This window comes from Platichthys flesus, chromosome 14 (genome assembly GCF_949316205.1).
Source record: "Platichthys flesus chromosome 14, fPlaFle2.1, whole genome shotgun sequence".
In the NCBI taxonomy this organism is placed as follows: Eukaryota; Metazoa; Chordata; class Actinopteri; order Pleuronectiformes; family Pleuronectidae; genus Platichthys; species Platichthys flesus.
In genome coordinates, this window is record NC_084958.1 from 21,313,350 (window position 1) to 21,533,390 (window position 220,041).

Here is a 220,041-nt window from a genome sequence, read left to right on the forward strand (position 1 = left end):
TTTTTGCATGAGCTATAGTTTGTTAGATCCTCTTGAAGCAGAGCAGCTTTGTCTTGAGGAACACTGCCCCCTGCGGGGACTCAGGACCAGGACGCCATCACTGTCCTGAACCAGCAGATTTGAGATCTGTCTTTCAGCTGTAAAACCGAACAGGTCTGATTTTCTTCTGTTTGTATTTCCCTCACTTAAAAAACCAGTGCAGCTCCCAACAAACATAGACGAGTATCTCATTATTCCAAAGACAGAGAAGGCAATGAAAATGCAGCAACCTAACAAAGAGAGGCTAAAGTAGCATTGTATGTTCTCCTGACAGCTTTATGGGTCTATATGGTTCAACACAGACCTTAAATGGGAATGTTGAGAGCTGGAGACTGAAAAGGCCTCAAAGGTGAGGGACTGGTGTAGTTGGTGAAGAGCCCTGAACATTCTTTGAAGAATCTTGAGCCATTACTCCTCCGTGACATTGACTTTTCCAGTTCCAGCTTCTCCCTCTAGCTCTCTGGCTGCAGATCAGGAAAGTTCAAGGCACACAGGAGAAGTGCTCGAGAGGTGAATGTGGTAAACCGTCTGGATTTATAGAAAAAAAACTTTCTTTCACAGACCACTCAAGGGGCTTTACACCACAAGTCACATTCACCGGTTCACACACACACACACACACACACACACACACACACACATTCATACGTCAGTCTGCAGAGTTCACAGGAGAACGCATTCCTGAGACTCGACAGAAAAAAAACTGAAATAAAACTCAAATGAAGATAGAGAGAGTTTTTGGAGATAAGAGTCGACGCTGGTGTCCATTTGCTGCAGGTGAATAAATAAATCACATCCTGGTTATTTGTTGTGTTACGCTTGTGTTAGGCCCCCCCCCCCATTTGCAGTTTCCTTTTGCCCAGGGGCCCCTAATGTCCCTTGAAGCGCTCCTGCCTGACCCACAGCTGTCTGCGGAAAAAGTAAAGGAATGGAAAGCTCTTCAACAAACCGACCGAAAATACACCAACAGGGAAAAAGAGATGTAACTGCTTCACTATGTTTGAATCTAGGGCACACATACACTATATGGCCAAATGTATGTGGACACCCAAAGAAGGTGGATACAGGAACATTAACTTTTCCCACAAGGTTTCAGGAACAGCAGGAGTTTGCTTCAGGTCAAACACTGATGGAAGATGAAAGATCAGGTTTGACATTTCTGTTCATCTCTAAACAGGAATGTGTGTTAGAGGCACATTCCTGTCCACTACTGATGTTTATAATCAAGCTTTTCTCTCATATAGCAGGTATCCATACTTTGATTGAATCTCAGATTGACTCTCTTGGTCTAATCCTGAGAAGCACGTGACTTTATTTTGGTTTTACAATCAGATTCCCAGCCTATGAACAGAGAAGCGAGGTCACACTGACTTGAAACTGGGAAATGACCTGCTAAAAATTCAAAGAGGACGTTTTACTGCTCAAACAAATTCTGTTTCAAATCTTTTTTTCATACGTAGATTCAACGTTTATCCTGCAGAAGACGAACCAGTTGTTTTCTCACATCGTCGTTTCTTGTGCAGATGTTTTATATGGTTCACCACCATCCACTAACATGAAATCCCTCAGACTTTCACCAGGGGGCGGTATAAACTCAAACATCGGAGTGGTTCCCAAAAAATGCAGGTTCACACGACAGCTGCCTGCATTAGATAAAGTTAAACATCCAAACCCAGTCACTGGAAAACCAGCGTCCCTACAGACTTGCTAACTATAGGATCACTGAGGCATGTGGAAGCCGGACACTGGATCCAGGCTGTTCTCTGCTGTTAGCGTGACAGAGAACATACTGCTGCACAGATCATGCTAAGTGATGGCACCTCAGGAACAAGGACAACCAGCCTGGCTCTCCTGATGTTGTTTGTTTTAATCTCTAGAAAGTGTCAAAACAGAAACAGGTTCTCATTTTATCAGTGGTCACATGAGAGACCAGGAGTTTTGTCTTGTTGTCACGTTATCACAAGATTTCTGGACGTCACCGCATCTGGCCAGGAAGTCGTCCAGTGCTTGACCCCCCCCCCCCCCCCCCAGTGAAACCACAACATGGTACTTCCCCATTATCAATAAACTGACCTCTGTGTAGGATTGGACGGGTTTTAATGCCCCTTGTGTTTATTTAAACATCTGTACTGATGAAGCCTGATACTTTGAGTACAAATAAAAGTACAAGTAAGTATTGTACATTTTGGACTTGTCGCTTAGCGCCGATGAAAGGATGCATTTGTCTTCAGTGGGTTTCCCGCCTTTGTGATCACCTGCTCCGTCCTTAACGTGTTACATTACTGCAGCATGTCTCACTAGCGCCACCTGTTGTGTGTCGCTTTGCACTGCCTTCAAATGGAACTCAATCAACCAGGGGAGTCGTGTGCGTGGGGCGCTTTGTTGTTCATGTTGTTAAGTCATGACAACACTGCAGCTAGGCAACTGCAACACAGACGCTAATATTAACGTTACAGTCGGGGGGGCCTGCCACAGTGATGTGATGCAACATAATGACAGGGAGGGAAATGACCGTTGCGAATTTGTTCCTCTCAAATTATGAAGAAATCTCTATTTGATTCATTTTCAACATATTAACAGACTGCCCAACAAAAGATCAACTTCCTCCAGCATTTCTGTAAATGTGTCACAACTCTTGAATGTTCCTTACTGTCAGGTCCAAGGTCGAACCCCCCCCCCCCCCCCCCAAGAGACGGGTTGTTCATGTGGACTCTTCAGGTGAACATTTTAAAAACAAGTTTCCCTGTGTTACCTCGTGTTCTCAGGTCTTCAGAGTCTGGACTACCTGTTCTGCATCTGTCCGCCAACCAGAACATCTGTCTGCCTGTTTTTCTCTTTATTCAACTTCTTCCCTTCATTGAGTGCAGTTCTAACAGGGGCAGTTTATACGACAAGCCACGGTCAAGGGTCAGCGAAGGGTCAGAAGGACACGTGTTGATGTGTTGAAATGAAATGAGAATCTCAGCGACTCTTCACATGCTGCTCACAAACAGCCTCCACAGCTGTTTGCCATCGGGACTCGCGGCTTGGAACCAGACGAGGGTGGAAATCAGACGGAGGCCAAGCAGAGAGCTACAAGCTGCTGCTGCCACAGCGCTCGGCACATCTGTGTGTCGATTGTAACTAGCTGTGTGTTTGTGTATTGTCATTGTAGCGCGTGTTGTTCCACATGTACTCTTGGCTGCGTTGAGAACAACACATCCGCTTTTAGGAATGGAAACAAGATGCCGTGTGTGAGACAGAGGTCGTTTCTCTGGCTGCTTTACTGTGAGATCGTGTAAAGCTATTGTTCTGCTGATAAAGTCTTTGTTCGTTCTGCGGGTCGGAGTGGGAAGGCCAAGATTAGATACTGGAGGAGAGTAGGAAGACCACTCCCCGCTGTGGATAACAGTAAATACCAGGAGCAAAGCTTGTGGGAGAAAAAGACTGAGGACTAACACCAGGCCAAGGGAGGATGGAATTTAATGTTAAAAGGACAGACAGCAAAAAGTTATGGGAAAAAGTAATTTGAAGGTTAATCCATGATAAAAACTACTTAGTAGAGAGTATATCTTACAGTACAGTACAGTACAATATGGTGGAAAGTGTAGTATAGCAACAGTACAGGTCATTGTGTCAGACGTGGGTGTTGTTGCTTTTCTCTTTCCCTGGTCATAGATGATTGGTGTCAGAAATGTTGACCGTTCCACTCCGCCCCTCCATCATGAGTTCAACTCTGATCTGAACAGGACCCGAAGCCCTGAGATGCACCGACGAGGAATGTGTGGAAAGAGAGAAATGCAGTGAAAGATAAACTGTGGAGGATAAATAGAGTTCATTGAGAAGATGCTGATTTAGAATCAGTTTACTTTCACTTCAAACATTCAGTTTGCTCTTGTGTTAATGGGAAGTCATTAAAAAGTTAATATTTTTATATATATGAGGAAGCAAAGACAGATTTCTAAATAACTGTTTTGAGTTTCCTAAGTGTTGTGTTCATTTGTTCATTAGTGCGTGTTAGTGTGTGTGCCGGACGCCCAGGTTTCGGTTTGCTCTGTTTTGGTTTTGTTTGCCTGGAGATGTAAAACTTTTGTTTCTAACGGTGATGCTCCTCAGTGGCATCTGCAACACTAACAAGGTTCTACACAGCCAGCAATTATTTACTCCAGTATAAATATTTAGAATACAGTGCAGGGTCAGCGGCCAATCAGATGAGAGCAATGAACTAATAAGCAGTGTCAGGGGCGGAGTTTTGATTTGAAATGTGTGTGTGTGTGTGTGTGTGCGTGTTTCACTAAGTGGGTGTAGCAGCTGCAGCTTAAGATGTTTTTTTTTTTTTAAATGGGTTAATTAATTTTAGCTACACAAGATCCCAAACATTTAGTTAAACACAATGCAATCATGCTAATGTGTAGCAGGTGATCGATGTCACTGTCAGAAGCCATTTGAGGCATGAACTCCAGAAGATCCACTCACGACAACACACAGCAGGAGGTGGAGACGCGTTTGAGGTTTTTTCAGTTTGTGCCAAAGCAGTAAACAAACTCACCAACAGTTTATCACACGCTTGGAGCCGCGCCCCCGACTGTGGTTAGAAAGCAGGAAAATTCATTTCAGTAAAGTGGCTCATGTGACACCTTCAATCAAACCAGAGCGTAAAATGAAAACACAACCGCACACATCTGTTTACCATGTGGCTTTATTGGAACCCTGGGTTATAATTTTCTACAACACTGATGTGGCAAGCACACTTGAAACATGAACAGTGAAATACATAAAAAAGTTATGACACAACATCTAAAAAGAGAGAGAGAGAGAGAGAGAGAGAGAGAGAGAGAGAGAGAGAGAGAGAGAGAGAGAGGACATGTGTTTTCATCCCCTCAGTATTTTCTTTTACAGCAGTTCTAAACTCAAAGGCCCAATCGACCATTTGAATTGAATGGTGCGATGGTGAGCGTGGTGCTACGGATGCTTTGATATGTGGAGGCACCAGGACTTTAAAATACACTGACGATATAAGTGCACTTTGAATTAAGCATATATGGTTGGCTTTATTTAAATCCACAATTCTGCACATGTTGTTCCCATATAGGATAAATATTCTGGCCATAAGATTGTAGCTTGCATATACAGATACACACATCTCCTCACAGGAGTGAAAAGCTAGCCTAGCATTCATCTTAACATCATGTAAACTGTTTGTTTGCACTACTTCAAGTCATAAAGCATCGGAGCTGTGGAAAAAGTAAAGAACAATAAGATAAAACATTTTTTTAAATGTATTTTACATCTTGGATTTCAAATTGTATGGTATTTAAATATTTTAGCTCAAGGCTCCGTACAGCTGCTCATTTAGTTTTTCTAACTTCACGTCAATTAGCAATTTAAAAAGAAAGAAAACGCTCGGCAGTTATTTCATAACTTATGTCCAATTTAAAACAGTCTCAAGCCAGCGCATTGACATAAACATTATGCAAAAAATTAAAATAATAATAACAACACAAATAATAAACCACCATTTACTCAGTTTTTCCATCATTTTGTCATCACAGACTATGTTTACATGCACATAGTATTTTGGTTCTTAGCTTGTATCCTTGCTCTTGAGATTCTGTGAACAGCTTTCATGACTTTAGTTTTATAACAGGCACCAATCGGCCGTTATAATGGATAAGAAGCTGTTTTAATATCTTTGGTGGAGTCAGCATGTTCCAGAAATCACATTCAGTCTATTCAGGTCCCTGGAATCAATGATTGACCTTTAAAAGTTCCCACATATAAAAAACCCAGAGATTATTGTTTTGTACGAGTAAACATAGCCATGACTTCAACCTCTTTCCCTCTTCACCTGCTCTCTCTCTTTAGGGCTGGCAGCATACTTCACACAAAATCAAATTTGGCAGATTTGAGAAATGAGATCTGAGATCTGATTCATCCTGAGCCACACTTCTTCTTCTCAAACTTTTTTATACCAAGGTAATAAAAATCGCACTTCCTTTTATTTTCAGAGCAAATGTCAAACAGAGTCAAACTAAACCAGCTGTGGGGCAACTCTACTGTTGGTTCCCATCATGACTCCACTTATTGGTGCGCAAACCATTAAACGAACACACATTTGCTCACAAAAGTGTATTTGACAACTGGTTGACATCCTTTTTATAAAAAAAATTAAAAAAAGCCAAATTCTATTTGATCTGGAGTGTGCTGCTGGCCCATCTTCACTTCTCCTCCATCAAGCAGTGATGAACACCAGGCGGGAGGAGTAGATCAGGTCGACCAGGTAGAGGACGAAGTTGACGCCACTGAGCACAGCCACCGCCATGAGCTTATCCCACACACACAGACCCATACCGCTGGAGCAGTTGTACGGCCTCTGTTTGGTTCCCCCGTTCTTGGGGTCAAAGTTGAAGATGGGCCAGATGATGGTCGCCGACAGATAGAGGACCACGGCCAGCAGGGCATAGCCGGACAGGAAGCGGGCGAAGGAGAAGGGGAGGCGCCCGGTGCACTCGCCTATGCAGAGCAGGATGATGATCGCCGACAGGATGAAGCAGATGCAGTAGACGGACATGCAGTACTTGAGGGCTTCGTGGCGGTCGTACAACACGGGGTCGCTGACAAACACGAAGATGATGCAGGCCACGAAGGTCTCGCAGACTTTCAGCAGGCCGGGGGCCGTGGCCATGTAGCCGGCCACCTCGCCCGGACGCGCCTTGCTGATGCTCACTTCGCTGATGTAGGCGATGGTGGCCAGGCAGGAGAAGACGGTCGACACGATGCGGAAGTCACGGACATCACTTTGGCCTGTGGAGCCCTTGAGGAAGTAGAGGGGGAAGATGATGGAGGCGGACAGGCAGAGCAGGGCGGAGTAGCAGGCGAACGTGATGGGGAAGTTCTTCCAGGAGACGGGGGCCCTGGCCTGGAGGCCGAACAGCTCCACCAGGAGGACGAGCAGAGTCCCGGCGAAGCTGAAGGCCCAGCAGAAGATGCACCAGTCCCCGGTGCCGTGGTAGAGTCTGCCGCCGTGCACGGCCACAGAGAAGGCCACACAGGCGAAGATCAGCGCGGCCAACCGAGTCCACAGCAGAGGGCTGGAGTGGAGGACTATCGCCATGATGGGAGGTGGAGTTGGTGATGTGAGAAGCTACAAACGTTCCTGTGAGGGAGTCACTTCCTTAGACTTGCACGATCAGCCGCTCAGACAGAGAACTGCAAGAAGGAAAGAAAACAAGAAGAATTAGAAAAACAGTACTTTCGGGAGTAAGCAATGTTTCCTGAACTTTATCTGAGTGATAACAAAACAACCACGTGAGGGCAACAGTTTGCAATCCTCCTCAAACATGCTGTGTACTCCTACACACCATGTTAGGACAAACAGTACTTTGATTGTGTTGCTATGCATGGCTGAAACAACAGAAACCACGAAAACACAATTTCAAACCGCAAATAATGACTCCACTGTGATCACCCTCGTCACAGCACATTTACATTTGGTCAAACCATCGGGGGGGAAACACTCCGGCTCTTTCTCTGTGGCCCTTTCTGCCTCCCATCAAAGGCCAGACTGCTTTCCTCAACAGCATTCCTGCGCAGTGCAGACGGCTTCACTCGGACATTCCTCCTTGCTCCAGCCCTCGGTGACGGGGTGTGGCGCCGCAGCCTCCATCGACTCACAATGTGTCTGTCATCACGCTCTAAAAATGACCCTCCTCTCTCATTCCGCTCCAGGAGACTCATCCTCACGAGAAACAATCTGAAATCCTAATGACACGTCTTAAGAGTCTATTGGACTGGGCGATGGTGTTTTTTTTATTTTAATGCCGGTAAATTTTACTTTTTCAAATTTCCAGTTTTTGATTATCACACTGCTTCTTGCTAAGGTTAGTCAAAGATAATGGAGACAATTGATATTGCAATCTGAACCTTCTGGGTCCGTCTTGAATCATGACTTCTAAAAAAGGATCTCACTCAACATGCATCCTGCTCGACCCATGCAGGGCAGCGAAGGGTATTTCCAGTTCAGAGACGTTACTCAAACCACAACCTGTTCTGCAGCTGCACTGCGACTGTGATCGAACGATGCTACGGTCATTAAAGATGGATTAGTAGTGAATGTTGGTGCATCTGTTTACAAAGAGGGTATTGATCGTTGAGTCCGAGGGACTGAGACTGATTTATCATTGACCTTACGATGATACGATGAAAAGAGAACTGCTGAAATCAGGCATTTTACTGTGGAAACTCAATTATACAGTCTTTCAGAAATGTGTCATGCAGAAAAAAAAAATTCTGTCCAGACTTCCCTTAATGGTTGAAAGCTTGATGGTCTGTTTTGTGAGATATTAAGCTGTGCAAAGTATGAAACATGTAAATTAGCCAGGGATGGGCCACATGCATTTGAAAAACGTTCCATCTAACAAACCGGATCTGCCCCCTTCACCGGGCCAACACCTAAATTGAATTGGTTCTTTCCTGACCCATCACATCCTTCCTTTAAGGGTTGTGCTGATCTGTTCAGTTATTTCAGACGAATAACAAGATACAAGGTTTTCAACCACAAAATAAAAGTCCGCATCAGGACGAGTTGACCTTTCTTACAGTGCAGAACCACTCTGACTCCCCTCCCTGACACCCAGCGCCCACTTGGCTCCACAAGCCCCCAGCGTTCCCAGTTTACACCCAGAGACAGTTATAAACAAGGAGGAAAGGCCTGTTTACATTAGTCCCATTAAACACGGCCGAGGCTGGGGAGGTTGGAGGAGAAGCCGAACAGCGGAGAGGTACGTATGTAAGGAAGAAGGTGAAAAAGAGGCTGAAGTGGAGAAAAGGAAAAACCTCGGAATCCTGCAGGATGACTCACACGGCAGCAGGAGGGAGGGCGAGCGGGGGAGAGGGGGGAGGAGAGGGAGGGACACGGGGGAAGCCCTGAGCCTCGGCCGCAGAAGGACACAAAGTTTAAACAAAGTGATGGAGTGGAATTGCAGGAGTGTGAGTCACCACTGGGCCCCTTTCTCTCACCACTCCTTTCTCTGCACCCCCCCCCCCCTCCTCCCTTTATCCCTTGTAACATTTTCCAACGTGCTGATGTGTTCCAGATGTGCTGCAGTCTGGCTGCTACTAAACAACTGGCAACTTTGTCACATTTGCCAAGTCCTCTCCTCTCTTTTCCCTCGCTTCCTTCCCTCCTCGCTGCCTGTTTTGGTGACTACTCCCTCTCTTTTCCATCAGTTGTCCTCCTCCTCCTCCTCCCCCCTCCCAGCTCGATACTCCCACTCCAGCTCTAAAGTCAGGGTACCAATTACTCCTCATGTAAACCACTCAAAATAAACGTAAACGTAGGGTCGTAATGGAAAAATCAATCCCGCCACTCCTGCCGCCATTACTTTGCTGCTTGTGGAATCAAGTCAGGAAAGAAATGGGCAAGGAAAATGGCAGAGGAAAGAAAAAAGGGAGACAGAAAAGAAACAAGAGCTCGGTGTGTGTGTGTGTGGGGGGGACGTGTCTTTTAACAGCACAGCATGGAAAACAGTACAGCATCACACTAATAGGAGGCACTTCCCCAAATGGAAAGAGGTGATGAAAATAGGTTCACGCATCAGGGCTGCAACGGGACAGCAAACAGGATGTGACACCAGCGTGCTCATGTGCACAGTTACTCAAACAGCAGGGAAGTGTGTTCTGCACACCCACTCTCACACACACACAAACACACACACTTCATGAGGCCAGAGATGTGCAGGAAACAACGCAGCTTGTTTGGTTGTCATGATGACAACAACATCTCTAACTCAATTTCACCCATAATCCACTTACAGGGGATCCATGGGTCGAAGCACAAGACGGGCTCTGTTGGCAAACCATCTGTGTGTGTGTGTGTGTGTGTGTGTGTGTGTGTGTGTAGCAAGAGTAACTCAGTTTATCAAGGTACCATCATTATGTGTTTTTGCAGGCTGTGGCAAAATAGAAACCTTAGCATCCATTTGTGGCCCTTTCACACTGAGAAATTCCAAATATTCATTTTCCCACCGAATATCATCTGTTGCATCCGGGAGAAGAAAGTACAACTCCACTAACACAAACAGGAGACACGAAATCTGTGATGAGACTCGTAGAGATTGTATTTTAAGGCTTGTCTCCTTCTCTCCTCGACAGACTGACTCATCATCTCCTCATCAAGAGTGAAACTTGATACAGCTCCTCCAGAACAATGAGGTTTTGTGTGTTAATGAGTGTATCATCGTTTACACAAGGCAAATGAGTTATAGTAAGACTCCTTCTGTGTAGTAGTGCCTTCATTCATTGACAGTGAGGGTGGGTGTGCCGCCTGCCGCACCCTGCTCCCACCACACACACACACACCACACAGCAGCCTTCAAAACACAAACACACACAAAAACACACACAACCATCAACAAACAAGACTTTTTCTTATCAAAGACACAGTGGAAAAATCAACTTGGGGAAAACACAACAGGCAGTTGCTGAATGTGTGACACCGAAATACGACTGTGGAAAATATTAGAAAGTGTAATAAAAGTTGCTACAAACTCACTTAAGAGTTATTTTTCTTTCCTAGGATTGTCAAAATAAAAGCCCCCCCCCCCCCCCCCCTTTTCTCCATGTGAAAAAAACAAGCGCCCCCCAGCTGCTCACACTTTTCACACGAACTGTGCAGGTTAAAGCGAGATGCAACAGGTTGTAGCTGAAGAATGTTGTTGCAATGTTCTCGTTAAGGTTAAGACACACAAAAAAACAACACTTTACCCTCAAACCGCCACACGTCAAGAGTCTCTCCAGGGAAAGTGTGTTACCTTGAGTTGCTGCTGTTGCTCTCCGGGGTGTCCAGGCGGTGGGAAGTCGCAGATTGCGCCTCCTCGTCTCCCTGACTGAGTTTACAAGCAGCTCGGAGGAGCAGATCCCCGCCCAGCAAACCAAATTAGGCATCGAATGTCTGCACCGTTAAATTCTCCTCTGACTTCTCCTCCTCCTCCTCTTCACACACCCAGGGGCTGCAGATGTTACCTCCTCCTTCGTAATTTCATCTCTGGACTCTTTTATTAATGTTTAAAAACTGGGAGTAAGCGAGACATGATGAATATGTATGTGTGTGTGTGTGTGTTTGTTTCAACCTCCCTGAATTAATCTGTAATGATATTATTGGAGATGTATCTTTCTGGAGGAGTTCACATGGACTTGCAAAATAAATTAATAAGGGTTTTTGTAAATTCGCGAGAAAAATCAGAATCAGAATCAGAATGTATTTATTGCCAAGTGGGTTCACACCTACGAGGAATTTGTTCTGGTAATTGGTGCATACAATGAACATAGAACATGTGACTGAATAAACCAATGAACGTATAAATGTTCCTGAGTAAAGAAAGAGAGAGAGAGAGAGAGAGAGAGAGGGCATCATCCGCCTGTCAAAGAAAAGATAAGAAAATTCTCTCCATCCTCCCATCATATGTTACAGTTTCTACTTTTAGAAAATGTCGTAGTTTTCTATTATTTCAATCTCTCCCCGTTACTATCGATACAGACCGGAAATAAGATAAATATTTTTCGAGTTCGTCCCCTCGCGCCGAACATAGTTGTGTGAGTCACCTAGCAACGGAAGCAGTTACCCCGACAACCCCATGTATTTACTGGGAGATGAAAGTTGACGCGTTTCCTGAACAAAAAAAAAAAAAAGTTCCCGAGAGAGAAACATGCACATTTTCATAAGAATATTTGAATTTGTTCTAACTGATTGATCTCATTATACTAATCTATAGGAGGGATTCACTGTTAGAGTGGCTCTGTGTGTTTGTGACGAAAAAATATATATAAAAAATTCAATTTATAGCAATGATGTTTTATCATATCACTGGTTTTCATTCTTTACAAATGCAGTTGATAAACCAGATGGATTTTTGTGTAGGAATAATAAAAGAATGTGAAAACAGCAAAACCAGACTAAACATAGACGACTGATTTGGACATGTCCTTGTTCTTATTTATTCTACTCATGTCATCATATCGAGTATTTTAATTTTATAATTTCAGATTTATTTTATTGTCACACACTTTATCCTATTATGCATATGCAAATATAATATAGGAGAGAGGACCGAAGAAAGAAATGAAGGTTAAACATTAAAGAAAGTAGATTTGAATGAAAAATAGTAAACATCAGCAACAGCTGAAGTCGATTGTTAAAGTTATATCAAACTATCAGAAATAAGATATCAGAAATAAGATCAGAAATAAGATATTAGAAATAACATCAGTAGTAAGATATTTGAAATAAGATCAGAAATAGGACATCGACAGCAGAATAAAATATAGTGCCCTTTTGGGATTTTTACCACCGCCACTAGATAGAGCCAGTTTTAAAGTGAAGGTTTTACGTTTTGAATTTAACAGATTTGTGTTCCCTAATAAAATGTTACACTGATGCAATAAATGTATTCACTGTTTTATACCCTATGTTTTTCCTGCATGAGTCATTTTGTCACAGATTCTACACTTCTACTCATCAAAGTGACTTTTGGACTCAAATCTGCTTTAGTTAGTTCTGGACACACATAAAGTCCTGGTCCTCATCATGGAAGATGTGGTCCTATTTTGTGACATTAATACAATTGATGTGGCCAATGAGTTTCTTCATGGTCATTTCTTTTATATATATATAATTTATCAACAACAAAAAAGCATTATGAACATTTTATCTCCTCTGAAACTTTATGGACAACATAGCCAGAAGAATTTGTTTTATTATTATTTTCACTTTATAATGGGTTGTTCTGTGAGGCCTATGTTTTCACATTGTGTTTGTATTGTTGTTTGGTTTGAATTGAATTAAATTCTTATTCCTCTTATTATTGTTTTTATAATAATTATTATAGTTTTGTGCGGATTTAATTGAACTGTTGTGTTTTCATATGATAATAGTTGGTTTCCAAAGTGTTTAAAGGTCACAGAGCAGATCTACATCCGGAGGACCCGAACATCTGCCTATTGTTTATTTGCTTTTAGATAAAAAAGTTATTTTTCATTTGTTTTCCTCGCAAACTGTTTATTATTCAGGAAACACACTGTTCATGTTCAATATGGAAAAATCTCACCGGCGCCATTTTGGTTCAATACTCAAATAATTAGAAAGTCCGACGAAAACGTGTCGGCGTCGCTTCCATTGGCCGCTTTCTCTGTCTGTCATAGCGTTGAACCCGCCTTATTTCACACACAAGGTTGTGATTGGCCAATACTTGGTAAATGGGCGGAGATCTGGGACCAACATCCAATAGGAGTTCGCCGGTTGGTTAGTCCACACTGCTCCAGGACAGTTGTCTGCGACATTTTTCTTCACTTTACGGAAACAGATTGTGTTTGGAGAACATCATGGCGTCCGGAGCAGGAGAGTCCCCCGCTGGACACGACACCGAACTGGACGATCTGCTGGACAGTAAGACACGACAGTCACTCTCTAGGTGTAGCCGACACTAGTCCGGGTTGTCCCGGGTTAGTGCCGGTCTCTGTGGCTCTGGTTCCCCCGTGTCTCCCTCTTTGCCTGGGAGGTTAGCTCGTGTGCTCGCTGGGACCTCTGGCTTCTGTCCCAGTTATTCACCAGCATATCGCCAATAACCACAGACTAGTGCACGTTGCAGGTGTTGTTGTGTTAACTGCTTTGTGTTAATGATGTTAGTGAACTTAGAGTCGATCCAGATCCAGACACAGCGGTTACAACACGGTGACGTTGCCCTTGAGTTTAATGAAGAGGATGACACACACAGTTTGTCAGGAACAATAAAACACAACGAGTGTTTCTGGGCTCTTGTTTGTGCTGACGAGCTTTGTTTGTGTGTGTGTGTGTGTCAACATGCAGTCAACTCGTGACCAACGACCCCCCCCACATCGTTCTAACTGCCTGTTTGCACTTTGTTTGGAAAAATGGGAAAAACACTTTACACACATAACAACTCTACACATGTGCAATAACTATGCATACACATGTGCAATAACTGATACACACCCATGTGCAATAACTGATACACACACATTTGCATTAACTATACATACACATGTGCAGTAACTGATACACACCCATGTGCAATAACTGATACACACACATTTGCATTAACTATACATACACATGTGCAGTAACTGATACACACCCATGTGCAATAACTATACACACACATGTGAAATAACTGATAAACACACGTGCAATAACTGATACACACACATGTGCCTTAAATATACATACACATGTGCAATAACTGATACACACCCATGTGCAATAACTATACACACACATGTGAAATAACTGATAAACACACATGTGCAATAACGGATACACACACATGTGCCATAACTATACATACACATGTGCAATAACTGATACACACACATGTGCAATAGCTCTAAATAAACATGTATAATTACATTAATTATAAATTATTATTATATACAAAAATGTACTGAATAACTTGGTTGTATTGCTAGTGATCGTCATAGATCTAATGTTGTGTCTTTGTCTTTCAGGTGCTTTGGATGACTTTGACAAGACACCGGCCCCCCCGGCCCCTGAACCTGCAGCTGCGTCCGCCTCAGCTAAAAGTGGTGCAGAGAAGGTCGGTGTAAAACTAAAACATCACATTCTTGCTTTTCTCTGACTAGTTCTTCTCCCTTGATTGGATTGCACTTGTCATTGAGTTACTGCTTGTGAATTAATGTGGACTGTTTCCCTGTGCAGCCCCCCCTCCTCGAGGACTGCAAGCTCTTCGAGACTCTCTTTGAGGGAGAAATGGCATCTCAAGCCAAGGATGAGTGGGAGAAGGCCATGAGTGAGCTGGCCCAGGAGGAGCCAGAGCTACTGCAGCACTTCCACAAACTGTCCGAGGCTGCAGGCAAAGTTGGTAAGGTCTTCAGTTTGAATTGTTTTTTAGGTTTTTGATATGTCTCCTATTTACAGCACATCTTCTAAATTCTTCCTGTGTATTTTGTTTAGGCGTTGACACGGCCTCCCAACAAGAATTCACCTCTTGTCTTAAAGACACCCTCCGTGGCCTGGCCAAAAATGCAGACAACCTGCAGGTGGGTCAAAGTGGGTTAGAATTGTATGAAACTGTTCAGTGTCATCATTTAATACAGTTTCCAACCATGTTGTATTTGTTCACCTGTAGTCAACAGGACTGGCTGGAGACGATCTTGTAAAAGCTCTGGAAGGCCTTGGATTGGAAGAGAGTAACGAAGGAGGCAGTGAAGATGGAAACATTCTGCCCATCATGCAGTCCATCATGCAAAATCTCCTCTCTAAGGATGTGCTTTATCCATCTCTCAAAGAGATCACTAGCAAGGTAATCCTTCGTGTGAATAGCCGTTAGCATTTCCTTTTTGTCCCTGTCAGTGATGTTATAACCTTCTCTCAACCTCGCAGTACCCAGAGTGGCTGGAAGCCAACAAGCCGAGCCTGAGTCCAGAGGACTACCAGCGCTATGAGCAGCAGGCCACAATTATGGGAGAAATCTGCAAGCGGTTTGAGAAGGAGGAAGAGGGGGTGGAGGATAAAGATGGATCGTTTGAGAGCATCATGGACATGATGCAAAAGGTAGAGAAGGAAAATTAAATCTGTCTCTGGGGTTTATTACAGGGTCTTTAGCCTTGTGCTTTTTGAATATTTACATTGTGAATCTGCATTTGACCATTTTAGTAACAGATACTTGCATTATGAAGATACCTTTATTTAATGGGAGTGGCATGGATAACAATCTGTTTTACTGATCTTAACTTCTTGTGAATAGACTTTAAAATGCATCATACATAATATACATTTGTTTTTTTTTTACAGCTGCAAGACCTGGGCCAACCACCCAAGGAACTGGCAGGTGATGCGGTGAGTTTCCACTTCTCTAGGTCAACACTAACAGTGCATGTGTTTTGTTAATATGACTTCATTGTTTTGTATGACTACAATGTATATTAAGACATGAGTGTGTTCTTCCTCTTCCTTTTCCCCTCCAGCCTCCTGGATTTAACTTTGACATGGAGTCACTCGTCCTCCCCGGAGTAGCCGGGGCCGGGGCGGCAGAGCAGTGCTCCATCATGTGAAGATGTGGTGGTGCTGTCCATCAGAAGCACTGGTGCCAAAGGGTCAGTCTGTGTGTGTGTGTGTCAGCAACAAAGAAGGGATGACCGAGTGTAACACAAAGGTCAGGCAGGAGTGTGACCCGACTGTCGACTCTGCTCCCTCAAGTAGAAGGTGTGTGGATCGCAGCAACATCGGGAGGACACACGAGAACCAACGCTGCTCACAACACACTTTCTTCTCCAGGACCACACAACTGAGAACATTTTAACATCTCCACATTAGTTCCTCATCGGCTGCTACATTTCCTTCATAGTGCATTTTAACTGCGTTCCTTTAAAAACGAAATACCACTGCCTGTCTTTCTATATAGTTTTTACAAACAGTTTAAACTCATGGTAAAATCGATCTAACCACAAGGCGGGTTTAAGCTGTGCCTTTGCAGAAAGACTTTAAGATATTAATTTGGTTGCATAGAAAAAATGAATCCATTCAGCCGTGCACTTCAGATGATAGTTTTAAAGTAGTGTGAACTACTGTCATAGGTTTACACCAAGTTAGTCGAATTCATTGATATTTAATTTAGCTTGGTAACACACTTTAATCTCTCTTCAGGCTGTGCAGGATTTGAATTAACGAGTTAACAATTTATTAACATGTGAAGTGGTGCGGAAAAATAACTGTATATTTGTTAATTATTTAAAGAACTGAAATCACTAGAGAGGATCAAACCCCCCATGAGAAGTTTGCCGCACTTTCAGCCGACTAATTTAACAACCCTCTGAATATTTGTCCCCAATTCCTGGTAATGGTTTGAAATGATTGAGATGTTGATTCCCGGATGCCTTTGCTGTGGTTACAGTGATGATTATAGTGTAGAGTTACTGTGCAAAGTGCTTCCCTTGTGTTTCCCAGTGTTTTTAATGTGCAGAGTGGGGTTTTCTTTGGTATGGGGTCCCTGATATGAAAGAGAAACACCTGAGTGGTGTTCAGGAGTGTTTACCACCACTGTGCATGTCCTCTTTTCCCTCCACATACAGTTAAAGAATGATTTTTGCTGAAAAACTGACCGGCTTTGTTATAAAAATCAAATGATCATCTCTTTAATTTCTGCAGATGCACTGTTAAGGGCATCGACAGCCTGTTGACACATTGCAGCTGTGGCTGGTGGGTTTGTTCAGTCCAGAGGCCACTTTTCACCAGAGGACAAAAGTTTACCGCTGTCACTACAGAGAGGTCGAGAACGCACACGACCATCAGCTTGTCAATAACTGAATCATAAAAGGGGGAACTACTGTGAAAGGATTCAGCCAGCCGTGCACTGAGGAGTGATCAGATGTACATTAAACAGTGGGGAGGCTGCTGTGGAGGCCTGTGGTTTTCATTATGAAGAGGCGTGTGGGGGGGTGTGGGACCTATTCAGCTCTCAGGGCTGACACAAACAATCCCCAAAGCAACGGTTCACAAATTCAGCCTGTTATTTGACTTTGTTTTGTAAATATATAAAATAAAATGATATATCAAATTAAATTCTGTTGTGAATTATTGTCAGTGGACGTGAGTCAACACACACACACATCTCTTGTCTTTGGCCTTGGGTTTAGAATGTTATTATTAGGAACTGAGCAGCGAAAGAAACAGGAAATATTATTTAACTCCACCGTGCATTGTCCAATAAGAACCAGCGTGTTCACCTATGATCACAGTCCCAGTCCCAGTTTAGTCTTCATATCATTCCCTCTCATGAACAATGTCATGTTTTGGAATGACAAAAAATATTCTTGAATATTGACTGGAAGCTCCAGAACCACCTGTAAATAGACAAAGTCGTGGGACAGCTTTAGTAACCTGTAGATACATGACTTTCAATAGTCTTGTCAAGATTAAAGATTAAAGAGTTAATTGTCAATGCACAACAATTTCATAAAGCAGTCGCTGGCAATGAAATGCTTGGGTCACAGCTCTATTGTTGCAATGCTCAGAATATTACAAGCGCAAAATATCAAATAAAATAATATAAAATAAAAAATAAAACATATATATCTTAAATATAGATATACCTAAAGAAAAATGTCAATTCATTATAAATAATAGATATAGGTATAGAATGTAAATATAGAAATATTTGCTTATAGATGTATTATCAGCTGTATTCCCCTGTAGGGCTCCTGTCTATGTGTTGTGTTTCTATGCTCAGCCGGCGTGGAGCTTTCTGCGTCACTCGTCTCTCAACTTCACAACTTTATTGTTCACAAACCGGAAGACAGAACGGGCTACGTGTCAGGAAGCAGAGGAAGACGGAGCAGGATCGGCTCAACGGTTGAAGGCGACGGGGCCGCTTGACTTCACCTCGTCCTGGACAAACCTCACCCACGTTCGTGTGGATCCATATTTTTCTAACGGAGAGTTAAACCCGCAGCCGCCTCGGGACCATGTTGACCAAGTTCGAGACGAAGTCGGCCCGTGTTAAAGGTGAGCACGTCACCAGCTGTAGTTAGCATAGCAGCTAACGGTAGCTAACTGTCGTTTATCCAGGCTCAGTTGTTTATTAACTTTAACCTGTAAATGGGAACGTGTTGTTCTTTTAAAAGACTATTTTCTCTAGGTAGTGATTCAATAACACGCCTTGTGTTGATGTGTTGACATGTTGACAGCACCCGGACATGTCTTTAGCTGTATAGCCTAGCTAACTGTTGTATTTAGCCTAACTTGACACTAGTTAAGATGGTTCCCTTGCTTGTCATCGGGAACAGTAATGTTCTCTCTCTGCTGTTCTGTGTATAAGTGATGCTAAAGATCACATGTTTTACATCGCAGGTCTGAGTTTCCATCCCAAAAGGCCATGGGTTCTGGCAAGTTTGCACAACGGAGTCATCCAGCTGTGGGACTATCGGATGTGCACCCTGATCGACAAGTTTGATGAGCACGATGGTAAAAAGAAGATCACTGAGGAATTCATATCTATCAAATAAATCCAGCCTGTGAGTTTTGATGAGATGAGTGATTTCACTGACGTGTCTTCTCCCACAGGGCCCGTCAGAGGAATTGATTTCCACAAACAGCAGCCTCTGTTTGTGTCTGGAGGAGACGATTACAAGATCAAGGTGAGGCTGCTGTCACCAGGAATAACTGTTAACATACATGTGTTTTTCTGTGAAGTCCATCTGCACCAAAATGTTGTTTATTATTCAGTGTAAAGAATGTGTATGGTCCAAAACAAGCTCACTTACAGCTTTAAAAGCTCAAATTTTTTAATTCAATCATTAAGTCATAGCCAAACAAATGATAAACATAAATAGTGACCAGACGTAATAATAATGTAATAACTAAGGGAGGCTACATCTTGGATTCACACATCTATCACATTACTTTTCTTTAGAATTGTTATGTACTGACTACATATTCCTGCTTTGACCAGGTTTGGAACTACAAGCTGAGGCGCTGCCTCTTCACCCTCCTTGGACACCTGGACTACATCAGGACCACCTTCTTCCACCATGTAGGTTATTCTTTCTATTTAAATACATGTTTCTTTCCCCTTTCGAGGAGCCAGGGTGACAGACACAATATCTTGTTGCTCATGTAAAAAAAATCAATCTTCAATGATTTGATTAATAAAACTATTTCCCTTTCTGTAGGATTACCCCTGGATTCTAAGTGCCTCGGATGACCAGACTATCCGCATCTGGAACTGGCAGTCCAGGACCTGTGTCTGGTAAGAATTCCTATAACTAGTCATTAAAAAGGTCATAGAATAATAAGTACTTTAGATATTTTGTAAGTTTACATGTGACACTTCATTGTAGAGTACGTCAGCAGAGCTATTCATGACATTTATACATTTCTTTTGCATTCATATGTTTCAGTTCTAAAACCTTGTCTTTTTTTATCCACAGTGTGCTGACCGGCCATAATCACTATGTGATGTGCGCCCAGTTCCATCCATCCGAAGACCTGGTGGTTTCAGCCAGTCTGGACCAGACCGTGCGAGTGTGGGATATCTCCGGTGAGAGCTGTGGGACAGTGGACAAGAGGATGGCGGGCTGGGTTTTGGAAGAGGGGTGGGGCGGGCGAGTGGTGGGGAGGAAACAGAAGAAGCTGGAACAGGACGAATATCAAGTCCTGGACCACCTTCTTCTGCCTCTCATACTTGTAGAGGACGAGTCTCTGTGGGCTATTTGCAGAAAAACTTCTCCTTTCAGGACAGACAGGGACATGTGGAATATGTATTTAAAAAAAGAGTCACTTATAGAAAATGGGAGAAGTGTTTCTGGTACTCTGCATGCTCTGATGTTTTTGTTCTTGATGTTTCTTGCTTCTTGTTTCTTGCCCTTTTGTGTGCTTGTCTACTCACTCACCAAACCATTAACTTGCTGGCATCACAATGTGGATCTGTAACTGTCTCCTGACCTCCTGGCATTTCTTTGCTTTACATTTTCTATCATTGAGCATGATTGCATCCCTCTATGCCATTTTTATGAACTACATCACATGGCATCATAGCAGGATGTACAGTTTTCATGCTTAACCACCCGTGTTCTGGGAGCAGCCTCCATTTAGCTTTGAATGAACAGTCCCTTTAATGTCATACTTGCATTATCGGAAACTCTGCTTTTGTTTTTACTACTCGTTTTACATTGCATCAAAGAAAAATAACCACCATCGTTACTAACTGGTTTGCAAGTGCATCTTTTACAGACTTAAACTTGGTACTGATGTTAAATTGCTCGACTTCTCCTGGCACTCGATGCACAACTGGCTCTGCTACGAAAAACATAACATGAAATATAAAATATATATATAATTTTTATATTTCTTATTCACCGTATTGTTATCAACTTCTATCCTAATTGTTAGCTTTAGTCTAACTCTGCATGTGACTCAAGCATCCTGACAGATACATGCACGAGCCTCTAATCGCCAAACTCATATTTCTGACATCCATCGCCCCGTCAGAGCACGCCTTTACAACGGCAGCTACCACCCACCCAACCCCACCCCATCAGCCAAGTCCACGTGCACTCCTTGCGTCCTCCTTATCCCATGCTCTCCCTGGAAACATCCACACCTGCACATGGGTTCCTAGTGTCATTCGTCCCCCCCCAGTGTCCTTTCTCCCTGCTGTTGAGCTGTCTGTTCACCACTTTGATTTAACGGCAGGAATCATGAATGCAAGCTGTGTTTTCTCAATCTTTTTTCACCCCGATCCAATTTGTTCCTGGGAGGTAATCAGTGAATCTTGATCTTCTATCCAATCAATCACGAGTAATTGTGTGATTTTTCTTCTGTGTGCCAGTGATTCATTAACCCAATCAGCATTACTGCTCCAGCTATGATTGTTCCCAGGCCCAAGTTGGCGGGGATTGAGAAAGCAGAAGCTGTGTTGGTGTTTTTCCGCCCTGTGTGTGTTCAGCAGTCCAACAGTTTTCCTTCCTTTTTAAAATCACCCTCCTGTATTTTCACTGCTTCCATGATAATTTTCCATATTTGATTGCTTTGTTGACTTGTATTGTCTCTTTGTGTTTTTCCCTGTGTAAAATTAATATGCCCCTCCCCCCTTGCACGTGGTGCTCTGAATGTTGGTTCCAGGTCTGAGGAAGAAGAACCTGTCTCCTGGTGCTGTGGAGACGGACGTGCGTGGCCTCTCTGGTGTCGACTTGTTCGGTGCCTCCGATGCTGTTGTCAAGCATGTCCTTGAGGTGAGCAGAAACTTTCACATGTGTTTTAGTGACTTCACCCAGAGATGTTGTCATTTGAGTGAATCTTTAACCTTGACAGGTGAGCAATGGAAATTTGTGCTCAGTGGAAAACCTCTTAAAATTAATTTATTTTTGACAATAAATGCTCATGGATGATGTAATTTATGGTCTTGTGGAAGAATTTTATTGTAAAAATCTTCTGCCTGAAGCTGCATTAAAAAAACATTAAATTAATCCTTTCCATTGAAAAGGCGAAGAGAAACAAGTGAGAAGTGTAAAGACATTTTCCAATTGGCCACTGGCTTCAAAGTTTCAGTCCAGTTTGCGGAAAATATCATGAACTGGGATTCATTTATTTGAAATGGGCAGTTCTCTTAATTACACACACGGTTTTCTGTGGGTTTGTGAGTCCTGAGCTTTTACTCTACAAGGTCAAGGAATGAACAGCCTAAGGAAACTAAAATTCATTGCCAGGTCTGGATTTAAATAGTTGAAAGCAATGGGGACATGTGACACAACCAAGCACAGACTCACTTCCATCTTTCCACAAGAAGTGGAAAAGGGATGAGGTTCTATACTGTACATTTTCCTTACATTTAATAAACATTAATATTTTTCAATAGATTTGAAAATAACAATGTTTACAGGACAATAATATAATGTTCTCCCAGAGAGGACAGTTAAGTTTTCAGATTGATTGCCAGCACTGGTGATGGATTTTTGTGAGTTGAGATTGTGTGTTTGTGTTCAGGGCCACGACAGGGGAGTCAACTGGGCAGCCTTCCACCCCACCATGCCTCTCATTGTGTCTGGAGCTGACGACAGGCAGGTCAAGATCTGGAGAATGAACGGTGAGTGTTGTTACACAAGACTTTAAGACACTAGTTGACATCCTCTAACAAATGTCTGCCTTGTATCCATTACAACGGCAAACATATAAAGATGTCTTACTTAACATCCTTTATATTTTCTGATGTCTCTGTATCTCCCGGTCCAGAATCCAAGGCATGGGAGCTGGATACATGCCGCGGCCACTACAACAATGTGTCCTGTGCCGTCTTCCACCCGCGTCAGGAGCTCATCCTGTCCAACTCTGAGGACAAGAGCATCAGGGTGTGGGACATGTCCAAGAGGACCGGAGTGCAGACCTTCCGTCGGGACCATGATCGCTTCTGGGTGCTGGGTGCTCACCCAAACCTCAACCTGTTTGCTGCTGGTGAGTGGTGACACTGGTCTACAAATCACAAACTTGGCATTCTAAAGAAAAAATATATATTTACTGATAGTATTATAAAGACACTGTTCATTAAGAGCAAAAGGTTAGCAGAAGTGGACATTCCACTCAAACAGGGTCTGTTTTTGTGTCCTTTAGGTCATGACAGCGGAATGATTGTGTTCAAGCTGGAGCGCGAGCGTCCAGCCTACGCCGTGCACGGCAACATGCTGTACTACGTCAAGGATCGTTTCCTCCGCCAGCTCGACTTCAACAGCAGCAAGGACACTGCTGTCATGCAGCTGCGCAGGTAGCTGGTCTCTAGTGTTTCTCACATCCAGTGAAACCATCACTCTCCTTCTGAGTTTTTGTCTAAGTGTTTTCTAACATGTTGTGTTTTATGTATTTTGTCCCAGTGGGTCTAAGTTCCCAGTGTTCAGCATGTCTTACAACCCAGCTGAGAATGCTGTCCTGCTCTGCAATGTAAATACCTGTCAATCAAAACACACTAATCACTTACTTACATAGAGGTTCATATGCGTAGGTCCATTTGTTTAATGTAATACCTTGTACCTCCTGCAGAGGGCGACCAACCTGGAGAACAGCACATATGACCTGTACTCCATTCCCAAAGAAAGTGATGCTCAGAACCCTGATGGTAATGAAACATATTTAATGAGACATTTTATACCAGTTTTTCTCCAAATTTCAACTTGTCACAGTCATTTATTCGTCATTCAGGATGTGGATGAAATTCAGAGTAAAGTCACATAAATTCTGTCTCTTCTTAGCACCGGAGGGGAAGAGGTCGTCTGGTCTGACAGCTGTCTGGGTGGCTAGGAACCGATTTGCAGTCCTGGATCGAATGCACTCTGTAAGTCCAGTCACAGGTTTACAGCTGTAGCACTTTTTTATTAAAACTTGAATTTATTCAGGCTGCAAAACTTTAATTTCGTACCATTTTTTCCTGTTTTCTAATATTTATTCTCCCTCCTTTGCAGCTTCTGATTAAGAACCTGAAGAATGAAATTGTGAAGAAGGTCCAGGTTCAAAGCTGCGAGGAAATCTTCTACGCAGGGACGGGCTCGCTGCTGCTGCGCGATGCCGATGGCGTCACTCTGTTCGACGTGCAGCAGAAACGCTCTCTGGCCACCGTCAAGATTGCCAAGGTCAAGTATGTGGTGTGGAGCGCCGACACCAGCCACGTGGCTCTACTCGCTAAACACGGTGAGTAGATGAGATGCTTACCAGCACGTACAGACAGGGAAACTTATCAGAGAGACACAACATCTTTATCAGAGCCTCTGGAACATTTCTAGCTCACTGAGATATGAGACCTGTTCAGACAATGACAACTGAAGCCAGATCTCAGTTGGCAAACAGATTTCAAAAGCTGATCATCTCTGAAGATTTATAAATTTAATAAAAAATATTTTCATCCTGCAGCGATCATGATCTGCAACCGTAAGTGGGAAAGTCTTTGCAACATTCACGAGAACATCCGAGTGAAGAGTGGAGCCTGGGATGAGAGCGGAGTCTTCATCTACACCACCTCCAACCACATCAAATATGCCCTCACCTCTGGGTGCGTGCTGTGGAGAAATGCTGTTGTCACGCTATGAGTTAGAAATGTAGAAGAAAATAATCTTGTCTAGTTAGCACCAGATTGACAGGAGCTGTAAATGAATAAGCCAGAATGCAAATGTTTACTGTGTAATCTTGAGAAGAAGCAGCAGATGTTTTATATGTTGTAACATTTTTGTATTTTCCTGTTCCTGCAGTGATCATGGCATCATCAGGACTCTGGACCTGCCCATCTACGTGACCCGTGTGAGAGGCAACAGCGTTTACTGCCTGGACAGGGAGTGTCGACCACGCGTCCTCACCATTGACCCCACAGAGTACCGCTTCAAACTGGCCCTGGTCAACCGCAAATATGATGAGGTGGGTCTGTGCTGATGGTTGTTGGTGTGAAAATATGTGTGTTCAAATGTGTACTGGTTCTGATTCAATTCTAATATGGTTTGTCCAGGTGCTCCACATGGTGCGTAACGCCAAGCTGGTGGGTCAGTCCATCATTGCCTACCTGCAGAAGAAGGGCTACCCTGAGGTGGCGCTGCACTTTGTCAAAGATGAGAAGACACGATTTAGTTTGGCTCTGGAGTGTGGAAACATTGAGGTGGGTTACTGCGAGACAAACCGTCTGCTCAGGACAAACCTTTTTCTTTTAATCACATGCGCATCGACAAGCCAAAATTAGTTCTTTAATAATATCGTTACTCTCTAAGTTTGTGTTCTCCCTTTACTCTTAGCTTTCTTCATCCATTTTTTTTACTCCATACCTGCAGGTGGCGTTGGAGGCCGCCAAGGCCCTGGATGATCGCAACTGTTGGGAGCGTCTGGGCGAGGCAGCGCTGCTGCAGGGTCACCACCAGGTCGTGGAAATGTGCTACCAGAGAACCAAGAACTTTGACAAGCTCACCTTCCTGTACCTCATCACCGGCAACCTGGCCAAGCTGCGCAAGATGATGAAGATCGGTGAGTGATGGAGACGGTGGGAATGGATTTCGAGTCTCTGTGTATATGTTACAGTGTCGCTGATATCCGTGTTCTCTTCATGTGTAGCTGAGATCAGAAAGGACATGAGCGGTCACTACCAGGCGGCGCTGTACCTGGGAGACGTCAGTGAGAGGGTCCGCATCCTGAAGAACTGTGGACAGAGTGAGTTCACCACTAACTTGATTCCCTCCATTTTGATCCTCGCATAATCTTGTGCATTGAATCTTGATTTATCTGCTTCTCTCTGTCCAACCCGGTGTTTTCTGAAAGGCCATCAGACCAATGACAAGAACCCTGTTCTCATGCTTGTGTTTCAAATTTTTATTAAATCTATAATAAAAATAAGAAATAAATAGTTTGCCACATCAAAAATGTGCTTACCTTTCAGTACTGCTTCAAAATCTCATTTTTGGTATTTGTAACTATGAAACAAGGAGCCAACCCTGATTTTGTGCATTTTGTTATGGTGCAGAGTCTCTTGCTTACCTGACTGCAGCCACCCATGGGCTGGATGAAGAAGCTGAATCACTGAAGGAGAGCTTTGACCCAGAAAAGGAGACGGTGCGTTGGGAAAACATTCTCTGTAGTTTCATGCCCATATCATGCTGTCTGAAGTAATGCATGCAATAGGATTTTTTCAGTTGAACACAATATTTGTTACATTTCACAGTTTCAGTTGCTCACCACAGCCCCTGAATATCTCATGTTGTATTAATACATAATTATGGTTATGTAATGACAGTGGATTTTGTGTTGTAGGTGCCTGAGGTTGATCCCAATGCACAGCTGCTGCAGCCTCCTCCACCCATCAACCCTCTGGACACCAACTGGCCTCTGCTCACTGTATCAAAGGGCTTCTTTGAGGGAGCCATTTCGGCGAAAGGTGAGACATCCTCAGCCTTGACAGATGAAAATATAGATACACTGCATATATTCACCACACTTTTCTATATGCACGCCTGTATCAACAGCAACTATCGTCCTTTTTATAAAGAGAACTGATGAGTTGTGACAGGTTTCAGTTAACTACCTCCCCAATACACAACAGTGAGATTAGTCAAAAATAAAAAGGAGCATCATGAATGGAAGTTGTGGAAACTTGTGGCAGTTGACTTGTACAGGGTGAGGACAGTGTTTATTTTTCTGTTGTAGGGAAGGCAGGTCAGATGGCTGCCGATCAGGACATGGAGGCTGCAGGAGGCGAGGGCTGGGGAGAGGATGCCGAACTTCAGCTGGATGAAGGTAAATTCAACAAAAAATGATTTCAACTGGACCTGTCAGTGGGTAATTGTCCAGTTAATTATTTCCTCCATTGCTCTCTCTCTATCTCAGATGGCTTCATGGATGCCCAGGAAGGATTAGGGGAGGATGGAGTTGTGAAAGAGGAAGGAGGAGGCTGGGAGGTGGAGGAGGACCTGGACCTTCCTCCAGAGCTGGTGAGAGGAGCCTCATCACTCAAACAGGGTTAACTCTAGAAACAAGACAAACGCTAATAGAACTGCTAAGAAATAAAACATGCTGCTGAACTTCTGAATCTTCATACCAGTGTTGACGTTCTTTTGTTTCCAAACATCAGGACATGCCAGCTGGTGGAGGTGGAGGAGCAGAAGACGGCTTCTTTGTGCCGCCAACCAAGGGCATGAGTCCGACCCAGATTTGGTGCAACAACTCCCAGCTGCCAGTGGATCACATCCTAGCTGCCTCTTTCGAAACAGCCATGAGAGTATGTTCACAATATATTATATCAGATCTTTTGCTTTTGTCTTGTAATACTTCTTTAAATATACAAGTATATATTTGTGCCTGAGGTAAGGCCACTGACTGGATATAAGTTTATAGTTAAACTTCATACTGACACTAACTCTTCTCTCCTCTCGACAACAGCTGCTCCACGACCAGGTTGGAGTTGTGAACTTTGGCCCATACAAGTCGCTGTTCATGCAAACGCTGTCCAGAGGCCGCAACTGTTACTTGGGGCTTCCCTCTCTGCCCTGCCTGCGCAGTCAACCCCAGAGGAACTGGAAGGTACAGCTGATTAGATGTTTGCCTGTGGGGGAGGACGTACTCCTTCAGTGTATCTAATAAGCAAATATACTAATTGTCTATTTTTTAGGACTGTGGTGCAAAGCAAGGCCTGCCTGCTGTGGGCCTGCGCCTCTCGGACCTCATCTCCCGCCTGCAGCAGTGCTACCAGCTGACCACTTCCGGGCGCTTTGAGGAAGCTGTTGAGCGCTTCAGAGTCATCCTGTTGTCGGTTCCTCTGCTGGTGGTCGATAACAAGCAGGAGATTGCCGAGGTGAGTACCAGACCAACTTTTCAGTTCAGTCCAGATGCCTGCAGCTGTCGGCTGCACTTACAGCACGAGAATGACTTTAATAAATGTGCATTGGTCTTCTCTGTGTTTCAGGCTCAACAGCTGATCACAATTTGCAGAGAGTACATCGTGGGTCTGACTATGGAGACCGAGAGGAAGAAGCTGCCGAAAGACACTTTGGAGCAGCAGAAGAGGCTGTGTGAGGTAAGAATCTGAGTCAGAGCTGGTGGAGAAAGACAATAACATATTTTGACAGGTTTTGGTTTGAGTGTGTTGCATTTGTTTCGGTCCAATACCAAGTTTGTTTTTTTCCTTCCAGATGGCTGCTTACTTCACCCACTGTAACCTCCAGCCCGTCCACATGGTGCTGGTGCTGCGCACGGCACTGAACCTCTTCTTCAAACTGCGTAACTTCAAAACAGCTGCTAGCTTTGCACGCCGCCTGCTGGAGCTGGGGCCGAAGCCAGATGTGGCGCAGCAGGTCGGTTGTGCGACATCCACAGAAGCAAAGAGTTTTAAGTTTTACATAGAGCACAACACTGTTTTGTAATCTTCCATCATAATGTTTAATCTCTCCCTGCTGTTCAGACCCGCAAGATTTTGGCTGCGTGCGAGAAGACCCTGACAGATGCCCACCAGTTGAACTACGACCCCCACAATCCGTTTGACCTGTGCGCTGCATCTTTTGTCCCCCTGTACCGTGGACGTCCTGTTGAGAAGTGTCCTCTGTCGGGGGCCTGCTACTGTCCCCCATACAAAGGCCAGATCTGCAGGGTCACACAGGTACATCGACACCAACATTCAACCTAAAAGGGTTTTTCAAATTAGGAGAAACCCAGTTGACTTTGTGAGCATCATCTACAATCAGTCAAGATGGAGAGAAACCTTATTAAAGAACTATATTATGAAAGCCTACACTCATTGTCCACTTTATTAGGTACATCTGGACAGTCAAATGAAATCCAATACAACTTTACCTATTCATGTAATGTAGTCCAGTACTTGTCCAGTGCTATTGTCTCGATTATAAACACATCATTTAATTTACACATCTGACAGTGTCTCCAAAACATAAACTTGTAAAGATTGAGTTTAAACTGTTTTCAATTGCAGACATGTATCTTATAGGAGGATACCTGATTGGTAGATATAACTTTTTTCATATTGTCTAACCTGTACGCTATTCTATTTTCTAGGTGACAGAGATCGGTAAGGATGTGATCGGTCTGCGCGTGAGTCCTCTTCAGTTCCGTTGAGAGGACACGGTGACGAGGAACCTGCTCAGCAACACACATCCACACTTACTCTGTAGAAACAATAGTTAATCAACATGACGAAATAAAGCAGAGATATATATGTTTCCTCACGGTGATGTGAAAACCTTTTAAACCCCTTTCAACTATCTTAATTCCATGCACCATCCTTTCTGCAGAAAAAAAGCTTTTTGTTCTTCTCGGCATCGTCTCCGTGCTGTGGCTTTATTAAACCTGTAAACATAACCGCCGTCTCTCTTCTGACCTGCACGAGAGGATTGACTCGACGTGAGTGAGCGGTGCTGTTCTGTGTATTCTGGAGGGGAAATAAAAAAATGAATTCCTGTTTGTGAAACGGAAATGAGTGTCTCTGAGGTTTTTCTTTGATGTGGTGTGGATTACCAGTGTGGTTACTTTGAGGCTGATAGGCTGGAGGAGGCAAGTGAGTTTAATGTGTGGGTATAAAGGAGATACAGGGTAATAGAAAGTTCTCACCAGGGAGGAGAAGAGAGTGGAAATAAAATCATGGAGGTGAACTGAGCTGGGTGGATTCAGCTATTTCTCACAGGTGTTGATTTTAAACCTTAATCCAGTTAAAGCTAAAGAAATCCAAAAGGTGCCATCTTGACGTCACAGCTGCGGAACCAAACTGCTGAACCCGGACGTTTCTCGTGTCGACACTTCCTGTTGTGTTCCTCTTGCTTTTAAAAACCAGGAAGATGGATCCGCTCTCGAACAAGTGGATTATTCATCTGCTAGTTTGTTGTTTTTTCGTGGGTAAGTTGTGTCTAAACTGTGTTTTCGGTCGTGTGCGTGTTGTTTGTGTGTTACCGAGCTAAGTGTGTGTCTGTGTGTGTGTCTAGAGGCTAGCATCAGGGACTTCTTTGTGCTAGCCGGATGCTAGGCTAGCCCCCCGGTTCCTGGCTTTAATCTCCATTGCCGGGTTTTAAAAAGAAAGCTCAATTTCTCAATGGAGTTCTCCGCTGTCACGAATCTCAACACGTTTATAATCCAGCGGCAGCTCGGGAATTTATTGTGTGTTTCTGGTTGTTGGTTCTTTCCGGTGAGTTGTGTGTGTCTGTTCCTCCCGGATGAGGTCAACTCACCATCAGCGTGACTGCTCGTGATTCCCCCGCCGCCGCCGCTCGGGGCTCTGCTCAGGATTACACTGCTCCCAATGAAACCTACATTTACACGGTTTATAATGTAAATATAGATTATTTGGAAACTCACATTCCAGGATATACTCCAGGAAAGTCGCCCCCCCACGTCTTTGTGTAGTCCTGGTGAATTCGTCACACTAACAATTTGACTTAACACAATGGTTCATGTGCAGTCCAGACACTGCACATATTCTCACAATGCACATATGATTCTAGTTTTTACACTGTTTATATTCCATTCATCTATATTTTCTATATTCCTTACACTATAATATTGCACGTTTCCCCATCGTGGGACTATTAAACATTAACTTATCTCGGTAGGTTGGTTTATTCGTTTGGAACAGGCAGCTGTAACTTCAATACTGTGATCAGAACTAGTTTTCATACAGTCAGTGAAATGTATTTGGTTCCAAGTTGTGAAGAAACTTAAATATTTCAATAGCCAGTAAAGGAAGAACTAGCTTCTACTACCTGCCAACAAATAACAGTAATACACTGCAAGTATAAGTCCTGAATTCAAGGTTTGACTTGAAGTACATAACAACTGTGTTTTAGTGTAAAGTTGTGCAGAATGGCCCCCTTTTAGTAAGTTGTATATCGTGTATTATATGATTGAAATAACATTACTGAAACTTTAATAAGTAGGCACCATTTTAAAGTTTCTCCTGGTTGAGGTGTAGCTCATTTGAACGACTTGCCTCAGAATGTCCCCTTTTATAAAAGCACATTGAAAGTCACTAGATCCAGATTTTTTTATTTGTACACACTCATGTATGTCAGTTCTCTAAAAATTATCAAAGTTTTTCCTCAAGATCCATGAGTTACTCCCAGAGAAATGAACAGAAATGTTGCAAACCTCGCTCCACCCCCTGGATTCTGTTCTGGTCCAAAATGGAATGGATTCGTTCTGGTCCTGCACCAAATCCTAAATCAAAGTTTCCTTGAAATTAGTCTAGTACGTGTGAAATCCTGCTGAACAGACAAATGTAGACAAAATCATAACCTGCTGAAAGTCTACAAAAGGCCCCCTGGACAACTGTATAATGTTTTATGTGATATATGCAGGTGGTTCTCTGATGTGTGTGTTGGAACTTGATCCAGAGATCTCACTCTTCTGGTTTCCTAATTCCCAATTTAGATTTTATTCATTTATGTTATGATCATAAAATCTTAATTTTTAATGTATTTAGAAACTGTCAGAAAAATGTTTTACACATTATAACACACCATTAAATACGAGTTACAGCAGCAGCCGAGTGTTAAAAGGATTTTTCAAACTGATAATCAAGTCAGGTCAGAGTCATTTCTCTTTCTCTTCTTCACTGGGAGGTCAAAGGTCACGCTCTGGCACAAAACCATAAACCTGGAGGTAATGGAGGTCAGATATCAATGTGACACGTCAGCTTTGCACCGAGGCTGTAAATCAGGTCCACTGGTTTAAAGCCATTGTCTCCTCTTTAAATCAGGAAAGAAATCCACATAAACCAGGTCTGATCCAGATATTACAAAATGTGTGTTGTTACGAGTGAGAGATAAAGATACAACTTCACTTGTGGTTTTGTAAACAGATAAATTCTGCTAATTTCAGGCAAAGATTCCAGTTTTAACCTCGTATTACATTGATTTTTCCCTGAATGTCAAACGGTTCATCTTGTGCAGCTGTTAAAGTGACTTTTCGTCTTCACAGGTGTCGGCTGTAGTTCTGTGGACAAGAAGATTTATGTGAATCTCAATTACACTGTCTCGTGTGTGCGACTGCTCAACGCAACGCATCAAATCGGCTGCCAGTGTGAGTAACCTTCACGGTTTCTGTTCCTCATCACGATGAGTCTCCAACATGAAGCTGACTAAGTGTTGGTCATAGTCTCTTGAATGTTCTGTGTGTGTCCTCAAAGCCCTCTGAGCATCTTTCACACACCTTTTTTAGTAAAACGTTTCTCCACTGTGAATTTAAAACACATTTTTTGAAGGGGTTTCTTTGTGGTTGCTTCAGGCAGTCCAACAAATCAAGTCCTGTGGCTTTGAGAGTCAGGAAGGAATGAACCAACTCACTGACAGATATTCACCTTCAGACTAATTTCACTGAGATCCACCACAGAGCGTCACAACAGATAATTCCTGCTCGTCTTCATTAGACAACAATTTACTTTGTTTGCTGTTGTATATATTTTTCATATACATATTTAATTTCTTTCTACATACAAATCACATATTTTTAACAAACCTCTTTGATATTATATCCCTATTCATTCTTATTCCCTGGGTTTCCATATATTTCTATTCTTGGCTGGAACAACGGTAATGAAACCCTCTTACCCCTGAGGATCAATATGATATTTTAGATTCTTAAGGTGTTTTTTTTATCTGACACGTCTGTTCCACCTCCCACAAGCGTTGATGTCTCGCTTCCTATGTCTGATTTCAGCCTCCTTGTCGGGTAATGTGGGCGTGCTTCATGTGCTGGAGTCGGAGGAGAAGCTGGACTGGGTCCTGAGCTCAGGTCCCAATCCCCCTTACATTGTCATCCTGGAGTCCCCGCTCTTCACCAGGTAAATTTAACCAGTCTCACCCTGTGGACGGGGTTCCCTGTCTGTCTCCTGTTCCACACTGACACACAGAATCTTTTAAAGACTCATAAAAAATTTGTAAAATCTATGGCACTTGGTATATTTCACTATTTGAAATGATAAATATCGTAAAACCCAGTCGGGTGTGAAATTGTCAGTTACACTAATGTGCAGGAGATTAGGAAAACTCGAGCCGTCTGACCTTGAGGACGTGAACTTGACCTGTACGTGTACCCGTCTCATCTGTGTCGTCTGTCTGCCCGACAGATCCATCATGATGAAGCTGAAGAGCTCCTCCAGGAGGGTGGCAGGCGTTGCCGTTGTGGCGCCGAACACAAACCTGGGGGAGGCCTTCTCCCCGCACACCACCTGTCCCAACGAGAACACAGGTGGGTGGATACCTTCGTGCCTTGACACGTCCTTCGGTATCACACAAGTCACAGGGATATATTTCAGTTTTATGATCCACCAGAGGGCACAGTGATTGAAGTCACACGCTGTGGTCGTTTCAGATTTACTGTCATGTGAAACGTAGCATTGTGAACCAGTTTAACATGTTTGTCCCACAGGAAAGATTTATGGCCTCATTTTCATGTTTCTTCCAAAGCTTTATAGATTGTGTCAGGATCTGTTTGTTTCATGCACACGATAGAAAATACCAGATAGTGCACTTTCTTTTTATAGACCCTGTATATGCATTACCATGGTGTTGATTATTTGTGTACACGACAGTACACAATGGTGTAACTGTTGCTGAGGTTTCCTCTGTGTTCTCCTCAGGTGTTTATTCAGAGACCTACGATCCAGCGCTGGCTAATTGTAATGCGACCGTGTGGAACCCTCTGGGAAACGGGCTGTCCTACGAGGAGTTTGATTTCCCCATCTTCTCTCTCAAGGACGACAACGACACTCAGGTCATACGACAGGTAAACAACGACAGCAGATACAGTATTTTCTCTTTATCCCGCTTGTACTTATTGGTACTTATATGCAGGCCACTGTTCATGTTGGTCAGCAGCAGAATCTGATCTGAGGTCAGAGGCGGTCGAGTGTTGGAATGATGCCAGGGAAGCTGTTTCAGCTGCTCTGAAGATCACCTTCATGTCGGGCGTGTTGTGGCACATTGTGTCGAGATCATTTATCTGAACTCCACAAATCATCTGCTGCTTTTCCTCCACTGTGTGTGACAGGAACCCTCAGGTCATGTTACACAGGATGTAGATGTCGTCCTCGTCTGTGAGTCGGCCTGTGGTTTCTCTTCTCCTCCGTGGGCTGAATATTTTCACCAGAGCCGCTGAGCTCCACGTGACCAGTTCTTTATCTCAGCTTTCAGTTCCACATCACTGATAATGTGGACTGTGCTTTTAAAGCCGCCTCTAGAAAATCCTCCATACTGCTTTGTGAAGGACGGGGTCTGTGACTCTGCTCTTTAGTTCAGAGGTTGTCGTCGTGTTGTGGTTTATTTGTGCGAGTTGGAAACTTTAGGGCTCGTCTCTGCCTCCATGGCAGGGTGGACGAGGGAAAGGGCTGGATCCCTAAAGCGGCTGCTGTGTCACAATGATACATTTACTCCCATGGTAGTCGTTTGTTTCTGTGGCCAAAGTGACCAGGAGCAGGGAGCGAGACCCAATCATTACTTCAGCCATGGAGTTTTTTGGTTTGCTTGTTTTTCTGTTAGTTTGTCAGGAGGTTTACACAAACACTTTTCCAGGAAGCTTTAGAAACAAACACTCACAAAGACGTGTGCGCTTCTCTCTGTTCGCAGTGTTACTTGGACCATAACCTTCCTGTGAACGGCACTCCTCAGTACCCGCTGTGTGCCATGGAGCTCTACTCCCACATGTTCGCCGTCACCGACACAGCCACCTGCATGAGGAGAAGTGATACCGACTTCAGCATCAACCCAGGTCCGTACACATTTTGTGGTGTTTTATAATAATGCTATGCAGCTTTGTCTGGAAGAAAATCCTATTAAATCAGCCAACAGTCTGTTTTTAACCAATTCTAAATGAGTTTTTTTATTCTGTGTCATCTCTTAGAGATGGTGTGTGACCCACTGGGGGACTATAATGTGTGGGGCTCCACCAGGCCAGTCAATAACACAGCCAAGGGCCACAAGATGGGGGAGAGTGTGGTCATAGCAGCAGCCAGGGTGAGTTCCTGAAGAAGCTTCTCCTTCTCAAGAGCCTTTCTGTCCACAGGACTCTGATACAAACATACCTAGATATGATCTCAGCTTGATGGACTTCCCCTCCTCTTCCTCTTCTCTCCAGTTGGACAGCAGGTCGTTCTTCTTCGACATCGCTCCAGGAGCAGAGAGCGCAGTCTCTGGGTTCGTCACCCTGCTGGCGGCCGCTCACGCTCTGCGGGACATCATCCAGGAGGCCCCGCCCAACCGCACCATCCTCTACACCTTCTTCCAGGGGGTCCGTTGTTTCTGTGCCTGATCAACACACTACATGTTAGTTTTCTGTAGGTTCACTTCAGGCCTGGCTCATGTTTGTTTTACTGTTTGACTTCAGGAAACCTTCGACTACATCGGCAGCTCCAGGATGGTGTATGAGATGGAGAACGATCAGTTTGCTGTGGATCTGGACAATATTCACTCAGTCCTGGAGGTTGGACAGGTGTGTACTGTGGACTCACTTCTGTTCTATGTATAAACCTGCACTCCTATGAGATGTACATTCTGTTTACTCGTGTATACAGAATATGTCAGTTTGATGAATCTTCTCCCCACAGGTGGGACTTCGTAATGACTCCAGACTTTGGCTTCACACGGATCCTGTTTCCAGGAAGAACGACAGTGTCAACAAGGAGGTTTGTATCTGGGTTCATTTGAGAGATCTTACATATTTCTCATAAGAGCTATCATTAAATACAAATATTAATACTTAGTCTGCTTAGAAATGACCTAAAGGGTAAATTGAATTTCTTTTAATTGTTTTGTTTCAGGTGGAGGAGCTCATTGCCAACTTGCAAGCGGCTGCTACGAATTTGAGCGTGGCCCCGGAGGAGCCCGGTTTCTCTCAGCCTCTGCCGCCCTCGTCCTTCCAGCGTTTCCTGCGAGCTCGCTCAATCCCCGGTGTTGTGCTCGAGGATCACAAGTCTGAGTTCACCAACAAGTAAATCTGAGTTTCTTCAGCCGCAGAGTTACAATTTCACGACGTTAGAATCCGTTACCTCGAGGAAATGTATTTATTTCTGTTGTCTGTGTGCAGGTTCTATGAGAGCATGTATGATAATGAAGAATACATGAACCTGTCTTATCCTCCAAATCTGACGCCAGAGGAGAAGATGAAACACGTCACCGAACGGGCAAAGGTATTTCTATTTAACTCTGATCACCAATGTATTGATTGATCTACTTGTTTGTCTCAAATCTTTTTAATTTTAAACCTGTTTTGCAACATTATCGCTTTATCTCTCTGCGATGCTGTTATTTGTAGAACATTATTCAGATGTTGCAGCTCCATAAAGATTTTCTCCTTCATCTTCCAGGCTCTGGCGGAGGTGGCCACCCTGGTCGCTCGGGCTCTGTACAAGCAGGCGGGAGGAGCTCAAAACCTGCTGGACAAAATCCAGGCCGACCCTCAGATAGTAAGACTGGTGGATTTTATTGTGTAGGGTTAATACACATGTTTCTATCTCTTCTAACAGCTCACTGTTTATATATTAAATATCTCATCTGTTCCTTTCACTTTGACTCCTTCCCTTTTCTCCGCTGTGTAGAGAATATGACACGTCTCTGTCTCGTTTGTCTCAGGTGACCCAGATGCTGTACGGTTTCCTCGTTCGGACAAATAACACCTGGTTCCAGCAGCTGATCCCCTCGGACTTCGTGAGTCATCTGAGTAAGTTGGGAAAAACTGCTGATCCTGTTTTTAACTTTTTGGTTTTAACAAAACGCAGCCACGCCGTTGTTTTTTCACATGAGGTAATTTAGTTTGGAGCCAACTCTGAGTAGACGTTGTGTATTAGTATGTTGGACAAGTTGTCACATGTTTTGCTTCTCAGCCACTGTGGAATATAATGGATTAATCCTGGAAGGCGTTTAATTTAGTGCTTTTCTCCTTTTGAGTGTGACACCAGCGATTATCCCCCCCCAATTGACCAGTCGCCTGATGTCACAACTGATGTGAATAAAAAGAAATTCCAGACACATTACATTTATGTCCTCTGTCCCTCTGTTTCTCAGCCAACGGACCGCCTAACCTGTACGTCGGCGCCATCCAGCAGTCCAGTGAGCCGACCATACTGGTGCAGTTCCTACTGGCCAACCTGACGGGCAGCACCATCAACATAACCCAGGAAAACTGCCAGAACCAGAAAGAGGACGAGTCGGATAAGGAGAGCAAACATGTAAGACACAAACTGATGGAGTCTCTCGTTTTATTGATTTACTTTGATTGGTTTTTGATTTACTTTTTGTGTTAATGACTAAATCTAATGATTATTTTCATCATCTAACTAATTTTAACTAATTATTTTCTTAATTTATATAAGAAAAAAGAGAAGTGGAGAACTGCTCCAGAATCTAAGATGACGTCTTCAGAATTTTTCTTTTACAAACCGACCAAAATCCAAAATAATCAATTTGTTGTCATTTAAAGCAAAGTGTCACTAGAACCAATAAATATTTAATGGTTTTGGTTGAAAAGGGACGAAGTCAGATTAACTCTGACTAAATTATTTAAACCCTTCAAATGTTATTAGCTGGAATAAAAAACTGCAGATTATAGAATCTGGAACCATAAGAGATGTAACAAAATGACACCAAAGTCTGAAGTGAGAAACTTATTACTTACTTATTACTTACTTACTAATTCAAATAAATTTAATTTGGTAACTCAGTTATTATTATAAGTAGGAATTTAAATAATAAATAATCCTTGTCTCCTCGCTCAGATTTACAGCTACTGGTGGATTCAGGGTGCGGCCCCACCCAACAGCACCGAGCGGGAGGGCTACTGCGTCCGCTCCAGTGCCCGTCTCTCCAAAGCCGTGTCCCCAGCGTTCGACCTGAAGCAGTTCACCTCCAAAGATTACTCCACGTGGGCCGAGTCCCGGTGGAAGCCCATCAAGGGACGCATCTTCCTGGTGGCGAGTCACGAACTGGAGGTACGACCGCCCTTCACCGTCTGAGGGTTAAAAGACGCAGAAACTCAGATAAGCTCAGACGGGTTTTAGACCGATACTCTTACTTTGAAGTATCACAATCATAGACAGATGTATAAAAAGATTGAAGACTCGTGGTTCTGTGAAGTGAAGGAAAAGAGTTGTGATCGCCCCCTGGTGGCTGGCTGCAGTATAGGTCATAAACCTCCATGTTAGCAGATGGGACATGGATGAAATTTAAAAAAGTCAAATTACTCATTAATTAAACTTTGCCCTAAGATTGTTTCTGTCACTTTAGGTTCTTCTTATCTGAATTATGTTTGTTTAAGTGCTTTCTATAAAACTTCATGATTGACAGGCTGAAATGGACTCAAGCCTGTGTATCAGCAAGATGGGAACTTTCATGTGAGAGATATTTAGGCTTAATTTCCGGATAGTAGGACGAGGTGGAGACGCGTCTGCCATCTCTATTTACAATCTATGTTTCCGACCAGTATTTAGCAGGTAATAGAAATAGTGGTTGAAGAAAGTGGATAAACAAATATCGAAATGAATTCCTGTAGGGGTAAACAAAGAGGTTGTCTGTGACGTGAATACATCTTTTCAGTATAGATGGATCTTTGGTGGAATAATAACCAGTGACATTAAAACTTTCCTTCACCTCCTCCAGATGTTGACGTTGGGTGTGGGTGTCGGCATCTTGGTGACGTCCCTCCTCCTCACGTACTTCATCAGCGCCAAGGCCGACATACTCTTCAGCTCGGGGAGGGAACCCGCCAACGCCACCTACTGATCCACGCCCCCGAGGCCACGCAGGCCCACGACCACTACTACTTCTACGATAACTTCTTCATTTACTCTTACATCGGACATTGACAGGACATTTTCTTCAAAACACACAACAGTTAGGTACACACAGGTGACACACAGCAGCTGGGGGAGGGTGTGGGTGTGGGGGGGGGGGGGGGTTATTAGATGACGACTTCGTGGTTAAAGACTCGCTCCTCCGGGGAGTGAGGTGGGGACTGGACCGGACTAGATTGGCCTGGATGGATCTGGACTCATCAGGGTTAGAAGACGCTGGTCAGGCACCAGAGGACCCTGACCAGTGGAACAGATGTTTATATTTCTTTTGTTTTAGTTTCTTTTTCTTTTCGCTGTCAGAGAATGTTTTGTTTACTGTGTCATGTGATAGACACTAAACATTAAGCATTATTTTGTGTGTGTGTGTATATGATTGTGAATATGTAAATGTGACCACAATTGTCTGCCTGGGTGAGTGTGTACGATTATTTGTAAGAGTGTGCGTGAGCTTGTTATGAGGAATGCGATGGTGCACTACTGTAGCTGTCTTCTCTGTCATGTAGTTCAAATATCACTCAGTTCTAACGATGACAAACCACTTTGTGAGTCAGTGAACAAGTAGAAACATTCACATTTTTTTGTTTTGCAAAATCTGGAAACGTACGGCGAGCTGTTTTGTTTTAATAAGTTCTGGAACCTGGGGTGAAAAATGTCAAACTAATTTATATTGTTCGATCCCAGCACGTATAAAAATACACATGATTTCACATTTTGTGATATTTGTCTGGAGAAGAGTCCGACGAGACCGATCGGCTTCATCATCCAGTCGGATCCATCCGATGCTTTGACACTGAACACGTGTTGGTACTCTGGCTGTGCACTCGTTTTCTCACAAGGTTTCTTTTTAACTTCTGAAAAATTGTGACAACACGCAAGAGGTTTTTTAATTGTGTTGATGGATGTTCATGTAATGGCTGGAATCGATGACCAATTGAGATGCCTTGATGAAGAAATAAACATTGCTTCTTTTCCAGTTTTTATTTCTTGGTGGTTTGACTTAAAGCATCAAGATTGTTGTCTTGAATGAAGAGCTCGTGAACTGAACCAGCACCTCTCTATGGAAATAAAAGGATAATGTGGCCTCAGCTTATCATTTTATTTTGGTAAACTCCAAGACTGATACTCTCATTTCACAGAGAATAAGCCGAGGGAGATGCTGATTTTAATAATTTCTGTTTTCCACAATTAACAATGTAGTGTAGAAATAAGTCATGAAGCAAAAATGGTAAAGTTAAGCCAAGGTACTGGATTGTTTTCATGTGCCACTAATGCAGCTCAGAAGATGTCACATTAACACTCAGTTGAGTTGGATTCATGATCTGCTGCTTGAGAGCCAGGACTGAAACCTTTCTAAATGATTTGAACTACTTTAAATGAACCATTAAACTAGCAGTTATTAAATTATATCATTAAAAAAGAAACAGACAGCAGGACACAAGTTGTTTGTGACCTTGATTTCATTTGTTCATTCTAAATACACTTTGAAAAAGGTTGTATATTGTGTTGCTGTTCAGCTTCATGCATCATTGATCAGTGGATTCCAACTTTTAGATCACTGGACTACATCTATCATATCACATATCAAGAGGTGTTTTTTTTTTTAATATATCTGAGTGTCTTTGAAATACAGAGTGGATGTAATGGGACTCCAAAGAAAGATGCGTTCAGACTATCAGCATTAAAAGACATTAAAAAAACCCTCTTTATGCTGATCAACATTCAAATATCTTTATTTTCATCACACTCAGGTTCAATGTCTATAGACGTGTGTATATGTATTTATATACGTGTTCAAATATATAGAAAAGTAGTGTAAAAAACTACAAACTACTACATACAGAAGATAAAATAACCGCTTTAACAAGTGGGGTGAAACTAGAATGTTTATTTTACATAAAAGCTTCTTTACAGTCTCATTAAATCAAGAATGTGTTTAAAAGATATCTGATGATGATGATGATGATGATGATGATGAAGATGGTTCTGGACAATTTTTCCTTTTGTTTGAATCTGCAGATTTATGAGCCGGGAGGGAACCACTTAGTGCCATGATACTGTCCAGTGGCTCATTCACACACATGCACACAGACACACACGCACACAGACACACACGCACGGCTCCACAGGCCCTCCTGTCCCGGTGGGGGGGGGGGGGGAAGAGCCACCAGAGGCGGGGCCAAACCAGGAGCGGAGGCGGGGCGCGCGACGCTTCGGCTGAGTGGAGGAAAGAAAGTGGAAAGTGAGAAAAATGTACCTGAATGGACGATCCGGAATAAGTGAGTGGTGTTTCTTTACGTCTGTGTGTTTTAAAATGTGTGTTAAACGTGTGCGGGTGTCGGCTGGTTGTGTGGCCGCGTGAGGAGCCGGGGACGCGGGGAAGCAGCGGCCGCAGGTCGGCTCCGGTTTCCACAAACAATAGTCGAGAGGACGCGATGGTCGCCGTGTTTTTTTTTGAAACCGCAGCGAAGTTCGAGACCCTCGTCGGCTCTATTGTTGCTCCCGGGGGCCACGTAGCGCCGGGGATCGAGCCCAAACACGGGAGGGCCGGTTTGGTGCGTTCGGGGGGAAAACTACCTTTTTGAATTCCGTCCTGAATCCCGGTGGTTTCGGGGTCGGGGTCCGGGAGCGATGCGTCTGGGAGGACCGAGCGCGTCCAGGTCGCTCCTAGGCCCGACGCGGTGGAATCCTCTCCTGGGTGGGAACGCGAGAGCGTCCATTCATTTACCGTGAGGAAGAGGAGCAAGGAGGAGGAAGAGGAGCGAGCGTCTGGGCTGGTTTGGCATCAGGACGCGAGCCGTCTGGGCCTGGGAGTCTCCCATTGTCCTGCGTCCGCTCCAGCAGCCTCCTGCTCCCGGTGTGCAGGTCGCTCCTCGCCCCCTCGCTCCGGCCCCGGCTCCTCGCAGCGGGTCCCGGTGGGTTCGAGGCCCTTTGTGCGTGTGTTGTGAATTATTGATGCAGACTGTTGATCCGTGTTTCCACAGAGACACGGAGTCCAGGTGGGGGGGCTTTACGCACAGGTTCTCGGGGGAAACAGAGGACATGTTGGGCCTGGTTCTTTCCCTGTGCTCCACCGAGGAGTTTGGAAACAACCACAGTCTGTTAGCTCCTCATTCTAGAGCAGATAAACTATATAATACTATTTATACACATTAGAGTTCTAACATGTTGCATGACTGCTATAAAGTAAAGCAACTGTAACATTAAATCACAGTGACACTGTAAGAAATGAAGAAACACAAGTTATTCATGTTCAGGTATCAAAGTTCAAGTGGGACACAAGCTCTGAAATAAGCATTTTGAATTATTTATTTGAATTAGTAAATTTATAACATCCAGTTGTGGTGAAACTCCAGTTTTATCTGTTTATTAATCTATAAGATGTTAGAACATTCATCCACGTTTCTGATTTTGTGAAACCAACTGATTTGAATTCTCCAGTTTGAGTGGTTATTAAACTGGTTGAGCTTCAGTTTACTTCTTTACATTGATATCACACAAGATAAAGAAATATCCAGTTTGATCATCTGCTTCAATGTGAAGGTTTAGTTTCCTGTGAGAACAACAGTGTGAGTTTTGTATATTCGTCCCTCAGACGTGTTTTTCTTAAGTTATTCCAGTCACACAACAAACTGAAATCAGACGTCTGGCCTTGTGGAAGGGCGAAGTGGGACATGACTGCAGCTAATGATTACATCTGGACGTTAGGCATTGAACTCACGTGGTCTATGAAATATCACAAACATGAAATGATTGTCAGAGCTTTGAAAACACAAGGTGACGTCTTTAAATAGATGTTTTGTCAAACAGTGTAAAGCTCATAAGACGTTTATTGTAAAGTGAAATCAATAACTCTGATCCCAGTGTGTGGACAGTCTGACACGTCAGTGAGTGGGAGACGTTTCCTTAAGAGCCTGGTTGTGTGTTTGTTGTAGTTTTTCAGATGTTGTGTTGAAGCAACAACAGTAGTTTTGTCTCCATTACATCAGGGCAATTACTGTAACTGTTAAAGGTTGTGTAAGTAGGAAAATATGTAAACTTGTGATCCTTGAATGTGTTGAGAGCTTAAATAATTAATTAATTGATTATTTAATAGATCATTCTTAAATTATTCAGCAAGGACTTTTCCCAGAGCCGATTTCAGACATCAGCTCTGGAAAATCATGTGATTACAAACGTCAACAACTCGCTCGCTGCGTCTTCTCAGACTTTCTCCTGCTGAATTCTCACATGAGCTCAATCCAACATTTTATTCTGAGACAGCTCAGATAATCGCAAAAATCAGTGCTTACACATTTTAAACTGGTTCCAGGTTCACCAGTGTCAATATCAACTGGTTTCTCGATCATTCATAAAAGTCGATTTAAAACCAAACAGGAGAACCAGTTAGAAGAAGTCAACTTTCACTGCTCCCTGATATTGTACAGATGATATGATTGATTAAGAAGCTTCGGCAGATGAATCCATAGGAAGCTAATGTGTGATGGTCAAGCTGCTGGAGGACGGATGTGAGTCTGAGGCTTCATCGGCTCTTTTATCCTGAACCACATCAGTATAATCTCCGCTGGTTGGGCCACTTCCTGTCCCTGCCACACTGTGTTTGGATACGAGAGCAGCTTGTGTGCATGGGGTCTCTTTGAATCCCAGCACCCAGCAGAAGAAAGGCTTGTTGATTCAACCACACCCTGTTGGATTTACACACACACACACACACACATGCACATGCACACACACCTGCTCTGGTTTGCCGGCCATGTGTGCACGAGGGCCGACAGTTGTCTTGTTACTCGCTGGGTTTTTACCGATGTCATCGCAGGCAGCAGTAGGAGGTGTGTGTGTTTTATGTGTGTGTGTGTTTGTGTGTGTGTGTGGCCCTGGTGCTCTGATGAGCCTGCTCTCCTGCTGCAGGCCGGGTGTGTGCACGCTTATTTTCACAGTTGGTATATCAGGTCTCAAAAGGCGGCTGAGCGGAGCTGGTCATTTCAGAGTTGGCCGGGATCGCTCCTCCGCCCTGACAGCTGCCAACTCGCTGCCAGCGGCTGGAAATGTTCGGTGACAGCTTGATCTCTTTTTGCCTTTGGGACAAACGGAGGCTGTGAAGTGAAATCTGCATCTGCTCGTTTCAGACGCCGGGCGCCTCCAGCTGCATGTGTGTGGCAGGATCCCTGATTGATTTCGGTTTTATCGGCTTGGATTTAAAAACAACATCTTGCCTGTTTTAGATTTGGGGATAGAGACGTGGATATGAATGCATCGTAAACTGAGGACATGAAGAAATGAGATGAAGCTGAACAGTTTTATCTTCTAAAGTTTGATTTCATGACTTTATCGTCCTAAGGGAATAACAGTCCCTCGTGAATATATGAATATTTATTTAAAAGCCAAAATCATGATTGAGTCTTGATATTGTAGAATTAAAAGAAATCTTCTGTTCCACAAAATGCACCAAACTTCTTAAATCACTCAGATAAAGAAATAATTGAATATGAAGTAATAACAGATCAAGAAAATAAGAAAACAAGTTAAAGAATCTGAAAAACATGTTTGTACCAAACCACAATCGTCTATAGTTATACTGAAATGACTAAAATGGTACACAGCTCCAATTTCTACTCGTTGTTTGTTTCACTGAGGACACGTCCTCTCTGGTATTTCTTGGAAGTTAGATCATATTTAGGTTTGGTAAAAGAATCCAACCTGAAGGATTTAGTTTCCTCCTCCAGAGAGATCTCAGTTGCAGATAAGATATTGATTAAAAAAACATATTGTGTTAGATTGTCTGATGTTTATTTTAAAGGGACCATGGACATTAATTAACACATGTACTTTCAGATTTAACCGTGCAGGCTGTGCTTTATCTGCAGGTTGACGGTAAAACATACAAATGACACACAGGCACATGTAATAAACACAAAGAATTACACAAAAGGCACAAAAGTACAAATGATTCGTAAGACTTCATTAATCCACAATTCAGCCCAGAATACAGAATAAATGCAGGTCCGATATGAAACACAATGACACAAACAATTAGAACAGTGCACAAATATAGAGGCATCATGTAACCCAGTTATGAGCATTAGCTAGAGAACGTAAATGTGAATAATATCTACACTCGTATAATATTAAGACACAGGTGTGAACAAGTAGATTAGAGGATTGGAGTTTTGTTCCCGGTTTGTTCTAAGTGGTATTTTACCATCTCCTCTGGCAGCAGCAGCAACTGTCTGATTCCAGATGGAGTTTCTTCCGGGTGAGCGTGCTCTGTCGGCTGCAGTGAAACGGTTTCTCACTCCCTTTGCCTGGAGCCATAAAAAGCGTCCAGCCGTGGCCCTGAAGCCCTGAAGCCCCACATCCTCACTGTTTAATCTCAGACCACACACACAGATTACTGCTCGGCCTGTTGTCCAGTTCACTCCAGACCCGAGTGAACAAGGGTCACTCTCCTGCTTTTTATCTTTTTGATTTTCAGAAGTCAGACTTTGAACCAGGGCTGTGAGAAATGAATGATGTGTGTATGTTTTTTTTCTTTCGTCTTTAAATCCTGAATTAACCTGAAGAATCACTCTACTGTTTGGTTAAACAATGGCCGCCCCTGGAACAATAGAAATGAAATGCACCTGTGCATTCTGGGAAGAAGATTATGGCAAAGCCGAGAACAACAACAGGTTATGTTTTCTTTTTGGCGGAACAGGCTTCGGCTCTCAGGCGTGACCCGTCGAGCGCCGCAGACCGAAGCCGGTGAGACGAGCAGGGGGACGCTGTGGCTCATTAAGTGGGACACGGGACACGGGACACGGGACACTGGGATGAATGGGAAACCTTAGACGTGTCACCACTGGACCACGCCTGTTTGTGGATCGAGTGTTCTCCGGCTGTATTCACGCAGATAGAAAGAGAGACGGGTTAACAGGCGGGTTTGTTTCATAAGTGTCAGGGTCCGGGTCAATGATGAGGAGGAGGAGACATGTTGGAAAGACGTCCACCGGAAGCTGTGATTATGTTTTATGATTGATTTTCACAGTTTAAGATTTAGCTTTAAGTAAAATTAACAATTTTCTTATTAAAGTATGTACGATTCTCTTTCAGAGGTCGTGGAAAGGTTTTTGAGGCTTTACAGTAAATACTCATATAATCATAGCCAGCATACCTGGCAATAACACTGAAGTATTTTTATCATCATGGAGGTAAATGTACGAGTTTATTGTGATTTTAAAACATTCCAGCTGTTGTGCACTGAGCCAGGTTCCAGCTTTTGTTTCTTCTGAAGATCACGAAGCTTCGTGTCGGCTCCACTTTTAAAAAGACAACCCGTCTGTTGAGGTATTTATTCATAGGTTAGCATGTGCGTCTCATTATGTGAACAACAGAACAAACATGGACGTCATCATCTTAAAGGTCAACGTTAATGTCGGCTCATTAGAACAAACGAGGACGAGTTCAGATGTGAAGCCTCAAGGTTGAGAATCAAAGACCTCAAAGGCCCAGAATGCAATGCAAAGTTTTATATGAAAACATCCAAAACCAGAGAGCTTGTTTTATGATCAGTATTTTATTACTTCATTGAGTTAATGTGACACTAATGTAACTGTTTCCTGAGGTCAGTTTATATATGCATACACACACTTCTGATTAACAACTAATAAAGGTTTGTCTCATCTCAGTGTGACGTCAAGAGGCATTGTGGGAAACGTAGTTTACCGGTGGATCCCTAAACCTTTACCCATTGCTCTAGTATCTAACCTTTGACCTTACCTGCCACCGGGCTACAAACATCCAGCTGGACACCTAATGTGCGGTTTAATCTGAAAGCTACTGTGAACACATTGCTTTTGATAAACCCGACTGTTCCTTCATGAGCCGCGGCCACAACACACGCTCCAGTTATCACAGCAGTGTTTGCTCAGTCTTGCACCTTCAGCGATCACGAGCTGGGATTTAGACGTCTATTCCTGGCCTGCTTTAATTGCTCTCTGGGGCCTTTACATATGGGCTCTGAGTGGCTTCGGTTGCAATGTGTGTGTGTGTCTGTGTGTGTGTGTGTGTGATGAAGCCGGTAAAGACGCAAAGAGAAGATGAGCCAGATGTAAGAGTCACAACGATGTGAAGAAAAACCTCTCGTCTGAGTTTCATGTAGGATTTTCACGGGTGAGGAGTCCTGCTGTTTATATCCAGGGACAGTGTGACTGTAATTGTTGTTTTTAAAGATGGCGTTCTGAACATTAAGCCCGGTGACTTCAGGTTGTTATTTTTGTCAACACTGCTGTCTGTGAGGACAAGTTCCAGCCAAACTCCCACAACCAGGGGATTAAAAACACTGTTTAGATTCTAGTCTAGTTGAAAATCCGTGGTTTGTGTGGGAATCTCTCTCTCTCTCTCTCTCTCTCTCTCTCTCTCTCTCTCTCTCTCTCTCTCTCTCTCTCTCTTTTCTCTCTCTCCACATGCTCCTTGCAGGGAAACGCCACTTAACTCTGCTCCTCCGAGTGAATCTGGGAAACGACGGGTTCTGTTAACGCCTCAAAGCTTTTCAAGCGCTCTGACTTTGCTTAATGAGCTTTTTTCAGAGTAAAGTGCTGCAACCGTGCCTCATCTCAAATGAGCGTTTGTGCTCTGACTCCTCCGCTGTAGCTTTCTGTATGTTCCTCTTATGTAAGTGCAGAACGTAACCTTACAGAAGAAGAAAGGCTCAGGATGATGCACCAGGAAGAAGCTGTTGTCATCAGAGTTTTGTGGTTTGGACTGAGCTTGTTTTTAGGATTTCACACATGGCTGCAGGGCTGCAGAATCTGCTCCCGTCTGATAAAAGTTAGTGAATCTAGAGACCTCTCCTGTTGGGGGAAGAAATATGAGTGAGAGAGTTTGAAACCGAGGCGGGACTGGTTTCTATGATGTGGATAAACTTACAGAAACCCTCCGACTGACTCGCTGGCGTCCAGTAGTCGACTTGAAGGGAAGTGGATTTTTTAAGGACAATGGCGGAGCCGGAGCATAGAAGCCACATGAAGTGAAATCAGGAGGCTGTAAAGACGGCGAGGACAGGGACTGCCCCCCCCTCGCTTCCCACAGAGCTCCAGTCTAAGAAGGCGAGCCACGCCCCCCCCCCCCTTTATCAATTAACCAGCGCATGACAGTCCAACATCCGTCATGCCTGCACTTTTATTTTGGCGATCTTTCGGGCAACGTGGGGAACCGAGTGGCAGAGGGCGGCGTGAGGTCAGGTTTCCACGGCAACTGTCATCCTCCGATCCCCCTCCAGCTGAACGCCCTCTTTCATCGCCATGGCAGCGGAGAGGCCCTGGTCTCCCGGGGGACGAGCGGAGTGCGGGGGGGGAATGTGAGACGGCGAGTGGGAGGGAGAGGGCAAACAAGTTCTGTGAAAACACAGTAATCCAATATGGCCGCCATTGTGTCCCGGGCGAGAGGAGGAACAGTCGAGTGAGGATGAACCTGGAGGGGCACCTGGAGGAGGAAGTGATGTCAGAGCACGCAGCTGAGGCCGGAGGCTCAGTTCAGAGGGTTGTTGGTTCTAGTCTCACGATGTCCACACGTCACTGTGGGTCAAGTGGGAGGTTTGATCCCCAACCACACACACAGACTCTCAAATATGAAGTAGAGCCAGATCGATGTGAATCCTCCTCCGTGTTTTTAACTGAAGACTTTTCTCTTAACACGTGGAAGTTGAGACATGCATGTTGTGATGCATGTTAGTACCATGATGTGGGAAAGACGATATAAATACGTGAAGTCACAGTTTCCCCAAAGTTTTGACCAAAAGTTTGTTTTTCTCTTCCAGATCACGGCCACCTCCGCTCTCCCCTGCTGTGACTCTCCTACCCGCCGTCCTCTCCCATCCCTCTTCTCCTCCTCCTCCTCGTCTCCTCCTCCTCCTCTCTGTGACCTCCCCCCCGCCCTCCCGCCTCCCTTCTCCTGCTCCCTCCCCATCGACCTCCAAGATAGATTCCCTCAGGAGCAAGGTTGACCTGCTCAAGCTGCCCCTGGCTCTCTCCACCAAGTCCATCGCCGAGCGCAAGAGCCAGCTGGGAGGAGCCGGCGAGCAGCGCGGCCCGGGCGGAGGAGGCGGTATCATCAAAGTCCGCTCGCCGCCGACCCGAGACATGGACAACGAGTCGCAGTACTCGGGCTACTCGTACAAGTCCTCCCACTCCCGGAGCTCCCGCAAGCACAGGTGGGTCACACAACTTTATTTAAACATCATTCCCTTGCTGCTGTGACAGACGTCCAATTTATTCATGTTCAGAAAGTTGGACTACGTTGATCTGAAGATATCTACAAGATCCAAAAGTCAATAAATATACAGTCCTAAATCTGAGGACGTGGGAACCAAGAAGAAGTTTGTTTAAATCTTTCTGTGTGTGATTTCCAGGGATCGGAGGGATCGTCATCGCTCTAAAAGCCGAGATGGAAGCAGTCGAGGAGACAAGTCGGTCACCATCCAGACGCCCGGGGAGCCGCTGCTGGACGCCGAGTCGACACGCGGAGACGACCGGGTCAGTGTTTGAGTTTTCATCTGTTTTTTAAAGATGCATCTACTCAGGATCTGTTAGACGAAGACCAGCACCCCAGACCTATGTGGATTGTAGAAATGACAACTAAAAGATTGTCTGATCTGAGTCTTTCACAGAGATATCAGCAATTACAGTCATTCAATTCTTTATTCAAGTTCTATTTATTTGTGTTTTCTTTCTTTTTATTTATAGATAGTTTATTACAAAGTTTGTTTAAACTGTAAAATATCAAACCTAAGTTGCTTTTCTCTGTCATAAAGGTTCGATAATGACAACTTAGTAATCATGGCTTATTTTATAGAAGCATTTACACAGGCAGATGTATGGATACCAGATCAGATCAACCCGTCATGTTTTGCTTGTAAATGTGGATCCCTTGTTATTCTCCCCTGAGGAGTTTCTCTCAGGGGCCGTCAGTCATTGCTCCTCTCGTCTGTCAGTCGCTGGATGAAGAGCAGCTGTTGACACTTGTGTGACTGAGTCTTAAGATATTAGATGAAGTATTTCAAGTGAAGAGGCGTCTCTCTCTTCATCAAGGAGCCGGAGGTCCAAGTGTTTCTGTTTCCTACATGAAGTGACGAGGCGTCTTTCTTTAAATAGTCGAGAGGATTATGTCTTTAAATTTAACCAACGTGTCGCCGTCTGTGGCTTGAGCGTCAACAGAAAATTTAAACGCCACAATTTAATACTTTATCTGTTTGATTATCAAAATAATTGTGGGTCATTTTGCTTTCGACTAACTGATTTATTAAATTACTCATAACAACCATTTCAGTGCCTTTCTCATTTGCTCAATAATATGATCAGGTAAACATATTCTTGTAAAATTATTATTTCTTAATTTCAATTTCGTGCATTTAAAATGAAAACTCCCTGTGTTCATCATCACTATTTCAGACCGTGGAGGTAACCTCTATCGTTTCTCTCTTCCCTGACAGGATGACAACTGGGGGGAAACCACCACGGTCGTCACCGGCACCTCGGAGCACAGCATCTCCAACGAGGACCTGACGCGCCTCACCAAAGATCTGGAGGAAACGACTCCGCTGGAGTGCAAGCGCTTCGTCGGCCCGATCCTGGGAGGCTGCCTGAGCTTCTTCGCCCTCGTCACGCCTCTAGCCTTCCTCATCCTGCCCCAGGTCCTGTGGCGAGACAAACTCGCGCCCTGCGGCACGCCCTGCGAGGGCCTCTACGTCTCCCTGGCCTTCAAGCTCCTGGTCCTGCTCATCTCCTCCTGGGCTCTGTTCCTCCGGCCCACCCGCACCACCCTGCCGCGCTTCTTCGTCTTCCGCTGCCTGCTGATGGTGCTGGTGTTCCTGTTCGTGGCCTCCTACTGGCTGTTCTATGGCGTGCGGGTGCTGGAGCCCCAGGAGGGGGACTACAGGGGGATCGTGGAGTACGCGGCCTCGCTGGTGGACGCTCTGCTCTTCATCCAGTACCTGGCTCTGGTGCTGCTGGAGGTCCGACACCTGCAGCCGGCCTTCTGCCTGAAGGTGGTCCGCAGCACGGACGGAACCAGCAAGTTCTACAACGTGGGCCACCTCAGGTTGGTGACTCTGATCCTGCAGACTGGTTCAAATCCTCCTCATCTACCCACCCTGCGTGGTTTTTTACTTTAAGAAAGGGTTTGAGATATAGGAGACATATTGTATATCTTTAAGTTCATGTAAAGACTTAAACATCAGATTATAGAAATGGAAAATGAGGGAATCATCTGAACGTATAAGATATAGATTTTTACAGATTAGTGTTCTTGTATTTAAATGCCCCCCCGCTCTGTGTTGTAGTATCCAGCGAGCAGCTGTGTGGGTGTTGGACCGTTATTACAGCGACTTCCCCGTCTACAACCCGGCGCTGCTCAACCTGCCCAAGTCCATCCTGTCCAAGAAGATGACCGGCTTCAAGGTTTACTCCCTGGATGGTGAATACAACCTTCTCTCCCCCACGACTCCTTTCATTTACCTGTCTCATGGCTCTGATCTGCAGGAGTTTCATTTTCCAACATCGGTTTCCTCTTCAGCGTAATACCTGGAATGCTCATCCACTACTTCTTCTCTCTTGTCTCGTAGAAAACACCACCAACAACTCCACGGGTCAGTCCCGGGCCATGATCGCAGCTGCTGCCCGGAGGAGAGACAACTCCCACAACGAGTTCTACTACGAGGAGGCGGAGATGGATCGCAGGCTCCGCAAACGCAAGGCCAGGTCAGAACCCAGTGGACTGTGTGTTCACCGTCTACACAGACACGGAGAACTCACATTTCAGCTGCAGTTGTGACATGAACACTGAATAAAGCATTTTCTTGTAAAGCTGAACTAACTAGAATATTCATCTGTCCACAAACGAGGTCTAACAGTGTTTCCTCTTCAGGTTGGTGGTGGCGGTGGAAGAAGCCTTCACGCACATCAAGCGTCTCCACGAGGACGAGGTCACGTCGTCGCCCAAACACCCGAGAGAGGTGATGGATCCTCGGGAGGCGGCTCAGGCCATCTTCGCCCCGATGGCGCGGGCCATGCAGAAGTATCTGCGGACCACCCGCCAGCAGGCGTTCCACAGCATGGAGAGCATCCTCACACACCTGCAGTTCTGCATCACGCACAACATGACGCCCAAGGTGAGAGACTGTGGACAGTGGGACCGAGACGACAGTCGGGGGTGTAGCTGCGTGTCCGGACACATGTTCTGTTTGATTTGATTCTGAGATGATAGACAGATAGATAATAAGAGTAAAGGAAATTAAAGAGGGATGTCAAATTCTAGTGAAATGACTGAGATGATGATGGGGAGAAAAATCAGATTTATTCTTACATTGTGTTGCTGTGGGACTGTGACCTCATCTAAAACATTTATTACTGCCTCTATCAGCAATGTGCAACTTTAGGGAAAAAAGCAAACATAGGATAAGAGATAACATAATTTATCAAACCTTTATTTAATTTCTACAAGTTTTCATTTGACTTAAATGCTTTAAAGTTTAACTTTCTAATTTTCTGCCCTTAGGATTTGATCCTAAATCCTAATTATACAGACATGTGAATATAAAACTATGAATAATTGATCTAATGCAATTGGAATATGACCCAAGAGGGTTATAAAGTTAGAAGAATGCCAAATGCCAATACTTAACGATCAATTAGGCCTAAAGATCATATTCATTATTGATTGATAGGATCATTTTGTCATTTAATAGGTTTAATGTTTTGTCTAAAAATGTCAGAATATAAAGAAAACTACAGAATATAACCAAAACCCATAAAATACCAGTGACACCTTTTAAATTCTCTGTTTTATCCAATCAACCGTCCAGAACTCATTGATCTGTTTTCATAGAACAGAGAAAAGCAGAATAATAAAAAAGCATAGTTTTGTCATTTCTGTTGAAAAGTTATTCAATCACTAATGATTAATACTGATTCCTCTCCCACAGGCCTTCCTGGAGCGCTACCTCTCCCCTGGCCCCTCCGTGCAGTACCAGCAGCAGAATGGCAGGGGGCGCCAGTGGACCCTGGTGAGCGAGGAGCCGGTGACCTCTGCCCTGCGCCAGGGCCTGGTCTTCTCCCTGCGCCGCTCGGACTACTCCCTGGTGGTCTCGGTCACGCCGCTCCCCTTCCTGCGGCTCGGCGAGGAGTTCATCGACCCAAAGAGCCACAAGTTCGTGATGCGGCTGCAGTCGGAGACCTCGGTGTGAGGGGCGTCCTTCTGCTCTCTGATCGTCACAGATGCTCGGGAATCAAACTGTGATCAGCTCGACGATTGTCTGAACCTGGAAAACAAACGGATTGCCTTGACTGTTTCTCCTTCTGTGTCGTCAAAGTCTCGGTCTTTGCGACACGCTGTTAAAAAAAACCTTGTCTGTAAAAGGGGACTTTTGGTCCTCGGGCCTCTAACCACTGGACTACTTCACTGAACCACCCGGACAGAGCAGGAGGAGGAGGGGGGGGGGGGGGGGGGGGCGGTGACATCACACGTGTGACTTCCTCTCGGCTTGTGTGATGAGAACACATCGACTGGAGATCGGCTCTGAATGAACGCCGGTGTACCACTGCCTTTAGTTCCCTGTTCTCTTTCAGATGACGAGGGCTGTTCTTATTTTTACTTTTACATTCGAGGGTGAGAATGTTTTTTAACTGACAGACTGAAGCGTCGTGTGGAATCAACACGTTGCTTCTCCGCGGCCTCGAGGCCAAACTGTGCTTTTCATCGGACTTAAAAGAAAAAATGGAAGAACATTCCTGAGTTGTTGCTTCTCCGGACTGTGTGTGTTCGTGATTTGTTTTAAATATGCAGCTTCAGTTTTATTCCACACTGGCCTTTTTTATACTATTAACATTTCATTTTTAACAGGAAGTACAAACACCTGGTATAAACATGCGACCTACATGTGGACAAGGACTTTCTACTGATGTAAATCTCTAAACACAACCTCACATTTAACTTTCGGAAGGCTCAGTTCTGTGGTTTTTTCAAAGTGGAATAAGTTTCATCAAACTCAGCTGAACACAGACAACCCCGTTAGATCAATTTATTTATATCGTTTTATTTTAGGGGAGGGGGGGGGGGGGGTGCAGTTGTACAGATTTGCCGCTTTCTTAAAAAAAAAAAAAAAAAACCTGCTGAAGATGAATCCACCTGTGAAGTGGATTCTGGACAGAACATTTTGAACGATACTCGGGTTCGGTCACGTCGTCTGTTCTCGGTACTTGATATCCTTCACTGCACGTGCCTGTAAATAAGGAAAACAAGAGGTTTCGGTCCTGCTCGGTTTGTCTCTCGGACCGGTTCAGACGAAGAATGTCTCCGAGCTGCTCTCACTGTCTCTGTAGCTCTCCACCACAAGTTGTAATCTTCGCAGGAAGCCATTGCTCAGTGGTTACAGAGAAACATTTGGTCGATGAATCAAATGTTCAGGGTCACAGGTCGTTCATCTGTGTTTTAATGTAGTGAACACCAGAGATGTGAGGTTACGTCATCCACATTCAGCCACCTGTGAAATGAAGCCGGCTCCATGTGGAGGAAGGTCATGGGACGTGGTCGACAGCTCTGGAAAGAGGAAGTTGCTATAAGTGGACCTTTTTAAAACCATGTATCCTCAAAGCGCTGACCTATCAGATTCTGTGACGAAGCGTTTGTAGCAAATCCACTAAAAACAACTAAATCTGCAAATGTCCCAATTGCCAAATGGATTTCATGATCAGATCCCGGGAGTGTGAGCAGGATCCAACTCCAGCCTCCTCGTGTGAGCTCATGAAACCAGATGCAGGTTTGCATGTTGATACCAGGTGAACACGTGAGGAGACCAGTACTGAACCGGCAGCTGTAGTCAAACTATGAGCTGACTTTTCTTTGTCATTATTTTTTAAGTGCATTTCTAAAACAACAAAAAAAAAGAATCCCAAACCAGACGTGTGATTGTAAGTCCTCACTGCAGCGCATCACCCCCCCCCCCCCCCCCCCCCCGCCTTGTGCCACAGGCTGCCCCCAGCACAGTGAACACGCCGCCTCCTCCCGCTCTCGGCCTTACACCCTCCAGATGTGCAGCAGCGGCGTCGGGGCCACATCTGTCCTGACACTGGCCCGACGCTCTCTACCTTTTTACTGTTCGCTGAGCCGCGGCACGACCGACTGTCCACCGTTCCTTCCCAGTGAAAATGTGGTTTTAAAAGCCTGTTCCTCTCCAAATACCAGGTCTGACGTGTACGACTTCTCACCGGAGTGATCACAATGCAGATTTGTGTGGTCTTTTTTTTTTTAAATGCATGCTAGAGTTATTTCAGGCTCCAAAGCTTTTTATAATAACTTGTTTTCTATCATTTTTAAGGTGCCTAAGTTAAGACGATGCAATTTTTCCCGAATGTTTTTACATTTGAAAAGCAAAGTGGCTTGTAAAAAAAAAATGAAGATTTGTCTTGTATTTCCTTCCTTTTGGTAACTGTAGCCTGTATAGTGTGTTATGCATTTTTCAATTATTAAACCATTTATTCCTTATGCATCTTTGTCTTCTCGCTCGCTCTTGATCGCCCTTTAAAGAAATGAGAAGTCGGTTGTGTGAGATGTGTCGTTTCTTGATATTTGTGGCCTTGCGACACGGCTTCAGACAGATTTGACTTTCTGTTTCCCGGTGAATTGTGTTGAAATAGACACAGACTGTTTTACTCAAGACTTTAATAGAGGAACTCCTCTGAAAGAGGGGGTGGGGGTGGGTGGCAGCGAGGCAGGCGTGTGGTTTCTCAGCTACCAAACGGACAGAGAGCTGCGGACTTCCTGCTCGCTGCTGCCTGAGCTCACTTCAGAGGCTCTTCTCACCGACACCAGAGCGACAGCAGCTCCGACCCTCCGTCTCATCTGCAGCACCCCCCCCGGTAGGTCAGAACCTCACCTGTCTGATGCTCAGTCCCACAGGCACTGGTCACTGCTGGGAGATGTTCACTTCTCTCAGCTCTTTAATGGATGGGTTTGTTTTAAACTGTGGCTCTGAGACGCTGCCGGACGATGATGACGATGATGAGAGATGAAGGTTGTGATGTTTTCTCTGTGCAGCCGGAATCATTGACGACATGAACGTATGTTATATCTTGGATGGGATCCTCATCCTCTACGGCCTCATCCTGACCGTCTTGTACTGCCGACTGAGGGTAAGAATAAAGAGGAACAACAGACACTCCACCCTGATGGATGTTAGAACACAGAACGATCAACTGAACACATTCATTAGAAACATTTAAAGACTCTAGAATCACATTTCTCTGGACTCTAAGAGGAAATAGTCTTGAAAATGCTCAGAGAGTTTATAGAAATATAGATTAATACCTCTTTAAACTAGGTCAAACGTGATATTTCTCTAGATAAACAACTTTCTATATATTTCTATATTAATTACTTTAAATTTCCCTGGTTAAATGTCTTTCTCTATATTTCTCCATAAATAACTAACTCACCCATTGGATTGTAAATTAAATATAAATATTGTGTGAATATTTCAAGATATTTGTCTGTTTGTTTTACAGATGGTTCCAGACAACAATCACCCTGAGGTAAAATAAAAGTTTTATATTTTAACTCTTAAAACCTAGCTGTGTAAGGGAGTGAAACGTCATTTGGGAACATATTTCTTTGTAAAGCTTTTGGTTTATTTCTGTGGTATTTCCTAGTTTGTGCTTTAGAACCAAACTCCGCAGTCACTTCCTGTGAGAGCGAGCTGACCACCGATCTTCATTATTTATACCCTTCACACAGTTTCCACCACGTTCACACCAAACAAGTGTTGCTTCTTACTTCCTGTTTCAAACATTTACCCAGAATTGATCAACACAGCCTATGTTTGTCTAGAAAAGAGGTTGATATGTCCAAATGTATTAAGAAACTGTTGCTTCAGATTATTTCTGTGAAACTTTGTTCCCTTCTCAGAAGCAGCCGGTTAAGGGAGGCATCTACGAGGTGAGATTTCTCCTTCTTAAAAGAAAACAACCTTAAAAAGTCACTTTTAATGGCACATGATTGAAAAGTGACAGTTTACAACACAATATTTAAAGATGTTTATTAAATTCACTCATCTGGCTGGAAAAAATACAAGCAGGAAGTAAGTGTGTGTGTGTGTCTCTCTGTCTGTATGTGTCTGTGTGTGTCTGTGTGTGTGTTTGCAGGGTTTGCGCGCTCCCAGTGCCGACACATATGAGACCATCGGGAAGAAGGCGATTGTCTGATCAACAGAGCGACGTTGTGAAGATGATGCTGAGCACAAACACACACATGTATTGTATATTTAGTCATTCCGACCTGCAGCGGGCTTGTGCTTCTTCTGTCTTAATATATAGATATATATATTTTTGTCTTTCTATTTTATTGTTAATAACATTTCCCATCTTTCTGTCATTCATCCATGAAATGCTAAAGCTATTAATATAAGTCGTGTGGAAGAGTTTCACTGTGTTACTAAGAAAACAGAAGTTTATCTTTTGTGTCTGATCATTTGACTCTTTTTACTTCTGATTATTTAGAAAATGGGGAAATATCTTAACCTCACAAATTCAGATCTATTTTTACTAACAATTAATCAGCGAATTATTTTTTTCAATTAATTTGAGAAAATGTCTGAAATGAAGGAAGAGTTACAATTTCCTTACGTCCAGGTCTTAAAATGTTTTCCTCGTTCCAGAATCTAAAGGAAAGAAAAGACTGAGGGAATTTGAAATGAATAAATTAGAACTAGAATGTTTCAATCATTAAATATTTTGCTGATTGACTAAAATCTACCTACAAATGAATCTGATTAGTTCAAATCCAGTTTTATAGGCTTCGCATGATCAACACTTAGCAAAACCTGGAATATTTTTTTTTTTGACTCGACAAGCTTCAATTGTGTGTAAAATTCTGATTTGAAACATTAAGCTGCTTTTCATATTAAATAGTTTGAAAGTTGTGTCTAAGCAATTTCATGTCTGTTGAAAAACTACTCTTTTTGAATGTGTTATATTTCTTTTAGATTATTTGTGGCGATTCTTGGAAACAGTAATTTAAAACAACACATTTGAATTCATTAATATTTTCCACATAATTTTAATTTATGAGAAAATCGAACATTGAATCTCTTTTGATTTTCCAAAAATAAATGTCCCAACAAACAAGTGTTTATAGTTAGTTTGAGAATCCAGACATTAGATATAACATCATAAATAAATAATAGTAATTCATATAATATTATCTAAAAAATGTTCATTAATAACTGAGAAGCGGATGAGCCGCAGCACAAGACGGCATCAAACACTGTCACTTGGAAAAATGTTTTAATTATATCACTGAAAACATTCTGGAAACAGATTGACAGGAGCCTGCGAGCTGTGGCTGCACTGTTACCCCCGAGGGTAACACACACACACACACACACACACACACACACACAAACTGCTCAACTGTTGCAACATACCCAGTGTGTGAGGCAAAGAACACAACAATACACTCTGTTTAGGGTCACGATTGTGTTTGAAGGCAGTTTTTATCTGTATGAATATTCATGTTTTCAGAGGAATTCACATGATCTTTATTCCTGATTCTCATTAAACATGTGGAACTTTCCTTTCCTTGTCACAAAGTAAATAAACGACTCTGAATAAACCTGTTTGTTCTTTGTGTTTGCTGCTGCTGCTGTTTCTCTATACTATAAACTTTGGATTATTCCAGGAGACGATCAGCTCGGACTTGTCGTGTTGTGTGTTGTATATTATGGAAATAGAACGAGTCTCATCTTAATCCACCATCTCAGGCAGCTTCTATACCTGCATGTGGATCGAGCTCTCTTTTGTCTGGGGTTTTATCTGTGAAGCGTCTTCCTCTGCTCACCGTGACTCATGCAGGTAAACAACAGAAAAGTTGTATTGTTTGTATATTGTGGAGAAGGTCTGGGAAAGTGTAGTTGTGTCTGTGTATGAGGTTTAATTTAACCTCAGTAGACAATGAAATCAGAATCAGAAAGTATTTATTGATAAGTAGGTTTACACCTACAAGGAATTTTCTCTGGTTATTGGTGCATACAATGAACATAGAAACATAAAAACATAAAAACACAATAAAAACAACACACATAAGAAAAGCAATAAAAAGAAACAATATATATTTAGTCACTATTTACTTCTTATTTACTCCCTTTTTCTCATATTTATACAAGGTAACATTTATTTATACGTAAACATATCTAAATAAAATTTATATAATAGATAAAATATATAAAGTAAGGCCATAACCCCTAAAGTGACATTATTAATTTACAACATGAAACTGCGGATGAATTTTAATTCATACACAGACCCAAGTGAGAACTGTTACCATCTGTTTATGTAGATGTCATTTAGGAAAATAATATATATTATACAGTATATGCATCATATTTAATTTGATTAGTTGGATATTTGATCCCCATGAGCCCCATAATACTGAAACAAACGTTGGTGTTTGACCATTAAGTAAAAAACTGGTTCATCATAACTGAGCCAAAGGATAACAAATAATGTTTGTAACTAATTAAATAAAATATAAACAACACAGCACCAATTCATTTCAAACAGGATGTAGCTCAGAAATGTAAAGTGTCCGATTTTTTCCGCCTCACCTGAACGCAGCAACCAGCGTGGGCGTGTCCTGCAGTGCGTGTGGGCGGGGCCTGCTCAGACAGGTGTACAGAGTTCAACCTGCGGATTCTTGTTCTTCTCTGGGCGTCACTGACAGACTCTGTTTGCTCTCTGCTGCTGGGACGCTTCTTATTTTCTTACACAGTTCAAACTGTTTGTTTACTTTGTTAGTGTGTTTACTTTCCCGCTGAGCTGCTTCTCTTCCTCCTGCTGCTGCAGAAGCATGAAGTCCAGACACTTCGCAGCTTCTGCAGCTTCCTGCACCAAACTTTGTTTTCCCCAGTGAGTTCATCACACTGAGGTGAACTCCGGTGCTTCCAGCCGGATTCCTGCACCAGTCTCCGGTCTGATCCCTGCACCAGTCTCCGGTCTGATCCCTGCACCAGTCTCCTGTCTGATCCCTGCACCAGTCTCCTGACTGATCCCTGCACCAGTCTCCTGTCTGACCCCTGCACCAGTCTTCGGTCTGACCCCTGCACCAGTCTCCGGCCTGACCTGAACTCAGATATCGATCATGGAAGCTGATCAACAACCACAGGATTAACCGGAGGACTTTCTTTTGGATTACAGAGCAGTTCTTTGATTCCAGGAGCAGAGATGCAGTGTGTGAGGAGTCTCACTCTGCTCCTCCTGCTTGGTGAGTTTTCTGCTTCGATTGATTTAAAATAAACAAGGAAACAGTTTTACAGCAGCTCAGTGTCAGTCTGAGCTCTGAGCTCTGCTGCCTGGTTCCAACTGAGCTGGAAACTCAACTTACTCTACTGGAAGTGGCTACAGTCTAAAAGTAAATTTATGTATAAATGAAATGTTGAAATAATGGCACTAAATGGAAACTTCCTCTTATGTACTATTAATACACTCAAATGTGATCATGAGCACCTGGAGTGAAGCTTGTGTCACTTTGAGGTACTTTAAGTAATGTTTCTATAGACTTAAAATCCCTTGGAGACTGAGTGTGTCTCTGTCTGTGTGTGTGTCTGTGTTTGTGTGTGTCTGTGTGTGTGTCTGTGTTGTGTTGACAGGGTCCCTTCAGAAATGAAGCCATATCCACTAAGTTATTGTCTGGATATTGTTGCTGTAGTTGCACTATGAGGCCAAAAGTATGTTTGGTGCTGTGTTGTTCCCGTTTGTTAATGACAGGAAAATGTATGAATGTTCTTTTTCTTTTTAGGTTACAATAAATAACATGTGGTCAAAAGTATGTTGACACCTTTTTCTATTTGTTCAGGCCTGGTCTTCATAGTTTGGTTCAGGCCTCTGATCCCGATCACGACCACAGTAGAAGGAGGTGTCCACGTACTTTTGTCCATACAACTTTTACGGCAATGCATTGATCGTCACTTTGGACAAAAGTATCTGGACACCTCTACTGAGCCACTTGTCCACAGTTTGGTTTAGGCCTTGTTATTCAAGCCCAAGGCAACTGTCACAATAGAAAGAGGCATCCACATACTTTTGTCCATACGTTATATACTGTAACATTTTATGAATGGAACAAACATAACAGTATTTCCCCCTGTAGATTAATAATCAATGTGGCCAAAGCATTTGTCTCAGGCCGGTTTCATGAAGCCTCTGATTTCCGGCCCTCGCCGAGTACCACAATGGAAGGAGGTGTCCGGATACTTTTGGCCACACGTTCTATACAGCTATGTATTGTGAGTCAAACAACACCAGGGAACTGGATCCTTGAGACCAGATGATGAACAAGATCAAGATTTTACTTGGTCTTGTGAATTATTTGATCATTTTAAACCTACATGAGGAGAATCAGCTTCAGAACCATTGTGTTAGACAGTTGTGTTCTTCCAACTTCCAACAAAGACCCTTTCTTATCTCAACTACGTGAATTAACCCCAAACATGTCCACAAAGAAATGGTTTGTCCCAGTTTGGTGCAGAAGAACTTGGCTCTAACCACATCCAGCACTTTGGTCTGGATCTCAGTCACTGAGCCTGATCACCTGATATCTGTGCTGGGCCTTAAAACGCTCCTGTGGCTGAATAGGGGTGGGGGGGGGGGGGAGCATGAGAAAGTTGTAGCAGCAGATTGATGCCTGTCGATTTAGATTTCGAGATGTAATCTTGAGTTGTCTTCATTCTTTGTTCGGTTCGTCCCTGCACATGTGGAGACAGAAGCAGCCTAAGAGAATGTAGCTCGGCCACATTCTTACGGCTCCAATCAGAACTTCTTGCCCAATGTGTCACTTCCAGTATCTGTGACTAATTCAGGTGTTCTTCTTGAGGCTCTGCTGCTTTTGTTGAATTCTTCAAAAGGTCATCGATCCCACAAAGGAACTGGAACCTCTGTGTCAATTAAAGGTCTCTCTTCTAACGACCACTCCACCTGCAGCCTCCTCCTCAGGTGTGAGGGAGTCACTTCCATCCTGAGTGAACAGGAAAAGCTGGAATCGCAGCTTGTGACATTCGAGTGAACTCGTGTTTGTCTGATTGTGGGTGTGTGTGTGTGTGTGTGTGTGTGCGTGTCTGTGTCGGTGTGTGTTTAACTCTTTCTTTCAATCTTTATCTCACTTGAAGCTCTCACCTCTTTCCTCCTTTCCTTTCCCTTCCCCCTGTTTTTCGGCCTCTCTCCTTCGTGTCACTTGAATGAGTGATTCCAAAGTTTCTCTCTCACCAACACTGTTCACATCAAACCTCGGCCTTGTTTCCCATCCTCTCTCCCTCTCCCCTTGTTTAGATGATGGCTCCTCACTTTATTTCATCTGTGGGAGTTTGTGTTCCGTATCGGCTCCGTCGGTCTAATCATTAATTAAAGCCCTTGAATCAGTAACCAAACAAAAAGTATTTCACCTCAGAAATCAAAGGGCGAATGTTTGGCTTCTCCTGTTTGCGGTGTGGTTGTGTCTCTCTCTCACACTCACTCCTTTGAGTCTCACGGTTTGATGTGGACTCACGACCGGGTGAGATAAAGCTCGGTCGCTCTCGGTCATTAGTCGACAGTGACGCATCGATCTGATGGTGAAACACCTCACTGATACAGGCCGACACGTTTGATGCCTTGATTTTACTGGAGCTGTAACAACCCATTGTCTTGTGTCTGTTTCCTTATTCACCAGCAGTATAACGCAAAAAACAACACAACCACTTCTCACCAATCTTTGTTGAGGGAAGAGTCCTGGGCCTGAGAAGCTAGCTAGCTAGCTATCTATCTATCGCGAACAATAACAACACTGACAATAATTAATTTGAAATAATACTTAATTGATTATAAATAGAAAAAGATATTTGCCAATATGTCAAGATTCATAAAATACTGTTGAACATAGAGAAATAGGTTTGATCTACTAAAAGATTTGATGGAAAGTAATCATTCCATGATTCATCCAAACTAGAAATGTGCTCATGATGTTATAAAAAAACAAACAAATCATAAATGAACATTTAAAACAGAATCAGACAAAGGTTTAAGGAAATATTCAGTTTAATATTAAATATCCACAGTGTTAACATTAAATCATGTCACTGGGTACCAGTTTACCAGCTCCTGCAACAAACAGGAAAACATTTGTGCTTTTAAAGACTCCAATGAAAGCTCCATTGTTCAGGTTCTTAACTCCGTCGCGCCACAGCAGGAAGATCGGCGTCAAACCTTCAACCTCCTGTCTGCTCTCTGAAGACTGTGGTGTTTTCTCTGTGTCTCAGTGTCAACACACACTCTGGGTTTGGTTCAGGTGTGACTGAGTTTCTATGTGTTTGTCTGTCTATACATAAACCTTGTGTGGAGTAAACCTCACGTCTCACCAAGGCCTCCTGTCTTCCTCTATAGGGAGAGTTTTATACACGATGGACGGACGCACTCGTAGATATCAGATCTCTAAATATAAAAGATTGTTTCATGAATTTCTTTATGACAAATCCATGAAAGTGTTTGAAAGTCTCTGTTAGACATCCTGGATCTGTCCCTTTGTCCTGATTCGCATCAAAATTTAATTTCTTTCTTTCTTGGCCTACGTCCGATCATTCCACCAAGTTTTGTGCAAATCTGTGAAGTAATTTTTTCATAATCCTCCTGACAAACAGTCAAACAAAGCAACAATCAAGCAATTGAACAGGGGTCGAGGTAATTAACTGATAAAAATACAGAAAAGAAGCAAATCTTCATATTTGAGAAGCTAAACACGTAAATGTTTAGTGTTTTATCTCAATTATTAAATAAGACATTCGTGGTCCCTAGAGGATGAATCCTGAATTTATAATCAGTAATGCTTAGTGTTTACACTGGAAGTGAATCTTCAGAATTAATTCTCACTATAAATCTGTCTTCTTCTGCGTCCCTCCTCAGTGGTGGAGGTGCACGGTGACTTTGTGGAGCCTCCTCAGCCCCACACCGCCCTGCGCTCGCTGGCAGAGAGTCAGACCAGGCTTCCCTGCCACTACCAGCCGGTGGGGGGGGAGAAGGTGGTGCAGGTCACCTGGTACAAGGAGCTCGCGGACGGCAGCAAGGACCAGATCATCACGGCCCACTTCTCTGAGGGCCACACAGGTACAACCTGCAGAGTCTGGGCTCCTGTGGAGGAACATTCCATTAGTGTTCTGTGGTAGTGTTCTTCATTGAAGCATCTGTCAGGACTGAGATGTGATATGTGCACGATATTCAGCTCCAGATGATGGATGGAACATATGCTGTTCATTTTAAGTACCAGCCCTGATCCATCTGTGTTGTGTTCTCAGAGTTCGGGCGTTACTCTGGTCGGGTGAAGTTCGAGAGCAGCAGCCCCACAGAAAACTCTGCTCTGCTCATCCCCAACACAGAGGAGTCGGACGAGGGCAGCTACATCTGCCACATCTCCGCCTTCCCTTACGGAAACTTTGAGAGGCACATCACTGTTACTGTCTGGAGTAAGAAAGACTTATCCTCCTCTTCCTCCTCTTCCTCCTTTTCTCTTCTCTTTTCCACACCTTTTCTAATCCCATCAGAGCTGCTGTAATGATATTTAAACCATAATCACCTTCATACAAGACGAGGGAGAAGTTGCCAACCAGAGGAATTCAGCAACCTGCCCACAAACGCTCACACTCTCAGCGTATCTGAGGTTTTAATATACAAAATGTACTTTACATTGCATCTTTTAGATTCAAGCAATCTTCTTAATACCAAGTTCAAAACACAAAGACAGTCTTCAGGCTCCAAATCTATAGAAACTGATCTCAACTGATCCGGAGCTCAAACCAAGAGGTTTCCAGCTCGTTGGTGACTCATGCAAAGTGCTGAGGATGTTTTAACTGTAAAAGATGAACCCGTTGGAACCTTAGTTAATGTGAGTTTGTGACAAACTTCCAAGCCAAGTACAATTACATAGCTCAATAACCCAAGTTTCCCTCAAAGGCCGTTACAGATCTTCTAGCTTCATTTAAATACACACAAATTCATAAGTAAAATATTCAGAATAAAAGCAAACGGCAAATAAAGAGTAATAAAGAACTGGGTTTTACATTGAATTTACAAGGAAATACATGTATTCAACACTTTACTTAGACTTCAAGGATAAACTCGATGTATTTGAACCAAACTGTTCTCTGTCACCGAGTTTTGAGGAATCTCCTCGTTCACTCTTCAGCCGTGGGAAGGTTTGTTCTCCTTGAAGTAAAACCTGGAGCCATGAATTTCTGTTCCTAACGACTTTCTCATTGAGCTGCAAGACCTCAGCACTGACAACAAGTGAGCGTGTCCCAGCACGTCACTCGCACACACACCAACTGACGAGTAACTGACCAATGAATTCCTTTCACTCTTTAAACATTCACACACACACACACACACACACTGTCCATACATCAATAAAACCTGCTCATCCAATCTGGTTGTGCAGGTTTAAAGTGATTCTTCATAAAAGAACACTCTCTTAAATTTCTATTATCAGGAATCATAATACAATTTTTAGTTTTATTATTCCCACTCAAAACCTAAAGTCACATTCGCCTTTATTGTCATTATATTATACAAAATAAAAAAACTCCTGGTTGATGCATAAAAGTTACAAAGAAGTAAAACAGAACACATTTTACACATATGTAAAATGCAATTAAAAGACTAATTCAGATAAAAAAACTACCAGATATGGAAAATGTAGATTAAACCCTGATATAATATAATTGTTGTAATTCAGAATACACGTAGAATTGTTATCTCCACTCCTCTTTTAACCTGGTTCAGTTTTCTTTTCGATTTGTGTCAGAGGTTTATTTACTGAGTGCCTATGAATCAGTGAGAGCCCATCCCAGACACCAGCTGTCAATCCAACCCATATGGGCGGCACCTTGACGTCATGTGTTTTTTTTTTGGGGGGGGGGGGTTCCGTTTATAAAACTTGGTGATGCCCTTTTCTTTGTCTGTTAATCCATCAAAGCTCCTGCTGCTAATTCAAACTACAGGTTTTTCGTTCCCTCCTGCGTTAATAATCCGGACAAACACCAGTGGAAGAAAACAGACGCTGAGTATTTACGACAATGGAGCCGTCACCATCAGGGCGTGAATCCCAATCACGTCAAACCTGTTCGTGACTGAGGAAACAGAAATGTGTTTATGTGAAAATATCCCATGTGACTTTCGCCCTCTTGCAAAACAGAGTCGTTGTGCAACAGTGTTGATGTTTGAGTTCGAGATGCATCACTTCCATTGGGTTTCTAAAGATTGTGTCTCACATCTTTTTCTTCTACTCTTGATTGTGTGATTATTTCTATCTGATCCAGGATGTTTTAGGTCTTTCAAATCTTTTTAATCTGACATCTGTTCACTCCCAAAACATTCAAAAACGTTTTGTGAATTCCTGGTTTTAATTGATCTAATTACAGTCAATTTAAATATTTTTAGGTAAAGACAGATTAGCTTTGAGCAGTAATCGGAAAGTATTGATTAGCTCCAAATGTCAGAACTAACCTGGGCAACAGGAACATGTTCAGGTTATCGTTTCTAATAGATTGAAAGGAATTCGTTTTTTAAAGAATGTTTTTACTGTGGTTTTGAAAAGTAGAACACATAACAATACAGATATGAAACATTCAATTGCAACATAGAGAATAAACTTGGATTTTAACAAAGGTAAAAAAATACTTATTTGGAGCCTGGAGAGAATAAAACAATTTATTTAATATAAAGCTTATTCTCTAGAGATTTAACACATATTCATATGCAACTTTTGTGAAAAACTGCAACAGAAAGTATATTTTGATTCATAAAAGAAAGTACGGGCTGTATTTAAATGCACCTGAAATCCTAAAGTCTCCCTGTTCCCCCTCTTCTCTCAGTTTTACCCATCTCCACCCTGGACCCTGTCATACTGAAGGAGGGGGAGTCGTACCGTGTGGCGGCCTCCTGCCGAGCGGTGGGCCGCCCGCCTCCCCGTCTCTCCTGGGACACCGACCTGCCGGGCCAGTCCCAGAACCGGACCAGCGAGGGCGGCTCCGTGTCCAGCTACTTCTCCCTGCACCCACTACGCAGCATGAACGGCAAAAAGCTGGACTGCTTGGTGTGGCACCCGGGTCTGAACGGGCCCCGCAGGATCTCAAACCTCCTGGAGGTTCAGTGTGAGTACCATGAGGATGATGATGAGGATGATGATTACATTACATTACATTACATTACATGTCATTTAGCTGACGCTTTTATCCAAAGGGACTTACATTTTTAGTACACTCATCATTTTTATGAGGGGCCATTTAGGGGTTCAGTATCTTGCCAAGGACACTTAGGCATGCAGATGGGATAGAGTGGGATTCGAACCGGCAACCTTCTTGTTGCAGAGCACCTGCTCTATCACCTGTGTGGCACCCGGGGTGTGGCACCACGCCCTCCCCAGGGGGGAGGGTGTGGTGATGATGGTACAGTACAACATGATATGATACAATACTTGATTTGAGAGATAAGATACAATATGATACATATTATATTTCAACCTCATTAGGCCCATGCTGGTTTAGAAAAAAATAAATGACAAGACAACAAGACAGATAGACAGACAGACAGACAGAGAGACAGACAGACCCACAGACAGACCCACAGACAGACACACAGACAGACAGACAGACAGACAGACAGACAGACCCACAGACAGACACACAGACAGACACACAGACAGACAGACAGACAGACAGACAGTCAGACAGACAGACAGACAGACAGACAGACAGACAGACAGACAGACAGACAGACAGACAGACAGACAGACAGACAGACACACAGACACACAGACAGATAATACTTCCTGGAACTGACTCACCACCATCTGCAGTCTACTCATTTTTCTTTTGAAACCACCACAACAACCTTTAGTTCCTTTGTGCACTGCATTGTGGGAAAATAGCCACATCAAGTGTTTTGGTTTACATGTAGAATGAAGCTCGAGCACATCTCTTTTTTTTTACAGCTGCAAACATAGCTCAGCTGAATCCTTACCTAACCCTAACCCTATATTTTACTTATTATGATAAAGTCTTTCTATCTTTCACGTTCCCTCCCTGTCCTGGTAACCAACACTTTACTTTCCAGTCACATATGAATATGCAACTGTTCCAACACTCGACTCCCACAGCAGCCAAAGTAAACGTGGAGCTAATAACATTAATGACTGTGTTTCATTAGGTGTGTCGGTGAGTTGGCATCGACACTAAGAGAAACGCCGACACTTAAATTACCATGAATGTTATCATCTACATCTCTGCTTTGTCTGTAAGAATGTTTGTGGTGAAACCTAAATGAGTGAATTTAGCTCTGAATATGGCAAAAATACAAAGGACGGCAATGTTTTAGAATTCATTGTGTTGTTACTATTCCAGTGTTAAGTGTTAGCTATGGAATCAGGCCACAGGGAACTGTGTGTGCAGTTCTTCCCAGTAGAGTCAACCAGTGAGATATTTTCCCCTCCGGATTCCCTGAGAGGAATATTTGTTCATCTTCACCTTCTGCCGCTGAAGATAAATGGGAGACACCAGACTAAACATTGTCCATTTGGATCCGTCACTAAAAGTGTTTGAGTAACACGAAGTCACCTGAACTTCTCTACTCAACAAATGCTCTTTGTCCAAAATGCTCGGGACGACTCAGCGTCTCTTTGAAAACTTTACTCTGACCAGTGACTCCTGATTTCAAGCCTTTTATTTTGAAGTGATCTGACATCCCTGGAAAAGGGTGTTGTTAAAGAGTAAATTAGACTACGCTCACCTTGTAGCACAGGCGACCCCCCCCCCCCACACACACACACACATACGGAGGCTTGTACCACATTATCTGAAACAGGTTTAATTCCCCTGATCGACCTGGAGTCAATCAGATAGCAACACTTTACATTTTGTGTACAGGAAGGAAAGTGGCGTGTGTGAGAGGAAGCCAGCCGAAACCAAGTGATACCTCAGATTGTCACTTTCAGATCTAGACACTCTGCCGCCGTCTGCCACACGCGTTCAGCTCAGACGTTATAGAAATGTAATTATGTCACTAGAATAACAACCTGTGCATTGGGAAGCTTATTCCTTCTGCCAAGGAGGTTGTGTTTCTCCTCTGGGTTTGTTTATTAGTTAGAAGGATTACGCAAAAACTACCCAACTGATTTCTATGGAATCGGGTGTGACGTGATCTGAGGAAGAACCTGTTTGCAGATGTGAACACTTCAACACTGTGAGTCTCTGAGAATAATCCATGTGCAATTTGGTGCAGATCCAAACATAAATCCAGATTTAGTCAGTTTTAATGCGGTGTCATATTTAAAGGACTGCATGTGTTCTTCTGAGTGACCTTCTACTTTCATATTTTATACAAATAAGACAAACCATTTTTGGGAAATATATTAAAAAGGAAAACTCTGTGTGTGTCTGTGTCAGACCCCCCAGATGCCACCATCACCAGTGTCTCAGGAGACTGGTTCGCGGGTCTGGAGAACGCTGAGCTGGTGTGTGACAGCGGAGGAAACCCCAAACCTCAGGACTTCACCTGGACACGGTACAGTCCTCCGCCGGCGTGATGCTCTCACTGTACATAACCGTATTTCTGGTTTAACTCCCCCCCCCTGTGTAATACTATCTGTGCTGCTGAACTGCTCTTTACATGGCACTGGAATGTGATGGAAAAACATGCATAAGCCACTTATGCCAACACGCATACACGTAGGCGAGACACCCGAGAACAACAAAGAAGTGTGCATGATTCTAAAGGAGGGCGCCCCTCTCTCTCTCTCTCTCTCTCTCTCTCTCTCTCTCTCTCTCTCACGCTCTCTCTCCTCTCGATCAATTCAGTGCAGAATAAAAGCTGGTGTCTCGTTGCACAACTCCATGTTGTGAAAAGAGGGAAAGAGACGTTTTTCACACGAGGGAGGGAGCGACGCGAGGAAGAGCAGGAGACGCACGCTGAGCTCTTAATCATAGTGCCATGCTTTAAATATCACTGTAATGCCTGGTAAAACACAGGGTCTGCACTTTAATTAGAGACACTGCACCAGCCATTACAGGTACGACTGTGCACACAATGATCGAATGTTGCGTGCTGAGTGAAGGATATTTCAGCCCGGAGACGATGCTGAAATATCACGATTATTCAGGATTAAACGTTGCAGCGGCATCAAATTATTTGATTTGAAGGGACTTAGATTTGCAGAGGATCATCAGTTCTCTGAGATTTAGTAAAAGCTGGACGCTGCCTCTCCATGTTTAGTTTTCTTTGTCTCTGGGGCCAGAAAGACAGAAAAGACACGTCCCAAGAGTAGATCTGATGTAATTTGGCTTAAATGCGACGGGACATTTTTGCAGAGAACAAAAGCCAGAGTTTGACATGTAGAGAAATGCTTTCATTATCTTTCTTGCCAAGAGTAAGAAGAGAAGATTGATAATGCTCATCCTACCTGTCAATCAAACAATAAGCTACAGGCAACTGAAGGTTAACGTAGCGTGAAGACAGAGAAGTGACAGCTACACGTCCTCCCAGCTCCTCTTAAGCTCACTCATTATCACCATTAAAAGCTCTTTTCGATAATCGTTTGCTGCTGAATTTACACTTTCAGTCAGAGACAGATTGCAATCTCTTCTGGCTGCTAAAGTCGCACTGCTTACTTCCAATCTGTATCACTTTCCACCATCTCCTCGGTGTCAGATGCAATCTCCACCTGTGACTCTGGTATAAAAGGCCGGGTAGAGAAGCTAGGTGGGGTTTTAGAGAAAAGAAACGTGAGCTGGCTCCTGTTCAAGGGGCTAAAGCAGCAGTTAAATAGCTGCTGCAGCTTCGGTGAAACCAGAGGCAACATGAGCCCTCTCGGTGGGACTGATCAGAAACTGCCTCTCCATTATGTGGCCTGCCATGTCCTCGGCCCCACAGTGTGGCACTCGGGACTCAAATCCCACAAACCTAGTATTTAGCCTGTCTATTCAGATCAATGGGCTCTGGTTGTAAGCCCAGCAGGTTTTGGTTCAGGTGCAAATTGGTGGTTACACCGTGCGGTGACCCTGATCCTCTGCAGCTCTTCTTCCTCTGTCGTCCAAACCACTTTTTGCGTGATAGGTGATTTTGCTTTAGAGCAGATGCCATCAGATATTCATTTCCTTAAAGTGGAAGACAGGTTACTAAAGTCACAGCTATTGTTTTTCTTTGTCTCCAATGAGTCACAGGTTTCTGTTTCTGTGAATTGATGATTGACTTGTCTGATTTCTGTGATTGCCCACAGGAGGGGAGGAGCTCTGCCAGATGGGGTGTCCGTGATTGGAGGAAAACTCGTCTTCGGGCGGACCCTCCGCTTGAATGACAGCGGGGTCTACGAGTGTTTGGCCAAGAACATTGCAGGAGCAGGAAAAGCAGAGTATTCAGTGACAATAGCAGGTGAATCCCACGGGCCTCAGCCTTGTTATTCATTGAGACCACACAGGAGTAAATGAGGAGGAGGATTTTGTCCTGCTTTTATTTTGTTTATGATATTATCGAAGGAGAAAATCAGAAGATTGAAACTACAAGTTGAGATTTAAACTAAATCTAAATCCTGAGCGTATCCTCATTTTTATTTGTGCAGATTTGCTGCCCCCTTGTGATGGATTGAGGGTGTGAACAAACGCTAACTCAACTTTTTTTTTCAGAGTCATCTCGGAGCACGGGCTTCGTCAAAGACGAGAACTTCCTCCTGATCGTCCTCGGGTCCTCGGCCGCCGCTCTGGTCCTGGTCCTGATCCTTGTCGTCCTGCTGGTCAACCGCCACCATCGCAACAGAAACAGAAAGCTGGAGAGGCAGCTCACTGAGAAGACGTGAGGGGACACACGAGAAAAGGCTTTTTATGCATAGGGTTAACTGTGATAAGAACTATTTTATAAACTCTATTTCAGCTATTTACACATGTTGACCTTTCCTGTGAACCCTCTAAATGTGTTCTCTCTTTTCCCCAGGGACGAAATTAACAGCTTCTCCAGACAAAACTCTTTCAGGAGACTGAACTCCGTGAGCTCTGATCCCAGAGCAAAGGTAAAAGACACTAAGAGAGAACAATAACCTGCAGGGTGTCGACACACCCGCCAATGACCAGGCGTGGTCGGGGTGGAGCCGCTGGCAAGTCAGCAGCTACGTCTGCCGTGGAGGCCGATGATTACAGGCTGCTGCAGCTTCAAACACTTAGCATGCAGAGTTCATAAACTCCTACTGATCATCTTTTTGTGTTCATGTTCACTAACCATCTTTCACTTTCTTGATCTATTCCAGCCTGAAGATTACGCCCTGCTCAGAGTCGACAGCAGGATGAAGAACAGCCAAATGTCCCTGGTGAGTTTCTCAAAGGGAATAATAACAATAATAGATTTAATAACACACTTTAGTAGTGGAGCATAGTTTTTGTTCAGAGGAGTCCTTGGACACAGTTGTTGTCAGTGTTGTGACCGTCTTCTCTCCGCCTGCAGGAGCGTCCCACCTACAAAGGCAGCCAGTCCACACTGGGTGGGAAGTGGAGTCCACCGGGAGGAGTGGAGCTGGACGAGCTGGGACGTCCGGTCATCTGGCACGAGGGCAGGGAGAGCCTGAGACAGACGGAGACGGACGGAGAGAAGGAGGAGCGCAGGAGGAGGGTGGAGTCATTTCTGAAGAGCAGCAACATGTCGCTGGTATGTTTGGGAGATCAGTGTTGACATGTGTTTCATTTATTATCGGCCGGACAGTGTCATGGAGACAGATCAAAGAATGACAAACACAAACTAACACACCCGTGACGCTGCAGCTACAGACGTCCACATTTCATCAGCTGTTTATGTTTATTATCACAAATTATATCTCAGGTCCACTTTCAAGTTATCAGCTTTTATTTCATCCAGGAACAAATGGTACATCATATATACGTTGTGATGCATATATATACATATATAAATGCATCACAACCTAATGTGCTTTTTCTCACAGGACTCTGGTCTTCCCTCGTCCCTTGTTCCCCTGAAGGTCCAGCAGGAGGAAGGGCCCAGAGATCCGGACCTCGGGGAAGGCGGCTCGCCCCGCGTGGAGGACTGGGCTCCCACGCAGTCGGTGGAGGAGGAGCGAGAGGATGACGACGACGGCAGCAGCTCCTACCAGATCTCAGAGGCGCTCACCAATCACTTCTACTTAAGTAATGGATTCCTCAGACCCAGACAGCACTCCAACGCCATTCTGCTGCACCCCAAAGGACAGATTATCTAGACCACAGACTCTCCCCATGTGAAGACAGTGTCTCTCTGCATTCCTGCATGGACACCAATCGTATGTCTTTGTAATCACATGTTTGTTTTGTACATACAGACAGCAGAGGGCTATTTTCCCCCAGGCACAACTCAAATACTGATAATACTTTGCCTCTGGCCTCTCAGATTGTGTTCATTTATTGTAATGCTATAAAAACTGGGAATATAATTACTTTTCCTAATGAGGGGATGGTGATGATGATTCAACCATCGGGAAGTAATGTGGAAGTTTGTAAGAATTATAACTATTTTGAAGAAATAGAGAAGTTGGAGATTTTGACTTTTCACTCACTACACTGAAATGTAAACAACCTCACCTCCTTTAAAACACAAGGACTCATGGTTCCTTTTACAGTGTTTACTGGGAGTCCTGTTAGTTTACATAAAAACATTCGGGAAGGACAATGTGGACAAAGACAATTCCTGAGCTTTGGTCGAGTAATAGTGAATTATTCTCAGAACCTTGATATTTTCAGCTTGGATTCAGCTGCGGACGACAAGTTAGCGTGTGTATTTGTACATGTGTGTATTATAACAATGAGGGAGAGACAAGGAGTTGTTGTACGTTTACAATATTGTTACCTGCAACAAGAGAGAGGCCTGAGAAGCCTTTTACCCCGAGGGACCAGAACATGGACATGAAAAAGAAGACTGGGACAGAACCTGCAGGAGAAGAACATGTTTTATATCCATCCAGTGTTTTCTATGAAAGTGAAAAGACAAAAAACCTGATGTGTAAATGTTGAAATGTTTATTCATAAAAGTACAGCAAATGCAATTTTAAAAACAAAGTCTTGGTTATTTTGTAGAACCTGGGACAATTCAGCTTATTTCACCTTGTGTTGGAGGATAAAGGGCATCGCAGCGGCTGTATTAGATTGTAGTGTTTCCTCGAACCTCATCGGCTCCGTAACAACTGAATTAACTGGATACAAGTAGAAAAAAGTGGATTCTCACAGAGGGGAGTGAAGACTTCAGTAATGTTACTGAACCTCTGTATTAGAGGAATAGTTTCATATGTTAATTTGCCTTCTTTCCAAAGGTTTAGATCATTTCAGTTCAACCTGTGTCTGTACAGTGAATATAAGGGTAGTGGGCTTTAGAGGTGTTTGGTAGATTGATGCTGAACTAAACCAAACAGCTGCCGACTCAAGCTTCATATTTACCGTACAGACAGTAAAGCAGAATGAAGTGGTGTCAAAAAAGCAAATGGATATATTTCCCCAAGTGAACCAGGCAATTGAAAGTGAATGAGAACTATAATGACAGAGACATCAGAGTGTGTGATCAAACATGCAGAGTTTTGCTGTCCAACACCTTCTGATGCAGGGACGAGCTCGATAAGTCGACTTAGTGATTAAACCAGGCTGCGACTGCTAGTCAGCACCAGAAATAATAAACGACAACAGAGAACAACTCTGTTAAATGGACAGAAGGCTGCTGGTGCTGCTAACGTTAGCCACTCCTGACAAACCAGTATGACATCAGTTTCCCACAGATGCTGTGACCTCATGACATACGACTCAATTTTGAATGTTTTCTTGCTTTTAAACGAGTAGAAATTTAAATTTACATTCAATCGAAGGTAAATTAGTTGTCGAGAACAGTTTTCTGAGACATAGTGACTCAATTCAAATCGGCCAGATATTAAATAACAAATTGTGTCATTTTCTTTAAACTTAAAATGGTCTGTGTGTAGGATTTAGTGGCATTTAATGATTCAGACTGCAACCAGTTCAACACACGTAGTCTCACGCTCCCCTTCCCGGCTTGTAGGAGAAGCTACAGTGGCCTTCACGAAAAAATAAATAAAGGTCCACTCAATAGCAAGCGATTGATAGAAAGAAGGCAGAGCAACACAGCACACCCACTCCTTATATATGTATATATATATATATATATATATATACACAACCCTAAGATAACCAAAACACAGCAATAGTCTCAGATGTTTATATATTAAGGCAAACCTTATAAATATTAAAGTTTATATCTGCAGGTAGAACCCCTGAAGTCCTAGACACAGGACCTTTAAGAAGTCAAAATGCTCAGCTGGAGTCCCCTGCGTGTTTTTATAAATCTGCTTGCTCACTTGAGTTTAAAAATAACAAAGCTAGATTACAATTCTTTTTTTTGTTTAAAGTGAGTGCACAGCCATATTAGTCAGCTACATTACCTCTCAGTAATATCAAAATATAAAGATAATTTGTTAATTCATCTAGACAGAAACAACACAAAGGTTATTTTCGCTTTTCTTTTCAAACACATAGAATCAAATTGCATTTTGGGATAAAGTTTCTTTGTGAGTCCGCTGATGAGTGCGAAGGTTGCTCCTCTGGGAGAAACACTTGCCACATATATCACACGTGTACGGTTTCTCCCCGGTGTGAATCCGCTGGTGAATCTCCAGGTGGCTGATACGGTCGAAGCTCTTTCCGCAGAACGGACAGATGAACCATTTCTCCTTAATGCGGCGACTCGCCATAGTTTTATGGAACTCTGGGTCATTTAAGAGGAACAACCGGCTGTCAGAGTTAAAACTCGACACGTGTTTCGTTTGTTGTTGTTTCTCTGAGAGGAATCTGATGGACACTCCTCTCTCCGGGAGATTTATTGCTTCTCGAGGTTGACTGAGCTGAGGTTGGCTAAAGGTCAGAGGAGCCCTCGATTTGCTCGATGCACTTTGTCCATTTTCCCTCAGGAATCTGTCCGAATACGCCGTCTCTGCTGAGTTATCAAAGATGTCCAAGGCATTCTGAATGAGTAGGATTTCCGAGTCCAGGTGTTGCGAGAGCTGCTTGGGTTCGAAGAGGCAGTCCGAGTCCTCAGCTGAGTCGCTGTCGGCCACCGTCACAGACGTCCACTGCTGGTTCTCTGGCTCTTCCAGTACCTCGGCAGGTTGGGGGTTAGGATCCCTCTCGTGGTAACCGGCTCTGTCACTAACACTGTGATCAGAGTCCACTATCTGTTCCACAATCTGGACATCGTCCTCATCCTCCAGCTTGACGAAGTCCTCGTCGTCCATGTCGTCCATGTCCTCCCTTTGACAGAGGTAAGGCCTGTGCTGCTCACACTGCATCTCCTCTGTCTGAGCAGGTGGTGGAGGTGGTGGTGGTGGTGGTGGTGGAGTGTGATTCTCTCTGACAACCGCATCAGAACAAAAGGTCTGGACTGAATCTGGAATAGGCCCTGAAACAACAAAAGCATTTTTATTCATCCAGACAGGTCCCTTGAATAGATATTTTAAATATAGACTATTTTGACTTATGCACTAATTATGCAGATATTAATGTGTAATCTACAAAGACTCCAATCAGTGATTCAATTGAGAACAAATTGTAGAATGTTTCTTCTTTTAATTAGTGATATTTGAGGATGTCAAAGCAACACAGTACTTTTAATTTACATAGAATATCTGACATTATAGTTGTTGTGACTCAAAATAAGTTACTGTAAATCACACTATAATGTAGTTTCACGCATGTATACAAACGTTCAGTATTTATAACACAATTAAATAGACAAAATAGTACTTTTAAATACTGAATGGGGGAAGTTGCAGTAAAGTTTTCTAACATTTACTTTTCTAATTCCCGGTCTCCCTCACCTTCACCTGTGGGCAGCAGCAGTTTGTTGTGCTGCTCTCTCCTGGAGGAAGAAGAAGAAGATGCTGATGATGAGGAGAATGATGATGCAGTTGAGGAGGAGGAAGAGGAGGAGGAGGAGGAGGAGATATTTGTGATCTGACTCAACACTGTCAGTCGCTCGTTTTCCATCAGCATCAACTTTTTGTTCAGGGCTTCGATCTCGCTCTGTCTCCGGCGCAGCTCAACCTGCACGAGGGCGAACCCGTCCTCCCACAGCCGGCTGATCTCCAGCACGGCCGCCTGGGCGAGCTGCTCCATGACCGAGGCTAACTTGCTCTGGAAAGCCGCACACTGGGCCATGGTTCCCCCGCTGCGCTAAGGCGCCTCTGCCGGCTGTGGTCGACGAGGACCGGACCGGACCGGGGGAGGGTGGGGGGGAGGCGGGCAAGTAACTTTATAAGTCGGTGGGAAGCGACGCGACTGTCACACTTTGCATGAGCGTCAATGTTAAAGGAGAAAAACATGGAAGTGAAATACAATAGCAACAGGAAATGGGGCGTGGTCACGTGACAGGGAATGTACGGTGTTCGCGAGAGGACGAAATGGAGAAAATGACAGAATTCACCCTCGCTTTATGATAAAGTATTAAAGTAATAACTTGATGGACACGTGTCTGTTTTTTGTTTCGTCATTATTACATTCTACAATTTTGATAAACAATCTTTAAAGTTTTTCTCACAAATTAATCCAATAACTGTCTAATGTTCTTTGAGCTTCAGCTTTTGAGAGTAATTTTCTTCTTTTCAAAGATAAATGTCTTTGTCTATACATAAATTAAGATTATTCCCCATGAATGTTAATAAAACAAAACTTCAGACAATGTCATATACAGAACGATGGGTTGTGTGTGTTTGTAGCAGTGCTTTTTCCTTTGTCCACTAGATGATGCTGTATTTCCATTATAAAAGCTGGGGTCCATTTGGAGGAAAGGGCCTTATTAGGTACATCTATTTAATATATGGTGCTGCACTGTCCTCAAGTGTCTTTGATAATTGATCAAACATCAACTCAAACTAATCAATGACTGGAGTGATGTTCTGACAACAGCAGCAGTGACTGTGGTGGTTACAACTAATAGAAACACATTAGTAGTGTATGATTGTTTAAGTAATTTAAGCTTCATCCATATGACACAATTGAGTGATGAATATCAGAATATTACCCACACGTTAGGATATTCAGTAGCCCATTTCAAAATTGTTGTCAGTTTCTTGTCCTCATAATGCAATTTATTAGCATGTTATTATTATTGTTGTATTTAGTTTGTCTGTTTGATTATTTCTGCATTATTTCTTGACGCCATATCTCAAGAATGCCTCGACGGGAATTTCCCCAAATTAGTCACAAATATCACATGGACTTGTGAAGGTGATATTTCTGGAAAGCCATCAAGGAATCCTTTGACATTTTGAATTAATAATTAACTCACTCAAATTTGATTGTCCAATGTGAAAGATCAAAGGTCACCGTGGTTCTACATAATATGTTTTATTTTTTCTTGAACGTGATATCTTCTGATCAGTTTGAGGGAATGTCTTCAAATTTGGTGCAAACTTTCACACTCAAAGATGAACTGATTAGATTACATGCCCTGGGGGGTCCAAGGTCAAAGGTCACAATGAGCTCATGTTACTCTGTTTCAGTCGTCAGAGGATACAGTGACCTTTATACGAAGCGAATCATGTAGACATATGTGCCTTTACATTTATTTAGCACGTGTGTTTTTATTTTGTAAAAAAAAAAAACTGTTCCACGAGCAGGTCCTAAGGAAGCTGAGCGCTGATTGGTCCGATTGTCGCGTCGCTCAAACCGTGGGGGCGGGGTCAGCTGGGAGGTCGGAGGGGCGACGGACGAGCTGTCAAACTGAAACCAGCGACACAGACACACACCCGGGGACAGGGAGGGCAGCGGACACCGGACTTTACTCCTCCAGGGACACGAGGGGGACTCGAACACACTACACCCGAACTTCACCCCGAGGATCCGTGCTCTTCCTCACCAAACCAATTTGGACTTTTTCCTTTTTACCCCCAGAAACTTCTCGCAACCTTATGTGGACGTTAGCCCGAGTTGTGTGTTGACAAACTAGCACAACGGCTTTAGCCGCCGAGCTAACTGCGTGACTAAAGTTTGTTGTTGTTGCTTTTGTTGTTGTTTTTGTAACGGTATTAGCGTTCTGCTTCTCGGCCGTTGTTTTGTTCCGTTGAGGCGAAGTCATGGAGCTCGACTGCTCGTACGAACATCTCCCGGGAACCACACCAGGTAAGTCGGCTAAACTTTAACCCCCTGAAGGCTAACACTGGCTGCTGCTGCTTCTCCTGGGTTAGCTCTTCTCCTCCAGCTCTTCATCAAACCACCTCCGCTTTACACGAGTGTTGTGAAGCTCCACTGACTCATTAGTGGTTTTCCAGGGTTCTTTTCCACGGGCCACACGGACTCGCTCATTACTTGTCTAAACCCTTGAAGAATGACAGGTATGCAGAGGCTCACATATCATGGCAGTTCACCAGGTTTAAGATTTCCTGGTCAGATAAGATGCTGCCATTCCTTTTGTTTTTTATTATTGAATGTGGCCTTGCTCTGATACTTGGCGAGCTGACAGGGTGAAAGTCTTAGTAGATGATTTAAACTGCAGGAATGTGTCTTGATTATAGTTTTGAGATTGTAAAACCACACACTGTATATTTAAAAACACTCAGAATAGATCTGTGTTGGTCCTTCATTGTGTACATCCTCACACAAACAAATCATTGCCTCTCAAACACACCCCCCCTCCCGCTGTCATTCAATACCCCTTGCACTTCACAGACACACGCTGGACTTGTCATTATAACATCACTTTAAGTTTTGATTTATTGCCGACGTCCTCTATTAGCCTGTAATCCACTGGGACACAGCTGGATAGTGCTCAGGCCCCCAAACTACTGTTAAAACATTTGGCCTGAAGCTGCTTCAGAGATGTCCCATCTGTTTTGGAGTAGCAACAAACCACATTTTACAGACCCCCCCAAAAACAGGGCCGCCTTTTAAAAAAAATTCCACCCCTTTTCCAAGCATAGCCTCTTTAGTGCGGTTGCTTAAATGCAGGCCCTTTGGATGTGTAGGCAACACGGTATGGTTTGGACACATGTATTTTCTTTCCTTATCTAAATCCAGATTTCCACGAGCAAAGTTAAATAAGGATTAACGTGCTGCAGAATATTACAGGACTATGGTTTTTTATACAGTGTGTGGCCAAAGTTCCTTGTGATTGATGTGTGTTTTTCATGTTTAATGCACAAGTGGGTGTAAAATTATTTTCGGTGGTCAGCGTGCTGCTTTAGACTGGGTGGAACTTTCAGAAACGAAGCCACCCACAGTAAGTAGAATAACGCTGTTTCTCAGCATTTGCATGACTGAAATTCAAGTGTAGGATGTTTGTGTTTAGTCAGCATCAGCTGCCTGGACCACTGTTGTGGGTGTGTGGGTACTGAAGCTTGTAGTGTTGAATCAAGGGTGAATTTTACATGCTGACCTCTTCTTGTCAACTCAGATACAAATACAAAGATGAAAAGTTTGTCTCTGTTCCCGCTCTTGGATCGGAAAAGCTACTTAAATTAGATAGGAAAGCTTTGGCCTGGTACTTGTGGCTTTTATTATTCTTGGCACAGGCACTTTGAGCTTTGCCGTACCATTTCAGCAAAGCAGAAAAATGGAAGTGTCATTGGAGAGAAAAAGGCAGGAGGAGGATAAAAAGCCTTTTAAGGATGTTGCCGGGACAGAGAATGTTCTCAGAAGTTGTCCAGGAGATCTACAGTAACTTGTAACAAGTGTCTGTCATGTTATGCTAACGGAACCGAAGCAGAATCTGGCTGTGTCTCAATGTTGTTTTTTAGGATCTGATCTTATCAGCCCTCGTCTGGGCCAGACTTGGACATTTGTTATTCTCTGCTTCAGGTTCAAATGGATCTCTTTGATTTATTCATCCTAAATCTGCTCCTTTCTCACTTTCTGCCACAAATCCTTCTGATTTACTGGAGCTCATTTAACTTAACAATTGCAGTTATACTCTGATAAATATGAGTGAAATAGATTGATGCTGTGTGTGGACAGAAATCAACACAAGTACACAATGAAAGTTTTTGTAGTTTTAAAAGCAGTAGCGTGAACTCTGCTTTATAGATATGTATTATTCATGTCTTGTCTTTACTACCTGCTGGTTGTCTGGGTTGTACTTTGTAAAATGTCATCTCGCTTCACTCGGTCTACATCATCTATTATTCTATTCTCTTGTGTAGATGCTTAGTCCTAGGGGGCAATTAGTTGATTAATTAATCACATACACTGTTCTTCATAAGCCGTTTTGTTAATGTTGTTGGGAGATTCTCTGTTCGTATCGTAGGAAGAATTAATGTGTTTTTCAAGTCTAGTTTAATATACTTTTTTGAGTATTTGAAAAGAAATATTTATAACCAGACTCGATGTTACATCAGTCAAAAGATTTCCCCTCTGGCCTCAAATATTCTTAAAGGTTGGAAATGAAAGCCACATTGTTTACAAAACCTTTAGCCACAGACTTCCTTTCCTGTTCCCCTTCGCACCCTGCTGAATTTGTTTTGGATGGCAGAAAGGTCCGGGACCTGAGCTATTTCTTGGCTAATCTCCCATAATTGGACAATCAGCCCTTATTACAGCCATTATATTTGGCCCTGTTGAGCAATAGTGGGTTGTCATATCCATCCTAATGCAAGACCCAGTCTACAAAAACAGCTTAAAATATCTTAACCTTTCATCAGAGAGCAGCTTTTGTTTCTTTTATTCTGGGTGTGTGGCCTAACAACATCCCACACTGCGACTTTACATTGACTCAAATCAATGAAAACCCTTTTTTCATTTTCTCCAGGTCTCCAAGGACTTTCTATACATCTGTCAAAGATGTGAAGTCCCTCTCATCCCAGTGGACACTTCAGTTACAACTGAGGAACTGGACCAGTAGGAATCATCTTGGACCCAGCCCGAGCTTGTCACCGGGGTGGTGCCCTCAAACAAAATCCCAAGCTGAAGTCTATGTGTGTGACATATTTCCTCCCAGGACACAAACTGAGTAGATCCTGTGTTGCCGTGGAATCCTCGGCACCATTAAAGCAATCCAGTCCTCTTGTCATGTGGGTACATTACAGAGGACGGCTCATATTACCCTCACTGGTATCACAATCCGTTACATCACCATGGACCGGAATAAACGCAATTCCATCGCTGGGTTCCCAACACGACCTGAACGCCTCACAGAGGACAGGGACAGTATCGGAGGGGCAGGGGTCTGTGAGATGGGCATGGGACCGCCTCCACAGGTCAGTACTGTTTTTTTATTCCAATGAGAAGAACACATTGGTGCAGGGCATACGTTACATTATACTGGGGTTTGTGCAGGTTTAAAGAGTTCAGCCAAGTATTGATAATATATTACATTAATTGAACTGAAAAACAATTCTGATACACACTCAGGATAATGATTTGAATTGATCAGGCCATGAGTCTGTTCCAGTCTTTATGGGCCAGTTCTTTTTGACCATCAGGAGACAAGTTTAAATGAACATTCGATACAGTTAGTTTGTGGTTCATGTTATTCATGTTGCTCCCATCAACCATTTTACTCATTTGCTTTTCGTTTCTGGCTCTTCTGTGCCAATAATAGCATAAATTTACTAATGAACAGGGAAGGTTCAACAAGGGATTTGTCTGTTTTGCTATTGAAAGCTGGAATCTGTGTTCCCACAGAATCGTTGAGTTGCCTTACGACACAAAAATAAATGCATCTCACTTTAAGCTCAGTGTGTTTGGGGCTCCTGTATTAACTGGTTTCACTCTGTGTTTATTTCTGTCTGTGAAAAGTAGAGACTGAGAACATCTTATTTATCCTGGTTTAAATCACTCTTTATATTTAGTTCTTGTCCCATTTGGAGGCAGACGGATAATGTGGCCTTTATCTCATTTTCTCACGCAAACAAGCAAATTATACCCGAGGACTTGGAGCATGTTACCGCGCTGTTAGATAAATCACCCATTTGACCTGTTTTCACCAGTCTGTTCATATCTTCTGCAGGTGGGCAGGGTGTGGCCCTCGTCCTACAGAGCTCTGATCAGCGCCTTCTCCTGTCTCACACGCCTTGATGACTTCACCTGCGAGTGGATTGGCTCTGGATTCTTCTCTGATGTCTTCAAGGTGGGGTTGAGATCAGTTATTACTTGTTCTCATTTTTCCCGTTATCCTTTTTACGGCTTTCTTTGAGGGCTTTGCTCAGGGCTGTCATTGACTTTGACTTCCTCTTCTGTCTGTTTCCATGGCTCTATGTGTATATATCAGACCTACTCATTTAACATCAGGATCGATTGCTTTTTCCCTCGGTGAAGAGGAAAGTGAAGCTTGTGTGCTGTGCATGTTGTGCACTGGCCATTATCAGAAATAAGAGGAGCTTGTTGAGTGTGGCTCTCACAGATTAATGGCATTTTTGAGTGAAGCCACTGACGCCCAGTCCTTTTCTGTTTGATTTGACCTGTCAAGTTGATGTGCTCGGTGAGTCGATGACTGATTGTTTCCGAGGGAGCTCGGTCTTCACTCATGAATGTGTCGTGGACATTTTTAGGTCAAGTTAGACTCCGATCCGTTCAAAGACATCAATTAAATACGGGGTTGTTAACCCTGGTACTTCCCCTCCCCCTGCAGACATGTGAATGGGAGTCACACAAGCACATTTTGTGCTATTAGTTTGGCTTTGCTAAATTAATCCCTCTTCATCAGCATCCATCAGCACATAATAACATTTTCTTTTTTCTAGTTGTTGGTAGTTGTATCATCATAGCCACCATGGCAGTGTGCAATGTTAGCATGGCTCAATTAAATTTGTTATAAGAGTCAGACTGATGTATCAGCTGCACACAGGCTGATAATATCCTTTCACAGACATATTTGTATTGGCGTTTAAATGGCGATATGAAGTTCTGTACTTTACAGAATAGACATATTGGCATTTCTGTTAACATTTAACATAAAATGTGTATTGTTAATTTATGTTTTGTATATTTGGTTCTATTTTCAGTTTTCTTGTTATTTACAGCTACAGACAATTAAGTTTCACACTCCAACACCAAGCATTTTATTTATGTTTGATGGTTGTGATATAAAATACCTGCTTTGGTGCTTTACTTTTCTCTATAAAGGTAAGTGGGTGAACACCACTGACTTCTGATTAATTAAAGGGTGAATTCACAGAATCATCTCGACATGCATGGTTAAGAGTTGTGGTTTTCATATAGATGAAAAGAAAATCAGTACTTAAAATACTGGCCTTGAAAGTTCAGACTGACATTAAACCCGGCTCATTTTGATGCCACATTATTTGTTGATTCATGTGAGTTATCCAGTATTTTAGTCTGTCTGTTTGTATTGGAATTTTCAGTACGACCTTAGCTAACAGTGGATTTGATTGGTGAACTGGTGGGACATTCAGTTTCCACTGTGTCTCTCTTTCAGGCCAAGTTGGGGCTGGAGCTTATTGATGTTGCTGTTGATCGTGTCTGGCAGCTACTATTGAGTGTGTGCATCTGGTTAAAGGGTGGCAGACAGTAAAGGTCCATGCGTTTGCAGATGAAGTAATATATGAATTGACTTTTATTAGCTATATCAAGCCCATACTACATTATAGTGTCACCCATTGTTCTCTGGGTATGCCAGCTGTCAAAAAACACCCCCCCATTGTGGGCTGTGGAAACACAGGAGCTTATTCATGTGACGGATGAAAGAACAGAACAGCACAAACAAACAACATCCAGCAGTTTCTATTATTGATATCCACATTTACAACTTGGTTCAATACATACAACTTCATATCAGCTCAATTATTTTATTGATGACAGAGTGAAAAGGTGTTTAAATAGAGGCTGTCTACCACATATTGTCTCCAATATAATGATTATGATAAGAATGTGATGCTGTAAGAGGTAATTCTCAGTGTCAATTGATTAATTGTGAATCTCCCAGCTCCCTGCATGGATGCTGCCAACCTTCCACCTCAGCCTCTTTTCAGTGATAATGATAAATGTGGAGGCCAAGAGTAGGAGGAGGAGGAGGAGGAGAAGAAGCTTCTGATGGTTGAGAGCTGTGAAAACGGTTGAAAATGGGGGGGTTGAGTGGAGGCTTCAGGAGTTTTCTGAATGTAAGGGATGGGGCAGACAGGGGCTGTAGAGGAGTTCTTATGAAGGGAACAAGTAGGGACAAGTAAACTAGGACAAGTAGGGAGGTGAAAAGACCAGAGCAGAGCATCACCACTACTACTGGAGAAGGTGAGGATTGAGGATGGTGGGTTTGTCGGAGGCCACAGCGAGGAGGAGAAAGAGGGGGGATCAGGACTAAATTCAGATGGGGGGATGTGAAGAGTGAGGAATCGGGGAGGGGGGTATGGAGGAGGATAGACGGATGTGGGGGAGGAGGCCTTCAGAGGAGTGGCCATCTGTTGTTTCTGCTGTCCTGTGGTGGAGACTGTCGGCTCTTACAGACAGGCCCCCTCGCTTTGAACTTGAACAGAACAGAGAGATTTCTGTGTCCGTATGTATGAGATGGAGAGAGGAGCAGACAGAGACCTTCCCGAAACAGAAACAGACTGCATCAGCCTTTTATAAACATATTTATATATTTATTTATACTGCAGATATTGGTATACTTAAGGATAATTTTACTCTATATCAAGAGTTTTTTATTTTATTTAACACTCCTGCAATTCTGTCCAGCAGTATATTTCCCTGTATCTCCCGCCTATGTAATCCATATTGATTTAGCCTCTGCTGTGAGTGATACTTTCACCAGTGTGTCACTAGTGTGTCATCAGTGTGTCACCAGTGTGTCACCAGTGTGTCACCAGTGTTTGGTGGGGGTGGTGATGGAAGATGGTTAAGAGCCACTGTTAAAGTGTGTACGATTGACATTGTGTTTTTCCATTGAATAAAGAGCAAAGTCCACTCTTCAGTTTCAACTCTAAATGAGTCAATGGCCATTTAAGGTTCAGGCTTAAAGAGAGGAAACATCAGTGTTTTATTCTTGCTGGATGAGTCACATATATAATCTGATTCTGAGCTAATGCTTATCGTATCCTGTCTTTAGGCATGGGCTGACTTTCTGTGTGTGAAGTAAAATCACATTCATCACATTTTCTGCTCAGTCACAGCAATTCAGCAGTGAGTCGATCTAGGTCAGAGGGTAGCAGAGGAATATCATTTCCATTACAACTTTCTCTTTGGTACCAACATCTCCCTAGATTCAAGTTGACAGGATTATCCGAGTCATAATTGTTACCTGCCATTACTTTTTGTCAAATTATATATGATTTATCTTGTATAGTCATATGTTGTCATATTTGTTTTCGAAAGCTAAGCATGTTATTAGGACATATGTGCAGTATGGAAACCTCTAATGTATAATGTCTGGTGTGGTGTAGAATGGTCACGTTGTTGTTGCTCTCACACTTAACACACCACACACACAGAAACGCTGCCCTTTCACTTTGGGGTGATGTCATGCATTGCCAAACCTCCTTGTGGTTCCGTTGCTTTTCCTATGTTGCATATGATAGAGCGACTTTTCAAGTGGCAACGCAGGCACGTAACTCACGTAAGTCAAGTTTAGCAAGAGCAGGAAACAGTGTTTGTTGTTGTTGAGAAACTGTCTGGTTCGCCCACGTCAAGCGTTAACACAACACGTACGCATTTTGAGTCCTGCATTTTTGTTGTGAATGATTCCCAGTTCTCCATTCCTTATCTGCAGCTCTTGATCGTGTCTGACTGGTGTTGTTGCTGCTGAAGGCTCAAACCTCTGAGACCAGTTAAACCTTTTGGAAACCACAGTACACCCACAGGAGCACCAGTGAAGCCTTTAAACTACAGACACCTACATTGTGATCTAAATGTGTGTTTCTGCCGTCAGGAAATGAGTAAGCAGATGTCGGTGGCTCAGTTTGCAGCTGAGCAGCTCAGTCAGTGTGGTTTGCAGGTTGATATTTCCTATTTGCATGATACGTGAGCGTGTTCTGAAGAATTTAAAATACTTGGTAATTTATACACTGCAATGTGGCATGTCTGAAACCTGAAGTGTGAAGGTCATCTTTCTATTTACAAAGACTGAGATGACACAGCGAATAACAATGCTTCGGTTCAGAAATTAAATGTGCTAATTGCTCTTTTGGAGACTTTTCACTCAATTAAATATACTTTGGTTATTTTTGGTAAGTCCACTGTGAATAACTCCAAATTAAGACCCTAAAATTTATTTATCCCTCTAACGCTGCTTGTTCTAACTCAGACAGGATGTCAAAGTTGATTTTTTTATTTATTTTTGCCCCCTCCCCCCCATGCACGTCTACACAGGACCATTAGGACTTTCCTTCATTAGGAAGGATTTCAGTGCTGTCTTTATGCCACGACCCCAGCTGACCCCATTATCCAACAAAGGTGGAAACCAAAATCCCAATGCACAATAATACAAAATTGATTGTGCAGCTTTGGACTGACATTAACAGTCATGGGTGGTCAGTGACCTCATTTCACTTCTCTTCTATGTGCTGACTTCCTCTTCTGTGTCTCTCGCTGCATGCACCCAAAGTGACCCAGGTCAAAAAGTCTACTGAAGAGTTTTCAGTTATAGACTAATGAAATGGTCACGTTTTCAATCCCTGTCTCTGTAGCCAGCCAAATTAAGTTTCTAGAGGTATAGTTCAAATATTGTGATTCAACCCTTTGTGTTTACAGCATCTTAACGTGTTTCATCATTCGACTGTTTCACAGGTACGTCATCGAGCCTCAGACCAAGTTATGGCTCTGAAGATGAACAAGATCAGCAGCAACAGAGCGAACATGTTGAGAGAAGTTCAGCTAATGAACCGGCTTTCACATCCAAACATACTCAGGTTAGTAACTGAACAAAGTATCGCTCCCTACGATCAGACACTGGCCATATTAATCATTTTCCACTTTCTCATTCAAGGTAATAATTGCATTATAACGCAGCATCCAAATCTAAAAGGCCTAATATGTATCATAAGACATTCATAAGATATAAGAAGCCCTGAATAACTTGTAATAATCTCACTTTCCTAAATTCACTACGACTTATTGAGAGTCAAGGACGCTCAGGAACCTCTAACACAGCGTCTGCTTTTACTGAACTGCATCGTGTAACTTCATGAGTCTGTGGTTGTGACCTGTTTCCTCTGGGGCTGTGTAGAAACTGTGTCAAACACAGAGCCTATTAACGATAGATTTTCTAAACTGCCAGCTCCTGTTAGGGCTGCAGCAGATGCCTGGAGGCAAAAAGGGCGAGAAGAGCCCCCCTCTATCATTAAGGAATGGGACGAGGCTTTTAACCCTCATGTTGAATTATTGATTGGACAAAAATGGACACAGTATGATCGTGTGGGAGCAGCTCACACCTGCCTCTATGGTCCTGAAGTTCTTCAAACCATCTTTTCACAACCAAGTGAAGATGAGAGTTCTCGCAGCATAGAGAGCTGATATCGATTTTTCCACATCAATAGCCAAAGCACAGACGGTCTAATATTTGGCCAAACTTGTGTTTGTGTAATAATGTAATTGTGTAATGACTAGTATTTACACAATAGTAGTAACTAGTTACTCTATATTTCAAAACCATGCCTTTCTCCAGAATACATAAAGGGTATGAAAAAGCCTTTTGAGAGCAGTAATATGCACATCAAATGGTTTGAAGGAATTTCTTTGGTCTTTCTCTGAACTCTTTTCTTGCACTGTCAACATATGTTGTCGGTCAGAGGTTAATCTGAACAGACTTTTGTGTTACCTAATTACTTTTTAACGATTTGAAGGCATCGAGATCAAACAGCCTTGGGCCAGAAAATGTTTTTGACATCCTTGAAAAATATAAACCCAGTAAGTCTCTGAAATATTTAGGAAGCAGTCCGCTAGCAGCAGCTTAAAGCAGCATTTAATAGCGATGCTGTACATGGATGATCTTGAAGGGAACTTAACTTAAGCACTATTTATATCTATGACAAATTACCTTGTAGTCCTGTGACTTTATTGGTTTACTTTCCTTTTTATATTGTGTTTTTACATTGGATAAAGCAAATAGTGTGGTTTTGGCTTCCTGTCAGATTCACATTCTTCTCTCAGCTCCTTGGTGGGAGAGTGTGTGTTTATCAACATGCACATACATGCATAAATGTGTGTGTGTGTGTGTTTGTATCATTTTGCACAGATACACACATGTACGGTGTTCTTTACAATGCCATCTTTGTTGAGTATGCCTGCTGGATTGTGTGTCTGTCTGTGTGTTAACAAGCAGGCACTGAGGGGGTCATTGTTAGCTCAAATCTAACTACGACCCATTAAGTTGACCTTTTCATTGCCTCCGGATTTATGAGGCCTTGGGTGCTTCTTGTGAGCAAAGTTGGTTTTATTTGTTTCTCTGCACAAACACTTGGTTTTTAACTTCGGTTGGTTGTGGCCACTCGGGGCTCATGAAAATTGTTAAAACCCTTTTCTCTAATGTTCTAACGGTAAATGGCGTGAAGACAGAGCGACCTCCAATTCAACAGTGGTAGAGAAACACAAACAAATGTATAGCAGGGAGGAAAAGGTTGTGTGTTTATTAAGAATGTATAAATTGATAGGCAAGGTGGGGGGAGAAATGGATGGAATGCAGATGAAGCAACTGAGCTGCTATTATCCTGCTATCCAAAGACACTCCGCTACGACTTGCCTGGTCTCGCCCACTGGAATTTTAAATTTGTCTTAACCATTCTTCCTGCTTTCTTTGTTTGCTACCAGCAGAGAAGGCCACACACGAGTCAGGATTTGATCTTTCTGCGTTTCTTTAATTTTAATGACCCTATGGTACAGTGGCCATAAGGGGCAAATCACGGGGGCAAACAAAAAAACACAACAGCCAATAATAAAACACGACAAACTCAAAAAACACAAATTTATTTTGTGCTGTGTTTTATGATTTGTTTATATCCTCAGATGCGTCTGTGTGTCAGTCTCCATATGCTGATTTCATTCTATTCAAATCCCCCAAAAATATCCACCTTCAGTTTGATGTCTTTTGTGTGTTTGCAGGTTCAAGGGAGTGTGTATCCATGAGGGCCAGCTTCACGCTCTGACTGAGGTAGGTCTCGCTCACAGACACACACACACACACACACAAACATTAAAGCCTCTGTGATGTGCGAGATCAAAGTGTCTGTCGAATGAAAAGTGATACTGATATGATGCTGAAAATATGTTCCAGTACTTCCAGTCTTTTCCAGTACTTGTGTTTACCTGGAAATATGAGCCCTGCAAATTTCCCATCTGTGTCTGAACACGTTCCTACTATTTTCAACCATGAGCAGAACACGGTTACACGCAAGTCTGTAATAAAGCTGAATGTTCTTTTGTGTACATATCACTTAGTATGTCTGCATGAGAGAGACGGAGGGAGTGCAGAATACAGGCTGCTAATAAATTCTCCAGCGATGCTTAATGTGACAGCACAAACCATTACGGTTACAGTGAGCAATACTTTCAGGTCGCACACAGCCTGTAATTATCCTTTGTATGTTTATAAGTGTTTCTTTGTGTGTCTGTGCATGTGAAGGAGAGAAGGAGTGATACTGATAGTTATTAAAAAGTCTGGCCTTTATTTCTTTTGATGTGGAGGAGAAATGAGGGTGAATCTGAATTTAAAGGTTGATTCTGTTCAACTTCTTCATTATTTAAAAACACTCTTCTCTAAAATACTTCTCTAAAACATTAGGAAGTAGATGCACTCTGACAAATCTACAAATAGTCTTGAATTTACGGATCAAATTAATAATAAAGTTAACAACTGTCCAGTTGTTGCTCTAATTTCATTCTCTGCTGCGTGATGCACAAATTCTGCTTTATTCAGAAATGAAGTAGTAGTTGGATGTTTTTTTGCCACATGCAGACAAGTCCTGTTGTCATTATAAAGACACATAAACTACACAAAAACATGCATTCATCACAGATGCACACAAACATACACTTCAGCCAGTGTGTTGAGATGCATCTATATAAACACGCATGTTATTTGAGAACACATGCAATCAAATACACGTGAATGTGGACGAATGGCACAGAACACACGATTCATCCCACGGAGAAGAAAGACCACACTGTTGAGCACCAGTCTTCAAGGCAACACACATGTGTACATGATTACACTGTCGGGCTCCACAGTGAATGTGCTCATTGTAGCTTTGCCAACAACGACAAACACCAACTTTCTGCAGTGTCATTGTAAGAAATTCACTTACATGCGTATATTTGTTGCCGCACGCTAATTGCAACGTGAATCCATTGTAGGACACGCACATAACTATACATGCACTCTGCGGTTGGTCTTGTTTTCATGCTGCAGGGTAAACAGATCCTGTTGTGTCGTGTCAGGACCTATAAGTGAATGCTCTGACCCTGGAAGCAGGCCCATGCTGTTTTGTTACCTGACCCCCACTATGAGGCCGGGCTCAGAGGAAACAGAGAATGAAGTTACTGCACGGCCCAAGAAACATACACACACACACACACACGCACACACACACACACACACACACACACACACCGACGCACACCTTAGTCCAACACAGAACCCTGCAAACTGTTTGAAGTATGTTGCTTGTAAAAACTGTACTGATATTAAGTACAGCAGCAGTTAAACGTTTTATAACACCGAACATTTGTCCAAATCATCTCACAGCAGGCCGCCATAATGTGCACAGTATATATCTTCCGTTTATATTTGCGGTAAACCCTAAGGGTTTCACGTTGTGCAATAGATAACAAACTTGTTAAAGGGACCAGAGATGTATTAGGATGTATTCTAGAAATGCTACCACACGTGGAGAGCCCACTGGATTACCATCTTCATGTGAGCACGGCCCCTTGAAGCCTCTGGAAGACGCAGAGGAATAATTTAGCGTCGTCCTTCCGTTCCTGCTGAATCTCAATTTAATGCACCTTATCGGAAACGCTAGAGCAATTATAACCCGGGCTAATGGGTAGTCAGGACCCATGGCAGGTTTGAACTGGTGTTTGAAGCTGCTCCCAGCAGCAAAACAAAGATTCTTTTGTTTGAGTATTTCCAGGGTTTTTTAAACCTGAAGCACAGATAGTGAGGCAGAGAGATTTCCACAGCAGATGGGACCAGCCGTATGTTTTTCATTTCCTCAGCATTTCCTCTACATTATACATGATCATGGCGAGGCACTTACATGGTTCAAACATGTGCTCTGTCAAGTAATTACTGCAGCATGTCAGTACCTCCAGGAATAGGATAAAGCAAAGTCCAGGAGGAAAATGCCATGCCCGTATAAGAGGCCTCTTTTTTCGAATGAGACTTTACTCCCGTTCAGTTACTTTAAGTTGACACAGCAGGTTCACTCTTCCGCTAAACCACGGGAGTTACATTTTGAATCGGCACACGCTGCGCCCGCTGCGTAATCTGCCAGTGTGAGAATACAATCAGCCCCGAGATATTAAATTAGATGATCAAGGAAGGAAGTTGGATTAGTTTTAATTGTCTCCAGTGGAGTTTTCCCCAATCGTGTCCTTCTCCTGCCAAACCCCAGCCAGCAGACAACAGATGTTGAACTCTGTTGACTTTTTGCACACAGTGTTTAGATATTTAAACATGGTCGTATCTCTTTATTTCAGTTAAAAATGTATGTATTAACTATTTTCTGATGATCCTCTACAAGCTGTAATGAACTATAACTTCTTAATGGTTGATTGGGATTTAGAATTAAAACAGCTAATAACATCATTATTTCAGATGGAAGATGTATGCATGTTTGGCCAGGAAAACAGTTCCAGGATTAAATTATCCAGAATGTAGATTACAGGTTATTCTATTGTCTTCATTAGTGTTCACTGCATAGTTTATTATGTGAGATTTGCATTGTTTACATTTTTATTTGAGCTGTGACAAACCGTCAGTAGAAGTTTTCGACTTCTCTGAGTTGAGTGTTTTCTCATCGAGAGTGTTTTTTTATTCAAATTTCTGATTCTTTTTATTTTCAATACTAATTGCAGAGGAATTCTTCATTAAAATCTCATCCGTTTTTATCTTTGGATTTTGATCAGACAGTTCTAATACTGTGGAAGACGAATTGTCACAGCACATTATTTACATATAATTTACATAATAATATTCTTTGAGTGTGAAGCTAGAAAAACGTTGTTTTGTTTGTTTTGTTTTGTTGTCATCACACAGCTCGGTCAGGTCTCATCTTTTCAAGACCCATTCAGACATAGCTCCACGTTGTAGTAATTTGTTGAGATTATCATAAAAGTAGAATTTAATCTGAACACAAATCCCAGTTCATTAGATCGTGTGAAGAAGTCAAGATCTCCTCCCCTCATCATCGGCCCCCTTTGTCCTAATTCCGTGCTGGTTGTTTTTTATCGATAAACACGGTTAAACCAGACCATCTCTTTGTCCCATCTCTGGCTCTCTGGAGTTAACCGCTGTTGTGTGACATGGGATTAGTGTGTCTGTGTGTTAGCATGCAAGCAGCAAGGTCAGACAAGTTCTTCTGGATCAAAGCTGACAGGCACAGCCAAGGACCCCTGGACACTTAAAGCCCACTGAGCTGATTTACCCTCTTTGCTGGTGGGCGACTCTCTCTCAGAGCTGCCTCACTAACTGAGATTAAACAACCCTTGTTTTAATTTGGCATATCCCCAGCTCACCGATACATACGCAGCTAAACAGGAACATTGTGATTTTCAGAGTATAACCATGCAATTCCTGCCTCAGGGACATATAACGTCAGTATTGTTCGACATATGCTGCTTTAGAGAGGAACTCCAGGAAATGTCAGGGTTCTGCCGCATTCCCAACAAGAGGCACATTCAGCCAAGGTGTCAGGACATGATGTGGAAATTCCGCAGTTGAAAGAAAACGGTTTTTACAGCAGATTTCTGGAAAAAGTCCAGATTTCGGTTCATGTCTGAAAGCAGCTATTCTAATGACTCGTAGAAACTTTGCTATATGACTCTCACTGCCATGTAGCCCTTCATTTTCTGTTAACATGCTGTTGGACCCACTTTGCAATCAGAAGATTAAATATTCTTAAATACATTTGTTTACACATCACCATTTTTAACCATAAATTGTACATATCGTCAACTTGCAGCACCATCTGAACCTTTGTTTGTGAAGTGCTTCAGTTTTGCAAACATAATATGTGTGTTGATCTTCCTCTGCTACAGTACATCAATGGTGGAAACCTGGAGCAGCTGCTCGAGAGCAACACGCACCTGAGTTGGCCGACCCGGGTGAAGCTGGCCAGTGATATCGCCAGCGGTCTGGCCTACCTGCACTTCAAAGGCATATTCCACCGGGACCTCACCTCCAAGGTTAGCTGCACACAGACTAATTGGTCATTAAGAGGAGAAACCGTAGATGGGAGGGAGCAGCTTCTGTATGTCAGACTTGGATTTCTCTGTCAAAAACACACTGTGGCTGTCGGATGTGATAATCTCCACCAGGCAGCTTCTAGTTTTCCAACTTGACCCGGAGCCATGTTGGCACAGACGTGTCAGGGAACAGGGACAGTGTGCACTCGGCTGTAAACACTTATTTATTGCCAGTCTAAGATTGTAGATGCTCTTCTTCTTCAGAATAAAACAAAAGTGCACCTAAAAAGAGAATCTTTCACAGGAAAGATATAGTTAGTTCACAGGGTAGATTATCTCATAGTCTTTTCTAGATTATAGTTCCTTAAATTAATGCAAAGTGTATTTGGTTATGGTCGCTGAGCAGAGATACAGTTTTTAATCATTCATATTTCATATTCATTTGATGCTATTTACTCATTCTAAACACCATCCTATTGTTTTATAGATTATAATGTATTTTTTGTGAGTTATTTGATATACTCCCCCATTTTAGGGTAGTTAAAAGAAGTTTTTTTAAATACCCAGGAATTAGGTACTTGCCTAGGGACATAGAGAGATATTTATAAATAAACTCTATAAACTATACAAAGTTTTAACAGAGTATTAACATGCACTATAGAATATGTGGCTGCCACACATCATTTTATTAACTGCGAGGTTATGCAAGGTTGGGCAATTAATGTCGGCACTGTTTTTGTACAGTAACATCTCAGCATTGCTTGTATAATATCTCTAACAATTGCAACAAGTGGAAGCAGAAGATTAACAAACGGTTCTTTTTAGAAGAAAGAGGAAGAGTTTATACTTTAGAGAAATGCATATCGACAGGTCCTGCTGGTTTGTTGAGGTGCAGGGAACAAACAATGCTCAGTAAACTAATATAAAGGGCTTGAGTTCCAGTTCATAGAGGAAGTGGATGTTTGACTGATATTGTTAATCCCTTGCGTGTTGCAACTTCCTCAACAAAAAGTGTTGATAAAGTTTTTTTTCTATATTCACAGAACTGCCTGATCAAATGTGATGACAACAGCTACACAGCAGTGGTTGGAGACTTTGGCCTGGCGGAGAAGATCCCCACTACTGTGTAAGGAGTATTTCCACCTACCATTTCCATTCTACCTACCTTCCTACCTAATTACTGGCTCTGTCAATAGTTTTTGATATAAACATTGAATCTAAGGACCATGTAAAGGAAAGGAAGTTACTCTGTGGGGAATTATCATCCTCTCCAGCTCGATGTTGGTGTCTTTTGTGCTCCCAGCTTTTATTTGTGTGGTTACGTCACAGCTGTTCTCGTCCATCGCAGGCGGCCATTTCCAGGAAAACACCAAACTAAAACAACAATCACCAAACCAGCACACACACAGTTAGATATGGGGTGTGCATGACACAGTTATTTGACACATAGAGTGACCATTGGAGGTCAGATAACACCATGACTCATAAATAAATGCTATGTTTGCTCTCTGTCTCTTCAAATTGTAACTTGGCAGTCGTGTGTTAGTGTTTTAGCAAAAACAATTTAATTATCAACTGGTGGCGGCAGTGCATAATTGTAAGGTTGTTGTGATGTTTCTTTTTTTTTCCTGCTCCCCAGTTGCCAGTGGTCACAAATTGATTATTGCAGCTTCACCAGGCTTCATCAACAAAGTCTCATGCCCACTTTTTGTAGCCTGAAAACAAAGATGATGCCCACGGGTCTGAGAGCTGCATGATTGCTCCAGTACTTTGTTATATTGTTAAGTAAGATGTGAGTAGTTTTGTTTCAAAAATTCCATTCTACTTATAATTATATATACAAAGGTTCAGGTCAAAATATTTATTCCGGGCTTGTGATCACTTTAGATTTTGGTTCCGCTGTTGTAGCTAAAGCAACTTAAGTGAATTTTCCCTCCTCCTCATACTGGGCGCAGGGTTTTTTATCAACACTTGATTCACTGACTTTAACAGCAAGTTGCATAGATGACATTCTCTGCTTTAGTGTGTTGATGACAGGAGGATACTCTCAGTGCAGGGTTTTAGTTTGTAATGCTGCAGGAACACACAGAAGGAGTCTTGTATCTGTTTGCATGTGTACATGACTACTTTCATTCAGGTTGTGGTTTGTCAGGAAACAACACATCTTCAAGGGTTTCATATGCAAACTCTTATCTGATGTCACCCAATCTACATTTAAACACAGCTAAACCTGCTGAGCTGCAAAGATTACAGAGTGAAACATATTTTTTTTTAAACTGCTCTTAAGAAAAGGTAGCATCATTCCCAACCTGGTGCAATTCAAAACTGCAATTACGTGTTAACTAGAGGGTCAACACAGCATGAGGCGTAATTTAGTGCTGAAGAAAAAAAGAAGGGCTCTGTAGAGTCGGGTTAGTTTTTATATATTTGCATGTTTGCCCTTGTTTCGTTTATCTGTCAGGTTTTTCATATCAACAACACAAAGGCAGCCTGGGGAAATTCACTCAAACCAGACTTTTTATTAAGTGCTAACACCTCGACACAGATGTAAAAGCAGGCGGGTAATTGAAAGTCTTTTTTTCTTCCTGCTGCTCCACATCTTTCATTTACACACAACACGGACCGGGGGAGGTCAGGGGTTTCTTCCGGGTGCTGCACTGGGTCAGAGGAGGATTACCTCAAACCAACTTGTCGCCAGCTCGACATATTTACACACAAATTGATGCCTCGACTTTTCTTCACGCACTTTGGTTTTATTTTTATAACTCAACCGGGAACACAGAGTCCTGTTGCCTGTAATCTGACATCCTGTGTTATGTGTGTTGGGTTCAGTGCCGAAGGAGAGAAGCTCTCTGTGGTCGGCTCTCCTTTCTGGATGGCTCCAGAGGTGTTGAGAGATGAAACCTACAATGAGAAGGTAAAGTTACCCACCATGAACTCTGACCTTTGCAACAGTTAATAGAGATGGTGTCCAAAATAAACTCAAATAAAAGTGGAAGGAAAGAATTATTGTTGTATGTTGTACAAACTTACTAAACTGAAGAATTCTGCTCATTTCTGTGTCTCTATCTCCAGGCCGATGTTTTCTCCTACGGAATCGTCCTGTGTGAGATCATTGCAAGGATCCAGGCCGACCCTGACTTCCTGCCCCGCACAGAGGTAGACTGCTCCTCTCACCTCATTGTCGCCCTGTAACCTTCCCATAAACTCTCTGTCTTACATCTGTGTGTATGTTTGCACTGTAAACAGGTTGATCCGTCTCTGTATCTCATAAGTCTCTCCCTGTTTACACTGTGAAACGTTCACATGACGAACACGTGAGGAGCATTACCTTTTAAATATTTAGATGTCATTTATTGACTGTACCTCATCCTTATGCAGATCTCAGTGTGACGTATAGGTTTATCTTTTCATATTCATACCTCACAAGTTTTTATATTTTCTGCAAACTTAAGTAAATATAGACTTAAACTCTCCTCTAAAAGAGCGTCCGAGATCTGCATTTTCTTAATACATTGTATAATTTAGGATCCCCTGCCTGCCATGTAGAACTCAGTGTGAATTCAGAAGAATGATAACTGTTAAATAGGATCATCCCCAGCGTGGCCCTGAGGATTGGGCCTTTAACCGGGCTTATGTGCGAATCCAAGCTCAGAAATGAGTCTTTGGTTATTAGTCCTTGATAGTCCACTTGGCAGTCAGCAGGATCATGTCACAGGGATTAGTCTGATATGAATCTGGCTTTGGCACGAGAGCAGCGGCGTGTCCAACTTCTGGTGAAGCTCCGTCCGTCCTCTTTTATCCTTTTTGTCAGAGTTATAAATACGAGTTTCCTGTTGTAACTGTGATACTGTCTCCGTCGCTCCCTCCCAACCAGAACTTTGGCCTGGACTACCACACCTTCCAGCACATGGTCGGAGACTGTCCGCCTGATTTCCTCCAGCTGGCATTCAACTGCTGCAACGTGAGTCCCACACGCTCTCCAGTCTGTCGGCCCAGAAATGAAGCCAAAATGTCCTGGATACGAACTCAATCACACAATCTTGTGCCGATGACGTCGGCCAGAGTCAGTGTCAGCTGTCAATCATGATGGCCCACCCTGTTTCCAACATCAGATATCTATTTAAAATCAAACTGGCAAGGAAAACATATACAGGAACAAATTGCAGTTTGATAAAAAATATGTAAAAAGGGTTAGGGTTAGAAACCATCTTTTATTTGGACTGTTTAGTTTGGTCCATGTCCCAAACACTAACACGGAGGAAGCACGGGTGTTAATGACAAACTTTTCTTCACGCCGAGACAAAAACATTCGTCAAAGTGTAAACCCTGTTTCAAGGATTTTACCTTCTTTTAATTTCTTAAGTAACTTTTTTATTCTTTCATTCAGAAATAGAGAGACAATCTGATTATGTGATTAATCTGATTTAGCTCACTATCCAGGGGGTCGGCCTCTGTTCTCCAAAAGCAGGATCAGTTACTCGGCAGACTCGGCTTTTCACAACACTCATACGTTCATTTGTTGTGAAATTGATTAGCTAATGAAACTGAGGGAGGGAAGGGGGGGGGAATATTAAGTCAAACCGTATCAAATATGTGTTTCTTACGAGATTTATTCAGTTTAGCTTCGCTCACGTCATTTCATAATCCTTCGCCTTGGAATTGTGTATAATGGAATTTAATATAATTACAAACCACCCGTGAGGGGAGTATTTAAGCTTTTGGAGCCTGTGTTGGCTCCACCCATCTCTTCTCATCCTGGTCTGCTCTGTTGCTATTGTTGTTCTCTTATCTTCCGTCCAAGTCTTGTGAATTTAATTCAATTTGCTTCTCTTATCAGTTTTACATTTTCTCTCTAGGATCTCATTACAATCCCTAATTAGCTACGTGTCCTCATCCTGTTAGACACATTTTTCTCTATATTTTCCCTTGGTTCTTTAAGCCTGTCTGCAGCTTGTCTCTTATTATTTGTTCATATGTGCAGATGGACCCTAAACTCCGCCCCTGCTTCACCGACAACGTCAGGCACCTGGAGGAGCTCGTTGCTCGCCTCAAAGTCGAAGAGATGGAGCACGAGTGTGTCTCGCTCAGCGGAGACAACGACAAGAAGACCATTCCTAAAGGTATCAGCCCTGCACCGCTGTCCAAACCACACAGTACGTCCACAGCTGTGCAGTCAGTAGAAGTGTTTACAAGAGGATGCCGATAGAGTCCTGTCATAGTCAAAGTGGTGGGAAGGGAACAGGCGACAGAAACCTTTACCTCTCATGGGTTCTCTACCCTTTCACCCTCTTTACCACTACGTACAGACTCAGCTTGCTCTCTAATGTAGTCAAAGCTGCCTGCAGGTGAGCTGGTCAGTATTTATTATCCAGTCAGTGTTGAGACTGACAGAAATCTCTTTCCTCTCGAGTTCGTCTTACAGTGTTGATTCTACGACCCTCCAGTCACTCAGTAACAAACGGTTTCCACCTCATCCCACACGTTAAAGAATGAGTTAGGGGTCCAGATTCCTTGTTTGCTGATAATATAAACTTCATCTTTCTTTAAAGAGAAACACTAGACTCAGGTCCACGTTCCTATTTGGAGAAACTTGATCCACACTGGCCCAGGTTTCATTTCTAATTCGGTCCAGTTCAGCCGCCTGCATGTCTGACCATCACAGAGCCAGGAGTCAGTAATGTTTTTGTTTAGAGGAGCCAAGCAGCTCCGTGTCCTCAGGACAACACGTGACGTCACAGGACGCAGGAGTGATTTACACTGTGGTGACCAATGTGTTGTTTCTTTCACCAGGTGTTGTGTTGTAGATCATGATGGAGTTAACACAACACGACACACAGTCTGAGGCTGTTGACACAATAACGATCCGTTATCAAGCTGTTATTGTTTGGAAAACATGGATTGGATCTGACTCCTCGTCTGCTGTCGGTCCCCCCCCCCCCTTCCCCAACTATTTATGTGCTTATATGAACAAACTCTGTTTCTAAACTTTAGTGAACAATCGCTGGAGTATTAAAAACTCCAATCCATTCTTTTTAATCACTTTTTCCTGCACTTATGCTTATAATTATAACAAATATTATTACTGACCTTTTCTGAAGAGTTTGAATCCTACAAAGCTCAAAGGAAAAGTCAATGTTATAATATCTCCTCCAGTTCCATAGAAAACATGTGAAAACAAGGGATTTGTGTTCTTTGCAAGATTCAGCCTGCAGTGACCCCTAGTGGTGATATTATATTACATCTTAGCTTCACTTTGCAGTTGGTAAACTTTCCTTGACGACATCACACGACTCTCTGTCTTTTCTGTTCAAGGTGAGAAAATCCAGGGCTTCAAGCGACTGAACCCTCTCGGATTCCAGGACGACAAAATCCCGCAGAAGTCTCCTCGTCCTCGGCGAAACATCTGGCTGAGCCGCAGCCAATCGGACATCTTCTCCTGCAAAGCATTGAGGAAGGTCAACGTGCAGGACCCTTACTACAACCCCCCCATCACGCACCGCGCCTCCAAGGCCGCCAAGATCAACCCGTTCACCGCCCGAGAGGACCTGTGCGGGGGCAAGATCAAGTTCTACGACGTGCCCAGCAAGTCGGTGTTCTCGCTGATGTTTGACCTCCACTCGCCCCCGGGGAGCACGTTCGGTAACCCGCCGGCTGCTCCCGGCGCCGGGGGGCCGCAGCAGGAGGGCTCCTACTACTGGCTACAGCTGCCAGGGAGACAGTGTCACTCCTTGCCGGTGTCGCCCCAGCTGCCGCGCTCCGAGGTCTTCCAGCTCGCCGCCGCCGCTTGCTCCAATAACAACGGTTCCGTCACCTGTAACTCCGGTCTGCTGTCCACGACGCTGCCAGGTGAGTGGCTGATGAGCACGACATTAAGACTTTAGACATTTACTGTGTGAGAATTTATAGTTTAAAGAAAAAGGGGCTTTTTGTGAACTTTCAAAGAGTTTGAAACTTATACCAGCACAATGGAATTATCTGTTTGTGATGTTCATGGTCATCTAAAAATTAACTTGTCCCTCTTTTCTCTTTCTCCCCCACAGCGACTAACCCCAGGTCTGATGCCGGCCCGACTGGAAACGACGTCCGGCAGAAAGCGTTGGTGTCTGGCTGGGCGAAGAAATACGTGGTGGTCGAGATCCCGCCTTACTGTGGGCAGAGAGGAGGAGCAGGGGAGGAGGAGGAGGACGGAGAGGGAGAGAGGAAGACGGAGGGACACAAGGAGGACATGTCCGGGGAGAGCTGCTCTCCCAAGGTCCCCAGCAGTGAGAGGGACGGAGAGGCGATGGACTGCTCCTGCAGCGTGGAGGACGAGGATGAACGAGGAAGAGGGACAGACGCCGGCTTAATGTAACGGACTTGAACCCACAACCCCCCTCACATGGACGAACCTGGCGGGGAGGAGGATGTGGTAGCTTTGGACGAGAGCTCGGGGACTCTGACTCGTGACTGTGAGGAAGTGAACGAGCATTGAGACGGACAGACGGACACAAGTTAATGGAAATATACAAGAGAAAAGAGATAAAGCAAAAGCATTTGATGTGATCTCTCAAGTGAATTTATCCAAGCACATCCGATTCAGATCAATACTTGTCTAAGCTGATATCACACAGGACAGGACAATGTGTGACCGTCTCCAGTTGGAACAGGAAAAGCTTCTATCGACACCGTGGACACTCGGAATAGAGATTATTATTTTCTAAAGGTTGTTTATATTTACTATTGTGATACGATGTTGATTTTTCTCTCTCCTTTAAAGTTTCTTATATTTGGCGTCTTGTCTGTGACGAGGGAACCGGATCCCTCGTGTTGTGAATGTGTGAGTGCTTAAAAACTTCCCCCATGTTCTTTCATTCAAATGATTTATAAATATTTTTTGTTATTTGACGTTTTCAAAGGAAACTCTGCCCAGCAACATGCAGGAAAATGGTTTCAGGATTTCACGCAGTCAATTCACATTTAGTCAAATTCTCCTCGAGGTCGAACTGGATTCATTCGATACGTTCAACACTTACATTTCATTCACCGACTCTTTAAGGACCTGACCAGTGGTTTCAATGTCTTTTAACAGATTGGTATCCATGTGAGTTCGTCAGTTTGTGAGGTTCAGGAGACGTGTTTTCAAGAAACAAGAAGCTCTGAAGCCAAATCAACGATCTTATTTCTGAGTTTACTTGAATGCACCACGAGTTTTCGCAACAGTTCCCTTTGGTCACTCGATTGTAATTTAATGAATTTTATAAATTATAGCTTTTCACCATAGCAACTTTAAGACTGTTAAACGTTTCGAATGCAAGAATCTTCTTATTACAAATTAATAAAATGAACTGTCACTCAATTAACAGAATCAGGGATTCAACCATCGCAGCCTTACTCAGACTGGTTTCACCATGAAGTAATGGTCACCCTTGACAATGTGGTTGTTAAAACCAGTCGCTTCAGAAAACTGTCTGAAATTGAAAAGTCAAAATGTGCCTCTGTGCTGTAATTCCCTGCTGTGACCACAGAGGGTCGTTGTTCTGCAAAAATCACATAGTTTCACTTTAAAGTAAAAAGTTAAATTTATAGAAACAAGGCTTTAAGGTGGGAAATCAATCTCATGTCAGACTTATAGATTCAAGATGAACATGAAGGCAGAAATATAAATGATATTATATTATATTAACTACATAGACAAAAGCTCTAAAAACTGCCAATGTCCCAAAGCAGTGAATAAATTAGTGATTAATTCCATCATCAGTCTTTTACAAACCTCTGACGTGATTAAAAAGTATTCAAGCATCTGAAAAATGTTTCCTCCATCACACATTAGAAGGAGCTAATTTATTTATATTCTAAGTTCAAGTTTTCCCTTAAAATTCAGTGAATATTTTACTTTAAGCCGAGTTCGATACTGTGAAACTGGTCCCATGACATTTTCATCTTCCTGTTTGAGGGTTAAAACTTTATTTAACTTTAACAGATATTAAACAATCTCATTTAACATGAGAACTGTTGATCTGAATGTTTTCAGTGACTGTAAAGAAATGAGTTTTGAATTGTTAAACACAACTTCCTGTTGATCTGCTCCAGCTCTTGTCAATGATCCTCTCTACTTTCATTCTGATCTAGGAACTAAACCGCACTTGTACCGTGATGATCTCCTCTTAATGACCTTTCACTACTTTTCTATGCAACAGATCATTTATCTCAGTGTTTTAAAGGATGAAAAAAAATCTAATTTGATATTTAAGAGAAAGAAAACAACTTTTAATGTCTTACCTTTGTACATTTGTGTAAAAGTTTGTGTCGCCTGCCGCGACGAATACAGATCCAGATGTTTCTCTTAGCTGATCGAGTAACAAAGCTTCTCTGAGTCTTACTTGTGTTCGTCTCTTCATTCTTTTTTGTTTTTCAGGATGACTTGATGAAAACACCTTTACTTTCAGATTTGATTTGCAAGTTCTGAATTGTGGATGATTCGTTTCACAGGATCCAAATTTGACTCTTTATGAAGTTGGTTTCTACAGGCGAGTCCCACTAAGGAATATTAGACCAGTACACTTTGATCAGTCAGGCTCTGGTTTGTACGTTGATGAATAATTGTTGCCAGTCACAGATCTGAGCATAGATCTAAAATCAAGAGTTCATTGCCTAGAAGATCTCTCATAATTCAAACTAGTTATTATTATTAATCGGTTGTTGCAGTTAAGTTTGTTGAAAATCTTTTCTTCAATGAGATGGTTAATTTAACTTGAGGACATTTTACCTTAGTTTCCCGTTTAGCATCACTACATGTTGACAGATGTCTAAGAATGACAAATGTTTGTCGTCTAATGTAATCAATCATCTTAAAAGCTGAATTAAGTTCTTCATCTCTAATATTTAAATGATTTAATATTTTAATTTAATAAACTCATTGAAAGCAGCTCATGTTAACACTCAAATGTTGGTTTAGTGTTGAACTATGAGACAAAGGCTTTAAGAACAGCAGGATAAACGTTAGATCATTTACCAGGGTTTAGAAATGTAAACGTATATAGCTGTCAGGCAGCTATTTGGCTTCAGTTCACTTCTAACCATACTTCCTGTTTATTTAACAAGTTGTGTAACCCATTGAACAGATTAACACACACACACACACACACACACACACACAGGACGAGTGGCTGCTACGAGACGTTGAAAACACAGTAAACAAGACACAGTTTGAACCTTTAATCTAAATTAGATCTGTGAGGATTAGTCCATTTATCAATTAAATACATGTGTCTGTCAAATATTTGCTGCTTCATCTTCTCCTTTGTGAGGATTTGATGCTTTTCTCTGTCACGAATGATAAATAAATAAAATGTCTTTGGCTTTTGTCAGACGAAAAGAAAAACATTTGATCTGTGAGAAAATATGAGAGGAAGGTTATTGTTTCCTGACGCAACTAAACCACGGAGCTACAACACGAGACCATCAACATTAAATCATATGTTATAATAGTAAACAAACGTAATGAGTACAACAACAATAGAAATGACAAATTTGACAATTAAACCAGTTTTATCACTATGTATAAAAAAAAACAACATTTCTTGAAGTGACGAACACGGGAATCGAACGTGTATAAAAAGACCCGGTTGAGCTCAGTGCGCCGTCTTCTGGTGGGACTTGAGGCTGGAGCGCTGGGTGAAGCACTTCCCGCACAGCGCGCACTCGTACGGCTTCTCGCCGCTGTGCACCACGGCGTGGCGGATGAGGTTGCACTGCTTGGTGAAGCTGCGGCCGCACTGCAGGCAGCTGAACGGCTTCTCGCCCGTGTGACTCCTCAGGTGCTCCTTCAGCTGGCTGAACCTCATGAAGCTCTTGTCGCAGAAGGTGCAGCTGAACCTCTTCTCGCCGACGCCCGACCTCCAGGGCGTCCTCATCCTCCTCGCCAGGCTGAAGCCCCCGCGGGAGGAGGAGGAGGAGGAGGAGGAGGAGGCCGGGTTTGGATTCGGGTCCTCGTCTCTGCGCTGGTGCTGATGAGCGATGGAGCTGTGATCCGGGGAGTTGATCTGAGAGTTGAGTCCGTCCCCTGCTCGTCGACATCCAAACGTCCTGGACGCTCGTCTTTTCACTCGGACCAGCACGGAGTGGGACTTCCCTGCTGAGTAAGTTCTGGGCGCCACCTCCTCTGAATGAGGCCCCAGCCGCCCCCCCGCCGTGTAGGAGAAGCTGGGATCGGCTGCGTCCCCGCACAGACCGGACAACCACAGCGGATCGGGATCGACCACCGTCACGGACGCGTGGCACGAGTCGAGCGGCTCTTCCTCCCTCTCGTGTTTCACCACCAGTTCCGAGCCGCTCAGCTGCTGCTCCGGTGGCAAAGCGTCGCCCCCGGCCGGTTCCGGTTCAGGTCCTGGTTCCGCCGGGTCCTCGGCTGAGAGGTAGTGATCCACGAAGGCGTCGCTCGGCTGAGGTGTCGAGGATTTGAAACACGGGGACGGTTCTGCTGCAGAAACTAAAAACACAAAGGAGTGAGCGTCAGTTCTCTGAAGGGAACAAATAAAGATGAATTAGACAGTTAGTCAGTTAGGAGAGAGGAAGTAGACGAGGAAGTAGACGAGGAAGTAGACGTGTGATTGAAACCCTGAGGATCTTTGTGTGTGTGTAGCAGCAGTTTGTGTAGTCACTCACTCAGTTTGTCGTCCGTGTCGTTCCTCCACTCGTCCTCCTCTGCACACTCTTCTTTGATCTGCACATGTTGGGCTTCATCAGGAGCCTCCAGGTCGGTGCCCTGCAACACCAGCACAGACGTTATTCTCTCTCTCTCTCTCTCTCTCTCTCTCTCTCTCTCTCCTGTGCTCTTCTTACCTGCAGTGTTTGCTGTGAGGCCTCAGCTCCTCTCGGTGTGTCCCAGTCCATGATCTGAGTTTGTTTACTGAGAATCACTTTGACCACAGGAGAACATCGGTCCCCTGCTGGAGGAGAAACACACACACACACACACACACACACACACACACACACACACACACACACACACACACACACAGGATGTTTCAGCAAGTAAACAAACCAAGTTGATGGAGAGGACTCTCGTCATAGATATGCTCAGCCTGCTCCTCCTCAGCTCTCGCTCTCCTCTCCTTTTCCTCCTTCTCACCTCTCCTCCTCCTCGTCAGCTCTCCTCCCCCTCCCCATCCTCCTCGTCAGCTCTCCTCCCCCTCACCTCTCTACTTCATCCACACCTTTCCTCCTGGCAATTCAGCCTGCTCATCCTCTCCTCCTCCTCACCTCTCACCCTCCACTCACCTCTCCTCCAGGCCCACAGCCTGTTACTCTCCTCCTCACCTCTCCTCCTCCTCCTCCTCACCACCTCTCCTCCACCTCTCCTCACCTCTCCTCCGGGCCCTCAGCCTGCTCCTCCTCAGCTCTCTTCCTCACCTCCTCTCCCTCTCCTCTTCCTCACCTCACCCTCCTCACCTCTCCTCTTCCTCCCCATCCTCCTCCTAACCTCTCCTCCTCCTCCTAACCTCTCCTCCACCTCCTCACCTCTCCTCCGGGCACGCAGCCTGCTCCTCCTCACCTCTCCTCCTCCTCCTCCTCCTCTTCCTCCTCTTCCTCCTCCACCTCCTCACCTCTCCTCCGGGCACGCAGCCTGCTCCTCCTCAGCTCGGCCTCCATCAGCTCGCACTTGTTCTTCAGCAGCTCGATGTCCCTCCTGCTCCGGTTCACCTCCAGCCGCAGCACCGCGCAGCTGTCCTCCACTCGCCGGTTGATCTCCTCAACCGCCGCCTTGGCCAGCACCTCCATGACGGAGAGGAGCTGGTTCTGGAAGCCACAGCTCTCCATCGTCTCCCGGCTTCACCTCCTTCTCCTCCTGCTTCAGAAAATCGCTCAACGTGTGACTCCTCCAGGAGGAGAACGTGGACGGGTCCCGGTCACAGAAGCGTCAGGAGCCGGATGTTGTTTTCCGCGGATGTTGTTTTCCGGGGATGGCACCGAGGGATGAGGGAATATTCACCCTTACGCTTCGCACGGGCGGTGTTTGTCCCCGCCTGGCCTTTTACATCAATAACATTCTAACACCTTCTGTAACGTGAATAAAGCAAACGTCTCAAAGTCTGTGCGCTTTTTAAAAACACCGTGTTTCTCGTTCCGCTTCATTTCCGCCATCTTGGCACGTACCGGAAGTTAAAACGAGGTTACCATAGCAGCTGCCCGTTTCGTCAGTGGCAGTGTTACCGTAAATATGAAACTACACGCGCACCGTTAGAAAACATGCCCAAAAGCAAATGTATACTCAAATTCAAAAAGACTAATATATTAAAAATATTTATTTAGAGAAAGTTGACATGATTCCTCCCTCTTTTATAAATGTATTATTAAAATACATATTAATATTATTATTTATTGTTGATTTAATGAAACCCTGTATTATCATTATTATGATTATAATTTGTCTTTAAATCACATTTCCGCATGTACCATTGACATTATATAACATTATATTATAATTTTATTTAAATAGCAGTTATCTAAACAAGGTAAAAAAGGGCTTCACAAAATCAATGTAAAAAATGAATTAATAAAAATAAAAGCTGTTCAATTCAGTTTATTTTAAATTATATTTTGCATTCATAAGTGACACCAGTTTGAATTAATATTTATTTAAAAAAAATACATACGTATAAGAAAGTGCCACCAGTTTCTTAAAGATCAGACAACAGCTAAATTAGGTCAGCACAAGTAGCACAGAGCGCATTAAGTGACAGGAAGTGACAAAGCTGTTCCCCACAGATGCAAATAAGTGCAGGAAAGTAAACAGGAGAAAGATGCAACACACATATTCTGTGTATATGTATAAATTAAGTATATGCCCATTAACTGTAGTTATTTTTAGCGTAGTTCTGCTTCTGTGGCCATTTCACTTACTCAAAATACTGCGAACTCTGGAGAGCTGTGAAATCACATTTTAACAGGAACCTATACTGACTAAGTAAAAACATCCAGTATTAACTCCTGAATCTGCATGAGAGACTCCAATCTCAGTCGATCAAATACTCCAGAGTGAACTCCAGATGTTCACTGCGGCTGAATGTTGCAAAAACACAAAAAAGGTATTAAGATATTCAACTTTATAGTAAAAAGTATACACTACGACTGTATCTTTCATTCTGAAGTAGTTTTTCATAGTAATATTGTCCCTCAATCCCTGACGTCCCCTTTGAAAGCCAAACAATCCAGCTCTTCCTGAGGTTTTCCCAGTCAATATTTAATATGTCGTCCCTCCAGTGAGTTCTGGGTCAACACCAGAAATAAAGAAAATATGTAATAAGTTGTGGTGAGTACTTTTAACCCTCTTTTGTCTTGCTTTGTGGTGTTTTGTCTTTGCAGTAAACTCTGTTGTACAATACTGTGCGATTTTCTACTTTCTGTTGTGTCGTGATTTGCTGGGATCGGGTGGTACTTTGAAGTCACTTGTGTTATTTACTGTAGTGACTGTTTGCTTTGGTACCTTCTGATGCTTTGTGGTACTTTCTGTGAGGTACCTTGTTTTAGTTTGTGGTACTTTTGCAGGCTCTGTGTTGTCCATAAGTATCTAGTGATAAAAATTTGTACGTAGCCAAACACATTAGTCTTTGTCCGTGGCTGTATTGTCCTACATGTACATCTACTGTCCGTGTTCTTGTTGTCAGGGTGAATAACACACATGGGAAATGGATGCACTGGTTTCTCTTCTCTATCGGCAGAGGCGAAGAAACCTTGAGGCTCACACAGAGAGAAAGCACGAGAGAAGGAGACACACTCAGGAAGTTACCAGGGGAAGTTTAGTGGTTTCTTGCGTCATCATTATATGCTGCTTCTTGTGCCGATGCAGAGTGAAGGTAGGAACGCTCGCATTTCTTTCTTAACTTGTTCATTTCTCCCGACACTTGAAACTCTATCCTGGAGGTGGACGGAGAGGGAGGGAGGCCGGACTGAGGGAGAGCAGGGGCAGGTGTCAGGACGATGGAGGGGATGGGGGAGAGAGTTTGAATGTCTGTGTGAGTCTATGTGCTCAGGCTCGACTTCCGCTGCAGTGAACAAGAGGCCTCAATGGCTGTGACATGCGTCTGAGCAGAGCCGGCCTGTAGTGAACCCAGGCCTCGGGCGAGGGGGGGTCCGAGATTTGAGGTTTCTGTGTGTCCACCGGTCCAGGGTGACATTATGGTGTGAGTGGAGTGAAACAGTCAGCGGCTCTCTTCTCTGAATAGGAGAAGTAAAGAAGCAAGGGTGTGGCCTTTTATTCGTGGATAATGTGAGTGCATTGGGGGGGGAAGTGAAGAGCAACGTACGTGCACCGAGGATTCTGTGCCACCTGTTGTTTGACTTCTGGAGGAGAGTGATTTAGACACAAAAAGGAATGTTTGTTATTTGTCATGTTGCAGAGAGGACGACAAATGAAAGTATGTCCTAACACAACGACTCCAACGCAACGCCGCTCACAGAGGAAGCTGCCGACAACATGCACTGAAGTGGAGGAAGCAGCAGCTCGGTCGGATCCCTGAGATGTGCTCCACCTCGGCACTGCCACGTTAACCAGAGCCGGTGGAGTCGGTGTGACGGGTGACAAGCAGAGCGGCTCGGTCTGGATGTGAGGAGAACACTGCCGACAGGAAGAGATGCGAAGGGTTCGGAGAAGAGGAGGGAACAAAGAGAAGGTGTTTGGATGTGATCTGCTCGAGCACCTGAACGCCTCCTCTCAGGAGAGTGAGTAAACGGCTCCCGGGCCCAGAAACAGTCCAACTCCAATATACTGTGTTGTTTTCTGCTCCAGACACTAACTTTGTGTATAACTATGTCTTATAGAAAAGTCTGTGTATCCAGAGTAACCTATTTAATCACATTTTACAGTTAAAGTTAAAATAATCAAGGTCTACTGGAATGGATTTTCATTCAGTTAATTGTATATTCTCCCGAAGCTCCTTTACAAATTATTATCTAAATAAAAGAACATGAAAAACCTGCGCACCACCATATTGTCTCTAATGCTAATCTACATGGATGTGGCATTCAGGTGTTAACACAGGACAATAGCGAAATCAGGAACAAAGCCTATTTGGGTTTCTATGCTGCACGAATGAAAGATTGTAGATACACAACAATCAGAATCTATGTGTGTTCATATTTGTTGTTTTTGAATGAATCATGTTGTACCCGGGTCATTAACATGAGTCATTGGACACAGTTCCTCAGGTCTTACGTATCTGCAGTGAGTTCGTGGAGCATCATGGCATCGTGGATGGAATCTACAGGTTGTCTGGAGTGTCGTCCAACATCCAGAAACTCAGGCAAGTTGTGTGTGCCTGTGTGTGCATGTGTGTGTGTATGGGTGTGTGTGGCTCTCCTTGAACCTTTATCTGTGAATGTTAACACTTCCTGTTCCCCCGGCACCAGGGGGGAGTTTGAGAGTGACGGGAACCCAGACCTGAACAAGGATGTGTATCTGCAGGACATCCACTGTATCAGCTCTCTGTGCAAAGCTTATTTCAGGGAGCTGCCGAACCCTCTGCTCACGTACCAGCTGTACGACAAGTTCGCTGTGAGTAGCTCGGACACACAGACACAGCCCCCCCCCCCCCCCCCGTGCCCCTTGTAGGTGGAATGTTTCAGAAAGATCACAAGGGTGTATAGAACCGCCTCTGCAAAGACAGTATGTAAAAGTAAATTAGAGTAAGTCCAGATCCTCCCAGTGAACACAGACCAGCACGGACCTGATAAATGCAAAGGAGGATTTCCTACAGATGGAATATCCCCAGTGGGTTAAACTGGTCCCTCTGTGTGACAGGAGGCTGTTGCCATCCAGTTGGAGGAGGACAGGCTGGTGAAGATAGGAGATGTGCTGAAGGAACTTCCACCACAACATTACAGGTACAGTGCTGCACACTGACGGCCTCTTGTACTGATGGAAATGAACTAACATGCTGAGTAATGCTGACACCCAGTGAATATCCAGACACTTTAGTGACTTAATTTCTCTTCAAAGTTAGTTTGTACAAAATACACATGCAGGGAAGAGTCGGCCTGTTTGTTCATATGGTTAAAACTTCTCATATGGATAGATTTTATAGGAAAAGAAGATGCACATTAGACCTTAGATCTTAATCTGGGAAAACCCTGCATGCCATGACTTAGCCTTTTAGCAGTTTTTGACCAGCACGAGCTCTTCACCACCAAATACAAGACAAGCACTGAGCTAGAGGTGAACGCGTGACTCACCGAAAAATAGTGAACACATATCCCAGTTGACCAGAAAGGAACTGCTGGTTGTGTAACTGTGAATAACTGTTGACATGAATCATTATCTCGGTGTCGTGTTCACAGCTTGTTTCTCTGCCTCCGAGTAGAGGAGCGATGATCTGTTACTCCTGGTTCCACTGACTTCACTCTGTTCCTCAGGACTCTGGAGTTCCTGATGCGGCACCTCGTCAAAATGGCTTCATATTCCTCAGAGACCAACATGCACTCCAGGAACCTCGCCATCGTCTGGGCCCCCAATCTGCTCAGGTGAGCTGATATCAGTGGCCTGTTTAAAGTCTGCATTGTATACACATTCGATTTGACTCTATCTTGATTATTTATTTCATTATTAATTCCTTTCAGCATTTTCCAGTATAATCAGTTGTAAGCCACTCAATCAATCAATGGATCAATCTGTGTTTTAAGGTCAAAGGACATCGAGTCGACTGGGTTTAACGGCACGGCAGCCTTCATGGAGGTCAGGGTTCAGTCCATCGTCGTGGAGTTCATCCTCAATCACGTTCCTCAGCTGTTTCCTGAAGAAGGTCAGGGGTCACACACGCAAACAAACACACACACACACACACAAACACACGCGATTACCTCGGCCTCATCTCTTTCTTCTGCTGTACTCAGGTGATTCGGATGAGAGAAGGAAGTCCCTCCCCTCTCCATCAACAGCGTCCAATCCGGATGAGCTGTTTCTGAAGTCTGTTCCCACTCGGCTTGTCCACAGCTACGGGAACATCAGCCCAGGAGACGGCCCACAACCCATGAGACCCTACCATGCAATCATAGAGGGAACAGACAAGTGAGGAGAGCGTCCATTTCTCAGGAGAATCATTACATCACAATTCAGTTCAACAACATCAGCAAAAAGACGTAGTAGCACAAGGAGAAATGTAATACGAATAAAATGAGAAAAGAAAGAGAATCCAAAATGGAAATGATAAACACAGAAACGATATTATTCTATATATGTGGAATGTGTCAGAGAAATACAGATCAGATACAAAGCCTCTACCTGTGCATGTCTGTGCTCCCTCAGGAGGAAAGGATCTCTGAAGGGCAGGAAGTGGATGTCCATCTTCAACATCGGAGGACGATTCCAGGACACACGGAGACGAAACAAACACTCGGCTAAAGGTACAAAACCTGCTCATGACCATGAAGCCTACCCTGGTTTCTGTCTTTATAACATATATAGCTTGAGGGTCATGTTAATGTTGATCATCTTCCATGTGTTCCAATATTTCTTGATGTTTTATAGAATAACAGATTTATATATTTTTTTGTTTCAGAGAAAGACAGACCTGCCATGAGACCAGCAAGAAGCATGGACTCCCTCAGTATCCAGTCATATGTAAATGAAGGTGCTGCTCTCCTCACAAATCAAATGCAATAAATGTGAACTTATTACAATTACAATATATTGAAAAACAAAAGTCATAATATATGTAATCAACTGTGAAACTGATTTGTGAGTTAAACATAAGTAGAATTCGTGACCTTTGTGTTTAATTTCTATCTGTTTTATATTCCAGGTTCCAAACATCCTCCCCAGCCCCCTCCCTCCACCAACATGTCTCCCCTCGTCACCTCCTCCCCACAGCCGGGCTCAGAGGCCGCGGCACCTCCTGGTGGAATGGGGGGCAGTGAATACGCTGTGACGTACCGCAGAGGAACCGGGTGCGTGAGCGGGGGGACCCAGGGCACCTACACTGCTCTCGACCCTGAGGGCTTAGGGGTCACTGGCAGTGAGGGTCTCCAGTCCAGATCCCCGGGTCTCTCGACCAAGGCAGGTCGAAGAGCGGCCATGCACATCACAGGGCCCACCATGGTTACTGTGCCACTACACATCACCTCCAACCTGGCATTGGGGGTGCTGCAAGGGCGCGGGAGCGACCGGGTCATCCATCGTGGCAGGGATAAGGATGGAGGGGACAAGGTGGAAGGAAAGGAGGGAGAAGGAAAAGGGGAGAGGAAGAAAATCAAGAGGACGGAAATGAAGGTGGAGGGAGTCAGGAAGGTTAGAAAGGAGCAGACAGACGGGGGAGGAGTTGCGGACGTGGAGGTGAAAACAGTGGTGGAAGGTGGTGTTGGCGAGGAGGAGAGTGAGGGAGCAAAGGCCGAGAAGGAGGAAGAGGAGAGAAAAGGATGTAGAGGGGAGTCGGAGCTGGTGATGGTAGGTCGAAGTGTTTCCAGAGAGCGAGTCAACGCCAACACAGACGATGAAGATGCATCAAGAAACGACCAACAGGACGACAGGAGCAGTGACTACGAGGGTAAGTCCAGCCAGTTCAGGCACTGGATCACATTGACATTCAAGGTCAATGTAATGTTATGTGTAACACACTTGTAATGTGCAATGAACTGGTTTCTTTTAACCCTGTATTCTTTCAATTTGACTTTATTCTGTTGCTGGTGCAGTACGGTCTCTAGTGAACTCCTCTGTGATCGTAGCATGTGTTGCATTCACAGATATGAAAGATATGGAACTGGCTGATCCTCATCCAGAGGTGACCGAGCCGGAATATGTTAGTTTGCGCGAAGCGTCCGACATCTTGAACTCGACCGAGGCGGAGGGAGACGACCAGGGGATGTCTGGCTACGTTCAGGATAACTTTGAATTCCTGGACCACATGGACTGCTGCCCCATGGACCACATGGACAGCAGCAACTCATATCAGGTTTGTGTCGTATATTCTACACAGCACCATTGCCAGAGAGCCGGGAGTTGTTGATGAAGAACATGTTCTCTTTCTCTGTCTCCCTTCTCTCTTCATCTCTCAGGTGCACGAGTTCTCCGTCGAGCCTCCTTGTGACTCAGACGACGAGTATGAGGTCATGGTTCAAGCTCCGCCTCCCCCGGATCCTGCAGTGCAACATGTGCACCTGCAGCCGGGCCCTGAAACACGCACCCGGAGTCAAACCGAGTTCAAACCTCACAGGCCGCTGAGCCTCGACCTGCACCTGCGACACACTAAATCCCTCAGCCTGCCTTATATGACCTCACCTATCGACGGGCCGGACGAGTCCTGCTCTGAAGAGGAGGAGGAGGAGGAGGAAGACCACAGTGAGGAGGAGGATTACAGCAGTGACGAGGATGGATGCATGTTCGCTAAAAGCCTCCCCGCTGATTTCCTTTTAAAAAATCTGAGCGGGTATGAACTGGACACTGATAACGCCAGTAGACTTCCTGTTGACCAATCACCAAGCTCTGATGATTCTGAGGCGTCACACCCTAAAGAACCGACCCCCGGAGACCAGGAGCGAGAAGAAGAGATGGATGAAGAGGAGGGAGAAGGAAAACAGATAGTGAAGAGCGAAGAAGTAGAGGAAGATCATCAACAAGAAGATCAACCAGAAAAACAAAGGTGACAACATCTCCAACTTTCAAAAATATCTCAAAATACATGTAACAAATCATCTGAGGTCATATCAGTGACATTATGTATTAGCATTTAGTACCTTGCTCAAGGACACTTCAGCATATGGAATGGGGAAGACTGGTGTTGAACCACGACCTCCTGGTTCGAGAACAACCCGTTCTACACCCTGAGCCACAGCCATCCCAAAGTAACTGTTAAAAATGTAAACTAGAAAATCTTGTTGACATAGAATATGAGGCTCAACACAAAATTACCACAAATAACACAAAATAAACAGATTCCAAAATTACATAAATGTATGTCATAAAAAAACGGGCATCCACTCTTTTCTAAATAAGTCCAGTGAAATCTAATATTACAAATCTTCACCTGTTTATCTTCTTCTTCATGCTCAGTTATCTCTTAACTGCTTGTCACTGGTTCTATTTGCAGTTTGGCAGCAGAAGAAGATCCCGACATCACGGAGGAAGTTCAAAGTGACAAAGAAAAGCTGTGTGATTCCGAACCCTCAACATCCAGCTGTGAGAAGACAGAGAAACTCATCACTATCAAGGCTGAGGAGGAGGAGGAGGAGGAGGAGAAGGAGGAGGAAGAGGAGCAGGAAGAGGAGGAGGAGGAAGGGGAGGAGGAGGAAGAGGATGATAATCTTCCCACTGATTATCCACCTTGTCACACAGATTCCTGTTACACACAGGAGACGGGTGATGGTCGGATGGAGGAGAGTGGAGGTCATCCTGGAACCTGTGATGAAGAGGAGAAGGCAGAAAAACACACTGACAGGGCAGAGGACCGGAGGGTAGAAAAAGAGACAGAGACGACATGTCAAGAAATGGGTCTGGAGAAAAATCAAGAGGATGAGAACATGTTGGAAAACCCCAGTGAAGAGGATGAAGAGGGAACAGCTGGTGATGAAGAAGAGAAACAGGAAGGTGGCAGAGAGGAGGATAGTGTCATTTGTAGCAGAGAAGTTTGGGAGGAACTTGAGGATGTGGTATGTGAAGTGATCGAGGAGGGGGAGAAGGCTCTGATGGAGGGGGAGAGAGCTAGAGAGCAGGAGGAGCAGGAGGAGCAGGAGGAGCAGGAGGAACAGGAGAAGCAGGAGGAGCAGGAGGAGCAGGAGAAGCAGGAGGAGCAGGAGGAGCAGGAGGAGCAGGAGGCGCGGGATGTGAAGGGATCAGGAGAAAAAAGAGAAGAAGAGGATGAAGGAGGAACAAACAAGACAGAAGGTAGAATAGAGGTCGAGAAGCTCACAGAGATGCACGGAGAGTCTGAGGAGAAAGAGACGAGTAAACTTCAGGTGAAGGAGGCAGCCATTGAAGAGAGTCAGCATCACGACAGAGAAGATGAGGCCACAAGAGAGAAAGAAAACAGGACGAACGATGAAGAGGCCGCTGATGAGCAACGCAGAACAACTCCCAACGCCAGGTCTGATGTCAAAACCCTCAAGTGTGAGGAGAGTGACAGAAGCCAAGGAGAAGGAGGCGGAGGAGGAGGAGGAGGAGGAGGAGGAGGAGGAGGAGGAGGAGGAGGAGGAGTTGGCAGGAAGCTGGTTATCTCCCAACACCCAAAGGTTTACCAGGCGAGAGCTGTGCCAGTCGTGCCCCCAAAGCCTCAGCACTGCAGATTCACCGCCATGACCCTCCGGCAGCAGCAGCAGCAGCATCACCACGAGCAGCACCACCAGCACCACCAGCAGCACCAGCACCAGCAGCAGCAGCAGCAGCAGCAGCATCACCACCAGCAGCACCAGCAGCACCAGCAGCACCAGCACCAGCAGCAGCAGCAGCCACTGCAGAGAGAGCAGGGAGGTGCAGATGGAGGAGGAGAAAACCCCCCGAGAGTCCAGCCGGAGCAGGAGAGGGTCATTGCAGGGGAGCAGGGGAAGGACGGAGCCAGGAGGGAGATGGAGATGAGGAAGGACGGGGAGGACACGAGCAGAAACAGTCCCGTCAGCATGTGTTTCGATGAGGCCGTCGCCATTGCAACCATGAGGCGAGGGAAGGAGAGGGGGAGCGAGAAGGAGAGGTCGAGGGACCGGGGGGGCGAAGTGCTCTGAGCCAGTATCGAGATTTAAACAGATTTTTACGGTTTTCTTTTTCTTTTTACATACGACATAAAAGTTTGTCTCGTTCTTTTACTGAATTCTGTTTATTTCAGTACAAATTACAACAACTGTATTGACTGTCAGATGATGTTTGAGTTGTGTTTCTGACACAAACTAACTTTGATGTGCAGCCGGAAAACTTGTAGGTGTTTTAAATATTGGGGAATGAGATGGGGGCGGGGGAGGTCCCTGACTGGACTCAATTTAGAACTGATGCAATTATATGGTAGGAATAATTGAAAAACTGCAGTTACCTGATAGTGCCTTAAACAAAATATAGAAACTTGTAGAAAACACGAATGAGACAGGATTAAAGCTGAAGTTTTGCCATAACAAGTTAGATATGAAATATTATTCAAACCATCTGGATAAATTGTTATTTTTTTAATATATTTAAATACCAAATTTTCATAGAGTCTTTGGAAAACAGAACATTGCAACATTGGATAACTCGAATTAGATCAGAATAAAATATTTGAAACTTAAATCTAACTCTTGTTAGCACTAGTTATCTAATTATACAATACTTTGTAATTATATAAAGTATATGTATATATACAGTATATCTATATTTATGTATACTGTATTTGTATAAAGAAAATGCCAGAAAGTTAAATGGTAAATTTGAAAGAGTGGGGATAATGGATGGAATGTATCATTTAAGATAAATATGATGTCTGAGGAAATGTGTTTGGATTATGTGAATAAAATGATGTTTTCAAGATTGTTGTTGTTATTTTTACATTTTCACACAACTTTGTTTCTGAACTTTATTTATTTGAATTTAATTGGAACAAGTATCACATATAGAACAAGAATTATAGAGCCTGGAAATCCAAAGTAATATTCACTGAAGTTAAAGTTCTTTTAAACGTTCCTTCCCACGACAAACATCACACATCTGGAAAATAAACTGATTATTCAATTTTATTTGATGCGTTTAAAATATATTTTTATTAATCTTTCTCTAGCAGCATTTCGTACAGGGATGTACAAAAGTAAATAGTTTCACATTTTATTGTTTATTATAAAGAACTTGAGGGAAAAAGTCTCTGAATTAATGACTTAACTATCTCTATGTGAATTTAGACCAACATTTTTTATTTTTTTATCAGTTAAATTTCGAGGGGAACTATGAAGAGAACTTCATTTTTGTATTTATGTTATTGTATTTTCTCACAGGGGAGAATTTTGTGATTCGCGTCTTTTAGGAAAGTTACAACTTTACTTTCTTAGCGTCACATCCTCCCTCTACTGTTCCCGGAAGTAAACCAAAATAAAAGGGCAGGTCAACCGCTGGGACTCGAACTCTGCAGGTTGTTGGATAAATCTTGAACCTTGACGCGTGATCGTCTCCGGGGCAGGATGACGTTCCCCTCCGCCTTCGGCTCGCAGCTCGCCGCCATCATGGACGTGTTGGCGAAAGCTGCGGTGGCCGAGATCTCGAAGCTGGTGGAGGACGGGACGGTGGTGCTGCGGCTGGAGATGTGTCGGAGGGACGTGGAGATCCAGGAGCTGAAGAGGAGCCTGAAGCTGATGGAGGTGGAGCTGTGCAAAGCTCGGGAAGCGGTCGAGACCCGAACCACAGAGGAGGAGCAGGAGGAGGAGGAGGAGCAGGAGGAGCAGGCAGCCCGGACCCAGGTCCCCTCGACAGGTGGGAGGCTCCGTCTCACCAGACCTCGTCTAAAAACTCTCAGATTAAGAACTCACCAGTTCATAACCCACGTTTCTTACGCGATATAACAGAATTAATCATTCATAACGAGGTTTTATCATCTCCTCTTGCATTCGGGTTTGAAACATTGATTAATTTTAGTTCTGTTTTTAGTTCTGTCCCCAGACTTTAGTTAAAATATCTCAGATTAAGAGCTCACAAGATTATAATCCACGTTTCTTATGTGATAGAAAACAAGTAGAGATTCTTCACTGATGTTTATGGTCTCCTGTTGCATTCGGTGACATTTCTACTCAAACTTCAAAATGTATTTATTATCAGTTTATTATCATAGGTTCTCTGTTTTCCTACATTAAAACCCTGTGCAGGAATTTGATGTTGCAATAACAAGCTTAGGTATTTATTTTTGTGTCTCTAATTTGAATATTCAATATATATATTTAACTTAAACTGTTCAGATTACTGTCACACATTGTAAGAAGCAAATATGAGTTCATCCGGACTAATATTCTGCAACAACACTAATCACTGACTCCTGTGAAACAACCCCCACAAAGCCACTTCCTGTTGTTTTTGTACTAATGTTTTTAGAACTGGATTTAAAATGCTATTGATCATGTCTGAGGCTTTATCGGTGTCGCTGCAGATTACTTGCGACCTACTGATTCCATACTCGCCTGAATTAAAGCCAGCGACCATCTGGCAGAGATCTTTCAGTAATTCCAGTATGGAGGCTAAAACCAGACGAGTCAAAGCCATCTGCAACGACTGGTTTCTTCTTTTAAACCTCTGGTGGAAGATCACCTTTCATATTCGTCTAATCTCTGAACCCTTTGATTGAGAGCTCTGTGTTTTCCTGGTCATGTCTCGAGAGAAAGTCACGATCACTGGACGTGTTCTACCTCAGGATGCTTCTCCCTGTAGCATCTACACACTTTCCCTGCATTCAGTGTCCATGTAAAGAAAAGAAACAAGTCTATGTGGCGCCTCATGAGTTTTGCCTTATGTTTTGTTTGTGTTGCTTCACAGTGAGATACAATCAACTCTGTGTGCGTTTCTTTGTAATATATGCTGATGATAAACATTCTCTCTTGTGTCTGATTTAAACTTTCCTCACAGAAAAGAAGCTTCATCTCCCTAAAGACCTCAGTCAAGTGTTTCCTGTTCTCAGTATTACTCACTTAAATAAGAAGGCAAAACATTTCTGATACTGAGAACAGTCGACAAAGAAATGTAATTGAGGCTGTATATATATATATATATATATAATAACAGTTTATTATAAATAACTATTAATATATAGAATTACACAGAATGCCTCGTCAGTCCCGGACACCTCCCGGTAAACAGGCTAAGTAAATACCCGTGGGGTTGTTCTGTTCTTGTTGTAAATTGTGTTCTTGCTTTGTTGATTTTGAATTTGTGGAGGTAACGTTGAATTTACATTTTGATTTGCAGATGAAAAAGAGGATGAGCAAACACGCGCAGGGTATCTGGAACCAAAGACGGCTGATTCACTCTGCAGGCATCGGCATTGCAACCAAGACGGTGACGACATGAGGCCGGCGGTGAAACACGAGCCAGCGGGGGAGCTCGTGATCCAGGAAGCAACAGACAACACTGCAACAGTGGCGACTAACGTTTGCTTTGAGGCGGGAGAGGGAAGTGACTCGATCTGGCCTCCTGCAGCTGGTGGCATGTTCGAGAAAAGCTCTGTAGCCAAGCAGCAGCACGTGCAGATGTTCCCCTCTCACGCTGAGCAATTTTCTGTTCACAGAAACACAGAAAGTTCCTTCAACTCTCCAACAGCAACACAGGAAGATGATTTGACAAATGTGCCGATAAAAGTAGAGACAGAGATTCAACCTGTGTGCTCAGCGGGCATCACTTCACAGTCTGTGGGTAATGAACCATTGAGACGGGTCTCCCACCCGGCAGCCGGAGAGAACCAGTGTCTGCAGTCTCCTCCGCAACAGGCTGGGCGCTCACCCGCTGTCCCTCCTGTGCCGAGGTCGGCCGCAGCCACAGAAGATCACATCCTCAGTAGAAACAACCTGAGAACAAAAAGACTCATGCACGTGTGGAGAGGGAATCAGAAACTCTTCATCTGCTCCGTGTGCAACAAGGGTTTCCCCCGCTTGTCCCAGCTGGAGGAGCACAAGGCCACTCACCAGCTCTTCAAACCTTTCCGGTGCCTGGAATGTGGGAAGTCTTTCACCCAGAAGACCCGGCTGAAGACGCACCAGAGCGTGCACACGGGCGAGCGGCCGTTCAGCTGCACAATCTGCGGCAAGATGTTCTCCAGGCAGGACAACTGCACGAGACACGAGCGCTTCCACAGCGGCCTGAAGCCGTACAGCTGTGGGCAGTGTGGGAAAAGCTTCACGGTGCTGGGCAACCTCAAAATCCATCAGGAGATTCACCTGCAGGGAAGATAGCTCCCAGTGACTCTCTGAGACTGAAGAGGATTTCATTTATCTTTCCAGTGCACTTTTTGTTTTATAATATCATATATATATATTTATTTGAGATTTTAACTGTTTTCTATGTAAAGATGTCGTGGAGGAACTGCATCCTGAGCTGATAATGAAGTTGTTTTTCTTTCTCTTCTTTGCTTTGGTATCTGTTCTGTTCATATTAGTGCATTTCAGAAGGCAAACCCCTTTTTCCACTGGTGTAAACACCCACTGACATCTGGCTTATGTCTGAAACGTGGATGGATGCAGTCGTATTCCCGGCCGGGTCAAATGACTCTGGTCTTAACTGGCTTCATTGAATCAGCAGTGATGAAAACAAGACCCCTGGTTAATCAGTCACCTTTTTAGCAGGTTTACCCAGGTTTTAAAAACCTGCACATTCTGGAGTGAGAGAAGTACAAGATGGCTCCTGTGCGATCGCCAGCACGAACCCTTCTCCTTTCAGAATACACAAACACTGTTAACACACCTGCCCACCACTGTGACACATAATGGCTTCACTTATTTGTATACACTTTCCAGGCTCCTCACAGCTAAGATGATGATGATGATGATACTCTACCAGCCGCCATTCAGGCCCTTTAAGTGTTCTGTGAAATCAGGGCTGAGCAAATACGTTTAAAAACACACTTTTGCCGAATTGGGCATCTCCCACGAAGGCTTGAGCACCGACAGGAGCGCCAACCTGCAGATGAGATCCAGCACCACATCCGCTTTACCACTGTGCACAGTTTGCTGGTTTGTTTTTCTGTTTACAGGGTAACTTTATTTAGCTCGTGTGAGTTTAGGGGTGACACTTATTGGGCAGCCAGGGACCTTACAGGCAACAACTGAGAACACAGAGGGAGGGGGGGAGGTGCAGGCTATGAAGCTATTGTGTTGGTGGTAGTGCGACATCTAGTGGCAGTAAATGTCTTATCCTCTCAATGAACTTGAAGCAAGCATAACTAGAGCAGGCCTTCTTCAAAAACCACAGGCCCTGTCAGTTCCATCAAGCTGCACTAAACTGCACACACTCTGTGGCCATCAGTGCCCTTGATTCGTCAGATCCATTCAAAAGGTGAACACGTGAAAAAATGCCCCATCTTGCAATTTGTAAAATAATTCCTGGATCTGCCTCCTGATCTGGAGACAAGCCCGAAATGAAACTGACCCAGTTCACATTCTTCCACCGAGTGTCGTGTTATTCTGTCAGGTAGTTTTTGTGTAATTGAGCAAGTTGACAAACAAACAAACGCTGATGAAATCATCACTGCCTTTGAAGAAGTAAAAATGTCCACCTTACATTTCATGGACAGACATACTGGTTCTGTACAAAGCACGGATGAGGTAAATGTAATGTAATGTAATGTATTAACTGTTCTGACCTGTGTGCTTATATAAGGATGTATGTTCTCACAGTCAGGAGTGGGAAACACATCGATGATATAAACCTCAGTATCAGGAGAGAAAACACTTGAACCCTGCATCCTAAGGTTGAACCATTTTATCAGTCCTCACCAAAGGTATTTCTGTGCCTTGCACATTTAAAGGTGTCGTCTCCTTTGTGTAACGTCCCTATTTGTGTTGGACCTTCCAGATACAGACGGACTATTTAACCTAGGGTCACATGTTGAACTCATTGTTGGGTGAGGTGGTGATGTTGTGCGTCAAAGGAAGGGGTGTGTGCGATGAGTACCTATGCAATAATATACTGTGTTTTGCGTTTGACCGCAATTCAAATCTATATATATTTAAGTCGGTTAATTATTATTTTCTTCCCATTTTGCCGAAAAGATTATAATTCAAACATAATTTTCTTGACACCAGTTGTGTTTTATTTACATATTTCATACAATTCAAAGAGCTCACAATGTTGCTGAAGTTTCTTAAATAAACTAACAATTGTTAAAATGTGCAGCTTTTAAACAGATGTCAGGACAACATGCAGAAAGTTTGAAATTATTGATAAAGGTAAATATTATGTTAATGTTTAAAGTGAAAAGAGCTAACTACAACCCCTGCAGGTAAATACAGATAGAGTTTAGACACAAATAAACCTTTTTACATTTGGTTTATGGTTTAAAGTTCAGGTTAACTAACTCAGTCCTTTGAGGATCATTGAACATTGTTTTTCAGTTTCATTCATTTGTCATAATCTTTTATTTTGTAGGACTAACCTCGGAAGTGCCTCGCGGGATATTCGTTGCGCCCGCTGACTTGTCTTTACGGTATTTATGTCGTCACTTCCGGTGACAGCCGTCCGCTCCGCTCTCCGTACCGATCGTTCTCCGTTATTAGCCGAAGACGCGTCAGGTTGAATCACCGACACCGAGCCCGGTGAACCGCCGCCGCTGAAGCTCTGGCTGCGGCCGTCACCTGCTCCGTATCACCGGGGGGCCGCCGCCGACCCAGGGGCCCGGCGTCCCGCGCGTCTCTCACTCGTGTCGGTTGTTGTCGTCGCAAAGTTCCGGGACGCCTCCGGTGAGTTGGTCGGTTCGTGACGATGCTGAGCAGCGTCGCTCTGCGGGCGCAGGTCGCCTCCATCCTGGAAGCCCTGTCCATCGCCGCCGCGGCGGAGATCGCGGAGCTGGTGGAGGACGAGGTGGTTCTGCTGCGGCTGGAGACGTGTCAGCGGGACCAGGAGATCCAGAAGCTGAGGGGCAACATCCGGCTGCTGCACAGCGAGCTGTCGGCGGCCCGGGGCCCCGGGACCCGGAGAGCCGAGCCTTGTGGGGGGGACGGTGAGCTGGGGCTGGACTCGAGACACACACACACACACTAAACTATACACAAACTCACAAACACTACCACACAAACATTCACAAAACTATACACAAACAATAAAAACACTGTACAACCTGAGAAACACACACACACAACACCACCATACACACACACAAAAAACTATACACACACATGCACACAAATATACACAACCTGTATAATATGACACACACACACTACCACAAAAACTGTATAAAATTATACACAAACAATAAAAAACCCACTGTAAACACTGTATAACCTGAGAAACACACACACACACACTACCATACACACACACACAAGATACATACACTACTGAAAACACTGTATAACCTGAGAAACACACACTACCATACACACACACACACACAATAAAACCCTACTGTATACACACTGTACAACCCTGAGAAACACACACACAACACCACCATACACACACACACACACAAACTTTACACACACCACCATACACACACACACAATCCAAACACTACTGTAAACACACTGAATAACCTGAGAAACACACACACAACACCACCATACACACACACTGAGGTCCTAAAGGTAAAGTGAGGATTTGATGAACTTGTGCTGTTAATTATTAAACTTCCTCCAAAGTGCCGTTTTCAGGAAGAGAACAAATCTCTTCCTGGTTTGAGCGTCACCGAACCATTAAATCCAAACTTACTGGGAAAAAGGAAACATTTGAACAAACACCAGTTTGATCAGAACCACTTCTTTGACCGTAGGGACTTGGGGCTTTTGACCTATACTGCAGCCGGTCACCAGGGGGCAATCAAGATGTTTGGCTTCGCTTTATTGTGAAGTCTCTAGAGGTCAACAAACTGCTCTTCAACTGAATCTCTGTGTTTCCGCAGGCGGTCACGGCTCCACCGGGGACGAGAGGATCTCCCACGAACACGTTCACACCGACAAGGTCAACAGCTGCTCGGCCAAACCCGACTCGGTGGAACCGGGAGGTGAAGAGGTCAGAGGTCAGGCTGAGCTGCCGGGACAAGAGTTGACTCTGTGCGAAGGGAACAACAGACAGTGGAGGTCGACAACTGACGAGGAGACGGGACAAAACAACTTGAATCATCTGAACGCACGGCAGAACTTCCTGTCGAGTCTCCCAGAACCCCCCCTGGCCTCCGGGCCGGCCGTGCCGGGCTACGGTAAGAGTCGCAACGCTCCGCGGAGGAGGAGGACGGCGAAGAGGCTCAAGTTCGAGATGGGCTACATCTGCCCTTACTGCGGCAAATGCTTTGAGCGAGGCGGCCACCTGGAGAGACACAAGAGGATTCACACCGGGGAGAAACCGTATCGCTGTGAGACCTGTGGGAGGCGCTTCAACCAGAAGTGCAGCCTGAAGGAGCACACCAAGATTCACAGAAGAAGTAGGTCTGACCCCGAGGAACAGGCTTTCTCTGGTTCTTCTGTTTCTAGAAAGTTCCACTTGGCAGTTCTCAAGTGTCATTAAACGGGGAGTTGCTGCACTCGGGCAATATTCTCTGGATTAAACCCCAGAAAACCGACATCTCTCTTCTGCTCTGCTGCTGAAAGAGGTCCAGAACTTTGTCTGGGGAGCTGGTGGTGGTGTGGGGGGGGGGGGGGTGGGAAGCTCACTGGGTCACGGGGCATCAATTCCCCAATAAGGTCACTGGTTCTATTATTTAACTGGACGAGTGAAAGTAATATTATTCTATTGACGAATTGAAATTTATTTAATATGTGTGTTATTGTTGTTGCAGTTGTTGGTCTGTTGCTGTGACTTTCTTCTGTGTTACAAGTTTCCCTGTGTGGATATTTTGAAAGAATCTATTCCTCTCTCCACGTCGACAGATAATCAGGCCACACCAGTGGACGTCCCGGTGGTTGAGGAGAAGCAGATCCCTGAGGTGAAGCCACGTGTCGACTCTCCTCTCCCCGAGGAAAAGAGCCGGACCACCGCCGACGAGGTTCCACTGAAGATAGAGGACGTTCTCCCCCCACCTGTAGAAGTCAAATCTGAGCCCGTAGAGGAGAACATAACACAACCACAGTTTCCGGCAGGGAACGAGCCGCCGAGGGAAGGAGGGGACAACCTCGGGGAGAACTTCCCAGCGTTCGAGACAGAGGGTCGGCAGTGGAGGTCGGGGCCACAAGGACCGAGCGGCACCGAGATGAGTGGGATGGAATATCTCAGCAGCTCGGCACAGACTGTGACGTCCTTCCCCGGGATCGCTCAGTTACTGCCGGCACCGGGGGAAGCTTCATGTAGCTCCTTCTCCTTCCCAGGGAAACCGTACGGGGAGCTGAAGAGCAGCCTGATCTCCCAAACGCCTTACGGGTCGCCAGACACACTCCTGCTCTCCAGCGATCCAGGTTTACACGGCGGGTCGGAGGCCGTGCTGAATCCCCAGCAGCAGCAGCTTCATCCCCAGCAGCAGCAGAGGAACCTGTCTTTTCTGATGATCAAGCCCAAGAAAAGCTTCAACTGCTCGTTCTGCGGGAAGATCTTCAAACGGGCCGGCCACCTCGAGACTCATTTACGGATTCATACCGGGGAGAAGCCGTACGGCTGCCACATCTGTGGGAGGTGCTTCACTCAGAAAAGCAGCCTGAAGGTCCACATGAAGACGCACAGAATTGGTAAGAGACAACGAGTCAAAATAACAATGTTTAGATTCATATTGTAGAAGAGAAACCAGCTTTTATTCACATGAGAGAAGCTGGAATCCTTTAACTTTAAGCTTTTTTGCTCCGGAGATCACAAACCTCTCCCACGGCCCAACAGTCCTCTATCATGTTATAGTTACATCTCACACTCAAGCACCTCAGCAGTAAACTGAATAAAAGTAATTCTGTCGGACTGCTCACTTAATTTTGTTTTCTTTCCGAAGGGGAGAACCCAGATCTGCTGGAGGCTCATCACCTGATGTTTACGATGCCTGAGAACCAGGAGCTGAAGCCTGATCTGGTGAAGTTTGAGGACCAGTCAGCGAGCAGGGAGGCGCTCGGTGACCACACGGTGATGGTGAAGCTGGAGTCCAACGGGGGGGATTTTCCCACTCTGAGTCAGGACCGGCCCGACGGCGGCACTGGGGCGCTGGACCAAAGTGAGCTCTGGACTTCTGTGACAGAGAAGAGCAGTGAGGCCTACGTGCTGTCACATGACATCAAGTGTGAGCTCAGTCCCGCCGCAGCCAATGAGCAGCAGGGATACACGTGTGCGTCGCCGATCAAGGATATGGCTTTTCTGAAAGACGAGGACATGATGCACGTGGACTACCTGGCGTCCGAGCTGCAGGATCAACACGTCGCCCGAGAGGTGAACGATAACGGCCCGGCCAGCGTCAGGACCGGGGAGGGAACCGGGTTTGAACTGGATACGACGTCCACAGGGAACCAGGAGGAACACAAGGACAGCTGCGATGGCGCCAGAGGAAACTGCTTCATATGCTCGAGCTGTGGACAGAGCTTCGATACTTTCATCTTATTTCAGAGTCACCTGTGTAAAAACATCAGTCATTAGATTTAAGAAAAGAATAGAAGAGAGGAGGAAGATCTTTACTTTGTTATTTGAAGAATATATTTAAAATGCTCAGATTAAAGTCAAACTAAATTATGGAAATGTTGTTTAATTTTTGTGAATATAGTTGAGAACAAAGCGGAACAAAATATGATTATGTTGATGTTTGTAAACTGTTTAATGCAAAAACTACTCTGTTGATTTATCTGAAACATGGTTTAAAAATGCGATTGGGGCAAAGGAAACACCGGATTCCATCAAAGGAGCATCTGTAAGAATTTCTTTTTCAAATCAACATTGCGAGATATTATGCTTTTTTTCTTTTTTACATTTTCACCGGTTTCCCAGGGAATAATTTATGGATCTTGAATAAAACAATCAGACATATTTCGAGTTTTAATGTCAAGACGTTGGAAGTTTGATTCATTCTTCAAAGTTTGACTTTAATCATGAAATTTCAATTTAGTTCTCGTTAAACACATTTAAAAAGTATCCTCCTATGATTTAGTTCGACTTTACTCTTGACATTTTAAACTTTTTTCTTTTTTATACCTTTTTTTTAACCTCCCTCTTCTCATTTGTTCTCTCATGCCTGGACTTAATACTACTAATACAAAAATGTTTGTCTAACTTCTGTCACTTTACAAGAACCAAAACAATCAGACTCTAACTTCATGACTTTGAAGAGAAGCTGTTTTCAAAGCTAAATTGAAGAAAATCTAAGTTACACTTTTGTTTATGTTAAAATAAGTTTTATTATCGAACCGTCACCCAGAACCAAAGGTTGTGTTTTCTTTTGCTGGAATTTGAATAAATGTTATTCGTTGGGATATTTCCTTTAATAATTGTAGAGGTAATGGGAAAATAAGTTAATCTTTAGTGTTTAAAAAGTAGTAAAGAAGTAAAAGAAGTGAAAACGTCTCTTGTTTTGTAATGGGTCCGTGTCTGTCACTGTCAGATGAAACTTACTGACTGCAGTGAAAAGCCGTTTGTCTGGTTGTCAGTGTCCTGAGTGAACGGAGCAGGTTCGATTGTTCTGCAGCTGAAGAGTTTGAATAGTTTGTCTCAACTCGACGGAAAGAGCCGGAAACACTTTGTGCTCCAGTGGGACGAGTGCCTCCGTGTTCACATGGGAAACAAAACAGCTGCAGTGTGACTGACTGTCTGTTGTTTGCCTTTCACAAAGTCATCTTTCTACGTTTACATTTTTATATGAACTAATCTTGTTTCCTTTTGATGTCGCGAGTATCGCAAAACGTTTTTATGTTAAGCTCTGTTTTTCAAATAAATTCAAAACTAACGGACTTGTTGAGTCTGGCTCTGGTTATATTAGCTTCATCATTATGATTCCATCCCCATCTGTCTGTCTGTTGTCTGTCTGTTGTCTGTCACCAAGATTACACACTACTGAACTGCTTTAAAAGAAATGTGGTGGAGGGGGCGGGGGTGGGGCACGACCACAGGGTCCTGGATACTTTGGAGTGAAACTGGATAAACTGGTAGATCAAGGAATTTATTGTCACTTTCCTAAACATTGCTAGATCGGGCGTTAACTTTGCCAGAAGTCCTTTAGTTTAGTTTTTCATTATTAATCAGTGTGGAATGTTAAATATTTGCTCCACTTCCTCCTCCCTCAACACTTTGTGTCTTCTCTCACCTTCTAGTTTCCAATTGGTGGAAAAGGAATAAGAATTATAAAAATTTGAGCTAAACTGATGGAGCCTCATGCAGACGAGAGGCCTTTAAAATGAATTTGCCACCAACCACTGAAATACTAACTGGTTCGTTTACAGCTGACAATACAGATACATATTATTGTCAGTAGAGACCACTTTGATAGTTATTTCCCATGTTTATTGTTTATTCTATGAAAAATCAAAAATGATATTCAGAAAAAAAATACAAATATATATACGTAATATATGCAAATATCGCAATTCTACACCATAACAGAACATATAAGTACACAAAAACTAAAGATGAGTATGCAAAAACAGAACATATAAATAAACAATATATCAAGTACTCAAAACATAGTACACAGTACAACATTGCGTAATAGGTCACACAATGTATAGGATGAAAGTATTATGAGATTTGATCCTTTTTAAACACAAACTCTTGAACACAAGTCGTCATTCGGTGTTCACAGTTCAGTTGTGTGATAGAAACACATCAAATGAAATCACCTGCATTTATTTATTTTTTTACCTGGAACACCTCCATGTTTTTTACGTAATCTCCCTGCGCGTCTCCTCCTGCCCTTACGGTAGATCCCTCCGCCACACGGAAGGAAGCCTCCACTTCTCCTCAGCCACAAACACAGATGTCATGTTTTTTTTTTCTTTTTTCTAGTGCGTCGCTTCTCTTCGTGATTTAAAACCACATCACAGCGCGGAAGCTTATTAAAAAGCTTTATTCTTTTTAATAATTATCACTGCTCACTCTCCTCCCCCCCACCCCACACCCACCCCCCTCCTTCCTTGCACACAGTTCCTGTTTATGAATGAACATGGCGACGTGCATCTCCTTCCAGACGCAGCTCTCCTCCGTCATGGAGGTGCTGCTGAAGGCGGCGGTGGCGGACATCTCCAAGCTGGTCGATGACAAATGCGCGTTCCTGCATGTGGAGATCTCCCGGAAGCAGAGCGAGGTGGAGATGCTGAGGAGGAAGCTGCAGACGATGGAGAAGAAGAACACGCAGCTGCAGCGCGGCTTCGGTGAGGAGCTCCGCCGAGACCCGGTGGGATCAGAGCCCCCGCTTCATCCTTTCATGTTGTTGTTGTTGTTGTTGTTGTTGTTGTTGTTGTTGCAATGAGAAAACAACATCCACACGCCCCATCGTGTGGTTGAACAGCTGATCTGAACATCTCACTTGTGTCCATGTGCTGTATCAGCGTTTCTGGCGTTTCCTCGTGTAGATAAGATCAAATGTCACTTTCTTACGTTTGTTCTCCTCCTTCCTCCTCTCAGAGAACTACATGGACCGAGGGACAGATGCTGGGACCAACTGTCGTCATCACTCAGGAGACATTAAGGTTATTAACCCTTTCAAATTCAATATATACCAATAATATTACTTGTGTTGCCTCAGGGCCCCGAGATCCCAGGGCCCCCCCAACATCCTCAGGTTGACTGGTTCAGTGGTTCTAGTCTTGTTTACAGGTTATCCCCATTCTCCCAGTCACACACACGTTCATACAGTGCATCCACGTGCAGCACCTTTTCTCTGGGGGGCAATTCGGACTCTAGCCCAAGGACAGTTCGGCATACAGATGGGGAAGACGGGGATCGAACCGCCGACCCTCTGGTTAGAGTCACCCCTCTGTTGGTTATTGGTTCATGGTGACAGACAGATTCACGTTAGGGTCCACGTCAGTAGGGATTTGGCTTTGGCTTCTTTAAAACATCAAAAGTACTCACATGTTACAACACCTTTAAAAAAGATGCAAATTATACAGAGTTCAGGAAGAAGCAAGATGGATGGATAGATAGATTGATGGATGGATGGATGGATGGATAGATAGATGGATGGATGGATGGATGGATAGATGGATAGATGGATTCTTGTAAAATTAATATCAGAGTTGTGATTTGACTGTTTGTGGTTGTGGACGACTCAGGATCAGCTGGTTTAATAAGATATGTCCGTCTTTATTAAATGAAAATAAAGTGGACACTTCCACTGATGCATGACAAAAACAGCTCAGCAAAGAAAATGATTGGTTTCTGCTTCCTGAAGATTTATTGATGCAGTTTTCTTCATCCTGCTCGTCGAGGACCCTGGTGTTTCAAAATACAGTCGACCGCTCATTTCTCTTTGGGTCTCGACCTCTTACCTGATATCTGGTTGAGGATCTTCATTATTAGAGGAAGTTGCAAACCTGAATTCCTGAAAACCTAATTTCCTCATCATCTACGAACAGAGGGACGTAGGAATCAGGTATCAATCGTTTCTTTGCTCCACTGCCTCTGGTGTGGTTAATCTGGTCTTGTTTTGAATCCTGGTTTTTAAACATTCTGGAATTTCTCTGGAACCTGAGAGAAGCCCTCAGGTCTGACAAACTTTACCCCTTGTCCACCAGGGCAGGTCCAGAGCAGGTCCAGGGCCTAAACTGGTTCCGGTTCTCTGTGTTGTGACGGCCAAAGGACTGGCTCTCGCTCAGAAACTCTTGTTCCAGGGCCGCACCAAGTCTTTACTGGTCTATAAAAGAAAGAACTGCCTATAGGTGCACATTGGTAGGAGAGGATACAAATGGTCTCGTTGCTGTGTAGTCGTCGGTTGAAGTCTAAGGCAAATTAGACGTAGCATATAAGACTTTGGTGGAAAAGTGTTTTTTTGTGGAGTTAATTCCGTCCCTGGTAGAGGAGAATCCACAGAGAAGTGTCTGTTTTAGTTTTATTCCTGCAACTTCACTGACCCCCGTCAGTTGTCGTCACCCGTCCATTAGCTGCACTTCTTATCTTTTGAGTGTTGGAGCTGATCCCAGGTGTTAATGTGTGAAAGTCGGGCTGACCTATGAAGACAAACAGTCAAGTGGTTCAACATGTGGAGCATTAAACTGCTAAAAACACATATTTATTGTAGTGAAGCAAAAATGAGGGTAAATGTGGTATTTACATTGAAACATTTTATGTTTAATCCACCTTGGTTTAGTTTCCAGAGATGGAAGATGTCGCTGTTTCCTTCACGATTAAAGAAGAGAGTCCAGATGAGCCGCTGTGGATCAGTGACACCGCTGGACCTATGGGTGAGTTGATGGAAAGTTCATTTTATACATTTTAAAACCGATTTTTGGTGAAGATACCAGATGATTCCCTCCACTCCTGCTTCCTGCAGGTGGTTCTGTTCTGTACTCCAACCCAGGTACCTTGGGGGAGAGCCAGCAGCTGGAAGAGGGCCGTCACTTATCCCATCCAGAGGTCTCCAGGCTAAAACCATCCGAGTTCAGTGACTTGTACTCGGGTCATCACCCAGGACAGATCAGTGGCCTTCACTTCACTGTCAAGACGGAGAAGGAGGAGGAGGAGCGATCGGGCTTCAGTCAGGACGGATGTCAGCACGGAGCCGGGAAGCAGAATCAACTCGCCGCTGACTTTTCCATCGACGAGCGAGAGAATCAACTCTGGTCGTCCATAATCGAAGGCAACGACATCGAGGCTGGGTTTCCCGACTTCTCCAGTATGGTGGAGGAGTATTCCAGTACGTTCCCGGAGCACTCGGACGCCACTGTGGTTTCGAACAGCAGCAAGTCCACCGGTGTCCAGCAGTCGTCCTCTCAGAGGCCGTGCAACGGGGTCTACGGCGCTGAGTATCAGAAGGACGCCCCGCAGTCGTCCGGGTTCCAGAGCAGAGCTCCGGGCGCGCCCCCCCAGCCGGACAGGCAGAAGGAGCAGCTGTACTCGCAGAGGAGCGCGTCGCACGCTGCTCACCTGAGGCCGCCGGACGAGCACGCCGAGAGGGACGCCACATCCGGAGAGCGACCGGCCGCGACTCACTCCCACAGCACGTTCACGCCGAGCAGCTACCACAACCCCCACAAGGCGTACTCCGCCGCGGCGCGGGGCTACGTCTGCCTGCAGTGCGGGAAGACGTTCAGCCGCCTGCACCAGTTCAAGCTGCACCAGCAGAGCCACAGGAGGAAGCGGTCGTTCTGGTGCACGGTGTGCGGGAAGAGCTTCCAGTGCTCGTCCCACCTCAGCATACACCACCGGACGCACACGGGCGAGAAGCCGTTCGGCTGCGGGCAGTGCGGGAAGAGGTTCACGCAGCAGAGCAGCCTGAGGGTCCACCAGCGCACCCACAGCGGGGAGCGGCCCTACAGCTGCTCCCAGTGCGGGAAGACCTTCATCCTGATGCACCACCTGAAACGCCACAGAATCATTCACACGTACAGCTGAGGGCAGAAGAGACTAAATCAAACCTACTCTCAATCTCTTACCCTTGACTTTCTATATTAATGCATATTTCCCTATGCAAAATCCATCTGGATGGATTTTAACATTTTCTTTTTTTTTTTAAATGCTTCTTTTAGGATTATCTGAAATGTGAAACTGCATTGCAACCTCAAAACACGTCAGCTTTTTTTCTTAGGACACTTCAAAAGCTAGTGAATCCAAAAAAACAAGCCATCAACATAAAACCTGTAGATTTCCTGCATAGAAGATGTAGAAATGAGCTTTTATTTATTTCATCTCATGCTCATCAACTTCCCCTTTCAACGCTCTCAGGTTCATGTTCCGGGGTCAACTTTGTAAAAAAAACAACAGCAACATAAATAAAAGCCTGATTATTGTTCAAAGTTTAATTTTCCATGAACGTTTCCCCAAATATCTCTCTTTGCTATTTCTTTTGATTTATATTAAAAGCATTGTTAAAATCAACAGCCGAATTTCCTTTGACTGAAAAAGAAGAAACTAAAAATCTACAATCTACATTTGAAGAAGCTGGATCCAGTGAGAGTTTGAGGCTTTTGTTGATTAAATGATGATTAATCGATTTATCAGAATTGTTTTAGATTAATTTACTTTGAATTGACTCATGAGTTCATCCACTGCTCAATCTGCGGAGTCATTGAAGGCTGCTGGTTTGTGGCAGTGGAGGGTGAGACGGCACCAGGGGGCAGTGTAACTCATCTTTAGTCATGACAGTGCAGGAAGGAGAAGAGACTCCATCAGTTTCAGGAACAGCAGGTTTGAAGTTCCTGTTTCCTTTCATAGGAACCACCTGAGTGTGAACTTTAGAGGTCTGACGGTTTGAAGGTTGCTGGATATTGGAGATAAACTCAGTTTCACTCTTCAGTCGGTTCTTCTCACTTCCCACTGGAGATCGAACCCACTCACCAAAGTTACACTGAACTGACGCTCAGGGAATTGAAACCTTCTCCATGTTCTCACTCACCGAAGCAGCACACTCATTTAGAAGCTGCAGGTAAAGAAAGTTAGAGAGTGTTGCTGTATTGTTTCCCCCCTCCCGAGCTCGGTCTGGTTTCTGAGAGGAAAACGTCATCTTCTCTCTCTCCACTGGCGACACGGTGTTTATGCATCGTCTGTAAGTCTGTCCCTTTCCTTTGAACACGATATCTCAACGATGCCTTGAGGGAGTTTCTTCAAATTTGGTTGAAACATTCACGAATAAAGGATGAACTGATTTTTAGGCTTGAGGGTCAAGGTCACTACCTGAATGGAATTTCATCTGGTACAGTTCACCTGGTCTCACTGATAAACTGATGAGGTGGCTTCAAACACCATGTTTCTTTTGGCCTCTTGAATGTAACATCTCAGGAGAGCTTGAGGGACTTACTTCATGATAAAATGATTAACCTTTCAGTCGTCAAAGGTCACAGGGACCTTATGAATCTATATTCATAAGGTCCCTGTAATGCAATAATGCAGTAATTGTATTTGTGCTCTGGCCTGTACTTTAATTATATCTCAGCTCTCAACACGTTAGTGTTTGGTTTGGTATTGACACACCTCCACAGGTGATAGAGGACAGTGTAAACACTGCTCTGGAACAATCTGTCCTGCAGGAGACTCTTCCTTGTTATGAGATGATTTGTCACTGACACACAGTGTTTACAGGAGCGAGAGGAGGAAGTGAACGTGTTGAAGTTGAGGATTTCCACTGAGTATCCGTGCAGGAGTTTGTTATTTAGCTTTTAATGGATGAGCCCATTTGTTGATTATCTATTCAGTTTATCATTTCAAGAGTTGGAGGGGAGCTGGAGCCAGACACAGTTTACATTGGGGGGGCTGGGGGGTGTGCAACCTGGACAGAGTGGACATTTTCAATATTTCCTTGATTTCACGGAGAATATTTCAAAAATCGTGATTTAAAAAGAAACTGACATATACAGGGGACTGATATTCAGGAGTCTTTGAGATTTGGTGCAGATCCCAATAACATCAGTACATCAAGGAGTTTGTGTACAACCATAAATCTAACCTGCACATCCAGAGGAGCCGGTCGTTACCCTGCCTCGTCCTCACCTATAGCTTCCCTCCACCTCAGGGAATGAGCGGAGACACTCTGTGCAGACACCTGGGACCTGATCATTCGCTGCAGGCAAACGACACGGCTCATAAAAATTCCAACAACCTTGTAAGGTCATAAACACAGAAACCCCCTGAGCGTCACGGAAAATGTTTTCCCATTTGCTTTTCAGAAGAGCAGGAAGGGAACAAGTGACAGCGTGGATATTTTTAGGATCAGGAAGTGGGTGCAGGCCGTGTAATGGAGGGAGTGAGGGGAAAGAAGCTGAGAGCAGAGAGAAAGGAAAGCTGCGGGCATGGTGAAGGTCAAACTGACGGTTAAAATGTCAACCATCGTGATGCTGCCCTGTTTCCCAGAGGAGCAGCCGCCTGTGTTTTGAATTCCTCCGCCCGGTGGTGCTTGTAATGGCTTCATCTCAGACGCTGAATGTTAAACAGGACACTGGATGAATACAGCTTGCACGACACAGCCCAGGATACTGTACCTTCTGTCGGTCACTCAACTTTCATGATAATCCGTCCAGCAGTTTTTCTGCTAACCAACAAACAAACACTGATGAAATCCTCTTTGCAGCTAAGATCATTTTTCCCTTCAGTTATTTAAATAAAGGTCCCGATCAAAACAAATGCCACCTTTTCCACCTAAGAGTCTGGTTGCACTCAGTTGTATCTGCAGTTTGTATGAAATTGCAAACTGCCTATAATAAATGAAAATGGCTCCGTGCAGCACGGCAGTTATAGGTTTTGGTTATTTGATTAACAGATATATTTAAAGATGCAGTATCCAAGCACAACACACAGTTAAATAATGGTATTCTGGAAAAAAACACTCCTAAATCCACTTCATTCGTTTTATTGGCAAACAAACATGTAACCACTCAAATTACACAATTAACTTTATGAAATAGGCTGGATTACTTCTTTTTTGAATTGGGTCCCGAGACCATGTGCAGCTGAAAGGTCTCGTACATCCCTCAGCTAAACACGCACCGTGACCTTCCCTTCTGAACGTAGCTCACAAAGACAACACTGTTTTCACGAGGAGTCTTTTTTTATTTAGAAAAAGTGGAACCCCAGTGTCTACAGTCTTCAGATCAGTACCTCTTAGAGAAAGCACAAGCAGCCTGTTGGTTAACATTGATGAGAAGTGCAGGTTTAAATCCCATCTACACACTTTGGTAACAGCTCCGTGCAGGAAGTCCTCCCTCACTTCAACTAAACGTCCATCAAACACGAGATACATCGTCAAAACAAATATAAAAACACTACTTAAATACATTTTGTTTAAATATCTTAAAACATTTTACACCTTCTTTACTGTAGAAGCAATGATGAGTTTGTTTAAATCCGAATTGGAATATTACAGTTTTCTCGATGGTGGTTAATTAACATGCCAGGGAATGTAAAGGACCTGAAGCAATAAATATTTTACATTGTAAAGTTACAAATCCCATGTTTCATTGAAACACTACGGTTGACTGAAAACAGTGCACTACAATGTCTCTTAAGGAATAAGTTAGAATCTGTCTGCAAAACACCCGAAACACCTAAAAATGATCAATGAATAATAAATGGAGGAATCTATTTAAAAAGAGGAGCCGGGCTCAGGATCTTAAGACCTGATGCAGTGAGTGGAAACTGGTCTAAAGTCGTTAATGAAGCTCGGCAGGTTTGAAGCAGAGATTTTGCAGCTTTCTAACAATCATGGTGAGAATCTTCTCGCTGACATGAAGTGATGGGAGCTGATCTGGGACCAGGTGCAGAGGCTCAGAAGCTGTTGTTGTTGTTGTGGTGCTCCATCCGATCCACGATGGTGGTCACCAGCTTCTCCAGCTGCTCGGCCCTCAGCCTGCCCGTCTCCAGCACCTCCTCGTGGTTGGCCCTCTCCAGGCTGTCGTAGTCCATCACCGACCGGTTGCTGATCAGGGACAGGGCGAAGCAGCGGATCCCGGCGTGGCGGGCTGCGATGACCTCGTGAACGGTGCTCATCCCTGCAGAGAGAAGACGGAGTTCTCAGTATGTGACTCAGGTGTTAGTCAGCATGAGTAATCCAGCACCACTTTATTTATTATAAGGTAGTTACACCTTTAATGTCCCTGGAGTTTTGGGACATTATAGGAATCAAAATGTCATAAATCACGGCAGGAATAGAATGAAACCATTATTAAATCTGTGCAATGACGTATGAATTACCTGGATTTGCCAAAAACAAGTGTTTCCCATCCCATTTCATCTCTTTATTATAATAGATCACTAAATATTTGACAGTCGGGACATTTAACTGTCACAACACACAGACCTATTAGAAGTAAAATATAAAATCACATAAATTGGTACAAATGACACATGACCACGTTATTTACTCATTAACTATGATAGTAGCTTTATTATCTGACACTATAGAGTGTAAGAAGTGAGTTTATAAGTGATAAAGTAATATTACTATTTCTTTTAATTCTAATACTTTATGGTAGGTGGCAATTGTAATGAGTTTGTAAAAAGCCTTAGGATATTTAGGAGGGCAAGGACCGAACCCTTACTTCTGATTGGCTTAGCCTGAATACTCTAGCCAATCATCTCTCTTCTTGTCTGGACCCAACCCACACAGAGGAAGGGGGGGGGGGGAGATTCGTCCACATGCTTTTGGAATGACTCGTCCTGTGACTCACTTCCTTCTGTTTTATTCATTTGCGTGTGTTTGTGTAATACCTCGTATTATTGCCTCCTGACCTATAAATGTATTGAATGAGGACGATTTGTTATCGTTTGCTTAAAGGGTTACTTAAGGTTTAAGGGATAGTTTAAGGGAAAAGATCAGTGTTAAGAGGCCTAAGAATGACTGATGTCATCGACTCACCCACAGCGTCGGCGCCCAGGCTGTGCAGCATGCGGCACTCGGCGATGGTCTCAAAGGACGGGCCTCCGAGGACGCAGTACACTCCCTCCTTCAGGAAGTCGTTGAAGCCCAGCTCCCCCCCCACCTCGTGGGCAAGCTGCCGCAGCTCGCGGTCGTAGGCGTCAGACATGCAGGGGAATCGAACGCCAAACCTGAGGGGGGAAGGAGGAGGATGTTGAATCGAGTCATATCTACACAGCAGTGGTACTGAAATGCCCTCCGATGACACAAGTAGGGGGAAAACACAAAGTTTCACAACCCTACACACGAAGAGGAGGACGTGTTTGGACGCAGGGCATGCAGTGGCACTCATGACCACTGAGAACGAGCAGCTCTGTCATGGCCGGATACCCCTGACGTGTGTGAATCACCTTCTGCTCTTCATCCTGTTGCTTCACATTGTAAATTTCACAGGATGTCATTAAAGAAGGACTCCACTTCCTCACGCCGTCGGAGTGGTTTAACTTCAGGGGAGCTGGCACGCTTCCATCTTTACAAACAGTCTGTAGTAGATTTACTCTGCAGCCTCGACTTGTCTGTATAAATGAATCAGTCTGTTCTGATTCTCTGAGGATCCTTGTGGGTGTGTCAAAGTGTCTCTGTGAACAACAGACACTGTTGTTGACGGCATCATCCGATGCGTCAGGGCCACATGTTGCAGTTCAGATAGGGTGACCAGACGTCCTCTTTTTCCCGGACATGTCCTCTTTTCGAGACCTAAAAAATGCGTCCGGAATTTGCCTCGTTGCAAAAAAAATATTAATAATTTTTTTTTTTGCCTCGTCGCATATTTGTGTTTCTAGGTCTTTCACATAGCCTACTAGTTATTTCGGCCTTCCGAGTTCTGGAAATGGTACCACCCTTACGTTCCACCTTCTTGCGCGAGCTGACTGTAGAGAGAGTCTGTCATTGGGCGACCGATCTCAGGGATGCCAGAGCCACGATAGTTATCCTCCAAATACGACTATTTTGAGCCTTTGAAACTCCGTGCGCTGTTTACAACAGCACATTACATCTGCAGCCATGCCTAAACGTAAATGTAAGTTCCTCGGCCGTGATGCTTCGGAAGCTGAGTGCATGACATGCAGAGCAGGCACTTACGTGTCACTGGCAAATAAAGGTGGCAGCGATTTGTAAGCTCACGTACACTCTGCAAAACACAAAACTGCAGCAAGAGGAGAGAGCTCATTGAGTAAAGTGACTTTTTTGTGAGTAAAACCGACACTTCTGTTACGGCTGAAGAGGGTACTCTCGATTATTTGGAATATTGTATTTGTTATCATTATTGCTTTAATATATGAGGAGGACTGAAAAGTTTCTTAATTTTCTTATTTTAATATGTGGCCATATAAAGAATTTATTATTTAGAACGTTTTATTTGTTATCATTATTGACACATTTAAATGCCACAAAAAAGATTTGTTTTACATTTGCACTTTGCAATTTTGTTAAAGTTCAATAAATAGATGTTCATATAGTCATTTGTGTCATTTCATTTGTGTCTTTTTTGTCATTTCATTTGTGACATTTGTATGCATTCACATGGTCATTGTGCGGCATGCTATACACTACAGCTCCCCACGCCAACCCCCCCCCCCACCCCCCGCGATGAAGTGTCCTCTTTTTTACAAACTCAAATCTGGTCACCCTAGAAGTTCAGAGTAGGAGCCTTCAGAAATGCACATATTTCACAAGATGAGGGGGGGGGGGGGCCTTGCACAGTGAAGCAACTGTTTGCTTGAAATTGGAAGAAAAACAAGACTTGGTTTTATCTCCAGAGGGGAAATTCAAATGAAAATGTTTATCTGCTTTATTGAGCAGCTGAAACCTTCAGGCAGAATTGACAAATCATTATAGAATGATGTTTGCTTTAGCTTCCTGAAACACAGAGGAGTCTCTGTTTCAGTGAGAAGTTTGGTCCAAAGCCAATTCATATGGGAAATATACTTGTTTCTCTGCTAATTGAACTGTCGCACATCAGCCACAAGCAGCTTTAACGTCATGTGCCGTCATAACCCCCCCCCCCGTGTTTATCCCTCCAACCCACCTGTCGTCGTTGGGTCCGGACAGAGGGTTGATTCCGGCGAATCCCGGCATGTTGATGTGGTCCTTGAGGATCATGAAGTCTCCCACCTTGTAGTCCTGGTTGAGGCCTCCGGCCGCGTTGGTCAGGATCATCGTCTCCACGCCCATCAGCTTGAACACGCGCATGGGCAGAGTGATCTGAAGGGCAGGGGGTAGATGTGAATCTAGCATCTTAGTAGTCGGGTGTGAATCGATGGTCAAATGTCGATACTTCAGATCTCAAACATTTCTGTTCCACGATCAATATTTGCATTCTAATGTGGGATATATTCGTTTTTTTGTGGTGGAGAGTCAGTGACAGTGGCGAACTGACGCAATGAGGACAAGATATTACCTGGTGTGTAATGCAAGCGGCTGAATAAAGAGGAAGTGAAGGAAAGAGGTTCTTGTAGTGAGTCCTCTAACGCTGGTATAGAGAGAGTGTGTGTAACGTTATTATATATTTTGGTATTGGCGATAACACCCTTGGTTTTACGGATGGAGAAGAAATCAGTGGAATCGAACTTCACTGTACTTTAATGCTGAAAGTCTCACGATCCAGGTGAACACGCCACCGGTTTAAAACTGAGACTAAATAAGGACCCACTAGGATTAGGAAACATTTCTGGAGGGACCTTGCCTGTTTTATAATCGTGCCAGAAGCAGAGAATAAAATACTTCCACTGACACGAGAACATCTGAGGCAGGAGGATCATTGTGTTTACGGCCTCAGGTTGTTTTCATTTCCTTTTCACCCAACAGGAATGAAAACAAGCGGCTGATATCTCAGACTCTGATAACTGTGTCCAGACACCAGCTGAATACACACGTACAGCAGATGATCAACATGGACACACAACCTCTCACTTGCTTCTCGCCGAGCAGATCGTATTTTATCTGTTCAGGTTTTGAGAAAGTTTGTGTTTTCGGGGGAATCTGCCAGAAAACTCTGAGATCCCCATGAGAACCACTGAGCAGCTTTGTCTCTGCAGATAACGGAGAAACAAAGTAGTCTCCCGACTAATAACTGTGCACGATGCTTCCCACACCTGAAGGACAAACATCTGCGTCTGACTTTTGGAAAAGTATGTTTGAGATGTTTTCAGCAGCAGGAACAGTTTCTTTATCTTCATTGTACTAGTTGTGGCACAATTCTCAAGGTCAATATCTCAAAACTTTAGACTTATACCATTAGGATTACAGGGGGGGAGGGGGTATTTATATTGTTTATAATTATAATGTGAAGGGATCTGATGATTTAAAATATCCTGCTGCAGAGTTTTCGGACATTCACTGACGAGCGTCTGAGCCCATGTGAGGACAGAGCAGGGAATTCACTAAGAAGAAGAAGTACGTGAGGAAGAAGAGGAAGAAGAGGAGCCGCAAACATGTGAATGCGTCTGACTCGGACAATATGGCGCTGCGTCCTTCAAGCGTGAAAGCGAAACTCCGGCAATGTTCAGACATTATCCGTTAATGTCTGAAAACAGCTTAAAAGACTTTTATTTTGATGGGGATGTGCACAATCGGTGTGTGTTTGTTTTCATAACACGCTGCTAACAAGTCATCTGAGACCTGCTCTTATGAGTGCATCATCTTGTTTAACTCCACCTTCACTACACAACATGATGCCCCGCTCACCCACTAGGACAGATTTGCCGACTCGAGGACACGTGTTGTGTAGTTGTGTAGTCGACACACCAGGTTTGGACGATATCGACCAGGTGCAGGTTTCAAACTCACCTTCTGGATGGGGTAGCCCTCGTACAGGTGGAATCTGCCCTGCATGCAAACACACGGTTTCCCTTTCAGTGTTCCAAACACCAGCTGTCCAGCATGACCATGCACTGCAAAACACACACACACACACACTGTTAGACAACCGGAACACACACACACAGATTAACAGCTGTGTTTTCCCAGACAGGGCGTGTCTACCTGTGCTCCGTGGGAAGTTGGGAATGTCGCTGTACTTGAAGACCTGCGGGTCCTTGAGCATCTTGGCCAGCCCCCCCATCCCTGAGCCGCACACGATTCCCACGGTCGGCCGCACTTGTGTGTTGGACATGAGCCAATCCGCTGTGGCACTGCACTCCGCATAGCTGTCCCTGAGTCAGGCAGGAAAACAAAGATCAGTGGGAAGAACTCATGGAGTCATGTTTACTGCCTGGATTATATTATATCATATATTATATTACACGCCATGATAAAGGTCACGTAAAGAGAGAAAAAGCTCTGTTTTAGAGGAAGTGTACATAAATGATGTCCTCGTTTGACCTCTCTGCATCCACAGGTTAATAACCAGCAAGAGACACGGAGGAATATGTGTTTCAACTGGTGGAATTCAGGAGGCGTGGACATCCTGCCTGGTTAATACTGAACTGGAATGAAAATCTTTACTGGTATTGAGTAATATTTACACAAACGCACACAAACAAACCCTCATTCTATCTCGTGCGTGTGTGTGTGTTGAGTTAAGAGGTTTGACTGGTTCTATTGTAGTGCAGTGCGTCACGCTCACATCAGGCAGGGAATCTCAACACACCTTCATGATAAGTATTTTCTCAAACACACACACACACACACACACTGTTGACACTGATCCACCGTTTCCCTCTGGCTCTCAACACAACCTCGCACTAAATACACATCATCTCATTTACAACTTTATTCATCCCAAGGAGTCAGTTTACCCACAAAGTTTAAAAAGTGATTACTGGGATTACTGGGCTGATAAAGGACCAGTCATAAGAGCTGCAGCGGAAAAAAGACGAATCCCGTCGGCGTCACATATGAAAGGAAAACGCTGAAGGCAGAAATCAGGTCAAACACACAATGAGTGTTGTAGGAACTACACACGTTTCACTTCTCGCTTCCATTTCATTCATGTCACACACAGAAAAACTTTAAATGTTATCTTGAGCATCTAAGAATCAGTGTCCTGGTCAATTCCCACAACAAGTAAAAACACTTTTCAACATTTAACTCTAAAGCGGAGCCAGATTCTCACACCAGTGATGACGGATGTTAGATTTTTAAAGGCGGGTACTGATGATATTTGAGTATTTGAAAATATATTATATATATATATTCTTATTAAACGACGATATGGAGAAATTGTTTGGTATTTCTTTGCAGCAATTCCTTTTTCCTCCTCAGCGCCACATGCACAGTAACGTGTTCTTATATCTGATATCTGTTTAATTCAAGTTTATATTTTACAGTTCAACCACGTGGATTATTATCATTATCATTATTATTATTATTATAATATTCTGCCTCATTTTTATTAACTGCAGAAGAAACTAGATTAAAAGGCATCCTGATCTGCTGTCTAATTTATGTCTGTCCTCCTTCTTTATAAAGGTCAAAGTAATAAACCAGTAATAGTGGAAGCCCCCCCCCCCCAGTAACCGAACCCTCAGTGGGACGTTCAGTGTCTCGCTTTACTCATAACGTGAGTCCGGTGGTGAGTGCACGTACAGAATGAATCACCTCACACTTTCCTGTTTGTGTGAGTCTGTGTGTACGTGTGTGTCTGTGTGTGTGTGGTTGGGGGTGGAGGCTGGCGAGGAGAAATGATGCCGGGGCGCATTTGGTGCCCACTAGGGATTTTCCCATCTGTCCCGACTGCGCGCTTTTTTATTACCGTTAACGTTAGAATTAAACTGTCCCTTTTCCGCGCCTTCGCGACGAGGCGGACGCGCGCTTCTTTTGAATGAACAGTTTAATCACGTGAAGTACACGTTTAAAACATGAATACAAATGTTTCACCAGAGAGAACAGACAACACGTGAGGTTTCCGGTTTGAAACGAGCCACAGGGGATCGCGTGAGGAATCCAGGACGCACACACAGCCAATGCAGACATGTGATTAAATGAGTCAATGCAACAGGACCAGGCACCTTTTTCTTTTATAGTTAAAGTTATTATAGTAAATCAAATTCTGACTCACCCGGAGACACACTCGGACATGAGGAAGATGGAAGTGTAATGCTGATGGAGTGCTCAGGTTGATCCGTGTTAAACTGACTCTTTACCCGGGACTCTGATGGAACTGGTCCCCGGTTTGCGATCCATACATCCCCCCACCCCCCCCCACACGCCTCAATGACCACCTCCCCCCGGAGGTGCGTCACTGCGCATCTCGCGCGCCCATTGGCTGCGGCGCAGGCGTGGATCGTGCATTTCCGATCCGCTCATGGTTACAGTAATTCATGATGCGTTTACGAGCTTTTTCAAAAATAAGTTGGAATTTATGAGTAATTGGTAATGACGGAGTTTTTCATTACTCAGGATGTGTTGTTTAAAATTTCCACAGAGAGGAAATCTACAAGGAAAATGATAGAATAACGAATATTACTTTGAAGGCAAATTAGTTTTCTGTCTCTTGTAACTTACTTCTTTATTCTTTCTATTGTTAATATATAAGGCGCTGATCCCTAATTACAATGAATTAGCGACACTTTATATATTTATTTCACGTTACTGCAATATTAATTTCTGTGTAAAGCAATGGCTAACGTGAAATCCATTTCACTGTGTATATACTTACACCGTGTATATTCTGTTTACACTGTCTAATTAGTACTTTTCCATTTATATTTAAACTTGATGTGTCTTTTTTTCTGTCCTCTTTGCTGCTGCAACATAGAACATATTCGTAGGACTTAAAAAGGATATCTTTCTTATAATCTTCTTCATAAATATACATTTATTTTTACTATAGATAGATAGATGTATTCTATTCTCTGTCCTGTATTATTATCAAGAAATAGAAAATACTTTGATACTGTTTAAGCATGCATTTTAGATTAATTGTTGTAGTTGTTATAATCTTTAAAGTAGTACTTTCGTTTAGTTTTAATTTATTTTCCTTATTTAGTCTATGACCATTACTGAGTATTAGCTGTGGGAAATTTCCGACAGTACCTGAACATACAGAGAGAAGCACACACAACGTGGACGTGTCGCGTTTGGTGCTGATGCAATAATCGTGCACGAGAACAATAAAACATCTCTTTCGTTCACTGAGTTTGCACTTTTTCAAAATAATAATCAACTCAATATGAAAACGATTGATTAAGATTCTTTAAACATTAGAGTGGAAACCCCCACATACACACACGCACGCACACACAACCACACACACACAACCACCACATCCTGATCTGATGAACAGGAAAACAGCAACTTAATTTTAGGGTTGTAGATAGAAACCAGCTGTCGGTCTAGACACCTGGTTTTTAATTAGACACAATTTGCAGGGGTGTGTGAGTGTCTCTCTCTGTCTCTCTCTGTGTGTGTGTGTGTGTGTGTGTTTGTGTGTGTGTGGCAGCAGACCAGACATCCCCCATAGTACCAATTTAAAACACAATAGACACTTTCACTACCATGGTGGACAACAAAGTTTCCACTCCTCTGACTCTTACTTCATCTCTAAGAATGAACATCCACATTCAGCTGCTGATGGTTTATGCTTTTGGCTGAAGCTGTTCCTCTCTGGTCTGAGGGGGGTGCTGTAGGAGAGGGCAGGACTTCAAGGTTTCAAGGGCTCATGAAATGTGATTAGGTTGTGTTGACATTTTGGACTGAAGGGCGGAACAGAGGAGAGCAAGAGAGAGAGAGAGAGAGAGAGACTGAAATGAGGGAGGTTCTGCTCTCAGAAAATGAATTTAATTCATTTATAATTTAATTTAATTCATTTTAAGTCGCCCACTAACATGTACGTAGTTATAAACATCTGGCCGGGGTGTTCACAGTTTAATTCATGGAGCTCAGGACAATGGAGCTTTGAAGCCAAAAAGTTAATTAACATCTCAGGGAATCATTTTTATACTGGAATCAACCATTAACTTTACTGGGATGATTGACTGGGAGGAGTGGCAAGATGTGGTAATTCAAAAAAGAGCAGCAAAGAGAAATGTGCACGAAAGGTTTTAATGTGTATGTCTGTATTACTTCTGTGTGTACGTGTACAGGCATGCATGCATACTTGTGTGTATTCATGTGTGCGTATGTTTCTCTCTCTCTCTCTCTCTCTCTCTCTTTTTGTGTGTGTGTTCCTCATACCTGCTGTGGAGGCAGAACAGAGCAGCCACTGTTCTAGTTCCTCAGGGTTTATGTAACAGCTGATTTGTAGTCTGACAGTTCTCAGAGCTGTTGAACTGATGCACGAACGTTTACTTTGCAAACACTAGTTCGATTTAACAGCATCTATCTCACTTGTGTCCGTCCCGGGAGAGGATCCCTCACACGAGCTCGATACCTCCTTCTCCCCATACAGATTCTTTAGGTAGTTTTTCTTTACCCAGGTTGAAGTACAGACAATGTTGCACCTTGTTAAACATTCTGAGACATAGTGTGATTGGTGAATATGGGCTACACAAATAAAATGTGATTAATTGATTAATATTAACAAACATACAGAGTAGAATATCAGAAATTTATAAAATACTGTAAAAGTTGACATGTGGCAACTCAAAGCTAAAAGTATTAAAAACTAAATATAAAGAGTATCTTCAGTTCATCCTTTGTCAGTATGGAGCTACACAATGGCCGTGGAGATATTACATAATGTCACTGCCTCACAATATTATACTTTCTGAAGCCTCAAGTCATTTTCCTCACCTTGTGTCCTGGATCTGTTTCATTGTGTTGTTGTAAGTATTCATTACATGAGAACTAGTACATATCAAGTAACAGTAACTTAGTCGTATTGCTGAGGAAACAAACTAAGTCGTCTTTATACCTATAATATGTATTGTTTTTTTTTATCTCATGGCTTCATGGTGTGGTTCGTTTAGTCTGTTATATTTTTCCAGATCCACACTGAATCCACATCTTGTCAATTATTGGATGTATTTTTAATGAAAGTTGATGTCATCGTTCCAAGTGAATTAAAACTCTTTCATTCACTGCCACCTGCTGGTTGTTATCTCCACACGTCATGTTATTCTTTCTGAATAACTCAGTATATGACATTGAAGAAATTTGAGTCGGAAAAGTTAGTTCAGTATTCATATTTTTGGGTGTTGATTTTGAATAAAAGGATCACCCTTCAGATCATTGCATCACCAGTCATGACTCGCTGATGTTGATTCGCTGGTTCCAGGTGTCTTCAGTCTGTGTCTGGTTTGAACTGGTCAGCTGTTAATGGGGTTTATATATCAGCAATGACGCCTGTAAAACAGAACTATTCCAGTTTGTTTCTTTCTGTGGCCTTCAGGGCTTCCCAGTAACCGTTTGACCGACAGCTGATGGTGTCACACGTTGTGTCGGGACCGAGCTGCCAGAGCTGCTCTTGGTCACGTCTTCATGTGCATTTGATTTCATGCAGTCATGTGCTGTTCTCTCTTCTGATCTGAGCCCATAATATGCTCATCTATTTTTCAGGTGAACGGACTCAGAGGCTCTTTCAAGGAGGATGTTTTAGCACACACACACACACACACACACACACACACACACACACACACACACACACATACACACACACACAACCACACCAGCACACACACACACACACACACACACACACCAGCACACACACATACACACACACACACACACACACACACACACACACACAGAGAAACAGACACACACACCTTTGCTACATCCTCGTGCAAATAAGAATCATCTGCTGCCCCTTGCTGGCTGACTTTCTAACTTTTTTTACTAATGATTGTGGCTCATCTGTTGAACTGTAGCAGCGTGGCCACTGAAAGACGGGTGAAGACGATGAACACAATGAATGAATAACGGAAACACATAGATTCCAGAACAAAATACCAACTTCAGGAATTTGTGATGGATCTAAAATGACAGCAGACGTCTAAACTCTCTGTGACCCTGTATGTGTGTCGGTGTTTGTGTGTTTGTGTCAGCTGTTGTCGCAACCGAGGGACCAAGACCTCCGCAGGAAGTGCAGCTAGCAAAACAGCAAATAAATATGCAGGAGAGGGGATGGAGGGCAAAGTAAAAGACTGGACAGGGAGAGAAAGGGGAGTTTCTAAGGATGAATGAAACGGAGGTAAAGACCAAAAACACCAGGGCTACAATGAGCCAAAAGCACTGACTGACCCCGACACACATACAAAAAAACACACACACACACACACACTAACACACACACAACCCACCCCTTCCTGCTCTCATGCGAGGTGAGATATTATATCTATATCACCTGTGCAGGAGACAAGTGTTCACCAGCAGCAGTAGACGTGTGACCAGACTCTGGGAGAGAGAGAGAGAGAGGGAGAATCTCGGACATATTTGTTACCCATCTGCAACTAACTACCTGTTACTCAAAGTCAGTGTTTACTGTAAGTGTTATCAGGGTCAGTTCCAGCAAACGATCCACAGGGATGAGAAGACACGCGGCTGATTGTTCTCGTGACAGATGTGCTGACACAAATTAAAATCAGTTGTAGTCTAGAAGTATTCAGAGGAAGAAGGCTGCAAGTACGTGTATATACATATATGTTAATACGTGCATGTGTATGTACTGTATATTAATATGTTCTTCTTGTCCATTCTACTGTGGACTTTGTGTTAACTTACATGTGAGAAACTTATTGTACGACTTGAGCAGATGTTTTCAGCCCTGTTTGTTTTCATTTGTTGGTTATATGTTTGTTCGTCATCAGGATTACGCAAATGAATCTTACGCAAAACTTGCTGTAAGGACCGGACAAGAGCCCAGAAGGAACCCACTCAGATGATTCGTGGATTCAGACAATGGGCTTTCAGGAAGTAATTTGACATTTTCACTGATATCTTTGAGCATGTGCCAAATAAAAATCTGGATCCAGTCGACTGAAATATGTTTTCATAAAGGGACTGTTGGGCCCTGGTGGAGTTTAGTTCAGTATACTTGGTGCTTTTCTTGACATTGTGCTTTAACAGGGCACATTACAGTGGGAGGTTCATACATAGATAAGATGAAACAATTCCTCTTCCAGGTGCCACAAAACCATAAAACTGAGGTAAAAGTTTTACTTCCACAGTTTCGGAGCCATGACAACAAATGGCCAACCTGTCATCCTAAGTAAGCGCCCTTGTGTGTGTTGGGCTGAGCTGTACATAATCGAACACTGTGAAGTAAACTGACAGAGGAGGAGATCTGGCTCGGCTAAATGACCGACTTGGTTCCACCGTCACTACTCAGCTCTCAATAAGGAACTGCAAAACTTTTAATCAATAAGTCGCGGTGCAACTCCTTCTGAGCGCAGAGCATCAATCGTATTTGCAGATTTTGTCTCATTTATCCTTATCTTTAATGCATTTCCCGTAATAACCTATAATCATGCTGATGTTGCTGCTTCTTCTCTTCTTTAAGGGGGAAAGATTGCAAAGATTGTTTCTTCCCACAATGCAACGCTGTTCCTCTCATGCAGGTTCAGAATGCATGACGGTCAGCTGTAGACTCTCCTCATCATCAGGCGATGCACAGTGTTGGCCGCTCTCTCTTCCCTGATTGGTCGGCTTGACTTTGCTGGGGCCCCTGATGCATGGCTCGTCCATATTGACGACCATCTTCACAGCCACTCACAGAAGTGCTATTGATCAAGAGCTCCAGTTCTGAGGATGGAGTTCCCTGGATACATGAAAGAAAGTGAAACACAAGATATAATGCACCCTCCATGATTTCTAATATCCATCCCATAGGGACATGACCAGTACAAAAAACACCCCAAAATATATGTATAAAACCCTTTTCTGAACTTTGTAGCGGGCACACTCACGGGGACTCTTGAGCACGTTTGACCATTGGCCCTCATCGACTCCATCCACCTCTTCCTCTTTCAGTTAAATAATGCTTTGTCACCCTCTCCTGAGGCAGAATGAGGGGCGGTATTCACCTCACGGATGTCCCTCTTCATGTGTTTGAGCTTCACAGGACGCTCCGTGCAGACGCGCTTGGAAACAGCAAAGGCCGGGCACAGGCGCAATGAATAGAGGGCTCTGTGGTGCCCCCTAAAAGAGTGTTTGTGTGTTTGTGTGTGCTGCAGGGGGTAGTTTGTTGCGGCAGTTTGTGGACAATGTGCATGTGAGGCCCCCAAACATGTGCGTGTGTGCGTGTGTTGCCTCCTTTGGACTCAGTGAAGGAGTGATGCAACAACAAATTCAGCAAAACATGTTCAAAAAATAAAACGTAAAATATTAAACACCTCCCCCCCACCGGCTCTTTCAGGCAAAGTTCTGCAGAGGCTCCGATATGATGCCTTTGTGGTCACTTTTATTATCCTGAAAGTGAATTGAGACTGGAGGGAGTGGCGATCAGTTATTACAGCAATTACCCAGACGTGAGCGGGACACAACAGGAATTCAGAAGTGAGGGAGAGAGAGGGGGGGGGGGGGGGGGAGTAAAAGTGAGAGAGGGATGCCTCTTATAAAGCCAAGTCCTGTCTCTTAGGGGAGAGCATTGAGTCCGGGCTTCGGGTCAGAAACAGGAGCCCGGTAAGCAAGTGACCCGCACCAATAATTCTCCTTAATGGTGTGTGAATGTCCGGGGATGCAGGCTGCTGAGGTCATTGTTCCTGCACAGTTTCAGGCCCAGTTGTGTCCTGCGACAACAAAGCAGACATGTGGACGAGAGGCTGAGGCTCCGGGCTCCTAACTCTTCTCTGCACCTGCATAGGTCGAACACCCTCCTGCAAGGTAAGAACTCCATCTCACAGCAGAGTGCAGTGCAAGTGACTAAGATCTGTGAATAAATCATGTGTCTTCAAAGCAACTGATTTGTTTCCTAAACGAATGAATGAAAACTCTCTGACAGGTAAGTTTGTCAATTGGCTCAAAGGTGTCTAATTATCCAATCTGGTAAGAAATCTGCATATTGTTGTACAGATTCATGATTTGTAGAATTATGTAGAATTATGCCTCTAGATAATCCTCAGTGTTTATTTCATGCAGAGACAAGTTTTCATCTCCACATGTGAAAACATCTGATCATTCAGAAATGTGCTGGAGCTGAGGTTATGAAAAACGAAAACATCTGGTCAGAACATTTTATAAAAGTACGATCTGTCACACAAGACAACATGATTTATTTATACATGCTAGGAATAAATAATCTAAAAAACATGTAAACTCTAAAAGCATTGATTATTTCACGAACTGTGTGTTATCTCTAATAATTGTTAATATTCTGTGTATTCTAGTCTTAAAAAATAAATCAAGTACTGCATCCAGAGAATATTTACGTTTCATGTTTCTTTAACTTATTTACTTTCAAACTCACATTAAGTAAACAAAAACAGAAAATAGTTGTTGTTTTTTTTTAAATGAATCTCATCTCACCAGGATGATAAATTATGAATTAAAGATTTGCAGTAAAAGAATGAAAGAAAGAGAATGAGAAAGCGAGGAAAGTAAGAATGAAATAAACAGATGGGGAGCAAGAAAAAGTGTGTGTGTGTGTGTGGTGTGTGTTTGTGTGCATGTGTGTTTGTGTATGTGTGAATGAGGGGGAGACGGAGGGGGATTAGCCCTAACTCCAGAATACTAACGAGGGCCTTTGTCACAGATCTCTTTCTCTCTCCCTTCCTCTCTTCCGTTCTGTCGTTCTCCCTTTCACTCATCTCTCTCACTCTCTCTCTCTATGTCTCTCACCCACCCACACACACACCACACACGCACCGACCCACCCACCAACCCACCCACCCACACACACACACACACACAAACACACTCACACACACGTAATTGCACACAAACTTACATACATGCAAACAAAATCACATGTACACCTCCATGTATATCTCAGTCTCTCTCTCTCTCACACACACACACACACACACACACAAACACACACAAACACACACCATGGAAATACATGTGTAATTGCAATACTATTCACACATAATCACATACACTCACACACACGGATGGGCACAGAGTCGTTTTTGTCAATGGTGTCTTTTGTTTCTTTTATCTTGGCTTCAAACAAAGCATTCCTGTGTACACAGAGAGGAGCGAGAGAGAGAGAGAGAGAGAGAGAGAGAGAGAGAGATGGAAGAAGAGAGAAATAGGAAAGTAGAAAGAAAGAAAGGGAGCGAGAGAGAGAGAGAGAGAGGGGGAGAGAGAGAGAGAGAGAGAGAGAGAGATCAGAAAAACATTGAGCGCTCTTTTGTTTGGCCAGAGAAAAGTTTTGATTCACTTTTTGAAAGCTGCTAGCGGTACAGTAAAGTGCTGGTGTTGCCATGGAGATGGAATACATCCTACTGGAGAGGTTGGTCCAAAAAAACATGTTTATGCTTCTTCTCATACTCACTTACTCCCATCTACTGTATTATCATCCACCTGATATGCCTGTAGTGGGAGCTGTGTGTGTCTGTGTGTAATGTGTGTGTATGTGTGTGTGTGTGTGTGTGTGTGTGATGTGGAGGATTGGGCGAGAGAGGGACCCAGGGTTGAAGGAGTGAAGTGTTTCAATGGTGTCATTGTGATTATGGAGCGGTTGAGGGGCTCACGCTTGTATAATCCCAAAAGTGTGAGGTAATTAAAGCTGATTGATGACATAATCCACGGTCAGCTGGGCAGAGGGGCTATTTTAGATTTACACTACATAGATAAATATATATATAAAGTTTTTGTAAAGTTTTTGCAGGAGGGGGCGCTTTCCCTTTTCTTAATACAGGACTTTTGTTTTTAAGGAAATATTTGTGCACTGTTGGACAGGTACTTCCACATATCTGAGTACTTCTGTCACTTCTGGTTAACGCCCCGATATCAGTGCTCATTCTCCACCAGAGCTTTTGTAGCTGAATCGGATCAAATCTCTGTCTCAGTCTCTGAAATCCTGTTAAACTCCTGAATCCAGAACAGAGGAGGCTCCAATGAGATTTACAACAATCCTATTCAAGTGTCTTTACAGGGTGTCCACATAATAATGGCCACCGTGAACCTTTTTAAAGCCCAGGAGCATGTACCTGAGTCCCAGGCTGAGAAGCAGGCCACCAGAAAGCAGAACTTTGGCCCTTTTCCTACCAAACTCTTACAGCCGTCTCCAGTTCCCTGGGAGAAGTTCAGTCTTTGTCCACTAACAGCTTCTTTAGTTAGAATCAACAGTAGTGCCTTTAAAAAAACAAAGCAAGAAAAACTTTATCCAGATAGACGTCTAAGATCAGATTTTCTTTTACCTTAATTGACTCATTCAGCGCTCTCCTCTCTCCCCGGACTCACAGGTGAGACTCTGTGTGGACAGGTTTGTCGGGTTAATGCTGCGTGTCTTCATCCTAATTCGACTCTTCTTTCTTTTCTCTTTCCTCCTCCTTATCTGCCTCCTTTGTGGCTCATCCTCTTCCTGCTGGCCTGCATGATATGTTGGAAGTAAGTGAGCGTGTTAAGTACGTGGGGATACAATGAGTGTCAGTGTGTGTGTGACAAGGGAGGACGGTAACTAATCTTCTGGAGCACATGTTAACTAGGGGCCTAAAAGTTCGGTCCTCTATACAGAGATAAAGCATTACAAAACTCATATTACTCTAGCATGTGTCGCAGGTCGGGGATATATATAGATTTTCTCTACACTGAGACAATATATAGATAGGGGCGTAGCCACAGGTTAGGGGACTTCCTCCCCGACTTGAGGGGGGGGACCCCTGATGAAGTTATTTGAGAATCTCCTTCAATTAAATTATCAGCTTTGTACAAGAGACGCCATGATGGGACACCCCCTGCAACAAGCTGTCTGCTCATAGCTTAGTCAATTGTAGAGTCTGTCTCTGATGCAGGTGCCCTCTGTCTGAGACCCCCCAAATCCCCTGCTGATTTAAAACAGATTGGTTTCGTTTTATTTGACTTTGGTACACGTGAAAAGATTTACATAATTTCTGGTTTAACATGAATTTCCCCCGTGGGGAAAAGCAGATGGGGGCAGGGGAATTTACCAAAGATCCAAGTCATTGTGGGAAGTTTCAATGCTTTGTACAGATCACAATGATGTTGTGAATGTTGTGTTAATCTTCTCCACCCAAATGTTGTTTTTAAGGAAGTAAAGAATTCCCTTCAAGCCCTTCGAATCTCAAATGAGTGTAATAATACACACTGACCATTTAACAAAAATAATCTAGGCTTTTGTTTTCCACTAGATGACGTCTGCCACACCTCCCTCCTCTCGTAGCTCCTCCCCTCAGAAGGTTTGCCACTCCCAGACACAGACGGACGTTTTGAAACCTTTGCTGGGCGGCGTTTCCGGAGCGGGCGGGGCTCTGAGGAAGAGGAGGCGTGTTCTGTCGAAGGATGGACGCAGCAACGTGCGGATCGAGCACATCACTGGACGGAATGCTCTGTACATGCGTGACCTCTGGACGACGTTCCTGGACATGCAATGGCGCTACAAGTTCTTCCTGTTCACTGCGACGTTTGCAGGGACCTGGTTCCTGTTCGGGGTGCTATGGTACCTGGTGGCACTGGTGCATGGAGACCTGCTGGGTGAGAGAGGAGGGGTGTTGTTGATTGGTTCATGTGCAGTTCATCGTGAAACATAACAAGATATCTGAAAAAATGAAGCCCAAATTAATAAGATGAGCGTGCTGCCATCTTGTGTTGGAAAGCAATGTTGGTTGGATTCTGATACAGAGGCTGGGCTGTTTCCCAAACACAATAAAGTCTCATTGCGATTAACATCAGCTCATCTGTTAACATGGATGGGGGATTTCCACTTCTTCCAACCCAAAATATCATAGTTGCTTCCATCTTATGCTTTTGACTAGTTTTTTAAACATCAAATAACCAATAGAACCCAAATTAACATCTGTGTGATAAGAACTATCCCTAAAATGATAGCCAATATCATTGAGAAGAAGGTACTAACGTGTACTTTGACTTTTGCCATGTCCCATCTACTAACATGGATGAGGTGTTGTTTATAATCGTGACTCAAATTGAAAGAGTCCAATTACCTTTCACTGTTTCAAAGAAGCCTAAGTGTTAAATGGTGTTGCACCTGATCTAAGCATGATTTCATGTCAGACACGTATGTTTTGTTTTTCGGATATATTAAAATGACCTCAATCTCACAAGAAAATGTACAGAGATATCTATACAAAACTATGTTGCATGGTGTTTCTCCAGAGTTCGACCCTCCGTCGAACCACACACCCTGCGTGATGCAGATGCAGACCCTGACGGGGGCCTTCCTCTTCTCCCTGGAGTCCCAGACAACCATTGGCTACGGGTTCCGCTGCATCACTGAAGAATGCCCAGCGGCCGTCATCCTCCTCATTATCCAGCTGGTCCTCACCATGCTGATGGAGATCTTCATCACTGGAACCTTTCTGGCCAAGGTAGTCGATAACATGCAGATGCAAATACTGTGTGTGTACATGATGAGGTTTTCATTGATTCTACTGCAGAAAATAAATCAGCTTTCAGTCATGCACAGAATTTAAGATAATTTCAGGAGATTATGTGGAACGCATATATGCAAAACTCCGGATAATGTCTTGAGGGTTCACGACTGAGTGATTGGAACATATATGACAGTTACAAAACACTTTCAAACAGAAACTAGAAGTTAACAAAGTTTCTCTGGTCAGGTTGCTCGACCCAAAAAGCGAGGGGAGACGGTAAAGTTTAGCCAACATGCTGTGGTGTCCACGTATGAAGGACGCCCCTGCCTGATGATCCGAGTGGCCAACATGCGCAAGAGCCTTCTCCTTGGGTGTCAGGCAAGTGTCTAGTACTTAGATATCCTGTAAATATTGTAAACCCACAGACAGTGAGCGATTTGCCCATTCATGAATGAATTTAGCTACAACAGCTTGTGCACGTTGTTCCCCTCCAGGTGAGTGGAAAACTGCTCCAGACGTCTCTGACCAAGGAGGGCGAGACGGTTCGTCTGGACCAGAGGAACGTCCCCTTCCAGGTGGACACATCCAGTGACAGCCCCTTCCTCATCCTGCCGCTCACCTTCTTCCACATCATCGATGACAACAGCCCCCTGCGGGCCTGGGCAGCCAAGGGTGAGTTTGGTGGCAGTAGATTTAGTCGGTTTGTAGAAACCTTCTCCTCAACAGCTTCCTGATATTTGAAACTCACAATCCATTGAGCACTTCATGGGCCGACTGGCCTGGTGAACAACAGGTGAAGAAGCAGGATTTGAACGTCTCTCTTGAACATTTCATATGTCTAAAACCATAAATGTATCAAAGTTTCACTACTGGTGATCCAGATCTCCACTGAGTGCCTTCAACTTTACTTTAGCATTTTTATTAATTCCCACTTCCTCCACCCCTTCCTCTTCTTTAGAAACCCTCCAATGTGCCATTTCCTCATATCGCATTTACCTCCTCCAGGTGGAGGCTGGACAGATCCAGAACTGGCTGACTTTGAGCTGCTTGTGATCATGAGCGCCACGGTGGAGCCGACCTCCGCCACCTGCCAGGTCCGCACCTCCTACCTGCCCGACGAGATCCTCTGGGGCTATGAGTTCCCCCCCGTAGTGTCCCTGTCCCCATCAGGTAAATACGTAGCGGACTTTGCCTTCTTCGACAAAGTGGCCAAGACCAAGACCACGCCCGTCTTCACACCATCCAGCCCCCAGCACGTGTACCAGAGCAACGGGGGCGGGACTGTGGCTGACTTGTCCGATCCAGAGAAGATCCGTCTGGAGCAGAGCTACAGGGAGCGAGGGGAGGAGCGTGGCCGGGTCAGAGACACTCCTCTCAGTGTTCGCATCAGCAACGTGTGAGCAGTCGGCTGGACGAGAAGGGAGAGACTGCGAGAAACAGACAAGTTCAGTGTCAACAGCAAATCACTGAAGCGTCATATCAAAGCAGCTTTGGACTCTGGCTTCTTTAGATGTTTTGGAACTTTTATCAGAGAGAGATTTGGTTTCTCAGTAGCACCAAAACACTCAGGAGGCTAGTGTGAACTGTCGACCACTGTATGACTTGTCATACATCTGCTGGGATACAACACTGTGTTGACTGTATTCATGAGAGGGCATAACCCACTACCTAACAGCCACTACTACATATACTGAATACACTGTTAAAGACGTAATATGTTGGATTATTTATTAAATCGAAACAGGAAGGGTACAAACACCTCCGATTACGCTAACGCCCTACAGCCAAGCAAATACTTATAAATACTTAGATCTTGTTCTCGTACAAACAAACCGTCCAACAAATGGACAGGGGTGGAAACATAACCACTCTGGCTGATGTAACATAACTATAAAAAAAAAAAAAATAGTTGAGTATTATTTTCCAGTGATCCTGCTGGAAAACAGAGAGGTGCAGAGAAGATGGAAAGGATTGGTGAGTGTTTGGGTTTTAACAAAAATCACAATGAGGAAACATTGACTGTTTATCTTCCATTCTATCAAGGGTCGGCAGGTGGGTCAGGGGGGTGGGTGTTAAAGTGTGTGTGATAAAGTGGGCAGGAAACACCCACAGACACTTTGAAGCGTGAAAGCTCCAGCTAATGTCAATGTATGAACGATACACACACGCAAAATACAAACACACCACTCTACACAAAACTACATCTAAACAGGTAAAATAAGCTCAAGCCTAGTTGTCATCATACAGTGTCAGAGAAAAACCAGTAAAGAGGAAGGCAGCTCACCACCCCACAACTTCCTCTCATAATTCTGAGAAGCATCATGAAACCACTTGTAACCGAAAGCACTGGGGACAAAGTTAGTGTAGCAGTTTGAGAGTTGTCTACTGTCGATCTCCTTGAGAATTACTGATGATGCAAGACAGAACTTTGTAGCACTTTATGACTATTATGTACATAGCACCTTAGGAGGGTTAGCTGCCTACGTGTGTTAGAGAGTTGTTTTTAATACTACTCACATATTAAATGTTGATTATTTGCAACAGAGGCTTCCTTCCCTAATTAGAACGGTTGTTTCTCCGTCTCAGTGGCTCTAAGCAAACTGACATATGTTTTTTTTTATCTGTAGGGGACATGCGTTGATGTAAGTGCCCCTTTGGAAGTTTTACTGTAAATGTTTCTGAAGGTCATTTTCTTTACGGATGAAAAGAAGTTGGGAAATTTTTTCTAACACTAAAATTAACCGCAGAGGTTTTGTCGAAATCCCCCTCTTTCATTTTTCCTTCTAGACGACAGGGACGTGATGAGGATGACCAGGTGAGTGCGGAGAGATGAGAATGTGAAAGAGAAATATTGTAAATCACTGATAATCTAGAACAGAAATGTAACAGTGACAGTTGGGTTTCACCGGTTGATGGTAAAGACGAGATATGAATGTGTTGGAATCGCTTTGTAAAATTTCTTGAATTAACATGGAGCTGTGGAGTGTTACAAGTGTTTAAAGTGCAGCTGGAGAGTTCAAATTAAACAGTTCTCTCTTTAAAACAAGTTGCAAAATAAAGCTGATGGTGACATATTCAAATTCCTGTTTTTGTTCATGTCTTTCAGTTAAAATACTCGCTAGAACACTGAGTATAGCATTTCTCAGAACTAAAGTGACTGTAATGCATCTGCATTTCAAAATTAGAACCACAAAACTCACACCTTAGTTGTTCCGTTTGACTTGTGACATTTCTTCACACGCACTCACTTTACTGAACTCACTCTATCAACACACCTCACCTCTTCTGCATTTTATTTTTACAGAGTTAACTTTAAGCATGTTCTAACAGTCTCAACCTTTGTCACGAGAATTCAGGGGCCTCATCCAAATAAATGAATTGTGTTTTTTAGTTTGTATTCTTTTACATTTACTGCAATCACATTATGTATTATGTACAGAGACATTAGCAGTATATCCTTCAAGTTCTGTCATCTAAAGATGGATGACGCGTCTCCTCTTCCTCCCACCATCCAGAAATGAAGCCAAAATATCCCAGATACACATTTTGCCATCTTGTGCATCTAACAAGGTAACAGAGTCGAGGTTAAGCAGTCAATCAAAACAGCATCAACTCATTTTTATATCAAATAAAGATTAAAAAACAAACTTATCAGAAAAATTTGCACTTGAACCAAACATCAGTGACGAGAACTACCTGAAATGACAGAATACAGTTAGTTAACGTCTGGTTTGAATTTTTAGTTTGGTCCATGTTTCGTTAACTAACATGGAAGAAGCAGTGTTTATGAGCCATACTGCAGCCAGCCTCTAGGTGGCGATTAAACTTCACCTTTGAGGAGTGTCATGTCGTCCATCTTTATTTATCAGTACCCTAAACATGCCTGGTTTACTACATCAGATCCATGATTTATTTTCGGAGAAATCTAAGACAATGTTGAATGAATTGCAAAAGCTGTTACTGGATCCGATGGGTTCTTCCCTGATGTACGCCCCTCCATCATGTTTTGTATTAATCTATCTTCTAGTTTTTGTTTTATTCTACTCACAAGTAAACAAACCAAACAACCAACCGACAGACAGGGATGAAAACATAACTTCCTTAGCAGATGTAGCTAGGACCAGGATTAGCCTGAGCTCTCCCACAGCTGTGTGGCCACACAGTGTTTTCTGTTTCCTGTTTTATTTTGTAGGCCCTGCTCCTCGTGTGTTCTTTACTTCCTGTCTCTGTGATTGTCTGCACCAGTCCTATTGTGTTACACCTGTGTTCAATTGCCACTCCCTTCCCTGTGTGTGTTTATAAGCCTCTGTGCTTCCATTTGTCCTTGTCAAGTGTTGTGTAAGCGTGGTTATGTCCTGTCCTGCTCTCCTGACTGCCCTTTTTAAAAATCCTGTGTCTCCTGAGCCTCTGCACTTCTGCATCCCCTGTGTAAGCCTCCTGTCTTTTCTTCCGTGTGTTTGTGTTTCTTCATTTTTACCTTTTTGAGATTCATGAGTTTATTTGTTCTGTTAAAGACCTTTTTCTATTAAAAATACAATTTTTGTTAAACTCTGCATCCTTGTCCATCTGCTTCACCAATTTCCTGAAACATCTATTGTCATGTTTTGTCTCATGTGGTAGACACTCTGAGTGTTCGGCCCCAGCCCACAGAATTTACATTTCCCCATTACTGATTTGACTGAACAACTTAAAACACGGAAGCCTTTCTGCGAGGCAGTAGGGCACACTTCCTCAAAAGGCACATTTCACAGAATGCATCCCATCGTTCTTCTCTTTGTCATTTCTCTGCTTCACGCATATGAAGCCCGAGGTAAACACTCATTTATTATCACATTTCTTCTTCAAATATAGTTTATCGCTCTGTTCTTGTGACACTATGTGACTGTTTCAGCAATGTACCTTGTTTAGAATTTTGTTGTCGTTAATTGTTTAATTCATAATTCTATAAATATTAAAATGATAACTATATTCAAATTAGGACTTGTTGATTAATGATTCACTCAGTACAACTTCTTTCCATATATCTGTGGTTTTTCAAGTTAAGTTTTGCGATTGAATTCGATTCTTGAAACGTTTTAAAAAGCTTAAAAAACAAACAAAACTGAATATTAATGTAATGTCCTGTGGCAGCGGCTCAGAGAAAAGAACAAACTGATTAGGAAACTTTACCTTTTATAGACAAAGCTAGATATTAAAACAAGGCTCAGTGACAGAAAGATAACCTAGAGTGATGCTTCCTGTCACATGTCAGTGTCTGTCTGTCTGTCTATCTGACTGTCTGTATGCCCATATTAGGATGAATATATTTCAGAAGACGCATAGTTCAGAATTTTAACACTTTTTATTGTTAAAATCTTTTTCTTGAGGAGTAAGAGTTGAATATACACTTTTAAGATCTTAGCACATCCACCTGTTCCTTTGCAAACTGTTAAATTTAGAGGCAGTTTAAAACACTGCAGATAGGAAAAGTGGAATCATGTTATAATCATTTCATTTCCTGAGACAGAAATCGGTATAGTTGGAGGACCTTTGGAGAGAGAGCATATCTCTGCCAACAGTTACATCGTATCTTGCCATGTTAAAGAACGTGAAAGGTTGTCTGATTTCATTCTCTGGGATTTCATTCTCTGGGAAATCATGAAAAATATAAAAAACAGCCGCGTCTCAAAAAATAAATCCTGAATCTTCCTGAAATGTAACTTTCTTGGTCCATGTCCCATCCTTCCACCAAGTCTTGTGGAAATCCAGTTTCTAAGTAAACCTGCTGATCATTAAACCAACCAACCAACAGACAGGGACAGACACAACCTGCTGGGCCGAGGTGGTTTTACATCATGAGTCTCTGTTTAATGAGTAGAAGTAAAAATGGACAAAAACTACAGTTTAAATCAAAGTCTTTTCTTTCTAATAAAGTCATGCTCTGTTGTTTCTACAGGCTCCGACACTGGGACTCCTGTATTTGTGCAGAAGGGGAAGGATCTGCTTCTACACGTCACGGCTCCTGTTAAATTAGTTGAACGGGATATATTTGCATGGAAATTTAAAGATTCAAACATATTTAGATTATTTGATGATAACAAAGCAATAATAACTGACCCCTATGTTGGAAGGGTTGAGATTTTTCGCCAAAATCACTCTTTGCTTTTGAAGAATGTGCAACAAAACGACAGTGGAAGTTACATTGCAGTTGTTTTCGGGAAAAATAACAATGATGTGGGTAAATACAGCGTCACAGTTCAAGGTAGGTTTCTTCCGATTTTAAATATGGACACACAGCAGCTGCCCAACTTCTAAATCCATTAATGCCAGTGTCCCTCCCCCTCAGATCCAGTGTCTCTGGTTACTGGGACAGTGGACTTACTCTCCTCCAGCTCCGACTCCTGTAACCTCACAGTGACCTGCAGCACACAGGACTCCCATCACATCATCAGCACTTTTAGATGTGACAACACAACCTGCAGCCAGGAGGAGGGAGGAGAGAGGTCAAAGGTCACGACCTCTGGCTCCTCCCTCCGTGTCTACCTGTCCAAAAACTTCTCAGTTATCTGTAACCATAGCAACCAGGTCAGCTCGGATGAGCACACAACAATGATCAGAGACTTTTGTTTCAAACATCCTGGTAAGTGACCGACAACACAAGCAGCTGATAACTTTGTTTTATAGAAGGTTGTGTTCCAACTTAAGTTCATTTTGAAATATTAAATCTTTACCAACATTTAAAGACTAGATAAAGACTTTCTCCTTTAATTGGTTCAAAATGCTGCTGCTTGGATTATAACTGGCTCAAGACAACATGATCATATGACTCACATTCTGGCTCCCTGTTCATTTCTGCATTCTGCGTTTTAAGTTTTTATTATTGACTTTACACAAACAGGATTTATGTATCATGCTGGGAGGCATCTTGATTCAGCTGATATTGGTTTTCTGGTAGTTTTCAGAGCCTGATTGGTGGTTTAGGCCGTCCTGCTTTTGCTGGACACGCCCCCAAACACCTGAATGACCAGTTGACTTTAGACTTTCTACAACAAATTCTCAACTTTACTTTATTTAAAAGAAAAAACTTTTATCTCTGTTTTAATTATTGTTTAATTAATTTGTAACACTTTTTTAACTTTGGTCATAAAAGTATTATACATATGAAGCCTATTATATTAAAATTATTAATTATATTTTTATGGTTATAATGCAAAGTTGTCAGTAGAATTAAAAGCATGTAATTGTTTTTAAGAAATATGTTAACTTGTTAAAGTGAATAAGTTCAGGAAATAACTAATATCTGTTTTTTCTGTTTTCCATTACAGGCCATGAACCACCGAGCAATAGAAATATCGCTATTGGCACTGTCACTGTCATTGTGGTTTTGGTGATAGCTGCCATAGCAGCAGCTTTTGTTCGACATCGAAAAAAAGGAAAACGTACGTCAGAGTAAAAATTCAAACACAAACACCTAAATCAGTGGGTGCAGTGATGTAAATGTAATTCAGTAGAAAACAGTCTAAATTAATTCATGATTTAAAGCCAATGAATATTCTTTGTCACCTTCTTGCAGATGAAACGGAGGAAATGAAAAACACAGTGTATGAAACTGTTCAGGTAAAGTAACGTCATCTTTTCTAACTTCTGTCTTCCAAGAACGAGATTTTATGGTTTTGAGCAAAGGAAATGGGCCAAAAATATAGATACATATATAAAATAAAAGCCACAGCTGTATTTCATCTGTCTGCTAAACACAGTGTTCACTCTACATTCTCCCGACAGGGGGTGTAGTTACTGTACCTGACCTTTGACCCTTTGCTGATCGTGGTCCTGTTGCTTGCTCCTGCAGCACTACTCTGCCTCGTTGCTCGTGCTGCTTGCTTGTGCTTGAAAGAAAAACACTTTGCTGTGGATCAAGTGATGAATGTCCTGCTGCACCTTGGTCCATTCATCCAAACGTCCCTCTGAGGTCTGTAGCCTGTGTGTCTGAGCTGTGCTTGTGTGCTGACTCTTCTCAATGTGTGTCTCCAAATAAACTGCCAACGGCCCAAATCACATCACTGCCGTAGAAGAGTCATATAGATTCTTAGTGAGATAACTTTACTTGTTGCCACAGTTCGACAATACCACTGAAAATAGTGATATATATAATCTGTGATTTAGAAAAAGGAAACTTCAAAGCCACCACCTCGGTAGAAATAAAGTTTTATTTGACTTTATCTCTCCAGATCCAAAGCCTGAACCCACGTGTGGATCAGAATCCAACCGATGATGCTGCAGCTCCTTCTCCGTCCTCCATCTACAGCCTGATCGAAGCTGGGTCCATTAAACCCACTGAGGCCGGAGACACGACTCAGCCTGAGAGCCTGTATGCTCAGGTGGAGAAGACGGCCCTGACCTGAAGAAAATCTGAAATTGTCTTCCACATTCTGCCTTTTGCACAATATCCAGTATTATTGTTGCCCTGAGTCATGTTATAGTTTCACTGGGAAGATTTGGGGATTTTTACATCCAGGACCAGAAACTTTCAAACTGTTATTGTGATATATTTCATATGTTATTGAAAAAGCTACCTGATGAATGTTTGACATTTAGGATGAATGCTGTTGTAAATATAGTATTTATCGTACAGATATGTTCTTATTCTTTCTACCTGGTTACACTCATTTATGTGTTGCAGCTTAAGCAACTTTTCAATGTGATAAATGACTGAATAGAGATATTTCTTAAATGATAACGTTTTTAATGGTTCTTTATCTTGTTCCCTTAAGTTTATCTCAATTGAGTGTTGTTATTAGATTTTTTATTTTTATACAAGAAGATTTTATTTGTTATTCGATTTTACATTGTGTGAATTTGACCAAATATCCATGAAAAACTAAAGTGATTTTGGCTGCTACATTGTTGTTGATGGATTTCCAGTATTGGTGCGCGTACTATAAAGTGTTTACTTCACCCAAGTGTTTTAGAAATATATATTGGGAATTCTAAATGTTTTAGTTAAATCAATATCCGGAAATTTATAAATATACATATATGCTTCCTTTAAAAAAATTCTAATGTGATGAGGAGGAATGTTTAACAGACCAAAAAAACATTTGAACACAGTTAATATCTATCTGTCTATCCATCCATCTATCTATCAATCTATTTGAGAGGCGGTGGTCTAGTGGCTGAAACTTGGACTATGGGCAGAAAAGGTCCCTGGTTCGTCTCTGGATTGATCTATCCAAAAATCCAAGAGGATTCTCCCTACTCTGTCTAGTGCCCCTGAGCAAGGCACCTTACTCCCCCAACATCTGCTCCCCGTGCGCCGTACATGGCTGCTCACTGCTCTGTGTGTCCTGCACCAGATGGGTCAAAAGCAGAGGCTAAATTTCCTAAAACTGCATGAGTGTGCTTGTGCATGTCTCTGCATGTGTTTGGGACTAATACATGTATCTAAATCTTAATTTATCTATCTATCTATCTATCTATCTATCTATCAGGATTGTGTATATGGAAATATGAAAATGCATATATCCTATTCTGAACCCCAGGCTGAACACATCAAAACTTCCCCTCCCACTGCCGCCCCCCCAACTCCACTCCTCTCTCCTCGGCCCCTGATGTCGACACATTATTTCCAGATGCTCATGTTCTCGCTGCTCCCCCCATGTTTCAGGAAGCGGCCGTGCACAGCTCTCTCTACTTCCATTTCTCTCCTGTGGAGGAGCAGGTGTTTTGTCTCCGTGGTCTGTCCCAGCCCGCTGCTCCTCTCTTGTCTCAGTGTTTCATTTCATGTGATGGTTTGTTTCTAGTGATTGTTGTTTCATTTAGCTTCTTGTTGAATTATGCATTTATTAAGTTTAATAAAAGTTGTGTCTTTTCTACAAGTGAGTCCGTCTCTTGCCTCGTGACGTCATCGAACCTGTGCTGCTGCTGTTACACCTTTCCTGGAGGTGAAATCCACCAGGGGGCGATGTTGCAACACCTCATTCCCCCCCGCTTCCCTCACGCGACACATGAAAAACAAACCAAGATGTTCCACACAATCCACCAAGCAGTCTGTACTGGTGCTTTAACATTTCCCCTGAAACCAGCAGTCAGTTCCTCACATGATCAGAACTTGAACAAGATCAATGTGTTTACTGACAGACCTCGATATGTTCTCTTGTTAGGAGACAATCATTGTGATTCATCTATTGTCATGTTGTGGTTCATGTGGATGACACTCTTGAGCATTAGGCCCCGCCCACAGTGTTTACACCTCCTTACTGCAGAGTTGCCTAAAAACAAGAAGTATTTCTGTGAGGCAGTGAGATGTAGAGCAGTTTCCTTGTACGGTTCATTTGACAGAATGCATCCCATCATTCTTCTCTTTGTCATTTCTCTGCTTCACTCATATGAAGCTCGAGGTAAACACTCAATTTTTATCACATTCTTCTTCAAATATAGTTTATTGCTCTGTTCTTGTTGCACTTTGTGACTGTTTCAGCATTGGACCTTGTTTAGAATTTGTCTTAGTTGTTAATAATTGTTTATTTCATTGCATCAATATTAAAATAACTATATTCAAATTATGACTTGTTGATTGACGATTCACTCAGTAAAACTTCCTTCCATATATCTGTTGTTTTTCAAGTTGAGTTCTACGCTTGAATTCGATTTAAAATATATTATGAGTGATAACAGACGTTGAGAAACTTTTTTAAAAGCTTATAAAACCAACAAAACTGAATATTAATGTAATGTCCTCTGGCAGCGACTCAGAGAACAGAACAAATTGATTTAGAAACTTTACCTTTAATAGACAGAGATAGATATTACAACAGGGCTCAGTGACAGGAAGAGAACATAGAGTGATGCTTCCTGTCACATGTCAGTGTCTGTCTGAAAAATGACCTGTTGAAGAAATTCTAAAGTTGGTGAATCACTTCCTCTTTCACATTTTTTATTTAGGTTCCCCGAACTGTTATCTTTTCATGGAAGCTTGATTATAAATTCAAAGTGCTAACTTTAGTTATAAGTGTAACGTTCACATCACTTACCACATTCATCAGGTTCCACTGAAGACAAGTAGTCAAGGGTCAGTACTCTGACTCAAACCACATCTACACGTACAAGCTCATCAGGAAACTAAACTTTTCTCTTTTCATTCTCTACTGAATACAATTTTTATTAATCAGATGAATGTTGCTAGAACCGATATGTTACAAATCAATAACTAATAATAACATAGAAGCAGGAACATTATTTATTAAACACCAATAGTTTTGCTCACTCAAAAAACACAAAATAGATCCTGAATCTGCCCTGAAATGTAACTTTCTTGGTCCATGTCCCATCCTTCCACCAAGTCTTGTGGAAATCCAGTTTCTAAGTAAACCTGCTGATCAATAATCCAACCAACCAACAGACAGGGGCAAACACACCCTGCTGGGCCGAGGTGGTTCTGTATCATGAGTCTCTGTTTAATGAGTAGAAGTAAAAATGGACAAAAACTACAGTTTAAATCAAAGTCTCTTCTTTCTAATAAAGTCATGCTGTGTTGTTTCTACAGGCTCTGACACTGGGACTCCTGTATTTGTGCAGAAGGGGAAGGATCTGATTCTAAACGTCACAGCTCCTGTGAAATTAGTTGAAGACAGTGACCTTAAGTGGCAATTTAATGGTTCAAGCATAATAAAATTATTTGATGATAACAAAATAAAACTATTTGACCCCTATAGAGGAAGGGTCAAGATTTTTCTTCAAAATCACTCTTTGCTTTTGAAGAATGTGCAACAAGCCGACAGTGGAAGTTACACTGCAGTTGTTGTCGGGAAAAATAACAATGATGCGGGTAAATACAGCGTCACAGTTCAAGGTAGGTTTCTTCAGATTTTAAATATGGACACACAGCAGCTGCCCAACTTCTAAATCCATTAATGCCTGTGTCCCCCCCCTCAGATCCAGTGTCTCTGGTTACTGGGACAGTGGACTTACTCTCCTCCAGCTCCGACTCCTGTAACCTCACAGTGACCTGCAGCACACAGGACTCCCATCACATCATCAGCACTTTTAGATGTGACACCACCACCTGCAGCCAGGAGGAGGGAGGAGAGAGGTCAAAGGTCACAACCTCTGGCTCCTCCCTCCGTGTTTTCCTGTCCAAAGGCTTCTCAGTTATCTGTAGCCATAGCAACCAGGTCAGCTCAGACGAGCACACAACAATGATCAGAGACTTTTGTTTCAAACATCCTGGTAAGTGACCGACAACACAAGCAGCTGATAACTTTGTTTTATAGAAGGTTGTGTTCCAACTTAAGTTCATTTTGAAATGTTAAATCTTTCCCAACATTTAAAGATAAAGACTTTCTCCTTCAATTGGTTCAAAATGCTGCTGCTTGGATTATAACTACGACAACTTCTAGACTTCACTCTATGTAAAAGAAAAATCTGTGTTTATCTGTAATGTAATGTCCTCTGGCAGCGACTCAGAGAACAGAACAAATTGATTTAGAAACTTTACCTTTTATAGACAGAGATAGATATTACAACAGGGCTCAGTGACAGGAAGAGAACATAGAGTGATGCTTCCTGTTACATGTCAGTGTCTGTCTGAAAAATGACCTGTTGAAGAAATTCTAAAGTTGGTGAATCACTTCCTCTCTCACAAATAAAATTTGTATTAATCAGATGAATGTTGCTAGAACCGATATGTTACAAATCAATAACTAATAATAACATAGAAGCAGGAACATTATTTATTAAACACCAATAGTTTTGCTCACTCAAAAAACACAAAATAAATCCTGAATCTTCCTGAAATGTAACTTTCTTGGTCCATGTTCCATCCTTCAACCAAGTCTTGTGGAAATCCAGTTTCTAAGTAAACCTGCTGATCAATAAACCAACCAACCAACAGACAGGGGGAAACACAACCTGCTGGGCCGAGGTGGTTCTGTATCATGAGACTCTGTTTAATGAGTAGAAGTAAAAATGGACAAAAACTACAGTTTAAATCAAAGTCTCTTCTTTCTAATAAAGTGATGCTGTGTTGTTTCTACAGGCTCCGACACTGGGACTCCTGTATTTGTGCAGAAGGGGAAGGATCTGATTCTACATGTCACGGCTCCTGTTAAATTAGTTGAACGGGATATATTTGCATGGAAATTTAAAGATTCAAACATATTTAGATTATTTGATGATAACAAAGCAATAATAACTGACCCCTATGTTGGAAGGGTTGAGATTTTTCGCCAAAATCACTCTTTGCTTTTGAAGAATGTGCAACAAAACGACAGTGGAAGTTACATTGCAGTTGTTGTCGGGAAAAATAACAATGATGCGGGTAAATACAGCGTCACAGTTCAAGGTAGGTTTCTTCAGATTTTAAATATGGACACACAGCAGCTGCCCAACTTCTAAATCCATTAATGCCTGTGTCCCCCCCCTCAGATCCAGTGTCTCTGGTTAATGGAACAGTGGACTTACACTCCTCCAGCTCCGACTCCTGTAACCTCACAGTGACCTGCAGCACACAGGACTCCCATCACATCATCAGCACTTTTAGATGTGAGGCCAACACCTGCAGCCAGGAGGAGGGAGGAGAGAGGTCAAAGGTCACAACCTCTGGCTCCTCCCTCCGTGTCTTCCTGTCCAAAAGCTTCTTAGTTATCTGTAACCATAGCAACCAGGTCAGCTCAGACGAGCACACAACAATGATCAGAGACTTTTGTTTCAAACATCCTGGTAAGTGACCGACAACACAAGCAGCTGATAACTTTGTTTAACAGAAGGTTGTGTTCCAACTTAAGTTCATTTTGAAATGTTAAATCTTTCCCAACATTTAAAGATAAAGACTTTCTCCTTCAATTGGTTCAAAATGCTGCTGCTTGGATTATAACTACGACAACTTCTATAAATTATATTTGATTGTTATAATAAAGAGTTGTCAGTTGAATTTAGAGCATCTAATTACTTTCTAAGAAATATACTTACGTGTTAAAGTGAATAAGTTCTTAAAATAACTAATATGAGTTTTTCTGTTTTCCATTACAGCCCCTGAACCACAGAGCAATATCATCGCCTTTGTCAATATGACTGTCATCAAGGTTTTGGTGATAATTGCCATGTCAGCAGCTTTTGTTGGATATCGTATAAAAGGAAAACGTACGTCAGAGTAAAAATTCAACTCTGTAAATCTGTGTAAATGGAAATTCAGCATTTTCACTGTGTCCTTCAACTTTAGGGTCATTGACAATATCTGAGATCCTTTCCCAGTTTACAGTACGGATGTGAATCCACTGTTCATTGTTTAGCATATAGATAATATCATAATGAATGTCTGTGTGTGTAGATTTTATTGTATTTCATCTTTCTATCAACAGAATTTCAGAAAAGCAATGCTGTGTTTATGTAAAACCTCTAGAGCTCCCCAAAAGCGTAGAAATGACAAAACACTTGAACAACTATATCAGTGGGTGCAGTGATGTCAATGTGATTCAGTAGAAAACAGTCTAAATTAATCTGGGATTTAAAGCCAATGGATATTCTTTGTCACCTTCTTGCAGATGAAAGTGAAGACATGAAAAAAACTGTGTACGAAAATGTTCAGGTAAAGTTACGTCATCTCTTCTAACATCTGTCTTCGTGAGATTACTTTACTTGTTGCCACAGTTCGATCACACCACTGAAAATAATGATATATAATCTGTGGTTAAAGAAAAGGAAACTGCGGAGCCCCCCCCCCCCCCCCCCCCGGGTAGTAAAAAAAGATTTATTTGACTTTATCTCTCCAGGTCATAAGCGTGAACACCACTTAAGGATCAGAATCCATCTGATGAAGCTGCAGCTCCTTCTCCGTCCTCCATCTACAGCTTGATCGAAGCTCGGTCCATGAAATCCACTGAGGCCAGAGACACGACTCAGCCTGAACATATGAATTTATCTTCCACATTCTGCCTTTTGGACGATGTCCAGTATTATTGTTGCCTTGAGTCATGTAATATCTTCCTGTTAAATTAGTTAAAGACAGTGAAATTATGATTCAAACATATGAAGAGTATTACATGATGACAGAACACACATAATTGGCCCTTATGATGGAAGGTCGATATTTTTAGTCAAAAACACTCTTTGCTTTTGAAGAATGTGCAGCAAGCCGTCAGTAGATGTTACACTGCAGGCGTTATTGGGAATGATGACGCTTATGTGGGTAAATACAGCCTCAGAGTTCAAGGTAGGTTTCTTAAGATTTTAAATGTCGACACACAGCAGCTGCCCAACTTCTAAACCCATTAATGCCTGTGTCCCTCTGCCTCAGGGGTAATTTGACAGTCAGTGCTTAGGAATTGCAAGGAAGTGACATCTTTATATATTTCTGTGTCTAATGTATATAAGTGTGTTTAGTGTTTTGCAGATCACTGTGTGTATTGTTTTGCAAAAAGTGTAAAGATGACATTGTGCTTATAGTGGTGCGGTTCTGGGCCCATGTTTTGCTCCTTGAGTGTAAGGTTTTGATAAATGTGTAATACTTTTGATTTTAATATTTATACAATCGAAAAAAACTGTTATATTTTATTCTTATTTTTTTATGAAGCAATAGATTCATTTTTATATTTAAAATAAAAAAACATGTCTGTCCTGCGTTTCCTCCTTTTCACCACCAGAGGGCGCTTCAACAGAAAATAACAATTCATCATATTTCTATTTTTATCTAATCTTTTCTTATATTATACTATATTTTCTTATCTTATTTTACATTTGTGAGTCCCTTATATTTTATACTTGTTGTTTCATGAACCTGTAGATTAAATGTACATATAAAATTAGAAAAACATGTCAGTACTGCGTTTCCTCCTTTTCAACACCAGAGGGTGCTTCAACAGAAAAACACAATTCATCATATTTCTAGTTTTATCTAATATTATAATATATTTTCTTATCTTATTTTAAATTTGTGGGTCCTTTATATTTTATACTTGTTTTAAAATTAGAGAAACATGTCAGTCCTGCGTTTCCTCCTTTTCACCACAAGGGTGTGCTCTAGAATCTATTTCTGACGCTGCATGAACAAAACACCACAATTCATCATATTTCCATAAAACAAGGTCAAGCAAGGTTAATTTTCCATATGTTAAAATTTAAGAAGAAGAGGTGGACTCAAAGTCGTTTGCACAATGCACAGACTTGCTTTAAAAATACAGAAAATGAAGAGAAATTGAAGCAGTAACAGTCAGATGAGTGTCTGACAGCGCGGCAGGTTCAAAATGACACTGAATGTAGGTAAATATGCTGATATATAGATCTGAGAGCTTATGGGAATAATGGGAGGTTTTGTGAGTTTTCCGTTTTATTTTGTTCTGAATTTGAAGTGACAACATGGCTTTAAATGGAACAACTGGAAATGACTTGACAAATGTTCTAAAAACAAGTGAAACTATTAGGATAAGATAAGATAAGATGAACTTTGTGGATTCCACGTCAGGGAATTCACTTGTTACAGCAGCAGATTGTGGAAATTATGTTGTGAAAGAAAGGAAAGAGGCAATAAAATAAAATAATACAATCTAGTTATTGTTAAATTTTTGTTTTGGTAAGAAGCTAAAATAAAAAAGTACTGTGCATATTATATTTTAATTATAAATTATATTTGATGGTAATAATGCAGAGTTGTCAATTGAGTTTAGAGCATGCAATACATTTATTAAGAAATATTTGTATGTGTTAAATTGAATAAATTCACTTTATCAGTTTTTTTCTGCTTTCCATTACAGCCCCTGAACCACCGAGCGCTTTCATCACCTTTGTCAATATGACTGTCGTTAAGGTTTTGGGGATAATTGCCATATCAGCAGTTTTTGTTCGACATCAAATAAAAGGAAAACGTACGTCAGAGTAAAAATGTAATTTCAGTATTTTCCCTGTGTCCTTCTCTTTATTCACTCATCCACCAACTTTAAGGTCATTGACAGTATCTGAGATCCTTTCCCAGTTTACATAACGGATGGGATCCACTGTTTGTTATTTAGCATATAGATAATATAACGATGAATGTCTGTGTGTGTAGGTTTTATTTTATTATAGCTGTCGATCAACAGATTTTAGAAAAGCTTTGCTGTGTTTATATAAAACCTCTAGGGGTCACCTGGCCTGACGTTGTCATACTCATAATTCTAGTCAGAATGTGAGTCTGATACCTCCATTGGGCTGTGATTAAGGGGCGTGTTTCAACCGATCCAGGGAAAAAAATGCCTCTTCGCTCAATTGGATAGACCTACAACCAATCAGAGCAACGTAGTATGTGACGTATGTGAAGTGACGCATAGTTGTTATACCTCAACTGCATGCATGCTGGAAGAAGTAGAAGAAGAAGATCAGTAAAAACTATTTTTGCCGGTGTTGTAAAAATAATTTAAGGATACACAGAGAGCTTACCAACACGATCAGCATTTTGGAGAGAAACAGTATATTTACAGCCCCATTTTGTCATGTTGTGGTTCATGTGGATGACACTCTGAGCATTAGGCCACGCCCACAGAGTTTATACCTCACTGCAGATTTGACTAAACATTCATACACCAGGAGTATTTTCGAGAGGCCGTTTGAATTCACTGAGTCGTGTGGTTGAGAGACGAGCACCCTGACTGCTGCTGGGCTGATTGACGTCTGGTTCACACCGGACGCTGAAGCGCCGTGTAGCAATAATAATATCACAAACTTATAATATCACATACTTTTGCTGTTTTCAGACTACAGTAAAAACGGCATTTAACAATTTTTTCTGGAGTTGAGAGAGAGTTTTCAAGTTAGCACATTTTTCCTTACAAAGTGGTAATGGCACTGAGGGAGGGAGAAGAGAGGGGCCTCTATGGGCCCTGTAGCCTCCTGTTAACAGTGTAGATTTGATAACACAGGGTTGATACTGAGGCCGTATGTTTAACAAATATACCACCAGCTATGTGTCACTTGTATGGTATAATTTTGGGAAAAATGGAAAACGCATTGCACTTTTAGGAGACCCGTTGACCCAGTTGTGTAAAAACATATACTTACATGTTGCTCCAACATTTACTGCACAGTGTCCCAACATTTGTGTTTTTTAGTGTTGTCTTCATACAACATGTGCCGAGGATCCCCCCCTCTCTCTTTTTATCTATATGACTGCTTGTGTGGCTGTAGTGGATGGGCAGAAGGAGACATTTCAAAATTGGTAAAACTAAAACTCCAGGACAACAGAAGGTGAATACAAAGTATGGGATGCATATTTGATCATTTATATCATATAAAATATTTCATCAATATCGGTTAAAATCATTTTTCAGTGTGTCTCCTGCCGCGATACGCTTGTGACGACTGAACATATAGACTCGATGCGCCTTGGAGTGGCGATGTGCTTCAGCTTCCGGTGTGAACCCGGCGTGAGGTCTGAACTCTGATCAACTTCCTCCTACAGCACATTTTATAGAATTCATCCCTTCATTCTTCTCTTTGTCATTTTTCTCCTATAAGCATATGAAGCCCGATTTTTATCACATTTCTTCTTCAAATATAGTTTATTGCTCTGTTCTTGTTGCACAGTGTGACTGTTTCATCAATGTAGCTTTTTTAGAATTTGTTATTTTTGTTAACACATATTTATTTCATTATTCTATGGATATTAAAATGATAACTATATTGAGATTATGACTCGTTGATTGATGATTCACTCAGTAAAACTACCTTCCATAAATCTGTGGTTTGTTAAGTTCTACGCTTGAATTCTTTATAAAATATTTAATGAGTGAAAACAGACGTGGAGAAACTTTTTAAGAGTTTGTAAAACCAACAACTACAGTCACTTCCTCTTTTACACGTTTTGTTGAAGTTCCAGAAACTGTTATCTTTTCACAGAAGCTGTAATTATACACACTTATTAAGTGTGAATAATGTTCACATTCATCAGGTTCCTCTAAAGGCAGGTAGTCAAACGTCCATACTGTGACTCAAACCACATCTATACGTACAAGCTCGTCATGAACCTAAACTTCTCTTTTTTCTTTCTCTACTGAATAACATGTCAATTTATCAAACAGATCTATGTTGCTAGAACTGATATGTTACAAAAAATAACTAATAACATGACAGCAGGAACATTATTTATTAAACACAAGTAGTTTTGCTCAATGTGTGCAATTATGTCTGAGAAAGAAAAGCAACGATTACAAGCTTTTTATTTGGCTCATAATAAGAATTCTGCCCCTAAATGAGGATGAGTATAGAAGACACGTAGTATCTCACCATGTTCAAAAATGTGAAAGAAAATTCTTGCATGCAAAATGTTCAGGTAAAGTTACGTCATCTCTTCCAACATCTGTCTCAGTGAGATTACTTTACTTGTTGCCACAGTACGATCACACATCTGAAAATAGTGATATATATAATCTGTGGTTTAAGAAAAGAAAACTGCCCCCCTTCTCGGTAGCAAAACAAGTTTTATCTGACTTCATCTCTCCAGGTCATAGAGTGAACACCACTTAAGGATCAGAATCCAACCGATGAAGCTGCAGCTCCTTCTCCATCCTCCATCTACATCTTGATTGAAGTTGGGTCCATGAAATCCACTGAGGCCGGAGACACGACTCAGCCTGAACATGTGAAATTATCTTCCACATTCTGCCTTTGGACGATGTCCAGTATTATTGTTGCCGTGCGTCATGTAATATTTTTCGACCAGAATCAGAATCAGGATTATCTGTAACAGCTCCGCCCAATTTATAACTGTTATTGTGAAATATTTCATATCTTATTGAAAAAGATACCTGATGAATATGAATTTTTACATAGTATTTCTTGTACAGATGTATTCTTATTCTTTCTAAAGACCTGGTTCAACTCATTTATGTGTTACAGCTTAAGCAGCTTTTCAATGTTTAAAAAGACTGAATAAAGATATTTCTTCAATGAAAAAGTTTGTAATGGTTCTGTTATGGTAAATCTCAATCGAGTCTTATTCGATTTTATATTTTCTTAAATAGAGATTTGAATATTATGTTACTGTTCATTGTGTGTTTATCTATCTATCTATCTATCTATCTATCTATCTATCTATCTATCTATCTATCTATCTATCTATCTATCTATCTATCTATCTATAATCCATCTATCTATAGTCCATCTGTCTATCATTCATCTATCTATCTGCATTTTTGCAAATTCCCGGTATCGGACAGTGGTTCACGTCTCCCTTCGACAATCCCACCATGAATCACTTCACAGTGAGAAGTGAGCGAGAAGAATCTAATCCACAATTTGCTTTGATGCATCATTTGCATTTTCTCATTCTCTTTCCCGATCCACAGGACTCGAACCCGCGGAGCTGCAGAACAAATCTTCACACAGTGTTTGTGCTTCTCTTGCCAAATGCTTTTCTAACTCTCATCTAAATCTGTCTGCCGTCGTTTCCAACCCACAGATCCGGCTCGAGTATCAGGAAGTGCTCTACAGAACTAAAGGCTGCCTGCTTGTTTTAGTGGCAGCAGTGACTTAGGCCAGTAACCGCCCTGCCAAAGCCGGGACCTGAACCAGAGCTGCTCAGAGACATGCCGGTCATTTTATCTCCTCATCAGATTCATCTCCGGGTTGTAAAACTCCCTGTTGAAGACGAGGCTTTAGCAGCATTAACACCGAGGAAGACTAATCTGCCAACAGTTCTCACTGATACGCCGGGGATTTGCTAGACAATGACTCAAATAATCCATCTTCAAACAGATAAACGATGCCGAATGGATCCTGGTCTGAATACATTTGCATTGTAAATTGTTGATGAATATCTTTTGTTATCCCCTTAATTTATTCATGTCAGTTACTGTAGATCTGCTTAATATCTCTGGAGTTTAGTTTTATCTGGCAAACCCGTCCTGCAGCACAGCGGTGCAGCCGGTAGCTCTGTCGCCTCACAGGGACAAGAAGGTTCCAGGTTTGAATCCGGGCCTCGGAGTTTGCATGTTCTCCCCAGGTCATGTGGACGTTCTCCAGGTTGCTTCCTCCTTCAGTCCAAAGACATGCAAACCCAATGTCTGCTGGGATCTGCTCCAGCCCCCTGCTGTGAGTCGACCCTTGAAGGATAAGCAGTGAGAATCCAAACCTCGTGTTTCACAAGATGTTTTCAGTGACACACTTAACGCGAACCTCACCTGCACCCAGCGGATTAAAAACAAAAAATCACACGTGTTCCATCAGGTATCGGCCCGGCAGTGTAATTTCTGAGGCTTTCTGGATTCATGCAGAAAGGTCAGTGATAATTGGACTTGTTTAGGAGCTGAGGCAATTCAAAGTTTGACTTTGACCTTTTTCCTCTAGTGCCCCAGTGTTGTTTCACCGAAATCAGTCCAGCGACTTTACAGAGCTTTTACTTTGAAGCCTTTAACATCATCTACTGTTTTATTCCAGCAGATTATTTGAGGCGGAGGATTTAAAAGCTCTGTTGGCTTCACTGTTGTTTATCCAATGAACTCCACGACAAGAAGATCACTAATTACATTATTAATGCAGGTGATAGCATAACCAGGTATATAAAAGTTTAATAAGGTCATTGGAGTGAAATGAAATTGCTTGAGTTTTATCTCATTTCTCTCTGCAGGCACGGTGCACCTTCTCGCTCTCACGTTAATAATTCAGAGCAAGGTGAGGAAACGGAGGATTTAGTGCTTAATGAGTGAAAACACGACATTACACAGCGCGACTGCAGAGTGAGAATCACATCAGGCCTGGATTACCCACAAAATCAAATTATCACAAAGCAAACTGAGGGTCAGGGACGGGTTTGGGCCCAGGACTGTACGATAGATAGAAGAATAGAATTGTCAGAAGATTTTGAATAAAGAGTAGACGTGTCCCTAACGTCAATTAAACATTGAATCTACCCGTGTGTGAAATGTGCTATTTAAAAAAAACTGCCTCCCCTATATCATCACATAGTCCATTTGATCTATGACGTTGATAAACAGAAGCTTCATGATTTGATCACATGTTACAGGTTGATCTAAATCTATGGATTCTTTTGTTTAATTGAGGATTTTATACCTTTACTCTTTAATTATGTTTTGGAGTCTTGTAATTTTTGTAAGTTTCTGTTTTTTTTTAATTTTCTCATGAATATTTTTCCTATTGTGGTGAATTTTAAATCTATCAAATAAGAAAATGATCAAGATATAAGAAATAAAAGATAGTGATTGTTGCCACAGAGCCCTGGAAGGATTCGATTTGAGTCTGTATTGAGTTTTGGTGTGGATCCAGTTTAATCGCTTTATTTAATCGGGAGACAGGATGTTATTCCACCTTTGCTTTGACTTCTCAGAAAATAAATGATGGATCATATTTTAAAAAACACATTAAAGGGCCCTTCTATCTGTGTGTGCATGGAATTTGCTGCAGCCTGATTGAATGTAAGGAAACCATTAGGCCTGTGGGGGACTTAGTGATGGTTTGTTCTCTACTGATACTGGTTTGTAAACTGCTCGTATCCACAGGGTCTGTCTCCTCTCGTCCGTCCCCGACCCGACACACCACGTCAGTGCAGTCACTCCAAGGACATCCATTATGAGTCACATTATCCTCTGCTTCTGTAATAAATAATTGCCTTTGCCCTAATTTACTCCCACTCATCACTCAGTTACAGCCCCCCCACCACCACCAACACCATCACCACCACTAGATGGCGGCAGCGTCGAGCTGGAAAACCCCCATAAAACCCCACAACCAGCCTGACAACCTCTCTGCCTCAGCAGCCGGTGACATCATCTGCGGAGGGACAGAGGGTGTGCGAAGGACAAATGTCTTGAAATGGATTACATCATTCTCCACTAATATGATAATATATCTGGGGCCAATGAGTGCGGTGGCCGAGCATGAGAGGGCCCGTAATCCATGTGACGGCCACTTCAGCTGGGAAAGAGGGGGCTAAGATGGAAGTGGTGGAGGTGGGAGAGGAGGGGGGGGTCCACTGGAGCACTGAAGGTTATTCCAGACATTATTCCTCCATGAGAGCAGCAGGAGACGATAATCACTGTAAAGGCGATTGTCTCCAACGCTCTCCGTCTTCTGTCCTTGTCCTTCTTCATCCTATTTTCATCCTCGGCCATTGATGTTAACTCTTTCTTTCCTTTAAAATTTGTTTTTTCTGTACCCTCCATCCCTTTCTCCCTGTCATTCAGGAGAGGAGGACCGAGGAGGGACATGAGACAAAGGAGTGGAGAGACAAAGGTAGCAGAGGGGAGAGACGGACTGAGAAGTATTCAAGGAAAGAAGAGAGATGGAGGAAATGAGAGGGAAAGAGAGAGGAGAAGCAGGGTTGGAGAGGTGAGAGCGTCATGGAGAAGAAGAGGAGAGAAGGAGGAAGAGGAGAAATGAGAGACATGAGGAGAGAGTTGAAGAGCTGCTGCATAAACTGGAAGAAGGACGGGGGAGAAAAGAGAGATTGGGGGGAAGTGACAGGAGAGAATAGGAGAAGAAGGAGGAGAGAAATGGTAATAGGAGCAAGAAAGAAAGGAGATGAGAAAAGAGGAGCAGAGGAGAGAAGGAGGGCAAGAGAGGAAGATATAAGAGGAGAAATGGGAAAAGATAAAGTGAATGAAAAGAGAATTGGGGAGAGGACAAGACTATAACTTACTTTAATCTTTATGAGGTGAAGAGGACGTTAAAGGAGGAGTCAGGAGGGAGAAGAAGGAGAGGCAGAGTGAAATGATGGGGAAGAGAGGAGAACAAGTGAAAAGGGAAGAGGAGGCTTTAGATTTCAGAGAAGAGGTGAGAAGAGGAGATGAAAGAAGAGTCACAGAAATGCAAATGGAAAAGGAAAGAAGAAGATGGAGGGATGAGAGGAGGCAAAAGAGGAGAACACTTTATAAATAGAAGCATGGAAAGGATGAGAGAAAGAAAGGGGTGATCGGAGAGGTGAGGATAAATAGATACAGGGTGACATAAAAGAGGGAGGGAGAGGAGGGGGAGAGGTGAGGGAGGTTTAAGGATGACGGAGGAAAAGTGAAAGAAAGAGAAGAGGGAAGAGAGGAGGAGAAGGACAAAGAGATGTAGAAGATGTATCAAAATAAGATGACAGGATGGAGAGAAGGGGTGAAAAACTGGAGGGAGGGAGTAGGAGAAAGTGACAGGAAGAGTTAGGAGACGTGAGAGGATAAGAGGAGAGAGGAGAGGAGGAAAAGGAGACATATGAACGAATGAAAAGGATGAAGGAGGGAGGTGCATGAGAGAGGAGAGGACGTCAGAGAGATGGGAGGGGGACTGATGAAAGGATTTGAAGAGCCAAAAGGGAAAGAAGAGGAGGAGAGAACTACGAAAAAGGGACAGAAAAGATGAAAAGAGAGACGATGAAGTACAAGTTGTCGCTGAGAGAGAGACTGAGGGAGAGAGAGGAGGTGAAACAATGAATGAGAGGAAAGTGTGAACGTTCTTAAACAAGTGAAAGAGGAGGGGAGGATGAAGTGAGGAAAGAGGAAAGAAGACACTGTAGAGAAGTGTGAAGGAAGTGTAAACAAAATGGAAGAAGTTCGACAGATGAAAGGATGGAAAAAGAGGAAGAACAGGTGAACAAGGAGAAAAGAGGAGAGGAGAGGAAAACATGAAATGAAGGAGAATGATTCAGAGAGAAATTCCCAAAAAGATAGGAATGAAAAATGGAAAAGAAAAGATGGAGAAAGAGGATGAGATCAGAGAAGATGAGAGAAGATGAGAGAAGATGAGATGACATACTCTGACCTTCTGTGTGTGTGTTTGTGTGTGTCTGTTTGTGTGTGTGACGAGCACAGACACACACATACTCACCTCAGGCTGCTCGACATGAGAAACTGTTCAGGTACATTCATTCACAGTTTGACCTGAATCAGTGACAACGTGTGAGAAACACAAACTGAAAGTAAAGTCTCATCCTGATTCACCATCTATAAAAAATATATTACATATAATAAAGACAAATAAAACTGATACAAATACCACTGAGCTGTTTATGAAAGCCATGTCTTCTTTTATTTTCTGTAATACGGTGGAAAAATAATTACATACAATTTGAAGAAAAAAACAACAACAGAAAAACATGAAAATAAAACAAAAAATCAATAATATTGTTTGTTTTTCATTTGTTTCCATGAATAAACAAGTCGTCAAACTAAATATGATAATAATACACACGTGAACAATATATAGGGATATAAACAACAAAAAAAGGAACCGTAGCACGGAGAAAAGCCCAAAATTCTTGAACACATAAACTGTCCCGCTCCCACTGTCACGCACACGTCCACTACACACGCGTGTTCAGTGCAACACAACTCCTCCTCCAGCTGATCATTGTCTCGATACTGAGCGCAACGAGGATTAGATCCGGGACGTGTCTCTGCAGCTGGACGAGGGACGAGCGGACCACCTCAGCTCCTTCCTCCTGTCCTAAGGCCACAAGATGTCTCCTTCACTCGGATCAGCTGCCTTCCACCAGGGTTTGACCGATGCCTTAACCGCTGATAGTGATGTTTGGTACGTTTGGGGGGGGGTTCAGTGAAAGATGTTGAAATGCTTTAAAAGTGTTTAAAAGATGGATGGAGCCCGACTGAGTTATGGATTGGGAGATAACAATTTGCCAAATTCAGCCTTTCAGAGACATTATCGGATTCATGTTCGTCCGATATGAACGATATGAGATCAAACTCAATATGTTTGGTTGTATTCTTCAGTTTAACGTCATCATCCAGGACTTTTTAATCTGATTTGATTGTGAAGACCATTTTGACGATTGTCCTCTTCTAATGTCGGTGTATTTCAGAACACTTATCAGTCCCTGTGGTCCGGAGGAGCCTCCATCATACCAGCAGGCCACTGAGCGACTGGTTGATCTGGTTTGAATTTTGGAAACATCAGTCAAACCCCAGTTTCTACAGAACAGTGATCCCAACGTATCAATACTGGTATGAAAACACACTGGGGTTACATGCTGCCAACACATGTACAACGACACACATGCATGTTCACAGATGGATGCATACACAGCATGTGCATGGGAGGAAACACAAAGCTTGACACAGACACACACACACACACATCCACACACACACACTCAATAAACACATATGGCTGCTGCATTTTTTTGTTTGCTCAGTACATTTTCTTTTGCTTTGCTTTGTCTTTTGGCACCGAAAACTCCAAAAGGTAAGAGTTGACACCGAGCCACGCGAGTCACTGTTGGCCGGGGACGGCACGGCCCAGCACAGCATGCATCAGAGCAGTTAGCTCTGGGTCTGGCCTGGTTCTAGCCTGGGTTGGCCTAGTTGAGACAGGATTTGAGCTATTTGTTGTGGCCTGGTTGGGAGTTGAGTCATTTTGGCCACAGATGCACACGTTCACTCTTCCCCCCCCCCCCCCATCCGATGCTTCCAAGATAAAATAAAATACTCTGAATAAAAGTTTCTTCCCCCGGCGATGAAACACCACAAGGTAATATCGAGAAAATAAGTTTTCAAATACAGATAACCATAAGAAGAGAGGAGATCGTGAAGTAGTGAACACGGAGGATGGATGTTATGAGTTAGTGAAGCTACACAACATACACACACGTGTACACAAGCTGGATTGCTCTTAGAGGGAATTTGGAAGAAAGCAGCGAGAGAGGGTTTGCTGTGATTCCTTTCAGAGGATCAACCTCTAAATCTGGAAGCAGGTAGGTGGCGATTAACGTGACGCTGGAGAGAGCAGAGAGCAAAGAGTCATCACCCACCGCTCAGAGAGGTGCATGTGAGGAAGAGGAGGAGACAACACCTCTACATTCCATTCCTCACCTTCATCATCTTTTCATCGCAGAACCGAATCCAAACATCCCTTTAGCACTCGTGGCATCGGAGGTGTATTTAATAGATTCATATCTCCGCACCGTCAACAGACCATGATTGGTTAAAAGGTAACGACGAGGACCCCGTTGTGTGTCTGCCGGCTGTGGTGGCTCCTCGGTGTCAAACTCTTTCCACACAAGGTCATGACGACATTGTGAGTCGGATGCAGAAGAGGCGACGGCGCCGCTACAACTCTGTAAAACGGTTGTAAAGAGGTAATAGTATGCAGTACCAAGGCTGTGATAACCATATCAATTTAAAAGGGTGCTCCATCTGCCATTCTTCTCTCCATAACTGCGGTAGTGGTTTTATATCGTGACCTTGAAGCTACAAGGTTCGATCTGATATTCTAATCAGAGATGATTTCCTTTTTCAGAGTGTTTATTCAAAATAGGGGCAATAAATATGAGAAAATTACCATAATATACTGTATCTGGGAAGGTTTGATGCGGCGGCTTATGAGTATTAACACTCAATGATTAGTGATAGAGGTGCTGAGATTCCTGGCTTCACCCTTGTGGCCTCTGATCTTTTGCAAAGCGCCATCCATCATTTTTAAAGGCTGAATAACCTGGTGCAGATAGTAAGTGGGTGTGTCTCTGTGGAATTCCCTCCTTCACTTTGTCTGTGGAATAAAACAGATGTGCCCTCAGGAGAAGTTAGAGACGAATCGTTGAAGGAGTTTCCACGTGGTCACCAGCAGAAGTTTAAAAAAGAGTGAAAGATGTAGAATTTAATCTCAGTTACTTAGCAAGTCAAATATTATGCAAGTTAGAAGAAGTCGAATAATTTCCTGTTGAGGTGAAATACAGAATTTGTACATGAATCAGGCCAAAACGGATTTTCTAGTGCACTGTTGTGACAAGAAAATTAGTTTGCACTTGAAAAGAAAAATCTCTACAGCTCAAATGAAATGTCTGAAAACCAATGTGAGGAAGTTATAACACGCCGTTTTCAGCAATTCCTACTTAATATAACGTTTTGTATCAGCCACTCAATCCTCTTTCAGCTTATTATTCAAACTTTGCAGTTGTACTCGCTACGCAGATAATAATCCACATTGTTCGGCCTTTAAAAAGCCTTTTGTGAACTGCTCAGAGTTTTAATTCATTAATGGAAAAGCACACAAAGCAACGCGGCTTCTTTTGTCCTTCTTTTGCGTTTGGAGACAAAGCAGACGAACGTGACATTTGTGTTCATCATTTGATGTTAGAGCAAAAAAAAGATATATATTTAAACACAGATCATCACGAGCTGTGTGGTCAAAAGCCGCAGTCACACACACGGACACACACACAAACGACAAGGCTGACACAACGAAATGGGTAAAAAGCTCAGACGTACAAAGTTTCCGTTGCAGTGAGGGAACCAGCGTACTTACAGATAAATGTACAAAGTACCATCGGAGCTCCAGGACTTCTCTGTACCTTCAGTTTGATATGTTAAACTACACGTGAACCTTCTCATCAGTTAGAAAGTTTGCAGCCGGCTCAAAGTGAGCAGCAGCTTCTTCTCCATCCATCGCTCTGAATGTCGTCGACGTTTACAAAAAGGCAGTCCAGTCACAAGACCGGAAGTCGAAGGAAGAGCTTCACACCAAGCAGAGAAACCCCCCCGAAGAGATTTCACCACTTTGGAATGAATCTCTTCATTTTTTATTTCTAATTTAAATCTACAACATCCGCTTTAAAAATACCATCCATCTCTTTTTAAAGAAACTCAAAAGGTTTCCAGGAACGATCACGTTGCCACGTTACAAAGCGAGTGTCACCCAATAACTCGGAACCTTTGGTCCACAACTCCTTATAAAAATACTATAAAATGTAATGCCATTTCTTTCCACTCGCGTTTCTGGTATAAATATGGAAAAAAAATCTATTCTACTGTGCAAGTGAGAGAAACAAATACTTTTTTTTGACACTTGAGGACAGGGGAGGTATCTTTTCTGTACAAAATGCTTAAATGCTTAAAACAAAAAGAAACGCGCTCCCGCCACACTTCGCTTCACAAATACAGTTTACGGCTTCGACCTTGAGTGAAATGTGAAGTAGAGAAATGCATCATGATGATAAAAGTGAGAGATGAGGAGGAGAAGGAGTTTCCAGAGACGCTTGCTACCTCTCCTCTCCGATGTGGCGTCCGGAGCATCTCGTCACGTACACTTTACAAAAAGAGGAGACACACCTCGATCAAAGTCTGTGTGTGTTGGCACGCACGCATTGGCACTCCGGTCGCTCACTGCACCGCCTCAGGAAGATTTGTCCCGCTCAAATCAAGGTAGAGCTCGGTAGGTTATAGTGAGGAGAGAGGATCACAAAGTGCCAGATGTGGTTATAGTCCAAGCTGCCCTGTTGCTGCAATGTATAGAAACAAATGAGTCTTTAAAGACCTGTGTGTGTGTGTGTCTCTGTGTGTGTGTGTGTGTGTGTGTCTGTGTGTGTGTATGTTTTGCAAAAGTTAGAATATGCAAAACGTGTGGATTACAGGGAAGTTTGCTGCATCCCACTGTTTAAGGTTTTGTACAAGGAAATGACTTCTGAATGTGAAGTTGCACTTATTTACAGAGGCGGGGGGGGGGGGGGTGATGCAGGGAGAAGATCGAAGAGGAGAAACGAGGATCGCAGGAGGAGAAGTTTCTTTTGTTACGCTGCTCCTCTTTTTGTCTGGTCCTCAAAGTGCTCGCTCCTCTCTTCATCGCTCTTTGCTCATGATTGTGTCTGTTGCTCGTGTCGAAGCATGCAACAGAAGGGCTGCGCGATTGTGTGTGACTGTGGCTTTGCACGTGTTGTATTGCTGCTACCTATTGTGTATGCGATGCTGCTGTGAAATGATGTGTTGTTTTAGGTTTTTGAACATTAACTTGACTTCCATGCACCAGATCCTTGAATGTTTTGTTTTTGTTTCAAAGTTTCTTCATGTGGTATAAGTGCTGCTGATGCAAAAAGTCAGTCAAAAGTGTGTGTGTGTGTGTGTGTATGTGTGTGTTCTCACACATGAGTCTGCATCCGCTGTGTGTGTCTCTGGGAATAGTCAGATGGTGGAGACGAGTATGAGAAGCGGGTGGAGCTTCCGTAATTCCCCAGCCCTGTTTCAGGACTTTGTTGTCCCGGTCCAGGTCCTGGCCCTGGTCCTTGTCCTTGGCCGGGTCCTGGCCCATGTCCTGGTCCTGGTCCTAGTCCTGGTCCTGGTCCTAGTCCTGGTCCTGGCCCTGGTCCTGGCCCGCTCCCTTGTCCTGTTGCATACATCTCATAGGATGGCCCTTCCTCTATGGGCGGGGCAAAGCCCATGCGGTAGCTGGGATACTGGGAGGGGTATCCGTAGTTGTCATAGGCCATCTGGGTTGTGCTCTCCATCATGCCGCAGTCTCCCGGGTAATCTCCGGGCGATTGAAGAGTCGGGTTGGGGGGGGCTTGCTGGCTCGGCTGCGGCCTGGAGAAAGTGTTGAACTGGGCGTAGCTGGCGTGGGACATCCTGGAAGGCGGGCGGGGGTCATAGCAGCCTGTCCTTGAGCCTGGCACTCCGCTGGGGGGAACTGCACCGCCGGGGGTGGCCGAGGGTCCGCCGGGCGAGGCCCCGGCTGGCCCACTGTTTGGGTTCGGGGGTCGGAACTCTCCCTGGTAGTGGATGGCCCGGGACTGGGGGCGCGCCTCATCGTGGGTGGTGGCTCGGACGTTGTAGTAGCCGTTGGTTGGATCCTGTGATAACAGAGAAGAGAGAGAGTTACCGAGACACATCTGGTTAGCTTGGATTCATGTGTCCTTGATCGCTAACATCTGTAATGGTTTCCATCGTAAAGAAACACTGTTAGTTTGTTTCCCACATGATCTATCAATGCTCGGTGATGACGGTGCAGTCGGTGGTTCATGCTATGTCTAGAAATGTAATGATATGTAAATGATGCAGTGCGGCGCACACGTATGATTTCAGGTTATCAGAATGTGGGAGATTTCCAGTGAGTTGATTGGTTTTATGACACCTTGACATCAAGAGTTTGTTTCCTTCTTTTAGTTTGTTTGAGTAAAAAAAGCTTTTGAGACTTTAGACGATTTGACAACATCTGAAAGTGAAAAAATATCTAAACAAATGAGGGATCGATCAAGTGCTGACCTACAAAAAATATATTTTTTATGAATTCAAAGCTTTTACCTCCAGTGCAAACACCGAACCTGAGGAAAAACTGCAACTGGTAATAAGGACAAATGATGGATATGACCACAAAGCTCATGACATGTGATAAACCTGTGCGCCATGCAGGAAGTAACCTCAAATTAAACATCCTATGTCAAAATGCTAAACCCTGCGCCTCACCTTGAGCTCGTACTCCTCCCGGGTGTCGCTCTCGCTCCGCACTTCCTGCTTCAGGTCCATGTCGTCTTTGAACGGCTGAGTGGAGGGAGAGAGGGAAACAGAGGGCAGAAACTAAACCGTCAAACAACGAAACACACACACGGAAAAAAGAGGGAGGGTGAGAAAGGAAAGAGGAAGGAAGAGAGGGAGGGGAGAGGAAAAGAGAGTATCAGGTTTTTCATCCCAAGAGATTGGAAGAAGAGAAACGCTCAGAGGGCAGAAACAAAAGAAAAGGTTTTGGGCAGTGCTATAAAAAAAGATGTACTTTGTTTTTGTGTGTCTTTATGTATATTTCTGATGTGTGTGGATCTGCTGTTTGTGCGTTTGCTTCGTGCATGAGTGTGTGCATGTGCGCGTGAGCTGCCACTCCTGCCATGTTGACCTTTGTGTCAGTGAGGCTGCACATTTAAGGCCATTGACCCGTACGTCTCCTCTCAATGGCCCCCGGTGACTCAGATGGAGGGGGTGGGGGGGGGGGGGGGTCTACTCACGGAGTACATGGCCTTGACCATCCGGGTTGCTGTGGAGACGTTGGCCGCCTCCTCCTCCAGGCTGTGGGTCTCTTTGTTGACTGTCTCCACCTTGATGTCTGGTTTACCCAGGGTGACACCCCGGCGACCTGGAACACACAAAAAAAATACACAACCTCCAGTCAAATTCTGAGTCAACGTGGAAATAAATGATTGATGTATTCAGCAGTCTGGTTAAAACGGGAAAAGAGGAAAACCAGAAAATACACAGTAACAACCACTCGTTGTGTTTAATGCTGTTTTTCATCTGACTTGTCGGAGCCATTATTTGCCTTGTTTATCTTAATTTATCTCTGTTGTTAATGGAGCATTAAAACCATTTGGTGTGCTGCAGCCACAGAAAGCAGAGGGAGGTGGTGGGTTGAATTTTAAAGGATGGAGAACGGCTCATTCCGTCTCCCTGAGGTTTGAAGATGAGGAGGAAGACGAAGATTTGCACAGAGATCTTTGGTAAATGAAAAGACTATGAATTTTTTCACGTTATTTTGCCCAAAATTTAGAGTAACATTTATGGGATTTTCAAAATTTCTGACTTAACTGACACGTAGTGTAAGTTTGACTGTTTAATATTCTTGAAAACTGATGAAAGACCAAAAAAATAAAGAACTGCATAAGGCTCAATTTTCATTTTAACCCTGATTCGTCATCTGGAAGCTTACGGACACGGATGAAATAGACAAAACGAAGCTGAAACACTGGAAATCCATGTCAAAGAAAGACCTAAAAGGCGCATTTCAGGTTCTTTTCCACGATAAACATCACATTGTTGAGTTTAATTCACACATCCTTCACACAGAGCAGTCGACGCTTGTCAACATGAGCGACTCTCCTCCACAGAAACCTCAAAAGCAAAGATTTCAATCTGCGAAGTCTTGAGCTGCATCATAGCCGTCAAACGAGAGACTGCTTATCTGGAGCCGCCGCAATGTTTGTTTGAGTTTCAATTCCCAAACAATATCTTTTCTGCAGCGGTGTTATCAGCTCTAAACCAGAAAATATACTCTTATCCCCAGAAAATCCCTCTGGGGAATGTGCCCGTCACCTTCTTGTCTTTCAAACTCTTTATTTGCGACGGAGCGGCTGAAAAATGAAACAACTTGAAGACACCACTTGTTCTGAGGCGCTCGGGCTTGTGTGCGAGTGTGGTTTGAGATGATAAACACTAATTGGTTTGCCGCAGGCTGTGGAAATAACATATAGGAATTCATAATTTAAACACTCCACCTTTAAATGCTCCTGTTTTCTGCTCCGTTGTTGTGTATATGAAAAACAATTTATTTAAGAAAATAATTGCACAATTCTGTTACAGTGATATAAAAACATATTGTAGGCGTTTAAAGACTTTATTATATGAATATTCATTAATCTCATTTGAATAAAATGCTATACGGCTGACATATGTTCCTTTCTCCAAGGAAAGGCAGAATGACAGAGAGTGGATGAAAGAGAAGAGTGACAGATACACAGTGAGAGTGTGTGAGTGTGTACATACACACACACACACACACACACTTATCGTGCACTCACTGCCTTTGCGTTGGCGGTAGAGGAAGAAGCCGAGTGCCAGTAGAAACATAAGCAGCAGAATGGAGGAGCCCACGGTACTGACGGCGATAATTCCCACTGGAACAATATCTGAAACAAACACAGGCAGAAAGAAGGTTTCAGGTTGAGGGACAGCTGCCGGCGCATTGTTACACAAACCTGCTCGGGTGTCGTTCAGGCATAAATCCTGTTGTGCCCGAGCTTAATATTGAATCTGTGAGGCCTGGTTGTGTTGATAAATCACGTCTGCACGTCTGATAAGAGCTAAAAACACAGTTGGAATACATGAGGACAAATCCAAGCTCTCTCTCTCGCTCTCTCTCTCTCTTAAAGGTATTTCGGTGGATCCTCTGAGGCCGGCGAAATCTGACAGCTGAAAGAATAAGAGTCAGTTACAACTGACAGAGCATGAACAAAATCATTTTCTCTGCGTTATGTGACAAAACCAAGCCCTGGAAATAAGATGCAGAACCGCCCTGAATGGACTTACAACGCTGCCTGTTGTTTGTCCCCCAGAGGACACCTAAAAGTCTTGCTCAGGGGCACTTCAGTTTGAACGGGAGAGCGCAGCATCTCCTCCAGTGACATTGTGGAGTTGTCAGTGCAGACAAACAGTCTTTTTGTTACATTCTGTGTTTGGTAATAAAACGGCCTTTAAGTGCCTCAGCAAACATTTCGAATTTTGAGAAGGTTCATGGTTCAAATCCCATGAATGAGTTTAAAAGTCCAAGTTGATGACGTTTTTTGCGACATTAGTAGAGTTCTTGGCCCATGACTGCTGCATTTTGCAAAACCCAGTGCCGGATGAAGGATCTTTCTACATCAGGGGCCATCAGGGGGCCACAATTCACACAGAGGGGCCAATTATATGTACGGTACACAATTCTCGATTCAGTTTACTGTGAGTTCTATGGCCACACATCATTGAACATATTTTTTTTAATGGTAACAAGCACATTGTGTACTTCAAAAAACTTAGAAACTACAATATTAACAAATATTTATATGTATTGATGGTATCAGTGCCGGCCTGGCTCCACCCCTTGATTGTTCTCTGGCTCCGCCCCTGTGTGATCTTGTGTCCTTGAACAGCACAGAATACATATAAAATAGGGTAGTTCTATAAAATCATTGCTCTGTAGTGCCACTAGTGGTCAGACTCCACCTGGTAGGGGTTTAACAAAATAAAATTGTATGTATTTCCTAAAACCTTTTCTATAACAGTTATATAACCTGAGCTCTCTATACGGTCGCTCTTCTTAAGTCACCTCTGTGCTTCTTGTGTTTTGTAAGTGAATGTTTTCACTGAGATGAAGGAGATTTAGCTTTGCTGCCAAAATTTCTTCTGTGAAACAGCAACACATTTTTCCCCTCTGGCCCAAAAGGCTGAGGTCTCATGGACGACCATTACAGCAGTGATGTCTGTAACGAGGCGGAAAGATCAACACATATTGTGAGTCTTTGCATTATGAATTATTAATCAGCAGGTTTATGATTGTCATTTGTCTCTGAGCACAGAGAAGCTTTTCTTGCAGGAAAGCAAACATAATGCAAAACAATATGAGGTCTCACAAATCATGAGGCTGCTCAACAACACCAGAGTAACTTTGATTTACTAAAGCCCTAAAGTTTGATAAAGAAAACCTGCAGCTAATGTAAAAATCATTTAGATTATTTGCCGTCTAACTAATTATAATTTTAAAAGGAGGAACAACTCATAACATATTTGCGATATCTTAACAGTAGGTACATTATGCTTTATGTTCTGAAAGTAGAAAATCAGCTGTATTCACGTTATTTAATTAATATAATCAAAACCCACAAACTCATGTATTTCCCCAGTGTTTTCTTACCCTTCTCCTCCAGGGTGATGATCATGGTGCCGGGTCCGAACGCGTTCCAGGCGGTGCAGTTATACGGCGAGTGGAAGTCCGACTCCATGACGTTGTTGATGGTGAGGGTGGAGAGGACAGCGCCGCCCTGAGACGGAGGTTTGCTCTGCTCCACCGTGTACCTCTCCATCAGGGTGCCCTTCTCCTTCTCCCACACGTTCTCCTTCCACGCCCAGACCTGGAACACACATCTTCAATCAGCTTCTAATCATCGACCAGCAGATACAAGTGAGGACGGGACTGTAAACACGCCCGTGTCAGGCTGAGCTACTGCTTATTGTTCCTTTAATTACATTTTAAAACGCAGGAGCCGATAGTTATGGGCCACTGGGGCACATTTCCTACTCGGCTCTCACTTTCATGTTTGATCTTAAAAACCTGTTTCCAAAATAAAGCATCTGTAAACCTCCTCCCGATAAACGCAGCAGGACGTCCTTCAAGCTGATAGCAGCTCGGCATTAGTGTGATGGAGATGCGATCTCTGATATGTGTAATTTGTTTGATTCTTATCTAAACTCTGCTTTTAATGCTGCAACCGTCCAATCTCCCCTCAGGGCTCAATAATGCTAATTTCACTTTATCTCGTCTTAAAGAGTGTAAACCACAACAGACCTGGATACAGACTCAATCACACAGACACAAGTTCGGCCAGTGTTAAGAGAAGGTAACGAGACGGAAGTGAGTCTCAGCAGGAAATAGATTCTCTATTTGTTTTTGTCCTTGTGCTGTTGAGGCATAATTAAACATTTCAGTGAAGTTTATTAATGGAACTTATTTGACACAGGTCTAGTCTCAATGTACTTCAGGAATAAAATCTAAAGTAGACAAAGAACATGATTAAAATAATAAGAGATGAGACGGCTTTCATTTATAATGGTCAGAAAGGTTTAAATATTAAAAAAGGAATAATAATAGTAGCTTTATTCAAATCTAACTAAAATTGGAATGTGTTTATTCTAATTTTTAAATAACTATTATTACTTTTGTGAAAAAAACCTTAACATAAAGATCCAGTCAGTCGGGAGTCAGTGAGCATCTTAATATTACATTTATAAAACAATAAGAAGTATAGTAAATTCAGCTCTTAGGAGTCAGAGAGAGGAAGCCAACAGGACTTTTTAGTTAATACTCTTTAGTTTATTTCACATCAGCTTTGTCAGTCAAGCTAAATGTGCACTACACTTAAATAATCTTCATAAACCAGGAAGCGTCTGACTGTGGCTTCACTTCAGAGATGATTGAAGGCAGACGTCAGTTATGATTGTTTCTGGAAGGTCCACGTTCAACATATAACTTTGTGTCATCAGCATAGAAGTGATAGAAATGCTTCTGTCCCTGAAATGTAAAAAATTATTAACCACGGAGGTTATCAAATATGGAACACGAGGATATCAAATATACATGGACCCTTATGTTGGGCTGATGTACCTTTTAACCTGCTTTTTAAAACAAACGGAAAATGAGAAATGTGATCGAGCCTCAGGGAGAAGAATTAAAAGTGAAAACCCTGAAAATCTTCTGCTTTTTATTTTCAAGTCAAATAATTGACGCTGTTGTGGAATGCATGTTTTTCCGTCCTCACATTCTGCGTCTCACAATCCTCCCATTTCTCTTTCTTTATCACAATTCCTCACAATCATTTTGTTGCTCTACCACTGTGCGGCTTTCGCTGCTTTCTCAATCTGCCGTTGCCTCTTTGAAACACACACAAACGCACACACACACATGCACGCGCACACACACACGCACAGAATCATACTCCATATTTTATAAGTCCTTGTGTCTCTGCATTAAGCCGAGACTATAATGTCGTATCACATTATACGCTCGGAGCTCCGTGCCAGTGCAGCAGAGGGCTGAAGCTTCCTAAAAGCTCTGATTTCTGTCATGTTGCTGCTGCAAAATTGGATAATTGACGCTGAAAGGAACAGAATTTTACTCTCCCTCCATCTCCTTGCCGCTCTCATTTCAATCTATTCTCACCCCCACACGCTCTCGCTCTCTCGCTCCAGCCTTCAAACTCAAATGTCATTACTGAATTTATTTCCATTTTTCTGCCTCTTTATGTGATTCGTGAGCATTCTGGTATTTTGGTTCCTTTTTAAAGGTTTAAACTCAAACTGATTATATTGTAATGTATACCCGGCACCGACACTCCACATTAAACTCTAGTTTTATCAAGTGATGCACTCAGCGACTTCAGCAAAATGCAGGGATGGAAAAAAAACAAAACAGCCCAGTTCTGCAGTTGTGGCACGTTCGGGGGGGATATTCCATTACAGTTTGCCGGGAAGGCAATCTGCGTGAAAGCTTTCTTTTAAAGAAAAGATGGTTAAACCACTTTGAAAGAGATCACTGAATTGGAAAGGTTTGAGCTGCTGGGTTCAATTTACACTAAAATCAAAATGATCTGGAGGCTCCACTGACTCTCTCCCAGTGACCGTAACTCTTAATATCAGTGGTTTTAAAGAATGTTTTGTGTAGAGTTGAATGTGATTATATTGTCTTTCAATTTATTCTAACGCCATATTTAGATATTCTGTAGAAAATGTGAGGACGCTGCTGAAAATTATTCCTAAATGCATCTTGCAGCAATCGTTCACTTTGGATTTCCAAACTCCTGCTAAAAACAGCTCAATTAAAAAGACAAAGAAATTTGTGCTATCATCAGTATAGTAATCATCACAATAACCTTAAACTATGCACAAATAGCATCTGTGCATGAACTCGCCAGAAGCTTGAACACAACACAAGTCTGTGACTGCAGGAAAACAAACGACTGTAGCTACTTAACAGAAAACCGTTAAAGGCTCAGTCACATTAACGAGCTATACCAGTTATTTACCAGAGACCTTTTCCACCCGGTCTCAGTGTCCTGTGTGAACTCACATGTGCAGCCGGGGCTTCCACACGGGGCCCCGGTGTTTTCTTGTGGTGAAATCCTGTTGCAACAATTACATCCCAAGGCTGTTCCATCGTTCAAAGCGATGAGATGAAGGCGTATGAGGCATCTCACAACCGTCTAAATGAACTGTGACATGGCTTATGGGCTTAGAGGAGCCGAGAAAGAATAAAAGACATGTCAACTAAATAAAAAATGAATGATGGGAGATATCGGAGAGTTGGGACGGAGAGCACTGATGTAATTTTTCACTGTTTCATTCCTTTTCTCCCTCTTCATATTTAAAAAGTGTTCACACTCGACTATCCAAACACCTTCTCTCCATTTCCCCCTGAATTATGTGCAGGGAACTGTTTGTGTCTCCTGTTTCATTTCAGCAGCAGCTGTTTTTGATGAGTCACACTTTTTCCAGCGCGGACAGGGAACACGTCGTTCCCACGAAGCAGTTGGAGAACAATGCCTCTTGCACCGATTGTCTGGAATATTACACAGGCGGAGAAAAGTGTCTGGTATTAACCGCCTGGCAGTCGACTGCCAGCGTGAGCCTGTCAACCTGCAGGAGACACGGTGAGACTCCGGCCTTCTGTTCAGAAGTTACGGAGAATTGAATAAAGAGTTTTTTGTAGAATATTACGATGTCGCAGGTGAGTTCCCCTGTGACCTCTGGTTCATAATTATGCATTTAATTATATATTAATCTTAAAAATGACCTTTAACCTTTGAGTTCAAGTTAACGTTTGTCCTGACAGCATTCAAAATGCTAAAAGTATATTGTGTAAGATCACAGTGACATTGACCTTTGACCTTGGAATAACTTCAACTGGATCTTTCTCGCAACAATAAGATAAATATGACATTTGACGTCACAGTGAATTAGACTTTTTATCTTACAATATAATAAATTAATCCTTTTTACTAATACTCCGCTACTACTACTACTACTAATAATAATAATAATAACAATGATTATAATAATATTTCATTATAAATAAACATGTGAACAATTCAAAAACAAGGTTAAAATCAGGTTAAGAGTAAAGATGAGATAAGTCAAGATCTGATACGTGAAGGATAGATCAGATGATTTGTGTAATGAACTGGTATAAAGTCGTGTCTTGAGTTATGACTTGAACAGTCCCAGTGAACAGATGGACAAACGGACGGACAGGTGAATAGAAAGACAAACAACCCAAGGACACGATGCGTCTGTCCTCACTCTGATCAGGATTCAGGACCGAGCGCCTCTCAGAACAAATCACAGCCTCTGAGTTTGGACTTACGATCTTATCGGGCGGCGGGGTGCTGGCGATGTAGCACTTGATCTCTCCTCTCTCGCCTCTGACAGAGTACTGCACCGGATCACTGGAGATGATGGGGGGACCTGAGCGAGCGAGACAGGACACGAGGGGGCCGAGAGAGGTTCGGCACACAGAGAGAGAGGGAGGAAAGAAAGACACAGAGATATTTCATTTAGAAAGGTTCACTTCTTATGTGCTGCAGGGGCCTAAGATGGAGGGAGCTTCATCTGCCGCACACGTCCACGTGATGGAGGGTCAGTTAACCGGCTGGGTGCTACACGGTTATTCACGCTGAGCAGTGAAGAGTCTAAATGACAGTGTGAGTTGAGTTCCTCCGGTTTCTTCTCCGTGGACGTAGAGTCAGTTTAACTGAGCACGTTCCATTTGAAGATTGACTCTCACGGCAGGCAGGTTGGATTTATCGACGTGTTTGGAGACACACGTCAGACGAGAAGTTATGATTTATATTCACCACTTAAAACTATGCAGCTGCACAAAGGGGGGGGGGGGGGGGGGGGGGGGGGGGCTTCGAAAAAAAAACCACGATGAGGCCAAGAGCTGTGATTGGTCAGTTTTCATTTCAGGACCCTATAAACAGACGGCATTTATTTATTTATAGAACTTTTCTTCCACACATTCACAGTCACCATGGTGGAACAGCTGTTTGGGGGGTTCAGTAAATTGCCCGACAACTCTTCGGTATGTCGATTGGAGGAATCGGGCATCAAACCACCGACCCTCAGGTTAATGGACGACCCGCTCCACCTCCTGAACCACAGCCACACGATGACTATTGAACCTCTTATTATCTCATGACAGGTATATGTGGATTTCTTTAAATGCCAGGGGGGGAGTTTCCCGCCTTGTTTTATTTTCCAATGATGCACCATGTGAAAACTGCATTCTCACCTGGCTGGATTGCCGAATCAGCACTTTCACTCAGGTGTCATGTTTCTGCCGATCTGACCCACAGCTGAGTGAAACCTGTATCTATTGCTTTTGACCTGGGAGTGAATGACAACTGTCACCGTTCCCATTGCAGAGAGACGCCAGATGCTCTGGTTAGTGTGGTTTGGCACCAGTAGCAAAGGGGCTTTAGTTTCTAATTGGAAATGAAAAGTTCGGCTCCTGTGTTGAAGTCTGTGTTGTGAGGACTCATCCTTCTCCTCATCTCCCGTCATAATCACTCTGCTGACAATAAACCTGAGATAACAAGCGGCTGGCAGAGACGAAGCACGGGCTCGTGTTTTTAACTGCAGCCTGATGATTAATATTGCCACTTGCGTTGCTGCTGCTCATTGTGTTATGGTAAAAAATATGATGTTGAGCCATAAATCAAAAACCTTTGCATCCGTGGCACGACAAAGGAGGAATCGATCATATTTGATGCGTCTCAGGATCCAGTAACTTCCCTTTGATTGAGGATAAACGGCTCCATAAAGTCGATGCAACGCGGTTTGCAGTCGCTCGTGAGAACCAATAAAAATAATCATGTTTCTGAACGAGTGGTCGTACTGTGGCAGTCACAAGTGGGGCCCAGAAACAAAGCTGGTCCTAATATCCTGCTCCATATTCTGAGAGGTGTTTGCTGCTCACAGATCAGCTCTATGTGTGTTTGCAGAGTGAGTGACTGGTGACTGACCGTTGACGGTGAGCGTCACCTCCGTCTCTCCCACTCCGATCCGGGGCACAATGGCCTTGCAGACGTATTGACCTGCGTCCGCCTGGCTCACGGACTTCAGGTGCAGCTGGTTGTTGTTGCTCAGCACCTGGACACAGGAAGACGTGGACACTTAAAGAGCAGGGTGGTGGAGGTGTGGAGGTGGAGAGCAGAGACAGACAGGAGGAGAGGCTAATAAGAGAGAGAGAGGGAGAGGGAGGGAGATCCATATTTAATTCATAAAACATGTTGATTTACTCAGCGAGGCTCCATTAGTTTTTTTCCTTTTTTTCCTGGAGCTTTTCTTAACTTGTTAGACATGAATTAAAGATTTAAGATATGAAGACGGAGTCTCCAACTAACCGTCTGCTTCACAGCTGAGCAAACATTTATGAGGCCCGGCTCTGAGACATTAATATGAGCTGGGATTGTGGGTTTTCTGGAGGATTTGACGAAATACCTTTTGTTGCGTTTGTAAAGAAATCTATGACTTGTTTTGTGTGTGAAGCTGAACAGGTAGAAAATCACTGAGCCAGGTTCAATTTACATGATAGAAATGAGGGCTGGGCACTGAAAGATAATATCTTCATATCATAATAAATGTCACATTATTAATTCCTACACTTAAAGACAATTTTTTGAGAAGGTTGTGAGTTTAACATTTTCTTTAGAGGCAGACATTGAAAAATCCTTTTCATAAATATGAGGTGTGTTATCCCTCCTCACTGTGTTTACACAACACAAAAGCAATATGTTGATTAACGTCTGACTTTTGTTTCATTGCAATTGATGAAAATAACATTGACATTGTTTTATTGGCGAGCTGTGATAGGAATATGGATTTTTCAGATAACTTTTCCAATTATTTTAATGGATTTCGAGGAGACGACAGGTTGAATAAGTGAATAGCAATGAGGGAACAATGAGGGAGAGAAGTCTGGACATGATGGATGCCTCCTCTGTGATTCATAAAGTAATGTTTCTCTAACAATACCATGTGAAAACCACTTTGTCTAACATCCAGTATACATTTAAACATTTGATGTTGAAAGTCTATCAGTGTGGGTCGATAAGGTTAAAGGTCAAAGGGTTGTTCTTTCTGATCTTACCATGCTGGAGCTCTTCTTGGTCCAGGTGAGGGTGAGAGGAGGGTTTCCAGACCACTTACAGTTCAGGGTCACGTCAGAGTCCACGTCCACTGTCACCGGCCGCGGCTCCACCACCAGAATTGGGCCAACTGACAAACGAAAACCCTTAGTTAGACTTAATGATCACCTCTGGGCTACAGATCTGAGGTTGAACAGGAAAAAAGAGTTTCATTGCATAATCAAAATATTCAAAATTTCCCCCCAAATTTCCTTCAAAACATGACATTCGTCTCTAATTCTATTTAAACCAAACAAACACCAATCTAAAACTGGATCTCAATATTTTTTAAATTAAATATTATATCTTGCAGATGAATTACATGCACTGTTAATATATGTTCACTCACTATACTTATTTACTTTAATAAATTATTAACTTTAACACGTGTCATTTGTTTTGCTGATTATAAATCAATAAATTTGAACTGTGCATGTATTCTGCACAACACATGTAATACTGCGTCATAAGGCGAGTGTGAACGGTGGATCTTCAGATAGATCTCGGGTCAGTTGTCTCTGGACTCACAGTGCACGTCCACCAGGATGCTGACGTTGGTGCTCCCCACGGCGTTGAACACCTGACAGGACACGGGCTCGGTGAAGAAGGAGTGATCTGCTGTGGTGACGAACACGCTCTCCCGGGCCCCGTCCAGCAGCACGCCCCCTTTAGCCCACCTGACGCAGAACACACACGGGATAGGTCATCCATGGTGACATCACAGATCGACAGCAGGAAAAACCAAAAGCAAAGATGGTTTCCATTACTAGACATGAAATGTTCCTTGATGCCAAAACCTTCAATAAATGCAAGTTAAAGAAATAATTGTATCCATTTCCCCTTCATACTGTTTCCTCCCAGAACTCAAAATCATATATTGCTCCATATTATAGACCACATTTCACATCTGCCATTAGATGGTGTTTTAATGCACATCAATATACTCAGTGGCTACGTGCCTGGCAGTGCTCCCACACTGGGACCCTGAGCTGGAGCTTCAGACCTCACAACCACCGTGATACAGCATTTAACAGCCTCACTGCTCCAACACCCACACGTCAGAGAACCTGGGTCAGGGTCGGGGTCACGTGTTCGTACCTGAAGCCCATGATGGGAGGGTTGGCGGTGGCCTGGCAGGTGAAGGTGACTCTCTCCCCCTCCAGGACGGAGCGAGGCTCGATGGACAGCGTCACCGTGGGTGGATCTGCACAGAAGAAGACGCTGAATCAAGAGACAACTCCAAATAAAAGGGATTTACGGCCACTGACAAGCAGCGTGAGGTTTGATTTGCCACATTAATAAGTCACGCAAACTGTAAATATCACAGTCAAATCTGGTTCCAAGCTCTTCTCCGCAAACTTGGTAGAAAAACACACGAATCATCTTCATCCTTGTTTCTCCAGGGACGAGAATTTAATTATTTAAACATTGGCCTCAAAACAAATTTGAGCTCAAGTCAGATTTGGAACAACTGAAGTAGAGAGGCGGAAAAAAAAAAAGGCTGTAAATTAATGTTTATTATTCAACAAGTGCTCGGGCAGTTAAATAAATATTAAATAACCTGCTCCTTTACATCCTCAGAGAGAAAGAGTGAAACATACGGTGGACGTTTAGGGCGACGGTGGCTCGTTTGCCCATGGGCACTGCCGGGTTGCTGGCCACGCAGGTGAAGTTGCTGCCGCTGTCAGTGTCGGATGGCATGAGGGGCAGGTAGCTCCTGGTGGTCACCCTCTTCCTGTCCGGCAGCACCTCCTGCTCCGCAAAGAACAGAGAGGAGAGGATTCAAGGAGGGTAAAAAAGATCAAAGAAGAAGAGGAGGAGCACCACGGAGAGGAAGGATATAAAAAGGAAGCAACAGGAAATATCATGGGAGAAGACGCGGATGAGAAAAGAAGAAGAGACATAGGAGAGTTATTTTTAGAGTCAGGAAAAATGTTTAATAGCAGAAAATGGAACTGGAAATTACAATGTGGAGGTAGACGTGGAATAAACAACACGGGATGAAGAGAATATAGGTTTGGAAGGGAAGGAGATTCAAAAGTAAAAAGATGCAGGAGACAAGAAATTCATGTTCTTGTTCTGTCCTGAAAATAAAACTGTGCAAATTGCTTTTTTCTAATTAATGCAGGCAGATCAGTTTTATAGAGATGTTGGGTTTGTTTTTCAAATCAGAGCCGAATGCTCACGGAAGAAAAAAAAAGCACTGAATACATTCACACTGCAACACTGAAATGTTCCATTAGCTAATCAGCTGTATGTTACGCCGCTTGTCTCATTATTATATTGTTGTAAATCTGATGAACTTGATTTGTTAGGACACAAAAAGCTTTTTCGGCCTCTGGGATTAACATTGTTCAGCAATTTGAGAAATTACATCGAATAAATGCTTTTCTAATGTGGAAAATAATCTACGGGTGAAAACAATTAGAGGGAAATAATCCTCAATTGCTGCCATCGAAGATAAATCAATCAATTAAAATGAATTCTGCACAAGAAGAACATTAAGTCCCGACCACAACGCGTCTCCTGGATGGTCGAGGTTTGGCTGTGGTGGAGAATGCGTGGTCAGTAACGTTGTAACATAAGTGCAGCATGTAATATGTATGAGCATGTGTGTGTGTGTGTGTGTGTGTGTGTGTGTGTGTGTGTGTGTGTGTGTGTGAGTGGCGGGGGGGCATTGCATGGAACCGGCTGCAATTGATGTAAAAAAACATCTGTGTTTGAGAGTGTGAGTCACTGTTTGCTGCTGCGTATGTAGGCAAAGACGCACATATGTGTGAGGATGTGCGTGTGTGTGTGTCTGTGAGTGTGTGTAGGAGAGTGTATATACGTGAGCGTGACGAGTGTGAATGTGGGAGGTAAGAGTGCAAAATATATCAAAGTGATATGTTTCACCTGCAGCTCTCTCCTCTGTGTATATATATATATGTGTGTGTCTGTGTGTGTGTCTGCAGGTTAATTATGTCTTGATCTTTGTGTTTCAAGTTGTGTCACGATCTATAAATGTGGAAACTAGCTGATGTCTAATTTTGTATCCATGGCTGCTTCTACTTTCTTCAGGTTCAAGCTATTTGATATAAAGCTCATTGGAAAGTGTGTGATGATACACAGACACACACACACACACACATGCACACACACACACAAACACACACACACACGTGTAGACGCAGGGCTATTGAAAAACAGCATGAATGAAGATGTCAGGCCTCCTCAGTGGTTCAGCTGAATCAGGTCACGACTGATCTGACAAGAATCTGATTGAGATCAACACGTCTGCAGATGATTCGGACTCGTTCCTTTTTGACACGTTTCCTTTTTGTCAGCGAATAAACCACGAGATGCATCTGAGTGGAATCACTGCTAAGACCTAATGAAAACTCAAGTATCTCTGGAGGTATTTCAAGTTCAAATCCAAACAAATCCTGTCTTTTATCCAATTTAAAATACCTCTTCAATGTAGAAAAAGCCAAAGTTCTCAACTTAGCTGCTGCTAAATGAACGATATCACAAAGGAGATCTGTTACAGGAATGTGATGAATTATGTGGAGCTCGCTGAGTTTTTCCTTTCACTCAATAACACAAAACACTTCATTCTCGTGACTGAGAAGTGTTTTTTCCTTCAACTCACATTTACAGGTTCTAGTTTGATAAAGTGCAACGTGTCATTCTGTTGCTTTTCCAGTTTCTGTGTTCCTGTCCTCGGTGCTGCTCACTGATTGAACCAGTGAAAAGCTGTGAGCTGGAGCTGTGAGTGTCTACGGTCCGGAGCTGGGTCCTTCAGAGGCTGTGGAGCAACGAAGTCGGCTCCTGCAAACGCCTCCAAGAGGTGGATCCTTCTTGGGCCAACATGTCCCAGGATTCATTGGGTTTTGGTGGAGAAACATTTTGTCAAGAGGTAATAGAAGCAGCAAGAGAAGAGAGAGGTGCAACTTTCCTCTGTAGACCAGACTGTCTCATTTAGGTTCAGCCAACGTGGTCTACATGGTCCATCAAGACTTCCTCCTTCGTGGAAAAGTGTTTTTTCTGTATGTGAGAAAAAGTGAGGAAGATGCTGGAGTTGTTGTTGGTGAGGAAGAGGAGAACTGTAGCAGAGCAGTTTTATTCTCCCCTCGTCCAAATGGAAGTGTAGGGAAGGCGTCTCTGGATCTGTGACTGTTTGAATCTTGTTTGTTTCCTCATTTTACCTCTTTCCTCCTCTTTTGGCAAATAAATGACACAATGCCTTGCAGGGTGTTGTCTTCCTCCTCACGTTGTGGCTCGGAGCCGGTCTCAAACCAGCAGGTTAAAGAGATGTTTGTGATCTTTCTTGCCACCATTGAAAATAAACACTGGATTAATTGGGTCCCTTATGCTTAACGTCTCGTTTTAAGGCACAATAAGCTTTTTCCCCACAGGTTTACTTTTAAATGAGAAGCAAGAAAGTCACAGACTGTGTGTGTGTGTGTGTGTGTGTGGGGGGGGGGGGGGGGGGGGGTTGTGTGTGTGTGTTTCCCTAATGCAGGTCTCCAGGGCTGCTGGCTGTCCTGTGGTGAACATACAGTACTTTCCCCCTTCGCGGTGCCAACGGCAAAAATTTGAACTAATGAATAAACAGACCTATATTACCGAGGAGCAGATTAGAACCTATACCACCATAAACCAAATGAGATTGAGCAGATCTTATTTGAGTCTAATAATCTTTAGGCCTTTTATATTTGTTTATGTTGCATGAATATTTTCCGCCCTTGTGTTTGTGTGTGTGTGTGTGTGTTTGCTATCATCTGCATGTGTGACTCACCGTGGACTGGTGGGCTCCCTCCACAGCGACTCCATCCTTGGTCCACTGGATGTGTGCTGCAGGCTTGGCCCCGCGGGTCACGCAGGTCAGGTTGAACGGAGTCCCGGCCATCAGCAGGAGCTCCGGGGATCCGTCCACCACCGGGTCCTCGGGGGGGACTGCAGGACAAATACAGGCCTTATGCAAGTGTGCACACATGCATACAAATAAATATGTTCACAACCGGAACAAATTTGTCATTTGATCATCCTGTAATGCAAATAATGTTGATTCCTTGACCTTTAGCTTTAAAAATCTTGTTTCTCTTTCACATTTAATTCTTCACTTCCACCAGAAGTGTGGAATCAAGAGTTTTCACACTAGATGTTGAACTTTTGTTCAGTTTCCACTTTCTGGTCAAATCCTGGTTAAAGCTTTAAATCCAAGCTTGGGTTCAACCTCTGCGCTACACGTGTAAGTACTGCAAACACATACTGAAGTATTTCTTATTTCACATATATCTGCTTTCTTTCTTTTTAATCTCCACTCCGTCTTTAGAATGTTTAAACAATTTTGTTTGACATTTCACCAATTTCAAAATAGAATAATAAATGGATCTATCACAATAAGGCATATTTAGAAGCTTGATATGTTTGATAGAAATTTAAAGAAGCTGTTGACTCGAAAAAGAAAAGCTCATTTTGTGGATTCTGGATAAAAACATGATTGATGCATCAAATATTGTCAATAGTTGATCCAGGGCTAAAAGGAATAAAAAATAATAAATCCATATCAATCATGTGATTTCAAGAGGGCATATAAAGTGTTTTTAGAATGAAATGTTCCTTTGTTGAGTGAAAATCTAAAGTTCCAGTAAAAAGGTAAATGTCCACTCACTGAGCACATTGAGCTTTGCCCTCCTGGAGCGCAGCGCGGCCTCCGTGGCCTGACACTCGTACAGGGAGTCATCGGACAGCCCGGCGTTGGAGATCTCCAGGTTGTACTGGCCGATGTCGTACTGCCGCAGCACCCGGTACCGGGGCCAGGCTGCAGGAGACACACAGTGAAAACAGATGAAGTAACCTGCGCTGGTTTGTGATGGAGTTTCTGTTTCAGTTCATCACACTGGGGTTTATCTGCAGGTCAGAGATCGGGAAGTGAACCTTCGGAATGGAATGTGAAAAAAGTGGAAAACATGAGCGGCTGTGTTGAAACAATCACCGGCATGAAGCAGGAGGTACATTACTGTTACAGTCATGAGTCAGTGTAATAGCAAACCCTTCACAAAGGACCTGAGTCAGAGGATAATATCTTTATTTCAGGACGAGTGAGCGACAAGTTCCAGGCAGAAAAACTTGGAATAAAACTTTTCTTTTTGAATCAACTATTTTCCAGGGTGAAAATGGAAATGCACAGGGGAGGGAACACGTCTTTAACAGAAGCTATTTTTCACCTATCGTGATATTTCTTTCGTTAAAGTGAATGTAGGAACATTATCTTCCCAAAAAATATTCAACGCCTGCCGTGCGGCTTAGAAAAGCAAAGAAGAAGGAATATGAAACGAGTTTTACATATAAATGAACAACCCACTGAACAGGGACTAGTTTCTGATAAACAGTGGTGAAACAGCTCCGGTGGTTCTTCTGTGTTTATCTTCTATTCGCCCTTTATTTTATTGAGGCTGCAGCCGAAAGCTTAAAGATGCATATCTCAAAACCTCAGGAAATGAAACACTATCTCAATGGATGGACACCACACAAGGAAAGTGGGAGGTCTGTCTGTTTACTTGTAAAACCCTGGACGGTATTAGACAGACTCCATTCAGAGATATGGATCATGCAAATGGTGCATGATCATATAAGTTTTAATAAGCTCACACACATTTAGCAGTTACTATATTGATTCAGGGGTTTTGAGGAGCTTTTTAGAATAAGGAGATCATGGGCTGCTCCTTTTATATAAACAACACAGTAGAATGGTGCGAATGCAGGAGAACACGCACACAGACGCACACACGCACACACAAACCAGCAGAACAGAACAGTCTCACAAAAACAGCCGAAAGGGTTTGTGCACAAACACTGATCAAGCATCGCCACAACGACTCCAGAATCAAACACAAAGTCGGTCCAATTACAACACAACCACCATTTCTCTCTCCGTCTGAACCCTCTGCCTCTCAGACAAAGACATAATTGAGCGTGACGTCCCACTAGGGGGCGCTCATTGATCCTTCGTGCCCAGTCCTGATGTGACATCATGGATTCAGATGGCAAGAGGCAGGCAACTGGGGTTCGGAGAGGAGCAAGGAGGAGGGGGGGTGACGTGGATGGAGGGTCGGGAAGGGGGTGGGGGGGTGGGGCGACAAATGTATTAGTGGATATTACATCATGCACTTCGCAGCATAGCAACCACAGAGGTGAATACACCCCAGGGAGAAGGAGAGGAAGGAGGAGGAGGAGGAGGAGGAGGAGGAGGAGGAGGAGGAGGAGGAGGAGGAGGAGGAGGAACAAAAACATCGCCACCACTGATGCCTGCCGGTAGGGAATAACAAAGACACACATGTACAGTGTGTTGCTGGTTCAATTATCACATATTAAAAAGGAATTTTCTCTACATGCATTTCATATTTTTGCACAATGTGTCGAGAAGCTGTTTTTGATTAATTTCATTTTTTTGCCAGTGAATAAACGCAGATCTCCTGCATGTGAGTGGGAGTTCAAACTGCAGGTATGAATTTACTGCACGCCCACTCTGTCATTAAGCTGTGTGCAATCAGACTGGGTGCATAACAACAACCTCTTACACGTCACGTTTCATGTAACACAACGCTGGATAAAATCATTAATGATATGTGTTGGTGCTGTATTGACCACGTGTTATCCTCTCCTTTGTGCATCTGTTATCGTTCTGCTACCGATCGGTGTCGGCTGGAACCTGTTGCGGTGGAACATTTGATTGTCGGTGATCTCCGTCATTAAAATGTCTCGCTCTGCACAAAAAGAAAAACGCCACAAAAGATGCATCGACTATGTGACACGACTTTTACAAATAAAAAACAGAAGCTAATTTGATATTTGGCCCTGGAGGTTGCAGGCGGGTCGTATTTCAGCTGCCGAGGAGCTCACTGTACTCAGCTGTAAGTGGCTCTCGCAGAAATGTATTAAAGCCATATCGCAGAGGCGCGTGTGAAGTGGAACCGATCAGCACATTGGTCAAGTCAATGTCAGCGGTAGGAGCCGCTGCCAGAGTGAAAGAGAAGATGAAGATGTGGCCAATCAACTCCGACCGGCCACGGCCATGTGGGCTGGTCGCTCGGAGGCTTTGGAAAGGATTTTAGAAAACCCTTCACAATAAAAAAAAACAAAAACAAGAGGAGCAAAAGATTGAGGGATGTGAGGAGATGATGGAGGGAACAGCAGCACAGACAATCCGAGGATAAAGAACAGACAGGAGGTGATGACAGACGGCTGAAAAGCACGAAAGGGACAAAGGGAACAACAAGCTTCTCGAACGCTGGTGTGTTTGTGAAAAGGCTCGGAAGACAAAAAGAGAATTAAAGACAGGAAGCAGAGGAGGAGAGAAGAAAAGCACGAGAGGGTTTGAGAGAAACACAACAAGCCACAAGCTTTGATGATGAAGCTGTTTGAAACACACACACATGAGCAAGGAAGAGGCCATCTTGTGACATTTTGTCAGTTGACGTCCGACATGTCAGATTACAACTCGAGTGACAGCATGTACAGTGTGTGTGTGGATGTGTGTGTGGGTGGATGTGTGTGTGTGTGCTCTACAGTGTGTGTGTGTAGTCTCATGTGGATGAGTTCACAGTGTGAGGGTAGATGGGACTTATAGGCTGAAGGGGAACAACGTTAATATGAGGTAATGTACTTATTGTTATGTCTTGTAATATTCAGGAAGGTTCTGTTTTATACGTTCGTCAGTCTCATTGATAATTTGCAGGATTACTCAAAACCAGCGCTGTGGTTTATGGTGGGACCTGGTGGAAGGATGAGGTTTGGACCAGGAAAGAAGATCTGGATCAGGAGGTGGATCATTTTTATGACGTTTTTATTGATCTCTGAGGGAATAATTCCTCGATCTTGATGGAAAAACAGAGCTAGGCACGAGTCGGGGTCGGATATTTACGAGTGTGTGAAATTTGCTGCAGATCCACATAAAAATGAATGGATTTATTGAACTGAGATAAATGTGTCGTTCTAGTTTTTAATAAAGTTTACGTCTAAACAGCAAAATATCAAACCTCAATTACATCTGTTGTCATAAGGGTTTGATAAAGACATCTCAGGACATTTTAATAATCGATCATCAATGTATCCATGATGATTTTTTAAATAGAGTTTAATTCAGGTAATAAAAGCTTTGCTCATAAGTGGATCAAGAGTTTGGATGTAGCGTAAGAACAAATTTTCTTACATCAGTGATCCTGCTTTGATTCAAATAACATAAAAATAATAATAAGTCTGATTTGTTTATACATATTTGCGGGTGAAATAATTCGATGGAACTCTTTTCATCAACAAGAGGCTCTTAACGGATTCTTTAATTTCATTATCCTCCCGTGAAGTCGCTGGTTTGAGGGACAGAGAGAAGTCTTCATCCTCCATCCAATGAAAGTCTGGGGATCATCAGTGTTTCTTGCCAAAATTCCTCCCGGGTGCAGAGGGAGAGCGATCGGCAGCTGCAGTCATAAAAACGTCATCTCTCACTAATTGTGGTTTGAAAGTATTCGGGGAAAATGGAGCTGAGGTCAGTGAAGGACATTTTTTATGTCTCTGCCTCCTTTTCTTTTTAATTGTTTCATTTCTGACCATTTCCCAAGTGTCGTAAAAAAAGAGAAACTGTCTCCGGTGGTTGTGTCTCCGACCCGTTGAGTCATCTCACTTTTTGTTTACATCTCTGAAACGAAGCGTGTTGTACTGTTGCACTCAGTGTGAGTCACTCCGGACGTGCGTGTCGGCTTAAAATGTAAATGTGAATGTGTGTCTGCTTTTGTCAGCACTGTGAGGGATTTTCTCTAATTCAGCATGATATACAGGACTCATCTCTGCCCAGATTGTCACTCACACGCCTCTTGGCTCTTAACTCCCCCTCTCTGTACAGTCCTCATTCCCTTAATGTGGAAAAAAAAACGTGCACATTTCAGCCATAATAGCTTTTGTCAGGGTTCTTATAGTCAAACTGGGAACTGAAACCGTAGCCGAGTTATTCCCCCGTCTTCACTTTGATCCCTGCAGCTTGGTGGAGCCGCTGGGATCTTTCTCTTTTCTGTCCCTGCCCCCCCCCCCCTCTCACCTCTCAGACCCTCGCCGATGCCCAGCGCCAGGCCGTCCTTGGTCCACTGGACGATGCCGCTGTAGTTGAAGACCAGGCAGGACAGCACCACCCGTTCTCCCAGCACCACCGACTGGTCCGCAGGCTCCTGGGAGAAGCGGACGCACCACACTGCAGCAGAGAGACAGAGAGGCAAATCAATTTCAAGTTCCCCTCACCGTGACCTGGCCATGAGCTGCCATCTTTTATTGGACTGTATTGAGCTACACGGTCCCTGTCCGGCCTTATCGACTCCTGCTTGTCCACATGGAGGCTGCTGAGCTGATTTGTTAAGTGTGTTTATGGTGTTTTTATTGTCCTTTTTTATTATGTGCTTTTATTAAGAGTTTGATTTGATACAAACCTTGTCTGTGGGTGAAATGTCTGATCTGGGACGGTGAGGTTTCATAATGTACGCCTGCGTTTATGCACGTATACACACACTGAATGGTAGAATTAACACTTTTTTCATTATAGAAATAAAATAAATATATATGTAAATTCTTCTCCTGAGTGGTTCCAGAATGCTGCTGCTAAATTCTGCATTTGTCACTTCCTCTGCTTCTGTTTCATCTTTCTTCTCTCGCCCACTTTCTAAGGTTTTCCCTGGACTTCACTGAGGCTTATGTGTGTCTCTGCGTGGGTATTGTGTGTGTGCCTGTGATTGTGAGAGTGTGTGTTTGTGTGCGAGTGCATGGATGTGTAACCGCGTGCCCGCCTAGAAAGAACATCATTGCCAAGCTGTGATCCAGCCTGCTCTTTTTCATCACACAGTACAAAGGATTTTGCTTACACACACATATTTCCTCCAGCAAAATAAGCCTTTTGGCTATAGCAGTGCCACTAAAATACCCGAGTGTACAAACTCCAAATGTAGCGGCCGCATACATTAACGCTCTCGCATAAAGAGAACGTGTCAGGTGACGAGAGCAGGCGCCAGCCCGGCTCTGTTTTCAGCCGTTTGCATCATCAGGTAAAATTCTTTCATATTCTGGAGAAACTCTTGCAGGAAGACGCGTTAATTAAGGGAGAGAAGGAGACTGTGCCGACACACACACACACACACACACACACACACACACACTCACACTCACACACATACACACACACACACAGAGTCTTACACAAACAGGAGCTCAGGCGCGCATGTAGCATTCGATTCACACCCAATTTCTGCACTCATGCACACACACACACACACACCTCACTGACTCAGTCTCACACATGCAGCTGCACTCTGAGTTGCACTCACAGCCTCACACACACACACTTACATGCACACACACACACACACACTTCCACAGAGTTGGTGTTTGTCTTCCCGTGGGCGCTTCTGTTCTTGGATCATGGGTAAAACAATCCTATTAGCTAATTAAGGCAGAACTGGTTAATGAAGCCGTCCGCGGCTCCGAGGGACGCGTCTCGATGGGATTCAGCCACAAAGGAGCCGACAACGGGAGAGTCAGGGATTCCTCAGGAGGATTACATGACCTGTCGTCTTGTTTGTGAGGGAGGCTCCTTCACTGAAGGCTGAATCTTCTCATCTTTAAAGAGCCCGGTGATGTTTCATCAACTCTCTGAACACGGAATGGAGACGATTCAGCAGCGACTGTGAACCGATCGCTTCCTTCTGAAGTTAAAGGGAAAGTTGTCTCTAAAACATTTGAAATTACGATTGTGAAGCTGTCATTTTGTTGTGTTTTTGATTTCCCCAGATTACTCTGGTCCAATGATAAGATAATGATATAATACATAAAGATTTGCTCTGATGTGGGAACAGTGAAATGTCCTTAAAGGTACATTTATGTTGAGCAAGGACAGAAGTCATTTCTCAAGCATCTACTGCAGGTCCACCATTTAGATCTTTGACCTTTTGAAATTGTATTTATACAATCAGATGGAGAAACAACTATAAAGTCAAATAGACTCAAATAAAATGCAATAGTAAGTACAACCAACAGTTCAACACAAGTTCAGCTCCTTCTCAGGTTGTTGAACAAAGTTATTTTTAACACAACTTGCGAAGTAGTTACATCAAAAACGTAATCATTACAAAATCATGTATTTAAACATTCAGCATGTTAATCGGGAAGTAATTCAATTCATCTTTATTCCTTTACACAATTAACACCACCCTGAAAATATAAATGTTTGATCTTTCCAGAACCCGGATATTAGCGATAATAATGAAACTGGAGTCAAGTTGCATCTCTTTGACTTCAAGTTGAGGATGAGACAAAACTGTGGTGAGGGAAGCGGCTGCTGCTTCCTACAGAGACGAAGAAGAAGAGGAAAAGGAAAAGGAAAAGGAAGAGGAAGAAGATGAGGAAGACGGAGCTGCTGGGATGTGATATCCTGCTGACATGAGTGATTTACATGTGGGTCATGTTATGCATGATTTATGCAAAATTAACAGCTATTAAGAGTATGGGCCCGGTTCCTCGTGTCTAACTCTGCACAGAACAACGCAAGCTCTCCTGGGACAGACTGTGATGTGTGAGAGAGAGAGAGAGAGAGAGAGAGAGAGAGAGAGAGAGAGAGAGAGATTGTGACAGAACGACATTACTGCTTGTGTGTTGCAATATTTGAGAGTAAAGTATATCTGCGTCTGCAAAAATGTGGGTCCATATTAGTGTGTGTGTGTGTGTGTGTGAGTGTGTGTGTGTGTGCGGCCTGTCAGCCTGCAGCAGGGACTCAGATTGCGGAGGAGAGAGCTGCACTGACAGAGAACAGAGATGTAATTAACCCTACGGGATACCCCCCCCCCCTTCTCCTCCTCCCCCAACACTCTCACACACACACACAGACACACACACACTCAGTATTATCTCCATGAGTTCTGAGGACGTTGCATTGACTTACATTTATTTCCTGGAGACTTTATAACCTAAACGTTAATTACAAATTTTGTGTAAACAGATTTAGACCCAGACACACACAGACAAACACACACACACACACACACACACACACATACACACACACACACACACACACACACACACACACACACATACATACACACACACACACACACACACACACACACACACACACACACTCACACTTTGAACTCACTTAATTTTAAAAGTCAAAATGTGCTCTTCCACTCTTCTCTTCACTTTCCATGCTTCTGTCTCTCCATCATCTCACATCTCGTCTAAATTTCTCTTTCTCTTCATCCACCTTTAACGTTTTCTTTCTCTCTCCTTCCCACCTTGTTTCGTCCTCCTCCTTTTCCTGTTCTCATTTAGAAAGCCTTCACTCATCTTTTCTCCAGCCTGTATCGTTCCTTCTTCTCATTTCTCCCTCCTGTGTTCTCTCGTTCTTCCTCTTCTTCACCCTCCTTCTCTCCATCTTCTCTTTTTCATCACCCCACTTGTTTTCCTGCATCTCAGAACATTTCCCTTCTTTGTGTTTTTCCACCTTTCTCACTTCCTCTTTTCCTTCCTCCTGTATCGTTCCTCTCCTCTGCCTGTTTCCTCAGTTGGTCTCAGCCTCCCTCCTCCTCCTCCTCCTCCTCCTCCTCTCTTTTCATCTGTTCCGTCTTTACCTCTCTGCATCATTACCCTGAGGGATGATGTTAGGTATATCTCCTCTTCCTCTCTCTCCGTCTCATTGCATAATGCACCCAGTGGTACAATAGACACAGCTTCACAATTACAGCGTCGATGTCCAAACATATTATCCTTAATAACTTTTCTCCTATTTTTCCATCAGACAGTTTTATTAAACCTCCACACACATAATATCCAACTCACTCAGTTCATACTCTTAACTTTTAAATAAAAGCACACACGTCGCACTGCATAGTAAATATATTTCTACATATTGCATGATACACAAACCGAACTGCTCAGATTCAATGGAAAACGTAGACTTTCCTGGAATAGAGGGATGGAAATCCTCGAAGAAAAACATGAACATAATTCTGATTGAGAACAAACACATGGATCTGAATTGACCAGACTTTTAAAAAGGCCTAATCTAGGACGAGCTGCCTCATGCATTTATGCAGGAAGTTTTTCGGGGGTTGAGTTTGTCCTCGAAACGCTGCATAAATTGCAAACTGCAGTGCGGCCGTTTAATGTCCGGAGCACACACGAGACAAACAAAACAAGCAGCGCTACAAACTAATTGACAAAATACAGTATTTGTCATTGCCGTCGCTTACAGCACACACAAGTGTTTACTGATCTCAGCCCTGCCGGATGAATCACAGCCACAATATGAGTTACTGGAACGTTTTCTGATCCAACACCTCCACTGTTCAGTTTGGTTATCGATGGTTAATGAGGTCAAGCTACTGTCACGTCTTTTCTACACAATATACTGAAGTTTAAGGTTTATTTACAAATTATGTATTGCCAGTTGCATGGGACGTTTCATTGAGCCACATCAAAGAGCTGAACTCAAAACCTGCCGCTGCACAAAGAGCTGTTCACCTCGGATTCAAAGTTCAGGGAAGCTCGAGTCAGAACCTGAACTGGTCTGTTTATAATAATTAACATATCATGAGTTTAAATTGCACCAAATGTGACACTGCACTTCCTTTGTCCCTTAACAATACGCATGATACTGGTTTTCATTGGGGAGACGATATATTGTCAAGAAACAGCTTTTTATCTTGAGTTTTGATACCTGTCAATTATCTGTACTGTATCTTTCACATGTTCCCACAATGACCAGTTTCCCTTTAATATTTGTCGCAATGGATCAGAAATAAAGAACATCAACCAACCTGAACTGACAGTAACTGGTCCTGCAGGATTTTCACAATATCTGTTCCAGTGTCGAAGGCTCAACTTCATATCACCGCTCCATCAAACCAAATCTTACCTCTCATGCATTTCTATAGTTATAGTTTTTTATGAAATTAACAAGTACAAACTTCAACAGCCTTCGTGGCTTCAAAGTGGGAAGTTATTCAGACTGATAAGAGAAGTGGTCACAGTCTGGACTACAGAATGCTTCCAGTGTTGGAGCTGAAGACCTCCTGCATGGCTGCCGGAGGCCGAATACAATATCCTGCAATAAAGCCGTTCCTATGCAGAAATGAGAAGACGGTTTGTGAGGTCTGTGACCCTGAAGCCGTCCCCCTCCTCACCCCCAACCCGAAAAACTGCTGTGTATTCATGTCCCAGCTCTGCCTCGGGCTACGACTCGCTCCCATTCCAACCACCACACACCACTCTCATGCAGGAGAGCGCACGCTGCCGCTGCGTGTTGTGTGTGCGTGTGCATGTGTGAACATTGTCCGTGTTTACACGCATGCCTGCATGCATATCTGTCATCAATGTGTTGCATATGCCGTGTGCATATATTTGCCATTTCTGAAAAGGCAGCAAAGGGCAAAGTGTGAGCGGCAGATTTACACAAGTGTGTGTGTGTGTGTGAGAGAGAGAGAGAGCGAGAGAGAGAGAGAGAGAGAGAGTGTGAGGGGGGAGGAAAGAGAGAGTCACAGAAAAAAAGAAAGAGGTGAAAGAGAAGACGGCGTGAATATGGTTCTGAAACTTGCTTACAGAGGAACTCATTGACTTCTTGAACTGTATATCAATCACCAGTGAACATGAGATATATCATGTTTGTTAATATTAGATGATATTACTGAAACACGGATGCATCTTTGGATTGAAACAAGAAATTGTCAGGTAGAACTTTTGTGAAAACACTTCTTCTTATCATGTGTTGACCCTTTATCTCCACCAAGGCCCAATAAAGGTCCCCTTCAATTAAAACAACTTATAGCTCATATTCAGTATGATAGAAAAAGTTCCTGCTTTTCTTTCAGTGTGAAACGGTAATTGTTGGAAGTTCTAGACTATGAGGATCAGCTGTTTATGCCCCCGCTTGTCTTCACGTGCTGGATAACGTTTCTCATGGGACATTCATTACAAACTGTTAGTCTCTTACTCACCAGCTTGAACTTGACTCAAAAGCAAATTGGTCGTTTCAGTCACTGGTTTGTTACTAAAACCAGTTCTGGGCACAATTCCTCCCTTTTTATCTTCATCTGTATTAAAATATGTTTAAACTGAAGGTGGAAGCTCATCAAACCTCATTCTATGGACTTATGGCTTTTAGGCTTTTGGCAGCTAATTCCTGGAATAAAATACAAACTGATTCGAAGCCAAATAAAGTTTAAAGTTCAGGAGAAATCTCATGTGTCCAGGTCGTCTGTGTACGAGAGTTTAATATGATCAAGATGGAATGTAAATATGTATTTGTCAGTTTATTACTTTTATCCTTGTAACAGACATTTTTATTCTCAGTGGGTTAAATAAAAGCTAATAATAATAAACAACAAGTCACCTGGCAGTTCAATGAGACCCATGCTTGAGCTTTAAAGTTTCACACGGCTCACAAATGTGGAATGTACGAGTGACATTTGTTTGTGAGATGCGACGCTGCCAGACACCACGGGACCTGCGTCTCAGCCGTGTTGATCTGAACGATACGTCTCCATCATCACTGCTGGCAGAGCTCTAACACTGCCGCTGATAGATGATGAGAGAAACAGCAGCGAGAGCCAGAGTCAGATGTTGGATGTGCAGGGGAAACAGAATTTAATGCATCGTTGCATCTTATTGGATTTGTTTATTAATTGGCACTTGCTATCAGGATGTTGCTGCTCCATTTATCCTCCTTATATGGGAAACCACTGATGGTCCATGCAGGTCTGCAGTGGCGTCTTCAGGGTTTTCTGTCCCGTCACAATCCGTGTGTGTCCCTGCAGGCATCTCCACACAGAGTTCAGAACACAGCGACCTGTTAGTTTGTGATTAGCCACAAGGGCTGCATGGTTCCTCTGGGCTGATGTGTTTACTGCTGCCTTGTTTATTTTGATGTTTCCGAAATATCCTCCATGCAATATTTATGCCCCTGAAGCAGCACAGGGCATTAAAAGTGACAGAGATGAACATGGACGCAGACAGGGAGAGAGAGGGAGGAGGACACAGAGGGACGGACATGGAGATCATAACTGTGTCACTCTGTGTCCCGGCTCGCTCGCTGTTTTCTGTAAACAGCAGCTCTGTGATTTCCCAGAGTCCCCCTCTCCGCCAAACAGTTTTTATTTCCACGCACAAACACTTGGAGCGGAACAGAGGAGCAGCGTGACGCCCACCGCAGAGCAGCAGTTATTGGAAATCACACACACGCGCACACAAACACACACACTCATCCAGGGGCAGTTAGTAACGTGTGGATGCAGAAACACACAATCATACACAAAGACACGTCACATAAAGCTACTCAGGCAAACCAGACACACACACTCACTGCACAAACTACACACATACTCACACAAACAATTACACTTTATATCCTTTTTGCTTGGTGACGAGATGTCTTGGTAAAAACATCAAACTTGATTTATGTATTTACACGAAAGTCATTTGAGGGATTAGTTTTCCTGGTCCAGAAACACTAATCTACTGCTAATTTACAGATCACTTTTAATGAGAGTGGCCGAGGATCAGTCTCACTACCGCTCTTAGTTTTTAATCAATGTGTTAATGAAAGAGTTTTAAAGGATAATTTAAAATTTTACTTTTGTAGTTTGGGCCTCACAGGGACAAAATGCTGGAGCCACATGAGAATAATTATAACAGATTTACCTTGTTTATCAACTTGATTCTGACCCAGAAATAAAGTAATGATTTTGATAATGAAGTAATGGTCGAGACTCTTATCACAGATCAAATACATGCAGGCAAAAGCATGCACACCACTGAAACAAGGTCTTAGAGTTCACAGTGGAGACCCCGCCCCAAACCTGACACAAAGTATCTACACGCAGCAGCTGACAGAGGTGTGTCTGTGCTGCAATGATTTGTTAAAAAGCATTTAGGTTAAAAACTTCTTCCATCTAAAGGAGACTTATGATATCCAGTTTGTTATTTTATGTATTTAAAAGTTCTGCAAAGTCCTCACTCAGAATTCCTCTCTGAAATGATGTGATAACGAGGAATCTTCCATCTTTATCATTATTACCATAAGTACAGTAAAATATTTCATTCCTCACATAAACTCATCCTACTCTTTGTTATGTGTGAAGGAGGAAATGAAGCTGCAGGTCTCCCGGCTCCTTCAGGCTCAGCAGGAGAAACATCGTAAAGGTTAAAGGTCACAGAGAAAGTTCCCACAGAAACTGACGGAGAGCGAAAGTCATCTCGGTTTCTGGCTCTGAGAAAACTCAAACCATGTTTCTCCTCCATCTCTGCAGGATTCACCAACTCGGAGGTTTCTTCTAAACCTGGAGCCGAGCCCAGATAATCAGATCAGCACAAACCAACAGTTCAGCCACGTGATCTCCAACTCTGCATGTGAAGGTGAAACCAAGACTGGGTTTGTTTTTACAGTTTATCGTTATCTGACAAACCTTGTTTAGACTCATGTGACTCCAATGTTTCCATGTTCCCAGATATCAATAATCAACTTAGTGAGAACAATGAAATTATTATCATGTGTTGACAATGAGCAACACAACAGGATTCAAAATAAACCACAACTAACCGTCAAAGAGGAGCAGTAACCAAAATCTTCCACAACCACAAAGATCATGTTTTCACTCCTTCACACTAAAACTAGCTATCCTCACTTTCTTTTACAGATTTACATGAGAAACAGTTTTTCCAACATTATCATTGATTTCTCAGAGAAGAATTTATGGATCTTGATGATATTTCTTGGACTTTCGGTGCAGAATCCACATTTTATAATACAATGCATTTAAAAAGAGGAAAAGCCGAGGATCATTCTCTTTACTTTTATAATCCGATTTTACAAATTCATGTCCGATGCGTGTGATTAGTATTTAGGTTAATCGAGACCTGCATGACTCACACATGCACACACACACACACACACACACACACACACACACACACTCAAATGAAGCCACACGTAATAAAGTGAAGTTCCGTTCAGTAAGAGCGAGTTCAGTCTAATCATCTCTGTTCTGCATCCGACCTGATTACGGTGCGGTGGACTCCAACCAACTGGCTTGTGTTAGTTTCACTCTTTTCCGAAATAAAGAAAAAGAGAGACACACATGAACACAGCGTGCACATGCTCCCAGGCACGCACACACACACATACACACACACACACAGACACACACACACTGGCAGTGATCCCCTCCCCTCTCTTCCTATCTGCTTCTCCCTGCAGCTCTCTCCCAGTCTCTCTAATTGACTTCTGCTTTCTTACATTTCATTTCATCTCTTATTTCAGTTTTTATTTCCCTCTTTTTTTTAAGATCCTCTCCCTCTTCAATTATTCATCCCTCTCTTTTTCTCTGTCTGATTTCCTCCCATCTGGTCTCGGTGATGTTTAATTCACCTCTTCATTTGGAGGGAAAGGGGGTTGGGGGGTGGTGGTGGTGGTGGTGGTGGTGGGGGGGGGGGGGGGGTCGGCTGCTGTGCGCTGTTAATTGGTTTTTAAGAGTGGTAAGTACACACACACACACGTACCCACACACCCATTCACACATACGCTCTTGCGCTCAGACACACACACACAGTTAAAACACACACATCCCTCCCTCCGCTGTTAGAGCACACTGTACATGTCTGCTGGCATTAACATCACCAAATGAGCATGGAGTGAAAAACCATGTGAGAAGAGGAGGGCAATTGTGCATGTGTGTTTGTGCATGTGTGTGTATGCATGTGTGTGTGTGTGTCTGTGTGTATATGAGTGTGTTTACATATCTATCCAACTGTGGACCCCATGAATTACTGGACTAGCACATTAAAAACCCAGAACATGAGCCACTCACCATCTTCCTCGTCGGGCTGTTAGCACTGATGCCTCAAGGCAAGAAGGTTCCTGGTTTGAATCTGGCCCACAGTCCAAAGACATGCAGACCGTAGGTGTCGCCCAATTGAGTGACTGTATTACTATCATCATTCCACCGGTGCATCATTACAAGCTCTCTCACTTCTCACCAAATTGAAACCTCATGTTTCCATCATCGCCGATCCGAGCCTGAAGCGATAAAATACGGAGTCAACTGAGTCAATTGACCCGGGAGTGAATGCAGAGTGTATCCATTCCCATTCAAGACAAAAGATGGATGTTAGTGGGTGTTAGGGTTTTTTTGACCAGTGGGAAATGGGCTTTAAAGAGGGCTGGTATCAACAGCACGAGGGATTCGAACAAACACTGCACCACTGGTGTTTGGTACAAAAACAAACCTTGTTGTTTGGTCAGATAATAAAGACTAATTTTCTAGAGCCTTTGAATGTTGAACTTCACTATTACTGGAGATTCAAACCAATGACCTCATCCCCTTTTTTATCAGATAAACTCTTTCTTGTTTCTTGACGTTGGACATTGAACCTCAGAATTCCATCCACCTTCCAAGGATCAAACCCACAACCTTAAAGCTACCCATCAGTTTGGTAACTCCCTGAGCTGCCACACCAGCAAGGGTTGCTTGTTTTTTGGCCTCTGAGTGTCTCCTCTGGATGCCGCTCTTCAAAGAACTACAAGTTTTGCCAAGGATCAAACCCACAACCCTCTGAATGGTCCTGTTGCCCCTTGTGCCTTTACACTGGGCCACCGTCACCTGCCAGAGGAGGTCCCACATATTTTCTTTTGATGGCCCCCGGAGGAGAGAATAAAAAGAGAAGAGAAGGGAAAGGGAGTTCCTAACTAAATAGCTCTGGACTTTGGCAGGTCGCCCCCTGCTGGCCTGTCTGCAGCCACCCGCTGCCTCAACACCTTCAGTCGCACTTCAGAGAGGAGTTCAGGTACTTTGTGAAGTGGATCATGTGCTGAGGGTCGGGGGGGACAGAAACCTGATGAGCTCACTGGTTCTGTGATACTCTGGATCGCAAACACACAAACACAAGTGCCTTCATACTGTAGTTGAGTAGGGTCTTGGTCCAGATAACCGCTAGCTAATATTTATGGATCCTTGTATATAAGACATATAAACTCTTACAACATCGTCTATTAACCGTCATTGTTTTATGACATTTAATGTTTCTTGTTCCATCAAGATTCAGACGTAGAGTCTTGTAAGTTAAAGTTTTCCTTCTGTGCTGCAGACTGTGCAGGGACCCCCCAGGGGACGTGCAGTTTGTGGTTAGAGACAAAGTCGACTGCTTCACGAGGCCCAGTGGATTCGGCTCCACCCAAAGTGGGGACTCACAACACTGTGAGTAACTCAGCTCACATGTTATAAATTATGAGGCTGTGGGTTCAGGCTTCAGTTCACTCGGTGAATTCTGACGTCTGACTTTTCCGACTGAGTGACACTAAGAGTCGCTGCTCGACTCGTCCCGGCCAGACGGCTCAACGAGTCAGAGGACGATTGAGAAGATGAAGTATAGCTGCCAATATACGTCACTTACACTTTACACAGTGTATGAGACGTACATCATTTACCAAGTGTATACATTAGGGTTTATTTACAACATGTCATGTGACCGAGTGCAACACTACATTGGTGATATCTGTCTGCAGAGTACACAGGATGCAACACTGCAGGGTTATCTGCAGGACATTTGACTAAACAAGTTGTTTTAATGTTAGAAATAATAAAATAGATCGGTTTGCAAATCCTCTCTTTTTTTTAACGTTTTAAATAGTGTTCCACAAAGTACAGCAGTACAACAGTCCACTGTTGATGGGGCAGGAATGTGTGTGTGTGTGTGTGTGTGAGGAGTGGGGGTGGAGTTTGTCAGTGTGTGTTTTTTGGTGCGTGTGAGAGTGAACGCGTATGAGTGAGCAGGTCAATGCTGTGAACGCTGCATTCGATAAAAATTTGACTGAGTGCACGGATGGATGTGGACGTGTGTTTCCTCGTGCTTCTGTCTTTCTGAGGACCGATGTCTGTCAGGTCCTCGCTTCCTCTGCACAGAGCCGAGCTTCGGTTTCATGGTTGAACTTTGGAATCAGGTTTAAGTTACAGTAAGATTCCATATTGGTCGATGAGGGTCCTTAGAGGAATAGAAGAATATGTGTTTGTTAGAGGAGGAGGGTAAATCTACCAAAGATCTAAAGTTTGGTGCAGAACATAGTTTGGAATAAACTGAGAAGTAACGTCGGGGCCACTTATTGTCTATTTTTATCACTTGACTGCAGAAACACATATCATCACTTTCGGAAGCTGTTAATATCTAATGTGGTGGCACAAAAAAAAAGCTGAGAAATCCAGGTTTTCACTTTCCCTTTGGC

General features: G+C 43.2%; 19 protein-coding genes across 33 annotated transcripts in view; 14 read left to right on the forward strand and 5 right to left on the reverse strand.

Moving 5' to 3' along the window:
• Window positions 1-4,699: 4,699 nt before the first annotated feature.
• Window positions 4,700-10,942, reverse strand: myadmb (myeloid associated differentiation marker b). 2 transcript variants are annotated; one of them, XM_062403863.1, is made up of 2 exons: window positions 10,830-10,942; window positions 4,700-7,227 (listed from the first exon to the last, which is right to left on the reverse strand). In XM_062403863.1, the coding sequence occupies exon 2, from the start codon at window positions 7,130-7,132 to the stop codon at window positions 6,251-6,253; it is 882 nt and encodes a 293-aa protein (XP_062259847.1). In that variant the 5' UTR covers window positions 7,133-7,227; window positions 10,830-10,942; the 3' UTR covers window positions 4,700-6,250. The 2 variants fall into 2 exon arrangements, with proteins under 2 accessions (XP_062259847.1, XP_062259848.1); XM_062403864.1 differs by lacking the exon at window positions 10,830-10,942 and adding an exon at window positions 7,507-8,561.
• Window positions 10,943-13,313: 2,371 nt separating this feature from the next.
• On the forward strand, window positions 13,314-17,611 carry pex19 (peroxisomal biogenesis factor 19). 2 transcript variants are annotated; one of them, XM_062403866.1, is made up of 9 exons: window positions 13,314-13,459; window positions 14,539-14,627; window positions 14,750-14,912; window positions 15,005-15,090; window positions 15,180-15,353; window positions 15,434-15,604; window positions 15,845-15,889; window positions 16,018-16,146; window positions 17,198-17,611. In XM_062403866.1, the coding sequence occupies exons 1-8, from the start codon at window positions 13,396-13,398 to the stop codon at window positions 16,102-16,104; spliced, it is 879 nt and encodes a 292-aa protein (XP_062259850.1). In that variant the 5' UTR covers window positions 13,314-13,395; the 3' UTR covers window positions 16,105-16,146; window positions 17,198-17,611. The 2 variants fall into 2 exon arrangements, with proteins under 2 accessions (XP_062259850.1, XP_062259849.1); XM_062403865.1 differs by having other exon boundaries at window positions 16,018-17,611.
• Window positions 17,612-18,353: 742 nt separating this feature from the next.
• On the forward strand, window positions 18,354-29,480 carry copa (COPI coat complex subunit alpha). The gene is made up of 30 exons (XM_062403773.1): window positions 18,354-18,553; window positions 18,899-19,012; window positions 19,112-19,185; window positions 19,500-19,580; window positions 19,720-19,796; window positions 19,978-20,087; window positions 21,671-21,780; window positions 22,532-22,631; window positions 22,778-22,996; window positions 23,153-23,303; window positions 23,410-23,476; window positions 23,576-23,651; window positions 23,785-23,867; window positions 23,995-24,220; window positions 24,440-24,578; window positions 24,775-24,937; window positions 25,026-25,172; window positions 25,342-25,531; window positions 25,619-25,714; window positions 26,025-26,113; window positions 26,312-26,435; window positions 26,705-26,794; window positions 26,885-26,988; window positions 27,129-27,275; window positions 27,437-27,577; window positions 27,666-27,848; window positions 27,960-28,070; window positions 28,186-28,347; window positions 28,455-28,649; window positions 29,063-29,480. Exons 1-30 carry the CDS (start codon window positions 18,514-18,516, stop codon window positions 29,120-29,122), a joined length of 3,669 nt encoding a protein of 1,222 aa, XP_062259757.1. The 5' UTR covers window positions 18,354-18,513; the 3' UTR covers window positions 29,123-29,480.
• A 308-nt stretch (window positions 29,481-29,788) lies between these two features.
• ncstn (nicastrin) lies at window positions 29,789-39,914 on the forward strand. The gene is made up of 17 exons (XM_062403806.1): window positions 29,789-29,896; window positions 31,973-32,074; window positions 32,711-32,834; window positions 33,120-33,241; window positions 33,633-33,778; window positions 34,618-34,759; window positions 34,892-35,004; window positions 35,126-35,278; window positions 35,375-35,479; window positions 35,595-35,672; window positions 35,808-35,977; window positions 36,074-36,176; window positions 36,354-36,452; window positions 36,619-36,706; window positions 37,051-37,214; window positions 37,761-37,973; window positions 38,641-39,914. Exons 1-17 carry the CDS (start codon window positions 29,839-29,841, stop codon window positions 38,761-38,763), a joined length of 2,103 nt encoding a protein of 700 aa, XP_062259790.1. The 5' UTR covers window positions 29,789-29,838; the 3' UTR covers window positions 38,764-39,914.
• Window positions 39,915-41,009: 1,095 nt separating this feature from the next.
• Window positions 41,010-53,291, forward strand: LOC133968026 (vang-like protein 2). Its single transcript, XM_062403827.1, has 8 exons — window positions 41,010-41,110; window positions 48,625-49,017; window positions 49,216-49,339; window positions 50,296-50,903; window positions 51,145-51,278; window positions 51,427-51,562; window positions 51,729-51,972; window positions 52,786-53,291. The coding sequence occupies exons 2-8, from the start codon at window positions 48,947-48,949 to the stop codon at window positions 53,044-53,046; spliced, it is 1,578 nt and encodes a 525-aa protein (XP_062259811.1). The 5' UTR covers window positions 41,010-41,110; window positions 48,625-48,946; the 3' UTR covers window positions 53,047-53,291.
• Window positions 53,292-54,536: 1,245 nt separating this feature from the next.
• Window positions 54,537-57,774, forward strand: fcer1gl (Fc receptor, IgE, high affinity I, gamma polypeptide like). Its single transcript, XM_062404387.1, has 6 exons — window positions 54,537-54,618; window positions 55,409-55,717; window positions 55,896-55,990; window positions 56,363-56,389; window positions 56,763-56,792; window positions 56,999-57,774. Exons 1-6 carry the CDS (start codon window positions 54,537-54,539, stop codon window positions 57,056-57,058), a joined length of 603 nt encoding a protein of 200 aa, XP_062260371.1. The 3' UTR covers window positions 57,059-57,774.
• A 757-nt stretch (window positions 57,775-58,531) lies between these two features.
• Window positions 58,532-73,934, forward strand: nectin4b (nectin cell adhesion molecule 4b). Of its 2 annotated transcripts, XM_062403818.1 has the most exons (12): window positions 58,532-58,705; window positions 59,760-60,113; window positions 63,779-63,979; window positions 64,168-64,335; window positions 66,742-67,020; window positions 69,310-69,427; window positions 71,139-71,290; window positions 71,542-71,707; window positions 71,846-71,921; window positions 72,156-72,215; window positions 72,350-72,550; window positions 72,843-73,934. In XM_062403818.1, the coding sequence occupies exons 2-12, from the start codon at window positions 60,074-60,076 to the stop codon at window positions 73,113-73,115; spliced, it is 1,734 nt and encodes a 577-aa protein (XP_062259802.1). In that variant the 5' UTR covers window positions 58,532-58,705; window positions 59,760-60,073; the 3' UTR covers window positions 73,116-73,934. The 2 variants fall into 2 exon arrangements, with proteins under 2 accessions (XP_062259802.1, XP_062259803.1); XM_062403819.1 differs by lacking the exon at window positions 58,532-58,705 and having other exon boundaries at window positions 59,143-60,113; window positions 72,879-73,934.
• A 141-nt stretch (window positions 73,935-74,075) lies between these two features.
• Window positions 74,076-77,103, reverse strand: LOC133968391 (zinc finger protein with KRAB and SCAN domains 5). Its single transcript, XM_062404388.1, has 2 exons — window positions 76,764-77,103; window positions 74,076-76,345 (listed from the first exon to the last, which is right to left on the reverse strand). The coding sequence occupies exons 1-2, from the start codon at window positions 77,101-77,103 to the stop codon at window positions 75,429-75,431; spliced, it is 1,257 nt and encodes a 418-aa protein (XP_062260372.1). The 3' UTR covers window positions 74,076-75,428.
• A 1,576-nt stretch (window positions 77,104-78,679) lies between these two features.
• tesk2 (testis associated actin remodelling kinase 2) lies at window positions 78,680-103,588 on the forward strand. 2 transcript variants are annotated; one of them, XM_062403811.1, is made up of 13 exons: window positions 78,680-79,065; window positions 81,686-82,133; window positions 82,886-83,005; window positions 87,613-87,734; window positions 89,923-89,971; window positions 94,081-94,227; window positions 95,271-95,353; window positions 97,060-97,144; window positions 97,303-97,386; window positions 98,105-98,191; window positions 99,212-99,383; window positions 100,543-101,076; window positions 101,271-103,588. In XM_062403811.1, exons 2-13 carry the CDS (start codon window positions 82,011-82,013, stop codon window positions 101,579-101,581), a joined length of 1,917 nt encoding a protein of 638 aa, XP_062259795.1. In that variant the 5' UTR covers window positions 78,680-79,065; window positions 81,686-82,010; the 3' UTR covers window positions 101,582-103,588. The 2 variants fall into 2 exon arrangements, with proteins under 2 accessions (XP_062259795.1, XP_062259796.1); XM_062403812.1 differs by having other exon boundaries at window positions 99,212-99,350.
• An 821-nt stretch (window positions 103,589-104,409) lies between these two features.
• On the reverse strand, window positions 104,410-107,355 carry si:ch211-155e24.3 (uncharacterized protein LOC100150696 homolog). Of its 2 annotated transcripts, none has more exons than XM_062403832.1 (4): window positions 106,818-107,355; window positions 106,051-106,154; window positions 105,874-105,973; window positions 104,410-105,697 (listed from the first exon to the last, which is right to left on the reverse strand). In XM_062403832.1, exons 1-4 carry the CDS (start codon window positions 107,029-107,031, stop codon window positions 104,841-104,843), a joined length of 1,275 nt encoding a protein of 424 aa, XP_062259816.1. In that variant the 5' UTR covers window positions 107,032-107,355; the 3' UTR covers window positions 104,410-104,840. The 2 variants fall into 2 exon arrangements, with proteins under 2 accessions (XP_062259816.1, XP_062259815.1); XM_062403831.1 differs by having other exon boundaries at window positions 106,051-106,157.
• A 1,616-nt stretch (window positions 107,356-108,971) lies between these two features.
• si:dkeyp-68b7.12 (rho GTPase-activating protein 30) lies at window positions 108,972-117,680 on the forward strand. The gene is made up of 14 exons (XM_062403772.1): window positions 108,972-109,067; window positions 109,611-109,932; window positions 110,411-110,513; window positions 110,620-110,764; window positions 111,011-111,093; window positions 111,622-111,729; window positions 111,889-112,007; window positions 112,099-112,273; window positions 112,511-112,608; window positions 112,764-112,835; window positions 113,007-113,747; window positions 113,944-114,152; window positions 114,256-114,839; window positions 115,287-117,680. The coding sequence occupies exons 2-14, from the start codon at window positions 109,845-109,847 to the stop codon at window positions 116,908-116,910; spliced, it is 4,149 nt and encodes a 1,382-aa protein (XP_062259756.1). The 5' UTR covers window positions 108,972-109,067; window positions 109,611-109,844; the 3' UTR covers window positions 116,911-117,680.
• Window positions 117,681-118,224: 544 nt separating this feature from the next.
• LOC133968031 (zinc finger protein 287-like) lies at window positions 118,225-121,242 on the forward strand. Its single transcript, XM_062403833.1, has 2 exons — window positions 118,225-118,612; window positions 120,092-121,242. Exons 1-2 carry the CDS (start codon window positions 118,324-118,326, stop codon window positions 121,069-121,071), a joined length of 1,269 nt encoding a protein of 422 aa, XP_062259817.1. The 5' UTR covers window positions 118,225-118,323; the 3' UTR covers window positions 121,072-121,242.
• Window positions 121,243-123,200: 1,958 nt separating this feature from the next.
• LOC133968008 (sal-like protein 4) lies at window positions 123,201-128,673 on the forward strand. The gene is made up of 4 exons (XM_062403793.1): window positions 123,201-123,833; window positions 124,737-125,255; window positions 125,701-126,489; window positions 126,741-128,673. The coding sequence occupies exons 1-4, from the start codon at window positions 123,596-123,598 to the stop codon at window positions 127,370-127,372; spliced, it is 2,178 nt and encodes a 725-aa protein (XP_062259777.1). The 5' UTR covers window positions 123,201-123,595; the 3' UTR covers window positions 127,373-128,673.
• An 833-nt stretch (window positions 128,674-129,506) lies between these two features.
• LOC133968027 (zinc finger protein with KRAB and SCAN domains 1-like) lies at window positions 129,507-133,671 on the forward strand. The gene is made up of 4 exons (XM_062403828.1): window positions 129,507-130,089; window positions 130,343-130,407; window positions 132,027-132,120; window positions 132,210-133,671. Exons 1-4 carry the CDS (start codon window positions 129,876-129,878, stop codon window positions 133,268-133,270), a joined length of 1,434 nt encoding a protein of 477 aa, XP_062259812.1. The 5' UTR covers window positions 129,507-129,875; the 3' UTR covers window positions 133,271-133,671.
• A 2,530-nt stretch (window positions 133,672-136,201) lies between these two features.
• Window positions 136,202-144,413, reverse strand: LOC133968861 (purine nucleoside phosphorylase-like). The gene is made up of 6 exons (XM_062405095.1): window positions 144,280-144,413; window positions 142,263-142,432; window positions 142,068-142,171; window positions 140,308-140,483; window positions 138,222-138,412; window positions 136,202-137,355 (listed from the first exon to the last, which is right to left on the reverse strand). Exons 1-6 carry the CDS (start codon window positions 144,297-144,299, stop codon window positions 137,132-137,134), a joined length of 885 nt encoding a protein of 294 aa, XP_062261079.1. The 5' UTR covers window positions 144,300-144,413; the 3' UTR covers window positions 136,202-137,131.
• Window positions 144,414-150,714: 6,301 nt separating this feature from the next.
• Window positions 150,715-158,706, forward strand: LOC133968458 (ATP-sensitive inward rectifier potassium channel 10-like). Of its 4 annotated transcripts, XM_062404513.1 has the most exons (7): window positions 150,715-150,788; window positions 150,877-150,989; window positions 154,424-154,766; window positions 155,409-155,620; window positions 155,873-156,004; window positions 156,121-156,298; window positions 156,632-158,706. In XM_062404513.1, the coding sequence occupies exons 3-7, from the start codon at window positions 154,424-154,426 to the stop codon at window positions 157,024-157,026; spliced, it is 1,260 nt and encodes a 419-aa protein (XP_062260497.1). In that variant the 5' UTR covers window positions 150,715-150,788; window positions 150,877-150,989; the 3' UTR covers window positions 157,027-158,706. The 4 variants fall into 4 exon arrangements, with proteins under 4 accessions (XP_062260497.1, XP_062260496.1, XP_062260500.1 ...); XM_062404512.1 differs by having other exon boundaries at window positions 150,750-150,989; XM_062404516.1 differs by having other exon boundaries at window positions 150,751-150,989; window positions 154,456-154,766.
• Window positions 158,707-158,856: 150 nt separating this feature from the next.
• On the forward strand, window positions 158,857-165,480 carry LOC133968459 (SLAM family member 5-like). Of its 4 annotated transcripts, XR_009924109.1 has the most exons (7): window positions 158,857-160,436; window positions 161,562-161,867; window positions 161,952-162,245; window positions 162,931-163,044; window positions 163,179-163,222; window positions 163,455-163,574; window positions 163,834-163,958. XR_009924109.1 is itself a non-coding variant. In XM_062404517.1 (6 exons), the coding sequence occupies exons 1-6, from the start codon at window positions 160,379-160,381 to the stop codon at window positions 164,005-164,007; spliced, it is 990 nt and encodes a 329-aa protein (XP_062260501.1). In that variant the 5' UTR covers window positions 158,857-160,378; the 3' UTR covers window positions 164,008-165,480. The 4 variants fall into 4 exon arrangements, 3 of the variants coding, with proteins under 3 accessions (XP_062260501.1, XP_062260503.1, XP_062260502.1); XM_062404517.1 differs by lacking the exon at window positions 163,455-163,574 and having other exon boundaries at window positions 163,834-165,480; XM_062404519.1 differs by having other exon boundaries at window positions 163,388-163,972.
• Window positions 165,261-175,477, forward strand: LOC133968457 (uncharacterized). 3 transcript variants are annotated; one of them, XR_009924108.1, is made up of 7 exons: window positions 165,261-166,002; window positions 167,148-167,453; window positions 167,537-168,944; window positions 169,028-169,321; window positions 169,631-169,741; window positions 170,143-170,186; window positions 170,371-171,420. XR_009924108.1 is itself a non-coding variant. In XM_062404511.1 (6 exons), the coding sequence occupies exons 1-6, from the start codon at window positions 165,261-165,263 to the stop codon at window positions 175,077-175,079; spliced, it is 1,509 nt and encodes a 502-aa protein (XP_062260495.1). In that variant the 3' UTR covers window positions 175,080-175,477. The 3 variants fall into 3 exon arrangements, 2 of the variants coding, with proteins under 2 accessions (XP_062260495.1, XP_062260494.1); XM_062404511.1 differs by lacking the exons at window positions 167,148-167,453; window positions 170,371-171,420 and adding an exon at window positions 175,068-175,477 and having other exon boundaries at window positions 168,639-168,944; XM_062404510.1 differs by lacking the exon at window positions 167,148-167,453 and having other exon boundaries at window positions 168,639-168,944; window positions 170,371-171,403.
• A 5,084-nt stretch (window positions 175,478-180,561) lies between these two features.
• kirrel1b (kirre like nephrin family adhesion molecule 1b) overlaps window positions 180,562-220,041 on the reverse strand; it is a 68,358-nt gene continuing 28,878 nt past the window's right edge. The window contains exons 2-15 of one of the 2 annotated variants that reach the window (XM_062405017.1): window positions 207,832-207,981; window positions 203,413-203,562; window positions 202,537-202,694; window positions 199,358-199,508; window positions 198,855-198,960; window positions 198,285-198,433; window positions 197,720-197,847; window positions 196,593-196,719; window positions 194,933-195,033; window positions 190,712-190,928; window positions 188,841-188,948; window positions 187,275-187,402; window positions 186,745-186,819; window positions 180,562-186,131 (exon numbers count right to left, since the gene is read on the reverse strand). In XM_062405017.1, the coding sequence (XP_062261001.1) occupies window positions 185,424-186,131; window positions 186,745-186,819; window positions 187,275-187,402; window positions 188,841-188,948; window positions 190,712-190,928; window positions 194,933-195,033; window positions 196,593-196,719; window positions 197,720-197,847; window positions 198,285-198,433; window positions 198,855-198,960; window positions 199,358-199,508; window positions 202,537-202,694; window positions 203,413-203,562; window positions 207,832-207,981 (2,456 nt within the window). In that variant the 3' untranslated portion in view covers window positions 180,562-185,423. Of the gene's footprint in view, window positions 186,132-186,744; window positions 186,856-187,274; window positions 187,403-188,840; window positions 188,949-190,711; window positions 190,929-194,932; window positions 195,034-196,592; window positions 196,720-197,719; window positions 197,848-198,284; window positions 198,434-198,854; window positions 198,961-199,357; window positions 199,509-202,536; window positions 202,695-203,412; window positions 203,563-207,831; window positions 207,982-220,041 lie in introns of both variants that reach the window. The other variant, XM_062405016.1, reaches the window with a different exon arrangement.

What these genes read in the sequence shown, in the direction of transcription:
- fcer1gl (XM_062404387.1), top strand. Translation starts at nt 54,537, where the DNA reads ATGGATTTCATGATCAGATCCCGGGAGTGTGAGCAGGATCCAACTCCA. An exon ending in TCTTGTACTGCCGACTGAGG is followed by an intron (nt 55,991 to 56,362) that starts GTAAGAATAAAG and finishes TTTGTTTTACAG; the next exon opens with ATGGTTCCAGACAACAATCA. An exon ending in TTAAGGGAGGCATCTACGAG is followed by an intron (nt 56,793 to 56,998) that starts GTGAGATTTCTC and finishes GTGTGTTTGCAG; the next exon opens with GGTTTGCGCGCTCCCAGTGC.
- ncstn (XM_062403806.1), top strand. Translation starts at nt 29,839, where the DNA reads ATGGATCCGCTCTCGAACAAGTGGATTATTCATCTGCTAGTTTGTTGT. An exon ending in TCTACACCTTCTTCCAGGGG is followed by an intron (nt 35,279 to 35,374) that starts GTCCGTTGTTTC and finishes GTTTGACTTCAG; the next exon opens with GAAACCTTCGACTACATCGG. An exon ending in TGGCGAGTCACGAACTGGAG is followed by an intron (nt 37,974 to 38,640) that starts GTACGACCGCCC and finishes CACCTCCTCCAG; the next exon opens with ATGTTGACGTTGGGTGTGGG.
- LOC133968031 (XM_062403833.1), top strand. Translation starts at nt 118,324, where the DNA reads ATGACGTTCCCCTCCGCCTTCGGCTCGCAGCTCGCCGCCATCATGGAC. An exon ending in GACCCAGGTCCCCTCGACAG is followed by an intron (nt 118,613 to 120,091) that starts GTGGGAGGCTCC and finishes TTTGATTTGCAG; the next exon opens with ATGAAAAAGAGGATGAGCAA.
- si:dkeyp-68b7.12 (XM_062403772.1), top strand. Translation starts at nt 109,845, where the DNA reads ATGCGAAGGGTTCGGAGAAGAGGAGGGAACAAAGAGAAGGTGTTTGGA. An exon ending in TCCAACATCCAGAAACTCAG is followed by an intron (nt 110,514 to 110,619) that starts GCAAGTTGTGTG and finishes CCCCGGCACCAG; the next exon opens with GGGGGAGTTTGAGAGTGACG. An exon ending in ACAGCAGCAACTCATATCAG is followed by an intron (nt 114,153 to 114,255) that starts GTTTGTGTCGTA and finishes TTCATCTCTCAG; the next exon opens with GTGCACGAGTTCTCCGTCGA.
- LOC133968027 (XM_062403828.1), top strand. Translation starts at nt 129,876, where the DNA reads ATGAACATGGCGACGTGCATCTCCTTCCAGACGCAGCTCTCCTCCGTC. An exon ending in GCAGCTGCAGCGCGGCTTCG is followed by an intron (nt 130,090 to 130,342) that starts GTGAGGAGCTCC and finishes TCCTCCTCTCAG; the next exon opens with AGAACTACATGGACCGAGGG. An exon ending in ATCACTCAGGAGACATTAAG is followed by an intron (nt 130,408 to 132,026) that starts GTTATTAACCCT and finishes ACCTTGGTTTAG; the next exon opens with TTTCCAGAGATGGAAGATGT.
- copa (XM_062403773.1), top strand. Translation starts at nt 18,514, where the DNA reads ATGTTGACCAAGTTCGAGACGAAGTCGGCCCGTGTTAAAG. An exon ending in GCTGTCATGCAGCTGCGCAG is followed by an intron (nt 23,304 to 23,409) that starts GTAGCTGGTCTC and finishes ATTTTGTCCCAG; the next exon opens with TGGGTCTAAGTTCCCAGTGT. An exon ending in TCAACCGCAAATATGATGAG is followed by an intron (nt 24,938 to 25,025) that starts GTGGGTCTGTGC and finishes TGGTTTGTCCAG; the next exon opens with GTGCTCCACATGGTGCGTAA.
- LOC133968861 (XM_062405095.1), bottom strand. Translation starts at nt 144,299, where the DNA reads ATGTCCGAGTGTGTCTCCGG. An exon ending in CAACTTCCCACGGAGCACAG is followed by an intron (nt 142,172 to 142,262) that starts GTAGACACGCCC and finishes TGTGTTTTGCAG; the next exon opens with TGCATGGTCATGCTGGACAG. An exon ending in TCCGGACCCAACGACGACAG is followed by an intron (nt 138,413 to 140,307) that starts GTGGGTTGGAGG and finishes TTCCCCCCTCAG; the next exon opens with GTTTGGCGTTCGATTCCCCT.
- tesk2 (XM_062403811.1), top strand. Translation starts at nt 82,011, where the DNA reads ATGGACCGGAATAAACGCAATTCCATCGCTGGGTTCCCAACACGACCT. An exon ending in ACTTCCTGCCCCGCACAGAG is followed by an intron (nt 97,387 to 98,104) that starts GTAGACTGCTCC and finishes CCTCCCAACCAG; the next exon opens with AACTTTGGCCTGGACTACCA. An exon ending in TGGCATTCAACTGCTGCAAC is followed by an intron (nt 98,192 to 99,211) that starts GTGAGTCCCACA and finishes TCATATGTGCAG; the next exon opens with ATGGACCCTAAACTCCGCCC.
- nectin4b (XM_062403818.1), top strand. Translation starts at nt 60,074, where the DNA reads ATGCAGTGTGTGAGGAGTCTCACTCTGCTCCTCCTGCTTG. An exon ending in CACTCTGCTCCTCCTGCTTG is followed by an intron (nt 60,114 to 63,778) that starts GTGAGTTTTCTG and finishes GTCCCTCCTCAG; the next exon opens with TGGTGGAGGTGCACGGTGAC. An exon ending in AGGCAGCTCACTGAGAAGAC is followed by an intron (nt 71,708 to 71,845) that starts GTGAGGGGACAC and finishes TCTTTTCCCCAG; the next exon opens with GGACGAAATTAACAGCTTCT.
- LOC133968008 (XM_062403793.1), top strand. Translation starts at nt 123,596, where the DNA reads ATGCTGAGCAGCGTCGCTCTGCGGGCGCAGGTCGCCTCCATCCTGGAA. An exon ending in CGAGCCTTGTGGGGGGGACG is followed by an intron (nt 123,834 to 124,736) that starts GTGAGCTGGGGC and finishes GTGTTTCCGCAG; the next exon opens with GCGGTCACGGCTCCACCGGG. An exon ending in CACCAAGATTCACAGAAGAA is followed by an intron (nt 125,256 to 125,700) that starts GTAGGTCTGACC and finishes CCACGTCGACAG; the next exon opens with ATAATCAGGCCACACCAGTG.
- LOC133968391 (XM_062404388.1), bottom strand. Translation starts at nt 77,103, where the DNA reads ATGGCCCAGTGTGCGGCTTTCCAGAGCAAGTTAGCCTCGGTCATGGAG. An exon ending in GCTGCTGCCCACAGGTGAAG is followed by an intron (nt 76,346 to 76,763) that starts GTGAGGGAGACC and finishes TTGTTGTTTCAG; the next exon opens with GGCCTATTCCAGATTCAGTC.
- LOC133968458 (XM_062404513.1), top strand. Translation starts at nt 154,424, where the DNA reads ATGACGTCTGCCACACCTCCCTCCTCTCGTAGCTCCTCCCCTCAGAAG. An exon ending in GGTGCATGGAGACCTGCTGG is followed by an intron (nt 154,767 to 155,408) that starts GTGAGAGAGGAG and finishes GTGTTTCTCCAG; the next exon opens with AGTTCGACCCTCCGTCGAAC. An exon ending in GCGGGCCTGGGCAGCCAAGG is followed by an intron (nt 156,299 to 156,631) that starts GTGAGTTTGGTG and finishes TACCTCCTCCAG; the next exon opens with GTGGAGGCTGGACAGATCCA.
- LOC133968026 (XM_062403827.1), top strand. Translation starts at nt 48,947, where the DNA reads ATGGACAACGAGTCGCAGTACTCGGGCTACTCGTACAAGTCCTCCCAC. An exon ending in CGACACGCGGAGACGACCGG is followed by an intron (nt 49,340 to 50,295) that starts GTCAGTGTTTGA and finishes CTTCCCTGACAG; the next exon opens with GATGACAACTGGGGGGAAAC. An exon ending in CTCCGCAAACGCAAGGCCAG is followed by an intron (nt 51,563 to 51,728) that starts GTCAGAACCCAG and finishes TTTCCTCTTCAG; the next exon opens with GTTGGTGGTGGCGGTGGAAG.
- si:ch211-155e24.3 (XM_062403831.1), bottom strand. Translation starts at nt 107,031, where the DNA reads ATGGAGAGCTGTGGCTTCCAGAACCAGCTCCTCTCCGTCATGGAGGTG. An exon ending in CCTCACAGCAAACACTGCAG is followed by an intron (nt 105,974 to 106,050) that starts GTAAGAAGAGCA and finishes CTGGTGTTGCAG; the next exon opens with GGCACCGACCTGGAGGCTCC. An exon ending in CGACACGGACGACAAACTGA is followed by an intron (nt 105,698 to 105,873) that starts GTGAGTGACTAC and finishes TTGTGTTTTTAG; the next exon opens with TTTCTGCAGCAGAACCGTCC.
- LOC133968459 (XM_062404517.1), top strand. Translation starts at nt 160,379, where the DNA reads ATGCATCCCATCGTTCTTCTCTTTGTCATTTCTCTGCTTCACGCATAT. An exon ending in CTTTTGTTTCAAACATCCTG is followed by an intron (nt 162,246 to 162,930) that starts GTAAGTGACCGA and finishes TTTCCATTACAG; the next exon opens with GCCATGAACCACCGAGCAAT. An exon ending in ACATCGAAAAAAAGGAAAAC is followed by an intron (nt 163,045 to 163,178) that starts GTACGTCAGAGT and finishes ACCTTCTTGCAG; the next exon opens with ATGAAACGGAGGAAATGAAA.
- LOC133968457 (XM_062404510.1), top strand. Translation starts at nt 165,261, where the DNA reads ATGTTTCAGGAAGCGGCCGTGCACAGCTCTCTCTACTTCCATTTCTCT. An exon ending in TCACTCATATGAAGCTCGAG is followed by an intron (nt 166,003 to 168,638) that starts GTAAACACTCAA and finishes TTGTTTCTACAG; the next exon opens with GCTCCGACACTGGGACTCCT. An exon ending in CTTTTGTTTCAAACATCCTG is followed by an intron (nt 169,322 to 169,630) that starts GTAAGTGACCGA and finishes TTTCCATTACAG; the next exon opens with CCCCTGAACCACAGAGCAAT.
- pex19 (XM_062403865.1), top strand. Translation starts at nt 13,396, where the DNA reads ATGGCGTCCGGAGCAGGAGAGTCCCCCGCTGGACACGACACCGAACTG. An exon ending in CGAGGCTGCAGGCAAAGTTG is followed by an intron (nt 14,913 to 15,004) that starts GTAAGGTCTTCA and finishes TATTTTGTTTAG; the next exon opens with GCGTTGACACGGCCTCCCAA. An exon ending in AAAATGCAGACAACCTGCAG is followed by an intron (nt 15,091 to 15,179) that starts GTGGGTCAAAGT and finishes GTTCACCTGTAG; the next exon opens with TCAACAGGACTGGCTGGAGA.
- myadmb (XM_062403863.1), bottom strand. Translation starts at nt 7,132, where the DNA reads ATGGCGATAGTCCTCCACTCCAGCCCTCTGCTGTGGACTCGGTTGGCC.